Source organism: Notolabrus celidotus, chromosome 1, assembly GCF_009762535.1.
Source record: "Notolabrus celidotus isolate fNotCel1 chromosome 1, fNotCel1.pri, whole genome shotgun sequence".
Taxonomy (NCBI): Eukaryota; Metazoa; Chordata; class Actinopteri; order Labriformes; family Labridae; genus Notolabrus; species Notolabrus celidotus.
The window spans coordinates 33,308,729-33,560,767 of NC_048272.1; the positions used below are offsets into that span (position 1 = coordinate 33,308,729).

At 40.2% G+C, this 252,039-nt stretch overlaps 2 protein-coding genes and 2 long non-coding RNA genes across 4 annotated transcripts in view; 2 read left to right on the forward strand and 2 right to left on the reverse strand.

The window, feature by feature from the left end:
- The window catches only part of nampt2 (nicotinamide phosphoribosyltransferase 2), a 23,578-nt gene extending 13,256 nt beyond the window's left edge, over positions 1 to 10,322 (reverse strand). The window contains exon 1 of the mRNA XM_034690859.1: positions 10,021 to 10,322. Within this exon, the coding sequence (XP_034546750.1) occupies positions 10,021 to 10,068 (48 nt within the window). The 5' untranslated portion in view covers positions 10,069 to 10,322. The remainder of the gene's footprint in view (positions 1 to 10,020) is intronic.
- Positions 10,323 to 27,385: 17,063 nt separating this feature from the next.
- On the forward strand, positions 27,386 to 243,328 carry cadpsa (Ca2+-dependent activator protein for secretion a). The gene is made up of 27 exons (XM_034691892.1): positions 27,386 to 28,236; positions 63,011 to 63,124; positions 67,749 to 68,081; positions 102,432 to 102,512; positions 102,628 to 102,864; positions 106,278 to 106,399; positions 109,967 to 110,078; positions 110,166 to 110,305; positions 114,867 to 114,933; positions 122,043 to 122,151; positions 122,945 to 123,157; positions 134,861 to 134,997; positions 137,644 to 137,831; positions 143,693 to 143,794; positions 143,880 to 143,943; positions 144,950 to 145,073; positions 154,499 to 154,605; positions 161,086 to 161,242; positions 188,563 to 188,704; positions 193,597 to 193,752; positions 194,635 to 194,782; positions 196,944 to 197,018; positions 198,222 to 198,305; positions 198,545 to 198,577; positions 203,563 to 203,670; positions 234,234 to 234,338; positions 239,614 to 243,328. The coding sequence occupies exons 1-27, from the start codon at positions 27,880 to 27,882 to the stop codon at positions 239,782 to 239,784; spliced, it is 3,786 nt and encodes a 1,261-aa protein (XP_034547783.1). The 5' UTR covers positions 27,386 to 27,879; the 3' UTR covers positions 239,785 to 243,328.
- On the reverse strand, positions 27,658 to 32,252 carry LOC117818817. Its single transcript, XR_004632403.1, has 2 exons — positions 32,215 to 32,252; positions 27,658 to 28,558 (listed from the first exon to the last, which is right to left on the reverse strand). It is a non-coding gene; the product is annotated as an uncharacterized LOC117818817 (long non-coding RNA).
- Positions 166,304 to 168,441, forward strand: LOC117818813. The gene is made up of 3 exons (XR_004632401.1): positions 166,304 to 166,514; positions 167,402 to 167,521; positions 167,683 to 168,441. It is a non-coding gene; the product is annotated as an uncharacterized LOC117818813 (long non-coding RNA).
- Positions 243,329 to 252,039: the final 8,711 nt, after the last annotated feature.

The window sequence follows — 252,039 nt, forward strand, 5'->3', positions numbered from 1 at the left end:
CATCTTACTCAGCCGGGAGATCAGTGAGAGAGCCGGGTAATACGAGTTTAGAATAATGCAAACGGTTTCAAAGGGGTGGACAGTTTCCGGTAAATTTCCATGGGAAGTTGAGCTGGAGAATTTGGGAAATATTCCAAATTGGAAACTTTCCATGGGAATCAACTGGGAATTGAGGGTAATTTAATGGAAAGGTATCATATCCCAGCATAAATATGTGTTTTGTTATAAGCAGACATCCATCCAAAATAATACAATTAAAACAGATTTATTTGTAAGTAGAACTTTATCAAGTGTTAAATATTTTATTGAACAATCAATTCTTTTAGTGCATGTATGGGGCATGGTTTCAATAGCCTTGCAGTAAGCAGTGTGCTATGTGCATGTGATTGAGGAATAGCAAAAATATTCAACTGTACTTGCAGGAAATCTGGTTGTTTTAGTCAGGATTATGCTAAAATATATTTTCCCCAAGAGCCAACCTTCAATTTAGTAAATTCCTGGTTTATTCCTGTTAATTCCTGGTTTATTCCTGTTAATTCCAATGGAAAGTTTCCAACTTTGAAAATTCACAGAATTTTGTAATCCTAGTTTTGATGCCAAAGGAAGCTAACAGTTTTACTTCCCCTTACGGTCTGTGGTGTCAAGCAGAAGCAAAATGTGACGGAACTCTTTACCATGGATTGATTTGACATGTTGCTCATGTTAGGGAAAGTTAATAACCGTAGTCAAGGGGTTTAGACCAATCAGAATCAAGCATCTTACACAGCTGGAAGATCAGTAAGAGAGCCGAGTAACACAAGTTTATAATAATCCGTGAATCTTACTGTATGTTTTCTTCACTGTAAAGTAGGGATGGGCAATTGTTACCGAATATTCAAATATTCGCTCACCTAGTAAAAATTGAAGAGTTACTGCGAATATTTTCTCTTCTTAAAAGTAAAATTTTTCATTGTTGTTACTGGTACCTGGTTGTAATACAGTATTCCCGCCAGACGGTGGATATAGAGCGTCTTAAAGCTGTTTGCTAATAATTAAAAAACAGTTGCAGCGATTTTCTGTTTCTGAATCTCACACTACTACACACATATCTGGATCATTGACATGACGTGCATATTTTTGTGTCCGAATCCATTATTTTCTTTTAAAATAATTTGTTATTTTTAAGACATACATCAATTGATTCTATAAAACCTGCTTATTTTGAATACAATTTCAGTACATTCAAATATTGAGATTTATTTTTATTTTGAAGTATCTCAAACCCTGAAAATGTCAGGTGGTGCAACCATCCGAGCAAGTGAACTGATTTAAAGCACTATAAAAAATGTATTTTAATAATAATAAATTCAAATTAAAACACCATGGCATGATTTTACATATAAGAGCTTTGAAATAAACATCATTTCATGAATATCAATAGTTTAAAAGGCACCTAAGGTTATTTAAAAACTTTTGTCCAGCACTTTGCATGTTCTGAAATGTCAGGGTGGCACCACTGTACTCATGGACCTTTTATTTTAAAAGTAAGTAGTTATAATGGACTTCAAAATACGAAATAATTCAGAGGACCCAAATAATTGTCATGGCTGAGTTAAAAGGTTTGTAGATGTCTCTTAAATAATAATAGAAAAGCTTTTATCAACTTATAGGTGGACGGTAACACTTTCCATGTCAGGTGGTACAACCAACCTAAAACTATAAAATTATATTTTATACCTGGCCAATAGAATGCAAAAATCCTAATATATCGTAAATAAAAAATATACTCACAAAATACAAATGTGTAAAGCACTGTAACCACTCTAAGGGATACTTCCTAAAACTTTCAGTTAAAATAAAATGATGGGTAAGTACATATATTTTGACAAATATCTGGTTGCGCCACCTGCCATTTTTTGGGTGTTCATGTTATGAAAAGGGTAAAAATATACATATATATATATTTAAACACTTAAAAAAAATGTAATGTGCTAAAACAAGCCTTGTTTGAACACATTATTCCAGACACAAAAATATGCATTGCAACCATTCTGGAAATACTTAAAAAAAAACTTTTTTGAGGCTTATTTGTCAACGACCCATTTCCAGACTGAGCATGGATGTAAAAAGCAAACATACACGCCACGCTGCGGCACAGAAACACCGACATAAAGATCGAGAGAGATGCTGACACTGCCAGTCGAATAGAAGCCAATGATTATCGAATAGTTTTTTGGCCCATCCCTACTGTAGAGAGAGTTTTCTTATTTTGTAGGAGCATCAGGTCTTTAATCACCTTCCCCTCTCTGCCGCTCAGTCACGTGTGCGTCTCTCCCTCTCTGCATCACTGCATGTTCTCATCTTATAATATTCCATTTCAGTCTAACAAAGGTGAATGGGGCTCTGTGTTTATTTGCATATGATGCAGTAAAGTGAGATCTGACCACAGGTTGTCATTGGGGACACATTCAGAGACGAATGTTGATGCATAGAACGTTCGAGCTTCAGTGCTGTCCACACGTGATGGGATCACGCAGGACGGATGTTATTACCAGGTCTAAACAAGGTCTTAGCTCGTACCACAGTACACTACAGCTAGTGCTTACTGTTGTTGACAATCCACTCATTGTTAAGAACTTAAAGTGAGAACTTCAAGGGGAATATCAGACTAAGTTAAAAATATGTTGACAAAAGACGCGTTGAGATGAACAACCTCTGATATGTTACTCAGCGTATCCAATGACTACAGCAGATATGATAGCAATCATAATCATCTGACATGAACTGTTGAGACTTGGCAAACAGTAACAGATGGTAATTATGTTGTGGGAACCGCTTCATGTTCAAAGGTCACTCAGGTGAGATCAGAATGAGGTGTGCCTCCGACAACAAGAAGAGCAGGCCCAGACCAACTCCTGCCTTTGCTCCACCTGCTGCAACAAAACTGATCATTCACTGATTTACAACGGTGACCAATGTAACCAACATTTAACATCTTCTGTTCTCCGTAAACATGATAAAATACTTAATAAATCAAGCGTAATATTAGGCTTCAAAGAGCAGTATAAACTCTTCATCAGAGGCCTCAGACCACCACAGCGTGACTCATCTGCTGCCTCTCAAAGCGAGCTAAGAGAGCACATACATCTACTGCTTATTACCATCTCTACAGTGACTCACAAACAGCAAACCTTAGGGCTGGGTTATGTTTGGACTGAGGAAACCAACTAGCTCATTAGGAGTCTTCGGGCCATGTGGAAGTCATAAGGTTTAGTTTTTAAACGAGCCTTCTGAAAGATATTCAGAGTATCGCTCTTCTTCATCAAATAAAAAGCAGCAGAGATACTTGAGGGAGAAGAAGCACTGCACCTTATATCACATTCTCTCATCACCCTGAAATAAACGTGTGTCAGGCACATTGCAATACTTCTCTCAAATCCGTTGGTGTTTATTTGGTGGGAACTGCAAAGTCAGATGGCACAGAGGAAGATGATAAAGGGAGGAATATGTGGTTGACAAAGACAATGTGAAATGAAAAGGGCCTCTGCTTTTTGAATTATCCTTGAATCAGGAGACAGAAGTGTGACAAACCTTAAGTTTTACCTAACATGCATATTAGGGATGTCCCGATCTGGATCTCAACTATCTGAGCGAAGACGATCTGGACGTTTTTTTAATTGATCGGTGATCAGCACTTGAGTTGATCCTCTCATCCGATCATTTACGTCCGCTGTCATTGAACATAATTTGCAGCTGAAGGCTAACAGGTGAGTGTAATTAAGCGTTCTGAGCTCGGTTTAACTTAATAATCTTCATTAAATATACCTTCAGGATGTGGGTAAAGGAAGAGCACAGAAACAACTTCTGCTGTGCATTTCAGAGACGTTTAATGACTGTAGTACAACCATAGACTGCATAAAATATGGACGTAGTATCCGTGACGTCACCCATCTGTTCCTGAGTGTTGTTTTGAAGCCAATCGGCGGCGGCAGCCATGTTGGAAATGCAGAACTCAACCAGGCAGAGTGTGACGTAAAGGGGCGGAGTTTGAGCCTCCTAGCCAACAGCTATGCGTTCCCATCCGGGAGTCAAGTCAATCATGTCCTTATTTGGGCAAAAACTCATAATCTTAATATCTTCTGAACTGTCGAGTTAGAAAAAAATTCACCCCTCGTACAGTGTGTGCCGATAGAGAGATTAGCTACGAAGAGCCAAGCCGTTTTTTGAACCAGACAGTAAACATGTTTATTAATGCTGCAAAGATTGTCTTTTTTGAATGGGTGTGTATGTGGTTTCTGGTGTTTCTGCAGCCAGCATCAAGAGGATTCTCGATGAACTGCAGTTCATAACACTTCCGCATGGGCTTCATATTTTGAGACCGGAGGTTGCTGCTTGAGTACAACTGAGCACTGAATAACCGTGATGCGTTCACTACACTCTAGGAAACAACATCACTCTTCCTGTAACCCTTAGTAATCTTAAAAGGGGAGTGCACAACTCAAAACATTACTCTATAAACTGACACACAGTACATCATTTGATATATGTTTGTTGTACATTTAAATCAAATTATGGAAATAACCTCAACCTGTGGAAAATAAGAATTTACAAACTAAAACTTCACAAAAATCTCATTTTACACAAAAGACCTGCTTCCTGTTAGCACTGTCAAAAAAGATGGATTCAAGAAGTTAATCAGAAAACTAAATCCAGACACAAACAAACTGTCTTCAACCAAAAATCTGCCTTTAAATTTAAATGAAACACTGATTTATCGTGATGATTAACGGATTATCAAATTTAAAAACTGCAGCTCCTATCACGTAACTCAACATTTTGCAACTTCAGTTATCAGTCCTCGTATGTGTCCCAGACAACGTCCATGTTGTTGTCGGATTCATGAACTTGGGGACCTCTGTTATGACATTCCCAGGCTCTAATCTTTCCTAATATCATTGCACCTAAGCCATACCTAGTAAAAGGGGACCCTGAACACTCCATGTAAGAAAAGAGAATTGGCGTGTGCAAATACCAGCGTGGTTGTGGTATTAGCACGCTGTAAAAAGAACAAATCCAGGATGTAGTGACGTGATAAGAGCTAAGGCACAAGGACGTATCAAACCTCAGCAAATTACTCATAAACTTTAAAGTAAGTGCCAAAGTTCAGGGTGCTGTGCGTGCTCACAGGATCCAGTGGTTAATGATTACACCAGTTACGCAACCAAGACTTACAGCAGAAAACAAAACACACGGCTGAGGAACACTCAGGGCAGACTGCGTCATAACCAGCATCATCACTGCTGTAAGTAAAGAAACCAAACATATGACAGTCATGCATGTCAGAAGGTCAAAGGTCGAGCATTCAGACTGAAAGGAAACTGCTCCATCTCTTCACCTGCTCTCGTTTGGCTGAGGGTGATGAGGGTGTCTAATATCTTATATACTTGTTGCTCAGTGTGGATGAAAAGTCAGGCTGCGAGAGTTGAAGCCAATTCAGGAAGTGTTAAAAACTGCAGTTCCTCAAGTGTCTGCTTGAGGCTGGATCTGGAAGTATCGGAAACCACATACACACCAATTTAAAGAAGACAATCTTTACAGCAGAAATAAACATGTTTACAGTCTGGTTCAAAAAACAGCTTCCGTCTGAAGAGCTCATTTCGGTCTCAGCACACACTAACGGGGGATGAATTTTTTCATAACCCCGCAATTTCGAAGATATTAAAATTGCGAGTTTTGCCCATTTAAGGACATGACTGACTTGATTGACAGGCGGGAACACTGTAGCTGTTGGCGAGGAGGCTCAAAGCCCGCCTCTTTACCTCACACTAGCTCGACAGCAGTTAGATTAAGTTCAGCATTTCCAATATGGCTCCCGCTCGATTGGCTTCAAAATAGCGCTTCAGAAACAGATGGGTGACGTCACGAATACTACGTCACAGTCTATGTGAGAGACATGTCAGACAAAGCTAACAGATTGAATAATATGTAATGGATGTAAAGAGCCTGGCCTGAAACAAGGAGTTTCTCTATCAATTAATCAATCAATCTTTATTACTATAGCACCAAATCACAAAAAACGTTATCTCAAGACGCTTTTACAAACATAGCAGGTCTCTTCTGTTCTCGGTAATTAAACTCATTGATCACACTGACCGAGCGTTAGCATGACATGCTCCTTTATTCTGAACACTAATAATGTCTGCACATTGATTTGCTTGGGGGAGAAGTTGATATGAGCAAGGACCCGTGGGGAGTAATGGAAAGCTCTGGCTTAATGCATCACATGTGGTGACTTCAGGGACATCCAGGGCTGTCAGGTGTGAGGGTGGAACCAGACTCACTCTGATATTTACAAAGGAGTCACTGCATGACTTCTCTTTGAAAGCTTTCCTTGTTTCAATGTGAATGCCTGATACCCTCGATGAAAAACCCTTCAGAAATAAAAGGTTACATCAAACTGTTTTTACATGGGAAGGAAACTTGTAATAAGTCGTGTTATTGTAAGACAATATTTACTTTTAAAAATCATGCTGTCTGTAAAGCTGTAATCCCTGCGTGGACTTTCAGATGAGCTCATCACAAAGAACAAAATCACTTTCTATTATGTGATTGTGATGACAGACACATTGGAGGACTCCCCTTGGCCGTGCTGCTGCTTTGGACCTGTTTTTAGGGGGTGGTTGGAGCCGGATGGATCATCCAGACCTTTGCCATTTGGCTGCAGTAAAAACCTTTGAATGACATCTAACAGTGACATCTGACATTTAACTCAGCTTTCCTGAGCAGCGCTCTGACTCACAACTGGATTTAAGTTACGCTTTGCCTGAAATGAAACTGAAAGCTTGACACAATGAAAGGTTGGGCTCTCTGATACTTAGAAACCACTACAAATAGCACAAGGAGGTGTGTACACATGAATGTGCATTACAAAGCAATGAATCACTGTGACTTGCTCTATACTTTAAGCTAGGATTCAAATGTTCCCTCTTGGATACTTCAGGTACCTTTAACTCTACACCCTGTTATCTAAGGTCTCCTCTCCGTGCAGGGGGTAAACTGTAACTCAGTATAAAGGGTGAATGGTTTTATTATTTTACAACATGATGATTTCACTGCCACACCTGATCAGGCAAGTCTTAATCTGCCTTAAATGTGAAAGCCCACGGATACTAAGGAAGCCACAGGAGCAGGGCAGACCGCCAACAAGCATGACACACAGGTTCTGTTTCCTTTGGCTTAAACAGACATTTATGTTCACATGTAGTCAACATGTAAAGCCAAACTGTGCTGGACTGAAACTTTGCACCACATGATTTCCAAATCAGTCTTGTTTGTGAGTTATTAAGGAAGAGTAATGGGCGGTGTAACTGAAAAGGTAAAAGGAATTTTGCCAATTGAAGTAAAAGTCATAAATTAACAGTTAAGAAATGTCTAGAATAAAGCTGAAATGTTCGGGGTCATTTCAAATATTAAAAACTTAAAAGGTACAGTACGTAGAAATGGACATATTTAGACTGAAATGCTCCCTATACTCACCCCTCTTGTTGGTGATGGTGTCCTCTGAGGACAAGCAGCTGCTGTGATGAATGATCAGTATCATCATATATGATCGTATATCTAACAGGTGTTACCAGTGGAAAACTTTTATCAAAACAAATGATTTTATGCACAAGAAAACACTGGATTTTCTGCTTCGTGCAGTTCGAATGGCAGCTCACTAAAAATACAAGTGGTGCCTTAAAACGGGGTTTTGTTTACCGTGTTCACGAGAAATGGCCTCCTCTTAACGTATTCACGACATTGTGAGACAAAGTTTTCTGAAGGCATGAAGTCAACAGAAATGGGGGAGCCCATAGAGTCTATTAGACTCCAGTTTCATGCAAACACACCACGTGATTATGTAACTGATAAGGTCTGTAGTTACAGGAGTGAAATTAGCTAACGTTAGTGAGAGCGCAGCTTGTACAGTGTGATTAGACACGTACGGGACCAAGAGGAGTTTCTTGTTCCTCCATACGGCATTTCAGCACATGAAAAATAGTAAAATTAGCATTTCCACTCATAAAGCAAGGAGGACAATGATTGAACTTTTGACCTTCATGTTGCCGTTGCCTAATAACGGTGTTACCACTTGAACGCCAAGCCACTCATTCACACGACTGTCTCACTTTACGAGTTCCATTTGAAGGCGGCAAAGGAGGCGTACGGCTTCATTCATCCCGGATGCAATAACATTCTCCACCTAGTTTGTCTTTATAAGTCATTACACCCTAATTTAAACATACTAAGTGTGATCTGCTATTTACACACTGCACCTTTAAATTCTTCATTAATATATCATGACAGCATTTTCTCAGTTCATTCAGGAACCTATTTTGTATTTATTTTATTATAATTACATTATCATTATTATTAGTTATTATTATTACATATATCATGTTCTTGGGTTTGAGGTAGGGACTGGGGTTGGGATTAGGGTGGGTGGGTCTTTCTTTTCCTATTTTTAAATATTTGTAATTAATCTATTTTACTTTGTTTTTATATACAGCACTTTGTGTTACAGTGTCATTGTATGAAAATCTATTTACAAATAAACACTGATTGATTGTTTGATTGATTGACTGATTTAATACAAGGGCCACACACAAGAGAAAACTTGTCAAGAGTTGAGTTGCAATATCAGGAACAGGTCAAAAGTGGAAATATCAGAGATGACATTGAAATACATTTAACCCTCCTATTATCCTTGGGGGCAATTGGACCCCATTCAGTGTTTAATGTTTCTAAATGAATGTTAAATATCATTGTTTTGGCTTCCCATTTCATGAATTTTCCTAAATTAATGGACACAACTGTGTAAACATGGAATAAAGAAAATCTACGCATCTGTGTTCCTTGGGGTCAATTTGACCCCAGGCTGTTTTAGCTGTGTGAAACATAAGAAATATCAACATTTTATACATATTTGTTTTGGTTGTTTTGGATGATATTGAGGTCACGATAACATACATCTTTATAATCTAAAAAAGCCTCCCTCTGCTTTAGAGCTCTAACATAACGTAACCATACCTGGAACAAAAGCTGGGATCGAACCGCCAACCTTTATATTGAGATATAATATTTCCCTCACCATGTCTCTAAAGACATTCAGTGATCAGTCCTGTGTCATACGTTTTGATAACATAGAAACAAGGCAGGGCCGACGAGAGCAAGACAGACTCGAAGCAGTTTGATGTTCTGTTTTACAAATAAAGTCCTTCTAAATGCTTTAAATTGTTTTTATGCTTGAAATATATTTTATTTAAAATTATATTTAGGTAGTCAACAAAGAAACCTGACACATAAACCTTGGTAACAATCAGTTTCTGGTGGGTTAAATTGCTGGGGTCAAAAATATGTGACTAAATTTGAAGGTAACAGGAGGGTTAATATGTAAACCTTTCTCATCTTGAGAATAAACAAAAAATATAAAAAGGAGCAAAAATTGATCAAAACAACAAACATAAGTGTCAGAAATCGGCTGGATTGTAAGTTGTTGAATTACATGAATGGAAAGTGTTCTGCCTTTATTTCCCCTGACAGTAAAAAGTAGAAAGCAGTCTGTGTTGAACAGTTTTGGTTTTGTAATATCGAAACTTAAGCTTCAACTTTGACTCAGCAGAACTGCTCCCTGATGCCAAACCCTGTCCCCTCTCATATCTCCTGAGATAAGGATCCGTGGATTCAACTTTAGTTAGTGTGCTGCTAGGACTCCGTGGACTCTACCTTGCATGAGCCCCCAGCTCGTCCTGTGTTAACTAACTGTAGGGTTCATTCAGAAAGAGACAAGGTTAAACACACATTGCTCTACTTTCGGTTTCTCCAGTGAAAACATTCAGACCTTAAACGCATCATCGAACGTTACCGGAGAACTGGAGTTCTGACGGTTGACGTGAGATAACGTCCTTGAAAATATGTCGAAAATAAGGTGAACATATTAAATTAAAGGAAAAGAAAGATGTGAGAGGTCTACAAGAGAAGGGCAAGGACGGATTCACTTACCTTGTAGGAATCCGTTGCGAGCAGAAAATTAAAATCCTGTGCTGCCATTGTTGTTGTGGATGAATGAATTAACGTGAATGTCACACCACACGCTCCTCTCAACTTAAACAGACAACTACGGCTGAACCAGGAGAGTCAGGGGAGCGAATACACCCTCACCGTCGAGTAACTGTGAATTTAACCTCTGTATTTGATCTCCAGTGGACTCTAATTCAGATGTTACAGCACACACTGTTGAAATACCCTCAGCAGCAGTCACTTTGTAGGTTGGGGGTTGTTGTAAAGGGGCGGGGTCATGATGTACGCATGGCACGTCCTCACACTGCCTCGTACGTCATGCCGCGTTCACGTACATCCAGGAGGTTTTAATGGAACTGCAATAAAAGTAAATGGAAACTCAGCACGTAACACAGAATAGGCAACTGGGAAATGCGCACATTGTAATCAACCTGAAACGGTTGAACATGTATAGAATATAGGATCATGAGGAATGACTTCTTTCAGTTTTTAAAGAGGTCAAAGCATAATAACATTTCATTAGCAGGGCTATTAAAGAAAGCAGCAGGGAACATCTACTATTAAGTTTATAAGTGATTGTAGTTGGTTAAAACAGTTTAGGTTTTTTTTTTGTTTGGTTTGTTTTCTGTGATTGTTTGGTTGTCTGCTTGATTTTATTTAATTATTTCTACTGCCAAAAATCTCTTATTCCACACTCCAGTCCAATTGGTGGCGGTAATGCGCCTATAAGCTGGTTTGCCAACCGCCAATAAACTTCAAAGAAGAAAGAAAGAAAGAAGAAGAAGTTAAAGAACCTCAAAGGTCCAAACACTTTGGCTGTGTCCGAAATCACCTACTATACTAGCAGTACGTACTGATACATGTAGTATGCATGTAGTATGACTGGCTGTTTCCGAAACGGCCTGCTACATACTACTTACTAATGTAGTAGGCAGTAGGTATTGCCTACTACATACTGCGTTTGAATTTAGTATGTAGTATGACTGTTCTGTCCGATCTGTCATGCAGCATGCTGAGCCAGACTTCGCTGGATTTCCGGTTTCGGAAAGTGGAAGTAAACAACGGCGAAGCCGATAAATAAAATGCTTATTTAGCATCCATTTATGATTTAAAAAGTTAGGAAGTGGTTTATATGTAATTTGGTAACTTTCACAGCACCCAAAAACAGATTTCCTCCCATCAAAAAATGAGGAAAAAGAAAAAGCAGAACGAGCGCTGTGCATTATGGGAAACAGTACGCGAGGCAGACTGGTCCGATGCACACTGAGATATTTTCCCGAATCAGTAGACATCCGGGGAGTTTTGGCTTACTGCAGATTTTGCTCTTGTTCACATACTACTTACTACATACTGAATTTTGGACATATCAGTACGTACTGCTAGTATAGTAGGCGATTTCGGAAACAGCCACTGTTCTGTTCGATCTGGTCTGCAATATGCTGAGCCAGACATCACTGAATTTCCGGTTTCGGAGTGCGGAAGTAAACAATGGGCAAGCTGAGCGAAACTGCTTCTTAAGCATCACTTATGATTGAAAAAGTTAGGAGGTGGTTTATATGTAAATTATTAATTTTCACACCACAAAACAGAGTGTGGCTCATCAAAAAAGAAGAGAAAAGAAAAAGCGGAATGAGCGCTAAGCATTGTGGGAAACAGTAAGCGAGGCAGACTGGTCTGATGCATACTGAGAAATTTTCCTGAATCAGTACAACATCCGCGAAGTTTTGGCACACTGCAGATTTTGCTCTTGTTCACATACTAATTACTACATACTGAATTTTGGCCAAATCAGTACGTACTGCTAGTATATTAGGCGGTTTCGAGAAACAGCCTTCACCTTTCCATCTTTACTCCTTTCTCATCCGTTAAGTCGAGATTGCTCTCAAATGCGTATTCTTTACTTGATAAAACTAAGTTGGTGTGGATTGTTGAGACAGTGGAACAGCTCTTGAGTTGGCAACTCACACCAGTGTTTTGGAGGTAGAGGAGAAAAAATTGGGTCATGAAAACATAGAGTAACCACCTGCCTTTAATCTGCTGTGAATGTTTACCAGACTCAAACAACTGTGATGAAAACTTGACAAATTAAAGTCTGCCACACTCTTCAATTTAAGGACACTTTAAGTCAAAAGATTTCACTAACATTAGAGAGGGGATCTTACAGGGTAAATTTTCTTTTTTGCAAAACTATCACAAGATTACAGTGGATGTTTTTACCCAACTCTCATGAGGCATTTCCAAGATAAAAACAAAACAGTTTTAGCCACTTCTGCTCTTTGTTTAGTATTTAGATTTGTCTGGCCCACAGTGTTAGCTGGGATAGCATAATAATCAAGCAGGTTACTAATGTTTCCTTCATCCCTGTAGAGACTGAATGCAATTAAGCCCTGTCAAGTGGAGCATTTCGTGTTTGGTTTCTGTACATTTTTCTATGTTTCGTTACTTTTATTCATTAGTCTGCAAAATCAATTTTCCAATGGCTGTTTTGTGGTGAGATTCACCACCAACAGGAAATGAAACATAGTGCTAAGCTTTATGATTTCTGTATTTATTCTGTATTTCTGTAGTTAATTTGTTATTTAGTTAAGTAAATCATCAAAAATTTAACTGAGCTTTTGACAAAGTGAAGTCAGGCAATAAGATGTTTTGAAAGTTTTAAACTTGTTTGGTCTGCTCTTTTTGGGTAAATACATTTAAATCGATGTGATTAAAGGTGACATATCATGCTTTTTTCATCAATATATATTGGTCTAAGAGGTCCCCAAAACATGTCTTTAAAGTTTATGCTCAAAAAAACACTTTGAAATCAGATTTTGGCATGAAGAAGAAGAACCCTCTTCTTCAGTCCTCCTCAGAACACTCTGTTTTCTCTCTGACCACGCCCCCTCAGGAAGTGGATGTGCCCTCGGCTCTCCAGCACGTTGATCTAATGTTTACATGTTGGCTGAATATACACGGCTGCTCACAGATAGCGTTACTTCAACCCTCTGAATCTGATCCAGAATCTGATCCTGACGGAGAGGCGCCTGCAGCAGGACCTTTCTGAAGGATTGGTCACAGATTTAGTGTTTCTTGTTGTTTTATTTATCAGTATGTCGACGTGTGTCTTGGTACACAGCTACGAACATGTAGCTATGTGGCTATGCTAACTAGCGCTAGCACTTATCCATGATAAATAAAAATCATCCACTAGATCTTCAAATCTGCAGGCCTGGGGTGTAAAACCGACCTCTGCCAGAAAGGCAGCGGGACCTTTTCTGAAGGATTGGTCACAGAATCTGTGTTTCTTGTTGTTTTATTTGTTAGTATGTAGACGTGTGTCTTGGTACACAGCTACAGCTACAGCTACGACATGTAGCTATGTAGCTATGCTAATTAGCGCTAGCAATTATCCATGACAAATAAAAATCATCCACTAGATCTTCAAATCTGCAGACGTGAGGAGTAAAACCGACCTCTGCAAGAAAGGCAGCGGGACCTTTTCTGAAGGATTGGTCACAGATTCTGTGTTTCTTGTTGTTTTATTTGCCAGTATGTAGACGTGTGTCTTGGTTCACAGCTACAGCTACGACATGTAGCTATGCTAACTAGCGCTAGCACTTATCCATGATAAATAAAAATCATCCACTAGATCTTCAAATCTGCAGACGTGGGGAGTAAAACCGACCTTTGTGTTTATTAAGACAGCCTACAACTAGCATGCCTCCCTCATAAGCTCCTTGTAAAGGCTGATTTATACTTCTGCGTTGAATCAATGGCGTACCCTACGCCGGGGGTCCGCGTAGCTCCCGTACCTACGCCGAGGCCTACGCACGTAGCTGACGTGCACCTCCTCCACAATGTAACTCCCCGTAGAGCTGACGCGGACCGCAAGCTCTGTGATTGGTCCGCTCAGCGGCTTTGTCTTTCCCTCATTTACAGCACTTCCGGGATCCTGGACATCGGCCGCACATCGGCCGTGTATTTCATCTCCTCCTCTCTATTCTTCATGTAATCATGTCTGTATGATAAACAGCAACATGTATCAGCTGTAGATTAACATAACATGCTCTGAAACGCTGTGGAAAAGTAAACAGAGATCGTGGCGGGACCGGAAGCAGGTGGCCGGCTATCAGAGAGACCGCACTGCCCTCAGGCGTTTCGGCGGAGAATTGCTGCGCGACACAGACACACCGATGCACAAGTATGTGGGGCTCATGTCCGCGTCAGCCCCTGCTGCGTAGGGGAGACGCAGAAGTATAAATCAGCCTTTAGCACACGTGTGCAGGGCACGAAAAACGGAGGGGGGATTCAGTATTATTTTATAGAGTCTATGGGCTGAACAAGCTCCGAGCTCTGACTCCGTGACAGACCGGATATTGTTGTTACGTAACAAAAACACGGAAGTCTGAAACGGCTCGTTTCACACACATTTACAGAAAGGTGGAGAAATCAAAACAGGGGCAGAATGGATTTTTTTCATTTTCGGGGGGTTTGTAAACATGCCAGGGAAACATATTTCAGGTAGAGAACCATTAAAAAAGTCCATTTTGCATGATATGTCACCTTTAAGGTTAGAAATGAATGCTTGAATTTTTCTAATCACATGCTTGCACCCCTTACTACTTGTGTCACACCACACAAGTAGTAAGGGGTGCAAGCATGTGATTAGAAAAATAAGACAACTTGGTTATCTCCAAGGGTCTAAACATTTCCAAGGTTCTGGTATCTGATGTTGCTCTCTCTGATCACTGCTGTGTTTTCTTTGAAAGTGATTTATCTGTGAACACTAATGTTCAAACTGAGGTTATCTCAAAACGTTACATTACTGAAAGTACCAGTGATATATTTATTCAGGCTTTTTCTTCCATAACCCCCCTCTCTAGGTTCTCTGCAAATGAACTTGTAGAAGATTTCACTTTTAAAATTACAAATATTATTGATTCCATTGCACCTACTAAAGTAAAAGTGGTCTCCAATAAGAAAAAATGGCCGTGGAGGAATACCATGCAGGTCAAACATGAAAAAAAGGAATGTCAAAAAGCTGAGCGCAGGTGGTGTAAAACAAAGCTTCAGGTTCATTATGACATTTATAAAGAAAGACTTCACATGTTTAATCTAGAACTGAAAAAGTCAAGGCAGACCTTCTTCTCAGACATTATCACCAAAAACAAAGATAATGCACGGGCCCTGTTTGCTACAGTGGACAGGCTAACAACCCCCCCTGTACCAGTGGCCTCTGAACATTTATCTACCAGGGCCTGCAATGAATTTGCATCCTTCTTCAATGCCAAAATTCAGAAAATCAGACAAGCTGTCAGCACTCCTGTACGAGGTACTGGGAATGTGTTATCTATGTGTCCACCAAAAAACAACTCAATCACTATGACACAATTTAATCCAATAAATTGCAAAAACCTACAAGATATAATACAAAATTTGAAATCCTCATCTTGCTGCCTTCAAACCTCAAAAAGGTTTCAGACTGCATGACCTCAGATCTGCTTCAAATTGTCAACATGTCTCTTCTTTCAGGTGTCTTCCCCCAGGCCATGAAAACAGCAGTAATTAAACCACTCCTGAAGAAGAATAATTTAGATGCATCAGAAATGAACAACTATAGGCCAATATCAAACCTCCCTTTTTTAAGTAAAATTATTGAAAAAGCTGTTTTTCAACAATTGAACAATTATCTAATGATACATGACTGTTTTGATGTCTTCCAATCAGGATTCTGATCACATCACAGAGACCACCCTAGTCAAGGTCCTCAATGATATTCATTTAAACACAGACAATGGCAAAATTTCAGTTTTGGTATCACTTGATCTTAGTGCTGCTTTTGACACAGTTGACCACAAGATACTACTGGACAGACTTGAAAACTGGGTGGGACGCTCTGGTGCAGTACTAAATTGGCTTAAGTCCTATTTAAATGACCGGGACTATTTTGTGTCTATAGGTAAATACACATCTGAGCGGATGAAAATCGTTTGTGGAGTGCCTCAGGGATCCATTCTGGGACCTCTGCTATTCAACATCTATATGCTCCCCTTAGGTCAGATAATAAGAAACAACAAAATGAAATCCCATAGCTATGCAGATGACACACACATTTACATCACCAGGGGATTATAGTCCCATACAAACACTGAGTAAATGCATTGAACAAATCAATGACTGGACGAGCCAGAACTTTCTTCAGTTAAACAAAGAAAAAACTGAAATGATTGTTTTTGGAGCCAAGGAGGAAAGGTTAAAGGTTACTGCTCAGCTCCAATCTGCACAGATGAAATGTTCAAACCAAGCCAGAAACCTTGGTGTAGTCTTAGACTCAGACCTTAATTTCAGCAGCCACATTAAGACAATTACAAAGTCAGCCTACTATCACCTTAAGAATATATCAAGGATTAAAGGACTCATGTCTCAGCAGGATGCAGAAAAACTCGTCCATGCATTTATTTTTAGCAGACTAGACTACTGTAACGGGGTCTTTACAGGACTCCCTAAAAAGTCCATCAGACGGCTACAGCTCATACAGAATGCTGCTGCTCGAGTCCTAACAAGGACCAAAAAAGTAGACCACATCACTCAAGTTCTTAGATTCCTACACTGGCTTCCTGTCTGTCAGAGAATAGACTTTAAAATCCTGCTGATGGTTTATAAAGCACTGAATGGTTTAGGCCCAAAATACATTGCTGATCTGCTACTACTTTATGAACCACCTAGACCTCTGAGGTCATCAGGTACTGGTCTGCTTTCAGTCCCAAGAGTCAGAAAAAAACATGGTGAAGCAGCGTTTAGTCATTATGCACCACATATCTGGAACACACTCCCTGAAAGCTGTAGGTCCGCTCCAACCCTCACCTCTTTTAAATCAAAGATTAAGACTTTTTTATTTGCCACTGCCTTCCTATCTTAGCTCATTTTAACCCACCTTAAATTTTAATGTAATTTTAAATATATTTCTAATTCTCCTTTTCTTTTCTGTTTTATTATATTTGCCATGTAATTATGTTCTTTTATGCCTGTCTGAATGTCTCCAATGCTTTTAATGTTTTAATTTAAAGCACATTGAGTGGCCCTCGTGTATGAAATGCGCTATACAAATAAAGCTGCCTTGCCTAGCCTTGCCTTTAAGAAGCTCTTCTGTCCTCCACTCGTTACCTGTATTAATGGCACCTGTTTGAACTCGTTATCTGTATAAAAGACACCTGTCCACAGCCTCAAACAGTCAGACTCCAAACTCAACCATGGCCAAGACCAAAGAGCTGTCGAAGGACACCAGGAAGAAAATTGTGGACCTGCACCAGGCTGGGAAGAGTGAATCCACAATAAGCAAGCAGGTTGTTGTGAATAAATCAACTGTGGGAGCAATTGTAAGAAAATGGAAGACATACAAGACCATTGATAATCTCCCTCGATCTTGGGCCCCACGCAAGATCTCATCCCGTGGGGTCAAAATGATCATGAGAACGGTGAGCAAAAATCCCAGAACTACAGGGAGGGACCTGATGAATGACCTGCAGAGAGCTGGGACCAAAGTAACAAAGGCTACCATCAGTAACACACTACGCCGAGAGGGACTCAAATCCTGCAGCGCCAGGCGTGTCGCCCTGCTTAAGACAGTACATGTCCAGGCCCGTCTGAAGTTTGCCAGAGAGCATATGGATGATCCAGAAGAGGATTGGGAGAATATCATGTGGTCAGATGAAACCAAAATAGAACTTTTTGGTAAAAACTCAACTTGTCGTGTTTGGAGGAAGAAGAATGCTGAGTTGCATCCCAAGAACACCATACCTACTGTGAAGCATGGGGGTGGAAGCCTCATGCTTTGGGGCTGTTTTTCTGCAAAGGGGACAGGACGACTGATCCGTGTTAAGGGAAGAATGAACGGGGCCATGTATCGTGAGATTTTAAGCCAAAACCTCCTTCCATCAGTGAGAGCATTGAAGATGGAACGTGGCTGGGTCTTCCAGCATGACAATGATCCCAAACACACCGCTCGGGCAACGTAGGAGTGGCTCCGTAAAAAGCATTTCAAGGTCCTGGAGTGGCCTAGCCAGTCTCCAGACCTCAACCCCATAGAAAATTTGTGGAGGGAGTTAAAAGTCCGTGTTGCCCAGCGACAGCCCCAAAACATCACTGCTCTAGAGGAGATCTGCATGGAGGAATGGGCCAAAATACCAGCTACAGTGTGTGCAAACCTGGTGAAGACTTACAGGAAACATTTGACCTCTATCATTGCCAACAAAGGTTATGTTACAAAGTATTGAGTTGAACTTTTGTTATTGACCAAATACTTATTTTCCACCATAATTTACAAATATATTCTTTAAAAATCCTACAATGTGATTTCCTGGATTTGTTTTTCTCATTTTGTCTCTCATAGTTGAAGTGTACCTCTGATGAAAATTACAGACCTCTCTCGTCTTTGTAAGTAGGAGAACTTTAGGAGGAGACTTTTTGTTTATATTTTCTTTTTTGCTGCTTCATGTGTTTCCAGTTTTTTCACCATCCTCTGCATGCTCCACAACACTTAACCCCTGCAGCACTTGCACAGTATTCTAAGTACAAGCTAGCGTCCAAATTTGACATCAAATTGTATTAGCATACAGTCACAGCAGATGTTACTGCTGGTGCTAGCTATCCCACACTTGCCTGTTTTGGAGTGGTTTTGTATAATCACGTCAGTGAGCATTGAACTCTCCATTTGCATGAGCCAACACTAAAAAACCTGCAATACTCCCAAATCATGTTTGTTTTTCTCTGCGTGTCTATACATCAATTTAAGATTGCTTTAAGGCCTACCAGATCCAAGAGGACCTTAAAAAGACTAGTAAGACTTAAATCTGACACACTCTTATGCCAAAGATATGTTTAGTTACAAGATTTAACAGGCATAGGGTGTCTTGTAAGAGTCACTATTTTCAAAACTAGAACTAGATCACAGACCACAGAAGACTGGAAGTTCAGGCTGGGGTTAAGTTAGGTCATTGAGAAGACAGCTGTCATGATTTATTTTGACAGCAGGAAATTGTGTTCCTCAGTGGAATCAATTCATAAGTTGTATTGCCTACAGCAGTGACAGTCAGTCAATTTTTGTTTTTATTTAGAGAAACACAAGGACCAGCTTTACAGGTCTGTAACTTTTTCGCCAAAACTGGTGTTCTGGGTGTAAACATGGCCAATTTTAAACTCTTGCTTTGTTTAAACTCAAACAAATTCTGAAGGTCATGGTCTTCTTAGTTTTCTGGATAATGAAACAAGCCATCTGATGATTCAGCAACCTACTTTATCGACAGCTCAGAAAAAAAAACACAGAACACAGGGTTCAATGACTGGAAATAGCACGATAAGAGAAAGGACAACACTTGGTTTAGCCAAATGTTACATAGGGTTGTTGTTTGGGTGTTTCAGTGGGAGTTTTCTCGGTGCCTAGTTCACTGTTTCTTTGTCATTCTTCTTATATGATAGCCAAACTAAGTGTGAAATTTGCAAGTTATCACGATTATATATTCATATATAATATATTCATATGTATTCTATTTTTTGCAGCACCAGCTACTTCCTTGTATTTTTTTTTTTTTTGATTATGTAGGGAATTGTTATTTAGTACAATAAGCAAAGCATTCAGCAACAAAGTGGATATGAAGATAATCATTTATAATTTAGACTATTGCTGCAAGGCAAGAGTAATCAATGGGCAGTCTAGCATTTAACTTTAAGACACCAGCTAATTTTGTTGGACTAAAGTTGTGATCTTTAGTAGCAGGGATGGAAATAGTATGAGAATATTAAACCCAAGAAAAGCCCTTGTGTTACTCTAAAAAATGTTACTGAAGTAAAAGAACCTGTGCTAAAAAGTGTATCACTCTTGGTAAATGTTACGACATAATGAAAGAGAGAAAGGGGTTGGGTTCCTGCATACCTGCATGTTACTGATAAGAGGACTAAACAGGCACATTTTTCTTATTAAATGACAGAGAAACTTTATTGAACCCCATGCATATACAGTAACGATTAATGTGTATTACTTATTAACAGAACATCAACAAGAAAGACACAAAAGAGATTTATAACAAGCAATAAAAACTAGACAAGCAAAGAAGCAGATGGACATCGCCTCGGTGGACTCTGGCTATGTAATGCAACAGTAGATCTACATGATGACACATGGAAATGAAAAGGATTATGAGGCGTGGATAAAGAGAAGAATTTGTATTTCTCATGCAGTGAGCTGGCTGTTGTCTGTTATATGTCTAACCCCTGCAGAGTAAATGTTGCCCTCCTATTTTGCAGGGGGGGATTGAATCCTACACATCTCTTTAATGGACCAGATTCAGGCAGTTATCTCACCGAGCTGCTGAGTTCACATCCAACATTCTCCACTGTCAGAAATATTTCTCCAGAGCTGTCTTGCAATTTAACAACCTATTAAGCAGTCAGAAAAATGCCCAGCTCTTTCTAAATTCTGATAATGATGATGCTGCTGCAGCATCGTTGTTTTTGAAGAACTGTTTTTATGATTTTGTTCATTTTACTTTTTTCACTGTGAAATGGGTTGCATTTCAATTTCGTTGTACCATGTACAATGACAGTAAATATATATTCTATTCTATTCTATTTTATTCTATTCTATTCTATTCTATTCTATCTCCACAACACATAGTTATGCTACTGTTCTGCTATATACCTTACCTCAGTGTCTGGGGGCAGATATCTGCTATCATCACCACCCAGCATACCCGTCTGTGCTGAAGTTTGTGTTTTAGAAAGTTATACAGATCAGGCCCTAGATACCAATCATAAAGTTTACTGTTGTGCTATGTTCTCATGTGAATCAACTTTCCTTTATGAGTTGACTTTATTACTTACCTAAAGCACACTTCAGACGGCGCTTTATCATGTGTAATTTAGATCTAACATGTCTAGCTGCAGTTGTTCTGGAACCTGGACCTGGTCTAAAGTGAACTAGCAGTGAAAAAAAAACGGCACATCTCTCTATTTTTTATTTTCAATAATAGAATAAAGGATTCACAAATCGAACACAGCTTTTTAAACACTCTGTAGCCTCTCTTGGATAAGCTAGTCCAGATCTGAGAGGTCTTGGTGTAGTGGTTTTGGATCAGGACCTGGTCTAATAAGCTCAAGATGGGGGAAAAAACACCAAAACCTCTTCTTGCATTTTCACAAACTCCTCTAGAAAATACAATCCAGATCTGAAAAGTCTAGCTTTAGCTCTAGATCAGGACCTGGTTTCCTTCTGCTTGACTTGCTGTTAACTATACGTACACGATTAGCTGCCATGCGTCCCCAGTGTTGGCTTGGTGTGTTGGCTGTGCATGTCCTCAAAATGTAGCCCAATGCGGACACAAGGTGCAGTAGAGATATAAACAGCAGGGGCAGTATAGAGGCAGAGTGTATGTGACAGGAAAAACTGCAGGAATTACAAATGGCAGGAAGCTTTAAAAACAAGCTGACACATATTTGTCATTGTCAGGCTTGATTTAGTGGCCGTAAATACCGTCTACGTTGCCGTCGCTGCCACATTTTTTGCTTTGATTACTCAAGAGTCACCTTGTTGAGAGTTGCCATTTCATCCCAGGCATCCGGTAGCTGTATGCAGCCTGAGCTTTAAGGCGTGCCCTCTGCAGGTGTCCGCCAATGACCCGCAGTTGGATGCAAAAACCCAAACGTGATGCAACACTGCAAATATAGGTGCAGCTCAAAAAATTTGAATATCGTGAAAAAGTTCAATATTTTTTGTCACTCAAGTCAGAAAGTGAAACTCATATATTATATTGATTCATTACACATAGAGTGACATATTTCAAGCCTTGATTCCTTCTTATTTTGATGATTATGGCTTACAGATAATGAAAACCAAAATTCAGTGTCTCAGAAAATTAGAATATTACACAAGATCAATAAAAAAGGGCATTTTAAACAGAAATGTCAGGTTTCTGTAAAGTATTTTAATTTCTATGGACTCAGTACTTGGTTGGGCTTCTTTTTGTATAAATTGCTGCATCATTGTAGCGTAGCATGGAGGTGATCAGCCTGTGGCACTGATGAGATGTAATGGAAGCCCAGGTTGCTTTGATAGCGGCCTTCAGGTCATCTGCATTGTTGGGTCTGGTGTCTCTCATCTTCCTCTTGACAATACCCAAAATATTTTCTATTTTGTTCAGGTCATGCAAGTTTGCTGGCCAATCAAGCACAGTAATACCATCATCACTGAACCAGGTTTTGGTACTTTTGGTGCAGTGGGCAGATGCTGGAAAATGAAATCAGCATCTCCATAAAGCTTGTCAGCAGAAGGAAGCATGAAATGCTCTGAAATGTCCTGATAGATGGCTACGTTGACTGTGGACTTCAGAAAACACAGTGGACCAACTCGAGCAGATGACATGGCACCCCAAATCATCACTGACTGTGGAAAATTCACACTGGACTTCAAGAAATGTGGATTCTGTGCCTCTCCCCTCTTCCTCCAGACTCTGGGACCCTGATTTCCAAATGAAATGCTAATTTTCATCTGAAAAGAGGACTTTGGACCACTGAGCAACAGTCCAGTTCTTTTTTGCCTTAGCCCAGGTGAGACGCCTCTGACATTGTCTCTGGTTCAGGAGTGGCTTGACACAAGGAATGCGACATTTGTAGCCCAATGTCCTGGATTCGTCTGTGCGTGGTGGCTCTTGATGCTCTGACTCCAGCCTCAGTCCACTCCTTGTGAAGCACTCCCACATTCTTGAATGGATTTTGTTTGACGATCCTCTCCAGGCAGCGGTTATCCCTGTTGCTTGTGCAACTTTTTATACCACACTTTTTCCTTCCACTCAACATTCTATAAATATGCTTGAATATAGCACTCTGTGAAAAACCAGCTTCTTTAGCAATGACCTTTTGTGTCTTACCCTCCTTGTGGAGAGAGTCAATGACGGTCTTCTGGACATCTGTCAAGTCAGCAGTCTTCTCCATGATAGTGTCCCTACTGAACCAGACTGAGAGACCATTTAGAGTCTCAGGAAACCTTTGCAGGTGTTTTGAGTTCATTAGCTGATTCGGGTGTGACACCAAGAGTTTTCAATATTGAACTTTTTCACAATATTCAAATTTTCTGAGACACTGAATTTCGGGTTTTCATTATCTGTAAGCCATAATCTTCAAAATCACAAGAATTCAGGCTTGAAATATGTCACTCTATGTGTAATGAATCAATATAATATATGAGTTTCACTTTCCAAAAAATATTGATATTAACGATATTCTAATTTTTTTAACTGCACCTGTATATCTCCGGCCATAACCTTCATCTTAACCGTTGAATTGGAAGCTGCAAATAAGATGGTGATTTTAGCGTCATCTGGCTCCAAACCTTTAATAAATATTACTTTGTCTGATTCCCTCACATGCTCTGGAAGTTTTTATCTCTTGTTATGATATGTTTGTGTCATCTCAGTGACCAAGCTTACAGACAAACGCACTAGATTATGAACATGAGTTTTGACAGAGGATTCTACCTTTGTATGTCATTGTGAAACTTAAAAACAAGAACAAACTGGCCTAGACATACATGGTTCAGTAACTTCACTCTCCACCAGTGAACTGCGGGCATACAACGTACGTGAGAGAAAAGGAAAGAAGAAAGTGTGAAATTGAGCGAGGACGGAAAATAAGTGAAACAGCAAGGGGAAAGGACATGAGAAAACCTGTCGAGCAGGACACGAGGAGGGAGGATAATGAAGCCATGGTGAATGGAGTGAAAGCAAAAGTTAAATGTTGAGAAGAGAAAAATGTGTGATGAGAATAACAGAGTAGAATTGGTAAAAGGAGCTAAATGAAAATCTAGACAGAGGAAGAAGAAGAAAGAACAGACTGATGAAGAAAGAAGCGGGAAGAAGAGCAGAGGTGTATTAAGCAGTAGGATGAAGAAAAGTACTGTGAGATCATAATTTATGTCTTTGTTGATGAGCCTTTTAAAGCTGTTACCGCAAGAAGTCTCCTTTAATCTCATCTATATCTTCTCTCAGCCGAACTTTTACTTCACAGTATTGAAGACTGCTTTTCTTGGCACTGTGGGGGTTCCTTGATTGAATTTATCTACCCACCCGACCATCCATCCATCCATCCATCCACTGTCTTCCATTAATCTGGGGTTGGGATGTTGTGGCTGCAGGTAAAGCAGGTTTGTTTAGACGTCTGTCTCCCCCTTAGTGTTTTCAAACCTCACCTGGAGGACCCCATACATTCCCAAGGACATGAAAGATATGAAATCCCTTCAGTATGTTTAGGGCCTGCCCTGGGGTCCACTTCCAGCTGGAAATGCCTGCAAAACATAAGTAAGTTGCTCAGAAGACATCCTAGTCGGACACCTGAACCACCTCAGATGATTCTTGTCAGATATACTCTGAACTCCCTCCAGAGCTCCTCCCCTTATCTCCGAATTAAATAAAGAAACTAAGCAAAGAGACTTAAAAACATTAAAGTCAGTACACATGTTTGAATCTATCACAAAAAGACACATTTTACTGTAATGGGCTCTTTGAGGTTTTTTCTTGACTTGTAGTGAGCCTTAAGTGGACACTCGAGGAACTGCACTTCTTACACTTCTCTTATACTATTTATAGAGCCACCAGGCATGTGCAGTCACAATGAAAGTCTGTTTACATTACCATCACCTGTGCAAAATGTATCAATGACAGTTGTCAACAACACAATCCATGTTCTGTAGTTGGAGGGCTTCACTAAACATGTTGCAGATTTGTAACCATGAGCTGTTCTGTCAAATGGCCCAGCTATGCAGTGACCTTCACTAATAACACCCTCTGCATAACTTTTCCTGCACACTTAGATAACTTGCAAAATAAATATCTGTGAAACAACTAGAAATTAATATTTTATTCCTTAAATAAAATGTTTCCCGTGAAACCTTTTATCATTGATTTGCTTCACAACTCTATATAGCCAGAAGCACTTAAGTGCGTTGACCCTGCACAGCTTGCTTGTCTGATCATTAAGAGAAAATGTGATAAATAAACAATTCTGCTCTTCTGTTCAATTCTTATGAATTACTAATCTTTATTATCATCTCTGTCTGTATGCTGTGTGTGTTTCTTTCTTTAGGCACAACAGAAAAGTACAAATCCTAAAAAGTTGGTATGCTCTGTAAAATGTCAATGAAAACAGAACTTCATGGTTTGCAAATCATTACAAGCATAAAAATAATTCTGAATGCTCATTTTAAATTTGGTGCCAGCAACACCTTTTAAAAAACTGAGACAAGGGCATGTTTATCGTTACATTGCATCACTGAGGCGACCGGTTTCTGGAGTGTTGAAAGTGAAATGTCGTCCCCTTCTTGCCTGGTGGATTTCAGCTGCTCAACAGTTCAGGGTCTCCTTTGTTGTATTTTTCATTTCCTGATGCTCCAAATGCTTATGGGTGACAAGACTGCTGAGCCATGCTGTTGTAACCTGGTTTCTGGAATGTTGAAAGTGAAATGTCGTCCCCTTCTTGCCTGGTAGATTTCAGCTGCTCAACAGTTCAGGGTCTCCTTTGTTGTATTTTTCATTTCCTGATGCTCCAAATGCTTATGGGTGACAAGACTGCCAAGCCATGCTGTTGTAACCGGTGCAGAATGTGGTTTGGCATTGTCTCGCTGAAATATGTATGGTCTTCCTGAAAAAGTCATTGGATGGCAGCATTATGTCACTCCTAAATCTGTATATATTGTTCAGCATTAATGGAGCCTTCATAGATATGTGCTCACCATGCCATGGACTCTTATGATCCCCATACCATCAGGGATGCTGGCTTTGAACTGTGTGCTGATAACAAGCTGGATGGTCCCTCTCCTCTTTAGAGCAGAGGAGACAGCGTCCATGATTTCCAAAAAGAATGTTTTGATTTGTCAGACCACAGGACAGTTTTCCACTTCCAATCAGTCCATATTAACAGGTTCAGGTCCAGAGAACTCACCTTCGTTCCTGGATCATGTTTGTATATAATTATCTCTTTCCAAGGGGGCTGGATTTTTGGAAGCAATTTTGAGTCCATGCAGTGATTTCCAGTTTAGAGCTATCTCTGTTTTTATTTAGCTTTGGTCCTTATCCTTTTTGTAAAGAGATTTCTCCAGATGATCTAAATCTTTTAATGTCATTATGTACTACAGATTATGAAATCAACTAAATGTATGCACATGAACATTATTCTGAAATTGTTAAGCTTTTTTCTCACGCAGTCTCTCACAGAGTGGTGAACCTCTTTCCATCTTTCCCTCTGTGAGACCTCTGTGAAACATATTACAACTTTACAGTAACAGCATCTGATGTGTTGTCTTTTTCCAGTTAAATACAGTTTGATCATTTGCAAACTATCAAATCCTGTTTTATCAACATTTTACACAGTGACCAACTTTTTGGGAATTGGGGTTATAAGTGGAACCATTATATGAATTGAAAAACTCACGAACACATTTATACTATACAGAATAAATGAAATGGACTGAATATTTTCAGTTTTTATAATCAAGGGGTAAAAATCATTGGATTTTTTTGCCATTCAGGAGAGGGGAGAGCGGCAGGAAAATCAAATTTTAATGATGTGATGCTGGCTCGCCTGTGAAACTGATTCTTGACAGTAACTTGCTGAACTCATACATATGGTAGAGAGGTATAAGAATATGATCATTTCTTGTACATGTGGCCCGAACATTTTGTTTAAGATAATAGATCAAATGAAAACTATACAGGATAATATTAAGAACACACAGAACATTTTAAAATATTTTTCTGGGGGCAATACACTAATGTTATATTGAGAATTGATTGAATTAAATCATTCCAGGGTTTTAACATGTATTTGAATTGTATGAAACCCACAGGCCTAACGGTCTGAAGCTGGAACAACCACAGGAAAGTAAAAAATGTCCCCCAGTTTTAGTGATGCTTATTTAGACTACCATTCAGACCGCTGTGAAGCTCATCAAATGCATTGTTCAGTGCACAATATGTAGGCCTGCAGAGATACAGGATGTTATTGTGGCTCTTTATATCTTGTCATTTGCTTGAATTGTGACTCATAGTATCAGGTGTGCGCACTCTTTAAACAATAAAACCATACAGACTTTTGGAAGCCACGCCTTCCGCAAATGTTTGTGTTCTGCAATTATAGCTATTCAGTTAGGTGTGTAACCAAACATACCCGGTAGGCCTATATACTTTAGAAGAGGGCAGACAGATGAAGTAATGGATTATCTTTCATTCATACGTTTATTTACCCCAGCGGTGATGCTTTTATTGTGAAAGACACACCGCTCAGATTCCGGCCTGGTAGCCTACTATGTGAACCTGTCTCTGTTTGACTCATCCTGATCATCAGGTGGTCGCTCATCTGTTTTGCTCTCAGGCTGAACAAACTGATCTGAGAGCAGGCGGAGATCTGGTTTCAGTCCCACGGTCAGCCCTGAGTCCATCCTCTTCCTCCTCCTCCTCCTCCTCAAGGCACATCATCACATCAACGCTTCCTCCTGTTTACTCTGCCTGCGACCCCTCCCCCTTTATATCTGCTCTCATCACAGATCCCTCCTATGTGCCACTGACTGGCTTGAAAAAACACGCAACCAACCAGAGACTCTTCCAACACTTTTTTTTATTCCATCCTGGGATTGACTCGTCTGACGGCAGTTTTTTTTTTCCTGGAAAACAACAGTCTGATCCACTCCTCATCAGTCAGGTTTTTGCGTCTCCCACAGCGACTACCCCCCGGATCTCTTCCTCTGAGGCTTACCGGCATCTTCTCCTACTTTTCCAGTTGTACATTGACAGCAGGTGCAGCCTCCATCCAAGCCTCGGCAGCATGTTGGACCCGTCTTCCAGCGAGGAGGAAGGGGATGAGATACTGGAGGTGGAGCGCAAAGAGGTGGCGGCCCCGAAGAGCGTCGCTGGAGCCCGGCCGTCACCGGGCCGTGCCGCCGCCGACGGCCACGGCAGCGGCGCAGGGCTCCAGCCCCGGGGCCGCGGGAGTGGCGCTGGGCGACCCTCCAGCCCCAGCCCCTCGGTTGGCAGTGACAAAGAGAAGGAAGACCTGGAGAAGATGCAGAGGGAGGAGGAGGAGAAGAAAAAGAGACTCCAGCTGTATGTGTTTGTGATGCGCTGCATCGCATATCCATTTAACGCAAAGCAACCTACTGACATGGCCAGGAGGCAGCAGAAGGTAAGATGAGTGTTGAAAAAGAGGGGAAGCTTAAAAAAACTATGTTTATAATGACTATTTTCTCCTGCAACGCGCCACTCTGATTCATGATACCAACTGTTGCTTCCATGCTCGCATCATGGAGTCCTTCTGGTCCAATTTTCAGAATGAAAATATTACTCACACTACAGGGCTGTCTGTGAGATGAATAGGCTACTCGAAGATCCATTTCATTTAGAATCACAAGAGGATCATCAAACTTTTAGTGGAACAGGTAGTTGTTCGTCTGCGATGAATGAAACACTGTAGTTATTCTGACATAGCACGAAGGAGCAAATAGCGTCTTGATATGCAGGTTTAATAATAGTGCCAGGAAGGGTTAAAATGGTTCAGACAATGAAATCCAAAGTAAAGAGACGGGTTGGCAACGCAAGGGAAGAGAGAGAGAGAGAGAGAGAGAGAGAGAGAGAGAGAGAGAGAGAGAGAGAGAGAGAGAGAAAGTGATCATGATGTTCCCACCCATTGACTGTAGTAGCTCTTGCATATGAGAATTGCCTCTGGGTGAAGAAGCATCAGTGGTTCCCCTCCTCCTGCTCGTCTCTAGCTGAGCTCTTATGAGAACAATCTATCGCACAGGAGAGAGATAGATGCACACCGTCAGTGACTGAGAAACATCATCTGTCTGAGGTGAAGCTTTTACTCTGGTGCGATCCTCGTGGAGAAAGTATCCCTATCACTTTAAATCACTCAGCTTAGGATCGATGATGAGATCCGTTTTGTGGTTTGGTTGTAAAATAGTAAAAATCCTGTTCAATGTATTGATGTACCTACCTGTTTCTAAATTGGTGGTCCACAGACCCCTGGTGGTGCGTGTCAGTAGTGCATGTCTTCAAAGACAGCATGTTCTCTAAAGGTAAGGCCGAGAACTGATGGATGTAATCTTTAGTTTTATTTGTTGAAATGTTCTCCTGCCATTCTTTTTCATGAAACAGGAAGGAGCGTGTAAAGAAGGCTGGACAGGGGTGAAACTGCCCCCCCCCCCGATATCTGATCGGCCACCCCAAAATCTTAAACTATTATTGGTTATTTTACTTGTCAGAGGAGGGATATATGTCACAATCAACTATTTGGGATGTGCTAACAAGATTCAAATGCTGAAACAATGTCCAGATCAGCTCCGATCTGATAGTTGAGATTGGGATCTGGACACCCTACTCTGTTGTGTTTCGTTTGAGGTAAAAACAACTATACATTAATAAAACAGCTGGATGGCACTTAAATGATTGTTGTTAAAGTTGATAGTGAAGACAGAGCCACCTTTGCTTCTGTCATTGCCCCAGTGAGCTTCTCTAGTCGAAGAAGTCTGAACATGCCTCTGGATACAGGCAGAAAGGAACAGTGTGATACACTTAGCTCCAAGCAGACACCTTGTCTGCACCTGTTGCAAAGAGAAAGCAGCATGTCAGTGCCGCAGCTGCAGTCCTTTGTCCGAATCTTCAACCAGCGACTCTCTCAGCCAGCATTTTCAAGCAGGATTAACCTTGATGGACAGTCTACCTTTGCTTCTGTTTACTTTCCATAGCTCCATCTACTTCTCTACTCCTCTTATTCAAATCATTATATCCTCTGAATTTCAGCAATACTCAGAGGATCACATATCATATAGAATCCAAAGGCTGCATAGGATCTGTTCTTTACTGCAGGATAAACTGAAACAAATCTTGTATCCTTTTAGTACCATGAATACCGTTCTTAGAAATCCCCAATCTTCTCGTACCCTCAGAAAACCCGTGAGAAATGTCACTACTTTTGTGAAGGCAACATTGCAACTTCGGGCACTAATCTCAGCCCCCTTTCTCCAATACTGTCACTGGCTCTGCTGTCTGTAACCAGTTAGTGCTTGTGTCTCTCTCCACCCACAGGAGTTGTTCATCGTATCAAATCTCAAGCTTTACTCACAGGTGTTGTCCCTCCTCACACCAATTTTTTGATAAAACTGGATCCAGCATAAAGATAGTAACATCAGCTGCCTTGCTTCAGGGGTTTTATCCACACGCTTCAAAGCATGAGGCAGTGCAGCACTTGATCAAATAACACGATCCAGCACCTCTGTCTTTATTAATTTTGGTCTCATTTCTAAACCGGTGTCTTAAAAAAAATTGGAGAAATATTTTTATTATCTCTAACAAGTGATTTTGATTTTGTGGACTCTGCTTCTCTTTTCTTTTTGGATCTCTTAGCAGTTTTCACCAAGTGTGCCATAACATCCTCATGTCTCATGAGGAGCATTGTGTTGGTTGTAAGTCTTTGGAGCACTGCAGGTCTTAGGCCAGAGATGTACTTGTTCGTCATCTTGCATTTGAAGAAACAATGGGGTGCGTAATGAACGTAACCGTACACATACTTGACGACGCACTCTGCACTATATGTCTTACTGGAGGATACCTCTAGAGGGCATGAATATGAAATTATGAATTATGAAATATGAAACTACAGGATTCACAGGATGTAAACAAGAGACATGACAGAACAAGTAGAGGTTACTGTTAATCCTGGGTCTCAGTTGTCCTGGTGAACACACCACCTGTCAGTTTTTCTCATTTTCCTCTGTGCATGGATGCTACGGCCTCAGACTAGTTTTCAGTCAGTTTTACGGGTTTCTACGTCAGCTTCTTAAACTAAATTAATCATTTTCCATCGTTTTTTTGACTGGCATGTTTGTTGCTGTGAAGTTGCAAAGACACATTGTAAAGTTTGGATAATTGCTGACTTGTTCTTTCAGCTTGTCTTTAAAGATCTCTGCCATTGTTGTCCCTGCTGCTGTGTTGACTGTCACATCCCCTACGCCTCTACACTGCCCCTTCAGTTCATGTTCATACTGCATATCAAGTCTCATCGCGTTGATGTTGTAGATCGTGCACAGCCGACGCACCAATCAGGGAATGATTGGCAGCTTTCATGCAAATATGTATGTGTGTAGTTAAAAGAAAGTATACCCCACCTTACTGGACTGATATAACCCACTCTGCCAACCAGTGTTGCCAACTTAGCGACTTTGTCGCTATTTTTAGCGAGTTTTCAGACCCCTCTAGCGACTCTTTTTAAAAAAAGCGACTAGTGATCACTCTAGCGACTTTCTCTGGTGTTATCTGAGACTTTTGGAGACCCTGAAATGAAAGCATGTACGTTCTAAATGAGCAGCGGGTGCTGCAGTGGCCCCTCTCCCCTGTCCCAAAGAACTCACAGACGGCTCAGTCCTAGTCGCGCAGTCCTAGTGTTAACCCCTCCGTGCCCGGACTGCAAATGAATCGCACATGTACCAAGACACCGCTGGCCGATCTATTTAGATAGTTAATGTAGATTGTATACAATAAATATTTTGAAAATGATAATGTTGAAAACATATTTAGGGTGTTTTTTTAACCTCTTTTTGTCTCTCCTTCCACGTTACAAGTCTCTCTGACAGCGTCTATTACAATTCAGATTATGCAAATAGGCGATGACGTCATTTAGCGACTTCTAGCAACTTTTAGGACAGCCAATAGCTACTTTCCTCACTGAGGAGTCGGCAACACTGCTGCCAACCTCTTTGTGTGGAGTCTCTCAGGGACCTATTCTTGGGCTTTTTCTCTGTATTTTCTTCAAATAGGGTCCTCTCCCAGAAAACAGACATGTCTTTCTACAGTAATGAAAACGGCACACAAGTATAAGATTAGGGTTGCTACAATATAACACATTGACATTTTAAAATCAGGTCCCCAGACATGATTAGATTGCACCTTTTCTTTTATAGCAACAAACCCTGAAGTGTTTCCTCTGTATGTTTTGTATGTTTCTCTGTACTCATCATTGTTTAAACCCTTAAAAAACATTTTACTCTTTGTCTTTCAGCACAATTAGAGAGTTGCTGCTTTTCTTTTATTATCGCTTAGTAGTGTTGTTATCCTTCTAAATCACTGCATGTTTTACTCTGTTGTTTCATGAGGGTCTCTTACTTACTTATAGTAGGCGGTTTCGAAAACAGCCATAGATCCAACTCAGGACAGGGGAAACAGAGAAACTAGATACACACAGTAATTAACACAGGTGTGGACACAGGACACAGGTGAAACTAATCATATTAATCAAAAAAAAGAGGGAAACACACAAGGACAGGAAGTCAAACTAAACTTGAAACACAGGGATCAAGAACTACTAAATAAAAAAGGAAACACAAGACTAAGAAACACAAGAAAATACACAAAGGATTACAACAAAAGACATGAATCACTAATAACAAAGGAAGACACAGGATAATTTCTAATACAGACAACAGACAGGGAGGAAACACAAGGCAAAAAACAAAATACAACTTAACATGGTTCCTATAATGTACCATAAATATAAGACTTTTTTTCTCATTCAAAAACATCTGAGGGATCAAAAGAGGGATCCTCTTAAATCTGGAGTGTAGTAATGAATTACCAAAATTTGTTACAACAGATGTCGCCACTTATCTATAAAAGCGAGTGCTCAAAAGTAGGAAAAGTTAACCAAAAACTCAGAAGCAGTTATGATGCCTAATTAAGAAAGTGGTTATCAGTGCAGCAGAGATATTAAACAACTGTCCAATAGCAAAGAAATATGGTGTCACAGAGTTAAATGTATGAAGAAGGTGAACCTGAGTCTTCAAATGCAAGAGTGAGAATGTTTCTTAAAACAGGTCGAAGGTTTAGCCATACCAGAGCCATCATTCATCCAACAGACTGCAGGTTTTTTCTTTATCTTTATGGTATTTAAATGTGCAGTGTGTAAATTAAAAGAACATGTGTGATAGGAATGGAATATAATATTCATGAGTATGTTTAAATTAGTGTCACCTGAATCTATAAATTATTTTGTTTTTGTAATCTTTTAATGACACGGGCCGCCATCTCTCACCACCATGTTTCTACAGCAGCACACAGCAGGGGATATGTGGCAGCAGTAAAATTATGAACGGATTTAAACACCCTGCTCAGACAGCTGATGATACTTCAGTCACACAGAGTGTTTTGTCAGGTAGCGCTCAGCCTCTTTCACACAAAGCCACCTGTGAGAGTGGAGCAGCTCCACAGAGCTCACTGAAGGTCTTGTTATTTTCTGTCTTTGTCAACATGTTATTCTGATCTCTCATGTTACTCTTTCTCTAAAGGCTCTCTGTCCCTGTGAGATTGTCCTCCTCTCCTGAGACTGCATGATGAAACAGACTCTCTATCATACATGAATGAGGGATGAGCTGACAGAGTTACCAGCATACCTGATGGTGCTGATCTAGCTTCTTTAAAAGTCTCAGTACAGTGTAATATATCAGTGATTAAAGGTGTTTCCAGTGACTTAAACTATCAGGATTTGTGTCCCTCTTCTTAACCATGAAGAGCTGTGTCTGTCTCTTGTTTTCCCCATTCTCATCTCACTCCGATGTTTGTCCCAAAAGCAGCTTTCTGCATAGTGTCACTTTTACCCGAGCGTGCTCAACAAACAATATTTTCACCACCGCTGTCAATCACCTGTGACAGCTACGACTCCAAGGACAACAAACATTTCAAATCAGGCACTTTGGGTTCATTCAACAAGAGCAGAAACTCATTGATCCTAATTTAAAAGTGAAGACAGGATGCCAGGACTGAAATATTTTCAAACACCTGCCAAGTGCAGAGAACACTTTAAAGGTCTTGAATAGAAACCATTTAAAAACACATCGGCATCACGGTTCAGACAGTGTCAGCATCAGCCTGAGTGTTATTAGATGGTATCGACTGAAAATGAAAGGGTAATTTGGCATTCTGTGTTTAGATCACACTCTAAAGCTTGAACGCCTTCTCAAACACATTCGCCAGTCAGCTGGGAAGTGGGTGGTACTGCTCCGAGCTGGAGATGCTGTGGGCTGAAAGAAATGAAGCCATTGCTGTTCCTTTTCAGAGGTGTCTTAATCTTCAAACCTGTCGTATGAAGATTCAACTAACTGCACCTTTAAGATTTCTAACAGGTAGAGCTGCTTTGAAAAGAGAATCGAGTGTGAAGTTAAATTTGACCGAACAGCTGCCCGTCAGGAAGCTGTGAGCTCTATTTATACCACACTAACTGACAGACAGACACAGATAGTAACAAGCTGGTGAACTTTATGAAGCTTTTTTTTTTTTACAGCTACAGAGTCGGACTGGCTCATGCAATGTTGTCATGTTCCCAAATGTGGAAGCAGTGGGTGGAGGTCTGCATTTAAGTACCACCGTTTAGATTTTCCCACTCCTCAGTTTGCATCATGAATCCAATCCAATCCAATCCACTTTATTCACATAGCACCAATGAAGTATACCAAAGTGCTGCACAGTGAGGGGGGCAGCATTTGTATTGATGACTAAAACAAAGCCCTGTGATAGGTTGGCGACCTGTCCAGGGTGTACTCTGCCTTCCGCCCAAAAGTCAGCTGGGATTGGCTCCAGCCCCCGTGACTCCAAACGGGATAAGCGGTCAAAATAATGGATGGATGGATGACCAAAACAAAATCAATAAGCTGATCAGAAAGGCTGGTTCTGTGATTGGCATTACCCCCGACTCTCTTGAGGTCACTTTGAAAAGGAGGACAAGGACTAAAATAAAGACGGTTCTGATCTTCAAAAGCATTTCTTTAAACATTGTTTTTAATGGACTTAGAAGCTCTTTCAGTAAGCGGCTGGTGATGCCTCAGTGCTCTACAGAACGTCTGAAGGTCCTTTGTTCCTGCAGCTGTCAGATATTTGAATGAACACTTGTAGTCAAGGATCTGACTCATTTCTGTAAATTAAGCTTCAAATGGTTTTATTTATTTTATTTTGTGTTTTGTGAATGTATTGTTCCTATTGTCTGTTTTAGGGATGCACCGATCCTACTTTTTAGGTCCCGATACCGATATCGATACCTGGGCTTTGGTATCTGCAGATACGGATACTAGCCGATCCGATCCTGGTATTTATTTAACAATCTCTATTCCTTAATGTGAGGATAGAATCATGTTTTGGCAACTTCAGGCTTTTCTGACTTGATGGTGAACTGTACCTGGGTTCTAATTGCTAAACCATAGGGTTGAATCCCTTAATTTCAAGGATCCGGAACAATTAATCCAATAACCTGTCCGTTTTTTCACACTTTGAATCCATTAATAGAAGGTTGCTTACTTCTTTGCAGTCTGCTAAAGTTCACGTAAACTTGTTCCTTTGGGCTCCTGTTATATTTTTCATCGCGACTGCCATCCGTCGAAACGTTAATGCTGCACATGTTGCAAGTTTCCGGTGGCGTTGTTAGCAAAAGAAGCGTGACATGGCCCTAAACTGCGGAGCCTCTGTAGTTATCCTCCATCATGCTCCACCAGCCATGTGCGTCTCCTGATGACATGGGAGACGCACATGGCTGTTGTAAACACAGAAAAGCATAGAACTAAGATGAATAGATCTGCCATATCGATCGGCACTATATATCGGCCTTTGTAACCTGTATCCGATCTAGCTTTTTGAGTCCGATCTAGCCGATATCAGGTTCGGATCAGTGCATCCTTAGTCTGTTTGTGAGCAGACTTTTGTGGCACATGAGTTTCCCCAAAGGGGGATTAATAAGTTCTGTATTCCCTATTCTATTGTTCTTCATCCCCTTACCATCAACAAGGAATTCAAGAGCTGATGACTTCTTTAGTTGCTACTACATTACTTCAGACACGGCCTGTCAGTCATATCGGCAGCTGTGAAGTCAGCAAGACTATAAATATGCAAAGTCCGTCCTTGTTCTTGTAGGAGTGTATAAATGTTGTGATTGAGTGTCAGACACTGCATGGATGAATCATTTATGACGTACTTGGTCTGATTGTCAGAGAATACGACTTTGACAACAAACAGAAAGTGAAAGGATCACCTTTCTGATGAGTCAACTGAGAATATGAAAGCTTTTTGAAAGTGTAATTTGGTGTACAGTTGTTGTGTTAGATTGCATTGGACTGTTCAAGTAGTTGTCATGTTATGGCTGATTTTTGTATAATGTGTGTATTCCAGTCGTCCACATCATGCAGCATGTTGCTTAAGCTTCTGTTTGCCATTTTGCGCAGACACAATCAGAAAAAAGCCCTGATGTTTGGGGATCGGTTTGTGGCTCTGCCTTCACAGTGCAAGAGTTTGCTATCAAGCAGTCAAATCTTGCTAACATGGGAGGAATACATCCGACCTATTGATGGGGCTGTGATTGGCCCTCGTGCCCCCTGTACACTGCACGACAAACAACACATGACCTGGCCAAAATTCGTCTGGATTTTGAAACATTGATGCAACTCAAAATCAGAAACTGTCAGTTCACAGAGGGTGTGTTGTGCCTAAGACTTACTGAGGAAAGCCTGCAGAGAGACACTTCACTTCAAGAAGGTTTTTAGATTTGATAATAGAAAAGAGAAGGTTAAGGGTGTGGGTTGGTTTCAATTATGAGAAAAATATTTTGCACCAGGGTTAGTTCTGCAAAGAAGAAACAATACTTTGGTTTTAAATGGACCCTGCATGGTTTGCTTCATCAAAGCTCAGGTTCATTTGCTTTCCACCCACTGTTGGACCAAGCACATTTTCTTTTCTCACACCTTGTTATCTGAGTTTCATGACACACTGAAACAAAAAAAACGAAGCTTGAGCGATACGCACTGCGTTATATTTGAAGTATTTTTCCCCTGTCCATGCTGCCATATTTGACGAGTTGTTAGAAACCGGTCCCTCATTTCTAATCCTGTTTCTTATCAAGAGCTTTGGCTCAAATCTTTGTATCCATATCTGTGTTTGTAGTGAGGGATACAATAATGTCATCAAGGGTATGGATAATCTTTCTGGAAATGACACAGTCCATTAGAGGGTCAGTACTGACAGTCAGCATTCATTCCTCTCTCCTCTGACCTGATAGGATTTGATCACAGAGCCTACATCCCTACATCAGGATCCAGGACAGCCCTCTTTGATTCCTAGTAATATCCATATCTGTTACATATTTAACCAGTGAGGATTCCCCTTTTTAAAAACATTTACTTTTCATTGTATTACTGCTGTTATGTGTCAATAACAGCTGTACACTGAAGCTGGATCAACCAGCTGTTATGAAAGTGACTCTTAAGACTGAAGTGCTGTTTTAAGCCTGAAGGTCCAATGCACCAAAAATTAATGACACACAAAACAATTCACTGGATGATAAAAACATTAAAGTTAGAGCAGAAAATGTCAAGAAAAATTTAAACAATCATAAACCTTAAGCATTTTTCCAGCAGATATATTTCATGATACGCGAAACATTCCACAAAATGCAAAAATTTGCAAAAATTGAAAACCATTTAATCAAAAAACAAAATCCTTTGATAAAATGCAAAAATGTTTCATGAAACAGAAAAAAACATTTAACAAAATAAAATAAAAAAAATCTCACTTTTTACTTTTTCACTTTTGGGCTTTGGAAGATTTTCAACTTTTGAGTAAAAATGGAGGAGGCAACAAATAAATGAATCTTTCCTTGTCTAACAGGTGGAAGCATTTCTGTCTGAACGGTATGGTGGCCTTGAAGGTCAACTGCACAAACATTTAATGACAGCAAAAACGTTTCATGATATTTATTTGAAAACCACCCCAGGATGTTTGTCATCACAGGAGAACCAACAAGTTTAACAAAACAGCACTTCATTGCTGCTCTTCTTATGAATGACTTAGGGGTTAAAATGACCCACAAAAGTGCTATTTACAGAATTAAAGTCACTGTCCAGCATGGATGAGGTCTACAATCACCCCAACTAATCCAGGGACCTGATCCACTCTGAGCAGGGCCTTCAACATTAATGATAATCTGACTTTATTTGCTGTGTTAAAGATTTAATTTTGCTTTTCTGCTCTCTCACTGTGTAAACAAAATGCAGAAACAAGAATGTTAAATAAATCTGATCATTGCATGATTTTTATATAACTACAAAGGTTATCAGTGGTTTTGAAGCTTGACTAATCGGCCATTTTTATGATTAAAAAGTTAAAATGCCATAACAAGAATATGCAACATATTCAATCAAAATGCTTTCTCACACTAAACACTGCTCAGCAGAGAGAGCAGTATATGGATATATGAATGCGTCTCAGACAATGTTGATGTGCCAAAGTTATGTAATGTTCAATCATAACCAGAAATAATCTTTTGGATTTGTTCAGTGGATTCATCACTGATTTCTTCTTGATCCTGCTGTGTGCAGCGCAGATGTCAGAGTAAATCCAAATATCATATCTCAAATCATCAAAGGTCCTCAGCTCACAGTCGCTGCAACTCACATCCAGTGATGTGAGCACGATTTTAAACTATAACAGTGAATAACAAGGCTCAGAATAGATGGTGATTTTTTTGTTCTTCCCATGAAATATTTGATGCCAAAAACTTAGTAAAAACAGTGAATACTCTCAGCTGCAGCATCTATAAGAGAATTCATTTTTACTGCTCACCATCTTAAACTCTGACAGATCAGTTTAAGCAGAGTCAGCAGAGTGAGAGAGAATTGGATGCATGACTACAAATTTGATAGTTCCCTTATTCTTGGACCCTCTGCAAGCCAACCAATGAAAAGCTATTCCCTGCACAGAGCCTGTGTCTTAACAAATCAGCTCTGGGGATTTTTGCAGCAACTTGGAAAAAAAATCCCTGGATTGACCACAAAAAGAGATTCAAACTTCTGTGTTTAGTTTAAGAAAATTCAAGTCAAAATCTCATTAACACTCATCTGGATTTTTAAGTAAGTTGTGCGCATTATAGCCTGTAGAGGTTCATTTGCTCATCTTTAAGGAGCTTTTTAGTGTTTTTCAGCTGGTTCTTTGGTGTAAAGACCTTCAGAATTACTGTTAGAGTTCAGGTCATAGACTGTAGAAAACTGACATCAATTATCAGTTTCTAAAAAGACATCTTGAAGCCAAATGGTAGAAGTTGCTGTGTTGAAAATTCTCAGCCTTACCTTGAATCAACCAAGACACAGTCAAAGAGTCGGAGCTGAGAATGTGTTGGTTCTACAGATTATCTTGTCGGACTTTCCTGTGGTGTGAAGTATGTTAAGAGGGATTTTACTTCCCAGGATCTGCTCGGAAGAAGTTTGTGGCTGCACCAATTGGAAACTGTAAATATTAAACTTTCAGTAGTTAGAATAAGACATCCTGTTGTGTGGGAGAAACCCTGAGGATTGTCGGATGGAACAAAATGATAGCCAGTCGGGGAGCAAGCTAAGTGAAGAAGGGAGCACAACAAACAGCCATGTAGACAGTCGTAAACCTGAAGCATAAAATGAGATGGAGGTCAGAAACGGAGGAACCACTTGTTGATTTGTGGCGACAACACAAGTGTTTGTACAAAGTGACCAGTAAAACATACAACAATCAAACTGACAAGGAGAGTAGCTTGGACAGAAATTGTCACCTGTATGGATGGAGTTAGGGTTAGCTTGACAAGCATCCTGTTTCTTTCCTCTAAATTCACGTTTGACCACAAGAGACTCAAGATGTCCAGTTTTAAGAGATTGGACTCTGGTTGTTGGTGATGAAATCTGTCACTGTGGTGTGCTGTGTTGGTCTCATCATTACAAACCACACGGTATAAGAACCAACTGTTAAATCTGTCATTATTTTTCCTCATGTAGGGTCTCTCAGTCTCAAAATCTTTTTGGATTTTCAAAATCTCTTAGTGTGTGCAGGTTTCAGCCCTCTGGAAACAGCAGTTTTTTTATTTTAAAGGATGTGTTCTGAAATAAATTAACAACCAAAACAATGTGTAAAAATGAAGACATGGGCTACCAAACTGTCTTTGAAACCAGGCTGTAGACCTGCTTATTTCTGCTGTGAAGTTGGGCATTCAAACAGGGGACCAAATGGGAAAACTTTTGCTTTTGCAGCCGTACTCCAATGAGCACTTGAGGACCTGAGTGTTTTGCACTTCTGCACCGACACTGAAGGTCGCAGCTTGGTTCAGGTTCACAGCTCTCGTTAACCTGTCGTCAAGTTGCAGATTTTTTCAGTGAAAACATTCAGATAAACTCAGAGTTAAATACCTGTTAGCGCCAATCAGAAGACACAGGTGGAAACTAGCAGGTGAACAGTTAGGAGCTCAGGGACTAGATCTTTCGGTGGAGTTGTTGTAGAGCAGGAGGGAGAGAAAATAATAGAAGTGTTTTAATTGTGTTTACACAGAAAGCCTGAATAGTAATATTTACATAGAAAGCCTGAACAGTAATATTCCTCTGGTAGAGAGCAGACATTTTTCAAGATGATACCATTTAAGTGTTTGGTTAATGGCTTATTTGGCTGTCTGCAGGTAACAACAAGTAACTGATTCATGTTTGTTGAAATACATGACCTTAGGATTCTTAGTGGTGCTTACAGTCAATACTTAACATCACATTTTGTTTCTCTTTGAAAAAGAAAGGCAGGAAAAAGCAGCAATAATGTTCCTTTTTGAGCTCCAATGCTCCAGCTCGAGATTATGTCTGGTGAAAAATATCCCGTTTAATTAAATATGGCCTCCGTTAGAAGGCTGGGTGACCTGTATTAACCTCCTCCAGGACAGCTGATTGCTTTTAACACATCAATCATTAAACATCTAAAGTTATTATTACAATTTGATGATTTATGCATCAATGTACAAACCAAAATAAGTCATATAAGTTCAAATAACTTAGAGAATGTTTTTTAAGACTGGGAGTTTTCGGTTGGCATGCTGCAGGATAAAATGTTCTTTTTTGAATGAGCTCATCTTTCACTGTCTGTTCTCTCTCCGAGCTGTCAGAGGAGTGATAGCCATTCTTAATTGGACAAGTAAAGCTACGACACAGCTTCATGCCTCCTTGTTCTCCTTTGTTTTTAATTACCCCGCTTTCCTCTCCTAATCAGGCCAGGGGGGATATGAAAGCCCAGGTGAGACACTTGATGCAGTAACACAATCAGGCCATCTGCCTGTTTGTTTTCTGCACCGCAGTACGAGCTCTGATGCATCCATGCTGACTGACACCTCTTCTCCTCTCACTTCTCATTCTGCGTTTCTCATTTTAACAAACCTGCATAGATCTCAGGTGTTCTCATACTTCATTGTGTAATATTCAAAGGTGTTGGGAAGTACTAATGTATGCAGTATGTACTTCAAAAAAGGGACAAAGGATGGCCTAAAAGGGAGCTTTAGGGAGAGTGGCAACTGGCCGAGGCTGTGACCAGAAGTTTACCTTTTCACTTAGATGTGTTTTTTTGTATGTAGCCATGAACCACTTTGTTTAATGCCAAACCAGTAAAAAAGACAAGGAGGAGCAGGAGCTGCATTTGTCATCAGAGCTGTCAATCAATCATCTTTTTAACATCCAAAAACTAAAACCAAACTTCTCTGAAAAATGAATTCTTGTACATAACTCAGGATCACAAGAACTCAGTGCTTGTTTGATGAATATGTATTTAATATAATTCACATACCTGATTATTTATGAAGCCTTTATTGGGATGCTACCCTCATATATACAGTATCATCCATGCTAGTTTGGTCCTCTGGAGCACAACACACAAGATCTACTATTTGGCTTACTCTCCAGGTTCCCAGAGTTCATTCCGAGCTTGGAAGATCTGCATTTGGCTTTTTTGCACCCTCTGCTTGGAACTCACTTCAAAGCACTTTAAAAATGAATGCACTGGTTTCTCATTTTAAAACTTTAGTTGTAAACTTTTTAACCTCTGGTTGCCCCTGTTTGAACTGACTTTGTTTTAACATTACTTTTGAATTGTTGTCAGTTTATCATTATTCTTTTAAGGTTTTATCTTTTATTTCCTTATCATGCATTTTAATGCTTCTTTTATATGCTCGACGTCATTGTAAATGAGGGCTTTGCTCTCAATGATTTTTGAGTCTGAGGAAAGACAATTAAATATGTAACTTTACATCTTAGTTTGACCCATGTTCCATCTGTTTATTTATTTTTATTCTATTTATTTATTTAACCTTTATTTAACCAGGCTGGTCCCATTGAGATCAAAGATCTCTTTTCCAAGGGAGACCTGGCCAAGACAGTCAGCTGCAAAAAAACACAAGTTACAGACATAGACGCACAGAGAACCGAAGTACACTTTACAAGAATGTTTGTCGCAGAAAGATCCATTACCTAGGAGGCAGTTGTAACAAGATACACTAAAAACAACGACATTCTAAAGATTCAGCTTCAAGGTCTTTCATTTTATATTTAAAAACATTCGGTGACGCCAGCTCCTTGAGTTTCAAGCCATTCTACAATAAATTCCAGGCTGATGGTGCAGAATAACTGAAAGCCCTTTTCCCAGTTTCTGTACCAGCTTTTGAGACAGAAAGCATTAAAAAGTCATGGGAACGCAGTAAGTACTGCCCAGCACTTTTCTGTGTGATCAGGACACAGAGGTAGTGTGGCAGCAGACCAAAAATAGACTTATAAATGAAAATGTACCAATGTACCAACCTATGGGTCACCAGAGACGACTGTTATGATGGAGAAGGCGGGCTCTATGACCTGCAGCCAGTGCTGGCTTCATTTTGGAAAAGCTGTTGTTATCTTGGGCTGCATGGCGGTGCAGTGGATAGCGCTGTTACCTCAGAGTTTTAATCCCTGGCTGGACAAGTGCCTTTCTCTGTGGAGTTTGCATGTTTGCATATGTGAGTTCTCTTTCTGTACCCCAATCTCCTCCCGGAGTCTGAAACATGCTCATCAGGTTGATTGGTGACTCTATATTGCCCGAAGATGTGAGTTTGAACATCAATGGTTGTTTGACTGTACATGTTAGCCCTGTGATGGGCTAGAGACCCGTCAGGATATATCCCACCTCTTGCCCGATGACAGCTAGGATGTAGAGATAATGGATGGATGGATTTTTGATGATCGCCTCCATAGAGTTCTTTCCTCTTGTTGGGTTTAACCAAAGTTGTAATTTTTTTTGTTGACGGGCAGCTGTGGCTGTATACAATAGAATTTCAGTTTTCAGTATTTAGTATTAAGTTTTTTTGGGGTATTTTTGTATTTATTGATAAGACAGCCGAAGAGAGATAGGAAATGTGGGGAGCAGATCGAGGGGGATGACATGCAACAAATGGATGAGGCCGGGAGTCAAACCCCATGACCACTGCAACTTGGACTACAGCCGCTGTATTTGGGGCGCACGCTTAAACCACTAGGCCAACGGTGCCTCAGAATTTCAGGGTTTTTAAACTATATATTATTTGGGGTATTTTCTCCTTTATTGATAGGACAGCTGAAGAGAGACAGGAACTTTGAGGAGTAGAGAGTGGGGGAGGACATGCAGCAAATGGTCTTGGCCAGGAGTTAAACCAGCGACTTCTGCGTTGAGGACTAGAGCCTCTGTATATGGGGTGAGCTTAAACTGCTAGGCCATGGGTGCACCAGAATTTGAGTTTGAGACATTTCGATCACTCTTCCTATCCAACAACACAACATTTTAAAACTCCTACTACCCTGTGGTGACTTTTGGTCGGTGTTTCCCTCCAGTATTGCTTTATTTGCCTCCTGCTAATACCATGACATTAGCGGGATGTTGGACCTGAAAGAGTCTATAAAGACGGAAAATATTTAATTCACGAGTAGGGGCAAAAAAATCTGTGAAACTATGACAAAGATTGTGTCATGAAAAAATCCTGCTTCTTCACTTCAGTGCTGAATGCAACAGAAAAAATATGTGACATCATGAGACATGTGACATTATCTGAGGACGTTATCACACGCTTTGTGCTCTACCTCTGAGCTCACGCTGAGATTTTTCCCTACACTGAAACAGTTTTGCTGCTCTCAGTGTCAGTGTGACTGCTGACACAAACACAGCAGTTAAGAAGGAAAATCTTTTTGAATTGTGCATCAAAGCAGAGTGGTACATTTGAGTCTGTGTGTGTGTGTGTGTGTGTGTGTGTGTGTGTGTGTGGGTGTGTGTGTGTGTGTGTGTGTTGTTACGAACAGATCAATAGTGTATACATTATTCATGAGGACAGCATGTAGGCTGCAAACGATGATGAAAGCTTTGTCACTTTGCCTGTTGTGCTCATGAGAACACACACACATGCAGTACGTCACATGCTTCAGCGGCTCTTTGACACATCCACTTATAGAGAACATTGAGTGCTGTGTAATTAGCCTGGGGGGTGAGTCATCATACAAGTCCAATCTATTGATACTATGTGTGATATTCATCATCAACCTCTGCAGGGAAACAGGACAATTAGCCCCGAGAGTCTACAACAGGCAGAATTGTATTCACAAGCTCTCCATCATCAGGGATGTCAAATCAACTCGTTCTATTATTATATTCCTTCCCAAAATCTGATCTGAGCACCATGACAATACCACTCTGATATTCTCAGGAATACGTACAGCTCTTCACTGTTAACTCTATATGAATGACATGATTGTTACTGTTGTATAGCAGGGCTAAGGTTCAGGTCTTATTGATACATGAACAAATCCACACAGAGGATGTTTACTCTTTTTAAGCAGCCACTGAAATCCAGGCATTCACAATGATTTAACATCACTGTATGAGAGACATTTGTCCACCAAAGCACATCAGAGACACACTGACTGTTTAATTGTCCCATGGTCTGTTACTTTTGGAAAAGAAGAAGTGAACTGGTCACCTCCTGAAAGATGAACATGGGCTGAGTCTGAACCTAAAAACAACTTAAAGGAGCAGTGTGTTGTTCTTAGCAGCGTTTAGCTGAACAGACTTGGTAGAAACTGAATATTATATTCATTGGTATGTTTAAATGAATGTATAATCATCTGAATTTAACAATTGTTTCCTTTTGTTAACTTACAGCTACATGAGGAGCAGGTCTCCTCCCACAAAGGCATCACTATCATCTCTCTCTCTCTCTTGTTCTCCTTTATCCATCTTTCCAACCCCAACACGGTCTCAGCAGATGTGTGTCTAACATGAGTCTGGTCCTGCTAGAGGTTTCTGCTTGTTAAAGGAACTTTGTCCTTGCCACTATAACCTGTAAATGATACAAAGTGCTCTGCTCATGGTGGATTAAGATGAGATCAGACTGAGTCCTGTCAGTAAGATGGGACTGGATCTTATTCTGTCTTGATGTTGGGTCTTTGTTAGTAATTTGATAAGGAGTACGGTATAGACCTGCTCTGTTTGGAAAAGCGTCTTGAGATAATGTTTGTTGTTTGTTGATGGCAAAAATTGACAAATGGAGGATCATATTTATCATGCATCACAGCAGTGTCTTGGTCACTTTTTGAAATACCCAGTGGGTTTTGGGAGAGTAATTTGAAGGCTGATTTAGTGTTTTTACAAATGATATAACTTCTTCATGGACCACCTCAGATGTACAAACCTTCCTAGTGATCTTTGGTGAAGAGAAGGTGCAGAGGTAACTGGACTGTGCTGTTGATAATAAGAAAGTGTTAAGGCTTGTTTCACAAAGGTTGGCTGCAGAGGGGTTCGTGCAGACATCCGAAGAGTGTCAGACCAAATGTGAAAAGCTCCAGAGTGAGAACAGAAAATGAAAGACCATAAAAGAAGAAGACATCATGTAGCTTACAAGACAATCACCAACCAGCTTAAACCCCCACCTACCAAGTCATGATGCAGTTAGCTGTGGAAACGCAAGCAAGATCAGAGTTTAGCGTACCAAACCAAACTGTACTGAACCAACCCGGACCACACTATAATACATTAAGAAGCTGGGTCAGTGCATTAACAAATAGTGATAGTGATGTTTATTTAAAGTCAATGCAAGGACTGTAAAGATTAAATAAATAGCATTCACACAGGTGCATTAAACACATCATATCCTATTGAACATGTTTGCATATCATCACAAACAGCAGCTGTAGATAGTCAGTAAATTGTACTTCAACATTTTGAGCTGCACCTTCTACATTGCGTGTTATTTATATATGTATCTACTCTGATCTGTTTTTTCACTTGGAACAGCAGTCTGTGCAGGGGAGGCTCTCAAATGTCTCCATGCATTCATATAAAACACAACAACGAACGTGTTACTTGAACACGACCAAAATAGCTACAAAGCTGGCACTCCTGATACAGCTACAACTCTCCACAACACTCTACCAGACGGCAGGATGAGCTGCAGTTATCAGAAGCTTTACAGCCAAGTTAGAAAATAGTATTGAAACTCCTCCAGTTCTTTATTGTACACACAGAGAGTTTTATTTAAAATCAACTTGACATACATTGATATCAGTGTATTTATATGCCTCAGTGTGAATTGTAAATGTTGAGAGAAAAGCTGGTCCTTCAAGGAAATTCCTCCTTTGCAGGGGTTTTACACCAAATGTGTTCCCAGGAAAGGAGGCATTATCCTCCCTCAGCTGCTAAATCTGTCAGTGTGAAACATCTCTGCATGAAGTGTTGAGAGTCATTAAAAGCACCTTAAGACTGACTGGAACCAATTAGTGAGCCAGAATAGATTTTCTGATTTAAAAAAAGACAAGCAGCAGAGTGATGGGTGTGTGACACCACCCTGTTGTTATGTAACACAAGTGTGCTGTTGAAACTAATCTTAGGAACATGGAAGAAAGCAGGATGTGAGTTTAATACCATCAGATTCAGTGGACAAGATGCACTATTGATGCCTTTACTTCATCAAAAAAGTGTGCTGTGTCCTTCAGGTGAAACTGATGAACCATTATGAAATGTAAAAAGGGGAGGATAGGTACAATTTACTCCAGGCTTTCTCATGGACATGTGCTTTGAGTCACAGTGTAGTCACAACCATCCTCTAGACCCTGCAACCTGGTGTGATTGAAAATCCCATTCATTGTGTTCTGCAAAGCATGTAGGGATAAATAAGGATATAGACAAGGCAGGTAGTGTCATTTTTAACTGCCTTTCTCCTTCATTATGTCAAAATCATGCATTTAAATAAACAGTGATTTCATATTGAGTAAATGAACCGTGGGAGGGCTGGTTTGATTGGAAAGACTTCTGAATTTAAGACAACAAATGGCAGCAACTGAGCTCAGCTACCACAGTGATAACTGGCAGGATTGTTAACTCCACATGGTGAAAACAGATTATAGTAGTAAGAGCTACATGCTGCACAGACACCGGAAGTTGTTGACTTTGCTGAGTGCTCAAAGTGTATAAAGTCAGTGTGCGTTGAAAGACGACGATGCATTGCATAATCCACAATGAATACTTAGAGATTTCATTGCTGACAACCTTGCATGTGCTACATGGTCAACACCAATATCAAAGCTCATTCAAGTAAAAACTCAGCACTTTCTGAATGAAAAGGGAGTTCAGGTTTGTCCTCCTGCTTGGATTAACCATTGGAGCTGTAGAAATGTGTGCATAGTGAAGACAATAGAGGCTGCAATATATTATCTGGATGCATGAGGGGGATTTTGGAGAAGGGGGAGGTGGTCAGAACAGTGATCTGATCTGTGTTCCCTGATCTGGACTGTGAGATTAGTGACATGTGGGATACATTGACCATAAAAATGACAACACTGAAACCATAAATCTCGTCTGTGATTGTCTTGTAGTTTCTGTAGGTCAGTCCCAGCCCAACGAGGGGTCACACGATCATTTCTGGGCGTTGCTGGATGGGTGTGGATTTAAAAAAAGACATTAAAAGGAAGACAAATGAACAATGAAATAAGATATTTTGACTGGGTAATTACTTTGCATGTAACAGTGACAAGTTGTTTTAGTGCTGATTCAGACTGGCAGCGTGACATCTGCACGTGATGACTCTGGCTTGAGCCGTCATGGCATTCACACACAGGCTGAGCCGAGGCTACACGGGGACAAAGTTTCAAACATGATTTTACTCTTAGTAAACCACTGCTTGGTGACATCGAGTCTTATAGTCACTTTCACATGTAGAGCTGTTGAAGTTGTCCTTAAAGGAGCTGCCCTCAGTTCCTAGAACATGGTCAAAAGATGAAGGGGCTTCTCTGAAATCACGTTACATCACAAGCTGATTTTGACACAATCTGTTGGGACTCTGTTGAGACGGCTACAGTCACAGGCTACGTTTTCATGTTATCTTATAGAGAAACAGAAACCACTTCCATCATAGGAGCAAAACTTCCTCAAGGAGTGTTTTTGATTAACTCATCATAATACGATGAAGCAGGATGGTAAAGAGTCCAAAAAGCAGGAAACTAACGTACACGGAGTCAGATTTCCCAGCTGTCTGCACTACTGTTTACTGATGACTCCTTGGTATAATCCCTGATCTGTCGGTGCCAGATTACTGAAATCTATCTCAATCAAAAGCTCTACACTTTGTCTCTGACATCAGCAGCTCCAGAAACTAACCACAAACGTTCATTTGAATTCAGGGAACAGGAGCAGTACAGTATCTTTTGGCATGGACGCCTGTTGGCTTGTGAGGAGATGTTGGCTGCGGTTCAACTTCTGACAGAATGATTTACCAGCAGCTGATCCTGTGCCAGTAATGAGTGGGCGGTGTGTTTTTGAAGCTGTCTGAATACAGTGTCCTAACCCTCTCAATCACAATGTCAGTGCTCTGAGGCGACGTTTAGGACAAGTGGGAATATTCCGATTCCCTGAGAAGATTTACGAGCACACCTCTGGATTTTCAGATTTTATTTTTTCTGAATTTCTCGAGAAACTCACAGCGTATGTGGGGGAGGAAAGAGGGTGTGTGTCTGCGGTGAGGATTTGCCCTGCCCTGTGTTCATGTGAAAGCTATGTGGGTGAATGTGTGAATTGCAGCTCTCACCCTGATGAGCACTTTCTCAATCCTTTGTCAGTCTGCTGTGTAGTGTGTAATCTGGGATTACCCATCCATTTGATGTTATGTCATCAGCAGGACACTCAGATATGGTCCTCTATGCTGCAGGAAGGAGTGTGATGATGATTATAACAATAATAATAATAATAATAATAATAATAATAATAATAATAATAATAATAATAATAACAATAATAAACTTTTTGCATAGCGCCTATTCAGATTTAAACAGACAAGGTGCTATTACAGCAGTAGAACAAAATAGGAATTAAATAAACTTTATATAAAAAAGCATTTGAGACATTTTGGATATAATAAACTAAAAATCAAGTGTGTGAGGATTAAATTATAAAACTAAATGGATATTAGACACACACTACAAAGGATATATTTAAATGTGTTCTAAACAAGCAGCAACCAACAGTGCTAGAAAATGAAGCCAAAGCGAAGTGCAAAAAAACTGCAGTTCCAAGAGTGTCGACAAAAGTCTGCCCCCAAAAAACAAGGAATCTCAATTAAAGCTCATATTAAAATGTTTTTATTTTTACAGCTGAAGTAAACATGCTTGCAGCCTGGTTAGAAGAACATGTTTTGGTATGTAGCTTGTTTATTTATTCATACACACTTTTAGGGGTGTAAAAGTTTTTTTTAACAATATCTGGGTGTTTATTTCAATAAGGCAAAGAGTCATAACTAAATGTGTATGATTAGGGGTTGTAGCTGTTTGCAAGGAGGCTCAAGGCCCGCCTCAGCTCCACCTCTTTGCCTGTGTTTAGGCTGACTGAAAGTTAGGTTTAGACAACATTTCCTATAAGGGGGCTGCCATTGTTGGCTTCTGAGACAAATGGGTGACATCACTGAGACTACTTCCAGGCTTTGCACTATCTCCGGTCGAGACAGGTGTGCAGAGAAAAGTTAGGGATAAAAAAGACACTGAGATCTGTCTCTCTGAGTTAATGAGTCTAACACAAAAATCCTCACTTAAAGGGATAGTTCATTATTTTGTAAGTGTGGTTGTATGAGGTACTTGTCAATAGTATTTTAACAAACTCCAACCATAGCACTATCCTCTTCGTTTTATTACACTTACTATTAACAAGTACATCATAAAACTCGACTTCAACAAAAATGAACTGTCCCTTTAATCAAGCAGGCGACATCAGTGTTGTGGTTTTTATGGTGTTACTGACTCTTTCTGCTGGCTCGCTCTAGGATCTGGTTTGAAAGTCAACATGAAACATTGATCAGACAAACAATGCGATTGGACTTTGGACTTCATTGTGGGAACATTAAACATGTTCTGATGTCTCTCTTGGTTTACTGTGTTTGTTAACTGAAGACCAGAGTTTGGATCACATGACACAGCATCAGAGTTTTGGTAACTGTATTTCAGGAAAATTGCAGTGTCCTAAAACAACTGAGCAAGCAGTCTTTGACTTCTCCTCACTGCTTTCGGTTGAGCCCAAGACACGTTTATCATAATTGGGAAACACTGTTGTAAACCAAGCACCTAGCTAATGAATACCTTTAAAGAATATAGCCTGGTTTATACTTCTGCATCAAATCGACACTGTAGCCTTTGCCTTAGGTCTGTGCCCAGATCCATGGCACAAGCCTACGCACGTAGCCAGACATGCACTTCCTCTAAATGTTGAAACAACACAGACTGAAAGCCCTGTGATTGGTTGTATTTCCTGCAATTATAATATTCCTGGAATCACCTCACATCGAGTGTACCTTCCATCTCCTCCTACGTCCCCTCTCTGTTCTTCCTTGTAATAATTGGTGTATGATCACGGCAACATTTATCAGTTGGAATTGAGCATAAAATGCTTGGAGTTGCCAAAGTTCCCTGTGGACAAGCAAGCAGAAACGTAGCAGGACAGGAAACAGGTAATCTGACTAGCATAGAAATCCCACTGTCTACAAGGGTTTTAGGGGAGTATTGCAAAGCGACACACAAACAACGAAGCACAAGTATGTTGTGTTCACCACCGTGTCGACCATTATAGTGTAGATTCAATGCAGAAGTATAAACCAGGCTTAAAGCTTTGATAACTAAGAGGTTGTTCACCCCAGCTCCTCTCCAGCGACACCCTTTGGTTCATATATGATCACATCTGTCCCCTAAACCCCACATACTATGGCAGTAATGCTTCAAAGTGCCAGTGGAACCATAGGGTGAAGATAGAGTGACTATTCCACTTCATATGCACAGCTTATAGTCATGCAAAGACTAACACAGAAGCTGTTCAGCCAAAGAAAGCAGACAAGACTGTTTTCATGCAGCATGTCGTCAACAAGTGTTTGAAGTGTTTTTTAATGGAAACACTTGAATCAGACGTCTGAGTGAGTGGTGGCCCAGACAGTGCTTTCATTTACAATGATTTAAAGTGATGTTTTCAGTAAAAATGCCTTTCAGACACAATCATCATAACTCCAGGGAGAGGCAGTGGGGAGTATATGCCTTGATTTACAATGAAAGACAAATATCAGACGGCTGCATTGGCACAGTCATCTGACAAATTGAATTTGCAGCTCAAATACCCGCTGCTCTCAGGCTGTAATCTCTGCGACATGTAAGTCTGATGCAGCAACACTGGCTGCAGCAATTACCCGCAGGAACATAGCACCCACTGAGAGAGGCACGTGACACACAACCACACACACACACACACACACACACACACACACACACACACACACACACACACACACACACACACACACACACACACGCATATACAGATACAAGCATCTGTTTACATGCTGACACACATGCATCCACTGAGACACATCTCTCTCTCTTACACACACACACACACACACACACACACACACACACACACACACACACACACACAGAAGTGTTATCTCAGTTTTCTAGCTTCCAGATGGCAACCGTAGCGACTAGTCGTCATCCACTCACACCAGACACTCATCTGACACACTGCACTGCTGTCTACCCCTGCCTCTGTCTGTCTGCCTGTCTGTCTGTCTGACTGTAAGATTTCCTAGTACACCGTATACGTTTTTTAAAGAAATGGAAGAGATCAATCAGTGTTTTTTTTTATATTGAAGGATTCAGGTTGCTTTTTAGAAAAAGGGCTTAACAACTGCCGTTTTCAGTGATTTTAAAAAAGTGCCTGAGAGGAGACACTTTTTAAACACTTTTTACTGTGTTATGTTTTAACATCTCTCTGCAGACTCTCTCCTCTCTCTCTTCATGAAAATGGGGGAGAAGGGCAAGGGAGAGCACAGCCTAACCTGGAAAGGATGAGCTCTAGCACAGCAAGCCTCTCGCCCTGGCTCAGCCTCCTCCGTCCTCTTTCTAACACCTCTCTTCTCCCTGTTGATTTCTGTTGTTATGTGGGTGTGGTGGGTGGTTGGAGCTGGTTTGATTTTGGATGCTGAAGCTAACTGTTGAACCTCCTGAGGAGTCGTGGGCCTAACTTGATGAAACAGCAAGTGTAGTGACTATTCTGACCTGGTTTTAGTCACTGTCTGGGTGCGGGAGTGAGGAGTTTTTGACGCGTTTCTAAAAGAGTCCAATGTCCAATCCGAGGTTATTGTTGCGTTACTTCTTGCCATTTACTGATCCAAATGAAAAACAGGTACAGACAACTTACTTTGAAGGTGATAAGCATGATGAGGGTAACAGTGCTGTCTAAGACGAGTGGTATAAACCGTGTGCTCTTCCCGTTCCCAAGATCACTGCTTCATCTGAGCCCCTTATGTAGCATTTACCTGCCAGTTTACCTGAAGTGCCCCTTATGGTGATTGTGCGAGTGACAAAACAAAAAAACAAAAAGCAACATAGGTGAAATGGCTCATACAGTGAGGGAGGTGTCCATGCAATAACCTTTTGGATATGTTGGTTCTTGATGGTCCAGGTTCCGGGTGCGTAGCCAATAAGGACAGCAGCAATACAGTTAGCCCAAAGGTCAATACATATCTCGTTTTTTTAGTCACAGTTTTGGTTCTGTTCTTATGGCTGTCAGGAGTGTTGTTTTGGTATTACATTCCTCAACATTTACTTTTAAGCAATGAAACAACAACAACCGCTGTCCCTTTTATACTTGTTCCTGCGGTGTTATATGATTTACAAAAAAATAACATATGCATTTTGCTTTATATACTGTATGTCTATATGCTAACCAAATACGATGCTCTGTGACATGATGCATGCATTATGTGTTATTGCACCTGTTACTTTTGTGTCTTTAATAATTTAAGATTATGGTTTCAAATGCCTCTTTAAATACAGTATTTAAGCTTAGGATTTAAACTGCCAACAGAGAACACAATCAGGATATCATTACTAAAGGAACAATACCTTAGGGGCGGCTGTGGCTCAGTGGGTAGAGTCGGTCGTCTATCAATTGGAAGGTTGGCGGTTCAATCCCAGCTCCTGCAGTCACATGCTGAAGTGTCTGTTACTCAGCAGTGTGAATGTGTACAAATGAGTTTAGCTAACACTGATGGGCCCTTACTATAGCAGCCTCTACCATCAGGGAGTGAATGTTGTGTTAATGGGTGAATGGGATGAGTAGTGTAAAAACGCTTTGAGTGGTCAGAAAAACTAGAAAAGAGATATATAAGTACAATTTATTGACCATTTACCACTTTTCAGCTCATTTGAAGCTGAAACTCTGATCATCATCTGGTTCTAGAGGAGAGGACTCAAAGGTCACAGAACACACGCAGAACAAGGCACTGAAAGAAAAACAAAAAAAAAGAACAAAAGTAAACATTCAAAAAGTAAACGTGTGTGTATCTATGTATAATTTATGCTGTTATGATTGATGTGTGTGAGTGCATGATGAGTGATGTGAGTTCAGGCAGCAGTGGTGGTGAGAACTCCTGTGTCATGGAGGGTGGCTGAGCGTAATTGTTGAATTGCAGGACGATTTAATGCAAATCCGAGCTCTCAGTGCTTCATGCTATATTTTGACATTCACTGATTGGATGTGTGTGTATATTTAGCGTGTAGTGCCACAAACAAAATCAATCCAGAGGGAAATACAATATGTGGAAACCTCGTTTTAGCAAAACTGAAAATAAAAATGCAATTCACAAGAGCGTATTGAACTGTGGATGCCGTACTGAATAGTTCAATATCATATTGAGAACTGTGGCATCCATTAGGGACCAGTCAGGGTCGGCACCAAGTGTAATTATCTGAATGGATGATGCCTGGGTGTTTTGGAGATGGCGGTGCTGTTTGGATTGCGGTGGCCTCTAAGGGCCGTTTGGGAGGCTGTGCAGCAAATCAGTGAGGTAAAAGTGAGTGCCTCTCCTTTTCATTTGGGCTCAAGTATCCTGTGTTTCTTTCAAACTTAGCTGTCGTCTTTGCTACTTTTTCTGTGATCAACCTTTTTATTTATTTTTGTATACAAGTACACATCGATGCACTGATAGAATACATAACATTTTTAGAAAAAGCCATCATGTGCCAGCTGAAATGGTCTCAGCTGCAGCCCTATGCATCCTGCCACTGACAGTTCCATTTAAATGTGATTATCCATTATACATGCCTGTGTGGAGGTTTCCAGCATTAGGCATCTTTTTGGCAGCAGGAGTGCAGGAGTCAGGAGAATGCATCTATTCATACGTGTTAGTTTTAATGAGGTGGTATCATTCAAGAGTAGCACAGAAAGAGCATGGCAGTGCTATTTTCAGAGCATCAGACAGAGCAACACAAACCCTACCCCAAAAAATGTTCACATGCACATGCATGAAGGATCCAGTGAGTGTGTCTGTGCACAGGGTGCAGTTTGGAGATAGTCGTTGTTTGAGACTCTCATCAGGAGATAAGCCGTCCTCAGAGAGAGGTAAGTGTGATGAAAGGAGTTTAACTGAATCCGCTGGTGGTCTGTTTTTAGTGGCAATGACAAGTGAAGACCATATCCTCTTCCACTCAAGTGAAGACTCTCCAATGTTTCAAGTCCTCAGCTCATTCTTGTGTAATAGAAAGGCTTTTTAAGAGGTGTTTCGAGTGAGTGTTTAAAGTCGAGTCTGTGCTGTCTTAAAAACATTTAGCCCCCACTCTCGCTCTGACTTCATTTTTCCACTGACCTCTGTCAAACTGAATGCATCATACTGACGACAGTCCTAATCAGAGGAGGCACTTCAGCAGCATATCTACAACATATCTCTGCCTCTTTATCTCTCAGGAAGGCTCATGTTTCCCCTCCATGTTTCTATTTTCACTGTTTAATTGTTTGATTCTTTATAATTCACTCCTCAACAATACATTGCTTCCCTCCTCTCCTCTTCCTCCCATCCAATCTCTTTTTCTCTTTACTTTTACATTTCCCCAGAGTGGCAGTAGCAACAGAGCGTCACATTATACCAGATGCCTCTTAACATGCACAACTGGAGTGGAACTATATTTTCAGAGAAGAGAGCACAGAGACATAGAGAAGCGCTCCTGAAGGGAAGATGTGCACTAAATGCTACAAGGTTGTTCATGTTCATACAAAAGAGGGACTCCAGATGTAGCACATGTTAAGAATAGGGATGTGCATGTTCAGTCAACTAAACAAACATTGACTTCACTACACAGCACCAGACTCTTTAGTCAGTGAAACGAATGATTAACATCTTTATTAAGGCGCACAATGCTGGTCGCATGTTGTATCTAAGCTGTAGTGGAGCCATCTGCCACTAGTTGAGGCTGTAGCTTTGGTTAATGTGTACTACCATAATGCTATGATGCTTTACCCGGATGTAAACAAACACAGATGAGAGATGGAATCTTGTGTCGTTGCATGGTTTGTCAGTATGTTGATGTTGTAAATATAGATAAAGTTGTATGAATAGGGGTGGGAATCACGGGGTGACTCACGATACGATACGCACAACTTGGGCCACGATAACGATAATATCACGATAATACGATAATCAATATATTGCATAAGAATGATGTAACGGTATAACACAATATCTAAGTAGCCTAAACTGCTTATTAAAAGGCAAAGTGCACAATATTCATGGTTTTAGTCTTTGAATTAAATTTACAGAGCTTTAAAACAAGTGTTGGTGAAAAAATGACACATTACTCCACTGTAAGTCTTGTACATCGTGCTTATTTATAACGCATTTCCCCCTAGTTTATAACGAGCAGTAACTACCAAGTAGGACTCCATGGCATGCTAAGTCCGCCCATCGTAGGTGAAGGAAACTCTCTCTGTGGACTTGAGTGTGTCCTCCATCTTTTCCTCTCGATTCAGTCTCTCGTCTCGTCATAGAGGTGAAACAGCTTGTTCTCTTTTTGTTTTAAGAGCGGCTAGCACATTTCTAACTCTTTTTCACTGCTGTCGAACATCCCACTGTATTCTTCTGGTATTTAACTGCTGTCAACTTCTTTTGCAGTCAATAAACTGCTGTTCACTTTCACTTCATTCATGCCATTAGCCCCACTGCGTGGAGTCATGAAGTAGAGATGCGATGAGTCAAATTGACGGGGAAAACTAGCGTTGTATTTATCTTATGAAAACATAAATATTCAGCCCCTCATATCGATACTTGTATCACACCCGGACGATGATATATTGCCATATCAGTATTTTGTCCCATTCCAATGTATGAAGGCTGTGTCTACTTAAACTGACATATACCAGAACAAGTATGTGGACGTTAACCTGCAAAGAAGACTGTAGGCTGGTGCTGCTTGCTCTGCTAATGTTAGTCACACTGCAAAACTGATCGACATAATTGACTTGCAGAGTCTGTGTTCCTATGCTAAACAATTGAGGTCAATTTGACTGTTTTCTGTTTAAACAACAAGGAAATGATCGGCTCAGGAACATCCAGAGTGAAGAGTACAAAACAATATGTCATGAAATGAATATAATCTCTTTAGTCCGCATCTTTAATGACTGGAAAAGCCATTAGCTGCACTCCGTGTAAAGAGTAATGCATTAACTAACATAATGGAGAACAGTGCTTTTCTATAGAACGTGTCTTTCTGTTTTTAAAATGCAACATTCAAAACTACACAAAAAATCAACTGAGAATAAGCTACACCATCAACAAGGGGTCGCAATCTAACCAGGTAGCATTTAGTCTGGTTTTCTTGGCTGCCTGGAGCCTGCACAGGGAGCAGAGAACATCACACCATACACACAACATGTTTTCATCTCATGCTGAACATGCTTCTGAACACTACACAAATATTACCATTAATTTCTTTGTGTGTCTTTGGCCATCTGAGAAATGTAAGTCAGATATCCACTCTTCCTGTAGCTCTATTTCACTTTACACCAACTCCTCAGGGAAATTTCCACTTAATGCTGCGCTGTGTTGAAAAGCTGGCTGCTAACATTTTCTCTCTGTGGTTTGAAGCTGGAAACATCTGCCTGCTGGGGCTGTGAGTGGAGTCTATCAGAGCTGTGAGAATGAATAAACCAAAACACATTTTTTTTGTTGTAAAACAAACACAATAAGCTACATAGAATGTGCTGAAACACTCGTTGTGATCTTACTCCAGAGTGTTAATTGCTACAAATAACCTTCAACAAAATACCTACTCATATGATCTGCTTTCACAATAAAATATTTATTGGCAGGACTAAAGACTGGAACGTGATTACACACTAGAGAGAATAAGAACAGAATGATAGGACTGAGAACTCTGATACTCTACGTACCTCAAGTCGTTGTGGAAGTTTTAATGTGACCCTGCAGTTAGGCTCTAAAAAGGTCTATATGAAGCTGATCATGAGGGGATCAAAAATTTCATTTGAAAATGGTTCTGTCATCACAAAAATCTTAATTATTGCAACAAATAATGAGTTTTTTAATATATACACAGTCATTGTTTCTGCACTCAGCATGTTAATTTACCTGTGAGACGGAGGCTTTGGCATTGTGGCCATGCTTTTGCACTATTTTGATGCAGTCAGATGAAGCTTTAGCCAAAGTTCAGCTAACCTCAGATTAACTGGTGAGAATTTTGTAATGTTAAAACTGCTTGATAATTCCTGGATTCACAAGAATTGCACTGCAAATACAAATCATGTGTACAACATGAAGAACAGCAGATATTTAATCTAACATGCAGACTTTAGTTACTTATTTATCCTCCTTTATTGAAATCATGATATTGAACAACGTCATTGCACATCCCATTTTTGCAAAATTCACTGATTTGAAGATGAAGCCGCAAAATAATTTGTACTGAGAGACATTTTTGATGGTAAAAGCTTGACAAATAGAGGATCATCCTTATCACGCATCACAGCAGCTTCTTGTCCTCAAAGGCCACCGTCTCTTCACCCACAGGAGGGGTGAGCAAGGGAGCGATTCAATCTAGAATCTGACTGCTACATATTGCTAAATATTCCCATTTCTACAACTACTACAACTAATAAAATATATCCTTGTTAGTTTTTAACTGTATATAAATGCATGACATTTAAATTTTCCGACATCATGCAGCTCAGTTTAAACAACACATTTTTAAGCAACTAAAAAAAGTATATAAAGCAGAAATATCAACATTTTACACAATTACATTTCATACTTATTTTTAATCTTTAAATTCTGTATTTTTCTTAGACTTTTGTTTTTCATAGACTTTGATTCACAAGATTAAAAAAAGTCCCCTTCATATCTTCCATTAGTGTGTCTCTCAGCCCCTGATGCAGCCCGTACCTGCTGACTGTGTTAATGAGCAGCAAGAACACCTCTGAGTTGTTTTCAGAACACCTTTGTGCTTTCGTCATTTACACCTCACTCAGTCTGTTTGTATGTTCCAGCTCAAACAGTAAGTTTTCCCCGTGGATAAGTAACGTAAGTGGTCACTATTACCTTTAAAAGGCACAACAGCTAGTTGGATGTTGAGCTCTGTAACCCTCAGGAGGTGAAGTTGAAGTTTTGAGAGGCTGCAATCAGCTTCTGCTGCCCTCAACAAACAACAAGCGAAAAAAAAACATAGAATGTATAAATAATGGACGTAGTATCTGTGACGTCACCCATCTGTTCCTGAGTGCTGTTTTGAAGCCAATCGTCAGTGGGAGCCATATTGGAAATGTTGAACTTAACCTAACTGCTGTCGAGCTAATGTGACGTAAGGAGGCGGGCTTTGAGCCTCCTAGCCAACAGCTACAGTGTCCCCGCCTGTTAATCAAGTCAGCTGTACCTCTCATAATGGAAAACTCCTAATCTTAGTATCTTTGAAATTGCAGGATTATGAAACAATTCACCCCCCCGTACAGTGTGTACCGATAGAGAATTAAGCTATCCAGACTACACTTGTATTTTGTACCAGGCTGTAAACATGTTTATTTCTGCTGTAAAGATCAGCTTTTTTATGTGTATGTGTTTCAGGTACTTCCAAAGCCAGCCTCAAGCAGACACTCGATGAACTGCAGTTTTTAACGATTCCACATTCACTTCAATTCTTGCGGCTGGAGGTTGTCGCTTGCGAAAAACACATCGGCTGGATTCTTATATTAAAAGTTTATTAAAGGGCATGAAACTGACTTGCAATTTGCAAATTTATCAATATGTTTGTTTTGTTATTTCTGTGTGATGATAAAAGTCACTGCTGGTAGCTTCTTACTGCTCCTCTATGGAGAGCATACTGCATCACATTGTGGTTCACCAGCTGCACCAAAGCTGACAGGGGCGGCTTCAGAGAGAGTAATAAACACATCACAGAGGAACATCAGCTGCACTCTCTCCTCCCTGAAGGACATTTACTGCTCACGCTGCCTCAGCAGAGGAAAAACCAATGTAAAGGACTACTCACACCCTGATCCTACCTGTTTGACCTGCAGGCACTACAGGTCAATCAGAGCGAGGAGGACAAACTGATTTAAGGAGAGTTTCTTCCCCTGAGCCATCACTACATTGATTTCAAACACGCACTGAGCCCCCACCTCACACACACACACACACACACACACACACACACACACACACACACACACACACACACACACACACACACACACACACACACAGAGCCCCTTTTCCACTTTTTATACCTGTGCAATATTTTATTTCAGCAGTGCAATACCTCATACGTCAAGTGGTGCAATGCATTTTAACCTGTGCAATTTAAATACAGTAAATATACTGTATTTATGTAGATATATATTTACCTTTATAATAATGATTATTTATTATTTGTGCAAAATCTAAACATCTCTGCTGCAAGTTGTTTTTCTTTATTCTCATATTCTCACCGTGCATAATCCATCACCTGCTGGGAAACTCCTGAAATGTTTCCTGCACTTAAAGGTGGACAATGACAATAAAGGCTTTCTATTCAAGGCCTGAAATTGCTCCAGAAAGCTTTGGCAGCGGTCCAATCAAACATATTAATTCATGTTGAACAGTATGGCTGCTCAGCATTGTATAGTGTTAAACTATTGTTTACATCACTCTGCATCCTGTGAACGCTCTCCATGGATGGTCTCTCAGAGGCCATATGTGACGTATGGAGAGAGCTAAACGATATGTGATGTTTAACACAGCATGAGTGTGAAAAGCGCCTGTGAGCCAAACGTATGCACAGTTTACAATCTATCCCGTCTAAATGTAGATGAAATGTATGTTGAGTCGAGCCAAATGTGTTCATTGAAGCCAGATCACACTTTGTCTCAAAGGAATCTGCTCTGACGTATCATAGACTCAGACATCGTTCATCCACAGACCTCTGCTTTTAAAGACTTCCTGCAGGGAGAGAGCTGATAATTGTCTTATTTTTCTGAACATCTGGGTCATTTATTTTCAAAAGCATAGACACAGATTAAAATTGGAACATGATGATGAGATGATTTATAACCCCCTATAGTTTGAGGATGCAGGTGGGGGGGGGGGGGGGGGGGGGGGGGGGGGGGGAACAGTTGTTCTTTGTGTTTCTCTGTGCCTGTGTAAGACTGATAGGAGCTGTTGCAGGTGCAGTTTCTCCAAAGATCACAGATCGGAGGTATGATGGAAACTGATGCTGGGGTGGACCTCTCAAAGGCCGAAGATGGGAGGTTTCCTGTTCTCCCATCTTAGCTTTCTCACGTTGCTTGCTTGCGTATCCTGTTATGTTCTCTCATGTGTTCTGTTTATACTTAGCCAATGATCTCTGTAAGACTAGAGGATTTGACCTTTTTTGGAAGAGCTTCCTGTCATTTGTCTAGGGCTGGGCGATATTGAAAATGATGTTATCACAATAAAATATTTCATATCAGTCCATATTGATAATTATCACGATAAATATCGAATCATTATTTCATTTAAATTTAAATGCAGATTTTTGGTCCTGAGTGAAAGTTGAAGAAACCAGACAGTTTGTTAGCTTGAATCTGGATTTAGTTTTCTGATAAACTTCTTGAATCCATCATTTTTGATGGTTCTAACAGGAAGCAGGTCTTTTCTGTAAATTTAGATTTTTGTGAAATTTTAGTTTGTAGATTCTTAATTTTCCCAGAACTAGGTTATTTCCATAATTTGATTTACATTTACAACAAATATACATCAAATTGTATTCAGTTTATTGAGTATTGTTTTGAGTTGTGCTCTCCCCTTTAAGATTACTAAGGGTTACAGGAAGAGTGATATAGTTTCCCACAGTGCAGTGAATGCATCATGGTCGTTCAGTGTTCAGTTGTCCTAGGGCCACGGTGGATATTAAACGTGTTATAAATGCACAGCAGAAGTTGTCTCTGTGCTGTTCTTTTACCCACATCCTGAAAGTATATTTAATGAAGTGTATTAGGTTAATAGTTAACGCCGAGTCCACACAGTGTCAGACTAACAACTCTGCTTTGAGCTGCTAAGTTTTCAGTTTTCCCTCATCTCAGCTGTTTACATCCTCCCTCTCATGCTGCGACATGATTGGCCGTTCAATGCCATCTTCTTCTTCTGTCTAATGTTGGGGGGCAACTAGCGTTTAAGGCTCATTAGAGCCCCCCCAATTTTAAGTGGCCAGGGGTGTAATTACATGTTTATTTATATTGAGTTTTTATCGAAAATGTTTTATGTTTATATCGAGAAAAATTATATCGTGATAATTATCGTTATCAAATTATCGCCCAGCGCTACATATGCCATACGTGTTTTCACTGCTTCATATACTCTGTTTTCATGCACTTTCGGGGAAGAAGCCTTACTTCGACTGACAGAAGTTCACTCGTCACTGCTTTCTCCCTCTTTGCAAAGAGTGTTGATAATAAAACTCGACAAAAGACAATCATTTGTTTCTCCATAAGTTCATTTCATCCATCTGACATCATAATCTGAACAAGAAATTGCCATTACAATAGACCGCCTAACTGGGAGGATAAATTAATCAGGTGATGGTGGGGATGATTCATAGCAAATATGGAATCAGCTTGAGTTGTCTGCCTGAACTTGCAGGCGTTGCACCATTTTTGTTGTGCTAGGGCCAAAATCAAAAACGGTAATTGTGTAATCTGATTAATGGAGAGTCAGTAGGAGCTGAGAAATCCACTGAAAACCCAAGATGAGGGATGATCCTGAGACACGGGGAGACCAACAATTCAAAGTGCTCCCAAAAATCCAAAGTTCAAGGATGAAGTGGCTGCAGAAAAGTATTAAAGCTGAACTGAACACTTTGACAAAGACTGCTTGAGCCGGGTTTTCATACTGCAGGAGCTTGATGACTGGATGGATCACAGGTTGATTGGCAGCAGCAGTGTGATTGAGTGCCACGCCCTGACACACACACACACACACACACACACACACACACACACACACACACACACACACACACACACACACACACGCACACACACACACACACACACACACACACACACACACACACACACACACACACACACACACACACACGACAAACAGAGAAAACAACAACACAAACACAACAGAGGGGAAAGCTGAGGAAGACACAGCCAAGACCATGACATGTAGTCTTGGGCTGTGGAAATGCAATTTTCTCACAGTTTTGACAAACAATAATCGTGTTTCAAGGTTTAAGTGGCTCTTTTATGACCTTTAATAACATTTTCTCCCTCCTGTGTGTTAATGTCTCCTTCAGATCAGTAAGCAGCATCTGCAGACGGTCAAAGAACGGTTCCAGTCGTTCCTCAGCGGAGACACACAGATTGTTGCTGACGAAGCTTTCATCAACGCCGTCCAGAGCTACTACGATGTAAGTCTGAATTTTCATCTACTTCAACAAAAAGCGTCTTTTAGCAAGAGACACATCTTTACCACATGTGGGTGATGGTGCTCATGGAAAAGGCAGTCTCCATCTCGGAAAAAAACTTAACTGATTTAATCTAAAGGGGTCACAAGAATCAGCACAACATGACACAGTTCCTCACAGTGTCTTTAAATGTTAATTCTATGAAACTATCTTTAAAACAGGCATTTTGACCATCTTTTGCAGGCTGTTTTTCTCCCTGTGAGCCTCCTAAAATTTAAATGAAAACTGTTCTTGGAGGAAAACTAATAATGAGGTCAGAAGTATGTGAACCTCTGCAGAGGAAGCTTGTCTCGGCTCTGATAAATGATGCAGGGCTTACACTCAGCTCCTCGGGGCAGATTTAATAATGTTCCTCCAGTCAGAGGGCTTGATCCACAGGGAAATAAAACGTGAAGAAGGGAAATCCTTTTCTGCATCTTTTGAACACTGTGGATCACATTGTTCATTTACTGTTTCACATTTGACATAGAGTGCTGGGGGTGAATTACCAGAACAAGCTTCAGTTCTTGGTAATTCCACAGTAGAAGGGGTCACCCCCTAAATTATGTTTAAAATGAATTTCAATGAACAAAAAGTGTACTGTGTTGTCTGTAAAAAATCACAAGCTTTTAATTAGACCAAACCAAAAATAGACAGTATGTAGCTCATACTCATTTTCTTTATAAAACAAATTAGTTTTGCACAAACTAAAGCCAAGTTTACTGAGTCCCCCAAGCTGGAACTAATGCGGTCTAACAGAACAGGCTTGTTATAAATTCTTCCTTTCTTCTTTCTCTGACAACATTCAATGTATTTTGAAAGACTCGGCTCATGTGTGAGCATGACAGGAAAATGTTTTGTATCTTTTACTCTGAGCCTGGTTCACACAAGGGTTGTGCAGCTTTTGTGTCGTTGAACTTGTGCAAATGAGCAGAAGAGACTTTGCCTAATTCACAGACCATGCACAAAAGGTTAAATGCAACACAAACTGCACTTCAGAGCAAATGGACTCTCTGTGCTCAGTTGCTGTTTGCACATATTCATTTGGGGAAGAATTAACGTCTGTCTATATACAAACAAGCCTCATTGTAAAACTGTTTAATTCACTAACATTCCTTACAGAATGCAGAATTAAAGGGAAAATAGTACAGTCTGCTGAGAGTTTGTGGTAACAGCACAGCACTATTTTCTATGAAGAAGGGCCATCCTCCCCCCATTCAGCTCATCTGTATGTGGATAAATAAGGTGGGGTCTCCACGAGGGAGAGAGCGCTGCTCTGCACAGCAGTGAGTGGAGATGCTATAGGCTGATTTATACCTCTGTGTCGGATCAACCGCATTGCCTACGCTGGAGGTCAACGTAGCTCCCATACCTACGCAGAGGCCTACACCGTAGCTGACGTGCACCTCCTCCACAATGTAACTACCCGTAGAATCAATGCGGACAGCAAGCCCTGTGATTGGTCTGCTCGGCGGCATTGTATTCCGTGCATTTACAGAACTTCCGGGATCCCAGTCATCGGCCGCACATCGGCTGTGTATTTCATATTTCATCTCCTCCTTTCTATTCCTCCCTGTAATCATTGCCGTATGATAAACAGCAATATGTATCAGCTGGAAATGTACATAATATGTTCGGAATCGCTGTGGAAAAGTAAACAGAGATTGCAGCGGGGCCGGAAACAGGCAAGCCGACTATCAGAGAGACCACACTGCCCTCAAACGATTCGGCGGAGTATTAATGCATGACACATCGACGCACAAGTATGTGGTGCTCACGTCTGCGTCAACCACTGCTGCGTAGGGTCAACGCAGACGTACAAACCAGGCTAAAGAGCCCTCCAGGGAAGTTTTCGGTCATCCATGCATCAGGTTGGCTCACCAGTTCTTTCTGCACTGGAGAACATCCATGTGTGATAAGCAGGACATCCTTGTGGTTAATGCCCATGTGTTGGCTCCCACAGCTGGCAATGACTGGCCAGCCTCATCCTCCTGGAAAAGATATTCTCCCTCACTTTTGAGAACCCCCTAATATAGTTCCTTGATGGTGACATGAGTGTCCTGGTTGGTGCAGCTGTGAGTTAAGGATGGATAACTTGGCTGCAGCTTAGATTCAGATCCAGAATCAGACGACGTTATGGATACCAAAGAGCCATTCATTTTAAGCAGTCTACCAGACCTTAAGTGTAGACAGTATCTGTGAATGCAAATAAAGCTTCTCAGAAATCCACACATGCAAATCAAACCTGTCAGATGTATTAAAAACATTAACAGAAGCTGCACTTCTCCTGCTCGAGGCAAGTCAGCTCTGTTTGAACAGTGCATTTAAACACAGAGGCACTTTAAACTCAGACAAGGACAAACATCAGACTCTCATCTAAAGACAACAATCAATGAAAACAGCAGAAAGAGTCAGAATATAATTTAATTGGTTGGATGTGTTTTTAAGAAACAAGCACTGCTGAAGGACGTCTGATGATTTGAAGGTGCTGTTTGGTGCCAGAACAAAAACAAAGGAGTGCATGTCTGAGTTTGTTCGGCGGTGCTGACACATTGACTGGCGGCTCCTTATCAGTAAATGTGGCAGCACAAGCAAGCTAAATGAGAGCGGTGCGATATTTAACAGAAGAAGCTGGTGGCACAGGTTATCAAATTCAATTAAACTCTAAAGCTCTCAGCTTGGCTTTAGCTTCAGGCTACACCTGATGGAGGACGACACACACCGACACACACACATACACACACACACACACACACACACACACACACACACACACACAGAGGTGGAGGGACAGGAATGGAAAGATAGGGAAACAGAGACAGAGGCTTTAAAAAGCTTGGCGGGTTCAGCAGCAGGTGACAGGTATTTACCAGCCTTCAATCAGCAGCTTGTTTACGGTCTCCTAAACATGAACCAGATCTCATTGAAAACACTTCTGGTTGATCATTTTAACTCTTTCCTTTATCAATAATAGGAGGCAAATCAACACAACATAATAAATAGCTGATTCAGTTTACAGCAAAAATGTTTCAAAAAAGAAATTCAAAATACCGGTCTCTGATATTTCAATAAAGTGAAGGTGTGGAAGAAATTTGTGTTTTTACAGATGTGAGAAATAATAATAATAATAATAACAACAACAACAACAACAACAACAACAACAATAATAATAATAATAATAATAAAATCTGTATTTATAGAGCACTTTTCAAAAACCAAGTTACAAAGTGCAGATAACAGGCAGTTCATAAATCACACAAGGCAATATAAAGAAATACAACATATTTTAAAACATAAAATTCCCCTAATATAACTCTAAAGGAATACAATTCTTTTAATATATATATAAATAAATGACATTAAACTTTGACTGTGAAATAACTATCCTTGATATTTTCTCTCTGTTGATTAAAGAATGATTATAATCCTTTCTTCTAGCACTGTCTAACGATTCCTTTTTTAAATTGGTATTAATCACTTATTTAATCACATGTTTAAAACTCCTTAAGTTTGCATTTCAGAACAGTTTTTAAGTCAGTTTAAGAATGTAAATATGTTCTTGGCAGTGTCTTAATTTGGGGATGAAATGAATGCAGTGAAATGTACTTCATGATCTTAACTGTTGGATTTATTATCAAAATAAACGCCTCACTGCTGCACCAATGAGATCTGAACCCATGACTTAGAGTGAGGAGACAACATCAGAGTGTTTATTCTGTGAAACACTGTGCTTATCTTTCTTACCTTAAAAGGATAACACTGTTTATCATTCAGAAATATGCAACAGTGACAAGATATAACAGATAGCTGTTATGGCGTTCTGACCAATCAGAATCAAGTATTTAACACAGCCACGCAGTAAATAATATTGGCAGTAAAGTGAGTTTTAGATAACTTATAATCAGTGTCTCTTCTTCCCTTTAAAATGTTCCTCACGTGTCCCACACAGTGCTGGACAGAGAACTTTCTGTTTTTATTCCCCTAAACCTGAACTCTTTGCCTGGAGACATTGAAACAAAGAGCTCTCTGAGTGTTTTAAAAAGTAAACTAAAAACTTACATTTAATCTGGATTTTCAACATTATTACTGTTATTACCTTTGTTTTCGCATAATTTTTAATTTATATTTTATTCTCTTATTTCGAGTTATATTTTTTTTTCCTGATATTTATCTGATCTTATTTTATTGATTTTTGTCTGTCTCTCTGTTCTTTTGTGAAGCACTTTAGGCTGCGTACTTCCATGTATGAAAGGTGCTATATATATTAAAATGATCTAAATAAAGACTAGTTGAGTTGAGTTGGGTTATCACACAGTTATCACAATTAAAACTTTAGGTTGAGACATGACGTCCCTTCCTTGTGTCAGGGTCCTGCTCACCATGTCAGGGCTCCAATCCAAACAACCTGCACTCAAACACGATCCCTTATTTAGAGAGGTTATATCGGCAGGTGACCACTGCAAGGACGGAGCTATACCATGGTGGTGATAGTCTGTTGGAGTTCCCCCCCTTGAGTTATTTAAAGTTTATAAATCATGACTCTTTGGGTTATAAAAAATCTAACCTGCTGTTCTCAACTTGCTCACAGGTCTTTCTGAAGAGTGACCGCGTGTCTAGGATGGTACAGAGCGGCGGCTGCTCGGCAAACGACTCTCGGGAGGTTTTTAAGAAGCACATAGAGAAGCGTGTGCGCAGCCTGCCGGAGATCGACGGCCTGAGCAAAGAGACGGTGCTGAGCTCCTGGTTGGCAAAGTTCGACACCATCTACCGTGGTGAAGAGGATCCCAGGAAGCACCAGCAGAGAATGACCGCCAGCGCCGCCTCGGAGCTCATCCTCAGCAAAGACCAGCTGTATGAGATGTTCCAGCAGATCCTGGGCATCAAGAAGTTTGAGCACCAGCTGCTCTACAACGCCTGCCAGGTCAGTCCTGAAAGGGTTTGAAGGTGGAAGTTTGTGCACTAAGCTCTGTGTGTTCATGTGTTTGGTGATAGATTGGCGTTGCCTTTTTTCAGAGAGTCAAGCTTGCTTTTACTCTTTTGTTCTCACTTTGTCAATGCCCTCTTTAGGGACTATTGACTGAAGTCTACATACATTAACAACAACAAAGTAAAGGTACAAAAGTGTTGGTTATGATTTAAAGTCAACACAGACTGTTCGGCAGACACTATGTGCAGACATCTTCAATGTCAGAGTCATGACTGTTCACTTCCTCCTCAAGATGTTTCAGAAAGCCTAACCTTTATCCTCCTCAGCGCTGCATGTCTGCGAGTTAACACCATTTAAAGCTGGAGTAGGACATCCTGAGAAAGCCGCAGCAGTTAGCTTGATTTTGAAAGCACACAGCTGAACAGAGCCCTCCCCTTCCTTCAGAGCAGCCTGTAGGGAGAGGGGAGGGACACGCCTCGAAACCCATGAACACGCTGTGGCAGAAGATGACGTCGTGTTTGTATCTTCATCCAGCGTTTTTAAGTCGTCGCCTTTTCCATCACAGTCTTCCTCTTCTTGCTCCACGTAGCGGCAGAACTTGAGGGCAGAAGTTGGAATAAAATCGTCGGTTTCTCTCTCTCTGACATGTTTATCAGGTGTTCTGCGTTAGTGAACAGCCTGCTGCTAGATGAGATCTCAGTCAGGTCACACGCACTCCGGTAAGCAGTAGGTGTGTCTTTCGGCAGGTCACGGGTCATCCGGCCGGTCAGCCAATCATTGCCCTCGGTGGCGAATGAATGATTGGACAAACTTATTGCAGTCTAGCTGCTGACACAGACAACTGAGATTTCTCATCTCAGTGATAGATCACTTTGTGTATTACTCCCTATCGATGTATACATTGCTTTTTGCTAGTGATTGATAAAAGTGTATCAAAATAACATGTCCTACTCCAGCTTTAAACCTTTCATTGAGGAATATAAAACATGAAATGAAACTGTGTGCAGAAGGCCATTAGAACAAGTCTTTACATAGGGGCTGAGGTTTCATCAGATGGATGTGGAGGTTTTTTTTGAGGTTGTGGTGAGATGAATGCAGAGAAGGAGTCCAAGCGCGGAGGAGGAACAATGAGACGTGTGTCTGTGCATAGATGTTCCACCCTTTAAGTGCCAGGTATTGTATCATGCTGTATGGAAAATGAGTTGTTAATATATGCAGGCTGTAATGATAATAACAGGGCAGAGAGCTGGTCTGGAACAGCAGATTGATGTGGTAATGATGTGTCCAGAGGTCTGCAGCTGGAGACCAGCCTTCAGGTTCTCAATATTTCTTTTGTCAGACACAGAGAGACTGTGGGGGATGAATCTGCTCACTGTTAGAGCTCATCTATTCTTTCATCTTTTATTTTCTCTCTTTGCTGTTTCATTCCAACAACGACTGAGGGAGGCGGCCTCAGAGCTCAGCATGCATTCTTTAAACCAAATAAATCTGGACTCAAATTTATCTTCTGTTTTGCACCCTGTTCCCTGAATAGACCCTGTTTTCACACACATTACAGCGCTCTGAAGACTTTTTAGACAGTAAATAAATCTGTACATAACACAGAATACAGAAACAAAGTTATCTAGTTGTTTTTGTCTCCTAGAAGTGATGCAGGAGATTTTTAGTTCAACACCACCCTGTGGGATTTCAGTCGTTGCTAAAGGTAACTTTAAAAAGACTAGCATGGGTCAGAGAGCGATTTGTTGTACCACTAATAAATACATGTAGGGATTAACAACTGAAAAGGTGAAACCTGAAGCTTGACTGTATGATACCTAAACTGACCTTCCAAGGCAACCATTAAAGGGACAGTACGTAGAATTTATCAGCATTTTTCAGAACAGACTTGGTAGAAATGGAATATAATATTCACAAGTTAGTTTAGATTAGTGTATGATCATCTGAATGTAAACATAACTTTGTTTTTGTTCACGTAGAATAAGCCGTTTTATCTACATTGACGACATTGTTGTTGTTGTGGCTCAAGTTTGGTGATAGATTTTTTTGATGTTTAAAACTTGACAAAGAAGATCAGATTTTTCATGAATCACAGCAACGTTTTGTCCTCAAAGGCCGCTGTCTCTTTACCCACAGGAGGGGTGAGTAAGGGAGTGTTTTATTCTGAATGTGATAGATATGCTAGATATCTCTTAATATTCACATCTCTATACACTGAACCTTTAAACTGCTGAGTTTGAGTTACACTAAACGATAAAGGACAAAGTTTCAAACATTTTGTTCAATGGAAGAAAAAAACTAAACTTAAGTTCAGTAATTTAACGCGAAACAAGTGAGACGCAAAAACAAGACACACTGTGAGTTTCAGTTTTTCAAACATACTGCAAAAACTCAAATTTCACCAAGTGTATTTGTCTGAATGAACGTCTCAATTTATTCAACACAGGCTACGTTGACCTGACAAGTCCAAATATGAATCTTATTTCAAGATATACAGCCAAAGTAATGAGTAAATATATGTCGTGATATAGGAATTTTATCTGAACTCGTCAGGTCAATGTTTCTTATATTAAATGTAATGACACGCTTTGACTAGAAATGAGACAAATATACTTTGAGAAGTTTGAGCTTATGTCGTGTAATCATCATGTATTATCTCTGTATTTATTTAACACCTTATTTTTAAACTGTTTTTAAATGTTCAAGATGAACAACACATTTTAAAACTTTCTCTAAAGACTTTCCAAAATTGACAACTGATACACAATTCTTCTTTATACTTGTCCTTACTTTTGTTTAAGGAAAAGATTTGTTCTTGAAGCTCTTAATGTCTCTCTCCAGTGTCAAAACAATCTTTGCCTTTTATATAAACTAAATAACAACATTTTAGGTCCTGTAAGTTAAATGTAGTTCATTGGCTAGCTCATAGCACTCACATCTCGTCTGTAACAAAAGTAGTGTTGGTTTTATGTGGTCATGCACTTTTTCCAGCTTCAGCAGGATCCCAAAACTTTGCCACTGAAAATAAAATAAATGATCTCACAGACCTTTTCAGACTTCACCTCAGGGCCAAGGTTTAACTATATGTGAAGGAACAACCTGCACTTTTGATAGATTTGACCTCCCTGCAGGTCTGACCCCAAAGCTATTATGCCTGTACCCATCCTTCCACCTCTCAGTCCCACAAGCTCCTGATGTTTCATCTCTTGTCCTCAGTAAAGCTCTGCTGAAAGATTTCTTAACGCCATCCCCCCGGCATCTACTCATAGAAACAACCAAATGTAGATGAGGAAGAAAAAATAAAATTAAAATTAAAAGGTTTCTTATTCTGAAACAACAAATGTAGACCAATTAGGGCTGCAGAAAAAGAAGCTTTAGATCTCCTTTCTTTATACATTATAAAAACCAACCATTAAAACCATGCGAACACGATACCGTCAGCCAGTAAACTGTGTGTGATATTTAAAAAACAAGTCAAAAGTTCTGCATTTATGTTTTGATTAGATCAGTGTTGAGGTGTTGATTGCGATGCAGTGTTCAGACATCACTGGTGCAGCAGTTCAGCATTTATTTAATTTAAATGATAAATCTAAAAGTCAAGATCATAAAGTACAAATCAAGACATCAGTAAGAACTGCTTTTCTCTGTTAATATGGACCCCAAAACTGTTCCAAAATGCAAAACAACGATATTTTAAACATGCATAACAAATGTGATGAATCCCAATTAGACAACGTTACTTCCTGGCGTCATATTATGCTACTTTTAAGCTTAAGCTACATTTTGGCTCTACATGTTTGTACGTTTTCTGTTGAAGCAATTGTTTCAGCTTCTGTAGTAGTTGTTTTCATTTGCAGCACATTTCCACTGCTGCGTTTGTTCCAGACTTTTGCATGTGATGTTGGATTTGCATCGTTTGAGCATTTGTAGCACCTTCTCCTAATGGGGAGAGTTAAGGCTGTTGCAGATCATCTGGCAGCTCAGCAAACAGAGCTCCAACGCACCCGCCTGCCAGCCAAATCAGCCATGTCCCTAATTATGCCTAATTATACAAATCTCATAGCCTTAATGTTATCATAATGAATGAGTTGTATAAAAATTCACCCTGACAGTTATCATGAAAGAAGAAATGAAGCATAGAGACCACAACATGTTTCATTCAGCTGTAAAAATGTTCATTTGATGAGGGCTGAATGGGGTTTCTTTGCTCCCCCATCAAATGAATAGTATGACATTATCGTGTCAATCAGTGCTGAGTGCTGACGTCACAAATGGAGCTTAAGCTGCGTGCAAAAACAAGAGCTTTCCAGATGGTTTGAACATATACAGTGATGCCCCTCCCAACAGCTTATTTTGCTTTATAGAAATGAACATTAAATAACAAAGTACTCCAACTCAGCAGCATCGATTCCCTAAAATGATCTTAACTCTGATTCTGAGAAACAGTGGCATAGGAGTGATCAGTAAAGAGAAAATCAGATTACGTCTTCTAAGTCAAATAAAACACATGAGGTCAAATGACACCTTGTTAAAACTATTTGTCCTTGCACTCTGTTGTTAAACCGATGAGCTAACTGGTGTATAAATGTGCAGGAAATCCCCTTCAATTCCCCAGAGTGTTATTAACATTAAAGCATAGTGAGATGCTCAAACTTTCAGGTCTTCTGAGTGCAGCTTATGTTGATCAGTCAGGAAAGTTCAGTGCTGCATAATCCACCTCCTGAAGTCCTTAAAGAGGGTGTATGTGACGTCACTGCAGGCGGCTGCTGCACTTGTCTTGAATCAATGAGTCTTTTTAATAAAACCAACTCCTCACAATGTTTATTTACTTCGTAATAAATAGCTGTTTGCTTTAAATGCATGGTTTTGACATAGTGAGGGAGAAAAGTTGATCAAAAGTGGCACTGCCAGCCTTTCCCTACAAAGCTAAATGGGATACCTGGCAGCAGGAATCTGGCTAGCAGCGCCACTTGTGATCAGCTTTTCTCCCTCATTATGTCAAAACCATGCTTTTAAAGCAAACAATAGTTTACTACAGAGTGAATACACATTGTGGATAGTAGGTTTTAATGAAAAGACTCCTCAATTCAAGACAAGTGAAGCAGCCATAATGGAGGGTGTGCCTGCAGGCATCATGCTGGGTCGAATAGGTCTGCAACCATAGACTGTATAAATAATGGACATAGTATCCGTGACGTCACCCATCTGTTCCTGAAGCGCTGTTTTGAAGCCAATAGTTGGCGGCAGCCATATTGGAAATGTTGAACTCATCATTACTGCTGTTGAGCTAGTGTGAGGTAAAGAGGTGGGCTTCGAGCCTCCTAGCCAACAGCTACAGTGTTCCCGCTTGTCCATCAAGTCAGCTGTACCTCTCATAATGGAAAACTCGTAATTTTAATATCTTTTAAATTGCCGCGTTATGAAAAAAATTTACCCTCGGTACAGTGTATGCCGATAGAGAAATTAGCTATCCAGACTACACTCTTTTTTGTACCAGGCTGTAAACATGTTTATTTCTGCTGTAAAGATCATCTTTTTTGAATTGGTGTGTATGTGGTTTCCGGTACTTCCAGAGCCAACCTCAAGCGGACGCTTGATGAACTGCAGTTTTTAACACTGCCGCATTGGCTTCAATTCTAGCGGCCTGAGGTTGCTGCTTGTCTGCAACGGCACTGTGGTTATGCCTACTGAGAGACAGACAGCATGTAAGACCTGATTAGGAGCAGGTTATGTTCAGGGTCATGTTGTTTGAGCAATTATTCCTAAACTCTTGTAAGATTGTGTAATGGCACATTCTCACATACCTGCAGCACTCTCTGACTCCCTGCAGTCTCCTTCCTCGTTTTTTTCACCTACTTTGACATCAGGTCTTGAAAAATGTCACTCGAAACTTGTTTTCTGGCTGCATGTCAGTGTCCACAGACCACTGTGTCTTTGATAAACTGGAGGCATCTCAGTTGTTTCAAACACTCATGATATTAGCAGATGTTTGTTTGCTTTGTTGTTTCCTCTATTGACGGGTGCCATGCTGTGTGTTTTCAGTCTTCAGTGTGTTCTCTCTGTGCAGGAAGTACACAGAGCTTTTGAGGAGTAAAATTAAGCTCAGGGGACTTTATTCAGACCCTGGTACCTGCGATTGAAGCTTCCGCATGGCAGCACTTCTTCACTTATTTTCTTCAAACATTTTAATTTCATTTGAAACAAAAACAACACCTCAGGTATGAATAAAATCTGCAATGTACGGAGCAGACACCAATCAAGGAGAAACTCATTTTAATGTTCTTTCTGGTCAGGTCCTTGTACGAAGAGAGAAAACAGGAAGGACTGCGGAGGGAGGGTGAATTAGAAATGGAGGAGGAAGAGAGCTGAAGAGTTAAAACAGAGGTGGTGATTAGGAGGAGGCAGACAGGAAGAGAGGCCCCAGAATTACAAGAAACAAAAGCCATCTCCACTAAATGAGCTATTTGTTGTCCAGTTATCAGCGCTGGGAGTAAATATTGGCTTCTTGGTGCGAGAGCTGCTCTCTGTGGCTAATAACTGCCAATTAAAAATCCAGCAGCACTGAGCTACAGTTAAATAACTCATATCACACAACGCATAGGCTTTCTCCCAGACAGAGCGCTCGTTGGAAGAGGAGATGGAGATGATTTACGAGGCTTTAGTTTGAGAGGAGCTGCTGTTCCTGAAGAGGAAACATCAGTATTTAAAGACTTCTGAAAACACAGACAGATGGCTTGTTGAGTTAAAGACACTTCAGAGTTTTGTTCCACTGTTTATATGTTACTAAAACACATGCACATCATTTTCTTCAAATCTAAACTCACAGCATAGTGTACGAGGTAATCCTTTAATCCATATTGTGAGCTTGTAAATCCCTCCACTAAAGAGATGTGGAAACATCCTTTGCCACACAAGCTTATGTTCAGTCTTTAGCGCCATGCAGCAGGCTAATGCAGAGGGTGTGTGACTTGGAGATAACCCACATTGGAACCAGTTTAGCCCAGATGCAGGCTGGGATTTGTCTCCTGCTGTCGTCCTTTTAGTCGCCTGTTTCTCGAGCTGGATTCCTCTGAAGAGCCAGACACAGTTCTCCCCCTCCCTCCATGTTTCAAAGCAACATGATGCTCCTCTCATTAGTTAAGTGACTGGAGTCTGGCCTACGCATAACAAGCCAGAGGATAAACATCTTTATAGCTCAACCCAAGAGACGAGTGGATATGAGCTCAGGTAGTCTACAGTGAGTTTTCTTTCCTTCAGCCAGGAGCTGCTAAAAGTTTACATGAAGTTTAAAAAGTTCAAAACTTTTTATATCTGGGCCCTGATGTTTATTTTTGCTGCAGAATTTGGGATCTGAATGACAAAACATGTAAATGTTCCTGTAGACTTCTTCAGCCTTCAACAACGAAACAGGCTGTAATGGTTGTGATTTATATCTGGGCAAATGATCAAAGATTGTCCAGGAATGTGTTAGTATCAAGAAACAACCTCCAGTGTTGAAAATTGAAGCCAGTGTGGAGCTGCAAAGTCCTTCAAGGGTCCACTTGAGACTGGCTCCGACAGCCAAGGAAACTCTGTCAGAGCCCATATTAAAACCATAGACTGTATGAAACATCATACAAACTATTGCAGAACTTTAAACCTTTATGAAATCAAGGGTACAGTTTCTACAATTAATCTAAGGAGGTATAGAGACCAAATCTGCCCTTCGTACCAGGTTGTAAACGTGTTTATTTCTGCTGTAAACATGGGCGACCAATCGTTGACATCACTGAGACTATATCCATGTTTTATAAAGGTAGGGTACTTTTTTTTAAATCACTACAGTCATTCATCACACAGCTCTCCTAAAAGCCGTCAGACTCGGTTGGCAAACTTTAATTTCACCTTGCAGACCACAGGAGTTGCTGCTCTAGTTTAGAGTATAAAGTTTCTTCACAGTGCCTGTTATTTCAGTGGAGCTCTAAAGTTTGATGCAATCTCAGCAAGTCAGAATCTGAGGTTCTTAACGCTAATATGCTTCCATGACAAAGCACAAAAAAACATGTTTCTCATGTAAAAAAAAAAGCAGTTTGTCATGTTTTGGTCTGTTTCTTGTTTTCTTTAAGTGATTTTTGGTTTTTATGTCCCTGGTCAGGTTTAATAAGTTTGTAGGGTCTTTGTTTCATGTGTTGTATTCCCTTGTGTTATATGTTCTCCTTTTTGTATACCCCCATGTCTGTGTATCTGTCTTTGACTTCCTGTGTTATTTTGCTGTGCTTACATTGTGTTTTCTTGTTGTTCTTATGTGATTAGTATTTGTCTTTTTACTCCCTGTGATTTCCTGTGGTCTTGAGTTGTTTTCAGTGTTTTATTTTGTAGCATATTCCTGTGTGTTAAGTTTAGTTTTACTACCTGTGCTTTGCCGCCTTTGTGATTGTCTTCTCCTGTTCCTTGTTGTCCTCACCTGTGTGTCCTTACTCGTTACCCAGTGTGTCTATTTAGCCTCTGTTTTTCCTCCCTTTTGTGCCAGTTCATTGTTCGGTCATGCCTGAATGTCAATCCTGAGTGTTCCTAGTGTTATGTTTTTTGTTAATTAAAACTTTAATTTTAGTCTGCACTTTGGTCCTCCTTTTGGTTTTGCTTATTCGTGACAGCTCAGGTAGCTAGTGATGCATACTCAGGTATGCACATGTGTCAAGTTGAGTGAATTCATGCTCGTTTGAAAATCTGCAATGACTCAATATCCACATGACCAAATAAACGTTCTCTGCTTTTTGTCTAAACTTACCTTTAACATCCTTGTTTATGGGTGAGTCAATGTTGTGTTACAGAAGGAGAACAATGACTGCTCCTGATTTTATTTGAGTAACACGGGACAACAGTTAAATTCCTGTTTGCTAAGAAGTGTGGAAGCATCTCTCAGCAGGTATTCAGCTTGTTTTTACGTGTTTAAAACTTTACAGCTGCCCATGTTATCTACTCTGTGTTGTGTTTGAGCTGATGCTCTTACACAGATGAAGTTCCTGATGGATTCTTTGAACTGAACTGAATTGAGGCTTTGTCTGACTGATATCACCCCACTGCAACCACTGAGTCCTTTACCATTATCTTTATAGGGTAACAATACCTTACAGGTTCAAGGGTCGAGGTGCAGCATGGTTGTAGATTTGAGTGTTTGCACAACATTTCTCCTCTGCAGCGCCTCATGAGATTCTTTTGAAGAAAAGTAGAATACTTTCATTTTGTCCCTGAAGACAGTCTGAAGTAAACAAGTTTTAGAGGGTTGAGACCTGATGGAGAGAATAATAAGACATCAGTACCTTCTGAAGGGTGATAGGATTTAATTGCTGCATTATTGGCTTGTGTTTGGGGCTCTTTACATTTTTCACTTTTGGCTTTTCTGATGGAGTGGCTGCCTCAAGAAATGCGTGGTAGAGTGACGTGAATGATTTGTCTAAAGCAGAGGAAGGAAACAGAAGTACAGTAGTCACATCCCCTCTTCAGTAAATGCAAACTTCTTTACTTTTGCCTTATATATTGTGAAAGAAGTGTAAAAGTACAAGTGCATGGATGTATACCAAGTTTTTTTTTTTCATTCATTGGAGCTCATTAATTGGTTGTGGTGGGCAATATATATCGCCTACAATAGTATCCTAAATGTTGCTTTAACAATGTGCAATTTTACATTATCGAGTATTACTGTCTCGAAAGAAAACAAAAGGACTGTGCATAGACGGCTAATTAGAGCTGCATGAAGGTCCCCAAGACACCCCCCTCCCCCTCTCTGAAAGTCCTCATTCCCCTAATGCATGCCTCAGAAGCCAATCAGCAGACAGGATTCAGCCACATGACTCAGTGGCAACCAAAACACATCATAGTCTCACATTGAGGAAATATGCTGGAGTCACCTGTCTCAGCAGATGATTTAATAGCGAGACGTGGGTCCACGCCCCTAGTCTGGAAATGGTTTGTTTTAACAAGACTGACATCAGTCAAAAAATGTTGTGTAAGATATGCTGAAAAGTGACAATACTTAGTATTGTCTGTCTATTTGGTTTAAGTTTAAAGCATGTTCGATGTGAATCAGCTGTTAAAGGTGTTGCACACAGCAGAGACACTCAGCTGGTGGCTGCGGTTGTGCGTCAGGTCTCCGCTTTTTAAAGAGGATCAATACGCAACTGCTGCCAACAACGACACGAAGGTTGACAACTTTAACCGGACATTTCCCCACCTTTAGATACAAAGCCAACAGACTGGTGGGAGTTGCTAGTACGCTATGTTTGCAGACCAGCAACATCAGAGCCGCTTTTCTGACGCTGGACTGATTATGACCCGGTTGCGCTCCTGGCTGACACTTGACCGAATACACATGTTTATTTTTCTCAGTAAGAACGAGTAGACCGAAAACTGGACAATGAGTCTGAAGTACGTTTCTGTTAATATTATGAGCTTTCACATCATAAGACTATGTCCACAGAGAATATTTTTATGAGCCTGATCATTGATAATCAGTGTTAAACATGTCCCTGTATTCAATCCCGTCAGTTAGATGCATTTTGTTGCTGTAGAAAATATAATTTAGGGGGAAAAAACGTATTTGGCATTGTTTTTGACAAAAGAATAATAATGATTTTTTTAATTGATTAATCGATAATTGATCATTAACATTTCCAAAAATCAATCACGGAAAATGCTTAAAATATACATCCCTAGTTTGGACATAACTTGAAATTGGTCATTAATATTGCAATATAATATTGTTGGGCAATGTTTTGCAGAAGATGTATGAAGCACTTTAAAAATAAACAAGAGCTGTTGTTCTGAAATGCCATGTCTATCCATAGATGTCCTGTGAGCAAGTAGAGTTTAACAGCTTTTTTTGTAGGATATCGTCAGATTATCCTTATCGGAAAATTCAAAAAAACAATCGAGATATATTTATTTGCCCATATCGCCCACCTCTACTAATTGGACAGTTTTTGGTTCTCCTGAATCTTCCCGGCATCTTGTAACTGCAGGAGGAACTCAAATATCCATCTGCTCTGAATGGTGCTCTGGGAGCTCAGACTGAACCCAATTTTAAAAACACTTTCTTGATTAATCTTTGAAAATAGATCAGCATGATCAAAAACAGGCAAACGCACAAGAAACCACAGTGTTATTTGGGTAAGCTCCATGCATGTTGCAGCTGTGTACGTTGTTTGTCCCATAGCTTAAAACAGGCCCCTGAACGCCCACAGCGGTAAATGAGATGATTGTTCTCTAACAAACATCATAAAGAGCAGCGGGTCAGAAAGCGAGGCTCGTCTCTTTTGATGAATGTGACTTCGGCTGTAATGATGGCTGGAGCTGGGAGACAAATTGAATTGGAGGCCGTGGCAGCGGATGTGTAGTGATGGAAGAAGGGAGTGGGTGTTTTTTTCCTTTTTATCAGATGGGTTTGAACCATTAGGGCTGTGGTGGAGAAAGCAGCCACTGAAAGCCTCTCACTGGTCACATCAGACTGGAGACAACACCCAGATGCACAGTGAGAGCTGAGGCAGTGCAGGAATCGATGGAAGATAATCAATGATGGATCAATAATCATTTAAAGGATCAGTTTACAGAAATTAAAAATAATCCTATAGCAACATCCCTTTGGAGAAACAGCCAGTACTTAGCAGAGCGTCGGCCTCAATGAATGAATAACAAGTTTTGTCCTCAGTGAGACTTTTTTAACTCTTGATGCATCACAAGCAGTTCATCTTGCTCATCTTGGCGAGGCAAAACCACAAAGACAGATATCTCCAAATCCTAAACAAAGGAACCTGCATGGATTTCTGTCAACATCGGTGACAGAGGAACATGTTAGTTTAACCAAACTGTAGGCCTGTAGGCAGGGTGTGAAACATAGGCTGTATAAAATATGGACATAGTATCCGTGACGTCACCCATCCGTTCCTGAGAGCTGTTTTGAAGCCAATCAACGGCAGCAGCCATATTTGAAATGCGGAACTCAAGCAGATAGTGTGTGACATAGTGTGAGCCTCTTAGCCAACAGATACAGTATGTGTTCCCGACTGGGAGTCACGTCAGTGTGTTCCATTAGAGAGATTAGCTTCGTAGGAGGGGGGCATGGAAATATTTTCATCCACAAAGGGGGGCCGCAGAAAAAGTTTGGGAACCACTGGACAAATGCTGCTCAGTTGCTAACATTACCGATGGACTGACGGGAAGGTTCTTTTGTTTATGGGACATAAAAAATGAAGTTGGAGGCTGTAAAAGACCACAAATCATCCAAGACACACAAAAAACTAAAAGATGTCTAAATATTTTTTCTTTCAATTGCCGCATATATTTTAAAAGTGGCAGGTAGAAAATCTGAGTGGCAGACAAAAAAAAATGCTTGCCTGCCACAGTGGCAGGCAGTGAAAAAAGTTAATTTCAGACCCTGCCTGTAGGAATGTAGGCCTACAGTTTACTAGTTTGTCTTTAGACGATCAAACTTTAACCGGTTTGGTTTTCCTGTCAGAATCAGAATCAGAAATACTTCATCAGTCTATAGGAGAGAAATCTGAGTGCTGCAGTTGCTCCAACACACAGTTTGATCAAACAATGAGATATAAATGTGAAGACAAAGATGCTAAGTAGAAAGTAAGATAAATTGTACTTACAAAAAGAAGTAGTAAATACTATTTAGTCCCATACAAATATTGTAGTACAGAAAAATATGAATTTGTGCCAATTTGTATCCAAATATTAATATGTGCATATCTGTATATTCCAGGTTTGTGTATCTTCTGATTGAATGAATAAATAAAATGATGAATAATGAATGATGAGGGTTGCACGGTGGTGCAGTTGGTAGTGCTGTGGCCTCACAGCTAGAAGGTTTCTGGTCCAGGTACCTTTCTGTGTGGAGTTTGCATGTTCTCCCGGTGCATGTGTGGGTTCTCTCCAGGTACTCTGGCTTCATCCCCCAAAAACATGCTCTCCAGGTTAATTGGTCACTCTAAATTGCCCGTAGGTGTGAGTGTGTGCATGAATGGTTGTCTGTCTCTCTGTTAGCCCTGTGAATGCTTGGCAACCTGTCCAGGGTGTACCCTGCCTTTTGCCCGAAGCCAGCTGGGATAGGCTCCAGCCCCCCTTGACCCCTAACGGGATAAGCGGTCAAGATAATGGATGGATGAATAATGAAGGAGACATAAGCTGCTGGCTGTGAGATCAGTCTTTTACCTTTTTAAATGCACATTTCTGGTTTTGAGCTCTCGGAGCACCCTAATGTTTGTATGGTTGGGTGTGCAAAGTGCGTCACTTAGCTGTGTATCTCTATGGAACGCTTTGACTGTGCTTTGAGTTTGATACTAATTACAGCATTCTAAAATGCTAATGCTAATCAGGACTATGTCTGAAAGAACTTACTTGCATACTAGTCATACTAATAATAGCCTGTATAAAGTCACATTGAGTATGTAGTATGATCCAGATTCATAGTCTGCAATATTTTTTAAGTATGAGATAGGAGCTCATCGGTCATACTCAACCACCCTAACTATCTGAAACTTTCACTAACATGAACAACACCAGAGGCAAACTGATCACACGTCATGTCAAATCAATCCGCGGAAAAGAGTTCCAGCACATTTAGCTTCTGCTCCTGTTGACTCAACAGACTATAAGGTGAGGTAAAACCGTTAGCTTCGGTTAGCATCATATTAGTGAACAATGTGGCTAAAATGTTAGCTTCGGTTAGCATGCTGAATTGGCAGGCTACGGATGTTTACATATTGGATCCTGTCCAGCAATATTAGCAACGGTCGCGGAGCAGGTGAGAGAAACTATAAGTTACCAGTCGCTAAAAGAAACTTAAACCATAAGCGGTGGTGATGCAGAGCTCAGAAAAGAAGGAGAGCTGAATGAGGACAGTTTCATGTTAAATCGACTGCAACAGGCAGATTAGAATCTATCGACATTGTACGCTAACTGCAGTCGAATCACTGGGACTATTTTTTAAAACTGTGTACATAAATAACTTTAAATCAATAAAATAATATTTTAATCAATGTTTTTTGACAACGTGTTTGTATTTTAAGTTAGCAGCCGGCTAAAAAGCGGGATAATGTAGCAGGTTGTTATGGGAAAAAGAACTTCAGGATGAGACAAGAACCTGCTAACCATAGATTATCCCTTGCATAACTATAGGATCAGAAATATGTCATCAATAAACCCATATCACACAATGAAAATGTGCATCAGTATGCTGTTCACAAAATACTGTCAAGTAAGTAGGTGGTATGCAGTAAATAATGTTTGAGTGTTCAGAGTATGTTAGTATGTGCTATTGGAGACAGCCCAGATATATTGTTTACCATGTTTACGTCTCAGTTTGGTGCGTAGCACACTATTATTTGCTGTTTGACATTAAAACAAAGCTGAGGATGAAGAGAACATTGGTTTTGCAGGTCTTGGTTTATTTTTAACTGGAAATAGGCAACTGAATCCCTGATGAGAATCATGCTAGCTGAGTCACCAAAGCTGTTAAAGCTCATCCCAAGTGGGGCTTGAGTGTCTGTACCAAATTTCATGGCAATGATTGTAAAAGTTGAAACCACAAAAAACTCATGCTGGGGTGAAATTCAGATTTAGACAATCTCAAAAGTCAGCAGGACTACATGGAGACACATTCAATAGTAATCCATGAAGTCTGGAACTAAATGTTCCAACCAAAAGACACTGTCCTTAAAGCAATGGAGGGAAAACGAATCAGCACCCCGATATACAGTAAAGAGCTGAAAGGCAAACAAAATGCTTCATAAAAATCAGTCTTATATGCAAGATGCCGTCACTGAATTAGCTTTAGATTTGAGATGCAATTGCAAAGATTTTTGCCCTCTTATCTTTATATGTTTTCTCATTAATCTGTGTGACACAAGACACAATTGCAAACACGTAGGCCTGCAGTTAACCGCCTTTTCCCTGGGCTTTATTCCCATTAATTCCCGACTTGTGTTTTCTCTATGTGTTAATTTTCTCCCAGCTTGGCGTCCATGAAAGGTAAACAGCACAGGGTAGGACTTGTACTCTGGTTGATAATCCAGTACAAGCACACAGAATTGCTGTGAAACCCTTGTATTCTCTGTACATATATTTGCTCTGATAACAGAAAAGATAGCTGAGGGACCAAATAACCTACGGCCGTGCTTTAACAAAGACCTGCTGCTCTCCTGCTCCAGCAGAGGCCTTGGATGCTGTGAGTGACGTCCCTGCTGTTACGATAACATTCGGCCTCAGTAGATTGTGAGCGAGGAGGAAATTGCGAAAAAACAAACCCAAACACATTCTTGACACATTTGATTGTCTGTACACAAATGTGAGCATTGCACCGACAGAGTAACACGGATGCTCAAACACTCCCCACCGCCCTTTATCCTCTTGAATGTGGTTGTTATGGCAACTGTACACAGAGGCTACCGCTCATTTCCCCCTCCCCCCATCCCTCTGATTGCTTTTCTTTTAATCACGATCAGGGTTTGGGCTTGTTAATCCATCCAGAGTAGACAGCAGGTAGCTTAAATGAGCAGAGAGGGGAGGAGTTTAGGAAAAAGGAAGAAAGAGGAAGCAGTGATGTTAATAATTTAATGATGAGGCACATAATCAGTCAATCGATCAATTTATTTGTCACTTGTAGCTTCAAAATGTAATTCAGTGGAATTTGAAAGCCCACTCAGTTCCTTTAATATTTGCTCCAATAACACTGAGCATGGTAGAGTCTCTGCAGGGCCGAGCTCCTCTCTCCTCTCCTCTGTCAGATGGGTAATCAGATAAAGGGTAACAATGGTGTCCCAAAGTCCAGCATGCTCCCACACAAAGAACATCAGCGCTCCCGTCTCTCAGACACAGAGGTCTGGATGAGTTAGCCAAGTAAATTAATTACAATTGGACTGTTCTGGTTTACTACTGAAGAATAAGGGAAACTTGCTGAGTCAGGGCATGTGTCCACTGACAATACTTTTTGGGTTGGGAGCTTCTATTTTCTGTAAACAAAATCAATACATTTGAATGCTTTCAGTGCTCAGCATCCCCATCACAAAAAGTCCACTGATTATGGTTTCCTACCAGGGGCATGTCCAGACTTTTTTTTGAGGGGGATGGTCCAACTGGGCCGCTGACATAGGCCTTGCAGGAGTTATACATACACACAAATAATAATAATAATAATAATAATAATAATAATAATAATAATAATAATAATAATGATAATACGAATAATAATAAGAATAATAAGAATAATAAGAATAATAATAACAATTGATAGGACTTATATAGCGCTTTTCTGGGTACTCAAAGTCGCTTTAAAGAAGGTGCAAAAATCTGCATTTAATCTCTGTCTTCACTATCTACTTTAACTGCTGTTATTAAAGTATTAAAATTTGTATTACTGCATATACGTAGCTTCTTTACTTTGAATAAATCAACAGAGTGGGGACACGCCTGCCGCTAGCCAGGGCTGTAGCTCCGGTAGATGATTGCCATACAGCTATAAAGCTCTACTACCCGGATGTCAACAAGCACAGCTGACAGATGCCATCTGGTAGCCCTGCGTGGTTTGTCAGTATGTTGATCTAGTGAAAGGAGATAAAGTTGTATGTAGGCTGTATCTGGTTAAACTGACATATAACCACTCCACTGGAGCAATGAGGAACCAGCACAGGTGTGAAGGTGTTAACCCTCAAGGAGGACTGAAAGCTGGTGGTGCTAGCTCTGCTAGTGTTAGCCACACTCCAACCAAACCAATTTGTTATTGGTTACAGGCAGACTGTGAGCCCGTCTTAAGCCGTGACAATACAACCTTTTATAACCTCACCTTCAGGGTTCTGCTTCATGTAACAACTGCTGTAGATGTGTAGGATTTTATTCCCCTTCCTCCCTGCTTGTTTGGTGATGATCACCAGCTCTAAGTACCTTGTTTTTATTTCAAGGAGGATTTTTTTTTGCTTTAACTGAGCTTTGATTCAACTATCAACCCAGAAGAAACAACCAAACCACAACCCATCATATTATCTGGACTGCAGAATCGAGTAGCCGAGCAGAGGTCTAATTATGTTTGCATTCCCTTTCTGTGTCGCAGTTCCTTACAGTAGCTCTGGTTATTCTCACACTGTCTCCCTGACTCACCTAATATAATCACTTACACCTGTGCTTTCTCCTGCTGTAACACGTCATCAGTCAGAATCCTTAACTCAGTGAGACAGCTGTAACAAGCTTTTGTATATGGCATCACATCCTGCTGTTATCAGTTAGAAAACACAGTGTTATCCCTCTGTTTGAATGCCATGGTGATGCTATGAAGGAGCTGTTAACATGCTGGAAGTATACATTCTGACATTTAAAGACAGAAAAGCACAGGTGTTAGATTTAAATAAAGGCTGCACTAACTATGACAAATTAATCATTAATTAAACTTCTGGTTTAAAATAGAATAACAGATTGTTTATCACCAAATAAAGACATTAATAGTTTCAAAAGAACAACATTGTGTGTCTCTCTCAACAAAGCAAAAGAAGATAACTGTAAAACTAAACTTGAATGGATGCCAGTTAGTTGAGAAGCAAAGGCAATGTACAGTAGAAGTGCTTCAAAGCTGCAGCTTTCTAATGGCCAGCAGGGGGCGCCTCCTCTTTTCTCTTTTAGATTAGAAAATATTTTTGTCCCCAAGGGGCAATTTGGTTCACAACAGCAGTCCTACACACATCCTATACACACAAGCAATGCACATGATAACAAACAATGTTAGGAAATGCAGGGTTTGCTTTAGCTTGTAGCTACTGTTTGACTGTCATATTGCTACAGCACTGCTAACAAACCCTCTTTGAGAAATATACAGGCATGCATATACAAAATTTCAAATCATGTTCGACATGATGTTCTGTTGTGTACTCACTGGCGTCCAGTGATCCCTGGTTAATGTGACAACATTTACACTTTTCAAGAGTTCCGGTTTGGTTGCTTTCTCTGTTTCATACAGGTCCTCTTTACGAAACTATTATTGACAGTAAAAACTGTCATGACACACCTGAGGTTGTCTGTAGACACATATCTTTCGTGATTTTAACTGGCCTCAGTTGGCACCAACTGGCTCTCAGGTGGTAGCTCAAACTCAAAGTGCTTCTTAACACGTTGACACTGACAGCCCTCATTTAAATGTATTATGTATTTTGATGCCTCATTTCTCAATGACATATTTTTGTCATGCTTTTGATGCCTTTAATGTTCTGCTTTAGCTCTGTAATACATTTTGAAATGTGTTATACAGTATATGTTTATTAAATGAACGTACCTAGATATTAGTCGCCAAAGTTACTATCCCAACTGATATCCAAGTTATGAATTACAAATGTACCTTTCAAAAATAGCAAGCATTCGCCTTAGCTGCAAACTTATAGGGGTTTCTAAACTCCGCCTCCTCCAAGCTCCACCTTCTCATCAAAATTGATTAACTATTGTTACAAAAGGAAAAGAAGATAGAAAACCCTCTCTCTTCATCTCCCTTTATCCCTCTCTCTAGCGCGGTCTCAGCAGATCTGTCTAACATGACAGATCTGCTGAGACCGAACTGCTGGAGGTTTCTGCCTGTTAAAGGAAGTTTGTCTTTGCCACTGTAACTTGCTAAATTCTGCAAAGTGCTCTACTCATGGTGGATTAAGATGAGATCAGACTGAGTCCTTTCTGTTAAATGGGACTGGATTAGGGATGACCACAATTAATCGATTATCAATTAATTGATTGTTAAGAAATTACTCGAAACACACATTTTTGTTATCAATTTTCCGTCACGTGGAACAAACATAATGTGGTCTCATATTAAACTCATCTATCAGGGAGGTTTTTTAAGTTTAAAGCATGTTTCGATGTGAATCAGCTGTTAAAGATGTTGCGCACAGCGGAGACGCTCAGCTGGCGGCTGCGGCTGTGCGTCAGGTCTCGACGTGCGCTTTTTAAAAGAGGATCAATACAAAACTGCTGCCAACAACAACAACACAGACACAAAGGTTGACAGCTTTAAACAGGACATTTCCCACCTTTGGATATGGAGGCAACAGACAGGTGGGAAATTCTGGTACGCTACGTTTACAGACCAGCAACATCAGAGCCGTCTGGGCTTTTCTCCAGCGGGACTGATTATGACCCGGTTGCGCTCTTGGCTGACACTTGACCGAATACACATGTTTATTTTTCTCAATAAGAACGAGTAGACAGAAAATTGGACACTGTGAATCTGAAGTACTTTTCTGTTAGTATTATGAGCCTTCACTTTATAAGATTATGTCCGCGTAGAATATTTCTATGAGCCTGATCGTTGATATTCTGCGTGTCAAACATATACCCGTATTCAATCCTGTCAGTTCTATGCATTTTGTTGCTGTAGAAAATATAATTTAGGGGGAAAACAACGTATTTGGCATTGTTTTTGACGTAAGAATAATAATGATTTTTTTTTAATCAATTAATCGATAATTGATCGTTAACATTTCCAAAAATCGATCACGGAAAATACTTAAAATGTAAATCTATAAACACAATATTGTGAAAGCCTTTCAGTTAAATATATGATGCAGCACCATACACAGAAAGCTCACACAGGAGGCTGACTGAAGTTTTAAAGTTCAGTTCAGGAGCCTTCAGCTGCTATACAGAATATTACATTTTCTCTTATCTTCCTTTTCCATTCCTTGGATACCAAAAACAGCTATCGGATACCCGGGTGTCTCCAGCAAGACTTTGGTGTCAGACAGGAAGGGATGAGATATGGTACAAAAGAAAAGGGATCAAGGTAGATAGCAGAATAGAAGAGGATGCAGGGGCTGCTTGGAGAGGCTGTTATTCACTGAATGAATAGGCCAGGTGTGGGGCACTGAAGGACCGAGGACTGCAGGGTGAAACAAGGACACAGGAGACAAGAGGCTGGCTTAGTGGCTAGAAAGACATGACAGCTATGAACACATACTTCTTAAAAGTGGGAGCTCAAACTAAAACAAAAAAAGAAGGGAAAAGCTTCTGTAACATCTGACAAACACTGAAAGCAGAAAGTTAAGGAGTCTCTTTGACTTTGAAAACACAGCTAATATGACGCATGGCTCATCATGTTGTTTGAATTGTATTGAAAATAAAAGGTGGACACATTTTGTTTTCCAAAAAGCAGAACAAGCTGATGTGTGAAGCTGTGTCACGATTAGACACCACAATAAATGTGCTTTACTTTGAGTTTGTGATTAAAAACAGGCACGGGGAAGAGGATTCCTTCAGTTACTGCCTGCATGACTAACATCAGTGAAGTAGTTTTTAATTTAGCTGAAGGTTAGTTTTGGATGATGGAGTTTTTAGAAGCAATATGAGAAACTGGAGTGATTCAGTTCAGGTTTGATTTTCTCTTATAACAAAACAGTAAAGTATAAAAATGCATCTTTTTTTAACAAACCCTCGACTCCATCAGTAAACACTTTGATAAAGTTTTGTGAAAATCTAACTTTTTGTAGGTTTTAGGAGAGAGGGTTTAAAATAGACTCAGTCAGTAAATTCAATTTCTCCATGTCGTGTTAGCGCTTTCTGTCTCGCACAGTTTTACTTTGTTGCAGCTCTTTTGGTTGTATTCTTCGTTCTGTGCAAACATGCTGCTGTGTGATAGAAGAACAGTAAAGGGTTTCCAGGGCATTGACATTTTTATTCTGCTTTTATTCTGACTATGGAGCGTTGTTACTGGATCAGGATTATCAAACTGATGTGCATTTTCGTGTAAGTTTTAGACGAAGAAACTGTACAACCAGAGCTTTGCTAGCTAAAAGAGCTAAATGTCTATGAATAGGATTTCATTTTTATGCTGAGGTGTGAATACTTCACTGCTCTTTGAGGACTAAATAATTAAACCATGTGCATATTTATTATTTACATTACTCAGACATTTTTTGGGACACCGGAGCTCACATCGTGACACGGTGACGAGTAGCGTTACACCCCTACGTCTGCTCTCTTTTTTTTCCTCTTACACATGGGAACTTGAAGTTCAGCCTTCACTGTGTGAAAAGAAGACACAAAGTATGGAGAAAAGGGAGAGGTCAAAGGCAAAACATGCAGGCCACAGCGGAGGCGGTGTCTTAGGACTCATAAAAAGGAAAGCAAGTGTCTAAGACTCTGACAGTGACGAGGAAAAAATACTCAACCAGGTTTCCTTAAGTCCTCTCCTCTTTTTTTGATTATCATGATATGAGTAACGTGTGATATGAGTAATAATAGCTAAGTTTGCTCGTTACAAGAAGGCTATAGTTAATTTATGGACACAGCTCACACTGTGAGTACAATAGACTACTTTTAACCCTTTTTAAATCAATAAAATCATGTCCAGATCACTGCAGGTATCTGCTGTTAAATATTGATCTGTGAGGTGTATCAGAATCCTCCTAGTCTTTCTCACTCTGCCAATCAGGTACAAGAACCAGCTCACTTCATATGATCCTCTACTTCAGTGATTGTTGTAATCTATAACACCTAAAGGAAGACATCCTCCGTACTATAGATTCAAAATGTTTTAAATGTTTATCTTTGCTCTAAACTTTATAATAAAAGACACATATGCAGTTATTGTTCTGAGAAAATAATAAAATGTAAAGTTATTGGACCGTACGAGTGTTTGTGTGTGCGTGTGCATCACAAAATTACCATTAATAGACCAACCGGAGGAGCAGTCGTCATGACAACAGGTTGGGGCTGTCTGTTGTTTGTTGAAGCAGAAACTCTGTGAGCCAGAGTTCCTCAGAGAGATCACTGACCTGAACAGCCCCCCTGCCCCGTGATCACCTCCACACACACGCTGTCCTCACCTGCTCGTCAAACATGACAGTGACGGACACCCATGACGGGAAGATTACGTGTCATTAAAGAGACAGTTTGACTGTTTTGCTCAACAGAAGTCTTCACGTGAGAGCTGGCAGAGGTAGACAAGTGAGGAAGAAATACAAGAGCTGAAGAGGAGTTCAAACTATGCCTATTTTACAGGCCTGTAAAGACCTTGATGATGACAGAGGGAAGTGAAAAAATGATTAGAATGAAAAAGATCATACAGATGTCGAACATGATCACTGGTTTACCCAAAAGAAGAGACGCGTAAAGAGGGGCAGTCAGGGGACGCATTGGGCCTGCATTAAAATCTGATTAGCCACCCTGAAATCCTAAACTATGCTTGTTTATTTTCCCTGTCAGAGGTGGGACTTATGCTAAACTGAACTGTTTGGACTGTGTTATAAAACGCTGTGTTTAATGTTCTTTGCATTTAAATTCAGCACATTTTCTATTGTCTGTTTTGTGTAGAAAAATACTTGACACGTCTATTTCAGAAGACGGGCACATAAGAGAGGAGTCAGTCCAAAAGTCACAAACTAACTCCTACACACTGTCCAAACATCAGAATTTGAAACATTAAAAGAAGTACTTGAATCATGACTTTGGAAAAACACCTCTTTTTTTTGAGTTTTCAAAAAACTAAGAAGATTTATATGTTTCCTGTTGTTGTGTCAAAAGAGCAAAAAAGGAGCACACTCCAACTAAAACTTCTGCTGAGGAAGGCTTTGTTACTGGTATGTAGCTACTTGGACCAGATTGTGTTCTGACGTTTTTACCTTTTAAATAGCCTGTCGTTGTGTCACCTGTCACTTTCACTTGTAACATGTGGTCCGGCTCCAGGCTCCCTCGTCACCCACTGATTCCCATGATATGTACAGAATCAGTGGTTTAACCCCGCCATGATGAGCTTCTCCTCATCCATGTTGTCTTCAGTGGCCTCGGAAACCCTCTCACCTGTTGACTCCAAGCCTGGCTCCGCTCATTATGACAGGTTGGCGATATAGTTACGTGAAATACGATCTGGTGTCAACGTGGAGTGTTCTACTCTGAAATTTGATGTTTTGAGATTGTTTCTGTGTCTGACTTCCTGTCTCACCAGTCTGCTCTGTGTTGAATTGATGCACCATGTTCTAGCATCTGTCAAACATAGATGCTGTGTGTATCTAGCTTCAGATTGTTGAAGCTGAGACAGTGCAGAAGTGCAGCCAGTGTGAGCACACATTGATTAGAGTGAAAACGGCTCTGCTGCTTCGGTGGAGCAGAGATGGACTGAACATGGATCTGGTGGAAGTTAGAAACATTATACACACGAAAGTGTTGTGCACTTCATGCCACCCCTACATAAGTCAGCGCACAATTCCGGCCACCCCAAGTCCAAAAACAAAACATAAGCATACCGAACCTAAAGAGGTGCAGTCTGTCTCTGCTGTTTGTCTCTTCAGAGAGGATGCAGCTGATCTTCTTCTTAGACGTCTTGCTGAAAACGTCTTTTACCAAAGATGAGTTAAGATATGGAGGTTCCTGGTCGAATCCCCCGGACGGACAGGTTCCTCAGGTGGATGCCGGGGAGGAGGTGGGTACGAAGTTTGCACACAGCACTGAGCAGGACAGCAGGAGCACTTGCAAAGCAGAGGCAGAGACAGGGAGACTTGCAGCTTAAATAGACCGCAAAATGAGAGGATGTTGAGATCAGCTGATAGGGAGGATGATGACGTGTCAGTATGAATGAGCACACCTCGAGTTGTCTGCCTGAACTAGCTTGCATGCGGCGCTCCATAAGCGGTCAAGATGATGGATGGGGTTAAAATATGTTCCTTTGTATTTTATCACCAACAACTTGTGCAATAAAACTGACAATGCAATATGAGACCTCAGCAGACTGCTTCAAGAAGCTGTACCGTTTATGTTTATAAGATAAATATCCTTTCGCAAGTTGCCTCTGAATCAGACAGAACAAGCTCTCTCCTGTATCTGATTATTTTGTTCTTCTGCACCAAACAAAATAACCAGTGCAACACATGCTAGCTTCTGACTGGCTCAGTTTTATAGCTCCAACTCAAAACTGAATGTGTTATCATGCAGAAGTATAAAAGGACCAAATGATGAAGCAATAAAATGTCCAAAAAGGTGAACGGTCAAATTGACCTGCAAATCTAACGTCTTGGAGAAGCACTTTTCTGGCTCTAGTTTCAGTCTCACTTTTTTAAAGCGTACCTCAGGGATCAATAAAAATGTCATCTTGTGCCTCATGGTCAGTGTGACCTAATTTTTTTATCCATTTAAAAGGCAATCTTCTGCTGCTGTGAGACTAGTCTGCTGACAATCAAAGAGAGAGAGAGAGAGAGAGAGAGAGAGAGAGAGAGAGAGAGAGAGAGAGAGAGAGAGAGAGAGAGAGAGAGAGAGAGAGAGAGAGAGAGAGAGAGAGAGAGAGAGAGAGAGAGAGAGAGAGAGAGGTGTGCTCTGGTGTTACTTCTCACCTGTGGATGACTGTGGTGCAGCCTTTCTGGTTAGATTAGACCTACTTCTGCTGTTATTTCCTCAAAATCCAACTTGCCTTGCATAAAACCTTGAGGCAGATATTCAGGTTCCCAGGAGGAAGGTGTTAACACTACAGCTGCTTATAAAAGAGCACTGAGAGGGAGAACAAGGTCACCTGAGTGCAGCACGAGTCAATGAATGGCCTTCACCACCAAACAGTTTCTACCTGGTGGGATCTCAGGTCAGGTGAAATGAATTCTGGAGAAAACCACATTCAGCATCAGAGTTTCTTTCAGTTGTGCTGCCTTTAAAAACAGCGAGAATAAAGTCAAGGCCTCCTCCCTTAAAAAAGACCCTGCAGTTTTTCAGCGCAGCAGAGGAGCCGAGCTCTGTCGGTAGAAAATGATTCCAGTTGAACTCAAAGGGAGAATAATTTCAGGTGCAGAAGGCACAGCAGAAAACTGTCTCTGTGGTTTCAGAGGGTTTTAATGCACTGCTGTTTTGTCTCCTGCTGATCAAGACCCAACAGGGAGTCTAAGATCTGGATGAAGGGGGTTTAATGCACTTCACAGGGGACCGCCATGAAATGGAGAGCAATGTAATTCCACATCAGTGTGTTAACATTTATTGCATTTCAGATAATTATTGGATTACATGATTGTTCTTACTTTGTTACCAAGAAGCAACTGATGATTCAAGCAAAGTGAAAACTGATGAAAAGATTTACAAAAACCTTTTAAATAGGTTTAAAGAGGAGGACTGCAGGACTGTTAGCTGGTTACATTTACTTATTCTACTTTACTTTAACACCAGCTGGATATTTGTGTTATAGTTGTCAGAATTAGAAAAGTGTTTGGAAAAACAGAGCATAAACTTCCCCCCACCCCTGTGACAGTTGGTATTACATCTCAGTGAGCACTAACTGGGAGGGTGAAGGTTGAAAGATGGTCGAAAACAGGTAGAAATCGGGTTTGTTATCCTGAATAATGGCTGAACCCTGCAGTAGCCAATTATGGCAGGCTAGGTGTCAAAAGGTGAATTATATTCAAAGCTTACAGGATAAAGTGAGGGGTGGCTGGTGGAAGTCCAAGGCTGGGGGTGTGGGAGTGCTTTGTGGGGAAGTGGCTGGCTGGTGGGCTTGGAAAGTGGCAAGGGGCGTGCTGGCAGAAATGGAGGTCCTGGAGTCGAGGATAACAGGTATGAGTCACATCCACAGGCAGGAAAACAATAAGATACATACTGAAGGCAGGGAGGCAGAACTGAGCTGGGCTTCATGACACAACAAGTCGTGGTTGGCTCCATGATAAGGGTGCATACTTTTAAGAACTCGTCCTAGGGTTTTACTCTATTTCAGTCCCAATAAGGCACATTCTAGTAGACACATTGACGATCCAAAACTATTAAAGGCATTCCGTTCAGACTAAAATTGTGGGCGTGGCAGACTGTCCAATTTGAAGGTTTTCTTGGCAATCTGCCAAAAACTTGGAACATTTGCACCACCTAAGGGACACAAGCGGTATACACTCTCTGATCTTGCTTTTACATCATGTGGCGGCTTATATCAGGCAGTGGTTTACCTGTGGCGGTGGCTCACATAGGTGGTGGCTGCAGGTGTGCGAAGCTTTAATTATATTTATTGTTTTTTTACTCTCTGTTTCAAAAGAATCCTTTCATGTGTTTTTGAATATTTCTGTCCACATGACGATGCACGTATGGTTGAATACACCTGCAAAAGCATGCAAGGCCAGTAGTTGGCAAGGATGTGTTGTCTGTCTGTCATGCCAGACACCATAGAAGAACATTGTGCACTTGTGTATTTAGCATTCTATCAGCAATAACTGTAAACAATGTTATTTAAACTTTGTACAGATCGTCAAATCGAACTGTTCAGTGTAACGTATTTATTCTCTCTCACACCGCAGTGAAATGATGAAGAACAGCAAGGCTCCCTTTTAAACATGCATTTAAACCTAACAGTCCTAAAGGGACATAAACAAACTGGTAGCCAGCCATCTTAGGGATTGTGCAATATGTCAAAAATTGCTGTTTGCAGGTATGACAGCGTTTGCAAAAAACTTTAGTTTTTCGTCCACACAAAGTTTTCAAAAATCTCCACTTTTGAAGGTGATTATGAAAAGCTCTGTTTTCAGTTACCTAAAAACAGTTAGCAAGAGGATTTCAGGCCAAAATGTAGAGAAATAAACAATGTTTAAAATATATTCACAGATATTTGGATATGTAGATATGGTCACGCAATGAAGTTCAAGCCGTAGCTGAAGTTCTCCATCAATGTCCTGTGTATTATTTTCTCATTAAGTACATACAGCTAGGTGAACCCAAGCGGCAACCTCCGCCCGTGAGAATTGAAGCCAATGCGTAAGTGTTAAAAAACTGCAGTTCATCGAGGATTCGCTTGAGGTTGTCTCCAGAAGTATCGGAAACCACATACACATCATTTCAAAGAAGCCCATCTTTATAGCAGAAATAAACATGTTTACAGCCTGGTTAAAAAAGTGAGTTTAGTATGGATAGCTAAATTCTCCATTGACACACACTGTACAGGGGGGTGAATTTTTTCATTATGCAGCAATTTTGAAGATATTAAGATTACGAGTTTTCCTTCATGAGAGGCACAGCTGACTTGATTGACAGGTGGGAACACTGTAGCTGTTGGCTAGGAGGCTCAAAGCCTGCCTCTTTACCTCGACAGCAGTTAGGCTGACTTCAGCATATCCAATATTGTTCCTGCCGACAATTGGCGTCAAAACAGCGCTTCAGAAACAGACGGGTGACGTCACGGATACTACGTCCATTATTTATACAGTCTATGGTTCTAACACAAATTGTTGTCAGTGACAACTGATGGAAATGTTTGTGTTGAGATGATGGGTGCAAATCGCAGATCCCTGATCAATCAATCAGTCAATGATGACTCTGATCCAATAGTTGAGATCAGGATCGGGATATCCCTGTCCAAAACCTCTCAACAGTTTTATCAGTGATGTCAAAACAGCCCGATGAAATATCTACAGGAGCTGCAGAGGAGATGAATGCAGCATAGCTCTTTTTGGTTTCAAAATGTTCCCCTGTGGATAGGATGAACAGTTGACTCAGTTTATTAATCAGCTGTTTTTGTAACATGGCTTTTATCTAATATCTGTAGTGGGGGCAGGGAGGGATGTCACCAGCTCCCACTACGGAGCTGTGTTTGATGTCAAAGGCACTGAGCGCACAAGTGGGTTAACTAAGGGTTTACTTCCTACCGTCTTCGCTGCCTACACTACAGCCAGAAGGGAAAACAGTCATCACAAAGTCACAAGCTGTGCAGAAATAGGGTGAATATAATGGAAAGTACATCACATCCACAAAGACCAGGGAATGGCTAATAAATGCTGCTGCCTTGTTTAGCTGCCGGAAGGCAGTCACAGGTTTGACACAATGCAATAATGTGAGTCTCACAGGACACGTGGCTTGTAAAGGCATGTGCCCACTTATAGAAACATTCACACTGAGACCCAAAGGTGACAGCAAGACAGGTAAGATTGTGCTAGTGCCTGCCTGTTTTTTTTTCCCCACCTTTGTTTGAAAGGAAAGCTTGAAAGAGAGGAAATGTGTAGAGATAGGGCTTCGACATGCCCTAAATACTGTCAGTACTGAGAATTGATCTTATGAGGGATGAGGACTCCACTGACCACCAAAAACTACGTGTATGTTCAGAACTTAGCTACTGGGTTGCTCAGCTGCTCCCGCTCCAGAGACCCACAGACCCATCTTTCAACACCTTTACTGTCTCTCTTTACAACATGACATTCACTTCAAGATCCTGCTCATCTCCTACAAAGTCCTCGATAACCTTGCCCCCCCCACACCTTTAATTTCCCTCCAACGTCACCCTACCTCACCAAATTGGATCCTATAACATGCTGGAAAGCATGAAGTGCGGCATCAAAGGCCGTATAAAACAGGGATGTAGTCTCAGTGATGTCACTCGTTGGTTTCTGAAGATGTGTTAGAAAGCCTCAATGATGGCTGTAGCAATATTGCAAATGGTGAACTAACATTCAGATATATATTATTTTCAAAGAGGTGTGCAGGTTTTTTTATTAGAATCAATGAGCTATAGAGACCAAAAATGTTTTTTATACAAAGCTAAAATGTGTTTTTCTGCTTTCATATGGGCTCTAATAGGGATTCCTTGGTTTTCTGAGTCAGCCTCAAGTGGACACTCAAGGAACTGCAGTCTGTTTGCACTTTCACATAGATTCCATTTCCACACAAGTGAGTAAGCACTTGTTATTTTGCAAGATTGTGACTTTGCAAAAATATAAAAAAAAAAAATGTTTTTATGAGCGATGGACATCACACGAACATTCTAGACTACCCCTTGGACGGATATGGTGTTCACTTAGTAGTGATGTGTCGGTCGCTAACGACTCAACTTTCAGACCCAGCTCTTGTATGTGAACAGTATGAGCCAGCTCCAGCAGTTTGGGAGCTGGTCCCCCCCCCTCGCCTTGTTTTATTTAATATACAATAGAATAGAGGGACAATCTTCTCTCCTCCGCTTGGCCACTGGCACACCATGCACTGACTCAGTGCTGTCATTTTCCGAGGCGTGCAACCAATCCGAAGCAGGGGGAGGGCGATAGAGGTGTCACTCACACCTATGGGCAAATCAGAGTGACCGATTAACCTGGTGAGCATGTTTTTGGACTCTGGGAGGAAGCCTAAGTACACAGAGAGAACCCGCGCATGCATGAGAGAACATGCAAACTCCACACAGAAAGGCACCTGCCTTGCTGGAGAATTGAACCAGGAACCTTCTTGCTGTGAGGCAACAGCCGCTGCGCCACCGTGCAGCCTGTTCCTGTTTCTAATAATTACAGTTAATAATGAAAGTAAAATACTTTCACACATATCAGTCATAGGTCAAAACATTACTAAAAATGTCTGATTTGACCAAAGCCATAATTGTGCTATATTGAGCCGTTTGGGAGGTGAAGCCAGCTCTCATTGATGAGCTGAGCCAAATAATCCTGATCACTATAAAGAGCTGCAGTTCCCATTACTATTCATCATCCCACATTTCTAGAGTTTCAAAAGCTCAGAGGTCAGTATTTGTTAGTGGAATAATCCTGATTTTAATTGCAGCTCTCATACGTCTTTCTCTTTGCTGCTGGGTGACGTTATGACACTCTTGAAGTAAAAGTTAAAGCAGGTCAGCTTTGAGCGTTGGCTCGTAAGGTATCAGCCACTTTTCAGACTACACTCGTCTTTTGTACCAGGCTGTAAACATGTTTATTAATGCTGCAAAGATCGGGGTGCTGGTGGCCTGGCGGTCTGGGCGCCCCACGTGTAGGGGCTATAGTCCTCGTCGCGGGGGTTGCCGGTTCGATTCCCGGCTGGTCGACCATTTCCTGCATGTCTTCCCCCCTCTCTGCTCCCCACATTTCCTGTCTCTCTTCACTATCCTATCAAATAAAGGCAAAAAAGCCCCAAAAATATAACTTTAAAAAAAATTAAAAAAAAAAAAAATGCTGCAAAGATCGTCTTTTTCCCATTCATGTGTATGTGACTTCCGGTACTTCCGGAGCCAGCCTCAAGCGGATCCTCGATGAACTGCAGCTTTTAACACTTCCGCATTGACTCATATTTTTAGACCGGAGGTTCCCGCTTGGGTATTTCGCTGGTTGCTGTTTCTGATTTCCTCACTGGGTCCAGAGAAGACAGTTAACTTGGTCTTAATTTATTCATGAAGTGAGAGTACAACGTTGTGTACCTGATGATGTTTTCGTTCAGGCTGTTTAAGGTGAAGGACGGCCTGCAGCATCTGAAAGAGACAAGTCCAGACTCAGTGTTTAATTGAGGCCCAGATTAGAAGTGTGCGTCAGTGTCTTTTTAACTCTGCATTTAAAACACGAGTACAAAAAAGAAGATTGAGAACAGTGCATACCTTCAACCTGAGGCACCACTGTCTTCTGTGTTTGATGTGTGTGTGTGTGTGTGTGTGTTTTATCTGCGTGTGTGTGTTTGATGTGCGTGTGTGCTGGTTGGGTTTCTCTCAGGATATCAGAGGGAGCGATTAAAATCATTATAGCATTCACAGTTCTGCTCTGCACACTTTTTGATGTTTGAATTCTGTGATGCATGACAAGATGTGTGTGTGTATGTGTGTGTGTGTGTGTGTGTGTGTGTGTGTGTGTGTGTGTGTGTGTGTGTGTGTGCCCGCGTGATTGTGTGTTTGTGTGTGTGTGTGTGTGTGTGTGTGCGCGCGTGATTGTGTGTGTGTGCAACCCTGGGAGACAGCGGTAATTCAAACGAGCTTCACAGTCAGTGGTAACAGCAGGGGTGGGTGTTCTGGCAAGATGTTAATGCAGACTGTGGGAGAAAATCAATAGAGAGAGAGAGAAAGAGGGAGACATAGAGAGAGACAGAAAGAGAAAAAGAGACAGAGACAGAGAGGGAGGCAGTAAGAGAGACACAGTGGTTCTTCAGTGTTGCAGGTCTGACAGGTGATGGCACAAAAGAGCAAAGTGACACTGTTCTGTGTGTTGTATAGTAGAAACATGGTCTAATGCTGATGTTAGCCTTGAGGAACAAACAATGTCTACCTATGTTCTATATTTATCAGTTTTTAAATGATAATCGTTAACACTGTTAGTAGACTGTAAATCACATATTTTTAAAGGACAACAGACCGTGTATGTATGTTGTTTTCTTCCCAGGTTAAATGAAGTATTCAGAGTTATCTTTTGACATATTGTTCATGGTGGGTCATCTGTCAGTTAAATCAGTTTCTGGTTTCCCTCTGCAGAAAGCTGCTTCATCTCGCTGCTCCTAACGGCCCCGTCTGCCCACGCTTCCTCCACCATCTGCCCCCTGTAAAGTCTCGAGGCATTCCTCGAAACAACAACTTTTATTTGGAGCAGGGGGCTTTGGCAGCTTATAACACCAACAGCCGTCAGAGGAACCAAATTGTAGTGTAATTCATAGGCTGTTTATGTTTGGAGGTTTGTCTTATGAAAGCTGCAGCTGGAGAGCTATTGAAGGATTCCACAGCATGTGAAACTAATGCTTTGGTTTTACACCAATAGAAGCTGTTATTAAAAACTACATTTTGCAAAAATTGGACATCTTTGAGGGTCACGTTTCATGCAACTTCAACAAGATCCCTTTACTCCTGTGTGTGCAGCGTTTTGAGTTATCTGGGATGACTGAGGACTTCACATTAGTTAGATTAGCTCGCCTGTGATGCCTTTTTTCCGCTCTTCCTTAAAGTTTCAAAAGTTTACTGAAGCTAAATAACACCACAAAAGTATCCTGACAGCATGCAATCTTCCAACAGCTCTCAAATTCAATCAGGAATTGAATTCAATTAGGCTTGGGCCTCCCAGGGTCTTCTTCAAGTTGATTATCAACGGTTTGCTGCATCCTGTTTGTTGTTGGGAAAAGTGAACAAATTCACATCATTTAACATGACTCATTTGCAAGAACTCAGACTAAAAACTCAGTGACGTTAAAGCCTCAGTGAGGAGTTTTTAACTGGTTGTGAAACAGATTGATATTATTACTAATGCGTCTTTATGACCTACAAAAGTAAACGAAACCATCAGAAACAAGATTAACAATGTCTAAGTTTTCATTTTTGATGCCTGAAACTGAGCAAGGGGGGCAGGTTTCAGACCAGACAACTGATGGCATGTTGCAGAGACAGCCTTTCTCTACATGTTTAACTGCAACAATTTAAGATTTTGGATTTGTATGAGCATTAAAAGTAAGTGGATGATGATTTTGGTCAGAAGTTACTACCTTGAGATGTACACGACAAATCCAGCAAAGTTATAAGGCGCATCGGGCAATTGATGGACACACACTGAAAGTTCCTCACAGCAGCTTTAATGGTGTGTTTGATTGTGTTGGAATGCAAGACAAGAAAAAGCTGACCTTGGACACCTTGGTCTCAGATATCTTAACATCTTATCAAGTAATGGCAGATGACCATATACTGTATCATAATGAACGTAGTATTCGTTCCTTCACTGTCTGTTTCTGAAGCCCTGTTTTGCAGCCAATCGTCGGCGGGAGCCATATTGGATATGCTGAACTCAACCTAACTTCTGTTGAGCTAGTGTGAGGTAAAGAGGCGGGCTTTGAGCCTCCTAGCCAACAGCTACAGTGTTCCCGCCTGTCAATCCAGTCCGCTGTGCCTCTCATAATGGAAAACTCGTAATCTTAATATCTTCGAAATTGCCAAGTTAGGAAAATATTCACCCCCCATACAATGTGCGCCGATCAAGAAATGAGCTATCCAGACTACACTCGTTTTTGTACCAGGCTGTAAACATGTTTATTTCTGCTGTAAAGATCGGCTTTTTTGAATTGGTGTGTATGTGGTTTCCGGTACTTCCAGAGCCAGCCGGAGGTTGCCGCTTGTAGATGACAGGACGATGCCTTAAACTTTAGCAAACTCTGATGACTTTATTTGTGACATGGAACTTTTTCTGCAGCTGTTGCATTGCTTGGATAGTCGTTTTGTGTAAGGCTGTTTTACTAAAATCTGCTTCTTCTGTTGTAACAATTATGGCAGTTTATCAAATGCTCTTCATCTTCTTCATGTCACATGTGGAAGTTTCCTAAAAAAAAAATTCTATTAATGTCTTTAATTCTGAGAATAAACTCACATGTTTCTTACAGCTGCTAATCTCAACCACAGGTGTTATTTTCTGGATCCTGCAAAGAGCACAGTGTGTTTGTGCGTGACTCCACTTAGAGAAGGAGCACACCTTTGTACTCGCCTGCCGATGACAACACTAACATTAGCCTGCTCCTGCTCCCTGCTAATGAACAGGCATAGGAAGTATTGATCCTGCAGCCTGGAGGGACAGCAGCTGATGAATTCCACATGTTATCAGATTGATTCCTCCTCTCCATACATTACTGGATTCTGTTTGCAGCAAGGCTTCTTCTGACTGCAGAGGGAGGCAAACAGTAGAAATAATATCCCCAAGAGGGCAGTCTGTATAGTAACTACTGCTACACATAAGCATGCAGGACAGGATGCCTTTAAAGAAGGAAAATATTAAATCAACGCGGAGCTACAAAAGGCCTTTATACTCCTGTCTGATCAACAGAAAATAAACGTACATGGACAATATGCTGCTGAACACTCAATCAATCTAAGTGTTCATATGTCGGACTGGTACTGGTGCTGATGCAGATCATCAATCAGTGATGGAGGAGACAGCCATATATGTTAATGTCCTATTAGTGAGGAGTGACTGATTACTGTCGATGTGAAGAGGGGTCAGTTTGTTATGTAATAAATTTCATTTTGATTAAGTCAGAGTGCTCAGTGGTACTTGTGCATACGTGCATGGAGGATCAACGCCTTTTTTCACAGCTTTTGCAGACACCTTACATTCATCATCTCTTTCAGCGTTACCTCTTTGCACGTTTAGTACATGCACAACAAAAGCACAAATGGGGTCATACTCTAAAAAAGCATTGGGTTCCTAAAACTTAAACACAATCAATACAATCATCCGTGTGGTTGAACCTAAAAGCTTTTATTTGTGCCTGAAGATTAGAAGATAAATTAAAGTAATGTAGGCAAACCATGTTGACAGTGACATTTATCAACACTACACTGCAGCATTATATGTAAACCACTAAATACATTTTTAAGAAACTGTTAGCAGGAGCATGCACGTAGACTCCACGTGAAATCTTTTTCTGTAAAACGATTTTTCAAAGGGTGCAGAAAAACCAACCAACAGCTGACTGGTGGACTCTGATGGAGTCAGCTCTCTGTCAGAGATTTCTATTTTCATTTCATTTGTCATTCTGGATCAGTTGCTACACTGTTGGCATGTTTTTTGTTTCTCAGAGATTGAATTGTCCATTTCAAGACATGTATTTCTTTTGGAGTAAGCACGTTTGAATGAATTAAGCTCATGTCGCAGCATATTTTCTTGGCTCTGCTTTTAAAACGCTTTGTGTCTCTTTGTGTTTCCTCAGCTGGACAACCCTGATGAGCAGGCGGCTCAGATCAGAAGAGAGCTGGATGGACGATTGCAAATGGCCGACCAGATCGCTCGGGTAAGGCTCAAGGATGGACTGAAGAATGGATGAATTAATGCCCTAACAGATGGATGAATGAGATATGAATGGATGCAACCAGTTTAACCAGACTGCTTATCCCTGTTTTGGTCAGCACGGTGGAAGATTCCCCAGGTTTACGTCCAGAGAGATGGAGGCCATGTTCATCGAGGAGCTGCGGTCATCCGTCAACCTTCTGATGGCCAACCTGGAGAGCATGCCGGTGTCTAAAGGGGGAGAGTTTAAGCTGCAGAAGCTGAAACGAGGACACAACACCTCCATCATGGACATGGGGCAGGAGGATGAGAACACACTGTCCAAATCTGACGTGGTCCTGTCCTTCACTCTGGAGGTGGGTGGTGTAATAAACTTATTGAGTATAGGTTTGGAGATGTGTGAGAAAAAAAGTTAATAGCAACAATCTGTTAAAACAAAACTGTGTTTCTGAATGCATGAAGGTCATTTAAACTCATTTAAGGTTGTGTGCAGTGCCTACAGTCTAGATGTGGGCTGGCACTGTCAGAATAAAACAAGGGTTAATCCGAAGGATAATCATAATCACGATTGTTTTGATTGATATTGCAATCTTGATTATTAAACACAATTACTCATTGTCATGCATTAATTGAGCTTAGACACTCTTTTGACACTAGAATGTTTCCGTATAAATGAATTCAAATAATCTTATCAAATGATCTTTCTTGTTAATCAAAGCCAGTCTGTCATCTTCTTCAACTCAAAACATATCAGCTCCACCTTCTTCAAAGGTGGGGCTGATATGTTTACGCTTTATGGATTCGTTGGAAAGGTATAAACCCACAGAGGCCCGCAAAAGGTAAAAGACAGGCCATTAACCAAGTTAGTGGCAAGAAAATACTGTACACTGCTTACTTTTCATTTCAGTACTGTCATCCACTGGAGGTAAAACATGTATACCCTCATACAACCCCGCTTCAGAAAAATCTGAACTATCACTCTAAGCCAGACACTGGCTGTCAGGTTGGTGCAGGGCGGCTGGAAGGTGTTGAGATAGAGAGACATGTACCTGACGTTAACTTAGATAAATCTACGTCCATCTGCTGTCACACTTATCCACCCTTCACTGTGTTTTTCTCCATGCAGTGTGGATGGTTCCTCAGGATTAGTGTCTGGAGGTGCTAATGAGAGGAAATGTCTCCCAGGATTTTTACTGGCTGACAGAGTTTTTCAAGCTCACCTTAATAGGTTGACAGGTCCATTTCCAGACAGAGAGGGAGACAGAGAACAGTTTCTCCTCACCTGTCACTTGGTTAATTACCTGTCTAATACCTGTGTCCAGATTTGGACGGTCTTCATCCTCCACAAGAATTGTTTCAAGGCCTCTCTGATGTTGTTTTCAGCATCTCAGGGTAAATAATCACCTGTTTTTCTTCAAGACTTAAAAATAAAACACAATGTAGAGGAGGTGGGAGAAATTCTATCTTTTGTACAATGAATGTTCTCTGTCGGAGCAGCTGCCAACAACTCCAGCCTCTTTTATTGGAGCCTGGCAGTGATCCCTTACAATTTACTCAAGGGTGACTTTCAGCGAGGAGAGGCAGGTTTATTTAGACAAGGCAATTTAAAGCTCTCTATAGAGAAACATTTAAACAAGACATTAGGAAACATTTGGGCTTAGGTTCCCGGTCGTTTAACTGAATTAATCTGTTATGTTTTGAAACATGACTTGGCGAGCTCACAGTTTTAGCCGTCATCTGCAATCTCTAATCACCATCTCTACTTCAGTCTAGGAACAACAAAACTAGTCCCACAAAATGCTAAACATGTTAAAGTTTATCAATGAACACTAGTGAGAAAGAAGAACATTGAGTGAGAGAGAAAAACATTGAGCATGAATCTGTCAGCATAATTTAAAGAGAACTGCATTTTGTAAATGTACTCATCCTGCTCTCTGAAGCTTTTTTTGGCAGACCCTAAACAGAGGTCAAATAAGTTGCCACTGGAGTTTACTTCCAGCTGGTGTGAGAAGAGTGCCAAAAACTGCTAAAACCGAGATCAAGCAGCTTCTGCCAACTTTGTCTAAGAAATTGTTTCTCTGGAGGCTCAAAAAATTCGATCTGATTTCAGACTTGTTTCTTGCTTTCTCTCTGACATAGTTCTGAAGGCTGTCTTGTTTGCCTCTTTGTTTTAATAGCACAAAAACAATATGCCTTTTTGGGTGTTACACTTCTCTCTCTGAATTGACTCTTTTCATTTAAGGGAAATATGCAGGTAGACAGAATCACAATTCAGACAATGCAGAGTTATGCTCGATTTTTCTTTGTAGCATACGTAGTTATAATGATTGTGTCCAAGTTAAAGGATTTAAAGAGTCACATCATTACCAAAAGTCTTTGCTTCCCTGACATTCATTTTTTTTCTGTCTTTAATTAAGAGCAATATCAGTGTCTGCATAAGACGTGTCCTATATGTAGAGAAGGTCACATTTGCACTCCATAACAATCTGTCTTTAGTGCATTTTAAGAGCTGTGTGTTTTTGTGATAAGAGATTGTCAACAGTCTTACAAGATAAAGAAATTCAAGATGTTGTGTTTCCTCAGGTCAAATCCACGATACTGAATTAAATCACTGTCTTCAACTAATCTTTTTCATCCTCTTCAACCTGTTTCAGTTTGAAACCACAAAGAGCTGGCAAACACTCTGCCTGATTTCAACATGGTAACACTCCAGCCTCCAACTCTCTCTTAGTGCAGTTTGTCAGACAATCACTCAACCCTTTGTTTCATAATAGTTAATGGAAAAGGTTAACTTGATTATACTTTCAAAGTAGCTGTTCCATCCCCTGCAAGAAGTGTTCATAAGCGTATCAAAGGGCCGTGATGAACACAGGAAGAGACACCAAGATTAGACTTCACTGATTCATGAACAAAACATTATCAACCAAACAAGGAGCACGAAGACAAAGAACTAGGACAGCAGCTTTTATAGTGACTCAGAGAACTTGGGCTCAGGTGGTCCCTGTCAGCCACCTTTAACATGCATGTTAACACAAGAGGAGAGAACCCAGTGAACATTGGAAATGATTTCAACTCTGGAATTTGGCTGAAACAGACGTTCAGGCTTAGACCTGATTTCAACCATTTTTAGAGCCACTTTCAGTTTTGATTCATGTGAGTGTTGAAAGGAGGACAGCTTCTGGAAAGTTAAATTCAAACTTTTTTTTTTTTAAGTTATATTTTCGGGGATTTTTAGACCTTTATTAAAGAGGCTAGGATAGTGGATAGAGCTGGAAACAGGGAGAGAGAGTGGGGGAATGACACGTGGGAAGGAGGCAGCAGGTCGGAATCGAACCTGGGCCGCCCGCTATATGGGTGGGCGATTTAACCACCAGGCCAAATATGCGCTCACTTCTAAAGTTTTTTAATCAAGCTTCCCTTTTCATGGTAAATGTGTCAGAAGTTTTTAATTCATAAGTCTAAGTCTTCTTAAATACACCATGATGTTTATTTTGTGAATTGTGATACAACTCGTACAGATGAGCAGCGTGTGCTTAGTGATCGTCTTATCCTTACCTCTCTTCCAGGAATGAGGCACAACAATTTATATCAACCTTCCAAATATGTCTGAATATGCTCAAACATGTTCACTTCTAACAAGAAAGACTTTGATAGTGAAGGCCAAAGTGCATCTCATAATTTAAACCTATGAGCAAAGCCGCATTCAATTCTTCCCATCTTAATGTGCATACACTAAGTCTGTGTGTGTGTTTGTGTGTTTGTGTTGCAGGTGGTGATCATGGAGGTCCAGGGTCTCAAGTCTTTAGCTCCAAACAGGATTGTTTACTGCACGATGGAGGTAGAGGGAGGACACAAACTACAGACGGACCAGGCTGAGGCCTCTAAACCCACGTAAGTACAGAAAGAAAACGTCCTTCATACACATGCTGCAGGATCAAACCTCTGACAGCCTCATCAGGCATTACAGGTGGACTTTTGATGTCCTTGATGTTGCAGCTTCAGTAATATACTGCCATCTGCTGGTCAAGTGACTGAACCTGAAGGTTGATCTGTGTTTGATTGAATATGACTGATTCAAAGTGTGCCAGAAAAGAAGTGCTGTAATGGGAACACAGCATTTAATTACTACATTCAATTAAGTCAGATTTCGCCCTGTGACATGTTAGACCAGAGTTTGATGCCTCTTGAGTAAATGGCTCATTTAGAGTCATTAACTCGAGAGGCATCTATTTATTCTCTTTCCATACTGCAGCACCCCTCACTGCTCCTGCACTACTCGCTGCTTTGCATTTTGAAACCCTTTAACTCCATCCAGAAGCTTTGATTTCATGCTGTTTGGTGTTAAATCAATTGTTTTAAATCTCTTCTCAGAGCTTTTTGTGCTCAGTGACATAATGTTAAGCACTTGTTCTGATTTGTTCCTCATGAGCAGAGACGCTGTTAGATCAAATAATGGAAGAATTGTTGTTTGTGTTTTGACCGTTACACGTCTACTATCACAGATACTTATACAATTAGTAAAAAGAAAATAACCAAACAAAGACTGGAGAATACTCTGTCTGCTGTGCATGTGAGAAAATATGTTTAAAGAATTTAACAAATTGCACAACTTCTACCATCGTTGGAGATTTGAGCTAAAGCTACTGTTTTATTTCATGCTGTTTTTTTCGTCCAGCAAGAGAAAGTGATTTAAATAATGTCTGACATGGAGAACAGATCCTGGCTGAACACTCTGAACATCTCTGTCAACATGCCTGCTTCAATCTTGTAGGCGCTTTAAATAATTTAGCCTGACTTTTTTATGCTTGCTTGGTGATATTGAAGCTAATTATAACTTTTGAAATCCACTGCAGCATCAAAAAAGTTAAATTATTCTTTATTTGGAAAAAAAGACAATTAGAAAAACAAGTTGATTTAAACAGAATTTGAAGGTTTGATGGTTATGCCATCAGGTCCAGGTGTTCTGTGTGGTTTGATACTGATTGAAGAATATCTAGCAGTGGGTTCTTACTTGCAGAGGTGTAGCTAGGAAGCTTGTCTTTGCCTGTGGTTGAAACATATGAGATCAGAAATTTTTAAAAGAACTGCAGAAAATTTACATGATTGGTAGACCGGACCTTTAACCGCACCAGCAGCAGACTCGTAAGACTTCAGAAGAGATAAAGGGTGATTCATCAGATGACTCACACTGTGAATGAAAGGAAAGCTCAGAGAGAGTTTCATTTGATACTATTTATGTGTGATATTCTGATTCTGTGATATTTCTGTGGTCATAGATCATTAAAGCAGCTTTTTGTTCTAGTATTTTCATTCATTAGAAACACTGACATTTGGACAGGATGTCTGGAACTAGTTCTCCCTACGCTGCAGCAGCTTTTTCTCACCTTTGGAGGGTTGATGACAAGATTCTTTCTTCTTTTGAGGGATGCATGAGTAACACTTTGCTTTAGTGAAACCCAATGCATGTATCTGGATGATGAAGTTTAAACCTTGCAGATACAAACACTACTGTAACACCAATGGACTCTCCTAAATCACATCCCCCCGGCCTTATTAGTATTATCAGGCCCTGCACATCATCACAGCCTGGGCATTGAGTTGTATCATTCACATGATATAAAGTGCAGTACCTCTGCAGATCAGGGATCATGAGTTGGATGTCAGAAACACACATTACTAATTTTTTTTTCATCTTGGAGATATAAGTCAGATATTTAAATTGGAGTTAAGGGTTCATTTTAATGCCAACTGTATTAATGGAGATAGTTTTATAAACAGGGCATAGCACTTCAAAACTGTCTGCCTGTGTCCCCAGAGCTCTCTGATCCAGCCTCTCTGGAGTAATATCTGCATGTTTCTCAGTTGTGGGCGAGAGCGATGCCATTTCATCTCCATGTATTTGATACACACTTTTTGAAAGAACAGCTGAATACTTGCATAATTTGTTGACTGGACCTTTAACCACGACTGCATCAGACTCATGAAAGACTACAAAGAAGATGAAGAGTGGTTCATGAGATGACTCACAGCCACACTGTGAATGAAAGAAAAGCTCAGAGGTGTTTTATTCATCCTGTTTACTCCTCCGTGTCTGCAATCAGAGACAGAATAGTTTCATTCTTCTCCTATTTTTAATTTTATTCATGAGAAACAGGGGAAGGTGAAAAGGTGTTAGACTGACTTTTTTTTGCAGGATTCCTGCAGAACAAATGGCTTTACCGTCATCTCTTCACCTGTGTACACTTCAGAGATGAATCTGTATTCAGAAAGGCACAGATGATGAGATGGGGACGGATGCTTTTTATATTTGTACATGCTCGTGTCTGGAAATTAGAAAGAGAAAATCAATTCTTATGTTATGAGCTTCATATGTGCCGCCTGAGGCCTGCAGCTCCAGTCCTCTTCCTCTGCCCTCCTCGCTGAGTCTTCATTCACTTACTGAGGCTGTGGCTTCATTTCAGTCAAACCTCCACAAAGTACATCAAAACAAAGCAAGAAAGTAAACTGTTGTTTTAGCATGGTGTGTAAATTTCCACAATTTAAAACGTCCCCAGTTGGAATTTGTTTCATTTAGTCTACATTATTGAAGATATTTGCTTGATTTTTGTAAACCTCGTCCCTCTATTCTTAGGCAGCAGGCTACACACCAGCAGTGTAGCCGTCAGAGCTGGGCAATATTAAAAAATATGTTATCACAATAACATTTTTTATATTAGTCGATATCTATAATCATTACGCTTAAAATCAAATCATTATTTCATTTAAATTTAAAGGCAGATTTTTGGTCCTGAGTGAAAGTTGAAGAAACCAGACAGTTTGTTAGTTTGTATCTGGATTTAATTTTCTGATAAGCTTCTTGAATCCATCATTTCTGACGGTGCTAAAAGGAAGCAGGTCTTTTGTTTAAAATTAGATTTTTGTTTGTAGATTCTTATTTTTCTCAGGTTGAGATCATTTGCATAATCTGATTTATTTACCCACATCCTGAAAGTATATTCATTTCAGTGTATTCAATAAACAGTTAACGCTGAGTCGTTACAGTGTTAGACTAACGACTCTGCTTTGAGCTGGCAGGTTATGAGTTTTCTTCAGGGTCACTTCAGCTGTGTTTATGTGTTTACATTCTGCTCCAAACGTATTTAAGCCCTGCCTACCTCTCACCCTGCGACATGATTGGCTGTTCAATGTCGTCTTCTTCTGGTTAACATTAGGTGGGGGGGGGGGGGGGGGGGGGGATCACATTTTTATCAATTAGATTTATATCTAAATTATATCACGATTATTATCATTATCGTCTACCAGTGTTTGCAATTGGAGAGGAGGCATCAATAGTTCTGCAGTGAAAGCCTTTAGTCTGACAGGTTGATATCTCTAAAACCCCCAAACTAGAATGAAGAACTCAGAACCTTTAGTTTTTAACAGTTCAGTTTTATAATGTGTGTGTTTGTCTGTGTGTAGTTGGGGTACCCAGGGTGACTTCACCACCACCCAGCCGCTACCTGCCGTGAAGGTGAAGCTGTTTACTGAGAGCACAGGAGTGTTGGCTCTGGAGGACAAGGAGCTGGGGAAGGTGAGGTGTTATAGTGCTTTTACATGGAGCTTCTTTCTAAAGTTTATATTGAACAGCTCCATTACATTATCATGTGAATGCTCGCAGGTTGTTCTCCATCCGACTCCAAACAGCCCCAAGCATTCCGAGCTCCACAAGATGACGGTGTCCAAAGGCTGTCCAGACAACGACCTCAGGATCAAACTGGCTATTCGCATGGACAAACCACAGAACATGAAGCATTGTGGGTAAGTAACTGCTCAATTATCAGTATGGCTTTAATGCCATATATCAGCCTTTTGAGCTCTCCAGTGATCCTGAAAACTTGATTCAGATCTATACCATTTTCTTTTTTTGTTTTTAGATTTCAATCTTACAGTTATGTAGAGTAATAATGCTTCCGTACACGTTGGGGTCATCCTTGAGCAGCGGTGTAACAGCATGGTACATCTTCTACTCCACCACTAAACTCAACTCATTTTTATTTAGCACCTTTCATACATTCAAGCATGCTGCCCAAAGTGCTTCACAACAGAACAGAGAGACAGAAAACAACAGTAACAGGTAAGAGTGGGAAGGAAAGTGATATTAAATACTTACTTATTAAATAAAATCATGACAATCAAATCAATAAAATAAAATCAGAGAAGCAAAAGAAAAATAAAATTTATATAAAATAGAATAAAATCATTACAATTATCAATTTAGAGTTTCAGATAAATACCAGAAAAATGAATATAAAAATAAAATATAATATAATAAGATAGATTAAATAAAATAAATACAAATGGTGTTAAAACAATGGTCATAATGTTTCTAATGACTACAATAACAACATTTCCCACACAGTCTTCACTTCTCACTACTTTGTAAATTGGGAGAAATTTGGTCTAATGATTTTGGTTTATTTTGAACTTCAAATAGACGGACACTAAGAGGTTAAACACAGAGTGGCAGTAAAACAACATTGTGGTCCAACTGACATAATAACTTAAAAAAAACAGAAGCAGAAGAAGAGGAAGAAGATGATGATGGTAGACTTCCCCACATCTCTAACTCTGCACCACTCTAGTCATCATCACTCCTTGGTCACTCTCTTTCACTTATTTGACCACTCATTACCTTTCATTTAACCCCCAACACACGGTACAGCAGGAGGACAGGAGAGATGTTTGAGGTGTGCTACATACAGGTGGGAAATGATGCGCACTAAACTACCTCTGTAGCTTCACTTGTCAAAGTGCTCTATGAAAACTGTTTTAATGGACGTCTTGTGCCTGAGAGAAAAGCTTTTGCCTCCCTCTTGTGACGTTCAGCTGTCACTGCACACTTCATTTTTTACTTGTGGAAAATAAAAAAATCTATAAAATGTAACCTTTTTTAATATTTTGTGGAAAGTTGAAAGGTAGTCTTGTTGGGATATTTAAATTCCTGCATATGTCTTGTGTGTCAGTTTATAATGTTTATGTGACTCTACCTCGTTAATAGACTCTTTATGCTGCAGAAATGTTGGCTTGTCTGAGCATGAAACGCACTGATGGGTACTTAAACACCAGGTTCTGGTATTTAACATGCCACTTTAATTGAGCATCTTACTGCAACACATTATCAAGCCTTATATATTCTTATTGCATCTGTGCTTCTCTGCTGTGGTATGTCAAAATGCCTGAGCTTGTGTGGATATTTGACTCTGAGACAAACAAGTGGAAGTAGGTAGGGTTTTGTATTTTGCTACAGTCCTTTTTCTTTTTTTGCATCCTTCACATGAGCACTTTAAACCCATCTTATAGACTTGTTAAATCTGAAAATTAGTCTGTTGTGCTGCAGTAGATTGTGTTAGTTTATGTATGCACTGTGCTGGAGAGAGGCCCAAGACCACCACAGAGAAAAACAGGTACCGACTATATGACACCATGAGACTGAAATGTACCAGACAAGTTTTCAGTACAAGTAACATTCCTGTTGTTTGAGTAGTTTCCTTTGATTTCACTCCGTCTAGCTTTAAGGCTGACAATTTATCAATGTTAGGCGATCCTGACTGACCCACAGTTTCCTAATTGGAAGAGGTATGAATGAGCAAACATTACAGCACCCAATTTCTTCTGAATGAGGATGTCCCGATATGTTCTGTGTCAGGGAACAAAAAAAAGAACTACTCCCCCTTAATCGGTTTCTGCAATGTCTTTGGCAAGGAGACCCTATTGTGATGTTGTCATATATTCCCTGATAGAGTTTGGACTATGGTGGTGGTGGTGAAGGAAGGATGCAGGAAGTGATAAGGGGTGGACACCTGAAGATGAGGGCGTGAGGTGACTGTGAGGTGACTGTGGTAGTGAAGGGTTGCAACGATCCATGCAGAAACGGCAAACTCACGGTGCAGGAAGGAGAAGAGAGTTCAACTTTGACAGCTGCAGGATGATTGATTGGTTAAGATTGTGGCAAAATAATACTTTGATGAGAGAGAGATAGATGTACAGAGTGATCTGAATGAACAATGACTTAATAAATGAACGTAAAACAGTCTTCCTGGTTGGACTTGCAGGGACAAAAGGCATGCAATACAGAAACAAACAACAACACAGTTTTGCATTTTTATACTAAGCTCGATGAACGTTGGGACTAAGCGTTGAAAACAGAGACTGGAAAACAAAGCTTGCCTGAGTAATGTGACATTGTTTTACACACTCCTGCACACACACACTCTCTGCTTCAGAGTGTTGCTCTGTGGTGTGTAGCTGTGAGGAGCTGCTTGTTTCCCTCCTTCTCCTCCATATGCTTCTTTTGGGGCCTTGGAGGAAGCTACCAGGCTGCCCTGGAAGACATCCTCACTGCCTCACCAAACCATACTACTGGTCCCACTCTTTTTTTTTTTTTTTTTACAGCACTCAGGCGGACCCTCATGTGGCGCCTCGTGGGTGCTGCTTTATGTAGGACGACAGGCAAAAGCAGCTTTGGGAGGGTCCGCGGGGAAAGGCACGCCAAGGCAAACTGAGGCAGGCTAACCAAACAGCTAAGAGCCAGCAGCAGCAAACAATCAAACTGGGGTCCTCACCCTCAGATGTTCTTTTACAACAAAAGCACTTTCCCCGTCGTCCTCCGTCTACATCACGATTTCAAATCGACAAAAGAACAAAACAAGCCTCAGTGTTTAGACATGCATATGATTTATACACAGAAAGGTAATGCATGCTGACTACCATCATGTGATTCATCTCATAATTCCATTGTGAATCATGAGAGTGAAGATTTCAGAGCTTGCAACATTTGAATTTTGGAATAAAGCACAAACTTTATGTGATTTATGTGATTATTTTAAGTTTATTATCATGGCAAACACAACTTTTTGGTTTCTTGTTCAGTTGTGGCACTGTGCACCTCGGTATGACGGTTGTGACCTTCAGTCAAGTCCAAATCTAGACCGTATCTCAAGGTTTACAAAGATGGTGTAACATCATGTTTTGTTTTTTCAAACACTGTTAATGTGAAGTTAGTGATTAAAACAACTCAGATGTGCAAGTTTAAGATGTAGATTTATACTGTATTGAGTGGAAGTACAGCAAAGTGAATATGCATCAGCAGAGGAGTTTACAGTTTAGTAACAGATATATCATTAATAATACACAGGCTTCAAAGGCAGCAAAATAAAACAGGCAGTTCACTTAATTATGAGCAAAGTAAGGATTAAGAAAATTACTAATACATTAAAATACATTTAAATTCATTCTGCAAGAGCTCTGAACAACATACATTTATTTTGAAGGACTTTTGAAAATTAAGATAAGTTTGGGTAAAATTATGTACAGTAGCACAGAATGGACAAACTAGTAACATGCACGTTTTTGTATTTAGTTAGCAGCCATCTAAAATGCACTGAATGCAAGATGAACAGGAAGAAGAGAGTGGTTGTTGTTGTGCTCAAAAAATGTTTTGATGGTAAAAAATTTGACAAATAGAGGCTCATACTCATAATGCATCACAGGAGCTTCTTGTCCTCGAAGGCCACCGTTGCTCCTGAAGCTTCACTAGAATGGGTGAAGGAAGCGTCTCAATCTATAATCTGGCCGCTAGATAACGCTAAATATTCACGTCTGCACTCTGAACCTTTAACATTTCAAACATGCAGGCCTCCAGGTAGATATCCACGCATTTGACACTGGTTAGTCTAAATGTCATTGTGATGACTCATGCTATTACATCTCATGATACACGTCCCTCTTAACAGCATATGCAGACTTTAAGTCAATGTGTAAGAAACAGGACGTTGTTATGTTTTAGCTGCTTCATCATCAACTAAAATATAATTTTATCCTCACTGCAGTTTTTATTTATTTCTCATGGACTGGATCCTTTTACCAAGACAGATACTTTTATTCTTTACCAAGAACTGATCCATTTATTGCTGCAGGTGTGTTTGTTTATCATTCAGTACAATCAGTATTTTTTAATATCATTTAATGTCAAATACTATTTTAGATCTTGTTTCATTTTTTTATTTCTAATGAATGATTGTTGTTGTCTGAGTGTCACTATGTTTTGTTTTATTTTAGACAAAACAGATAAATAAATGACAGAGGAGTGAGGTCTGTTAAGGATTTTTCTAAAATGCATCTATGTGTAGTACCGGTGTTTCACCAGCAGAGGTCAGTAGATGCACTTCTCTTCCACTCTGTGTCCTCCAGAGATTCATCCTGTCACGTCAGACTCCCATTACATCTGTCATGGCAGAGAAGAAAGGAGCAAAGGCATATAAAGGAAGCAGAAACTCTTCAAAGTGTCTTCTTTGAGTAACTGTTTTTCTTTTTTCCTCAGGTACCTCTGGGCCATCGGCAAAAACGTGTGGAAAAGATGGAAGAAAAGATTCTTTGTGCTGGTTCAGGTAAGCACTTATAATCAAACCACGCTCCACAGGATTTTAAATATCCTATGAATAAAAGTCAAACAGTATAAAATAAAACACAAGCAACCAGAACATAACTTACAGGCATGACAGCGAAAGATGGCAGTGGACCCTAAAACTCTCAATCTGAGAGTCTGGATCCCCCCTTCATCACTCCCTGTGCAGACGGGGATGCCTAAGCTCTATAAAGTTTAATATACAGTAACTTGTTTGGATAAAGTAATATCTTTTATAGGACATTTGTCAAGACATCATGCTCAACCCCACAAATACAACCCTTCATGGCAGCCATCCTCTGCTTTGACAGCTTAGACTAACATTTTGTACAGGTGTTCATGCTGCAGAGATAATTAGTCAAAAAGAAAATAGACGATACAGCTGCAATTATTATTTCTATAAAGGCTCAAATATAAAGCCACTTATACTTATTTGAACTGAACAAACATCTGAGGTTATTAGAAATCAAACAGGAGACCTTAAGGTGAGGTGGCTAGATTTTACAAGATCTTAATTTTCCAACATCTGCAGGAATCTGTTCAGGCCTGTCTCCTCCAAAATACCCTTCACAACAGCACTGAAGGTCTTTCTTAATAAATTGGGGTAGATATATACAGATGTTTACATGTTTTTTAAATATATATTGTGCGATAACTGCGACAAAACAAGTATGTATCACCAACAGGCTCTTGAATTCTGTTGTAGCTGGTGCCTCATTTAAAGAAGTTTAACAAAATAAATCTGTTGCAATATCTGAATCCTGATCTTTAAAAACTGGAAGATGCATTAGTGAAGGACAGATAAAGGTGAAAAATGTATATTAAAAGCTCCAATAATAATCAGCTTTCGGTTTGAAATAAAAATGTTTTTACTTCCAAAAACACAACATGAGATTTTAGAGCTGACAGAGCATTCACTTCAGTCCAGATCTGATTGCCCCCAGGAGAGAACCATGAGCAGCCATCAACATCAGCTCTGCTCTGTAGCTATAATATTTTCTCCAGCCACATGTTGTGTGTGCAGCGAGAAAGAGAGAGCGGCAGCCAAGCTGTCTTCTCCCGGCTGTCAGAGGAATGATGGAGAGGCCAAGCAGGCTTTTGTCAGGAGATGGGGTGGTGGGGGCGGCGGGTGTGTGGGGAGCGGTAGCGGCCATTTCCTGGTGGCTCTGCACTGGGAGTTGGGCAGAAGGGGGGGTGGGGGTGTGTGGGAGGGGTGCTGTCTCTTGTGCGTTGCAGAGGATATGTCTCAGAGCTACAAGTTGACAGGGGATTGACAAAGTCGAGCGAACACTCGCTGGCCTGACACTCGCAGCTAGAAAAGCCTGAGCGCCGCCAACTTGAAGCCTCTCACTTGCTCCCAGCTAAATATATAGCAAGTGACAAACACTGGTCGATAGACTGCACACTCCCCAGCGTGTGTACATTTGTGTGTGTGTGTGTGTGTCTGTTTGTTTTCATGTGTGTGTGTGGGTGTGCACAGATGTTTGTCTTGAAGAGCACAGATACTTTTGGTTTCTGTGTGTTTGAGTGCACATGTACTTTTTTGTTGCTGTTTTAGAGATGCTGCATTTTTTCATGCTCACAGTTGTTTTTGCTCCTGCAGTCTGTTCCTGTTCATTAAAAGCACACAGATTTCTCATGATATCCACATTTGACCACATGTTGCAAAATTTTGAGTGTATAAAATTGGACTTTACGTGAGTTGAACAAATAATGCACTTACGATCATGTTTTTTTTTTTTCAGATGTGAGATGTTTATTTATTTTTTCTGACCTGGATGTCATTTTACAACCGTTGTCTGTCTTTACATCTCTACACTCTGAGTCTGTTTCAAATGTGTCAAATATATTCACTAAGTTTTGCTCATATTAATGCTTCATGTTGCGTCTTTATATTAAAAATTCCCATCTTGATTATCGCTGCATTAAATTGAATGTGTGAAGAAGTTACAGCTTAGCGTTTGGATGTGAAAATGAAACGCCCTTAAAGCTCAGCTTTTTTTAGGTTATAAATATTTGGGCATTTTTGCCTTTATTAGATGGGACAGCTGAAGAGAGACAGACAATTTGGGGAGTAGAGAGCGAGAGAGGACATGCAGAAAATTGTTAAGGCCAGAAGTTGATCCTGCAACCACTGGGATGAGGACTGCAGCCTCTGTATATGAGGCGCAGGCTTATAACGCGAGGCCCACTTCAATTCTAAAGATTTCTTTCTGCAGATAATATGTGGATTCTTTCACAGTAGCTGTTATATGTTTTAATAAAGCTTGTCTGAGGCTGACGTAAACAAAAACATAATCTTGTTTTCGCTTAAAGGAAAAATAATTAATGAAAACATGTCAGAGGTTTTACTAGCTCATGTTTTAATCCACAAATACCTGATCTGTGTTAACACAGCGTTAGTTTTTCTTTTGTTGTCAATTTAATTTGACATTAAAACAGATAACTTAAAACCATTATTGTATTTTTGCCACAAAAAAAGCAATATATGTTTTACTATTTTTACTTTTTAGCTTTATTTGCAACTGAGTGTTTATTTTTCCCACACAGTGTCCATTGATGAAGACACGTTTAGTCCTGTAATTATCAAAGGACATGCCTGACACTCTTGACAACACGCAGCTTCTCTCAGTAAAATATCCTCAGGTGTGCTTTCAACATCTGTGAAATGGTTTCATAAAGATGCAAGGACTGCAATAAAACTGACTTTCAAAAATATAGATATAATAAATATAATATTCTTAACTGTTCTTAATCGAGTCACTTCACACAGTGTAGACTTTAAGTTTCTCTCTCTGTGTCTCTCTTTTTCCTGTCATTTATCACTTGCCTGTCATCTCTTCCTTCTTCGTCCTTAAATCACCCCCCCCTCCTCCTCCTCCTCCTCCTCCTCCTCCTCCTCCTCCTCCTCCATCAGTCCATAATCAGTCCGCTGGTCATGGCACGAGGCTCCCTCCTCATACGATCCTGGCAGATTACAGAGAAGATAAACCCTGCGTATTCATGTTGGACTGAATTTGATTATCCATATCTCCATCCTGTCGCCGTCCATGTCAGCTCAGTTCATTCTTTGCATCACTTCACCTAAACTCAGCTGATTCACCAAGCTCAAATCCAGCTCTGTTCTCTTTACTTTAAGTTCAAATCAGTTCAGTCCACTCAGATTCAGTTCACTTTAAGATGAATCGACTTCAGGTTTGACCAAAACATCATTAAAACACACTTACCATGGTAAAGATGTTTCATAATAGGAAAGTATGCATGCACTGAGAGAGGAGGATCAGAGAAGATATAAAAAGCAAAGTACTGCAAGAGTTCAAGCAGGCTGTCAAATGAATAGAAAGAGCTGCAGGAGTTGAACACCTTACTCCAAATAGGTCTGTCATATGTCAACTTTACTTATTAAATACATTATGAGACTTTGTTGTCAATGCCTGCTATACATATGTAGTAATGTACAGGGAGCAGGTATTTTGTTAACAGAGACGAAATAAAAAATACAATGATGATGCAGGACCCCAACATAGAGACACAGCTTAACCAGAGTCCCAGTAGAGCACAGTGAAGTGAAGAGTTTTTTTTAAGGCGGTACTTAAAAACAAAATGTTTCTAATGATCTGCTAAAATGATCTGCTTTAAAATTCACTGTTCTAAAGAAAGGAGGGAATAAAAGTGAATTATACAAAGTTTAAGGTCAATTATGGTTTATTATTTCTAATTTACAGAATATTTATTGTAAACAATTTATTGATATCAGTATATGTCTTATCAAGAACCTAACCAATGAAATGATACTGAAATTCTAAAAGAAGGCATTAAGAACATTTGATGGGAGATATCGATCTCTCTTGTTACAGTATAATCCACGGTATGCCTTACAGTCTGTGTGATGGGTTTAATAATCCACTGATTAACTCTGGTCTGGTCTAATATTAACATTTACATCTAAAATGAGGATAATATAGAGGACTGAAGATGTAACTAATGGTGGTTGGAGTGTAGCTTATCTGAGGTTCAATAATAATAATATATAGATGGAAATTATCAGGTGACTGAATATGATATCGTACACTACACAGGTTCTATGATAACGATAATATCACAATATTGGTTTTAAGGTGATGAGCGAAATTCCTAACTTTTTCTCACCACTGTCCCGCTTTCTTCTCTCTGATATTAAGTTATCTTCCACCTTCATTCATGCCATTAAAACCACTCAAGTAGACATGAAGTAAAGTCGAGCTAAGTCGAGCAATCAGAGAAATCTGTTCAGAGTGCTATATTTATTTATATTTATTTCTTTCAATAACCGTATCACACAAGTCAGGACGGCGATATATTGCTGTATCAGTATTTCCATCCACTGCTACTAATAATAGTAATGATAATAAAAGTAAGAGTGTTGTTAGTGGTTGATAAGGCAGGTCCATAACAGCAGGTGGTCCACAGCAACGATTCACATGAATATACAACACAATAGAGCTCAAAACCCGGGAAATACAGGATGCTGAGCGATAACTTTTTTTTGCTCTAATGAAAAATCAAAGTGTTTTTTTTTCTCTTGCCATATAAACAAATGCACATGCTAGCTAGATGCAGATCTCTGTGACATCAGGAGTACTACTCTTGGCCACATGGGGCGCCAAAACCAACACAAAGAAAGATTCTCACAGCTGCTTTAGGTTTAAGTTTGTTTTGCCTCCCCTTCATTTCAAAATTATTTTCATTTTGTTCATGTCATTCAATCTAAATCTAACATGCTTCAGCTTAATCTGGATCAGTTTAGTCCAAGTTACTTCCACTCATTTTATTTTCTTAATCTCAGTCAGAATAAATATTGATTAACGTCAGAAAGAGTTGTAGTATACCTTTAAATTATGTATAATTTGTGTGACATGTACATTTTTAGTGCATGATGGACTCTGCGCCAACACCAAAATTTGGAAATAAACACAAAAGGCATGTTCAATAAATTATTTAGTACTCAGGTCCACTTGTTTCCTTTTACGAGTAATGACTGGAGAGAGAGAGAGAGAGAGCGAGAGGGAGGGAGAGAGGGGGAGAGGGAGAGCTGGTGTTTTGGGGTCCGGGTGGAGGGAGGTTGGTAGTTAAGACTGTGATTTGCTGCTGTGGTGTCCTGGAGGCCAGGGAGCTGCTGGAGAGTCGGCCAGCTTCCCTCCATCCTTTACGTGGCCTCAGGTCTCATCAGTGTTGTCGTGGGGAATCTCATTTGTCACACATACACACACACACACACACACACACACACACACACACACACACACACACACACACTTGCACACACACACACACACACGCACACACACACACACACACACACACACACACACACACACACACACACACACACACACACACAGAATGCAGCTGCAGCCAGAGTGAGAGCTGCCACTTGCAGCGGCAGAGGTGGCGACAGCAGCGGGTTGGCCTGGCCCGGTGATTTGTGACGACAGGCGGGTATGACTGGCAGCTACAGTATCAGCAGGCCGGCTACAGCTAGCAACACACTGTCACTACACTTCCTGTTACAAACACAGGGAGCACCTACACCAGGGATACACTTCTATGTGGGTCAGAGCGGCCTTTTATTAACAGGAATGAAACAATGAAGTCCTACTACCTTCCACTGCTCTGCATCAGACTTCAGCTGATTGAATTCATCATATGAACGCATGAATACATGAAGATTAGATTGGGTATCTTGTGGATGAGGCTCACATGTCAATTATGAGCTGAGAGAGGTTCATCCAAGCAGAAATGAGATTGAAATGTAACATTTCTCTTAAAGTAAAGTTTTGTGAGGAAGTCCAAAGAGGAAAGTTACACAGAAACAAAAACATCTGCCCCATTTCTTTTCATAATCCAACTGGTTTAACTTGCTGTGTTTATGACTCAAGAGTGAGTTTTAATGTATAGTGAGCAGGTGGTAATAGTGGATTTAAATCCCGACAGGGTGAGCAGGACTAGGAAATAATCCTACTTGTTAATGCTTGTTTACAGTTTTTCTCGATTGTCTACACACATTTTCTGAAAGCATGCCTCATACTCTCAGAACCCTACACACAAATTAAAAAATGGGCAAAACCCCTCAATTCTCCTGCAAAATGAAACTTTACATTCAAAACAATGTTATTTCTTCTCAAAATGGTATTTTGTTTTCAAATGACACACACAAACCACCAAATGAATAGACATTAATAAGAACCAGTTGAACACTGATGTGCTCTATGTAAAACACTGTGATAAATGGAAAACACTTCTTCTCCTTTCTTCATAATGACTTAGGCCTTTTTCTGTTGAGTGTTACACTTACTACAGACAGTACATACAGTGTGTTGTAAAATATTTTAGTATATTGTTTTTATATTCGAAACACACAAATGCACCGTAACAAATATATTTTATTTACTCCCCCCAAAAAACAATGTACACAGTGTACATCCCAACCAACACAAAGTTGCACATACAGTGGTCTACATGCAATACAACTGAAGAATTTACTGTGTACCGTTACAGTAAAAAAATGTTTGAAAAACTATGCTGCATCCTCTCTTCTGTTTCGATCTGGCCACAGCACCTCATCCACATCACAAGCAATGTTTTCCCTGGCTAAGCAGCGGAGGAAATATAGCTCTGATTGCTAATTGTAAAACTGTGAGACAGGTGTTTGCCCATGTGATGAGTCAGTGTGCATAGTATGGCAATTAACTTTAGATTTTGAATGACTGAGTGTTCCTTGTGAAAACAAGAGATTTTCTTCCTGAAAATTGTGCCAAATGCAGAGAATTATGTGTAGTGTTTTGAAAAAAGTGTGTTTTAGAACTGCAATTTGAGTGTAAAGCAGGAATTGTGCTTGTAGTTTAGCAGACTTGGTTCAGGGGGTTGGTGCATGGGTTACATGTTGTGGTCATCGTGTCTCAAGTACCAGTAATTGTGTGTAAACAATTGAGAAAAACTGTAATATTGTGATTCCAGCTAACCATAACTGAAATACACAGAGCTTCATGTATTTCATCCACTCATTTGTGAGCTGGCTGATGAGTGTGCATTTCTTTCGTTTGATTGGTGCAGGTGAGTCAGTACACCTTTGCCATGTGCAGCTACAGAGAGAAGAAGGCTGAGCCAGTGGAGTTGCTCCAGTTGGATGGCTACACGGTGGACTACACAGACCCCCAGCCAGGTGACACACTGTGCATGATAATAACTCTATTCATATAACACTTTTAAAAACACATTTTATGGGTGCAGATTTAGCCTAATGGTTAAGTTGCGCACCCATGTGGCAGGTGGCCTGGGTTTGAATCCAGCCTGCGGCCTCCTACCCCCATGTCATTCCCCCACTCTCTCCCACTTTACTATACTATCCACTGTCCTCTCCTCTATTAATAAATAAATAAAGGTGTAAAGTCCCAAAAATAAATTATAGACTTAAAAAAAACAGCAACACAGTTTTTACTAAATGCTTTGACAGACAAAGGAACTCAGGAGGAGACAAAATAAACACTGAATCAGACAGAGAGAAGTCTAGAAAATTCAAACAATGCAAGACAAAATACATCGCTAAAGGTCAACAAGAATAAATTCAAATAAACAGAACAAAAGTGATGAAATAGATGGATAAATCATTGCTGCATTATAACAAACAATGCAAAAGAAGGACAATCATCACAATTTGATGCAGACATGTGTAGAGAAAGCCCCCAGTCCACACGCATGCACGTACGTCGAAAGACTGTTTGTTTCCACGTACGGACCCCGAGCCTAGAATTCCTTGGAGGATAATATGGATGTGTAAAAACTCTTTTCCATCTGAAGTTCTGGGATAATAACAATCAGCTCAAGATACTCCAAACATTGAAGTGACATTCTTTGAGTATTTATGTAATTAGTTTTGCTTATTCCTCTACACTTCCTCAGAGTAACTGTGTCATCACTGATAAACCTGACTCGTCCCTCTGTCTGTTCCTCATCAGGTCTAGACGGAGGCCGGACGTTCTTCAACGCTGTGAAAGAGGGCGACACAGTGATCTTTGCCAGTGATGACGAGCAGGACCGGATCCTGTGGGTGCAGGCCATGTACAGAGCTACGGGACAGTCACACAAACCGGTTCCTCCCACCCAGGTCCAGAAACTCAACTCCAGGGGGAGCACGGCTCCACAGCTCGATGCACCCATCTCTCAGTTCTGTGAGTCTGCAGCTGTCTGATGATCCTTCCTCTTTTAGCTCTCAGACCACATGCTCTGCTCCGAACGTCTGACCGGATCAGAGCTTTAATTCGCTAACTGGAAGATGTAGCTTATATTTATGATATTCATTAATCACAGTAAATGAAGAAAGAGCATGTGTTTTACCTGATATGATTGCTACATTTTCAACAGCTACCTTAATATTTGTCACTCTCTATTACTTTGACATCTTGATCATTGTTGTATATTGCACTGTGTTCTCAAAATGACAGTAATCTAGGAACAAAACATCCCGTTTGACCGTCCAGCTCATCAAATACAGCAGCTTTGTCATTTCCCTGAAGCTTCATAATGTGACTCTTTAAGATCCTCAGGTGTCTCATGCTGTATGGACACTCTACGTTCTGTCCTCTAGTAAACTCAGTCTGCATGCCGTAGCAATGGAAAAGATGTGTTGGCTAAAAGTTAACTTTTATTTGTGTACGTCACCTAGGAACATGTGGGGTAGTTATGTCAAAGATGGTTAAATAGCAGAATACTGAGCCACCTTCATTAGTTAAACATAACATGAGCAGTTATAAAAGAGACTAAAATGAACTCTGATCTGTCAAAGCAAACAGGACCAGCAGCTAAAAGATAAACTATTTCTGAATAGTGTTTTATTTTTCAGATGAATCGACTAAGAATGTGTTCTTATAATAACCTTAATATTTAAATAAACACAGTTTCACTTTGATACATTTGAAAGCTAGAGATAAATACTAACTCATGAACAGGACAGGATCATCAGAGGCGTTATGTTTCTTGGTCTCAGTGATGCTTAAGCTGACATAAAATGTAGTTCCTCTTAGCAACTTTAAGTAACTAAAGACTATTTATCCCTGTGATGAAATTGTGTTGATGCTGGAAGTTAGGTAAAGGTTTGGTTAAGCTTATTTTTTTATCCATGAGTCTTGCAACACAGTGACTGAACTGAATTTTAAGAGAAATACAACAAATATATTTCTATGTACAAAGAGGATGAACCAAAAACATTACAACACTATTACTCGTTAAGTACAGGTACAACATCATACCTCAAATACGAAGTGTCCTACGAGGCTGCTCTAAAGCATTTAAGACAAACAGAGAGAGCTGCAACCTGACCTACATATTATGTTCTGACATCTTACAGAAAAACATCTAAAACCCCGTTCATACCTATGTGGATATTTTTAAAAACAGGTTTTTTTCTCTGCGTTTTGGCGCTACATGTAAACAGAGTTTTGAGTCATTGAAAACTAAGGTTTTAGAAAACACCTTCCAAAGCGGAGACAGAAAAAAAACTCGCCTTGTCTGAATCCAATTGGAAAACTAAAAAAAATTTGGGGAATGCTGACATCTTTACCTCAACTTGTGCATGACAAAGTTCTTTTTTTTTATTGCACGTGCACTATGAATCCAAGATGGTGTCATGGTTATCCTTGTTTTTGTATGTCTTCCAGTCGGTTTCCCTGGCACTTTTTGACTTTATAATGTAACATTAAGCAGTAATTCTGCCTCGTCGTCTGTCAAACATATAAAACTCCTTTCTTTTCTTAATTTGAGATTCTCAACTTTTCATGTTTGCCACTTGCTTAAGGAGATGCTCAATAAGCATACATGCAATATTCTTCTAAAGCTCCTTTGACATTGACATGACAGACTGAATACACATTATCGCCACCTGCTGATCTGGCATGCTTGTGTGGGTGTCTTCAACTGTTTCTGTGTTGACGTGGGGACAGAGAAGTATTTATGGTCACCTCTGATGTTGACACTCTGTGGCCATTTTTTTAAAGAGAGAGAAAAAAACATTTTTTAAAAATATCTATCATTGTGTGGATGTGGGCAACCGAACAAAGCCTTGTTTTCTGCCAAAAATCTCCTCTTTTTTATTTCAGCGTCTGTGTCAATGTGTAACTCACATTGAGTCTAGCACAGGAAAATTGAAAAAGGCTGCATGCTGTGAATTCCCATGTCTGACACCTGCCCTGCAGCAGGGGTGACATGCATGTAACATATCTTTGAAGGAATAATCAATCTTCAGGTTTGACTCAGTTGTTTAAGAGTGTGCCCCATGTACAGAGGCTATAGCCCTTGTTGCAGAGGTCGCTAGTTTGACACCTGGCCACAATCCTTTGCTGCATCTTCCCCTGCTCTCTAGCACGGAATGAACCAAAAAGAGCCAGAGAAAAAGAAAGAAATACTCAATACTCTCACTGATGGTTCTTTTTCTGAAGCAGGTCATGTAGAGTCATCCTCGTTAATTTCAGTCAGCTTAATTTACCAGAATAAAAACTCTTAAAAATAGCTTTAAATGCAATCCAGCCTTTTTCCTAATCTAACCAAGTTGTTTTGGTGCGTGGACATAACTAGACTGCAAATGTTCAACGTAATGTACAACATTAATAACATTTTTATGAGTTTATGTTCAAATCTAGAATAAAAGTATCCAGATAAATTGCTTTTCTATGCGTTATTGAAGACTTCACATTTATTATCCTCCTTAAAAGTCATAGTCTAACAAGTTAACTCATATTTAGCATTTCAAACACTACCACAGAGCACTGCACAGGCAAAACTGACACTGTAGAGATATGTCCAATGTCATAATTTGAAGAGGACCAAGCAGACATGTTTAATGAGTTTACACTGAGATTATATCACCCCTAGCTTCTTCTGTGCAGACCACATTTTTGACATAACCACCAATGATGTTCTTAGTTTGTCTTCCTGGTCGTGTGCTGTTCATGTTTTAGAGTCTTACTGTTAGTCTTTCTGTGTGTGCTGCTTTGCTCTCTGCCGGTGATCTGCTGTAGTGTTAAAGTGTTGGTGGCTTTGCTGTGTGTCTTTATGTTTCTCTGTTTGTTTCTTCTTCCTCCTCTTCTCTTCTTCTTCTTCTTCTTCTTTACCCTGACCCTGCTATCTTAGCTGGAGTAAAGGGTAAGTGCTTTCCTCCCCTTTCTTTCTCCTTCCTCCTTTTTGTTGTCCGTCAGACTCTTGAAGTATCTCTCTGTTATTTCTTTTGGAGGACAAAATGACAGACATACTAACACCTTTGTGATTTGACATGCATGCAAAGATGGTTTGCTTTGGCTGTGCTTATGTCTGCATCTTTCCATCCGCACACCATGGATTCACTTAATTATGTGCCATGAGTCACCCTATAAGAGTGCTGCATTTCAGGTCAGGATTAAACATCACAAATGCTCTTTTTAAAAGGAAACTTGTGTTCTCATGAATGCTGCAAAGCCACGGCATGTCTACTTTATGTCAAGGTTTGCAACGGTTTCCACAACTCTTCTTCATTCACAACGTTTAGATTAGGATTCTCCACTGGTTTGAAGAAGTTCTTTGTTTTTGAAAAGTTGTTTTTGATTTAAAGATTAGAGAAGATGCCTCTTTCTAATGATTATTTTGTTCCTTGCAAAACAAATGCAAACACATGCATTGGCTGTTACAGGCGGCTGCTATTGTGCAATTCTTTAGATCAAACAGGGAATAATTCTTTATTTATTTATTTTGTTTCTTTTAAATAGGATTATTTGTTCTTGGGTTTGACTCTAAGTGTTGCAAGATTGTATGGCTGCATGAACTTCTGGGGCCCAATCTTGCACGTTGCACATACAGTAGCTTTGCACAGCACACGCAAGTGTCATAGTTGTTTCCTAACAACTCATCAGGCCTAGCACCCATATTGCTTATGAAGCAAATGCATACACACATAAGTGCTTAAAATGAATTGTGGTCTTGTGCATTGCTGTCATGAGGTAGCCAAAAGTGGTAGCACCATTGTCCAATAACAACCTGATCTAAAAACCACAGTGCAGTATTTTCCTGCCAGTCAAAATCCTCTTTCACGTACCGGACAATTTGAGGAACTCTTCCCCTGAATCTTTTCAAAGTTGCTTCTTCACACACGTCTCTCACTGCATAAGGGAAAAAAGCATGCTGCAGTAGTCATCTTGTAAGGTTTAAATGGTATCCAAGATGGTCTTACTCACAGTGACAACAAAGAGTGGAAAAGCACACACTGATGAGCAGAAAAGAGTATGAAGCAGCTTATTAAAAAGGCATGCACAGGTTGTGAAGCAATGCATGCTCATCATCCCCCCTTTTCCTGCTGCGTTCTCACATCGACTCACCATGACTTCTTTTGGAAGTTTCAGTGTAGGGGTCTGGCAGGGGAAGTAACGGATAAAGTTTGGGAGAAGATTTTGAACATTTGCATTCACAAATGCAGCCCACCAAAAACTTTCAGGAAGTTTTCAGGAGCTTTGCACATGAGTGAATTGGGCTAAAGGTTGCATAAGTGAGTTCACAATACATGAACACTCTGCTTCTAACAAACACAGGGCTGCACAGCTGAGCTCTGACTCCTCAGTGAAATATCAGAGCATCTTCTCATATGTTGTCAAATAGAGTTATAGATGAGAGGCCTTGCGAGGACAAACTGTTTCCCCTCTTCTACACATCTTTAGATCTATTTCAGCATTGTGTGGTCATTCTGGTGATTCCTGGAGGCCAGGCCAGGCTCACCTCTTCCTCCTCCCAACCCTCTCCACATCAGGGAGCTTTGGTGGATTCTTGCTGGAGCTTGGCATGAGCCAAAACCTGACACCCCAATGCACTGACAGACTCATTCCAATGAGCAACAGGGTTTCCTACTGTGAGGATCAATCTATGATAAATTACATGCACACACAGTTTACCTCAAAAATGAAGTCATGTCAAGTTGATATCAGCAGAAACTTACAACTTGAACAGAACCAACCACCAACCAAAGTTTAACTCTTCAAAGAACTCAGTGAGGAGCGAACGCAGGCCAGCTCACCCGGTAAATGAAAAAGCATCTCCTGATAACGTCGGGGTAAGTGAATTCACTCAGCAAGCTGTTTTTGTCACAACCACTGGAGTCCCACTGAGACCCAGCAGCTGGTAATTACCAAGTTAAAAGTGCCAGGCCATGAATAATACAGTGAGGTTGCTGCACAATTAAATCAAGCAGCAATCAGTCAATGTTACCAAATAACTACTTGTCAGTTCACACCTGGATCGGTGCAATGAATAATATAACATCATGTCACCGTCACTCGCCCTCCCCGACCCAAATCAAAATAGACTACATTAAAACATTGTGACAAGAAAGACAGAATTAAGAGGTTTGTTTTCAGCTGCTGAGAGGTGAAACTGATACTCACAGTTTACTCCTTTTTTACTGTTTAGACCACAGACACTTTAATTTGCTTTCACATGTTTTATCGATACAAAACAAGATATTCATTTAGATTTGATTGAACATTTTAAATCAACAAACTTTAGAAGAGTCATGAGTATAGATGTAGGACAGAGCTGATCCCAATGAGATCTATTTGGTTCTCTGTCATTTTAAAGCTAAATAACACTTAAACACTGGTAAAATAAAAAGTTTCATATGGATAATGAGTTTAGTTTAGTCTACTTTAGTGAGTTTATTGTTAAGTTTGTCAGATATATTTTAAAGAACAAAAAGAATAAATGAAGGAAACTAAATCCAAAAGAAAACATGGAGAACATAAGGAAGATGCACAATGATCTGACACAAGACAGAGTGATTAACACAGGTGTGAACACAGGACACAGGTGAAACACATACGGTTATTCAAAAAGGAGGGAAACACACACAAACAGGAAGTAAAACTAAACTGGAAACATAGGGAACAAGAACTACAAAATAAAACAGGAAACACAACAGACTAGACTAAGGAACACAGAATACAACACAAGACATAGATTACTAATAACCCAAGGAAGACAAAGGATAACTTATAACTAATACAAAAACTGACAGGGGGAAAACAAGACATGGAACACAAGAATAATCTACAGCATTAAACAGGAAAACAAAGATAAAACACAAGGAAATATCCCAAACTAACCAAGATCAACCCTCTTCTTTCTTACACATCCATCCATTATCTATACCACTTATCCTATTTGGGATCGCAGAGGGCTGGAGCCTTTCCCAGCAGTCATTGGGCGAGAGGCGGGGTACACCCTGGACAGGTCACCCTGACCTCTAGGATTGTATCAGGTTGAAAAGCTTCTTCATTTCATGCAGGTTCTGAAGGGTTCCCTGTGTGTCTGTAAGATCCTTGAACGGTTGTGACAAAGCATCAGTTTGCTTTAGGTTCATGAAGTTGATGGTGATATTCAGTATTCTTCATCGTGCTATGAGAATGTCTGTGCTTACAGGTCAAAATGTATCTTCAAAAAGTTTTTAACAGTTTAATCTGCACCAACCGTAAGTGACTCGTGTTAAAACACCTGTACTTATTGTCTTCATTGTAAACTTGTGCAAAGTGTCAACACATGAATCACTCCTCTGTCCCTTTTAACCGGCTTAGAGACGAGTCAGCTGTTGAGAAGCTTATCAACGTTCAGCTGCAGCAGCACAACTCTTTCCTCTGTGTGTTTGGAGCCTGCAGTGTGTCACAGCATCTGTTGGTGCACATAAAGTGATGTGACATGTCTGATGTGGGTTAGAATAATGGTCATAACCTATGCATGTAATCCTTAAAGATAATTCCATGTTACTGCAAATAAGGCTGCAGGTACTGCACTGATGCTAAGCTGCCCTCGAGAATACAAACTTCTTTAGAGACAGTCGGCATCACAGATAACGTTACATCCGGTTCACACTGAAGGGGGAAACCAACCGTTAGCCACAATGCTGAAGAGCTGCTGTGTGCCCACCTGCACTACAAATTAACTTAAAAATCTGAACCTTAAAACTTAAGTTTTATTTTGTAGTCAACACTTCATCACAGATCATTGTAAAGTTATATAAACCGTATCAAAACAGTGTAAGGTCGTTTCAGTGATACCATGAATTTTGGATTAATACACTGAACAAAAATATAAACGCTACACTTTTGTTTTTGCTCCTGTTTTACATGAGCTGAACTGAAAGATCTAAGATTTTTTCTATGTACAGAAGGCCTATTTCCCACAAATATTGTTCACAAATGTGTCTAAGTCTGTATTAGTGAGCACTTCTCTTTTGCCGAGATAATCCATCCACCTCACAGGTTTAGCATATCAAGATTCTGATTAGACAGCATTATTAGTGCACAGGTGTGCCTTAGGCTGGCCACAATAAAAGGCCACTCCGAAATGTGCAGTTTTACTGTATTTGGGGGGTCAGAAAACAAGTCAGGATCTGGTGTGACCACCATTTGCATCACGCAGTTCAACACACCTCCTTATTTGAGAGAAATAAGCCTTTTGTGTTCACAGAAAAAGTCTCAGATCTTTGAGTTCAGCTCATGAAAAATGGGAGCAAAAAAAAAGTGTTGCGTTTATATTTTTGTTCAGTGTAGTTAAAAGGAAAGGGAACTACATGCCACGTTTAGAAACTGAGCTTCACTCACGATGTTTTTGAGGCTGCTCTGTGTGAATCCCTGTGTGATGTATCATAAGGGTTAACACATTTTTCAGCCTGTGATCCTCAAAGTAGCAGTGTTGGAAACCTGCGACCCCCACTGTCCCTGAGGTACTGTGGGAATACACTAAATGACAAATCCCAAAATGGACAAAATATAATTCAAAAGAAAGGCCTAAGATACTTCATTTAGCTGATAGAAAATGTGACTATCTATGTGCACATGTTTCTGTTTCCTGTGCCGCTGTAAATAAACCTGCTGATTCTGTCATTTATCTGACTTAGTCACCTCAGAGGTCTTGTGGCAACGAAGAAAACTGAAGTGGAAAAAAGATTAAACTTTTTTTATTTGCATGGTTTTATTGAAAAGTTAAACATTATTTTCCATTATATTTTTATAATTAAGGATAAATTATGCTATTATGATCATATAATAATGATCAGGTTCACAAGACTCATTAAAACATGCTAGTATAATTACTATTAATATAATTATGCCAAGTCATCATAGCTGCACATGCGAGACAGTCTTTTACAAGTAGCTTCAGGCCATTGAGGGGATCATTTGTCCAGTGTTTTATAAAGTAAGGACAACAATCCAATCCTGTTCTCCTTAGGTTACTTATGTATTGTTCTTTGTCATTGACAGTAATGACTCAATATAGAATATGACCGCTGGTCAGCATTAGCGTCATAGTTTCAAGTTATCATATGCATTAAGATATAAGATAAGATAATATATTCCTTTATTCCTCCCACAACGGGGAAATTTAAAGTGTTACAGCAGCAGAGTAGACAGTGCAAAACACTATAAAGTAAACAAGAGCCTATAAATAGTAGTTATTAAAAAGTTATCAGCAATTAAAATTAAAGAAGTAAAATAAGCATATATTACGAACGTATATACACAACTAAATAAGTACATTTATAAATATTTACAAAACCAGTGATGCAGTTAAAAATGTGCACAGACTTATAACATAGGTTAAAAACAATATAAGAATTTACAGCAGCAAAGTAGCATACCTGAATTAGAGTCTGATACACAGAATGAGTTGTTCTACATTTGAGTTTGAACTTTTCATCAATCTAAACTCAACGAAAACAACTCCTCTTCAGGTAAACCAGAACAGAAATATTCATGGTTTCATTTGAATGCATTGATCCATCAGGTGCAGCTGTTACCACAAATGAAAAGGTCTTCCTCAAACACATTAAGCTCCTTAAATTCTGACCATACCCCTTATTTTAACGTGCTCCTATTCAAGTCTCAACATTTCAGATGGTCTTCAGCTCCATGTCTCCTGGCAGTGAAGCTTCGTCACTACATTTAATCTGCAGTGGAGCTTTCAAGAGGTCTTCACAAAACGTATCTGCTAATGAGTCACTGATGTCAAGTTCAGTAGTTTCCAGTTGAACTTGAAGTCTAAAGCCAGAATAAAATCAACTTTCCTAACTGTTAATGTTTTAAACAGTTAGAGTTTGAGGTCAAATTAGCGATGAGAAGATGACAAACTTATTCTTTCTTCATCTGAAGGTGTAGATATGATTGTTGGAGAGGTCAGGTGTTGGTTTACCACCAAAGGTCTTCACGGCTGTAGTTACAGAAACATCTCGATGTGTTTCATGGTCCGTCTATAAAAAACAGGAGCCACGTGCAGAATAGCCCCAAATGCTTTTGGCCATCAAACCCTTGACCAGCAGTGTGTCCGCTGCCTCCCGGACCCTCTCCTCTGGATCTATAAATGAATAGCAGCCATCAATCATTGTCAGGGCCATCCTTCCCCTGCCCAGACGGACGGGGGTGACTAGTGTCACTGCATGTTACTGTCCAGCCCTCCCTCCTCCTCTCCCGCTCACTCACATCAAACAGACCTGACAGGCCACCAGCTACAGACCAAAGGGGCACCGCAATGTCACCTTTTTAGAATTTTGGGGGGAGGAATTGGGGAGTGGGGGACTTGTTGAGGGGACACAATCAGCTCCCAGCATCATGCTCTTTGTTTTGTTGGCTGATTGACAGCTGGGGTGCCTTCGCTGGGCAGGAGGAAGGACGTTGGGTGACAAATTACTTGATTGCTGTGTGTTTTAGTAAAGCCTTCGCTCACATCTGAGCCAGGTTTGTCCTGACTGACAGGAGGGACGTGTGTCCACTCTCCACTCTCTGTTGGGATCATAGTTTGATTCAGTCTGTGAAAAGTTGTGCAGTTATTGTGTTATCACTATTCCCTTATGGTTTCGGCTGTACCGTATCTTTCCAGGAACCACAACATAAAGAAGATTTGTATTTAATGTTTGGAGAAATGTAGACAGTTTCTGCTTAGTATTTGTTTTAAAGTTTCTTCCAGTTCATAGAGGTGTCGGTTATTAATATTCATAATTTTGCATTGTTCTTGGCACAGGTAGAGTCTATCATTTACGATTTTCTCTCCAGTCTTCTTTGTTTTAAATAAAGAGATTTTTTGTCATTTTGACTTTATTGTGAAAGGACGACTTTGTGAAAGGACGATGATAAATATTGGGGGGAGGAGGGTGCAGCAAGGAATATACCCTCTGATCATGGAGTGCCCGCTCAAGCTAAAGTGAGGCCCCTCCTCTGCTGCTAAAAGAAGTCAGATTGATTGACACAGATGGGAAAATTACTTCACTTACCACTTGAGTAACAACATAAGAACAAATTTTCCGAATAATTTAATGGTTTTAATCTCTTGTTAAAAGTATTTTCAAGGTCATGGATACTTCTGATTAACAAGCGACCAGGAGAGAGATGTAGCAATGCATATCCATGTTTGACATTACTATGCGTTAGGTAAGGCAAGGCGAGGCAACTTTATTTGTATAGGGCAACTTAATGTGCTTTACATTAAAACATTAAAAGCATTGGAAACATTCAGACAAGTATAAAAGAGCTGAATTAAAATGACAAATTTAATAAAACAGAAAAGAAAAGGAAAATTAGAAATATGTTAGATAAAATTCAAATTTGCATTTAACGTTAGTTAAAATGAGCTAAGATAGGAAGGCAGTAGCAAACTTAACTAGCAGCGCTACAGCAACAACGTGAGCGCAAAGCAGGAATCCTCCCGTCCAGAGTACACAACAGTAGTCCTGTGGCTTCACTACAGAGAGTGGAGAGGTGATGGTTGGAGTAAAGCTTTGCAGGCTGCATAGATTTAACACATTTTCACCTCACGCCTCCTGGTGTCAGAGCATTTGATGAGTCCACTGTTATCTAAGCTCAAAGTACACTCAACAGTTCTTTAGAAGAGATTTTTGTTAGTTTGTCTTTCTTCTTACGTCACAGAGTCACCTCCCTGAGAGAACGTTGAGCATTTTCAAGCCTCTCTCCAAATTTATTTGAATTACAGTACTAATAAACCAATGCCAACTCCAGTTTAGCAAACTGAGCCAAACTTTAATTTCTGTATAGATATGAACAATGAAAATGATCAACACACAACTGCAGCTGAGGCCTCTGTTTCTGCTCCACTGTTAGTTTGTCTTTTTAAAACCATCTCATCAGAGATCTGGTTGTGATGTTATTCATGGTGACCTGGCAAGATACTCAGCCAGTGCAAGGTCTTAAAGTTTTTGTTTGGTGTGTTTATGTAAGTGAGTGAGTCAGTGTTTGGTAGGCAGAATGTCACATGATTCCATACCAGCATTTTGATTGGCTGTAGCAACAACCTTTGTTTAGCTGAAGGATGAGATCTTGGTTAAACTTATGAAGGGTAATTACATGTAGTTGCTCTCTTTCTTCACTCTCTATGTTGAAGGGTCTTTAGTGAGGGTATTTTCAGTGGTCCAAACTGTGCAGCCAGTTCATATACTGATTCTGTCTCAACACACTCAACAACATGAGAATGACCCCCTGACCTCTGAACTAACCTTCTGCCTCCTAGATGAGCGGTCACCTCCTGAAAGACGCCTAAAAACTCTCCTGTTCACCTGACTTTACCTCGCCTACTGAGTCCTCACAGGCACCCCTAATGGACTGCTGGTGATGAAGTCAATGCTGGACACAAACTACACACTGATTCTTTAATGAAAATATTTTCACTAATCTAGTTATATCACTTTAAATAAAGGTGTGTACAGCATTGCTTTATTTCTAGCACTTCATAATACCGTTTTTTTTTTAAAATGTGAGTGTGACAAAATCTTTCTTTGTGCCTTTCTGCGGTGGTGTGACATTTTCCTTTTGTCCCCCCCCCCCCCCCCCCTCTCTCTCTTTCTCTATTCTTGGATGGGTTTACAGATGCTGATCGAGCTCAGAAGCACGGCATGGATGAGTTTATTTCTGCCAACCCCTGTAACTTCGACCACGGCTCACTCTTTGAGCTGGTGCAGCGCCTCACTCTGGACCACAGACTCAACGACTCCTACTCCTGCCTGGTGAGCACGGGCTTTATATAAATCACTCATCATATCGATCAGTTATAGTGTTTCACTCAGTCATGCATTGAAAGAGACAAGGATGAGAATGAGTTCAATATTTTTCACAATACTTTGCATGAGAGAGAACGTCAAACTCTGCTACTCTCTCACTGTCACACAGCTCATAAATGGGCTGTGATTTTTAGACTGCCATTTTCAAAAGTTACAAATACTCATGGACAAATCCCAGGAAGGGATTTCTGCAGCATTTTGAGGATTTAACAAGACTTTAACTTGAAGGAAGTTGGGGATCAAAGGTCCTGAGGTCTAAATTTGCTCTGGGCAGTGTGTGCATGCATCCTGAAAATGTTTCAAATTTAGCAATTAATTAAGCTTCTCTAGAAGGTTAATTGTATGATATTGGTGAAGATATTAGGCTGGAGGAAATTATGGCACCAAGCGTTACATTTGGGGTTCTCTCTTTTTGTATCTACAGGATCAGTTAGTTTTAATGAGCTGAAATTAAAGCCGACAGCAGCACTGAGGCGGCTTCAGGCTGCTGTTCAGCTACTTCAATGGTTAAAGTTATGCTCCTGTGTCATCCTGACACAGAGGCTCCATGTATGCTGCATTACAGCAAATATTCATACAAAGTGATGGACATCTGTTTTTGTCAGCTACATAAAGCCTGTTCAGACAATCTGGTTCAGCAGCTTCTTGCAAAACAGAATACCTGAAAAGAGATTTGTAGACTCTCAGGAAATATCTGATGTGTTTCTTAATTAATGCATCAATCTACTGATGGCAAAAGTCCCCTCAACCCTCTAACCTCTTTATTGGATGTAAATAAACGCACTGTGTTAGGTTCAGAACAGGTAGTCAGGTTTGCCAAAACATAAAATTTCACTCCCTATATATGGCGTTTGTTGCATTCATGGGCTCCTTGGATAGTTCAGTTTCCGAGTTGAGATGTTATTCTTCAAACTTTGGTGGAAGAATAACAGCACATGTGTCGGGTTCTTTACCTGACTGTTTCATCAACACTTGTTTTCAAGGGTTTACACTAATGTGACTAAATAACTTTACTAACGAGTCAAGGTCACTCAATGTGGACAGCAGCTAATGGTGGTACCACATTACAAATTACAGTTGTGCTCATAAGTTTACATACCCTGGCAGAATGTATGGTTTATTGGGTAGTTTCTGTTGTCTTTATGATATAAAAAGAGTAAACACAGTTGTTAGATAAACATTTTGCTTCACCCAACCACTAACCATGAGTGAAAAAATATTTTCTCTTATCATTCATATTCTCTGAAAAATGGCCCCAAAAAATCACAAATTCTGCCAGGGTATGTAAACTTATGAGCACAACTGTATGTTTGAGCAAAAAGTTGATGTGCCATACATAACATCAGTAAAAGTGTCTTAACATCAGTAAAACATAATTTATGTGCGCCTTTCCAAGTTGTTGCGTTTTCCAACTAAGAAAGCAGTTTTTTCTGATGTGTCCGACACACACATGAATGCAGTAATAGACACAGCATACATGCTTATATCAAATTGTCTCTTGATATTTGTCTTTAAACTTATAATGACCCAGAAAAACCACAGGAGACTCACAAGCATGGCAACGACGTCTGGATGATTAAGAATCAGAACCAGAGGGAGTGAAATTCGGTCATTACAGAGCTCTTATAAACAGTATGTAAGAAAGTCAAAATATTAATAGAAGAAGGAATAAAATAAGATGAAAAAATATGAATAAAATAAAATAAAACAAAATAATATATAAGTATATACAGAAGCGCAGAATAGAATAGAATAGAACGAGCAGACATATCGAAACACGGGACACAAGCAAATCTGTTGTGTGAAAATAACAGCATAAATAAACAAAAAGCTTACACTTGGAAATAAATAGTGACTAAAAGACAGAAAAGACAAAGAGACGATGCACTGGCACTGGAGACAGGGGAGAAACAGACGATATACTAAAGAGAAAGTGAGATGATGAGAGGTCACTGCAGACAATCAGAGCAACAGAGACGATCAAACAGGCGGGAAACACGAGAGGTTATTTACCAAAATGAAACAGGAAGTAAACAATAATAAAAGGAAAACTGAAAACAAAATCTGAAGCTGAACATGATAATACTGACTCCTAAGTTATGTGCATCAAAAATTGTTGAAATCCTTTGGACCCCGCTGAAGACAAACACGTTTTTGAAATGTATTGTGGAAAACTCTCTGTGGGCTGTGCTCCAGCTGCTTTTGTACATTATAACCAAACAATGCACAGATATATCCATAAAGTTTTATGGACACTTGGGGAATGGTCATTGAGTGAGGTCTTATTTCCTACAAGCCCTACACACTGTGAGTGTTTTTGAGTGATGGCAGCATGTTTTGGGAAGAATCTTGAATTTATTTCTTGCAGCTGTGTGCCAAATTTAATCTTGATCATTCAGTTAAAGTAGGAACATTTAAAATCCAGAAGAGTTCAGTGACGTTTCACCCTTCAGTCTTTCATATTTTGCAAATTGTGAATTACCCACAGTAATGGACTTTGTCTGGTTGGAGTCCTGCTTTTATATAATTGTATTATCATATATGCTTAATTGAAAGACGGACACAGCTGTATGTTGTGTGTTATTCCCACAGGGCTGGTTCAGTCCTGGTCAGGTGTTTGTCTTAGACGAGTACTGCGCTCGGTATGGTTGTCGGGGCTGCCATCGACATTTATGTTACCTGAGTGATCTGCTGGAGAGGGCAGAGAACGGAGCCATGATCGACCCCACCCTTCTGCACTACAGCTTCGCCTTCTGTGCCTCCCACGTCCACGGAAACAGGTACATATCAGCCTCTCTGTCACGTGTCTTTTATTGTCCTGAGGGTGAGAACTACTCTTAGATTCTGACATGACTGGATAAAAACACTATATAATATTTTGAAGATGTAGCTTGGAAGTGTGGACACATACAGTTGTGCTCATAAGTTTACATACCCTGGCAGAATGTATGGTTTATTGGGTAGTTTCTGTTGTCTTAATGATATAAAAAGAGTAAACACAGTTGTTAGATAAACATTTTGCCTCACCCAACCACTAACCATGAGTGAAAAAAATGTTTTCTCTTATCATTCATATTCTCTGAAAAATGGCCAAAAAAATCACAAATTCTGCCAGAGTATGTAAACTTATGAGCACAACTGTAAATGGCCTGTGCACATTCCTGCAGCGATATGAGACACCCTCTCTTTGTTGATCCCCTTCAGTTTTCTTGTCTTTTTATCTCTTGCATGTCTATAATTTTCACTTTGCATGATGTTTGCATGCTCACGTTGCCTCTTTCTTTTGTCTTCTGTCCCTGTGTTACCTCTTTACCTTGTTACAAAATGACCCTCCCTCTTTTTACCTGAAACCCCACATCCACACGTAGTCAGCGTGTGTCTGAGTTGTTAAACTGGCCTGCAAATGAGGCTGAGCTTAAAAAAGCTTTGTTCCCCTCCGCCCCTGAGCTCCCTGTCCAGACTTCTAGAAAAGAACTCAAAATCATTGAATTCATGAAGAGAATTGACCCCAGATCTCCACTTTTCTCTGAAAGTAGAAGGTAGGTCTTTTTATGATTTAAACCTTGTCTTAAAAAAATATATATAAAGACGTTTTTTTCTCATGTGATGCAAAAAAATATATAATAAACATCAATATAATATTCTTGTAAAACTTGAGTGATGGTGAACATTCTTGCAATATTTCTGTAAGAGACACAGGAGTCACATGGCTGTCAGACCAGTCTGTACCCTGTAATCTAAGTTGCAGTATTTACCTCTTGTCTAATCTGCTGTGATGTCTGTCTGACATCAAATTTGTCAACATCAACATCAGCTGTCTGCAGATGAAGAGTAACAAAGATAGACGAGGGCCAGTCCGGCGCTGAGGGCAAAGGTCAGGGGGGGCCGTCTGTCAGAGCAGAAAGTTCCTTCTGCCGGAGGAAACACGCTCTATTATTAATAACTAAAACATTTACACATACATGTTAACTCACATCTGAATGTACTTTATCATGTTAATAAATCCCTAAATAACGGTCTTTATCATCAGCGTATGTGTAGATGTGCAGGACTAACAGAGTCCTGCTCTGCCAGTCCAGCCGTGCCTGGAGGTCGAGGCATGACAGGTTGACAGGTTGTCATGTGTGACGGCCGAATGTCTCCGCTGCCAACGCTGCTGCGTGTGCCCCAGTGCACACACCTCATCCAGACCCCCCCTCACCCAAACAAACACACACAAACACCCCTCCCCCACCCAGCCTCCTAATAGCCTGCTGGCCTGGAGGTGTTGGTGCACCAAGTTGGACTCGGTTGCCCAATCGCCGGCGAAAGTGTCAGGATTTGACTTCTGTCCAGATAAATGTCGACTCCGCTTAGATCGACTTTTTGTTGAAAAGAGGCTTGAGACAAACAAATAAAATGTCAGCTGTTCTTTATTTTATCATGAACGTTTAAATAGTCAAATTACAGAGTGAGTGAAGGGCAGTCTCAACCTTTGAGGGATTTTTAATCTAATATCTTAATTTAATCTCAACCTAAAGAGAAATCTAGTCAAAGTGGTCCAACAGAAATCCAAAGATAGACCATGATATCTGAGATGCAGCTTTTATATTTAATATTATATCTTATCTATACTTACAAGCAGCTCTAACTTTATTATCTCTGCTGGGATTAATAAATACATGTAAAAATAAATATCCAGGGTTTGGGTTCATATTAAGGCACTGTGGTTTGAAACATTTACTCCAGACAGATTTACGGTAATGTTTTTCATTTAGTAATTTAATTATTAAAAGTAACTGTGCAGCCGAGACGATTTAGATTGTATTTGAAGCTGCTATTAACCAAAACTTTAATAAAAATCTGTTTAATTATTTATCAGTTAATTTTGCTGTTATTTTGATGATTATTTGCTGCATAGACAAACAGAAATGTCTGAAATATTTTCATTCAAACGCTCTCAGAGTCCAACATGAAATATGTTTTATTTTGCAACCGACTGTTATTCACCCAGCCGGTTGCAGAATTTCCGACCAGCTTTGATTCAAATCCCCATAAAAATAATTAAAATATTTAGTTGAATTTTAAAACAGTTATTTTATCTTGGTTAACTCGTATGATACTTTCTCTCTAACACATTCAGCAGACAGAGTCACTAAGGACAATACCGTGTGTCATGAATTCACTTTGAAAATTACAGTTTAAAGAAAGTTTTACGAGCATAATGAGGCATGATGTTCAATATACAGAAAGCTTTATGTTCTGATATTAAAGGTGTAAATGGGCACATATTTCACAAAAAGATAAATAGATGGATGTAAAAAAGCTTGTCCCACACCGCAGTAATCTACCTCAGGGACGGGATGGTGTCTGCTGCATATTAAAGAGGACGTGGAAGCATGGCTGTGGCGGCGTCTGTCTGACACTGATGGCTCATTTGCTTGTTGTCGTCATCGAAGCTGTGAGGTCATGAGGTCAGGCAAACATGAGGAAGCTGCCAAGAAATCACACGCTGCTGGAAGATAAAAAACAGAGAGCCCTGCAGGACATAATAAGTGTGAAATTTTCCCCTTTCTTTTTCTATCACAAGCTTTAAGGTGAGATGGCTTTTTTACAGAGGATAATTTTTCTGTCATGTCAGGCCTGCAGGAATATGAATTCATAAACATTTCATAAATACAAAAAACAGACATTACTTCTCATGAGGTTCTAGATTTTATTCATTTTCAGTATCTATGACGTTTCCTCCACTCCCCACAGCCTGATATTATATTCAGACACTAAGGAAGGCTTACAGAGTATGAGTATAACATATTTATGTTAAACTGTTGTACGGTCAAAGTTACATGCAGCAGCAGCTCCCAAAAATGAGAAGAAAGAGGCAAAACATTCTGACAACTTAATTTTTTACTTTTATATTGTTTATTGTTTTCTTTTTTTGCACATTGTTTTACTTAGGCCTTCATATTAAGTCTGTTTTTATTGTTTTTATATTTTTGAGGTGACCTTGAGTGGCACCCATAAATGAAATGTATTATTGTTGTTTGTATTATTACAGATGACACCCTATAGAACCCATGCAGTCAGACTTTAACAAGATGTGTTCTATAAATAAAGATTGTTATTATGTTATTTGTATCATACATGCCTCAGTACAAAAATCATCACTCTTTGCTTTGGTATCTGTCTTTAAGTAATGATACACCCTGGAAGTTTCAGAGAAAAATCACATACTGTGCTTGAATTAAGCAGTTATGACCCAGTTTAATTTAAATACATGAGATGAGTTCACTTAAACATTAAAATATGTACGAATACATCTCAGGGATTTTTTTAAAAACTTGTGTACAAGTCAGAAACCATCCAGGAGATGTTACCACAGGTTAGCGCTGTTCAAATCTCTCCCTGATATGAAAACATGCTGCCTTTAAAAACATACTGTTTGCATGAGACATCCATGCTGTGCTTTAAGATAAATAAACAAATAGTGAAGGTCCTCTCTCATTTCCAGTTCATAATATGTGAAAATACAATTCAAGAATCAGACAACTTTAAAACAATAAATTAAGCTCTGAAAAAACACTTTCTGCATTATCATCTTATTTACTCATAGCTGGTTACAAAATATCTAAAAGTTGTGACTTCCCCCTGCATTAAAAACATCAGTTTAGAAGGAATCACTTTTGTTCAGAGCTCTAATTGATAATTAATGTAACCTTGGTTTCAGCACTCTGGTGTCCTCCTCTGCTGCATGCTCTCCAGCAGCAGACGCCTACAGGTGGCAGCGACACACTGACAGTGTCCGTTCAAATGTTCATGAGAGGTGAGGGCAGCCGCGACGAGATGATCTCTGATGCTAAGCAAATTGGTCCATCTCAGATTGTAGTAACACCGCACTCATGGAGAAGAGCAGCCCCCCCCCCACACACTCACGCAGAGTTTCTCAGTGTCTGCCGAAATGACATGTCAAAGGGTTGTGGGGGGGCGAGTGTCATGTCCCCTGTTTCTCATCATGCTGTCATGGCCACCAGTCCAGCGCCTCTTCTGTCACATGCACTCTGCTCACACTCCACCCAGACTTCAGCATGTCACAAACAATAAACACATTCAACACACACACACTCACACACACATGTACCTGCTCACACAGCTGTAATTGCTTTATTTGTATAAAAATACCAACAAGAGCATCAGACAATAACAACGCTTCATGACAACATGATATTTTGGAAATCTTAATTAAATCTTCTGAATAAACACATAAATTATAACAGTTTGCACACACACACAATTCAGTAAAGTAAGTTTAAATTAAACAAAAATATCTTTAGATTCTTTTTGGCAGGGTTTTTGTTGCCATGGACAAGACAGCTGAAAGGAGACAGCGTGTGATGACATGCAGCAAAGAGCGACAGGATGGGGAGTCAAACCTGCAACCAGTGCTGTAGCCTCTGTACATGAGGCTCCTGCTCCTCTAGCTTTAGTAGATTAAAAATGTTCAATTTAAACATTACAAAGAACGAAAAAACTAAAGCAGAAGTACTGACCTTGGTCATTGTAGCCTTTAAGATCACTCAACAAGCTCACCATGTTTCATGACCTCTTGAGCTGCTCTTGTAAAGTGTGCAGCCTTCATCACTGATCACTGATCCATCTAGCACATGAGGCTGTTAACACCAAAGAGCACAAACTCACAGCTGTGTACTGTGATTAGAAACACAGTTGAATTTATGTTGTGTTAGCATCATTGACTGTATATAAAGTTTGATGGCATCGTGCCTCCCCCTATGCCCGAATACAGGGAAATAAATCAATAAGAGATGAGGCAAAATGGATTTTGGATCCTTGGCTTGTGCAGAAACAGTCTGGAGGATTGGTGTTTACACCCCTTTCACTAACCAAAACATGCATTTCACCCACTGATGAAACTCTTAAAGTCCCTGAGGACACTCAGAGGGGCTTGAAATATGTGCAGTGATTATTTGGAGCTCGTGGGTAGAGTCGGTTGTCTCTCAGTTGGAAGGTTGGCGGTAGGATCCCAGCTCCTGCAGTCACATGCGGAAGTGTTCTTGGGCAGGACACTGAACCCCCAATTTCCAACCACAGTTGTTCAGTGGTGTTTGAATGAGGTTAGCTAACACTGATGGTCCCTACTATAGCAGCCTCTACCATCAGTGGGTGAATGTGGCGTGAATGGATGAATGTGACTAGTAGCATAAAAGCGCTTTGAGTGGTCAGAAAGACTAGAAAAGAGATATATAAGTACAAGTCCTTTTGCCATTTGCATGAAACAATGACACTTCATGTAGTTCCCCAGAGCTGATGACTGTTTTCCATCAAGTTGGTTCCAGGACTGGTTTGAAGTCGGTGTCTTATCTGGAATCAGTTCTTTGTTTTTGGACTGCCAAATAACCAGCTTTGGCCAGAAAACACTGCTCCAGAGTAGAATCAACGACTTGCTGCTCTACAAGAAGCACTTACATCACGGGCTAAGCCGAGGGCGGGTTTATCATGACCAAAATAAAACCACCCAAAATCTTTGTTGTGACCATTATAAAAAGAAATTTCTTGAGTTATATCAAAAGCTACTGAACAGAAGTGGACACAATCTCTTTTGAAACTACAAACCTTTAATGACCTGTAGATGTGAATTGTCTTTCAGGCCTGATGGTATCGGCACAGTCACGTTTGAAGAGAGGGAGCGCTTCGATGAGATCAAGGAGAGGCTACGAGTGCTTCTGGAAAACCAGATTACACACTTCAGGTAGGAACACAAACGACATCACATTACTGCACTCATCAAAACAGAGTGTTAAAGTTTTAATGAGTATGAAACGTTTCGTTCACAGGTACTGCTTTCCATTCGGACGACCAGAAGGAGCACTGAAAGCTACTCTGTCCTTGCTTGAAAGGGTAAGAGAGTGTAACTGCTGGACTGATGCATACAGGGCTTTACATGCCTTTGTACCACTGACAGTTTGAGCTTGAAGGCATTATTTGTCCAACCATCTGGAGAGAAACCTGGCTGCAGACACAGAGGAGCTCCTTCTGTGCATGAAAGCAACAACTTCTGTTTTATGTATGATTCTTTGAAAGTAAAACTGAAAAGTTAAGCGTTGCAACATGTTTCCATGCTTGTCATACAATTCACGTTCTTCATTTCTGTTCTCTGGTAATGAAACAAGAGAAGAGCACCTGGCTGCAGACACGGTGGGGCCAGGTGCTCCTGCAGGATGTATTTTTTGTGATTCTTGTTTATGAGGGATATGTTTGTCAAGAGAAGATTCAGTCTCATCCATTTTGATAATCTGTTATTGTTTAATGATGGTAGGATTCCCAATTATTTTCATAATCTGAGCATGGTGCACAGAGTGATACAGGAAGTGTTCAGGTCATTCAGGGGAACTTTGGATCTCAGTACCTTTAAACATCTTCATCTTCCTTAATTTGATTTAATGTTGTATAGTTTTATTTCATTTATGGTTTTACTTTCTAGTGTGTTGCCTGGGAATATGAAGTATGTTTAACAATGATAACATTTTTTATTTAATAACCATGAAAAAAATGACTTCACTAATAAATACAAGTACCAGCAAACTTTAAATATGTATTGAAGTAACTCGATATTAACCACCTTATAAGATTTGTACTCATCACAAAACTCTTGATTTAAAATACTTAGATTGGTCACAAACAACAAAGAAGACAACTTTTACTGAATAGAGGTCGCTTGATTTACTGATAACAGCTGAGATCTTGCACTAGCAGAGGTCCAACTTCCAACTGTGCACGCACTGAAGCATCCTTTGGCTCTCTCTCTCTCTTGCTCTCTCTCTCTTTCTGTCTCTCTGAGAATGGGATTAAAATGCAAATTGCAGTTTTATTATAAGACAAACTGTGTCCGTGGTTTTTCTTTCAGGTTCTAATGAACGATATTGTCACGCCTGTTCCTCAAGATGAAGTCAAGACCGTGATCCGGCGGTGTCTGGAGCAGGCAGCGATGGTCAACTACCAACGCCTGTCAGAGTATGCCAAAATAGAAGGTAAGTTCACTTCAATATCTCCTTTATTTATTATTTATTTATTTGTTTATTTAAGTGTAACACAGCATAATTTCTCGGTCCTGATGTGAGAGTTTTCTGTTCCTGAGGATTTGATAGAAGAGACTCTGAGGACAGTTTCTGGAGTATCACATCTTTACTCACAAGTAAATCTGCTGTAGTGTCCTGTTTTCTGACTGACTGGATTGTCTCAAATTTATGAACATGAATCGGTTACAGTTTCCACAGGTGTGCTTTTTCTGTAGGAGTTTCATGGTATGTTCAGACCAAAAGAGAAGCAAATACTTAACTCTGTTATTGCAGCATGTTAAACTGCAGGGTCACTCCACCATGTCTAAGTTTACAGCATCACAAGGAGATGAACATAGCCGGGTTGTCTTCTTCTTATCGGCTCAGTAATTGGGCTTACTGAGCAGCAGACCTGGAGCCACTTTCCTCCCTGCAGCCAGAGGCAGTCTGACTGGCCAACCATAGCTATCTGACTGGATTGGGTTAGAGAATCTTTATTATCCCCGAGGGGTGATTTAGTATGCAACAGGAGTCTCCACAACAAATGCAATGCACATAATAAACACACATAAATTCATATATTTCATTGAAAGCATGATGATTTTTGTGCAGTAGGATATAAGACTCAAGGTCCCACAGTCCTCAGTGTTTGTGCAATGGCAACAATTCCTGCAGCTTGTTTGAGAACCCAGCAGCCGATGGAACAGATGATCTGAGGTATCTGTTTGATTTGTCCATATTAATATAAGTGAACCTCCTTCCTGTTGGCAGAAGTCTAAACTCTGATGAAGAGGGTGCATGAGGGTCTTTAAGGATGGTCTTTGCCTTCTAGACTCAAAATAAACACATTTTGCTGAAATTGATTGCAATAAATTGTCAACAATACCAAAATCAGATGTATAAAAAATCATAACTATGCCTTGTCAGGTCCACAAGAAGAGAAAATACTTCAACTTCTAAAGGAATTTGATAACAGAGTTCAGATTGAACATTTCTAATACAACCTGCTGATTGGCTTTACAGCACAGCTTCACTGTCCTGACTGTCAAGTTAAAGATTCTATCCACCCAAATAGCACAAATAAGTGTTTTCAGATGGAGCGTTGAATGAATTGTTTGATTCTTATCCTGAAGTGTGGATTTTCTGGCTTTGCATTGACTTCATTTGTTTGATCCTCTGCAGATATTTTGCTTCAGTTTTGGTCTGAACATGTCACTTTAATGTTTGGTAGTAATATCAGATATTTTTATGGCATCTTTGAGTTTCATTTCTGTATTTCTAATGTACTCAAAGACATGACAGTCATTTTAAATGATGAATATTATCGTTCTGCCTATTTTAGTATCAAATGAACATGAAGTAAAAATGCATTCAAATCTTGATTCTGACTTCTCCCACCATGCCTCAGCTCCTTTACCAGCTGAAGTGATGCTCCTCCTTTTTTCCCCTTCCTCTGCCTCTTCCCTCTCTCCTGCTCTTGGATGATGTCCATGTCACTCCTCTTTCTTCTTGTCTATTGGTCTTTCTGTTTCTGAGCTTGTGTTTGAAAACAGGGGGGCTAATACACAAGACACGATGGGACTGCTTGTTGGTTTTTTTATGTTGCATGGTCTAAGTTGTTTTATCAGGCCTCATAGATATTTTGCAGGATTCCAAAACATACAAAGAGTCTCAACAATGGCTGCGTCTGGTAACATTGTTGACATAAATACACTAATCTTTGAACGTACTTTTCACTGATCCTGCTGTATCTGTGACAAGAAACTTCACTGACAGGAAGGGAAAAAGGCTTTTTTGCTGTTTTAGAAGGAGTGTTGTGAATTGACATTGACTGATTTGAATCATTTTGGTTTCTCTGACTCGTCAACAGAGGCGTTAAATACAAGTCATGATGAAACTCTTATTGACCAAAGCCACATTGTGTTTGAGCTGCATGTAACTCATACAGATCAGACATATTTCACAGCAAACAAGCTCTTTTCCCAAACTGTTGTTGTTCAGTTAAATCTAAGACGTGTGTAAAGAAACCATCTCCTCCCTGTAGACACTAAGGAAGACGAGCCTTAGTCTCTCAGTTGTGATTTTGGATTATTTCTATTCTGGTGTGCTTCTTCAAAATAACTCTGACATGTCAAAGTTTACCTGTGCTTGGCAGAACGAATGGTTAATCCAAAGTAGACAGCCTAGAAACACAGAACCACATCCAGCCTTCCTGTCCCGATGAGTAACAGTACGGTGGGCAGAGCCATCCGGCTCCTCGTCTGTGAACTCTGAGGAGAGGCTGGTTTGTTGTTTGGGTGACTTGACTTGTCAGTGAAAGTCATTCACATGAGTCAGGTAACTTAGTTTGCTTCTCATATGAGATGTGGTGCAGTTTGAGGAAGGTTCCAAAAAGTGTTTTATTCAGCATTTAAACTAAAAGATTAATATCTTGAGCATAACACGATACATTTTTATGTATCATGTAAAAGAAAGATTATCTATCAGTTCACCTAACTAAATGAACAAACTGCAACTCATTTTGAGCACTGGGTGTCTTAAAGGTACGATTAATAAAGTTATTATTATTTTTATAATAGTTTAATATTAGGAGCAAATTGAGAACTAAATAATGAGGCTTTTTGATTGGGAAGAATGTAACTTTCATTATTATCTGTATAATCTGGCAAGATAATAAGTCAAAATCTTGCAGTGCAAACAAAGGCAGAAAACTGTAGTTCCTGGACGGACCGTTTGACAATGTTAGTCCTGCAGAAAAACAATGAATAATGTACATTTTGAGCATTCTGTTTCAGATTTTGATAACTAACCACAAAGTTCTGATGCATTTTCAATACATAAGTTGAGATTTAAAAAGTGCTGTGATGTTGCTAGGTCTTGTGTCTCTGACGCATTAAAATCTAAAAGGACGGAGTGAACTCACCACTCATGCATCCAAGGGACATACCTTTAGGGCTTCCATAGACACCAGCTGTTCGACAAGTTAATTTATTGCAGCCAGCTACTTTTATACTATTGTTGGTTTTAATAAATTAGTTTTGGCTAAGAAGTTGTGACTCCCTGCTCTTACAGTACGGACCCACTGAAGGCAGCCAAAAGGCGCCTACAGACATACAGGCAACCTCCGGCCTTGAGAAAAGAGGTTGATGCAAAAATTCTAAAACCTGCAGTTCTTAGAGTGACCACTGGAAGATGGCTTCAGAAGCACCGAATACCACATACATACTCATTCAAAAAATAATAAAATAATAAACATGTTTACAGCCTGGTTCAATAAACGTTTTTGGTCAGAAGTGATATTTTTATAGCACACTTTTTTTTATAAGTCATTGGTTTAGAAGATATTAAGATTACATGTTTTGCATAATTAGGGGCGTGGCTTAAATGACTGACAGGTAGGCACGCTGTAGCTGTTAGCACTCAAATGAAACAATGCATTAACAATCACACAGGCATCTTCATTGTGTTTAACCTAAAGTTATTTATAGATGGTTAAACATTAACAAATGAGGTCTAACTGTGGTCAAGAAGTATTAATAGCTGTTCATAGTGTTTCCCAAAGTGACCTGAGGAGTCACAAGACACTGATTGGGAGGTCGGAGATATATTCCAAAAATAAAAAAGTAATTAAAAAAGTCACGTTTTATCTACAGTTGTGAAAATATAAACAAAAATAGTAGATAATTATAAATAATAACAAATTTTCTTCTGTTTTTAATTTTTCTCTGATGCCACATGACCCCTCGAATCAACCTTTCTCTGCTATCTGAAACCTAGCAACATCACTGCCTCTGATAAGTTCTAGATTTGAGTTCAGTAAACACTTCAAACACCAGTTTGCTCTCACGGCGTGACGTTTGTGACTATTTTAAACAGAGCCATGGAGGCATTTGCCCTCCAAACCTCCGATGGTCACACATGTAGTGAACATGGTGCTCGTCCCCTCTGACCCCGGCCTCTCGCATGCCTCGGTATCCTCCCTCTTTCTCTGTAGGGAAAAAGAGAGAGATGTATGAGCACCCCGTCTTCTGCTTGGCGTCTCAAGTGATGGATTTAACCATTCGTGAGTACTTTTCTCTCCCCCAGCCACAACCCCCTCTCTCTCTCTTCCTCTCTGCACCCCATTATTTTTCTCTTAACCAGTGCCAACCCCCCGACTGGCAACCTCACTTCTTTTGTTTGTTTCTATTTGTATTTGTTGTCTCTGTCTCCAAACTGTTCTGGATGTGTCCCAAGCTCAGTTTGTCTCTTGACCACTTGAAACAGCTTGTTTTCTGTCCTGCTAAATCCACCTGTCCTTTGTCTGTTTGCGACTTGAATGCATTTTTACTTTGCTTGTGTGTAAATCCTGTTGAGTGTTTAAGATCACTGCACATTCAAACAGGACACCTTCACCCTGCAGTTTATTAAAGGGCATCATGTTGAACTCTTTGGATTCAGGTTAGCTGCGTTACCTGCAGTCAGAGGAAAAGTCACGTACTCTGTTGGAAACTTGCTCCTGTCTTTGATAGAACTCATCGTCAAATGTTGCTACGAATAATCATTTTAACAGGTTTTTCAAATCCTCCTGTTAGGTTTTAGTGTTCTTCTGGCACCTTTTCTATCTTCTTCTACACTTTTCTTATTAAACAAAGCTTTCTGCTCAGGCGCTGCATATATCTCTGATGTGTGATATTTAATAGTCAATCTAACCTTTGTCTTGACTTCTGATTCCTGTCTTTCATCACCTCTGCTTTATACTACATGTATTTAACAATCTCTTCTTTCTCACCCTCTTCCTGACACTTTCCCACCTCTGTATACCTTCTCTCCATCCTTGCAACCTCTCTTTTTTTTGTTGAACTGTAACTCTTACTTAGAAGAAAAAGATCTGAAGGATCCAGGTGACGTTGTTGAACTGTGTGTCTAACCTCTCCTGTTAGCTCATTCCTGACCAGACCAGCACCAAGTCTACCTTAAACCATACCACCATAGACCCCATCACAACCTTCCTGTAATCTGTGCATCACCCAGAAAAACTTAGCTGCACATGTTTCAGGAATGTTATGACGCCCCCTCCTCACATTGTGGTGTTTTTCACTGCTTCAAATTTTCTAAACGGAGGTTAAGAGTGAAAAAAGAGAATTAAACCAAATTGAATTAAAACATTTGGTGGAAATTAGGAAGCAAATGTTAATACACTGACTGAACATGACAGGACAGCAGGAAAGAGGTGATTTTTGATAAATGGAGAGAGCAATTGTTGAGCTGATTCACACATTGTCAGTGAAAATCACTTTTGTTGGCAAGTTCCCCGAGAGAGGGTCCGAGTGCAAGTATCCAAGCATGGAGGACAGCACTGTTTGCATGCAGGTGGCATTTAAAGAATAGCAATCAAGAAAATATCTTCCTTCATTAAAATTATGTCACAATGTTTGATTGTACAACATTACCCAGAGGGTATTTTTTTAACAACGCTTATCTATCCCTAGCATAGTTAGGTGCAGTAGCATACCCGAGTATAGAGACCCTTTCAGTGTTCGTAAAGAGTGCAACGTCTTTTGGTGGGCGTGGCTTAGCTGGAGGCAAAAAAATCCTCCACACAGGGACCAAGTGGTATTTGAATGAGTTAACACTGATGAACAGGAGCAGACTGGCTGACCATACACAACAGGACTGCCAAAGGTGGGATGACCATTTACACTTATCTGAAGTGTTTAGTAAAGACAAACTGAAGGCGTATAGGTCATTAAATGCCTCAATGTTTTGTTAATCACTAAGCAATCGTAGAAGAACAACAAACAAACGGTTTCCCCTCTTGTTTTGCTAACAAAGCTAACGTAGCTTAAAGCTAAAAGTTAACAAAATTCAGTATTCTTCTGAATGCTTGAGAGGAGGATAAGGGCCACTGTAAAATAAAAGTTTTGGAGTTTAGACCAGTAATAACAACATTTCCAACGTATTATCTTTTTTGTTTCTGACCATGGAGAGAGAATTCTGACTTTTTCTCAGAATTCTAGAATTCTGACATTAAAATCTAGAATTCTAGAATTCTGAGAAAAAGGTCAGAATTCCAACTTTAATGTCATAATTCTGACTTTAATCTCTGAATGTTGAAATTAATGTTGGTACTCTGACTTTAAAGTCATTATAATAATAAAAAGTGTCATTTTTGCAGTGGCTCTAATTCTTTTCTGAACAATGCCTCCCCAATTTATTTTTAGAGGTTAATTATAGCCCCTAATATACACAACATAATCTTTCCATAAAACAGCAAATGTTTTTTTTTCCTCACCTGTTTAAAAGTATTCACTGCCCCCTGCCTGTTCTTTCATCGAATTGCATTAAACCAAAGTTGTCTTTGTTTCTGTTGATAAGCAGTGTCTGCTGATAGTTTACACAGAAATATTTCAGTTTTGAGACATTTCTATAACTCCCTCTAATCCCCGGACCTTACAACACAACAAGTCAACATTTTAAGACTCTACTGTGGTAGCAATTCATGTTTCCCTCCAGGTTTACTTTGTTTTGCCAGCTAATGCAATGACATCATCCCTAAAAGGCCCTAAAAGGGTGTAGTAGAGTTAAGAATAGTACTATGAAACCCTGTAGATATAATGTAATTTTGTTAAGTAGTATATGGTGTCACATTGTACATTCAATTTTGTAAAGTGTCAGCATTTAGATAAACTAGCACCGGCTGCTCTTTGTCAGGTTCAGACAGGATGTTCTGGTTAGTTTTGACAAAACTGAAGACAAACAAAAAGAGTAACTTTTATAAAATAGATACAACTTTGTATCTTAGACACGACTTCCAAACTCTAGGGAAATAGCTCTGACCTGAGAGACAGTATCTGAACAATCCCCCTTTGAACCAGCACAGAGCTCCCTTTCTGTAGAGGCTTTTAGCCTTGTTAGCATGACTGAACTTCAAGCAGGCGAGCACTCATCACTCTGCTGTGTTGTCCACGACATCACTGAGCCAGAGAGCTTAAATTAGTCATAACTCTGATACAGCCAGTTCAACCTTTAGTGTCCTTAGACACAAAGAATGATGGAGCTGAGGCAAACACAGAGACTCTTTAGACCTTTAGAAATATGTGTGACTCGTTCATCCAGAACTGTTTCTCACTTGACTCATTTAGCTTCTCAAACTTACATTGAACTCTTGTGCTTCACAGTGGGATGGGTAATTGACATTTAAAAGCAACGCATATTTTTGATAAAAATATTAATGAAATCAAAAGAAAATTACACTGAGAAAGAAATATAGTAGAGGATTTAACATTAACAAGAACTAATTGAACTTTGATTCAAAGACAAAATTATCTAAAGGCTGGTAGGGGGCGAACTGACTGCTAGTCTGTCCATGAGTAGACCACTGTACTTTCCAACTGATGTATTACCTCAGTTAACAATTTTTATGAGTTAATGAGTAAGTTATGAGTTTCAAGTTGTCTTCTTTACTAGTTTTGATTAATTATTGTTCCGTTTAGCTTCTTCCAAAATAGAGGTTAACATAGAGTCCATTGCTTCCCTGACAGTGTGTCAGTCACTATAGAAGAATACTAACATGTATCCATCATTTTATCCAAATGTGGTTCCCTCTGCCTCCAAGGTGCAGGCAAAAATATTAAATTAGGGCTTAAAACAGTGTTCCACAAACAAATGGATAAAACTCTGATAATATCAACAAGCTGAATGTGTTGGACTAGAGTCATTTATTGGAACTTCACATGATAAAAGCACAAATCAATATTCTGAAAACAGAAAACATGGCTTGTGAAAAGGTCTTACAGAGTCTAAATCTCATTATGATAACTGAAACAAAATTGTAGATCTTGAGGAAGCCTCAGCGATCTTTGTAGACAGACAGGGTGGGCACAGCGTGGGAGACAGACTTTATCTTTACTGTCTACCTATACTTTAACTTTATTAAGTCAAATATATATACTTTGACTTTATTAAGTCAAAGTATAGATCCTCCTGGTCAAATATCTCTCCAACATGAGTCACAGTTGCTCAGTCAGAGTATTACTGAAGTTAAAGTCCTGGAGCTTTTCCTTTTTAAAATATTGAAGTGTTTCAACTATTTTTTCAAAACTCTCAAAAACATTAATGTTCATAATGTATGAGTGCAGAGTGAAAGTAGAGAGTAACAAGAACATTGAAAGACATGTAGTGGAGTCAAAAGTACAATATTTGTCCTCAAGTGTAGAAAAAGTACAGTACCCAAGTAAATGTACTTTGTTACTGTCGTCACTGAATCTTGAAAAGACCTATACAAGGATCTAAAACTTCATTCAATTATATTAAATTATATACTCATTAAAATGGCTGTCCCAGTGAGTCCTCGACCTCTGGTAACATGGTTTCAACAATTTAACCCTCTAATTTAACCTCATCCTGATATATACAGTATGAGGATATCACATGAAGTAGAAGCACAAGCTCTAAGTTGTGGTGTTTCCAGCTCAGAATCCATTTTAATCTAATAAATATCCTCAAGCCTCAGATTGAGTTATTAGTCTCACACCATGGCTTCTTTTTAAAATCAGACTAAAACTAGTCTGCATTAAAACATCAACAGTCATTTGAGGCGTCAGTCAAGCTCGCACTAACTAGCTGTGGTGTACGTTCAGTCTCATCAAATCAAAACAACGTTCACTGCGGAGATAAACTTGTAACACAGGTGGAGAAGACTTCACCACATGGACAATCAAACTGTGAGCAACATGAAAAGCTGTATTAAAGGTTCATCATAATCACCACATTACTGCATGATGAGTGTTCAGTGTACATGCTGTTTACATCCCTCATGGCGTCTCTGTGTTTTCTGGATGACTGTTCTGTCACAGTGACACAAACGTGACCCACTCACCGCATAACGAGCTGTAATAACTACTCCCTGCCACCAAACAGTGCACTCATGGGGTCGATTTCAAAAATGCCTGAACAACATTTAGAGATCCTGGAAGTACGTCATAATTAGTGCTGGGTACAACAAATGTTTCATTTCAGAATCCACTTGAATCTGAACTGAGGTGACTCGTTCTGATTCTTGATGCTACAAACATGATTCAGTTTAAAGATCTGATACCCAGCCCTAATTATAACAAGTTGATATTTCTTGCTTGTATTTTAATATGACCATGAGACTGTCCCAGGGCTTTAGGCTGAGGCTATAGACTGGACTAAGGATCAGCTTTATCCACACTTTGTGAGTGACTTAATCCAGTGTTTTGGAGTATGCAGAGTAACATGCATGATTTTCACATTTTTACTGAATCAAAGAATACACACTATAACTACCTCAGGGCAGGGTTGTTCTGATACACTTGGGTGCATGAACGTTGTATTTTTGGATACCTATCAGACTCAGGGTCTTTGCTCACTGACCTTTGACCTCTGTGCTGCAGAGAATGTAGGACGGTTAGTTACCCCTGCCAAAAAACTGGAGGACACCATCCGCCTGTCTGAGCTGGTGATCGAGGTGCTTCAGCAGAACGAGGAACACCATGCTGAGGTGAGTTAGTTCGTACAGACTCACACAAACATGACAAGTCATTTCACTTCTGATAATAATATCTTCACTGTATGTTTGTCAAATGTGAGGACGAGGTCAGCGGCCCAGTGACTGAAAATATGAATCTGTAGGTGTTACACTAACTGAATCTCAACAGTCTAACCTTTAGCGTATTGTTTTTATGTGAAGTTAATCTCAGAAAGTAAAGTGACATGGGATCAAAAGTGCACTCACACAAGTCAGACAACATGGGAAGTTTATCTACAAGTTTGGAGTACAAGTTTCTTGTGTCAAACAGTTAGTAACATAGTTAGTACTAGCTGCTTTCACGTGTGCACTCCTGCATATTTCAAATATTTTTTTTCAAAGTTGCCTGTTCATGACGAGCACAGAAAATACACTGCATCTAGTGTTTAGGTGGAGTATTACAGAGCAATGCTGCCACTTCAATGCGCAACGTCCACCAGTACAGCGTATGTAGACATGCACCTACTCAAAAACATAACTATGCGTTGATATAACGCAGACCTCAATCCCTTTGATTGTTCTGCGTAACTTCCTGAATTCACATTATTTCTGGTATTGCCGCTTACATTGATTAAGTGGTTGTTCGTTCCATCTCCTCCGACGTCTCCTCTCATTTCTTCTTTGCAATAGTTGCAGCATGATCGACTTCTGCTCAACATTTATCAGCTCCAACTCAAACATAATACCCTCAGATTTAGTCTCTGTAGTTTCCTGTGCAGAGTAAGCAGAGAATGTTGCAGAACCTGGACCTGACTCTCCAGTGCACAGCAATTTAGTGCTCATGACTTTGTTTGCCAGTTCAGCATGTCTACAGTGTAGAGTCAGTACAGAAGTATAAAGCAGGCATTAATGTTTACAACAACCTTTACTATGAGGACAATTTTCATTCATCTCAAAGCTATATGTGATCAGATGGAAGTGCAGACATCTACTGTTTTTAAAATGACTCCTCTTCTTCAGCCTTGGATGTTTTAGTGTTCATCCTGTTATGTGCTTCTCTACCAGGTTTGCACTGGTTGCTTGATATAAATTTCCACAACCTTGCCTGCTCATGGTGAACTGTACAGAATATTTATTGCAGCAACTTAAATCAGGAGCTGGCAGGGCAAAAGGAAGGGTTAAGTTAAGATGTAAGTTTCTGCCTCACACATGCTGCCCATTCAGAAAATTTCAGGAAATCTTCATGAGTTTTTGCATAGCTTTTTACAGCTAATAAGTTGTTTTTGAGTCACAATTAATGGGTTGGTAAAGTCTGTTATTGTTTGTAAGTTATGTAACCTACACTAGATACCAAAGTTACCCGCACCAGGATACAGCGCTAAAAAGCAATACTTTGGGTTTCTTAACATTACCAAACTGTAATTACTATGCACTCGTTGGGCCATCAAAGAAGCTACCATGTTTAATAAGTTGTGAGAAAATATTGTAACTCATGATTACTCCAGGTATTATTGGCTGCTGTCAGTAAAAACACACCTTCGTCGCACATAATCTGCTATCACCTGCAAACCCTCTTGTGGTCTCTGATGCCAGTATTCTGCACACAGAGTCTTTTTTATGTTACAGCCCTGAAGCTTTGAGGTTCCTCTGAAATAAAAGTAAACACAGCTTTTCTAAAAATTGTTCAATTCTGAGGAATTAAGCAAAAAGCCAAAACCAATCTTCTGACAGATGTGGAGCGTGTGGAGGCGATGTAGGAGATGCAGTAAAAAGTCTACCAGAAGTCCTCCTCGCCGGCCTGTGTAATGTAATGAGAGCCTCAGGCTGCATTATTGCCACATTGGTACTTAGCTGGAAACCAATGCAGATGTGCCAAACTCCATTTAGCGTGTAGTGTTCTTCCAGCCATAGGGAGTGTTTTCAGATGTTGTTTCCCAATTTGTTTGGTTTACGTTGGGGATATTGATTGCCAGCAGGAATCTCCTCCTTAGACTGTCCATTAAATATGTTTACCTTTTTCTTCAGTATAGTTTTTAAAATCATCAAAATACCAACAGGGGATCTCCAGATCTCGAGTTTCAGGTGACAAATTGTGCAAGTTATTTCGTATTCCTCCATATTGGGGGTCTCAGTGTTTTGTGTTTGTTCATATTTGAAATGGTAAATACAAAACCCCTCGCTCCTGACCACATGCTACTTTGAATCATACTGCATCTTCTCTGCACAGTGGGCCATGTCTGATACTAAGTACACAATCTTATGTGTAGGTAAGTTTGTTGCAGGATTTAAGATTATCAGAAATCATGAAGCATAAGAACACAGAAGCATTAATAAGTGTAGGAGAAATAAAAGAATTCATGAATAAAGGCAGAGCTCGAGGTTTGAAGATTTCTTCCTCACAGTTTTTTAACCCTTAACTATCAATGTTGTTCTGTTTATATTTACCATATTCACACAGCAGCCAGTGCCCTCAGATGTTAGACTTCTAACTTCATCATCAGAGAGATGTATGAATGCTAACATTGGCTGGTTGGTGTCCAACATTACCTGATGGCTGATCAAATGTTCTGCTTTGTTTTATAATATGCCCCAATGTCCCTCCAGAGTGTCACAAATATCATAAGATAATCCAGTGTTTCCCACAGAATGACGCTGTACTTGTAGCTTCTGTTCCATTACCCTGTTTATATTATTTCTATTGTTGGTTTAGTTTAGTTCAGATTAAATGTGATTTGTTCTCCAACTTGTTTATGAATATTCATAAACAACTTTAATTTGCTCACCTCATTATTCTTTCACATCTGTCACCACTCCTCCGCCCTCCTCCGCCCCTCTAACACACACTGCAGCTTTTCAGCGGTGCGTCCCTCCTTACCTCCCACCCTCTCCCTTCTCTGAGCCTTATCTTCTGACAGTATTCATCAGCTAATTCCAAATAAAACACTTCTTAACTTTTTAAATCTTAAGTGGATGCTAAAGAAGCAGTTTAGTATCAGCTCGGCCGTTGTTTACTTCCGCTTTCCGAAACCGGAAATCCAGCAACGCCTGTCTCAGCATACTGCAGAACAGATACAACAGAACAGTCATACCACATACTACCGTCAAATAAAGTATGTAGTATGCTGTACGTACTGCATACTACATTTCTAGGTAATATGTAGCAGGCGGTTTCGAACACAGCCTAAGAGAGTGCAGGGTAACAAGAGGCCCTCTCTCTTTCTCTCTCTCTTGCAGAGCATGTCAGGTGCTGCTGGTTATCAGCAGAGGGACAGAGAAACTAGTCATTGATTAGACTTAAGCAGCCCGTTCAGGTATCGTCTCACTGTGGGAAACACTGTGATCAATCAAGATGCCCTTAATTTATATCATTATATCAGATTCCCAGTGTTTTATAAAAGGTTGCCTCCATCATTTTGATCTCATTTGAACTTTCCAGCCGAGGGAAGCAGCTGCTGTGTGAATATGGTCTTATATTAAAAATCTCATTTCTGGGGTCACAGAATTGACGTATTCTCTCTCTGCTTTACATTTCAACGATTTGTTTGGTTGACGGGGAAATGTTTGAACAGGGAAAAGAGGTATGTGACTGCTTTAATGCCATATGCCCCGTCTCCTACCCTACCCCTACTCAAAGTCATGTGCATGCCCTTAATGACGCTGCTACTGATGCAGAGGATCATTAACGTTTCCCGTCTCAACAATGACCCAGATCCTCCTCAGCTTGTGGTCACTGCGACTCAAGTGCTTGTGTGGCAGCTTGTTCGCTTCAGACCTAGCAACTGTTCTGCCAAACAAAGAACTGAGACAAGCACTTAGGAACTGTCTTTATCTCAGCATTACCACACACTCACAGAAAACAAAGTGCAGAGATGTGAGTTTCATTCTGACGTGTGAAACTTTACAACTCTGTACCTTGTTTTTTTATAGTAGTCTTCCCCAAAGCACCCCTGGAAATGCTTACCAGTCTGCATTATACAGCCATGTGTGATTAATTCTACAGAGGTGATGGTACACCTCTCCTTCCTCCAGAAAACATTCCTCTCCATTGCTTCCTTCGGGAGACACGATGGAGGAAACGCGAGGCATGCTTTGAGTGATCATACCAAACTTTAACTCATTGCATTTCAGTGAAATGTATCACGGTGCTGCTCAAATCATGTGAGCGCGTCAGCATGACCAACACTAGACTCCAACACTGGCACCATTCGTTTTGAGTGATTCATCGTGAGGCTCATCCAGAGCTTAACGTGACCAAAACTCAGAGCTGGTAACTTGAATTCATTTCACCGGTGTTGCTCTAATGCTGGTTGATGCTCATTATGAACTCTTGCCCCTCTCTGACTCTCATGTAATCATCACTTTTAACTTAAAGACTTTTATGCTGAATATTGCATTCAATGTATCTAATAAGCCAAAACTTTTTTCAATAAAGAGGAGTAAAACTGCAGGAGGGTCTATAACTATAACTTCCATTTGTGGATTGTGTTTATGATCCGTTGAGATCCGACAGGGTACCCTTGCACATTTACATGAACTAGCTTATTTGCAAACCCTTCAGCAGCAGCAACAGGCCATCAGAATAACTGCCAGATTGATTTTGTAGAAATAAAGTTAAAGTCTGCTCAACATGCTGCTCGGGGTCCAAGAAACAGCATTCTCTCAACCTGACTATGAAGCTTCATGGCTTAGACAGAAAGAAAATAGAGACTAAAGAATGCATCAGTATATTACACAAAAGAGTTATTTGTCCTCTTAATGAGATTATGTGACAAAACATCAGCATTTGACCTACAGGGCTCAGAACATTAAGACAAAAGAGGTGCTGCGGGCTTTTTGTGTTCAACACATGCAGGTGCTCTTTCGATACTTTCGGCTTATTGTGCTTCTTCTTGTGAAGGTTGTAGGAGTAAGAAAGTGAACACTGTCAAAAGCTAAAGAAAATGCTGTGAGTAGAATTTAAATTCCTTCATTTTTACACAACAAAATGTCGCGAAAATAGCCGATGTGAGACGCCGGTTAAGCTCAGCGGTAAAATAGAACACCCTGTGTTCAGAGGCTGTAGTCCTCAGAGTGGATGGGTTAAGGTTAGGGTTAGAAATCATACATCAATGCCAACCTGTGGTCCCTTTGCTGCATGTCTTGGTTGAAAAACACAAACATGATTAATTCAATTTGTTAATTTTCTTAATTAATGTGAACTGATATACCATGCTGACCCAGATAAAGATTTTTGTCCCTGAAATACATCTGAAAAAAGTAAGATCATCTTATTATGGGGTTTAGTAATGATCTGTCAGTATTTTTTACATCAGACGGCCATTATTTGTAATGCGCGTGTACCCCTTGACTGAGTCCAGCCGTCACTATGATGCCAAGGAGATGAAAGATGGAGATGACACAGTGAACAAAGTTGCACAAAAGTAGGAGAAGTTAGCCAAAAACTGAGGTGGAGTCCAGGCGGATTGTTCCGCGTTGAATTTGTTTTGCTTTCCATGGAGACTTTTGTCTTTAGAAAAGCAGATTACAAAGTGAAACAGTATGCTGTGGATTGCAGAGAGAGTCTATGTTTTCACAGAGAGTAACTCAGGAACAGCAGCAACAGAGTGCTTCATAAAAAGGATTGTTCACTCCTGATATACCTGAATCAAATAGGTCCCAGATATCTTTAAGTTTGAAAGTCGTACTTCTCTTCTATTTGTCTGCAAAAGTCTTAAAAAGTACAAAATGATGATTACATGCGTGACACTGTCTGGATGAACCTTCTTGCCAACTATCTCCCACACCAACTCCCCACTTCTAAGAGCTCCCATGGCAAGTGCATGCGGCCCCCACCACATCAGTCCATGGGTACATTCACATTACAGTGTTGACAGCTTGATGTGAATGAGCAAACACCATGGATCCTCAGGGGTTCCTCTTAAGCAGCCGGGCAAGAGTGGGGGTGCATGGAGGAAAGAGAGTGTTTTCGATGTGCATGAGACCAGCCCGGTCCCTAACAGTCACTCCACAGCGTCTGTTGAATGTGGAGATTGGAGCACGGCGCAGCTCGCTAGCTCCTTTCTTCTGATTGACTCGCTTAAGGAGCAGTGGGTGAGTGTTTAAGTAGCTCCCTGCCAAGCCTGTCAAGGAGCTGCTGCTGTTTCCTCTATGGGCCAACAGAAAAGTGTGTGATTTTTCCGTGCCCAAGCGCTGTGTTTTCTGCTTCAAGTTGTGAAGAATCCCTCCCTGGAGATCACGCAGTGAAGTCGTTGAAGCAACATGTTGATTTCATATGTTGAAAAGTGAGAAAAGCAGCCAAGAGCATTTGCTATAGATCACTGGAGTTTCATCACATCTGTAGCTTCATGTTAGAAGAGATCAAAACTGCTAACATTATACAGACATGAGAGCACTTACAGTTATAAAACCTCTTTGTCTAATTTCTCTCCTTCCTTTCGCTCTCACCTCTTGGTTGTTTTCCACTCTTTGTATCTGTCCCTCTTCCTCTCCGCCTCTCCTTCACTCCCCCTGAAGGCCTTCGCGTGGTGGTCGGACCTGATGGTGGAGCACGCAGAGACCTTCCTGTGTCTCTACTCGGCCGACATGGATGCAGCTCTGGAGGTTCAGCCGCCCGACAGCTGGGACAGTTTCCCTCTCTTCCAACTCCTCAACGACTTCCTGAGAGTTGACTGTGAGTGACGAGTTACTGAAAGAAAACTTAATCCACTTCTCTCTAAAATTTTGACCTGATTATAGAACATGTGGACATGGTCATCGAAGCCTCTTTATGGCTAACAGAACAAGTCCATTAGCATGAAGATTTCTTTGATTTTAACGTCAGAGACCGGTCTCATGGGGTGGATGGTTTTTTTATGCATTTTCCACCGCAGAGATTTTTTGATGAGGGATTAGACCTTTTAACAAGCAGTGCAACGTTAACAATAATACTTTTGGAACACAAAGTACATGAAGGCTCATCTCACCCACTGTAATCCAAAGTTAGCATTTGGTGTATACAGCTTTTTTAAAAATAATGATAACTGTATTTGTATAACACTTTTTAAAACCAAGTTACAAAGAGCTTAGCAAATAAAAACAATTACAACAATTAAATATGATAATCAAAACAAGGTGGAAAAGAGCTCTAACAAGGCAAGTACCAATAAGTATGAGTAACATCTAATACTTAAGTCATACAAGGTGAAAGAGATGAGTACAACAAATCCCACGGTCAACAAAAAGCCAAACGACAGAAGAGAGTATTAAGAAAAGATTTCAAAGAGGATGCCGAGTTTTTCTTCTTCTTCTCCTGGGGCAGGGAGTTCTTCAGCTTTGGAGCCAAACTCTAACTACTCTGTCACCTTTTATCACCAGTCGTATTTAGTAACCATGAGTAGAGCTCGACTAAAGGACCTCAGGCAGCAGGCAAGGTCAGATCAGTTCACAGATAAAGGCTGGAGTCTGGACATTTAACGCTTTAAAAACAAGCAGTCAAATCTAAAACTCAGTCTTGTAGGCTTTAGATGGTGTGCTTACTGGTGCTTCAATAAAATGCATCATGGCTGTCAAGTCTGGATGAAATAAATGTATGGATGATGTTTAGTAAGTTGAGAGGAGAAAGGAAAGCTCTGATTGTTGTTGACTCAGAGCAAAACAGCTCTGCATCTCTTTGGTCACCTGGGTGTCAAAATGACTCCCAAAATGAAGCAACTAAAATGACTAAGGACTTGCATCTTGTTTGATAAAACAGGTTTCTTTAAGTTTTTCTTTGTGCAAGTCAAAGAATGTTAAAAATTGTGATGATATAAGTATATGGTGTTGAGGTTTATATGATTTCGAGTGTAACAAGATGCTCACAGTCGCACTAATATCGTACTGTGACCAAAGCATCGTGATAATATTGTATCATGGGGTCACTGGTGGTGTCCTTCCCTAATTGGCTGCTTGTGTCCGTAATTCTTCAAGCAATGCAACATTTCAAACATGCACCTAACTTTTTTATTAATCATCAGGAAATGTTTCCAGTTTTTATGATGTTTTTACAGCCCAGGATGATAAAAACAAGCACTCACCAACATGCGGACCATTTGATGATAATAATGAAGGTTTACAGCTGCTGTTGCCCGTGCATTCCAGTCTCCATGAAACATCTCTCAAACGTCTCTGAATTCATCCCCGTCAATGTGAGATGTCGACTTTTGGCCTAGAGCTGTTTACACACTGAACTGCCCCTGTGTGTGTGTGTGTGTGTGTGTGTGTGTGTGTGTGTGTTTGTTTTTGTTACATTGTGGGATCCGAAATATGTTAGCCCACTCACAGCGTGGGGACCAAAATCTTCGTGGGGACCCAAATGCTGGACCCCACAAATATAACCTTAAATTCAGTTCAATAAAGATCAAAATAGTGGCCTGTGAAGTTTTCAGGGTTTTCCCCACTTTGCACATAAACCCGAAAAAGTGTGCTTTGGTGTGTGTCGGAAAATTACTCAGTATCGGCCTCTAGTGGCAGAGAGTGGTACCGCCCCCACACACACTCTACACACACTTGGCTAAAATATGCAGGAGCATGCAGCCCTTTTTTGATAGAGGCTTCCTCTTTTAGTTGATTAACAATAATATAATAATAATAATAATAATAATAATAATAATAATAACATAATCTTTATTTATATAGCACTTTTTGAAACAGGGTTACAAGCTTTACAAATGAGAAAGAAACTTAAAGACGATAAAAGAGGATGTTGGAAGAATAAAAACAACAAAGGTAGAAGATTAAAATACCACAAATCAAAAATATATAATATTAAACTATAAAATTAAATTAAAACCGCAAGCAGATATGAGCAGGCCCCCACACAAGCACCACCTGGGGCCCGTTTCAGAAAGCAGGTTAAGTGAAAATCCCAAGTAAGTCAACCCTGAAATGAGGGGTACTCCGGTTTTTCGGTTTCTCAAAGCCAGTTCAGTGCAACACTGACTCAGTTACCTGGGCAACATACTCCCTGAAACTAACCTGCTCGCTGGCAGGTTTGCTTCACCTAACCCTGAGTTACCCCTGCCCTAACTGAAGCATGCAGACTGAAAGCAGTCGTACGGGGGGCACGGCACGGATTAATAAAGACAATACACCCAGTTCTGCCAACTATGTAAACGTGATAGAAGTGAAGAGGCAGGTAAAAATAGCAGCGTAGCAGAGTGATATGTGACAGACAAAAACGTCGATCGGACCCCCCTCCTCTCTGTGACACTTCAGGGCACGCTCATTGTTCTGCAGGGATTTTCATCTGTTATATCGGCCCTACCTGCATGAAAGTGTGTTACAACCTATGGTTAAAACCCGTTTTTTTTAAGTTAAATATGTTCAGGGTCGATGAGTGTGCCTGCGACTTAAGGCCAAATTAAATATAAATATTATACCTCCCGATGGACGCCTCTAGTCTTAGTTAATTTCGATGAAAAACATTTAATTTCCGAAAAACCTTTTCACAATAAACGTCCCCTCATGTTCCGTAGTCCCAAAAAAATTTACTTTGAAATGGCTATAACAGGAAGCAGCATGTTATCAGCTGCAATATCTTGACAGAAAGAGTAAAATAAAGAACTGTTAAATTATATTACCAGGGGAGGAGAGGAGAGGAAATTCAGATAATCAAGATTTAGTAAGAAGCTAAAAGGCCTGAGTTCTGAACAGAAAGAGGATTATAAAAACCTCTTTCTGTGGTCTCAGGCTCAGATATGAGTTGAATGTTGCATTGCAGACTTGTTTGATGGGGGCCATAGAGAGATAACATTTTTTCACATGCATGATCCCTTATCATTTTGAAATACCGCAAAATATCATTACCCCAAAAATAAATGATATAAAAAAGGAAATAATTAATTAATAAAAAAAAAACTAATTAATGAAGGAATCAATCAATGAATACATAAATAGGTAGTATAGTATGTATGTATAAATGGCATATATATATATGTGTGTGTATGTACGGTTATGGGGGGGGTGGAAATATCTGAGTGAGTGAAAAACTCAGGACGGAACATTTATTTTTTCTCCAGTTAATCCTCACGCATCGACTTGCTCAGTCATTTTCTGCCACACGAGCTCTTGCTCTTTTGCTGCTGCCACAGTGTTGCTTTATTTTCGGACGATATGCTCGTTTTCTGCATACGCGGTCATCAATATCTCCAACTTCACTGAAGAGAAGTAGGAGGATCGAGTGTTTTTTTCGCTTGTTGCCATGGTGAATCATGTTATCTGTGTTCTATTGAAGAGGGCTTTTTATATCCTCCTATATCTTGAGCTTCACTCAGGGTTACCTTCACTCAGAGTTGATTGAAATAATTGTTATCAGCTGTTCTGAAACCGAACACTCTGAGTTTGACAGCTCAGGGTTCCTCAACCTAGGGTTCAGGTTTTGACTCTGTGTTTGTTAAACTTGCTTCCTGAAACGGCCCCCTGATGTTTGCCACCGCCTGGTGTGCACCACCGCCTGATGTTTGCCGAAATAAACATGTTTACAGCCTGGTACAAAAGACGAGTGTAGTCACACTCGCTCGACAGCAGCAATATGGCTGCCGCTGACGATTGGCCTCAAAACAGTGCTTCAGAAACAGATGGGTGAGGTCACGGATACTACGTCCATTATTTATACAGGGTGCATCTCAAAGCTGTTAACCGCAGTCTCCTCTCCTCTCGCTCGAACCGGAAGTAGTTACTGACCCGCCATTTTTAATTGTGTCCCAAAGCTCTTAACTCTGCTGGAGGAGAGAGGAGAGAGGACGGAGGAGACCTTAAAACAGTCACTGAGGGTGCCCTGAAACAGAACATCAACATCCGTCTGTGTGTGATAAGCTGAGATTAAAAAGGGTTTGATGTGAGTTTTAAACACGAAATACTGAACATAAAAGCTAAAGCTATTAAACCAAAATAACAGGATCACTCCTGAGTTTTCTATCTGATTGTTTATTTCAGATTCTCTGTCTGATTAAATTGTCATATCGTCTAATATCATGGATAGAATAGATATATTCATGGTCAGTTGTTTCTCCTGTTAGTTTCCCCGTTTGTTTTCGTTTTCTTCACGAAGAGAATTACAGTGTGACAGTAAAGTTTGTCTGTTTGTAAAAACACTTGTTATATTTCCTGTCATGTTAATAAAGTTTCATATCAGGCTGATCATTAATGAGCACGGGGTTTGAAAAGAGATGCATGGTTTATATTTTCTCTAAAAGGAATAAATAATTTAATAATGAGGCATTTTACCGGTGAATCGATCCGCAATGATTCAGGACAGAATAAACAGAGAGCTGATTCTCTTCATGTGCAAGTGTTTGATAAATATAAACAGAGCTCTGTCTCTGTGTTTACCTGTTTAACAGAGTTATTACAGTGAACATGTGTGCATAAACAGACAGCTGTCAAAGCCGTCATCACAAACCGATGGAGGAAAGCACGTCTCATTTCTCTTAATACAAATCTCCTCGTTTCCTCTCATCCTTTCATTTCATCGCATCTCTGGTGGGCGGGGCTAAAACGTGAGTGAAATACTCGAGGATGGAAGTTAAGAGCTTTGAGATGCACCCACAGTCTATGGTTGGTGCACATAGAAAACATGAATGCTAAAAAGCTAAAAGTTTAGTTTCACTTAAAAACAATATTGTCTGTCATAAAAATAAAAAAAAATCGTACAATAAACATTGGAACTACATGATAAATCGAAAAGGTATTATTTTTCTACTAAATGAGTGTTTTTTTAATGGAACAACGGATTGGGTAGCCTTGATAATACATATTAACATGCCAGGCGGGCGGACATAAGAATCATCTACTTGTCAACAGCACCACCCGTCCAGGATGTGCTCACTTTACAGAGCAAGCGCTCCTTAACTCACGCACGGAGGAGACACATGGAAGAAGCACTTGATGGAGGAGAAAAAAACAACAAAAGTGGTGTTAAAACTAAGGTAAGTTTTACTTTTATCTTCTCAATTGTGATTTATTTTAGTACACTACTTTGACGCAGTTGCAGTACTTTACTTTACAGGTCTAACCCACACCTATTTTACTCCAGCAAAAGCTAAGTGGCTAACGCTAATCCGGCATGGTTGTACACTGATTAGTCCTTGTTGTGTCTGGCTGTTTTAGTTGAAAACAATAAAGTGACACAGGGTATGTTTTTGTTCACCTGAGCCTTAGTGTGAAGTTAAACATGCTTTTTAAATACAGTATTTTAGCGAATGAGTGTTTCAGACATGAAGCTGCATTTTCGAGATACTAGGGCTAATTGAATCACTCATTTAACACGTGCAAGAGCAAGTTCACGTTTTTCCTGTAACATGCATGCACAGTGGTCACAGTTTGTAAGTTCAGTGGAGGCTTATGCCAAATTAATCCATGAATGTTATTCACATTTATTTATTTACCATGAACCACAAATTTTTACCTGTAACAACCACATTAATATTCACAGTGAATGTTGATGTGGTTGTTACCTGCAGGTGTGTCACAGTCCCTCTTTTTGGTCAGCATCTATGTTCTTTAGATCAGGAGCTAGTATTTCCCATTGAATCATGTCTCTTCGAAGATTCCTATGAATGTCTTTTATTCCAGTTTGCATGCTTATAGAATATGTCACAGGTAGAGATCATTGTTTTCTTCAAATCAACACTTTCTGCATGTGTTTAATAAAGTCTGTTTTAGCTATATAAATTCATGTTTAAATGAAATAAAACAACAGATCATCTAATGTTGAAACAGAGGTGGCAGTCGCAGCAGGGTGCTGTTAAGACATGAAGAGCATGTTATGGTTATGATTAAGGTTACATTGAAATTGCACTGCATTTGATTACAGGATCTTTAATGGCTTCACTACGACGGAGGATATCACCTAAGCAGGATGCAATAGAGCATGCTGTGAAGGGCGTCGACAAGACCGCAAAGTTGGAAGTGAAGTATATAAATTCAGTCAAAGGTATGAGGTTTAAGATTTCATTATGATTTCATGTTGTTATTTTGTAGTATCATAGCTTACCTCTTTATGGTGCTAGGTTTATGTATAGAACTTTCTGTTCAAAGGATGTGAAAATGTACAACTGTGAAGCTTCAAACATCAAACCTGTCTGTTCATGCCAGGTCGAGGGGTCTTTACAAAGTCCCATTTCAGTAAAGGAGACTTTGTTGTGGAGTACCGAGGCGAATTCTTAAATTCCGATGAATCCCTGAGGAGAAGAACAATCTATCATGGCAGATGTTCTGTCTTCATGTTTGAATTCCAATGGAATGAAAAAACTTGGTGGTAAGGCTTAGTGTGACTTTACACCTCTTTACACCTCATTTAAAAGTCTTCCTGTTAGGGATATGAGTAAAGAATTGACTAAAGTTATTTTGCTTTAAAGATGTGTACTTATGAGATGTTTAAGTTGAAAAAGATGAAGTGATCTTGCCTTAAGTTCTCGTTCTAAGACATGGTGGTACATTGTTCCAAGATCCAATCAAAGATTTAGCAAGGACCTCTTAAATTATTAATATTCTTTTTAAAGTATTGATGCAGCTCAAGAAGACAGCAGTCTAGGGCGTCTGGTCAATGATGACCACAAGAATCCGAACTGTAAAATGAAAAAGATCCTGGCAGACAGGAAACCACACCTCTGTCTCTTCGCTGGGAGGGACATAGATGCTGGGGAAGAGATAACGTACGACTATGGTGGATCTGATTGGCCATGGAGAATACAGGTTTGACAAATTTGACAAGTTGTTAGCACTTTAAGTATGTTTTGATATCATCAGGATCAATGTTAGTGAAGTCAGAGGTCTGATCCGAGTCACATTCAGGTTTTTATGATGTTCAGGAGACATATTTAAGTCTGAAATCAGAGTCAATTAAATCCCTTTTAAATAAGCATTGATTCTGCTTTCAAAGATTTAAGTATTTAAAAAAAAATCTTAATCCTGCTTCGTTTTATATTGTAAGTACTTATAGTTATGTATATTATTTGTTTTATTGATGCTGAACTTTTTCTTCAGGATAGAGCCCAGCTGACTGAGACAGACCCCTCAGAGAATGAGACCTGGAGCACCTCAGAGCAGACTCTTCTGGGTCCTGCAGACTCTCAGATAGAGGTACAGAGTTGTGCTGATCATCTTCTCTGGTCTTTGAGGTGTTCATACTCTAGTTTTAAACCTCTCCTGTTTGATGAGCTCCATTAATCATGTTTATATATCATTAGGATCAATGTTAGTCAAGTCAGAGGTCTGATCTGAGTCACATTCAGGTTTTTATGATGTTCTGGGGTCCAGTCAGGATGTTGTATTACTATTACCCCTCCCCCCTCTCTTATACACGCACATCTGTCAGGTCCACAGTATTTGTGGGGACCTCGTTAAGTGAGTAACACTCTACACATTTAATACTAACAAGTTTGAATTTTTATGTGCATTTAACTCAAATAACAATTTAAATATCATGAGTCCCTAAACTAAGGTTACTCTTGTCCACGGTTGTTGTACCAGCTGTCAGAATCAGGACGTTTTAGCTCTTCTGGCACTACTTTTGCTTGGTATCAGTGTTGTTTGATAGAGCGGGAGACATATTTAAGTCTGAAATCAGAGTTGATTAAATCCCCTTTAAATAAGCATTGATTCTGCTTTCAAAGATTTAAGTATTTAAAAAAAAATTCTTAATCCTGCTTCGTTTTATATTGTAAGTACTTATAGTTATGTATATTATTTGTTTTATTGATGCTGAACTTTTTCTGCAGGATGGAGCCCAGCTGACTGAGACAGACCCCTCAGAGAATGAGACCTGGAGCACCTCAGAGCAGACTCTTCTGGGTCCTGCAGACTCTCAGATAGAGGTACAGAGTTGTGCTGATCATCTTCTCTGGTCTTTGAGGTGTTCATACTCTAGTTTTAAACCTCTCCTGTTTGATGAGCTCCATTAATCATGTTTATATATCATTAGGATCAATGTTAGTCAAGTCAGAGGTCTGATCTGAGTCACATTCAGGTTTTTATGATGTTCTGGGGTCCAGTCAGGATGTTGTATTTCTATTACCCCTCCCCCCTCTCTTATACACACACATCTGTCAGGTCCACAGTATTTGTGGGGACCTCGTTAAGTGAGTAACACTCTACACATTTAATACTAACAAGTTTGAATTTTTCTGTGCATTTAACTCAAATAACAATTTAAATATCATGAGTCCCTAAACTAAGGTTACTCTTGTCCACGGTTGTTGTACCAGCTGTCAGAATCAGGACGTTTTAGCTCTTCTGGCACTACTTTTGCTTGGTATCAGTGTTGTTTGATAGAGCGGGAGACACATTTAAGTCTGAAATCAGAGTCAATTAAATCCCTTTTAAATAAGCATTGATTCTGCTTTCAAAGATTTAAGTATTTAAAAAAAAATTCTTAATCCTGCTTCGTTTTATATTGTAAGTACTTATAGTTATGTATATTATTTGTTTTATTGATGCTGAACTTTTTCTGCAGGATGGAGCCCAGCTGACTGAGACAGACCCCTCAGAGAATGAGACCTGGAGCACCTCAGAGCAGACTCTTCTGGGTCCTGCAGACTCTCAGATAGAGGTACAGAGTTGTGCTGATCATCTTCTCTGGTCTTTGAGGTGTTCATACTCTAGTTTTAAACCTCTCCTGTTTGATGAGCTCCATTAATCATGTTTATATATCATTAGGATCAATGTTAGTGAAGTCAGAGGTCTGATCTGAGTCACATTCAGGTTTTTATGATGTTCTGGGGTCCAGTCAGGATGTTGTATTTCTATTACCCCTCCCCCCTCTCTTATACACACACATCTGTCAGGTCCACAGTATTTGTGGGGACCTCGTTAAGTGAGTAACACTCTACACATTTAATACTAACAAGTTTGAATTTTTATGTGCATTTAACTCAAATAACAATTTAAATATCATGAGTCCCTAAACTAAGGTTACTCTTGTCCACGGTTGTTGTACCAGCTGTCAGAATCAGGACGTTTTAGCTCTTCTGGCACTACTTTTGCTTGGTATCAGTGTTGTTTGATAGAGCGGGAGACACATTTAAGTCTGAAATCAGAGTCAATTAAATCCCTTTTAAATAAGCATTGATTCTGCTTTCAAAGATTTAAGTATTTAAAAAAAAAATCTTAATCCTGCTTCGTTTTATATTGTAAGTACTTATAGTTATGTATATTATTTGTTTTATTGATGCTGAACTTTTTCTTCAGGATGGAGCCCAGCTGACTGAGACAGACCCCTCAGAGAATGAGACCTGGAGCACCTCAGAGCAGACTCTTCTGGGTCCTGCAGACTCTCAGATAGAGGTACAGAGTTGTGCTGATCATCTTCTCTGGTCTTTGAGGTGTTCATACTCTAGTTTTAAACCTCTCCTGTTTGATGAGCTCTATTAATCATGTTTACATATCATTAGGATCAATGTTAGTGAAGTCAGAGGTCTGATCTGAGTCACATTCAGGTTTTTATGATGTTCTGGGGTCCAGTCAGGATGTTGTATTTCTATTACCCCTCCCCCCCTCTCTTATACACACACATCTGTCAGGTCCACAGTATTTGTGGGGACCTCGTTAAGTGAGTAACACTCTACACATTTAATACTAACAAGTTTGAATTTTTCTGTGCATTTAACTCAAATAACAATTTAAATATCATGAGTCCCTAAACTAAGGTTACTCTTGTCCACGGTTGTTGTACCAGCTGTCAGAATCAGGACGTTTTAGCTCTTCTGGCACTACTTTTGCTTGGTATCAGTGTTGTTTGATAGAGCGGGAGACACATTTAAGTCTGAAATCAGAGTCAATTAAATCCCTTTTAAATAAGCATTGATTCTGCTTTCAAAGATTTAAGTATTTAAAAAAAAATTCTTAATCCTGCTTCGTTTTATATTGTAAGTACTTATAGTTATGTATATTATTTGTTTTATTGATGCTGAACTTTTTCTGCAGGATGGAGCCCAGCTGACTGAGACAGACCCCTCAGAGAATGAGACCTGGAGCACCTCAGAGCAGACTCTTCTGGGTCCTGCAGACTCTCAGATAGAGGTACAGAGTTGTGCTGATCATCTTCTCTGGTCTTTGAGGTGTTCATACTCTAGTTTTAAACCTCTCCTGTTTGATGAGCTCCATTAATCATGTTTATATATCATTAGGATCAATGTTAGTGAAGTCAGAGGTCTGATCTGAGTCACATTCAGGTTTTTATGATGTTCTGGGGTCCAGTCAGGATGTTGTATTTCTATTACCCCTCCCCCCTCTCTTATACACACACATCTGTCAGGTCCACAGTATTTGTGGGGACCTCGTTAAGTGAGTAACACTCTACACATTTAATACTAACAAGTTTGAATTTTTATGTGCATTTAACTCAAATAACAATTTAAATATCATGAGTCCCTAAACTAAGGTTACTCTTGTCCACGGTTGTTGTACCAGCTGTCAGAATCAGGACGTTTTAGCTCTTCTGGCACTACTTTTGCTTGGTATCAGTGTTGTTTGATAGAGCAGGAGACACATTTAAGTCTGAAATCAGAGTTGATTAAATCCCTTTTAAATAAGCATTGATTCTGCTTTCAAAGATTTAAGTATTTAAAAAAAAAATCTTAATCCTGCTTCGTTTTATATTGTAAGTACTTATAGTTATGTATATTATTTGTTTTATTGATGCTGAACTTTTTCTTCAGGATGGAGCCCAGCTGACTGAGACAGACCCCTCAGAGAATGAGACCTGGAGCACCTCAGAGCAGACTCTTCTGGGTCCTGCAGACTCTCAGATAGAGGTACAGAGTTGTGCTGATCATCTTCTCTGGTCTTTGAGGTGTTCATACTCTAGTTTTAAACCTCTCCTGTTTGATGAGCTCCATTAATCATGTTTATATATCATTAGGATCAATGTTAGTCAAGTCAGAGGTCTGATCTGAGTCACATTCAGGTTTTTATGATGTTCTGGGGTCCAGTCAGGATGTTGTATTACTATTACCCCTCCCCCTCTCTTATACACACACATCTGTCAGGTCCACAGTATTTGTGGGGACCTCGTTAAGTGAGTAACACTCTACACATTTAATACTAACAAGTTAGAATTTTTCTGTGCATTTAACTCAAATAACAATTTAAATATCATGAGTCCCTAAACTAAGGTTACTCTTGTCCACGGTTGTTGTACCAGCTGTCAGAATCAGGACGTTTTAGCTCTTCTGGCACTACTTTTGCTTGGTATCAGTGTTGTTTGATAGAGCGGGAGACACATTTAAGTCTGAAATCAGAGTCAATTAAATCCCTTTTAAATAAGCATTGATTCTGCTTTCAAAGATTTAAGTATTTAAAAAAAAAATCTTAATCCTGCTTCGTTTTATATTGTAAGTACTTATAGTTATGTATATTATTTGTTTTATTGATGCTGAACTTTTTCTTCAGGATGGAGCCCAGCTGACTGAGACAGACCCCTCAGAGAATGAGACCTGGAGCACCTCAGAGCAGACTCTTCTGGGTCCTGCAGACTCTCAGATAGAGGTACAGAGTTGTGCTGATCATCTTCTCTGGTCTTTGAGGTGTTCATACTCTAGTTTTAAACCTCTCCTGTTTGATGAGCTCTATTAATCATGTTTACATATCATTAGGATCAATGTTAGTGAAGTCAGAGGTCTGATCTGAGTCACATTCAGGTTTTTATGATGTTCTGGGGTCCAGTCAGGATGTTGTATTTCTATTACCCCTCCCCCCTCTCTTATACACACACATCTGTCAGGTCCACAGTATTTGTGGGGACCTCGTTAAGTGAGTAACACTCTACACATTTAATACTAACAAGTTTGAATTTTTCTGTGCATTTAACTCAAATAACAATTTAAATATCATGAGTCCCTAAACTAAGGTTACTCTTGTCCACGGTTGTTGTACCAGCTGTCAGAATCAGGACGTTTTAGCTCTTCTGGCACTACTTTTGCTTGGTATCAGTGTTGTTTGATAGAGCAGGAGACATATTTAAGTCTGAAATCAGAGTTGATTAAATCCCCTTTAAATAAGCATTGATTCTGCTTTCAAAGATTTAAGTATTTAAAAAAAAATTCTTAATCCTGCTTCGTTTTATATTGTAAGTACTTATAGTTATGTATATTATTTGTTTTATTGATGCTGAACTTTTTCTGCAGGATGGAGCCCAGCTGACTGAGACAGACCCCTCAGAGAATGAGACCTGGAGCACCTCAGAGCAGACTCTTCTGGGTCCTGCAGACTCTCAGATAGAGGTACAGAGTTGTGCTGATCATCTTCTCTGGTCTTTGAGGTGTTCATACTCTAGTTTTAAACCTCTCCTGTTTGATGAGCTCCATTAATCATGTTTATATATCATTAGGATCAATGTTAGTGAAGTCAGAGGTCTGATCTGAGTCACATTCAGGTTTTTATGATGTTCTGGGGTCCAGTCAGGATGTTGTATTTCTATTACCCCTCCCCCCTCTCTTATACACACACATCTGTCAGGTCCACAGTATTTGTGGGGACCTAGTTAAGTGAGTAACACTCTACACATTTAATACTAACAAGTTTGAATTTTTATGTGCATTTAACTCAAATAACAATTTAAATATCATGAGTCCCTAAACTAAGGTTACTCTTGTCCACGGTTGTTGTACCAGCTGTCAGAATCAGGACGTTTTAGCTCTTCTGGCACTACTTTTGCTTGGTATCAGTGTTGTTTGATAGAGCAGGAGACATATTTAAGTCTGAAATCAGAGTCAATTAAATCCCTTTTAAATAAGCATTGATTCTGCTTTCAAAGATTTAAGTATTTAAAAAAAAAATCTTAATCCTGCTTCGTTTTATATTGTAAGTACTTATAGTTATGTATATTATTTGTTTTATTGATGCTGAACTTTTTCTTCAGGATGGAGCCCAGCTGACTGAGACAGACCCCTCAGAGAATGAGACCTGGAGCACCTCAGAGCAGACTCTTCTGGGTCCTGCAGACTCTCAGATAGAGGTACAGAGTTGTGCTGATCATCTTCTCTGGTCTTTGAGGTGTTCATACTCTAGTTTTAAACCTCTCCTGTTTGATGAGCTCCATTAATCATGTTTATATATCATTAGGATCAATGTTAGTCAAGTCAGAGGTCTGATCTGAGTCACATTCAGGTTTTTATGATGTTCTGGGGTCCAGTCAGGATGTTGTATTACTATTACCCCCCCCCCCTCTCTTATACACACACATCTGTCAGGTCCACAGTATTTGTGGGGACCTCGTTAAGTGAGTAACACTCTACACATTTAATACTAACAAGTTTGAATTTTTCTGTGCATTTAACTCAAATAACAATTTAAATATCATGAGTCCCTAAACTAAGGTTACTCTTGTCCACGGTTGTTGTACCAGCTGTCAGAATCAGGACGTTTTAGCTCTTCTGGCACTACTTTTGCTTGGTATCAGTGTTGTTTGATAGAGCGGGAGACACATTTAAGTCTGAAATCAGAGTCAATTAAATCCCTTTTAAATAAGCATTGATTCTGCTTTCAAAGATTTAAGTATTTTAAAAAAATTCTTAATCCTGCTTTGTTTTATATTGTAAGTACTTATAGTTATGTATATTATTTGTTTTATTGATGCTGAACTTTTTCTGCAGGATGGAGCCCAGCTGACTGAGACAGACCCCTCAGAGAATGAGACCTGGAGCACCTCAGAGCAGACTCTTCTGGGTCCTGCAGACTCTCAGATAGAGGTACAGAGTTGTGCTGATCATCTTCTCTGGCCTTTCAGGTGTTCATACTCTAGTTTTGAACCTCTCCTGTTTGATGAGCTCCATTAATCATATTTATATATCATTAGGATCAATGTTAGTGAAGTCAGAGGTCTGATCTGAGTCACATTCAGGTTTTTATGATGTTCTGGGGTCCAGTCAGGATGTTGTATTTCTATTACCCCTCCCCCCTCTCTTATACACACACATCTGTCAGGTCCACAGTATTTGTGGGGACCTCGTTAAGTGAGTAACACTCTACACATTTAATACTAACAAGTTTGAATTTTTATGTGCATTTAACTCAAATAACAATTTAAATATCATGAGTCCCTAAACTAAGGTTACTCTTGTCCACGGTTGTTGTACCAGCTGTCAGAATCAGGACGTTTTAGCTCTTCTGGCACTACTTTTGCTTGGTATCAGTGTTGTTTGATAGAGCGGGAGACATATTTAAGTCTGAAATCAGAGTTGATTAAATCCCTTTTAAATAAGCATTGATTCTGCTTTCAAAGATTTAAGCATTTAAAAAAAAAATCTTAATCCTGCTTCGTTTTATATTGTAAGTACTTATAGTTATGTATATTATTTGTTTTATTGATGCTGAACTTTTTCTGCAGGATGGAGCCCAGCTGACTGAGACAGACCCCTCAGAGAATGAGACCTGGAGCACCTCAGAGCAGACTCTTCTGGGTCCTGCAGACTCTCAGATAGAGGTACAGAGTTGTGCTGATCATCTTCTCTGGTCTTTGAGGTGTTCATACTCTAGTTTTAAACCTCACCTGTCTGATGAGCTCCATTAATCATGTTTATATATCATTAGGATCAATGTTAGTGAAGTCAGAGGTACCATTTTACTGTGATTGAATATATGCCTTCACTCGTCAATTTCATTTTGCTCTGTTTTAATGTAGTGTAAAGTTGTTCATCCGTATGCTTTTGTGTTTTTCATAGTTGTTATGTTTTTATTTTCTGTAGGGTTCAGATGCAACTGGTCCCCTCTCCTCATTAAATAGAGACAGGCTGGTCGACTACACAGATTCTGATGAATCTCTGAGTCCATCTATGAATCCTGACTCTGAGCTGGAAGATATTGCTATCCCGAGGCTCAGGAGAACTAAAAGCATAGTGGTAAGCAACACACTGACAATGTAGGGAAAAGATTAAAAGTTTATATGAAAAGTTTTATCAGTTTGGGGGCTTTATTTTGACTTTTCTTTATTATTTTTTTCTCTAGATGAAATACCAAACTAGTTTTGATTCAGATGAGCTCTTTGACCCCACCTCTGACGACAGTGGAGAAGAATATGTACCGGTGACTAGTGGGGACTCTGATGGTACAGACACGAGTGAAATTCTTGATCTAGTTGACCCCAAAGAGAGGGGGCTTAATAGCCTGAACTTTATAAATGCGGATGAAATCAGAGATTCATATCCCTCTCCACCAGAAGCAAATGTCTCCTCACAGCAGGACAGAGGGCGCTCACCCACAAGAAGGAGAAGCAGCTCCGGTTTGATACGTAAAAGGCAACGCTTAATTAGTGCTTCCTGTCATACGACATCATCCAGTCATGGTCACTCATCACAACAGAGGGACGTGGGAGATACTGGTGACCGGTTAGAAAACTCAATGATGACCCCAGACCAAACTCTTCCTGACAGTACCTCGTCACCTCTTACTGATGGAGTTTCTGATGGTTCTCTTTCCATCCCTGCTACCTGTAAAAAGGAGAATGGGTCAAGAATCTACAACAAAAAGCAGTATTGTTTGTACTGTAAGTTGGGTGTTGTAAAACTCGCAAGACATTTGGAGCGAGCTCATCTCAGTGAGTCAGAGGTTGCCCAGGCTATGTCCTTCCCTAAATGCTCCAAAGAAAGACGAATGCATCTAGAACATCTCAGAAATAGAGGCAACTTCGCACACAATGTTGATGTAATGAACTCTGGCGTTGGAAGTCTTGTTCCTTGTAAACAGCCAAGACAGGATACCAAAGCTGAGGATTTTCTCCATTGTGCATATTGCCAAGGCTTTTTCGCGAGGAAACTCCTCTGGCGTCACATGAAGACCTGCAAGTTTCGGCCTCATGTTCCACAGAAACAACAGCCTGGAAAAACCCGTGTCCAGGCTCTCTGTGCATTTACTGTACCTCCACCTCCTGGTGTTAAACATGACTTGTGGAAACTTTTAAACAAGATGACACAAGATGAAGTTTATACAGCAGTCAAATCTGATAGCTGTATCTTAGAGTATGGAGACCATCTGTACAACCGACTTGGATATGACCCAGGCAAACATGAGTACATTCGTCAGAAGTTAAGAGAGCTTGGAAGGCTTCTGATATGCTCGAGAAACACCACATCCATGAAGACAATTCGAGACCACATCAAACCTGCCAACTTCATGCAAGTTGTTGAAGCAGTGAAGCAGGTGGCAGGTCATGACAGTGAAACCAATGCCTACAAGATCCCCAGCCTTGCTCTCAAAATCGGACACAGCTTAACAAAAATTTCGCTACTTGTTGAAAGCCGTGCGAATGTTCAGAATGAGTACAGTGCTGCAAAAGAAGCCCGTGCATTCCGCAGTGTATACGATACCCGCTGGAATGAAATGATATCTGCTGCATCTCTAAGGACTTTGCAAGAATCCAGGTGGAACACCCCTCTGCTGCTTCCATTTACTAAAGATGTCCAGACTCTCCACTCATATTTAGATGAGCAACATCAGCAGACTCACTCAAAACTGTCCACTGAGACATCCCCCCAGTTATGGTCACAGCTGGCAAAGATCAGTTTGACCCAAGTCATTCTATTCAACCGGCGAAGAGCAGGTGAGGTATCAAAAATGCCCCTGTCTTCATTTTTGTCAAACAATCCATCAGATCCTCACGAAGATGTGAATGAAGCTCTGTCTGCAGTAGAGAAGAAGCTATGCCACCACTTCAGGAGGGTGGAGATCAGAGGAAAAAGAGGTAGAAAGGTACCTGTCCTGTTGACCCCAGCTATGAAGCAAGCTTTGGATCTCCTTGTCAGAAAACGACAGGATTGTGGGGTTCGTCCGGAGAACAAATATCTATTTGGAAGGCCATATGCTTTGACATGCTACCGTGGTTCTGACTGTCTCCGACATTTTGCCAAGGTCTGTGGGGCAAAATGTCCAGAAAGTCTGACCTCTACAAAGCTCCGCAAGCAGACAGGAACTTTGTCTCAGGTCCTTAATCTTAGCAACACCGAGCTTGATCAATTAGCGGATTTCCTCGGTCATGACATTCGGGTACACCGGCAGTTTTACAGACTTCCTGAGGGCACCCTTCAGCTTGCAAAGATCAGCAAAGTTCTCATGGCCCTAGAGAAAGGACGCCTTGCAGAGTTCAAGGGCAAGACCCTGGACGAGATCAACATTGACCCTGAGGGTACTATATTTGTATCTCTCTTTAATGTCTCTACATGAAAGAACACTTTCCCTAAAGCATTTTGTACATGTCTAAGGGCATTAATAGAACAAGTTAGAATAAGATGATGTTTAATAATGGTCATTCCTTTCCCCTCAATTCCCCACAGAGAACGTGTCCCCAGACAGTGACGCAGAGGAAGCGTATGAGTCAGACTCTCCAGGTATGTACTGTGATAAGATTTCAAACCTGACCATTTTTATATATTTCAAGATATCCATTAAAAATGAATAATCCATTCAACTAAACGTGTCAGAAAAATGAACACTGTGACATAAATCAGCATGAAATAACTAACTATAATGATAAACATACATTTGACTTCACAGTTTGACCCATGTCTGTTAACACAAGGAGGCGGGATTTATAAGTTATACTTAGGACAGTCAGTCGGGGGGAAAAAGAGGACTCTAGATATTTCACTTCGGGTACTGTGCTGATGTCCTTCACTAATTCACTTTGTGGTCCTTTAACATTGGGTTTGGATTGACAACAGGTCTGTTTGTTACGTTAACCATAGAAATGTTGATTTCAATGTGTTTGACCTATCTTATTTGTTCATGAGCTACTTGATCAGATTCTGGAGGTCCTGGGTCACAAATATCAGGTTAAAAAAACCTACTGATATATCATGAATGAGGTGAATGGCGAGTGAATACTTATTGATTTGTGATACACATTCAGAATTATTATATAATTATTCATAACTAATATTTTACACCAATGTTGCAAAGTGTGGAGGATATTTGTTCATGGTGTAGTGGATCATGTTTTCTATCTGTTTTCAGTGAGTCAGGTAACAGCTAGCCAGAGGAAAGAAGACCAGATGTCAGATGGGCACCTGGGCGGTTCCTCACCTCTACCAAGTCCACCACAGCAGAGCACCATGGTACCTCATCGCACTCAGCATCACTCTCAGTCACCAACGAGGCAAAGAGGCAAGTTATTTTAGGTACATCTTTTATTACAAGTTTGATTGATTGATTGATTGTGTGTTTAGTTAGACTGGAGATCAAACCTAGATCTATTAAGGACCCAGTTTCCTATAACTTATGACCTGAAATTCATATTGCTTATTGATACTGTGAAGAGTCATGTAATTCAAATCAAATCACTGGGTATAAACATACATCCATTGTCTAATAAAGTTTTTAAATAAAATAGAACTGTGAGCCAACTAAACAACACTAAGAAGAATTCTCGTGATCACTTACGTTGAAGGATGGCTGAACATGCAAATAAGTGTAACGCTAACAAAGATAAGGAGGAAGTAAAGTATAGTTTATACTGCACAATCATTCCTTGCAAAGGGGGACACAACCCTGATGGTCAAGTGCTTCAGCTTTGGGTATCAAATCAAACTAAAAAGACCAGCAGATGTGTGACCTTCATCCTTCCTCTGTATTCGAAGCAGCCAAACTCTGAAGCAAGTCCAGTGAGCTAAAATCCAGTGTTTAAATATGTGTTATGATCAGCAGACTGGGAGCTAGTTAGCTAACTATATGAGATGACATAAGGTTACATAATGATGTGTTCAAGGTCAGGTTAGTAAAAAAACTTCAAGGCAAAGCTAACCAAAGTCATCCTGACCTGTTCAAATGTAAAGTCAAGACTATTTAGGCTTTGGAATTAAAACATATTCACATCCTAACACCAACTCTTTTCAGCTTTTAAAACATCAATAAAACTACTGATTCTAAAGGCTGATTTATACTTCTGCGTCACTCTTATACAGCGAGGGCTGACGTGGACATGAGCCCCACTCACTTGAGCGTCGATGTGTCCGTGACGCGAAGCAATTCTCCGCCAAAACACTTATGGGCAGTGTGGACTCTCTGATAGTCAGTCACCTATTTCCAGCCCCGCTACGATCTCTGTTTCCTTTTCCACAGCGATTCAGAACGTGTTCTGTTAATCTACAGCTGATACATGTTGCTGTTTATCATACAGACATGATTACATGAAGAATAGAGAGGAGGAGATTAAATACACGGACGATGAACAGGGATCCCGGAAGAGATGTAAATGCGGGAAAGACAATGCTGCTGTGCTGACCAATCACAGGGCTTGTGGTCCGTGTCAATTTGATGGGTAGTTACATTTTGGAGGAGGTGCAAATCGGCTACTTGTGTAGGGCTCTGTGTCGGTGCGGGAGCAATGCGGACCCCCGGCGTAGGCTAGGCCATTGATTCGACGCAGAAGTATAAATCAGCCTTAAGATTGAGAAAATCTTGTATTTAGAACCCTGTAATTTATCACTATATGTCACATCAGCTCTGTTTACTAAAGACTTATTTATGTTGTTTAGAAAACAGACCCTAGTTTAGCAATAATATAAATACTGTTCTGTCAGTAAACGTTAGTTGTAATGTCTGTTTACCATGTGATACCAAAGTATTAATAGTGGTATCGATGAGGACTCTGATTGCTGAGGAAAATGGTATCCTTGACAACAATCTCCATCCCTGGTCTTTTGTAGGTATTTGCTTTAGTGGAGATTGTAGGCGTAGAGCTCAACCTTTGTAACTGTAATCAAGTAAACGTGTTTTTCTGTGTCATTGATCATTCATCGACATTTGTTCCTCAAATGCAATTCCCATAGCTTGTCTGTACAAAAACATGTTTATAATTGTTTTTCATTCTTTTTACAGCTCGCCAGCCTCTCAAGAAACGGATCTGGGAGAAAGAGGAGGTCCTTGCTGTTGAGCGGCACATGATGTCTTTCATCACGGCGTGCCGTGTTCCTGGCAAAAGCGACTGTGATAAGTGTCTTAAAGAGGAAAAAATAGCACTTAAACACAGAAACTGGCTAGCGATCAAATTCTATATTAAAAATAGAATTACAGCTCTCAAGCGAAAGTTTTAGATTGAACCCGTTTGTTTGTTAACATCAGAAGTGATCCGTTTTTTATAGTTGTGTAGGGCTTCATACACTGCATTCCAAAATAATATGAAAGTGTCATTTTTGTGAATAATTTAATAACATGTTAAAAGTCGTTTTCAAATTTGTCAAGAAGTCAGTTAGTGAATATGTTTCATCAGCTGTGCTGTCAAAATTATGCTTTTCAGCTGTATTTTCAAGTAATGCAGAATCTGCAGAAATGAGTGAACCAAATTATTATGCAAGTTGGTGATAAGAGCATATAACTTGTGAAAATTAAAAACTAGGCACCATTTTAAACATTCTATAGATTGATCTATCATAGTTTTTGATTTTCACAAGTTAGATGCTCTTATCACCAACTTGCATAATAATTTGGTTCACTCATTTCTGCAGATTCTGCATTTATTTGAAAATACGGCCGACTTACTTTGAAAAGCATAATTTTAACGACACAGATGATAAAATATATTCACCATCTGACTTCAAACTAATTTGAAAACGACTTTTAAAATAGTTTTTAAAATGTTCATAAAAATGATACTTGCATAATAATTTGGAACGCAGTGTAGTGTTGGAAGTGTATCACATATTGTGGCAGTTCTGTTCAGCCATGGAAGGAGTTTGCTAAAGTTCAGTGCAGCACAGTTTGCACAGCACAAAGGCTGTGTCTGTAACTGTATTGTCAGTTAACCGCACTGATTCATTTTTCTTAGTTACAAAGACAGTCAGTGTCATTTTTTGTCTAACCAAGTGTGAGACTTTTTTGTACTTTACTTCAAGAGATGGAAAACACTTATGTTTGTTCAAAAAACATTAAAATAAAAGCTTTGAGCTTTAAAGTGCATCAGTGACTTAAGTATTTACTTTAGAACAGCTTACAGTAAATAGTGATACAAGGAATTTAGAAATATAATAACACTGCCAATACAGCAGGTATACAGTCATGGACATTTTTTTAGACCACCCTTGTTGTCTTCAATTTCTTGTTCATTTTAATGCCTGGTACCACGAAAGGTATATTACCTGAAGAATACAAGAACATGTCAAGAAAATGCAGCTGATTACATGATACTTGTCATATTTGACATGCTGAAGCTTACTTGTATTCCCAGGGTATATAATAGGCCAAAAAACAAGGGTGGTATAATCATTTTTCCATGAATGTAAATAATCTGAAGCATCTTGGTCCGACATGTTTCAACAGAGGGGCTTCTATAAAAGAGACTTACTTTGACTTACATGAATAATGTGATATCATCATTAATGTCATTTCTTACAGGAACTTTAAGGCTCAGTTCTTAAATGATGATGTGATATGTATGTGTGCACTTAACAAGGATGAGACAGTTGTAAACTTCTATGGCTTTTTAATTTTAATAATTTACAAAGCTTGACGAAAAAATATAAAGCATCCTCTTCTATTGAAATAATCATGAACTGCTGCAAATCTGGGACATTTATGCTGTACATACAAGAGAAAGGGACACACTTTGACTAATGACAAACCCCTATTGAAAGAGACACTTCCTGTGAGCTTGAAGGTACATCAGTGCAGGTGTCCCAGCAGGTCAGGAGACTGATCCTGTGAATCTTTTACTTTTAATATACCATAAACCTTACTATGTGTTCAGGACCTGTTGTACTATGACTTAACATGGCAGAGTTTTTTTATCACAGCCTACCAACCTCAGGGTAACTCTAGTTAGTAAATACCACCCAGGGAAATGGATCCACAGCACTTCCCTTCCATATCAAGTGTCAAGTGGTTCCACAAAGTAAGTTTGACCTGGCTTTGTGTGAAGTGGTACCCAGGAAGTGAGAAAAACCAAACAGTGTGTATATTTAGACCCCAGAAGTAACTAAATACCTGACAGGTCCCCAGATAACTGTGTCTGGTCTGGTCAGGGACCTCTACTTTGTCTGATTGATAATTTGAAGTGATAACTCTGTTTATGTGCGCTCCAGGATGCTGCATGATTTTTTTCAGTGCTGTACAACGTCCAGAAAGGGTGGTCCTCAGAATGGATGGTCTGTACTGGTAACCTCACAACAACACAAAAACAAGGATGTGTGTGTGTGTGTGTGTGTGTGTGTGTGTGTGTGTGTGTGTGTGTGTGTGTGTGTGTGTGTGTGTGTGAAGCAGGAGTGTCTCACTGAAGATAATAGTCGGGTCTTGATGCCGGTTGCTGCAGGCCAGCCATCTCTCTAATGAACTGCATGCACTTGCCTGCAGGAACACTGTGGAACTGTCCGTAGTCCTGCAGAGCAAACACTTCACTGTTCACAATGCAGACTCAATCAGTGGGCCTCTAATTGTCCCTGGGGAATGCCCCCCCCCCTTCTCAGTTTGTCAGTCGGGAGTCAAGGAGAAGGCAGAGCAGCGTTCACTCATTCGGCTGAACAGAGATGACTGCAAATAGCTTGTTATGCTCACTTGTTAGTGTCATCAATTTGGCCACCTTCTCATTTGCTGCATCCCGTCAATTGTGTGAAAATAGAAACTGAAGTGCATCGGGGTGAGAGGAGCTACAGCATGCAGGAGTTAACAGAAGGAAGGAAATTGCTCTGTGCTGGAAATTATAAGATGACTACAAAATCAGAACCCTCATGTCGGTTTACATTTTCTTATTTGCCACAAATTGTGTCCATAATGAGTCAGCAGGGATCCTTGGAGCAGGATATAAACAAAGAAGTCTATCCTCGCTGAACACAACAACATTACACAAGCAAACTCTCTCAGCTCTTTTTTCTTCCACCAAAACTAACCGTTAAAAATATCAGAGTATGATATGTCTCATCATTTCTTCAATTTATTTCAACAACACTGGTTGGATGAACTTCTTCCGTAACCTGTACGTTTATGTTTAAAGATAAAACTAGATGGAGCTGCCAAGAAACATCAACGTTTGTTGCATTGTGGTTAATGCAGATATTTAAAAGGCTGTTTTAAGCTCATCTCCCAAAAGTGACTGCATTCACACATCGTTGTTTTTTGCAGACCTGTTTAGGGCCCTGTGTTTTTTCTTGTTTAAATCAATATTACAGCAGTTTGTTGCATGTCACATGTTAAATCAGTGCATATAACACAGAGTGGGACATTGCCTCCTCTGACACACACTACTGTCTGAACAGAATCCTGTGTGTAAGTGATGCTTCATTATTTTGAGGTCTTGTTTAAATCTTAGTTCGTGTTCTGCAGCACTTTCTATGCAGGCAAATAAACACTTCCCTAACGTGTGACATGTGACTTGACTCTAAAGACAGTTGACAGCTCATCCAAAGGCTTAATGAAGATATTATCCGACTGTTACTGATTTTCTGTATATAAGTCATAATGGTTTGAAATGTTTGCAGTCGCAAAACGTTGATATTTGGTGTCCAGGCTCTGAGCTCCTTGAAGGTTTTATTTACATGTAACATTTTGACGAGTGATGGGATGATATCTTTATCGTCCTATCTGAATCTGCATTTGGATGCTGGGGAGGTGGTGAGGCTGAAAGTACGAGTACAGAGGCAGAGACCAGAAATCCTGTAGCTTATGGACCTTGGTGAGGTGATTTGAGGTGATGCATGTCAAAGGAGAACTCAGGGTAGTTTGAGTTGCTAGCAGGCGCCTTTAAAATTATGGTATCAAACTTCAGTAAACAAAACATGTACACAAAAAAATTACCTGTGGATGTAGATGATCATTAATCACTTCGTACCCACAGTGCTATCAAAGATGTGAGATGTGTTTGCAGATGTCACTGGATTAACTCTGATACAACTCCATTAAGCCACATGCTCACAGACTAACTGTATACTGGTCACATGACATCTCTACCTGTAACTTACTTCCTGTGGTTCTTAAAGTGACCTCAATGAGAAACAGATGAACTTTAAAATGAGTCCCTAAAATAAAAAAAATAAAAAAAATTATAAAGCATACACATAAAATTAAAAAAGGTAGGTTGTTGCTTTTAATACTTTAAATAAAAATCATGTGGTTAAAATATTTTCAATTAAATTGTTGCAAATGAAATAAGATATGATTAGATAAACAAGCCACTCATGGTGTTGGTATATAGACACCATAATATTTTAAATAACCTGCATTCTATCTCATGGATGACAAGTCTCGCAGTGCACATACCTTTATTATGTTTTTTTGGTTCGTACTCAGAGATTAGTTTTAAGACAGTCTTTATGTGCTCCTCTTCAGACACCATTCTCTTTTACCTGTATTAAGTGCTACTTGTAAGTTGTTCGGTGACTGCATCACTGATAACCACAGCTTTACATAAGCATCATCACTCCACCACAGTTGATGAAAAACTCTGTGTACTATTCATCCACTCTGTTCTGGGTGATCACTGTGTCTCTCTGTCTGTCATCCCCCTGCCTCTGTAGTTGTGAGATCTCTATTTGTAGTTGACAGATAAGTGGTGCCACTTATTGTTGTGAATGAATATTTGCATACACACAGTCCTTCAAGCAGCTCCACAGTTTATGTGAGATTGACTTAAAATGCTGCATCAGTCAGGGTCTGATGTCAGCATGGTAACAGCCTCTGACCTGAAGCTCCTCCAGGGCCATGGAAACATTAAATAACATATGTGTTCATGTAGTCATCTGACCTTGTTGGAAAACCAGTGGACTGACCCTTTAATGCAGTGCAAAGATGCTGTAGATTGACACACTGTAGGACAGTACAGACTAAAAAATGATCTCAGATACCAGCACAAGACCCAACAGAGCCGCTGCTGCCCACACAGTGTGACAAGCACACACTTCAGTAAGGCGCATCATCATGGGGACATCTTTTCCACAGAAGGTCATCGTCTCCACTGCCCCACAGCAGTGCACTTACAGTATGTAGCAGTAAATAGCCCAAGCACTAGACAGGCGCCAAAGTTGGACTGCCATTCGAGGAGTTAATGAGGTCTAAAGCAGTGGTAGCTGAACTGCGGCAAGCCCTGCGAACACACTCCTGGACACAACACATCCAAGTGGACAGCAGCCGCTCAAGTGGCTAATTGGGAGAGTGGCAATCAGGGAACACAACAAACATTGCACCTACTGTGTATCATCGACCTTGACTCCAATGCCAACACACACAAACACAAACACACACATGCTCAGAGGGGGAGAGAAAAACAAAGAGAGAGAGAGGGCGAGGAAAAGCAGACACGCTGCATGGAGCCGTGAGGCATCACATTAGCACACACTGGCCTCCATTTTATCTCCTGTGGTCTTTGTCAGTGTTGCCTTTTTACCAGTTGGGAGCCGGCGGAGACGAGGGGAAATGTGTTTGATGGGTTGGATTTAGAAATACCCCCAGACTCCGACCTTTTGTTCATAAAGACTGGAAACTGTATGCGCTGTGTCATACCTGCTAATGAAGAGCCGGTGGCAGTGACAAACAGCAGTGTCCTCTGTCTTTGGCTGCTATCACTGTCTGCACATGGCTCTCTCTATTGTACTACTACCACAGACATTTATTTTGATCCAACAAATTTTGGATAAAAATTCAGCTTAAGATGGGTAGGGTTAGGTTACTTCAGTTGCGCCTTCTGTTTAGATATATTTGATAGTTGATGAGTTGGCCTCCTTTTGGACACAAAACGCACAGGATGGAACACGATGACAGTATTCAAGAGTAAAAGGTTGATCCTCGTTAAAATCAGGACTGAAATACACCAGCAGTTAAAACCCAAATTAATAAAAACAGTATGCGATCAGTATAAACAGGTCAACTTAGATAAAATGAGCAGATATCAATAAAGCAGGACTCCCAATGCAAATGAGACCAACCTTAGACGGCAGCCAACATTTTTGCCACAGTGTCAACAGGCAGAGTTGTAATTTATCGAACTCTTTGATCAGATTGATTTGATATGATGTGTGTGTGATCATGTTGTCCCTGGATTGCTGCTTTTGAGAGTTAATCATCATTTTTATGGAGTTTTGACCAATCAGAATCAGGTTTTTAACACAGCTTGGTAATAAATAGTCAAATGATACAAGATCAATGCTGTATTTGGTCTTTCGATTTACAAGTCAATATATGTTCCAATCCTCGCCTTTGGTCATGAGCTATATGGGTTTGAAAGAATGAGATACAAGCAGCTAAAATGAGTTTCCTCTGAAGGATGTCCGGAATCAGCCTCAGAGTGAGGGTCAGGAGCCTCAGAGTGAGGGTGAGGAGCTCAGACATCCAGAGGGAGCTCGGAGTAGAATCGCTGCTCCTTTGCATCAAAAGGAGTCAGTTGAGATGGTTTGAGCATTTGATAAGGAGGCCTCCTGGAGGTGTTAAAGCCACATCCAAATGGGAGGAGGCCTCAAGGTAGATCCAGAGCTCACTGGAGGTATTATTTATCCCACCTGGTCTGGGAACGCCTCGGGATCCCCCAGGAGGAACTCTGGAAAACTTTGCTGAGGAGAGGGATGTCAGGGTTGATCTACTTTGACTGCTGCCTCTTTGACCTGACCCTGAGTGAGCTGTAGAAAATGTCTCTTTCTATGATCTCTGGTAAATGATTCCTTTGAGTGGTCAGTCTTTACATATAAAGAAGCACACATGGAACTCGTCACATGCAGAACTATACACTTTAACATAATTTCCCAAGTGTCTTTATATTTTTGAAATGCCATCGTGGAAAACCTGGCACCTTTGCCTGATGGGGCAAAGAGTGATGTGCATCAACCTTTAACAACAGCTTGCAGTGTCCTCCAGATGTCAGAAAGATATCACAGTCAAGAGAGGAATGGAAGATTACAATGGTTATAACCTTTGACCCTTTCTATTAAAGTTTAATAGGTTAACCCTTAAGTCACAATGGATACTATCCCCAGACAGCCCTGATGTTTTGCCTTGTAGAGAAAATGTAAACTCTGTATTTGAGCATTAGTTTCCTTCTTCAGTGTCTTAAAGCCTCCCTATCATGTCACCCCTCAGATAACCTGTGCAACGGTAGGTTCCACAAACACCTCCAAGATCTGTACGCCCCCCTTGTGGTTCGATATGTGGACCTGATGGAGTCGTCCATCGCTCAGTCGATTCACAGAGGCTTTGAGAGAGAGTCCTGGGAGCCTGTCAAGTAAGAATACCTTTATTCTTTCTTCACCTTTACCTGTTTTATTCAAATTTAGAAAACCAGCACATCCGTAGTTCTAGTTCTTCTTGAGTCTCTCACACTGTTTCAGATCAGTGGTGTTCCTCTGAGGTCAGGAAAGTTGGATCTCTGAACTTAACTTTTAAACATTTCTCCTCGAAGGCAGAGAATGTGGTGTCAGATAAATTCCCAGTTAGCTTAAGATAAGACTCTTCATTCACATAATATTTTTTTATGCTTTTTTAAAAAAGGGCAGGTTGTAAAAACAGTTATATACTGTTCCTTATGAAGCTCTGTTAGCTGTTGAAATGTAAATGTGCGTACAGTAGAGCACAGTTTCTGTACAGATGCACAGACTCAGAGCAGCTAAAGGTATGTGATCTTGTGAGTCTTTTTCAGTCTCTTTGTTGCTCTTTTTTTTGAGTTTATGTTTAATTCACATCTGCAGCAGCTGAATAAACTCACATGTCACTTTGCCATATGTTCAGATCCCCATGAGTCCATGCAGTCATAATAACAGTTCAGTTGCTGATGTTATTCTCACTGTGGTACACATGCGTGCAGTGTTGTGCAAGTTTACACTAAAAATGAGCTCAGAGTTCAGGTCACACACATTAAAAGGACCTGGTTCGGGTTCATAGTTCATTATTCTAAATTCACCCGAGCTGAATTTGAGTTCCGTCAATTTCTGCAGCGATAGTCGTGCTGATTCTGGACTCTGCAACCCTCAGCAAATGTCCACTAATGTTTCCTGTCAATGTTTTGGACATGAATGTTGAACAAATGTTCCAACCATGTGATGTCATTGGTTCACCGTCAAGAACATTTTTAAATTCATTCATTTTGCAAACACATTTCCCTTGACCCGTACACATAAAGTCATCGTACAGCTGAGGTGGATAACATGACTTTTGTAAGAGTAGTAAGCTTGTTGAAACTGTTAGCTCTAGAGGTGTTATATATGTTAAACAGAACCCCACAGTTCATCTTTCTTGAGTGTAACTTTGTTGCTTTTTGTTGCATGCTTGTTGTTAAAATCTTTGTGTTTTTTTCTTCTGTTACTCTGTTTTGTTTTCTCCACAGGTCGATAGCTAACACTCTGCCCAATGTGAACCTCCAAATGCCCAAAGTACCAAATCTAACAGTGACAAGTGTTAACCTCCCACAAATGCCCAGCTTTTCTCCGCCCAACTGGATGACAGATAACTGTGACTCAGAGTGTGTATCTGCCTCGTGCAGCTTCAAACACACACTCATGTCTTTGGCATAAACGTGGCACCTGAGTGGTAAAACGACGGAGCAGAAGAACTGCCCTCAAAAGCACATCTACACCTCGTTTCTTTCACTGAGAGCACACACACATCGTCCATCTGTCCTTGACTTAAAGTTCTTTTGAGAGGAGGAGGTTTTATTAAAGATAATTATTTGAGGAAAGTTAACAATAACTGTGCCTCACATTTGTAGCTTTTTCTAAGCATATCTACTTGCTGATCATTTACTTTGTTTGATAAAGAGGCCTTCACTGCAGTAGAACATGCAATTGTTCTAGGATTAGTATATTTCCTATAATTTGGAAACTTTCTAGAAAACTCAAAGATATAATACTTGTGTTCACTTTAAAGAGAAAGTTAGACATGAAATACAGAACTTAACAAATTAAGTCCGTGAATCTGGAAGATATAAAGATTTTTTTTGCAGGGAGTTAAAATGTCGCCATAAAAACTAAATGTCTCAAAAAGAAATGATGAATACATTTGATCTCCATAACTTCCTAATATTTTAATTTTTCTTTGCAGACTTATTCTGATCATTGTTTCAATTTGTGATGAGTAATTATTTCCCTCTTCATTCAAAGATTAATTTTACTTTTACAAGGAGTCCACTTACACCATGTATTCAAGCTGTGTTTGTGGAGCACCTTCTTTTATTTACTGGAGCACCCGTATCTATGCAGAGCCTACGCACGTACACGTGCACCTCCTCCAAAATGTAACTACGCGTAGAATCGCAGCGGACCGCAAGCCCTGGGATTGGTCCGCTCGGCGGCATTGTCTCATCCTATATTCATGGCGACATTGACTTTCCCGCATTTACAGTACTACTGGGATCCCGGACATCGGACGCACATCAGCCGTGTATTTCGTCTCCTCCTCTGTATTCTTCATGTAATCATATCTGTATGATAAACAGTAACATGTAACAGCTGAGTATTAACATAACACGCTCTGAATCACTCTGCAAAAGTAAACAGAGATCATAGCGGGGCCGGAAGGAGGCGACCGGCTATCAGAGAGACCAAACTGTTGCTGTGCAACATGGACACATCGACGCCCATGTATGTGGGGCTCATGTCCGCGTCAGCCACTGCTACGTAGGGGTCATGCAGAAGTATAAATCAGCCTTAAGGCTAATTTCTTAAGGAAGAAACTTTTCTGCAGGTGCGCTTGGAGTTGCCTTACTGGTGGTCAGCTGTGCCTATGTTCAACAGTGCAGAAAGGACCAATCAGGTTAGAGAACAGGTGCACACAGAGAGTGCTGCAGTAGGCTGTTTTCTGTTGGGGTGCAGAGATATGTACCCTGGTGAAAAACAAGGCAGCCACTGAGAGGGAAGCCTCAGGTCAGCTGACTGGCAAACGTCTCAGGACTCACCTAGACATCCAGTGCCCTACGACCAGGAAGTGAATGACCAAATATGGACCAATTGACTGCAACAGAAAGAAACCAATACATTAAAAATACATTTTAATAAAGGCAGGCGCTCACAGACCAACAGGCGAACCTCTGCTTAAAAGTCAGTGAAGATAATCTATCTGTTAGAAGAATGTGTTACAGTAATTTCACTGAGGCTTTTCCATTGATCTGCGATCTGCTGAGTGTTATCATTAAAAACATATCTAAAAAAGACTCGACACGTCATGATCGCACGTTGAAAACTTGAGTGAAAGATTGTCTGCACCAACAACAGGGATCAGAGGTGTTACAGCTCCTTCGTATGCTGCAGCTTCCTGCAGAGTGTGACCCTGTCGCTGCAACACACTCAGCCCCTATTCCCTCGTCTGCAACGTTGAGGATTCATGTTAAAAAAACACCAATGCTGAGAGTGTCTTTGTTATAAAACATGAGGAGACTGCATTTTACATTTTTTAATTTAGTGATCTCCCCCCCAAAAAAGACAGAGAGCATCATCCAGCTCTAAATGGAAAGTGTTGTAGGAAATAACCTGGCTGGCTTTCTGAAATGAGCAGGAGGAAAATGAGGAGTAGGAGGAGGAGGAGGAGAATGAGGAGCAGGAGGAGGAGGACGAGTGCCTACATTGAAACAACCCTAATACCTGTGGTAGTCTGTTAGAGTAAATTCAGAGCCACGTTTATGCCAACACTATGACATCATGTGTGGACGGCTGGAGAAGGCAACAACTTTTGAAAATACACTTTCACTCCCACATATGTGTTTCAGTCTGAACTGGAAAGATGCAAAAGCTTCACAAGCGGTCAGATTATTGAGCTTTAAAACATAAAGTAATCCTGCATTTTGTCAACAATGAGGTTATACAGTATGTTGTGCATGCTGCTACATTCTGTTTCTCTTAAAGCTCACTGTTTATAAAAAGGAAAGTGTGACGGAACTCTGTCCCTATTTTACTTCAATATGAGTTTTATTGTATTAATAAATTAGTAAATAAAGATTCGCATTTCAGAAATCATGCTCTCCAGCATGGAGAGCAGAGTATGCTTTACAACGCTTGGCCAGAGAATGGAAAAATAATTATGTCCGCAGAAAAACCTGCAGGACAGAAGTTTGATCACAGCTTTATATAAAACAAGTCACTTCTCCTCTTTGTAAGTGGACAGACAGTACATTCATTTAAATGAGCTCAACACATTTTTGAAACAAGAAAACTGCACTTAATGAAATGTATCTATGCCAAACGATAACCTTTAGAAATGAGGCTGAATATATCTGTCAATTTTATTTGTGAAAGCTCCGTGACCTCAGTTAAACTGAGCAGAAACACCACAGGATGGAATAAAATATTTTAAGAAAATCACATCACATACTGAGTTTCTTAGACAGCTGCTGTTTACCTCAGAGGTAGAGGTGCTGTTCTGGTCCTGCTCTTGCATCTTTTCAAATCTTTCCATACTCTTGCCTCCCACCCAAAACTTACCTGATGTTACTGCACCCCTGTCTGCAGACGATTGAGGGGGGAGGGGTCCAAATTGTCTTCTGCTTTACCTGAACATGTGATCCTGTTTGCCCCTGCCAGATGCAGGGTTGTCTCACATTCTCTGTAAGTCCTCAGAAAATGCACAAAAAGTTGAATTAATTAGTTGGATTTTTGAAGAAAGGATTCCTCAGGATGAGTGACGACTCTAAATTTCTCTGGAACTCATCTTCTACCCTTCCCTCCTGTGTTTGTTTTCATACCTGTTATTGAAATACTAGTTACAAAATGCATACTCTGTCTCTGTCTGAGCACACACTCCAAGCTCATGCTCACACTGTTTGACAAACCAACATACTCTGATCACCAAGAAGACATCCTGCATTCACACACTCACAGTTTAACTTTCTTATTTTACTTGACGTGTAAATGACAGGATGGAGCGTGCATAAATTGTCACCTTCACTCTCAGTGTAGTGTGTAACAGTGTTAGCATGTATCCTGCTTTAAGTGCAGTCTGCACACTGAACACAGAACAACATGGGTTCATCTGATCAGTGTATTTAAAGAACGGTATTATTAGATTTTAGATCCTGATGATGATCCTCTTAGAGGGTCACATTTAGAGACCACTTAATGTGACCTCAGAGTTTCAACCTTTCTTTAAAGCTCTTGTCTTTGAGATTCTAACTTCTGACTCATGGTCCTGCAGTAATGGCTCAGGGACGTCGGAGGATCTCTTCTGGAAGCTGGACGCTCTGCAGACCTTCATCAGAGACCTCCACTGGCCTGAAGAGGAGTTCGGGAAACATCTGGAGACCCGGCTGAAGCTGATGTCCAGTGACATGATCGAGTCCTGTGTAAAACGGTAACATACTGGTTGATATACAGGGACTGCTTGCAACCAAATGCACTGATTGTGGACTGAAATAAAGTGGGAATAAATCCTGGGTCATAATTTGGAGTTGAAGAGATTATTATTTATGTGCAGGGAGAGCAGATCCATGAATCTGCACCCTATCAGACAGTGAAACCCTGCAGCATGGTTTATACTCAGAGGCTTTTATAAAACTGCAGCTTTTATGGCAGGATATATTTTATCATTTGTTGTAAAGATTGCAAGGTAAAAAGCTGAAATATTATATGTCATCAACACATTTATCCACTGGGAATGTAACAACAGGATGATATTTTTCAAAAACAGAGCTGCTCAATACAGCCTGGTTTTTAAGTTTAGGGGTTTTTTTTGGAGGGAGGGCAGATAGCGGAGAAAGTCATGCAGTAAAGGGTCTTGGCCGGGATAGGAACCAACAACTGCTGCAACAAGGACCATAGTCTCTATAAGTGGTGTGCACTTAGACCACCTGGCCAACCGGTGTCCTGCAGCATCGTTTTTAGTGCTGGTGGTTCAGATGCCGCGCAAAAACAGCAGTAGTGAAATAAATATGTCTGTGTTAACTCTGAGCAGGTGAAGGCCTTAAACACATCCACACTGTTTGGCTCAGAGTGCCTGAACTGTTTTTAAATGTTCCCTGACTGTGATTGTGTCTGAACATGATTCTTAACCTTTCAGAGACATGAAAATAAGTAGCTGAGAGTTTGGGATTTAAAAAGCCAGAGTGAGATTCACATTTCTATGAAAACATGTCATCTAATAGACTTTAATACATTTATACAGGTTGATGTGCAGGGAAGGTTTTTAAAAAGTGAACTTTTAAAGAAAGTAAGTGTAGTTATTCCTCTTTCAAAGGACACGAGCAGCGTTCGAGGCCAAGCTTCAGAAGAGCAGCAGGACCACAGACTTCCGCGTGCCTCAGTCCATCTGCACCATGTTCAATGTCATGGTGGATGCCAAGGCCCAGTCAGCCAAGCTGTGTGCCATGGACCTGGGACAGGAGGTAGGAGAGAGTCAAACACACTCTCTTTAAAACCTTTTGAAACAACAGATTAACTTATTTTCAGGTTTGATCCTGCCACTGACTCCTAATACTTCTCTCCTGTTTAAACATAAATTGGTGTAAAGGTCTCAAAGATTTGGAGCTGGATGAAAGAACATTTCTTTAAATCATCAGTAAATATTTTTGGCCGAAAAAGATCAGAAATTCCTTTTTTATCATACTTTCTTCTCCATGTCTCTGAATCATTTTCTTCTCCCTTTGTTTCTTTTCTTCTGTTTTATTCACATTATTTTACATGTGCCATGTCACCGCTTTCTTTTCTTTTTGTGCTTTTTCTCCCTCCTTTCTGTCTTGTGAAAGTTTGTTAGAGACTGGGTAAGTGTGTATTTATTCAATTGAAATCTCACCCTCTGGTTCCCAAATGTATAATTAGTCTTCAGTTTTCCTCGTCTGTATTCCTTCACTTGAATTGTTTGGATTTCATTAGCATATGTGTAAATAGTATTGAATATACATGGGCTAGAAGTGAGAGATCTCATACTTCGCAGAATCTTGAGACTGATACTAATTTCTGACGATGAATTAATTATGAAGTCCTTCACTCTTCTGTTGGTGCTATGAGGCTGAACAAAAGGAGTCCTCGCAGTCGTACTGTCACTGAGTTTCCATGACAGCCGGTCTTCAGCACGACTAATCAGTCCGTCACTCGGCTCGGCTTTATCAGAAAAGGACTGAAGTCTCCAAAGAGGTTCAAAAGCATGCAAAATAAGAATAAAAAACTAAAACAAAACAGCAATACAACCTTAAAAATATTTACTGATTAATGATGCCATTAATCAAACAAGACAGAAATTTACAAAGAGCATTATAATTCATCCTGAAATACTGAATCTATTTTATTCAGTCTTTAAAAAGCTATGTTTGCAAAGAAATTGATAATTACAGAACTGTAGCTTATTTATTTGTTCCTCTTCCCCTTTGTTTCTGCGTTTCCCTTTAAGATAATCTGGTTACATATACAGTTTGATATAAGACATATTTTATTTATGTTTTAAAAACAGTGTTTTGTATGCTTAACAATTTATATGTACAAACAGTTTGTATGTAAATAAACGACTACTTCTGACCAAAGACAGCAGCCACTTAGAATAAAGAAAATGGATGGGTCTGAAATTTTGGAAATTTGAATTGTTTGATGTCTTTATTTTGAACATAAAAAAAAAAAAATAGAAACAAAAAGTAAAAAATAAGAAAACATGTAAAGAAATAAGGAAAACTAAAAAATTCTATCAACAAGTATTGAAACATTAGTTGTTTTTAAAAAAAATCATATAATTCATGCTTCTATTATCTGTTAATTTCATCATTTTGCGGAGGTCTGGTTGTGCTGCAGTAAAGCCGTCAGATGTTGGCTGTAGCACATCTGAAGCTGTTTGCCATTAATTAACAAAAGAAGAAGAAAGCAGGGGGTGAACAGGTGAACAGAAATTTGCTGGTTCTGTGTTAGCGTTGGAAAGAGGGATAGAGGGAGATGCAGAAAGATTGTAGAAGTTGGATTCGAACAACTCTAAGATTCACTTCAACAATTATTTAAAGATAATTAAAGTAAGACTGATTTTAATAGTTGAAGTCAGAAAGACGGAAATGTGTCTGCAGAGACAATCCAGAGGAACTTGCAAGAGAGACAAGAGAGCTCAAAATACACTGTATCATAATATATGGAGCCAAACCCCTCTGTTGTTGTATTTCTCTTATTGCAAGATTCTTTTCAGCTCACATAACTACAGAGGCCCTGAGGTGCCAAAAAGTTGATGTTTTTTGCAAGTCCAACATGCAAATTAATCCAAACCTTTTACACTGTGGGGGTAGCATAGGATCTATGTACCTTTTTCATTTCACCATGTTTTCCTCAGTAATGTAGAAAAACAAGCACATTTCAAAAAACATTTCCATGGGATTTCCTGCTGTGATCAGTGATCAGTGAACATGAACTTTTTCCTCCACTCTGTTAGATTTGTCTGGATTCTAAAGAATCCTGTAAAAGTCTTGGATGTAAATTAATTGATTCCAGTGTCCAGTTTTCCCTTTAATGTCATGTTACAGTGGGTTCAGTTCACTATATACCTGAGAAAAGTAACATGTTTTTTTTCTTCCTCTTTAGAGACAATACCACTCCCAAATCGACAATCTCATCGAGGAGACGGTGAAGGAGATGATAACTCTGCTCGTAGCCAAGGTATCTCACATTACAGTCAATGTTTAATCCTCTAGTTGTAAAGTTAATCATATGACTATATGAGACATTAAAGGACAACAAATACATTTACAGTAATGACTGTGATTCACAAAACAACACCAAAGAGACTCAAACAAGAAATGTAATGATCATGTATGATGATACTTCTGTGTTGACTTTACGCTGAAGGAGCTAACGCTATCCTGAACACTACATACTGCATTGGAGTGTCCTCATCGCTCTGAAATACCCCATCTAAACATTAGTTGGCATTTCAAATTCTATGCAACCCTGGGTCTGTTGTGTTGAAGTTTGAGCTGATAAATGTTGAGCAGCTGTAGATCATAGTGCAGTTATTGCAAAGAAGAAAAAAGCGGCAACGTCACAGGAAAAGTAACGTAAAGATGATGTACGGCGATTCTGGAAATATATTGTTTCCAAGCAGACCAATCACAAGGCTTGCAGTCTGCGTTGTCGAGAAGGTGCACATCAGGCTACATGAGTAGGCTTCTGCTTTGTCACAGGACTGTGCAGACCTATGTCATACATTCGGGGCAGAAATTTGAACCAGGCTTCAGACAACTAAGAGCGACAAGACAACTGAAATTACCAAGAGGAGACTCAGAATAACTACAAGTAGTTCAATAAAAATTGACAAAATGCAAAAACAGAGACTTTAAATTACCACAAAGATATTAAAATAACCATAAAATAACCGTAAAATAACCATACAGGGATATAAAAAGACTCAGATCAAGCACAAAGAGACACAGAAAAACACAACAGGATGTAAAATGAACACAAAGAAAAATCAGAATGACCACAGAGAGACTCGGAAAAAATGTTAAATGCTTAAAAATGAACACGAAACACTTACACAGTCTAAACAAAAACTGCCTAAAAGATTTGTAACAACTAAAGTGAGACTTAAACTAACACAAGTGACACAAAAAACTACAAAAAGATTCAATATGACTCAACATGGCCATGAGGAAAACAGAATGACCGCAGCAAGGACTACACCTCACAGACAAGTTCAACATGTTTGACACTAAATTAACAGAACTTTTTCTTTCTGTTGGCATTTTTACTTTGAAACTTCAGTCAATCTTTCAGTCTTCTTTCCTTCTACAAGACTTTGATTCGGGTACGTTTTTGTACCTACACAGTAATTCTAGTGATATTTTTTTCCCTCTCTCTCAGTTTGTGGTTATTTTAGAGAGCGTGTTAGCGAAGCTCTCCAGATACGACGAGGGAACTCTCTTCTCTTCATTCCTTTCTTTCACAGTGAGTATATTTACGCAAACTTCAAACATTATAGCCCTTTTGTTTTTTCAAAATACCCGAGTATGTTTCATATTTACAGGCTTTTATTGGCAGTAATCAGTGATCGTGGAATCATGACTTTCCAGTAAAAACGTACTGCATGTTGACAGTCGTTATGTGTTGTCAAATCTTATTGTTTTCATGCAGATGAAGTTCAGACTTTTTTTCACTCTCTCCTGTCTCTGTTCTTTTATTTTAAGGTGAAAGCTGCCTCAAAGTATGTGGACGTACCTGTGAGTATTTATAGTTATTCTATATTTTTGCAAAATGTATGGTTAGCCTCAGGCTACTTAAACACTTATTAATATTATATTAATTATGGATGTTTTCATTAAAAGGAGCTATAACTCCTCATACAGATGCAAAACTGTGATATTAATATAGTAAAAGTGGTTTTGCTTTTTAGCTGGAAAATATTTCCTGGCAGAAGAAGAAGACATAAGAAGAAGGAGAGATACATTAATTAAACTCAGAGAGGATTTCACTCTGTTATTTAACATACACATAAGTACACACACATAGGCCCAAATATTCACAAACCAGACCCTATGGACCTGCAGTGATCAAGAGACGTTAGAGATTGCTGAACACAGATAGGCATCTCGAGCAGTTAGGGGCTTGGTGCCTTGTTTAAGGGCACCTTGGCAACACCTGTGAAGTGAACCTGCACCTCTCAAACAACCTCAGTTTTTCAATTCCCTAGCCAAGATCCTACAGACTAAGCAACTGCTGCACCCAAAGATTCCCAGTCAACACATCTGTGACTTTATATCAGTGTTTCAGAGTTTTTAAAATATTGGTGAGAATTGAAAACACATTTTTTTTCATCTAAATTCTGTTAAAGCATTTCTCCAAATGCGATCAAATTGAGGACCTCACAACTTACCCATGAACATGTCAGTGGTCTTCACTTACAAAGACAGACATGAGGGTTCTTTGTTTTTTATATCCTAGATTATGTTTATTTTTTCATAAACTAAATGTTTATTTCAGGGGATCCAAAACTTGTCAGCCCATGACCACTAAAATAATGGTGCCAGAAGCTGTTGACCTCCACCGTCACTGCCACGGTCAGATGCAGAATAAAAACATTCTTTATGTTGAGGCTGTTGCTGTGATAGTACAGTTTAAGTAGTTTAAAAAAAATCAACCACTGTTTTTATATATTCTTACAACAATGGATAAAATATACAGTCTTAAATAATTTTGTTATTTTTTTGTGTAAGGTATCTTGTGACCCCTCTATCAGTGTCTCGGGACCTCCAAGGGCCCCAGACCCCACTTTGGGAACCACTGGTTTACGTGACCTATCAGCTGATTTCAGACCCATTATTTAGACGGGGTGCAAACTAATCCCTCACATCATTTTAGGGAGTTTTCTAGGGGGACCCCGCCAAATCTTGTAACCACAGACATAGCTTTTCAGAGAGAAAGAGACTGCTAGTCGATGCTAACATGGATATGATGCACAGTTCAAGTCTTCTTTAAAGTTGCAATACGTGTCATGATAAAGGATATTTATGTAACCCATTTGTAAGATATCCTTGTGTTGGTTTATAGCTTCTACAAGTTGCCCTACATCACTAAAGCGTGTTTCATCTACTCTAAAAAAAAAACGTTTTCAAGATCATTATTTTGGAATATGGTGAAAAGGTTTTTCTGAAAAAAAATGATGCCCTTTTTTCTGAATGAATGAGACATGGGACATGAGACCAGTATTTTCAAGATTACCTGATTCTTTCTGAAGTCATCACATATCCAGCCTGAATGCATTTTACACACATAATCTTAAATCTGTGAAGCATGCCCTAACAGTTTAACCAATCCCAGAGATGCACTGCAACGTCAAGCAGATTAGATCAGGCTTTTCATCTGAAAAACTGCAACGTGCCTGTGCAAAATTAACAAACTAATAAAAATATCATCCATGTCACATGAAATAATGTTGGATCAACTCGACAGTCAGAGCATGTTTGCCTCTTTAAGTGGCCTAAATGAGAGCTTCTTTGTGATTTTGAAGTATCTCATTAATTCAGAAAAACTATATTTTTCACAAATTCTTTTCCTTTTAATTCTGAGATCATTATCTCTTGTATTTTTGTCTTCAAGTGAATGCAGTATGCTTTCATATTAAATATATAAAGTTGACAGATTAGGTCCAAAAAGAACATAAAATGTTGTGTCATCTGACTAAAGCAGAATACTTACAACTAAACTACAGATACATGCAAAACTGATGATGTAGGTGATAAACCATTGAATCATTCATATAAAACCAGACTTCTGTTAGCATCATTAGCTTCAGTGGAGAGAAAGCATTTTGTCTCTGAGTGATGCGTGTGTGTTTGTGTGTGTTTCCCCTCCATGTACAAATATTTGACCAAGCTTTCACATGTTCAGTCAGAATCCAGATGGTTCTAGTGGTCGTAGTTGCACATCGAATGTCCATTCATATGCATGTGGACAGACACTGACAGGCAGCCATGCCTCGTGCCTTCCTCTTTATGCAGTACACATTGTGGCTCCGTGTTTTACAACACATGCCCACTCTGCTGTTAGGGTGGCAGCGGCGGTGGTGTGTGTGTGTGTGTGTGTATGTGTGTGTGTGTGTGTGTGTGTGTGTGTGTGTGTGTGTGTGTGTGCGCACGTGTGAACGCATCAGATCTGTATTAGCTGCCAACACTTCGGCCTCAGCAACATGCCAAATTTCAAATTAATGGCCTGTCAGTGAATGTGACGAGGCACTGTGTATGCTGGCAGGGGTCGCAGTTTCCAGCCCAGCATGCTAATTGTGTCCTTAATGTACAAAATTAGAGTTTTGCTGGAAAAAAGACTCTCATTTACACATTGTTAGCATCATCACAGATGTGTTAACTACGTTTAGGAGCAGTCGTGAGTTCTTAGAGCAACTTGAAATCCTCCAGAAAGAGAAACTGTTCCCACAAGGCTTCAAGAAAGAGTCCTCTGTCCTGAAAATGTTACGTTCTATTGATTAAAGATGGAGAACCAAAGTGCCTTTAATAAATGCATCGTCCTCAGTGAATATTTTAGAAGTCAGAATGGCAGGCCTTCAAACAATCTGCTCTCCCCATCAAACCCAACTGTCTCCAGTGCCCCTGTTCACTTTGCACCCGCCCAGACTGTGAGGATTGATTCCCAGCCAAGCTCCGCTCTGACAAGAGCTGACTGAAGAACACAATCGCCCCGCAGTACAGAGTCTGCAACCTTGTAAATTAAACACTTTTTAAGTGGGATGCTTACATTTGTTTTCTTCTAATAATGCTTCTGTTTAATTTTCTTTAATTGCCATGCAAGCTGAGTACAGAGAACTGGATTTTGGTCCTAGTTATACTGATTATCTGTTGATATGAAGGTTTTACAGATCCAGTCTCATGCCACATCATCACCTCAGGTTGCTAACAATTACAAACCTGCTTCTTTAACGTAGATCTCGTGTCTGAGCAGGATCACAGTCAATGAAAGAATTACACAAGGAGACAGAGCAGTTGATAGTGTCTCCAATCAATGATATAAACATTTTAGCACAAGGGCATCGTTAGCTAGCATGCTACTATTGACAGATGTTCAACCTGCAGTTCTCACCTCTAGTTTTCACTGATTACTAGATTTCCCACATGATTCAGTCTTTTCAAGTGTTCTGCTTTTGTTTTTGTCCCTGTAAAGTGTTTCTAACGTAGATTGTTTCACCACATCTGCCTCTGTTTTGTTTACATTTGCCTTCCCTTTTGACCTCACAAGAGATTAGCTGCTCCCTCAAGCATAAAAAAAAAAGTGCTAGTAATGACCTTCAGTGCATGTTGCTTCATTCTTTCAATATTTGAAAGTTAGTCTGGAGAAGAACTGCAGTAGTGTATATAAAGGGAGAAGGTAGATGAGCCACATTATCAGCACTGTGCCAGATGACGGTGACCATGACTGAAAAAGGACGAAAGATGACACTGCTGCCCAATCCTAATGTCCACCCTAAAGCCTCAGCACGAATCCCAACGGACATCAGCGACATCAGGCATGCAGTGTGTGAGTGCATGAGGGTTTAGTGCTAAGGCTTTAGGGTGGACATTAGGACTAAAGATGAGGAGTGGGACACACTTTTGTAACATCACATGTTGCAATTAAGTAATACTAAAGTGCCCACCTCCAGCAGGAGTTTATGTGTCTTACAGAACAATGTTTATAGATGAGAACAAACTCAGAAGGGCATTAATTATTTGTAACTGGAAAACAAAATCTCTGCAAACATAGAATGAATGACAACAAAAGTGGTAACCTCTGGTCTTAAGATATGAAGCACATGCGAAAGTGCTAAAAACTGCAGTTCATTGAGTGTCCACTTGAGGCTGGCTGCAGATACAGCGAACCACAGACACACACATTGTAAAAAGACGATCTTTGCAGCAATAATAATCATGTTTACAGCCTGGTACAAAAAATGTTTTTTTTTGTCTGAATAGCTAATTTCTCTTTCTGCACACACTGTATGTGGGGGGGGATTTTTTTATAACTTAACTTATTTTTGAAGATATAAAACTTACAAGTTTTGCCCAAATAAGGACATGGCAGACTTGATTGACAGGTGGACACCTTGTAGCTGTTAATGAAAAGGCTAAAGGCCAGCCTCTTTACCTCACACTAGCTCAACAGAAGTTAGGTTGAGTTCGGTATTTCCAATATGGCACCCGCTGACAATCAGCTTCAAAACAGCGCTTCATGAACAAATGGGTGACATCACAGATACTACATCCATTTATTATACAGTCTCTACAGTTTATACAGGGAACACACCTCAAAGTCTGGGAGTCCATGTGTGCATGAGACTGTGAGTGCAGACTTTGGAATCAGGCCTCTGATTCCTGTAACCACCAAAACACATCCATGATATCATAAACAGACTCACTGAGAACCCTTTGCCTAAAGGGGGTTGGACATGCCCTAAGTGCACTTGAACCACACACTTCAAATCATGCTCCACAGGTGTTTAATAGAAGGCTACTGTGGTACCAGGTAAATAGAGTTAATATGGAGTGAAATGTCTAACCAATTACAAATAACACATTTTTTGTTTCTAAAAATGGGTTTAAAGTCCTGACTTGTTGGTAAATACAATTCCAATTAAAATGATATTTCCACATTTCTCTTTGCCAAACAGTTGTCCTTTCTTCATGTCCACCTCTCTCTCCCTCCCCTGTGTCCCCTGCAGAAGCCCGGGATGGACGTTGCTGATGGTTATGTTACGTTTGTGCGACATTCCCAGGACATGCTACGGGAGAAGGTCAACGAGGAGGTGTACATAGAGAGATTATTTGATGTAAGTACGCAGCACCTCCTCCTCCTCCATCAAAGGGAGGCTTAGTGAAGACAGTGTTTCATTTATTCCACCTGGGATTGTTTGTAGGGAGAAGATTAAATCACTTCTGTCTGCAGAGAGAAGTAAAGACCAGTGATCATAGTCATGTGATAAATCAGTTCAATCTACTCTGCATACATGTGAGCTATAATCTGCGTGAGCGGTACACACAGCCAGAGAAACATAAAGTCAATGAAGTTTCATTATTTAGATACTCAACTTAAATTTACACCATTAACACATTAACTGCAATGAATTGTATTATTGCTTACAGTGTGTTGTGTACCTATATACCTCAAGATAAAAACATGTTCATTGCACCATCTATATTTTTTCTGTGGTGCATTAATTTCTAAAGATCATCCTCCCCTACCTTTAACCACGTCAGGCTGTTTTTATTTTCTGTTCATTCCCAAAGATACAAAGAGTTATGCTCTGTTATTTTGATATATTTTGTATATTTGTGAAGCAGTTTGGACTGATCCACGTTGATATAAGACACTCAGAGTAGCTCATGCTCATGGGAGGTCAGGGGACGTTGTCTAAAGACCTGTGCAGTCAGCTCAGGTGAGCGATGGATGGGTCGGATAATGTTGGACGCTCAGTTGAGATCTGAGTCATGAAGAGAAATGTCATGTTGAGATATTGTCCTAAACAAGGGCTGCAGCTAATGACTGTTATGATAGTTGATTGTCATCAGTTACTGAAACGATTAATCGACTGATCGGATAATGAACTGCACAATCATTTCATGATTTTTATTTTGCATGGCTCTAACTTGGTACTGTTGAACTGAATGTCACAGTTGGTGTTTAAAAGAGAGACGTCCATCGTGCCTACTCTTCAATGGCTCACACATCACAGTCATGCTCCCATGATCAGCAAGTTCCTGTTAATAGATCTTGCAGCTCTTTCTCTTTTCTTCGCAGCATTGAGAGTAAAATGCCCCCAGACTTTAGAAATATGATAGATATGATGTAGCATTGGCTGCTGTCAGGTTGCTGGATTTTGTTAACCTGTTGCTTCATAGCCACTGTTTTGCATGTGTTACAACCCGGCTCTGAGGCTGTAACAAAATGTAACAAAAGTAACTCAGAATTTATACAAAATAAGTAAGAAAAAAAATGCTAACAAGGTCAGTGTGTGAAAAGAGAAACCGAAGAGCCGTACCGCGATGCTCACACAGGGAGTCTGAGAGCCGATATGAGAGACCAACACGACGAATGAGAGAAGGCTTTATTTTGACAGCCACACTGGACCCAGGTGTAGCTCATCACCTAGATGAGACACCAAATCTGAAACATAGAACACAACCAACAACACAGTAACACCTAGTGGTGTGGAGGGGATGTGACACTTGCGCCACTCTCAGCAAAGATAGTAAGGATGGGTGATGTCTCACTCCTAGGCAATTGAACTCCAGAAAACGATTTTATATTTGTTCACAGAATAAAAACATGAACAATGATGTCACCAACTAACTATCAACTATGAAATTCATTGCCACCTTTTTGGGGGGCGGGCTTTTATACTTTTATTCAGAGGGGATAGGACAGAGAGAGCTGGAAACTGGAGGGGACAGAGAGGGGGCACCTCAAAGCCTGACACCCCAATACCAGCATTCTTTCATTGCCTGAGATGCGTCACAGATGCACAAGATACCCTCAGCATTTTCAGGTTATTGTTAAGCTGGATCATTTAACAATGTGGAAGTGTTTAAGGGTGTAGAAAGGCATTTTGACGTATATTCTTATGAGTTAGGTATCTTTGGGAATCAAGATTGTGTGTCGTGATGGATCTGCAGAGAAGACTGTCAAGCAGAAAGATATAAATGCAGCTTTAGTTACTCTTTCAGTTCTTGTGCCTCCATCTCAGGCAGATTTGTGTCTTTGGGGTGGTTTGTGTGTCACTTAGTGGAAATGACTGTACTGACGCTGTAATCATCTCAGGCTCTAATCAACAGTACCATGACAGTGTTTGCCTTCATTACCAAAGACGAGGTCAAACAACACCAAAACAATCAGTAAATCTCTAAGCCTCACTGCTGAGCATCGACTTAGGTCAAACAAGAAGATTCCTCCCAAAATGAGGAGTTGTGTACTGTGCCACAGCTCTCCTCTTTATGCCTTAAGTCCTCTCGTTTTCCTGCTTTGTATCTGAGTGTTTGTGTTTTGATCTTGAAGAGGAGTAATCCTTCGCGGTGTCTTTCTGAGTCAGCACCAACAACAGTTAATCAACTGCAAAAGAGGCACAAAAGATCACTTTGTAATAGGGCTTAAGTCCATGTTTACTCACAGCCACCCACCGCAGATTTCCTTCAGGACTTATAAACAGGTCATAACTCCAGCTTCTATCAAAAGGAGAATTTAGGGGCACCACTGCCCCGTGTACAGAGGCTAGTCCTCCATGAAGGCAGCCCAGGTTCAAACCTGACATGCAGCCCTCATTTCAAACTCTCCCTCCCAGGTTTCTTCTGTACACTGTCCTATCCTTTCAATAAAGGTTTAAAAGCCCCAAAATAAAAGCTAAAAAAGGAGAATATAAATAAAAAGGTTGGTAAATAGTGGGTTTCTCTGGGAAAAGACAGAGATTATACAGTTGCTGGAAAACTCTCTTTTCAGTCATAGATGCAGCACACTGGGGCGCTGGTGGCCTGGTGGTCTAAGCGCCCTACATACAGAGGTGATAGCCCTCGTCGCAGAGTCCGACTGCCGGCCTGCATGTCTTCCCCCATTCTCTACTCCCCATGTTTCAGGTCTCTTAAGCTGTCCTATCTAATAAAGACAAAAAGTCCAAAAGTATAACTTAAAAAATAAATAAATAAAAACAATAATAAATGCACCTCACTGGATACACCGTAAATAATAATAATAATAATAATAATAATAATAATAATAATAGTAATAATAATAATAATAGTAATAATAATAATAATAATAATAACAGTAGTAACAATAATAATAATAACAATGCTGCATTTTATTTATAGGCGCCTTTCTTACACTCAAGGTCATCTTACATCATTAAAACAAACACAGAGTCTAAGTAAACAACAATAATAAAATACAGTGTAACATTTTTTGGAATAATGTACTATGGAGTAAAGACAGAAGAGGCAGAAGTCAGAGCCAGGACTGTCCATAAGAAATGGCCCATTTCTTGGTGAAAATGGCCGCCATTATGTCACCCATCATACCAGAGGGTATGTCAAATTGAAAGGTGGCTGTAATGCCCTAAAGCATTCCCATAATTATCAAATATTTTACTCTAAAAGAGTAGATTATTTACCAGGCTAAAAACAAGAAATAGAGATCATTAGTCTTAAAAAGAGTCATAAGAGAATGTTTAGGGAGGCATTGTTTTTTTTGGGCCTTTGAGTTCCTTCAATGAGAGGATAGAAGAGTGGATAGAGTAAGAAACTGAGGAGAGAGAGTGGGGGATGACATGCGACAAAGAGCAGCAGGTCAGATTTGACTATAGCCTCTGTACATGAGGCATATAATATAACAGTAGAGCTAGTACAGAGCAGAGTACATTTTTAAACCATCAGTTTTGTTCTTGAGAACTTGATGTTGTATGAAAACTCTCTCTGGTGGTTTGGCTTAAAGTCACACCAAACTGTGTAACAGCAAGAACATCGTAACACCATCCAGATCTTGTACAAATGACAACCTAGTCCTCATGACGTCTTCATAACCATGTCATGTCTATCACAAAAAGACTTAAAAATACATGTGACAATGTCAAAAATTGCTAAGTGTGTTCAAACTGTCATAAAGTGCTGATATTAATCTTGAATGTGAATCTATCAGGGTCTGTCCGCACTGCAGTAAAAAAAACTGTGTGTACAGTAATCTGGAAGATAAGGATAAGATGAAGGGTAATCTTTGATCTCTACATGAAGAGGATCCAGCAAACATGTTTTCTTCAACTCACAATTAAGTCTTTCAATTAAACTTGACAGATCTTGAAAAAGTTATCCATGTCCTCATCCCTTTTTGTTGTTGGACTTTGGGATTAATCTGAACTCTGGATCAGGTAATTGCAAAAACGCTTCTCTTCCTTGCTTTATCCGTTTGTTTATCTGTTTGCTCTCAACTCTAATGTTACTTTAAGAGCTTTAATTAAAAGGTATGAGATCTTAATTTTGAGGGTTGACCATCGCTTCTGTCTTGTGTGATAATCCACCAAATTAAATGCGTCAACGTGCAGGAACAAAAGCAGGGCTGCTTTCAATAAGCCGGTTAGGCCAGGCAACACAAAACAAATAAAGAGAATGACATAATCTGTTTCAATAAGTCAGTATCCCGTCCCTTGGGATTCAGAGTATAGTGATGTTGACGTGTCTATAAATAACCAAGAACTTTATTTATCCATGAATGGAAAGTCTGTTTTGCAGCCTACCCATTAAACAACAACACAGCAGTCAACAGCAGCTTTCAGATTATTTTTAGCTTTGTTACTATTTTCAAGTTCAGAAGCTACTTTCATTTATCAATCTATCTGGATAGGCATCGTCAAACCCTAAGGACCCCTTACTGGTAACCTCTGTACTTCCATTATAATTGTGCATAAAATAGCCAATTTAGCTGCATTAAACTTTGGCCAGTTTATTCACACAAATCCCAGAACAAATCAAGACATAGAAAGAAACGTGTCCACTTGAATACAGCAGCTTCCAAAAGTCCTCCTTGGCAAATATATCCACAAGTTCCAACACAAACGTCCCCAAAAAACTCCCAAGAGTCCTAAGAAAATGTTGTCCCAAAAGCAGTGTATCGCGGAAGAAAGCACAAGCAACAAAAACACCTCCTGAAGAATCAGACTCACCGGTCCTGGTCCTTCGGTTCAGATTAAGTCTGGCACAGAAAGTCCTCCTGATGGCTCAATTGTCATGGTCCTCAAAAGCATGGGGAAAAAAAAGACTTTCCCTTTCCTCTCTTGTTTTCTCTCTTTCTCCTCAAAACCCTTCACCAAACATTTCTTCTTCTTCTTCCTCCGTTTACCTGAAACCCCTCCCGCACCTGCACACCTGCCTCACAGAGCTCCACTGATTAGCTTGGCAGACACAAACTACTCCACAGACATAGGGAACATGGAAAGTAAACCCACCTTGCAAGGATTCTATTAATGTTAAACCACATTTATTCCTTCACTATATTTATTTCCCCCCTTGTCCCTAGGGCAATGTCACAAACTCTCCTTAAACAGCATTCACATCATGACAACTCATAACTTGCGATCGAGGTAACCAGACTGAATCGTCATGGCGTGCCTGGCTGCAGCTTTCATTAGTTAAAGGGAGAAGATGGACAGTGATGTCTTTGGGTTGTGTAATCCTCTCCACCTGATGGCTTCTGCATGCTGACTCTGAGTACATGGTAATGGCAGACTCTGCAGACTGAGCAGCGTAGGCCTGTTTACAGTTGAGTTTCTCTGCCTGTGCCATTGTATTAAATTGAGGCCTTGAGGTGAAACCCGTCTCCTGGGCTCTTCCTCTCCGCTCCACCTGACAGGAGGTGACAGAGAGGTGTCCGGTGCTCCATGTTTGCTGCTTGTTGCTACATCTTGACCTGCTGCTCGGCCATGTATCCTCTCTTCCTGCACATTTCTGCCAGGATTTGTCTTACTCTGGTTTCTCTTTGTTGTCATTCTGGATCAGTTCTCCCTGCGGCATCACCCAGGCTGGTGAAGGTGTCTCTAGCTGCTCTCTGCAGCTCTGTTGTGCTTTTCTTGTCACTCCGCCCTTTTTTGTTATCCCCTCTCTCAATTTTTGTCTTTTTATCTTTTTAAGGAAGGCAACAGACAAGAAGGAACATTATCCTTGACTACAGGCTTAAAAGAAGACATTTTTCTGTGTTCTTGTTTAAATATTAATCAGGGGTTGTTTTCAGTTTCAGGAAAGTGAGTTAATAATACATAGATGATTGAGTTCAACCTTCAAGCAGCTCCAAGTTTTTACTACATTGTATCATTGCATGCATAAATATACTCAGGGCTTGAAGAGGTGCTGGTACTACATGTTGGAGTGTGTATCCTGCAGCAAATATCAGTAAATGATCTGTGCTATGTTACAGTGAATAAAAGACACCAAAAGAAAGATAACAGCCTCTCTATATCTGCATCATTGTGCTCCTGTCCAGTTTTCCATCAGGCTGTAGGAAGTTTATTCAGCAGCGTTGGTGTGTGGTGCAGAGAAGTCATCAGGCTTTCACCTCTCTCTTCAGGAGAGCCATTATAACAAGTCGACTCCACTTTCATCACACAACAGAGACAGACAGAGATGAGAGGACAGTGTGTGTAAGAGAAAGAAAAATAAAGGCAGAAAGGAGTTAGCTATGAATGTTTATGCTCTTTTAGAGTGAGGACAACATCGCTGTCATCGTCTGCCGTGGCTCAGTAGGTAGAGTGGGTTGTTGATCAATTGGAAGATTGGGAGTTCGATCCCAGCTGCTACAGTCACATGCTGAAGTGTCCTTCGGGAAGATACTGAATCCCAAATTACTCCTGCCATTGTTCAGCGTGTGAATGTGTATGACTGAGATTAGCTAATACTAATGGTCCCTTACTTTAGCAGCCTCTACTATCAGTGAGTGAATGTGGTGTGAATGGACGTGACCAGTAGTATATAAGCGCTTTGAGTGGTAAGAAAGACTAGAAAAGAGATGAATAAGTACAAGTCCATTTACCATTATTTTTAATCAGATTTCATCCAACACTGCTGAGATTTGCAAGTTTACCTAAGTTTGATGTTACTCTCTGGCAAAAACAAACAAGTGTAATGCCCATGAAAGGATACAAGCGCCACTTACTGCACCCTGGGTAACATATTTTAGGAGCTGTTATAAATCGCCTTGAGAAACTTTAAAACGGAGAGATCGGGAAAGGGTGCTGGCAGCATCTAAGAAGACCTGGTCCACTGGAAAAAGTCCTGATATGTCAAAGGGTTAAATGTAGAAGTGGTTTAAAAGCACAGATTCTACTATTTATGGTGATTTAATACATGTAATGTATAATGTGAGTAAACAGTCCAATAAATTGCAAACATTCATGATCCTCATCTACAACTTAAAGTGTAACAAGTCACCAAAACAAATAGCCCAGTGTGTGTGTGTGTGTGTGTGTGTGTGTGTGTGTGTGTGTGTGTGTGTGTGTGTGTGTGTGTGTGTGTGTGTGTGTGTGTGTGTGTGTGTGTGTTGGGGGGTGTTGTCTCCTCAGAATAAGGTCAGGATGGACTCCCCCTAATCTTTGCTTTGTTAGGCGCCCCTCCCCTCCCTTGGTGGGCCGCTGACTTAATTTATTTATCTGTTTGTCCGTTTCCCCTGCCAAGGATTACAACCTGTGTCCCATACATCGCCACAATGAGGCGGCTCGTCACACAGAGAGACTGTATTATGGCCCATTGGTTTAGCTTGTGTCCTGTCTTAGAACTACATTCCACCTTCAGTTTGTTTCACACAAGAAACTTCTGTAAAGGCTGCAAATTCATTCTGAACAAGGCTCTACCTTCAATATTTATTTTTAGAGACCTTTGAAAAGTTTTATAAGAATGAGATGATGATCTTTTTCTGTTTGAGATAAGATGTTTAAAGATTTAATGGAAAAGTTATATAAGAAAAACACTTAAAATGTTAAAATAAGAACCAATCGAGTGTCAACAAGGCCAAAAATAAACAGCTGCAAAACAACAAAGTGCTCGGAAAACAATTTTTATCCATCCATACTTAAATCCATTATCTTTTCCAAGACTAGAAAGACATTTGTGCTGTTTTGACGACCCAGCAGGATACTTTTTTTATGCCGTTTGACAAGATTAAGTGTTTCAGTGAGCCCTAATATAGAATGAAAGAACATCGAATGTGTGAATGCGACAAAAATAGAGATTATATTTCAAATCCCATCAACGCATCAAAGTGCTTTAAGCATGTTTCATTTCACACATCGCCGCCAAATCTGAGGATGAACAGCAAAGTCTGTCTGTTACTGCAAGCTGAAAAGAACAGAATAGAAAATAATAGAAATTGTTTGACCCTGTCTTTATGAATGTGTGTTTTAAGGTTGGAGACACTTTAGAAGTAATTTAGGTTCCTTAATCATGTTTAGCCTGGTTTTCTTCCAGAGAGAATAAGCCCTGGGTTAAATGTCATTTTAATTGGGGGGTTCTGACATACATCTTTCTTAAGACGCCTTCTAATATCTGAATAAGCAGATTATTTCATACTGTATAGCCTTAGTAATTTCTAAATATGTGTCAGCACTTCGGACATGATGTCTGCTTTGACAACAGACGGTCTCATAATGTTAAACAAACAACAGCATCTTAAGACATGAATCATAATCTGAGACATATTAAAAGTGCTAATACCCGTGTTCTGACATAGATTGGCGGGTAGGGGGGCTGTCGTAGCAGGACCTGTTAAATTGATATTTGACCCACTTCTCTGGAGGCGGTGGAGCAAGGGGGCTTTCAACATGTTATTGATGCTCCTTCATAAACACAGAATGTGGCACCTTGATGTGTTTAAATCAGATTTACTTCATGCTATTTTGCGTACGTCAATCCTGAGCAGCAATCCAATCATGCCCATGTCCAATATTAGATTTCCTGCGGTTCCTAAATTGCTCTGAAGACAGGTGTCTGTGGCTCTCTGATTAAAGTTGCGTGGAAATCCCCTGCAGAGGTGACTGTTGTGAAGTTTCTTTTATTTTTTGACCTGTGGCTGTCACAGGTCATGTCCATGTTAAACAGATTACACAGGAAAACATTTTGAATCCACTTTGAGTCGTAAGAAGGAATCCCCTCAACACACACGCACACACACACACACACACACACACTGAAGCAGAGCACTATTAAAAAATATTTTCCAGAATGGGCACATTTTTCAGCACTATTTTTGTGTCTGAGTGAACAATGTTTGTGCTGCTGAAAACTTCCTTTATGAGTTATTTGTGACCATTACTACCTGATGTTTGTTATTTCTTTCTAACATTATCATCCACACACATACATGTATGTAGGCAGTAGCCATCATTGGTTTTTATGGACTTTTAAAACCTCAAGTTAAGCATTATAATTTTGGCCATCTTGGTTCATTGAAGATGACAACATTTGGCCCAGAAGGTGGACATGAATTGCTACTCCAATCGAAAAAGCTGCCACACCTGAAAGTTATCTCTTTCTTGTTATATATTTTACTGTGGACAGCACCAATATTTACAAAAATAACAGACAGATTTGTTAAAGAGGCCAAATAGCAAGAAGACGGTTAACCTTAGGGAAAGACAAATTTTCCCAAAGGGCCATTGTAGTGTTGAGTATTGTATTGTATCCTATAGTATTTAGCATTCTTTATGTATTGTATTGTATTTTATCAAATTTTATCATAACAAATCTTAGCATAACCTATCGTCTTGTGTCATATCGTATAGTATTGATTGTAACACATCCTATCATATTTTATTGTAACGCATCATATCATATTGCATTGTATTGTATTTTAGTGTATAGTATAGCATTTTATTGTTACTTACTGTATTATATCGTAATGTATCGAATCAACTCGTTTATATAAAATTGTATTGTAACTCACTCACTGGGACATGTTAACTGAGGTTATAAATTTAGCTAGCCATCTGAAAGAATGCAGGTTTTAGGCATTTGTGCTGTGGCTTCACCTTTCAGCCTGAACATTGGATCTACTTTGAATGCAGTCGATGTAGATGTATAAACCATTTATGACAAATGGAAGTTGGTGGCAGACTTGTACTTTGGTTGATGGGGATGGGGAGTTTAATTTCTTACAGGAGGGGGCCTTTGACTGGAAAACATTTGGGAGCCTTTAGGAAGAGCCAAGAGATAAATATGCTTTGTGAGGTCTGATGTCTGACGCCTCCACAATTCAGATGAGGATAGTTTGCAGTAAAGAGAACTATGGATGGATGACGTTTTCAGTGCAGCTGTCTTGCATAACTCTCTACTTAAACATTACATAACAGACTACATTTACTTGTGACACCAGAATAAAATTCACTATTAGTTTCCTAGAATGCATTTTAATTATTTGTGTGCGCTTTATTGGGATTTAGAGCTTTTTTTTTTACCTCATTACAAATGCATGAAAATATCCCTAAACTCCAGTTGCAGTTGTAATAATTTTAAGGTGAGGATAGATACATGTGTGTTTTTGTGCATGCGGTTTGGGAATAGTGAGAAATTAATTTGGCCTCCCTGCACCCTCCCTCCCTCCCCTCCATGGTTTAGTTCTTGAAAGAGTGGCTGAAGAGGGTCAGATTAAGACAGATGTGCTTAAATGATACTGAAGGGGGGACTTAGTGGCACAGACTGGGGATCATTGATTAAAAAAAGCCATGTCTTTAGCCTGAGCCAAATCCAGCCCTGCACTGATACTCCACACCATCCTGCCCAGTGATGACCAGCCTGCAGCGGGTAAAAGAGAGCAAGAAGACAGAGATGGTGCAGCCAGCACGACCTGGGGCCACCTCCCCCCTTACCCCATCCCTTCCCTCCGGGCTAGAGTTGCAGATACTGGGATTACACAGGTCAATTATACACTTAATCTGCCTTTGCCCGGAGGGGATTAGGAGTGTGGCTCATTGATTGATTTGAAGTATTTCCGTTGACCTTGGGTAGTTATCAGATTGTCAAGCGTGGCGAAATTGCACTTCTGTGTGACGAAAGTTAAAGCACTTTTTAATCGCCGCTGCTGCTCCGTCTCACTCTGTTTACCAACTGCTGGTTGGCTGTGACGGAGCAGAGCCGGGGCAGAGGTCAGATTGAGCGGCAGATTGGGGAATTTGTACTCTATACTTTGGTCATGGTGGGTGGGTTTGTGGACGGGTAGGGCGGGAGGGAGTTATCGCGGTGACAGAGTAGAATATCAGCAGAGATAGAGCCGTCCCAATACCACTTGGCTGTCTGGGGACGCTTCACCACTTTGCAGGCTCTGGTCATGAACCGTCCGCCGGCCTCACAGCCACGCCAAGTGAACAATTTAATCAACACTGAGCTCAGGCAACACGCAAACTTAACTCCCTCGGCATGTCAGACATCTCATTCTGCTCAGATCAGTTCTTTATGAGAGGATAGAATTAAGAGCACACGTCGCTGCTTTTTTATTTAAAGTGCTGCCGTGGAAAAAGAGACATAGAATAATACTACTGAAACCTTGATTTGTGACTGACAACAGGACATGACTCAAAGTTAGAATAGAAGGTTGTACAAATTAAGAAACAGATGTTATTTCAGTGGAGGGACTTTTGTTCTTTAAAGTCAAAGTTTTCATGAAGTTTATGAGTTAGAATAATTGACTGTTTCAGCAATGGTTGATGTTGTTTGAAGGACAAGAGGATAATTATTTAGCTCTTTAAAGTAAAATCATCTGTTTTAATTAAATGAAAGGATCAGAGTCTGTTGATTGAACTCAGCTGGTAGAGTAGGCGCCCTATGTACAGTGGCTACAGTCTTCGTCGCACTGGTCGCAGTATTGATTGCTGGTCCTGACATGATTTGGTGCATGTCATCCCCTATATTCTCTCCCCACATCCCTGCCTGGACATATCTAATTAAAAATGGTTAAAAGACCAAAAAGTAACTAAAAAAAAAGTATTAAAGTCAAAATAGGACTTGATTTTTTTTATTTTAGATTTAATTTGGGATTCAAGATTTGTTGATTAATGATTTTAATAATAACCTGACAGCAACCTGTGAAAAAATGAAAGCCCCTTCATTGAACAGGTATGTGCTAATGACTTGAAACGCTACACTGGAGAGTCTTTACTTAACTGGGAGAGAATATTTTTTTCTTTTGTCACTGCTTGTAGAAATCCAGATTCATAGGACTTATCTTACTCCAAGGAAGGCTTATCTCATGAAATGATTATCTCATCTTCAGACTGTATCTCATGCACAGATGGACTGTGCATAAGGATCTATGCTGAGGTTTTATGTGTTTTTAGTTTTTTCTTTGTTTAGTTCTAAACGAAAATCAATAATAAGCGGATTACAATAAATCCTGTGAAATAATTCAAATGATGTCAGACAAAACTCTTCACAAATTTTAATTTAAAAACGTAACTGGACAATTTTATGTTTTAAAACCAGATAAACGCAATTTTATGTAATCAAATCTATAAAAAATAATTGATTAATAAAATACAATGATTGACATCTTTGTGATACCCAGCAGGAGAACTATTATAACCCTTACACGAACCAGCATTTCATCTGAGGTCTGTCCATGGGATCGTCTGTTTTTGGATCCATTCATCCACAACAATATGACTGTAACACTGCTTTAGTGTCGTCTTGTTGTTGTTCATGCCGGTCTCTAATCTCTTTTAGGTTGACGTGAAATAACCATAAAAGGATTACATGCCCAATAGGGAGGAAAATAATGGCCGCAGTCGTTGGTCACAATAATAAAAAAAGGCCAGCCGAGCGGGATAGGTTAGATCGACTGTGTGTGACTGTTCAAAACATGCTCTGAAAAGGTTTCACTTCCGTTTAATGAAGTCTGTAAGCAGCTTAGAGTCCGTGATAATTACTGAGAGCGAGCATTTTGTGTCCCAGCTTCATTTCTTTGGGCTCTAAATCCTCTGTGAGCATTCCCAGTGCTGTGTTGCCGGGAGGAAACAGCTAAGGACACTAAAGCCACAATCATCCCGAGAGGAGGGAAATACAAGTTTAATGGAGACTTCTCCTTTGTCGGGCCCCGCTGGTTTTATTGATGAGGGCCGGCGGGGTGAATTGATTGAGGACACACATGTCATCTCTCAGGTCTCTATCACCCTTTCACAGCCCTCCCTCTGTCCCTCTCTCCCTCCGCCTGGTTAAAAAGGGAGGTACGGTGGCATTTGTTTGATTAACTTGTCTGACAAAAGTGACAGCTGCTCACGGCCGTATGTGGATGAGTAGCCCAGTGCCGCTCCCTCTTTGTACATCTGTCAGAGCCGGAGCAGGGCGAGTGGGGTGAAAAGAGACAAATTGGACCCAAAAAGAAGGCCATTCACCTTCCTCGGACCCCCCTCTGCCGCTCCGCCCCTCCATCCCATTCAGGTGCTCGGCGGGACCCTCAAGTGCTTGCTGGCTTATTCCATTTTCACTCCCCCTATAGAGTTCCCTGAGCCCACAAGTGTTTTAGCCTTCTTTTTCCTTCCCTCAATCCACCCCTAAGCGGCTCTTTGTAAGTAGAATGGCTCACTTTTCTCAGGGCCCGAAGCTGGCGGCTTTTTTTTCTCCTTTTATTGTCCACCACAGAGCTTTTCTGTCGCTCTTTGTATGTTTACTCAATGACTGGTCTCTGACCGTAATTCCAACTGTTTAGTTCCTCACAACACAGTCCCCCACTCCCCTCCACCTACCATCCCCAAACACACCCATTCCTTCTCCAAACCAGCGTTTTTTTATTAAGTTGCTCCTTATTTTAGTCCCTCTTGTCCGTTGAGCTGACACTTTGAGAAGAAGGAGATGGCTGTTTTGTAAAAGACCCAGATTGTGGGCTTGAAAAGAAACCCAGACGTGAGATAAACATTTACCTTTCTCCTGTGATGCTACGCCTGGGGAAAGACTGCCATCCTGCTTCTTAGCACTTCTGTTTTTTTGTAAACCAGCTGCCTGGCTGAAATGCCCACTGAGCCCATTTTGTGGCAGTGCCAGCTGTGCTCAGGCTGCAGTCAATGGTCAGCCGGAGTTTGCCTTTTGTGTCATCGGCACAATCAAAACAGTTTGAGACCTGTGAGCTTGTTGGGCCCAGAACTTTACTTTCAGAGCCCCTCAGCTCCTTCCTCCTCCTCCTCCTCCTCCTCCTCCTCCTCCTCCTCCTCCAGCGTACCCAACTTCCTCGAATGAAAGGACAAGAACAGAAGGAGAGAGGGAGTCAGAGGATGACAAGATGCTGAGCCTCTGTGAAAAGCCTCTTTCTTGTCTATCCACTCTGAGGCCAGAGATACTTCTGGAAACATGTTTATGTAAAACCCATCATGTTTTCACATGCTTTATGAAGTCTCTCTTCCACTCAGCAGTAACCTAACAACTGTTCAATGACTCAAGAGGAACACAAACATTCCTCTACAGTCTGTTGTTTATGCCAGCTCCTCTTACTATACAATAAACCAAACAGTGCTGGAACTGTGGAAGCAAATGGATGATATGCAACAAACCTGTGTCAAGTTTTTACTTGGATGTGTAACGTACACGTAGAACAGTGACATGCAATCCCTGTTAGGAGCTTTCAAGGCACAATCCCAGCCCTGTTTCACGTTCACAGCTTTCATACAGATCAACGAGGTGGGATAGAAGTTTACTTCCTTACCCAGGCTGTGTGGGTGTGGCTTTTGGTCGGACAGAAACATGCATTTTGTGACACAATATGGAACAACCACAGTGCAAGAAATAAGCTGAAACACCTACATTTAAAATACCTTGCATTACGCCACTCTAAACTTCAGCTAAATCAAATTTTAGAAAAAATGTCTGATAAGTAACCTGGGTATAGGTCCTGTAGTATTTTGCAGCAAAACTACTTGTTGTGATCAAGACATAGTTCCGGTTATCATTTATTCTATTGCTTATACAGCAGGGCGATGTCAGTGATGTCACCTGAAGTGTTAGTCTTGAAGCAGAGTGACTCTGATGATAATACAACCTCAGAGATTGAGGGCCAATGTTAGGGGGCTCCCTGTGTTGCAAAAATAACGGACTTCTGGCCAAGACTATGTGAAGAGATGGGAATATTTAGAGATATCTAGTGATCAGATTCTAGATTGTAACGCTCCCTTGCTCACCCCTTACATCGGTGTAGAGACGGTGGCCTTTGATGCATGATGTTCTGCACATCAGAAACTTGGCAATGCAAGATGGCATGTATTTTAGCTGCACTTTAATATATATATATATATATATATATATATATATATATATATATATATATATATATATATATATATATATATATATATATAAATATAATATATATGTTGTTTTTGTTTGTTTTTTTGTTTTTTTACAGCTATTTATCAAAGCTCATTTGTTGTTAGATGAATCCCAATGGGCTGCTGGTTTGTAGTGCATCATATTCTGCCCCCTTTGTTCACAACACGGACCGTTTTCCTGCTCTCAGTCAAGGTCAGCTGACACATTGGTGGACCTCTTCTCAAACTACAAACGATTTAGCTTTTTTATGCAAAACTGGAGGCTTGGCATAACTTCCATCTTGTTGGCACTGACTTCTACTCACTGGCATCTACTTCACTACCAGACCAGTCTTTGGTGAAAAGTTGCAGCTAAATATGGAGCAAAGATCAAGGATGGAAAATGCATTTATTCCCATTAGTGTGGACATGGCCTCAGGGATGACATCATCCAGAGCAAGATGCTGGGTCCCATTAGTCTCCTGTGAAAAGGCTCATTTGTTCTCTGAGGGTCAAGCTTAGCCCGCTGCTGGGTGACAAGGTAAGTTTGGAGCTCGGAGGGATGGGGGGGGGTCTGACGGTTTTGGTGCTGAGATTGGGATTGGGGGTGGGGCTCCTGACCCGCTGAGTGAGTTACTATGGTAATTAAGTGTCGTCACCAGTGAGCCCCCTCTGCTGAGCTGGTCAGTGGGACTAGAATAGGCCAGCGGTGGGCTCTGAAAGGCAGAGCAGGTAGGATTAGACGAGCCCTTTGTGCAAAGTGCATAATGTCTTACAGTCAGATTTAAAGGCCCCCCTGAACCTCAGCAGCCTTATCCTTATTTGCCTCCTCGTCTGTGTGTGTGTGTGTGTGTGTGTGTGTGTGTGTGTGTGTGTGTGTGTGTGTGTGTGTGTGTGTGTGTGTGTGTGTAATGAGTGTAAGCCTGTGTGTTTGAGAGAAAAAGTAGTGTTGCTTTATGGCACTCAGCGGCCTTCCCTCTCCTCCATAAGGAAGCCTGTCACTTGGTATTAGTGTTACCGCACCAGCAATCATCATTCCATGCCTCCTGCTAATTGCAGACACAGCTGGGTCTCAGCAGGACAGACACACTCTCTCCCTCTCTCTCTCTCTCTCTCTCTCTCTCTCTCTCTCTCTCTCTCCCTCTCTCTCTCACACACACACACACACACACACACACACACACACACACACACACACACACACACACACACACACACACACACACACACAAGGCTTACACACACAGCCTTAGTGTAGCAATGACAATACAGACTGTTAATCTGTTCTGCATTGAGTAGAAGCTCAGACATCCACACCAAGTGGTCAGCTAAGTGGTTGACCGTGAACAAGAGGATCCTACTCAATAACTATCACTGCTTATTATCCTTTTAATGGTTATTCAGCCTTGAATGAGACCAGACACTTATTTGGGGTAGGGCTTTCAAGCACTGTATATTGGGAGTAAGACAACAAAGTGGGATGAGGCATCGACTTTATTATCTCACGTCTTTAGATTAAAAAACAGTTAAACTAGAAGGTTTGCATGGTCAGATGACCCACAGAGCGTAGTCTGTTACGGTATGTTTACAGTTTATTAACCCAAACATCAATCATCTCTCTGAACCTAACCAGACAGTCATGGAGCCAAAACATTACAGACTTCTTATCAAGTCGTGATCATTCTCTCAGATGTTTTCTATGTCTTAACTGTTTCTATTTCTGTGAAGCAGGATGTGATTTTAACAGCACTTCCTGCAGTGTCAGAAGAGCATGACCATGTCATGAGTTCCTGTCGGATGGGGTGACCTTATAGATATGTTTCAGTTCTGATGTTGGGTATTGTAGCAGGGATTTAGCTGAGATCAAATTGCACCAATAAAATCAGTTCCAGCTTGGTGAGGTTTTATTCATCACAGTTTTACATTGTTCATTGAGGTCATGTAGGGATTCAGATGAAACAACAGCCAAGGACAGCAAAACTCAATGAAAACACTGATAATGACAGCAAGCTATTGTTTTGTTTATTTATTTGTTTTCTTTTTTGATATGTTTCCTTTTTCTCTGTAATGTTTATTTACATTCCACTATCATATCAAATTGATCTTTTGCTGCCTTTTAATTTTTTCCCAATCATTTTTTTCTCTTTATAAGAGTTTAATTTGTTTTGTAGTTAAGTTGTATCAGTGTCTTTAGTCTTGTTTTGGTAAGCACTTTAAGCTGCATCTTTGCATTGGGGTGTTATGAGGATAATATTATCATTCTGGCAAGTTAGCAACATTTTTAATCTGTTGAGTTAGCTATTTTCCAGTCTTGCTTGCAAGGTGACGATGGATATAATGTCTAAATGTTCATTGCTGTTTCAGTGTCCATCAAAGGCTTCATGCTGTTGATCCTGACTGAATAGAAAAGTTTATTTGTTGTTTTTCATTCTATAATTAAAAGACTCAATACTGTTTACTTTTGACACAAGTGGTTGAACTTACAATGTAAATGTTAACTTAACTTCATCCTCTGGTAAAACTCAGACCAGTAGACTCATTTGATGGCACTAAAACAGGTCTGAGGTTCAGAAGTTGCTCCAGTTCACCTTGAGCAAAGTGGGGATGATTATTTTATATCATAAACTCAGTGCGATTGTTGTACAGATAAAAAAAAAAAAGTGACAATTTCGAACTTCTGAGAAATACATGTAGCCTGTCAATAAATGTTCAGCAGTATGTGCGTATGTGAGAAAGCCAGTGAGTCCTGAAACTCGTCTAATTCCTCCGCTCACAGTGAGTGAAGGATTAGCACGAGTCCACTGTAGATCCACAGTCATTAGCATGCAAATAGAGGAGTTTATTAGACACTGCTCTTCTGTGAGTGTGGGAGGTATTTCTGTAAACCAGCAAATACACAACCTGCACTCAGCTCTGCATGTCTACATGTGTAAGGAGTATTTACACTGTCATTAGTCCTTTCCAGTATGTGTGTCTATTAATTAACTTCCCCTTTACCCCAATCTGAACAGTGACACACAAAATCTTGTTTTTACCCAAATGAACAACTTCAGATAAGCACCAAATAAAGTGCAGAGAGACAGGAACAGAAGCCAAAGTTTTATGTTTTTAAGGTATACGTGTATGCATTGATCTATGATGTTGGTGTGTTTTTAGATGCATCTTTTGTGTGTGTTGGGATGGTCTGAGGTTTATTCTACCGTAGTGCAACAAGTACCATAGTTTTAACCCAAAGTATAAACTCTACACGCGTGTTCCCTGTGCTCTGAGAGTTGAAGTAAAAAAGGAGAAGCATATGAAAACAAAGATGTAAGAAAGAGCAGAGCTAGAATAGATGACTCCTCAGCAGCTCATGCCTTGACTGTGAAATTGTCGATATAAGACAGAAAAGCTTCACATTTTACAACAGGAAGAAACTGCTTCCTGTTTCATTCAACGATGTAGACGAGCAGGTGCAGGTGTTTATTTCCTGTGCACCAGTCTCTTCAAGGACTACAGCCAGGTGAGAGGTCAGGGCTTTTGGTCTGTAGTAGTAGGGGATGCTAAAGCACTCTGGTCATGCAAGATGTCCTTCACACAAGGTTCCCCATTAGTCATATGCTGTCATACAACAATAACAAAAAGACATTACACAGCAAAAACTCAAAACTGATCACATGTTTTTGTCTTATTTCAAGTAAGAAATTTCTGATAAGACTTCAAATAAGCCACATTCACCTGACAAGTCCAGAAAATGTCTTGTTTTAATATGTTACAAGACAAAAATTACATTTTACTTGTCAGGTTTCTTGAAATAAGAAAGATGTCTTGATTCAAGAAATTTATCAGCTTAGATTTTACAAAGAAGTATGAACCAAAAACTTGTATTTGACATGATAAGACGACCTTAAATACTGAACAGATCAACAGGAAAATAAAACAAACAACAAAATAGCCCATAAATTCAATGTTTCAGATCAAACAAATATGCAGTCATCTTTCTGTTCTGCCCCTCTAACACATTACAGTCAGTATATAACAGGTGCTATGGTTTCTTAAGAAGCTCTCAATTTTAGAAGCACACACAAACACAGGAGCACACACACACAGGAGCAGAGGCAGAAAGAGGCAGAGTCCCAGGTTGCTTGTAATCCCTGTGTACCCCCTGCGGTGAGGTGAGGCCCCTCCTCAGCTCCAACATTCCTGGCTCTCAGCAGCACAAAAGCTCCTGAGCCGCCCCACAAAGGAGGGCCTCTGACCTAACAAATCAGTTGGCTTTTTTGGGATTTGGTGTGTGTGTGTGTGTGTGTGTGTGTGTGTGTGTGTGTGTGTGTGTGTGTGTGTGTGTGTGTGTGTGTGTGTGTGTGTGTAAATATGCTTTTCTTATTAGCCCCTTTCACTCAAATGCACCTCAACAGCACCTTTATCCTGCCCTTAAACAAGAGCAGCGTCTTATTTAAAGCATGCAGAGGCACTCATGGATTATTAATAACAAATTTTACTTCCATTGAAAACGCTGCTTTCACTCAGAGACACTCCACATGTGAGCAGATTTAATCTGCTTTTGTAAAAACCTGTATGTTTGCATCAGACATTCTTGCTTATAGAGATTTTTATTCCCCTGATTCTGCACACTCTTCAAACTAAAGCTCCTGCTCCCAGACTTTGATGAAACTATTGAGAGGCACTTGTGAGACCACACATCTTCCAGGTGCTCTTAAATGCTTATGCAACTGTACTTTCACTTTTGATCAACCTTCATGGACTTATTTCAGTGTACTCTTATTTCCATGTTTGATCATTTGGATGATAAAGCTGTGTTTTCCTGCATGAATCGTTAAATTCGTTGCATGTAGATCTCAAAGAGAGTCTCCGAGGAAAAGTTTGAGCAAATAAATTTGATTGTTGATGTACAGGTTGCAAGTGTTTAAACTTGCAGAGCTTGCATATATTTGAAGTATGCACTGTGTACCTGTAAATATGCACTACAAATTTAATTACAGACTGTTTACTCCATTTTTCAAACTCATTGTCTCTAAATGTGAAGTTTGATAACGTCTAGGTTGAACCTGAGACCGAGGTATGGCGTTGCACAATTAGAAAAAAATGTCTCAGTACAGTTGGTCCAACATCAAATCTGGGGAGGATAATATGTTTTAAGATACACCTACGTATTTGTTTTGGTTTCGCAGTTTTATTCTCACATTCAGAAATTTGAGCAGTAATGAGACCATGTCTTTAGGATGCTGTGGAGGTGGATGCTGTGGAGGTGATGGAGCTGAAAGTTTGAGCGCAGCACTGATGTAGGACAGTGCTGGCAAAGGAGCAGACGGAGAGACCAGAAATCTTGCAGCTTAAGTAGTCTGTCAGACTGTGAGGATACGTTTGTCATGTGACCGTGAGAATGACGCATGTCGTGTGCGAAATTAGTGCAGCTTGAGTTGCCGTTTTAAACTAGCTCGGAGGCGTTGCTCCATTTTTTACACAGCTGTGTTGAATGCTCAGTTTTGATTGGTCAGTTCCAGCATTCTAAGGTCTGTTATTTCTCTGAAGCAGACTGCAGGAGAACAGGCTGCAGCTCTGATGAAGGCCTCGGGCCGGAGATAAACTTGCTGTAAGCTACTTGTATGCAAACGCAAGGTGTCTGTCACTTGTTCCCAGTGTTGGTTTGGGGGATTGGTTGTGCACATCCTTAAGAATTAACACAATGCAGGCGTGAGGTGCAGTATGCACATAAATGGAGCGCCGCCTGCAAGCTAGTTCAGGCAGACAACTCGAGCTGCATTCATTACAGTCACTCTGTAAAAGTAGTAGCCTTTAGGACCATCCAGGTGGATGTCAGCAAGAACACATAGCAACAGTATACAGTATAGTAAACTTACAAATGTGAAGAATACCTGTGAAGTCCACACCTATGAAAGGCAAATCCCTGGAACACCCCTGGGGGACAGGGGCCGCACCTGCTGCCGCAGTCGAACTTCAGGTGGCAATGGCAAACATGGCAGTAAGTTTGGCACACTTTGCTGCGTCCACTTGTTTTTAGCTTTTTTTCTTGCAGCTTTTCTGCGCCCCCCTTGCGCTTTTGTTGTTTATCCATGTCCAACTCCGATCAGCTCTAATGGCAACATTTGATAACCTTGGTCAAGCAGGAGGGGAGGGGTGGGCCGAGGAAGTCTGAGAAATTTCATTGTTTTTTCATTAATCAACAAATGGCTCATCGCGGTCGATAAAAATGATTTATAATATTGTAACATCTGTCCGGACGCTGCAATGATGACGAGCCGATTAGTGAACACAAGAGCTTTATTAACTGGTCACTGTCGGCCGTGACTACGCCCACTAACAAAACGAAAATGATTAAATGAAAGAACTAACAACTTCTCCTGTGCTGTCTCTCGTCCTTCAAGCTCACACACTCTCACTCACACACACTCTCACTCACACACCTCAGCCCCTCCCTGATGCTGCACCGCGTGCCGCTCACTGATGCATTCACTAACTGTCAACACTGTAGGAATTAGTTACATCTGCACTGAACACATTTAACAAACAGTAGCTGTTACAATATACTTTTTGGGTTAAATTATGACAGCCCCGGGCTGGCCAAAAAACGTGCGTCAGCCCACCGGGCATTTGCTGGTACGCCAGATGGCCTGTCCTTGCCTGCCTCTTCCCCAGCATCCACCTGCAGGCTCCGAGGGGGGTTAGTCCTATCTCATTACTCCTAAATGTCTGCATTTAAATAATCTACGAGGAGTAATGAGGTTCGGAGCCCATACACCAAACACAATACTGTATGCTGCAATAAATGTTATCTTAAGTAAACGTGAGTTGTCTTAATTGGTAGAGGTAGTGTGGAGTCAACATAGCAGGAGGGAGAATAATGGCATTAAGTTTTAAAGACAAGCTGATGGATCAAGTCTGCGTGTATCCACATTTGAACGATGCATCATTGCCACTGCACAGCAACAAAGATGCTGGACATAATTACTGGTGAGAGATAAGTGTAATTTCATTAGTCAATGAGGAAACCTGCAGAACTAAAGGCCAAATTCCACTGGATTCGTGTCAGGTCCGTCTCTGATCTGTCATGGCACCATATCTGATACGCAAGACTTCTAATTCCTGGTTATTAGAGCACAACGCATACATTTCAACAGATTTAGATGGAGTGGGACAGGCGGTCAGGCATCAAAACAAAATGAAAACATCCGGTTAATTTTCAGAATAAAACGCTCTGTTATCACCAGATCATATTTCACTTTACTACAACAACAAACCGTCATGATGAGCGGAGCCAGGCCTGGAGTCAACAGGTCAGAGGTTTTCAGAGGACCATAAAGACAACATGTATTAGGAGAGGAGGGGGAGAATCATTGATTCAGTAATTACACCGGGAAAACATGACTCCAGCAGCATCTAATGAATCTGGCGGTTGTATACAGACTGAGCTCTCTGGTGTGCCCTCCAGAGGCATATTCAAGTATGTGTACAACTACATGCATGATGCAGCCAGTTGTATACACAAACACAAGGTCTTATTTCAATCACATGAATGTGCAGAGATATGTTGGGAGAATAAAGAAAAGAGAAGAAAACAGCTGAGACAAAATGTATCTTGAGAATTCAACAAATTTGAAACGCGGTGGAACAGAGAAGTTCAGCTAGTGTTTTGGTGATTTTAGAGCCAAGCACCTCAAACACTGCAGTGCACAAACTCATACTTACAACCACACAGGCCACATTCACTAAATATGTTGCAGGCTATCTAGATTCAACAGATGAGCTAATTTTGCATCAGGCTCCAGTAACTGAGAGTCCCTCCTGTCCAAAAAGGGCAACTCCAAGGGAACTCCACACAGTATGAAAAATAAGGCTCAGTTTGAAGGATTCTGCAGGAGATTGATGCTCAGCACTGAACTGTGAAGTGAAAGTTGTCCACTGATATGAGCGCATCGCAAGTCTGTTGAAACTTGGAGCCAACAGCTTCTTCTGTCGTTTGCCCTTTTCATATAAAAAAAGGCCAGTTCCCACTCATTACGCTAACAGCAAATATATGCAAAAGGGTCATGAAAGAGGTGAGTGAGTAGGTGTGTGTGGTGGAGAAAGGGGGGCAGGGGGCATTTTTGCATCAAATCCTGCTGGTGGCAGCTCCAAACTCCTGCTGGGCGCCATGTGAAGACTTGGGTGTGAACGCTGGCTTCAAGGCGCGGTTTGTGTGTGTAAGTGTGTCGGTGGGTGGGGGTTTTCGGTGGGATGGGTGGGTTGGTGTCAGATGGGGGCAGGAGGTCGTACTGTCTCCCAGCTCTCGCTTGAAGGGGGATGGAACGGCAGATGTATATTTCTGTATGTGGGAGTGTGTGTGTGGTGTTGTGCAGGGCGTGCATGTCGCCTGTGTATAGGTAGGGGTTTATCAGCATGTCGGGAGGTGACGAAATGCACACACACACAGATAACCCAGTAGAAGGGATGGAGGCCCTTGGTTCAGATGGAACTCGTTAAGATGTCACAGATTTGATCTCTGTCTTGTTATGGGATTATGTATTCAGAGCCATATTACGCTTGTTTTGGCTGTCAGCAAGTGCTAGCCCCCTGCTGATCCCCATGCAGCCCCAAAAGAAGCCAGTTTGAGTGAATTTGTCTGTTCTGATTTCTTTTGTTAGTTCCTGCCAAGTGGAACAAAGCAAGAGGGGCCATCACTGTTCTTTTTACGAAGCCATCATGCTTCAAAGCATCTGTCAACTTCCTCAACATGTGGACGCCCCAACGTCTTAATCCAGCTCTGAAGGACCGCAACCCTGAGCCAGGGTCTGCAGAAGAGCTGAAGCTTTTACATGATGCGATGTCAAAGAAGACAGAGTCGAGGTCTTCTGAGTCAGAGAGGGTGAAGATGTCACTACAGAGCCGGTGTAAAGAGTACCATTTGGAGGGGATGAGGGGCAGAGTCTTGCCTAAAAAAGTAACCATCCTTCCTGTTTGGAGTGTAAATGAGTCAATGGAGGAAACATAAGAAAAAATTATGTTTAAACTTTACGTCTTCGGTAAACAGTGTGTTAAATGGATGGTGCATGATGAAGAGAGTGAGCTGAGAACAGTTTCACGTGTAAGATTGATATAATATGACAAATGTGAAAGATTATGGATGAATTAATGGAGTCAGTGTTTCTGTTTGGATGCTAAAGAAAAGAAAAGAAATTCAGAAGTTTAAGAAAAGGATTATAACAGTGATGTGTAATTTTGGATCTGATAGGTTTCTATTCTTAGCAATGTGTTAACTCTCAACAGATCCGTTCCGTTGTGTTCTGGCCGCGTCTCTGATCCAGCAGGTCAGAGCCCTCTGGATCAGATACGCAAGACTTCTATTTTAGCCGGATGCCGGAGCACCACGTATCAATCTCAACAGAGCAGATGGAGCGGGACAGGAAGTCAGGCACCAAAACAAAATGAAAACATGCGGTTAATTTTCAGAATAAAACACTCTGTGTTATCACCAGATCGTATTTCACTTCACTACAACAACAAACCTCCATGATGAGCGGAGCCAGGCCTGGAGTCAACAGGTCAGAGGTTTTCAGGGGACCATAAAGACAACATGGATGAGGAGAGGAGGAGGAGAATCGTTTGTTCAGTGATTACCACGGGAAAATCTTGGTCACATGACTCCAGCTGTCTGATGGTCCTGCTCCGTGCTGTGTTCCGAAAACGCAATCGATGGGTGTTGAAAGACGAGAGAGCACAGAGCCGGACCACAGCGGATCAGAGACGGACCAGACACTGATCTGGTGGAAGCCCCATGTTACCAGGCCTGTAAAATCATCCAACTTGTCTTCTGAGGTCCGGACATTAGCGAGTAGCATGCTGGACAGGGGTTGGCTTGTGCTTGTTCTGAAGCTTTTTCCTCCTCTGGCTGTTTGTTTCACCATCGTGTAGAATCTCAGTCTGCAGCTTCAGATCAACTTAAAAGAGGTTGATACTTTGTTTGTGACTGGTCTCTCTATGTTCAAAAGTGTGACGCAGTCACAGGTTGAGAGAGCTGATGTTAAATAGTCCACAAAAGCAGCATGAAGAAAGAAAGACAGCCTTGATGGAGCGGTCTGAATGCCGCCATGTCTGCATCTTGAAAATCATGAAGGTCCATTGAGATGATTTTAGGATAACCTTAGAAGGTTGTTATTTAATTTTTAAGTGCCTGACCTCATGAAAAAATGGAGAGGTCTTTCTTTTGTGTGTTCAGAAGACTGTGTTCATAAACTTTGTAAAGAAACACCACTGAGTATGAAAGCGGTGAGTACAAACAAATACAAATACAATGGTGACAAAAATCTACACTTTGCTGAAGAAACGTCTGTGAACTCGGCAAAGTCAGCAGCACAAACACAGCTGAGTAGTCCGCCATTGCTGGTCTCATCCTCTTACTGGTTCATGGCTATCAAACCTTATATTTATTAACCTTTCTGGATTCTGAAGAGGTGAAACATTTATGAAACCACTCTCACTTTGCAGCTTCACCTAGAGAATCCATGGAGATACTTCATACAGTGTTTATGATTTAGACCAGAGTTTGTGCATCACAGGAGCTGTTCTCTCCAGCTCAGTGTTGGATGAAACAGCTGGGGAAATGAACAGCTGTGTACCTGATTGCGCATGTATTATAAAACCCTTCTGCAAAGAAGCATCTCTGATTACTTCTCTAAGAAGATGACTCTCTTCAAGATGACTTCTGAGTAATTCTCTCAATGAAGAGTATGAGCCTTGCTTTGGATAATCTACCTTGCTTCCATCAGAGATTACGGTATTGAGATGTGATTGATTAGTTGACATGAGGATTTCATCATACTTGTTCAATGAGTATTGAGTTGATACAGTGACATTATCCTGGATTTATCATCTTTTAATAACAATGCTAAAGTTAGACAGAACACAAAGCAGCGCTGTTGTTTTGCTGAACATTATCAATGCAGCTTTAAAATAGGAGAGAAAAGCTGCAAAAAAAACAGGTTTCATGATGAAGAACTTCAACTGGTTTTAAGTGACTCATGCCAGCTGACAGCCTTGCCTACATCTCAGATTATCATGTTTTAAAGCTTTGTTTTGAACAACATCAGCTGGAAATCAGTTAAGCCCACTGATCAAGCTAGGTTCATATGTCAGCTGGTCAAAAGTGGAAAGTTTAGATAAAAGAAAAAGAGGATCATCTCATCGATGTGTTTAAAGCTACTGTAAGTAACTTTCTGTTTGTGTTGATTTTGGCGCTCCCAGATATGTCTTATCTCTTAGCTCATCTTGTCCCACAGTTTGTCTGACTCATCTCATCATGCTTTCTTTTAAGAGTCAAATGTATCACTCACTCTGCGGTGGATAAGATGAAAAAAAAAGTCAATCAAGTCAGTCATGTCCTTAAATGGGCAAAACTTGTAATTTTAATATCTTCTGAATAGGGGTGCAACGATACACAAAATTCATGGTTCGTTTTCAATACAGAAAAAGAGAAATTTCCATGCCTTTTTTTACTTGTGGTTTATTGAAATTACCAACATTTGTTTCAGCTCAAAAGCACAGTTTTTAAATTAAATTAAATGTATCAGGGGCAGCTATACCTGACACATGTTCTGCTGTGCATGGGGGGGGGTTGCATGTGTGTGGGTGTGTGTGTGTGTGTGTGTGTGTGTGTGTGTGTGTGTGTGTGTGGGTGTGTGTGTCTGTCTGCGTGCGCATCTGCCATGCGCGATACAGAGAGCAGAGGATAATTGTGAACGCGCGACCATGTAGAGACAGAAATGACATCCCGTCATGTAAATAAGATAAATAACATAAGGATATTTAGTCTGTTAAATAAAAGAACTCATGCTTCCCTCTCGTGCGGGCACACGCTCACACACACATACGTGAACATATGAACCCAGCAGACCGTCGTATGGTGAAATATATATTTCCTTATGTAGCACAGTTAAAACAAACGTGACCAGCTTGGACTGAATGAATGTGGGAGGAGCGCGCAGTTCAGTGGACCTGCGCTCGACAATGCAGCCCAGAGGAGTCGAGTGCAGATCCACTGAACTTTCAGCACAGAGCGCCTCGTCAGAAGTTGATAAAATAAATATAAAATTGCGTATTGTTCGGTTCATAGGGTGTGACCATGACCCCTACTTCTGAACTGTTGAGTTAGAAAAAAATTCACCCCCCATACAGTGTGTGCCGATCAGAAAATAACTACGTAGACCGAAGCTGTTTTTTTAACCAGGCTGTAAACATGTTAATTTCTGCTCGTCTTTTTTGAATTGGTGTGTGTGTGGTTTCCGGTGTTTCTGCAGCCAGCCTCATGAATGATGAATTGATGAATTGCAGTTTATAACACTTCCGCATGGGCTTCATATTTTGAGACTGGAGGTTGCCACTTGGTCCGAACCGGCCTTCACATAGAGCCAGAGTAGAAGTGGAACTTTTCTTGGTCCTTTAGCAGAAGGAGGATACCGTGATTAAAAGTATATCCAAATTTGTAAAATTAAAAAAATTTAAAAACAGTTAAATCATTTTGGGAATCTAAAACATGCATACTCAGCAGATTATCATTGTTTGAGTTGATAAAGGTATCAACGATTTAAAGATGAGTCACTTTTATCCCCACACTTCAAGACCACTGATCACTGATTTATGTTAAAGAGCTTTACTCAGTATATCTGTAGATGCATACTAGGAACAGTGCTATGAGCACACATTGTAGTTTATGACTCACATACAGTTTCAGAAGTCCTGATTGTTAAATGTAAGCGTGTCATGTAGATATCATAGACTAACATCAACACTTCAGTAGTTTATACCCATGCAGTGCTCCGTTCTAACATGGCATGGAAAAGATCTATAAGTTGAAAATCACAGCCACTACGTTTACATAAGATGTCCCTGTCAAACCTCCAAAATGCCAGTCACGGCAGCGAGAAGATCGGTGACATAACCGCAAAGCTTCTCCTCGAACAAAATGAAGTAAAACGCACAAAATGGCTGCTGCAAAAAATGGCTGCAGATGGGAGCTGTGTGGCACGGTGTAAAGTCTTTGAAAAAAAAAAAAAGAGAAGTGATGGAGAAGGAAGATGATAGGAAAGAGGGAGAGCAGCCAGTCAGTGGATCAGTCACTCCAGGCCTGGCCTCTCGACGGGTGGTTGTGCTCGGGGCGAGATCACAGGCCTGCTGCCACGCCGAAGCCTTCACAGGCACACAGCGACAGATAGGAAGTTGCTGGCACCAGGTCGCCTTACTGATTCACCCCAGCTCTGCCTCGGCTCAGCCTTCTTCTGTTTCACCCAATGTTCTGCTGAATGAGCTTGACCTACATGTAGACATGCTTCCTCTACGCTCTTACCACCTGTGTCTCCAAAAGTGCAGTGATGTTGGTGTCCCACGTGGCAGCTTTTGGTTACAGTCGTGACAATAATTCCAAAAGATTTGAGCACAAAAACTGATACTATGTTATGTTTTTATATTTTACAGACCCTACAGCTCATATTTGATCACTGTGATGGATGAAAAACATTTAAATTTCAAGGATAAAATCTTGTTGAAGTTAGAAATCCCCCCGCAGCATCTAATCCCTTCTAAACAAACACATATAGACACCCTGCACCCCCCCCTTCCTCTTCATTTCTCCTCTCATTCTTCTCCAGCCCCGTCCTTTCTGCTGTGACCCTGACTGTTGAAAGTCAGCTTCCATTATCATCAGCCCGTGCTCATCATTATCTATCAATTAGACTGGCAACAGCCACAGCCCACAGAGAAACATCTGCAGCCTTTCGGCTGTTTGTGCACGGCTGCTGTGCTCTGAGCTCTCTGTGCCTCCCAGAGGTCACTGTTTGGAGAAGACACATCCAGACGGAGCAGAGGGGGAAATTCAAGGTTGCTGCAGAACACCTCAAGTAATGGTGGAGATAGGGCCAGGGATGGTCCAGGTCTTCTTGAGCACTGACTGAAAGGTGTCCACAGCTTCTTTCACACATGCACTTTTCAAAGTGTCTTACATTTTCAGGAGAATCTTCTCCCGAAAGTTGACTGTTCACACAATTCAATCCATAGCTTTCTCATCTTGGGAGTGAGCAGCTGCAGTAAGGTTATGTGTTGCCAGGGCTCATCTTCTCCACCTCCTTCCTTTTAGGAGGAGTGAGGCTTGGTTGGTATCAAGCTGTTGCTTGAACAAGAGAAAAAGAACAAAATAACAGCAACTGCTCCGCTGAATAGACGGTAGAAATCCATCTTCAGGATGGGGAGCTAATAAAATGAAAAAAGTCTGTGCGCTTGTGCAAAAGAGATGTTACTCCTCTCACCTTTTCTGGTCCGTGTCATACAGCGGCTCTGATTAACTTTGAAGGTGTATGTAATTGCAGAATTGATTAAATCCCATGCCGTGTAAACATATGAACTGATATCTTCAATCTGAATGAAGAAATGTTGTCCATGTAAACATGACTACTGTCTCCCCATGCCCCTCAATATCGCTTCTCTGCTCGCCCTGGCAGATTATTTTATTTTATTTTGTCCATCAAACTTTTACATATCCTAAGTTCTCCTGTTAAATGACATGTGTCGGCTCCAGATCAGTTTTGCTTTGCTCCAGCAATAACAAAAGCAGCAACTCATCACGTGGAGCTTACATGCACAGCAAGAATAGTTTTAACGCAACCCGGAAGAAAAAGTCAAATCAGGTGTTTACATGTTTTCTGAATGGAACAGACCGGTCTGTTCTGTCTGAGGCGTTTACTTGCAGGTTTTTTTCTCCTATCAGGCGGTTATTGGATTATAAATTACCCATGTAAACAAAGACACTTAAATTTGAACAATTTAAGAGAGCTCTAACGTAGCCAAAAGTGAGACCAAAACAAAAACCTAAGGGTTCAGAGAAGTTTGTGGATGGGTCTTAAAAAGTTAAGATCTACACCACCAAACCTTGAGAAACAAATAATAAACACACAAACAAATGCCAAGAAAGACTTTAAACCATCAGTAAATTTGAAGAATGTTGTTAAAAGCTCATGATCTTCTTCCCTCTCTGTCCACAAACAAACCTGACATCTAAAAGACACTGTATTTATGACAAACTTTGACAAGTGCTCACGGCAGAATATGTTGCTGTGTGCTGACAGCATCATAAGCCGTGCTCTTTATTAGGGTCACGATTAACTGATGCCTGATTGGCTGATGGATTTTCCTGCAGTCCAAAGTCCAGATTTAAATAGATCTTCAGCCTCGGGGGAGTATCTGATGGGGAGCACAAACTGTTTCCTTAACTTGGGTCCCAGGGAAGGCTGCAGCAACAGCATCAACCTCCCCCTGCTCCAGAGAAGAGCCTGCTCTGCACGATGTGTCAGTTTCCCCTGGCTTGATGAGGCCGTGCGACCGACTTGACATGAACATCTCAGATTAGAGACGTCTTTCTGCGGAGGATCTGTTTGTCAGCTTTGTCCCTCCGGTTGTGCCAAATACAACATGAGCAAAGTGGACGTATCACAGACTCTCATTTCATGGGCTGTGGATTTGAGTGTTAAAATACCTCCTTTGATGATTTGTGAGAATTGTTTCATTGAATATCATTAATCTATATCGACTGTGTTCTTGTTTATCTCTCGCAGCAATGGTACACCAGCACTATGAACCTCTTGGGCACATGGCTGACTGACCGAATGGACCTGCAGCTTCACGTTTATCAGCTCAAGATTCTCATCAGGGTTGTCAAGGTGAGAATCTCCGCACACTTCAATTTGTATTCACCATGTTACAACGAGGACTGATGGAAACAGAGGCTGTAAATGTGTTGGCTTTTGTTTCTTATATTTTTGTCTATACGGTTAAGCAACATCCATCCGCGATTAATAAAGTGTACACCTCCTATTGATCTCTGTTCCTGCGGTATCTGCCGTGGGGAAGGTCTAACCCACGCTCTAAGTGCTCTCATCTAAACTCTGCATGCATTGAAAAGTTGCAACCATTCCTTTTTACTGTAAATCTACGACTGCTTCTGTTTTAAGTTTGTACAAAGTTCTAGTGTCATTCATAACCAGGCTTTTTGTGCATATTGAAGCACTTTGTCATAAGAAACTAAAACTAAAAGTCTCAAACTGATATGTGAGAAGAAAAACGTAACTGTTGTGACACATCAAACTGACTGCTGATGAAAGAGGACGGGGGAGAGAGGACAAGCAGCTCTGTGCAGAGAGCAGGGTGAATGTTTGGGGTCTAGGTGATTGACTTTTTTGCCTTCAGTAGATAAATCAGCTTGAGAGAGACAGGAAACAAGGGGAGCAAGATGGGGAATGGCATGCACCAAATCATGTCAAGACCGGGAATTGATCCCACAACCAGTGTGATGAGGACTGTAGCCTCTGTACACAGGGCTCCTGCTTAACTAACTGAGCTAAAACAGTCACAATAAGTTAGATACGACCATCTTAAAATGCATCATGTCTGCCTTTAATGCAATGTGCATATAATGAAATAATTAGGATGAATTAATCACTAAGTCTGTAATTAATTGCTTTGCAGCATTACTTCATATCTTATACCTTCGTATAAGCAGAATGTTTCTATCAGCTTTCTTCATCTAAATATCCTGAAGTTATGAGAGAGAGATATCGAAAGACTCTTAACTTCTATCAGAGCATTTCAACACTTCACTGCTGCTTCACACTTCATTCGAGAGTCATAATTGTTAAATTTGATGCGTCTCCTCTCTTCACTTAGAATGGTGTTATTGTCAGTTACACTTGATACCCTTTTTTTTCATTTGGCCTTTTGGTGCAGTGAAGACTTTTGACAATGAGTGGCTGCAGTAACTCACGACACTGTGAGCTAACAGAAATTATACAACTTCAGCTTCTTGTTGCTGGTTTGGTTTGTAAAACCTTACTTCCCCTGGTCGAATGGGATTCCTGGCTTGTGTTTAGACAACCCAACATGAGCTCAATTATCTATCTATCTATCTATCTATCTATCTATCTATCTATCTATCTATCTATCTATCTATCTATCTATCTATCTATCTATCTATCTATCTATCTATCTATCTATCTATCTATCTATCTATCTATCTATCATTAATTCGTTGAACCAAAGACCCTCTAGCCATGACATCAAAGTGCAAACAGCCACCGCTCCACCCACGTAAAAATTCTGTGATTGAATATCATTACCCTACCAAAGCAACACTGACTTCATTTTAACTGTTACATATATGAAATAAAGGTTATGACCTATTTTATATTCGCTGTATGTCACACGGTCACTGATGCCAGTAAGGGGATGATATTACAGCATGATGAAGGCTGTGTTGGAACCCTGACAGGATCCCTCAGTTTGCTTACACATATATTTAGTTAATTTATGGTCACATATGGTCCAGGATTGCTGCCAGGTCTAAAACATAAGCAACACGTTTGTAGGAGGATCCAGCTGACCCAAATTTTAAACCATTAAACCACACAGATGGAAGACAGCACAGTGTAGCCTCAGAGCAACGAGGTCATGATTCAAGTCTCACCTCCAGTGTTTATATTATCCAGGTATTCAAAGTTCCGATCTACTTAAAGACTTGTCTCTGCAGAGATGAATTCATAATGGGATACTCTATTTTTGATTGATACAGTGAACATTGATTGTTAATTGATGGCGAGCTCTAGACCTAGCCCTCATCTAATGTCTAAAGCATGTGTGGAACTACTGTTGAATAAAAGTATGGCTGAGGCATGGCAAAAGAAAACAGACTTTACTCTGGTCAACTTGAATGTGAAAGCAAAAATGTACGACTTCACGAGTTCTGGTGAACTAAAAGTGGACGCTAGTTTTACTGAAGAAGGTGTTGTTTAGAATTGCATCATACCATCACTGTATTCTGATTGAATAATTCAGTTAATCATTGGTCTAAAACTGAGGCTGCTCATTTGTTGTAGATTTGGATTTAAAGCATTCTTCCAGTAGAAAGTGTTTTGAATTCAACCAAAAATGCTGTTGTTTCATAAAGAAGGCCTCAAATTGGGGCGCCGTTGGCCTAGCAGTTGAAGCCCCTCAGATCTATAGTTTTCGGTCATGGGTAGAAAGGTTCAGCTCCCAGCCTTGCCTTGCATGTCTTCCCTCACTCTCTACTCCCACATTACCTGTCTCTTTTCTGTTGTCCTATCCCATAAAAGGTGAAATGTCCAAATATATAACTTAAAGATGACATATCATGCAAAATCGACCTTTTAATGGTTCTCTACCTGAAATATGTGTCCCTGGCATGTCTACAAACTCCCCGAAAATGAAAAAAATCCATTCTGCCTCTGTTCTGATTTCTACACCTTTCTGTAAATGTGTGTGAAACGAGCCGTTTCAGACTTCCGTGTTTTTGTTATGTCACAACAATATCCGGTCTGTAACGGAGTCAGGGCTTGGAGCTTGTTCAGCCCATAGACTGTATAAAATACAACTCAACTCCTCCGTTTTTCATTACCTGCACACACGTGTGCTAACTAGGGCTGTCAACGTATATTCTAAATTCGAATATATATTCGAATATTAAAAAAAAACGGAGATTCGATTGTGAAAATTAATATTCGATTGTGGAAAAAAACACATCAGCGGCTGCTTTGCGAGTGGGTGCACTGCATGACGGGTCAGGGACAGGTCACAGGAGTCACACATGCACAGCGTGAAGCAGACGGCAGAGAGAAATCTTTCCGTCCCCAGATCCTCAGTGCGCTCTGAACACGTCTTTTTCTCCGCTGGGAATATAGTGAATAAAAAGAGATCGGCACTGGCCTCTTCACATGTGGACTGTCTTGTGTTTTTGGCAAATAACCTGTGACAATCAGACACTGCGATAAAATGCAGTTTTTCCTCTTTTTTTTTCATACTAGCGCCAAGAATGTAAGTGGACTACTTTTTAATTTTTAACTTTAACTTCAATTAATGTTAATAATATTTGCTTCAATCACTGAATAAAGCCTGCCTATATTAGGGACAAGAGTCGGGACCTTTAATTGCTTGCACAAGTCTTGTTCAGCACTCACTCAGCGCATTGCACACAGAGAGGGGGGCGAGTGAGCGAGCGAGAGGTCTTCAAAATGTTACGGTATAGACCATTAGGTCATTTACTTGTTTTGTAATGTGTAGGTATGTTTTAGACATGTTATATCTTAAATAAAAATACATATACAAGTAGTTATGTCTCCTTGTATTAGTTTGTCCACCTGTGATTGACATAATGCGCAAATATAGATATTCGAATGGTTCGACCCTATGGGTTTTTTTAAGAGCGAATATTCAAACGTCATTTTGGAGCAATTTTGACAGCCCTAGTGCTAACAAGGAGCTTAGGAAGGAGGTATGCTAGTTGTGACTGTCTTAATAAACACAAAGGTCAGTTTTACTCCCCACGTCTGCAGATTTGAAGATCTAGTGGATGATTTTTATTTTTTATGGAAAAGTGCTAGCGCTAGTAAGCATAGCCACATAGCTACATGTCGTAGCTGTAGCTGTGTACCAAGACACACGTCAACATACTGACAAATAAAACAACAAGAATCACTAAATCTGTGACCAATGGTTCAGAAAGTTCCTGCTGCCTTTCTGGCAGAGGTCGGTTTTACTCCCCACGTCTGCAGATTTGAAGATCTAGTGGATGATTTTTATTTATCATGGATAAGTGCTAGTGCTAGTTAGCATAGCCACATAGCTACATGTTCTGGCTGTGGACCAAGACACACGTCAACATACTGATAAATAAAACAACAAGAAACACTAAATCTGTGACCAATCGTTCAGGAAGGTCCTGCTGCAGGCGCCTCTCTGTCAGGATCAGATTCTGGATCAGATTCAGAGGGTTGAAGTAATGCGGGTCTGTGAGCAGCCGTGTATATTCAGCCAACATGTAAACATTAGATCAACGTGCTGGAGAGCCGAGGGGATATCCACTTCCTGAGGGGGCGTGGTCAGAGGGAAAACAGAGTGTTCTGAGTAGGCTGACAAATAGGTTTTTTCAGGCATGCCAAAATCTGATTTCAAAGTGTTTTTTTGAGCATAAACTTTAAAGACATGTTTTGGGGACCTCTTACCAATATATTTTGATGAAAAAAGCGTAATATGTCACCTTTAAGAAAATATATAAATAAATTAATGAAATGGAAAAGAAGACCTCAAATTTGGGGAGAAGGCCATATTTTCCCTCTCTGCCAAATTGTAGATAGGTTTATTTCCTATCAATGTTGCTAGTGCTGAAGTGTTTCTGTAATGTTAGGCTCAACATCATACAAAATCTGGGAGTGTCTGACTTTGGCCAAACATTCATATTTACCTGAATAAAAATCATCAATGAGTGCTCAAGGCATTAGTCATCTCAAAGACATAAGTGGACACAAACTGGAGTAATTTCTTGACTTACACTTCTTTAAACCCAAGCAAGGAGTCTGCTTGGTGCTGCGTTTCAAAAGCTTGTCTTCATTAGTCCAGATACTGCCTTAGAAATGGTCAATCCAAGCTCTGATATAATATGAAGAGCTGTAAAAGTTGCATGTCACTTCTTGTGGACAAAATTGATTCTTTCACTTTTTAACAATCTTTAACATGATGTAGTTATCTCTTTTTAGTCCTTTAATATTCAACTAAACAACAGCAAACTGGGTTTACTGTGGATCCAAATTGTGGTAGCAGTAGCAGTAACTAAAGATGGACTTGGTAATTGGTGTACTTCATGGTAATCCTGTTACCGATTGGGACCCAAACCTGACTAAGCCAACAGGTCATACATTTCGACAGCCTCACTTTGAAAAAGGAGGCAGAGAAGATGTTCCAGACATGATTCCTGACGTATAGTTTCAGGAGTATTTGCAGGTAGTGTTAAACCAACATGATTTACCACATTTGATCCAACACTCAAACTCAAGTGGCGCTCTGACTAACACAGTTTGCCTCTATGTCTTGAAACCTGTTAAGCTATTCTACAGTACCTCCTCTGACTGATGCTTGTGTTTGTTCTTACAGAAAAAATACCGTGACTTCCGCCTTCAAGGAGTGCTGGACTCCACATTAAACAGCAAGATGTATGACACCGTTAGAAACCGGCTGACTTTGGAGGAAGCCACAGCCTCAGTGAGAGAAGGAGGGATGCAAGGCATCTCCATGAGAGACAGCGATGAAGAGGACGGTAACTAGATCAAAGGGGCTGAAAACTACGAGAATGTTGAAGCTCTTCAGGAGAGTGAGCGGTATACTGCCTGAGAACCCATGCAGCCTTTCCCTGAGGTCTAACAGAGTGGCCTAACATCCAGCTTGTTCCCCCCATATTTTGCGTTGTCAGTTTTGTTTCTGTCATTGTTCAGATTTTATAAATTGATGATGTTTTTGTCTATAAAAACTTGCAGGCTTCATATCAACGGTTTGGATTTTCAAATCCCCAAACAGGCTCATCAAACTTTGTTCCTTATGTTCTCTTTTACTGAAATTATGAACGGCCCGCTGCTTGAGGGTAGCTCTTTTGGTAGGGCTGGATCAACTGATTGTGACATTGCTAAGGGCGATGGCTGACAGTCATTGATCGCAACGTCCTCTACGGTAATGGTTTAAAAGTTTGCAACATATCTGGTTCCAAAGTTGGTTTGACCAGCTAATGGCTGCAACCCCTAGAGCAGAAAGCGACAGAGCAGCCAAGACTCCAAAGTTGTCGCCCCCTGCCTTATGCTATCCATCGCTACCCTCTCGTTTGATCACCCCGTATGTGTCCATCACAGCCCAGGTGATTCACCATTTTTTAATAGAACAACTTCTCATGCTGTTGCTTATGCATACTCTGTAGCAGGCAGCAAAAAAACAAACTCTATCAAGGCCCATTGTAACGTTTCACTCAGGACATTGTCATTAGCCAATTTGACAAACATTGCCAAACTCTTACCCAAGGCAATCGACCCTGATTAATTCCTCCTGAAGTGGGAACAAACAAATGTCTTGAATATGAAAGAGGGGCCAAACCTCACGCCAGTGGGAGACAAGCACAAATGTGGCAATGAGCCCTCACCATGTGTAGCAGCCAATGAATAACATGATAAGGAAAGGGAGGCCATTGTTATCTTTATGGAGTTCATCAATGAAGACATGCAGAATATTTTGCCGTACCTTCTCTTGTCTACAGTCTTTGTACAGGAGCTTTTCTGTTGATTGTTGCTCAGTTTTTCTTCCACATTTTGAAAAGTACGAATAGATTAGAGAGCTCCATAGATATTCTTGGCAGTCCAGGAAAATAACTTCCAAAACACTCTGATGATCTGAACCTTAAGGCTAATATCCAACAGTCATGACATTATGACCACCTGCTATCGTGCAAGGTCCCCCCTCATCAGGTCAGGACATGACATGGACTCCTCTAGACCTCTAAAGGTGTGCTGTTGTATCTGGCACCAAGACATTAGCAGCAGATCCTTTAAGTCCTGCATGTTGCAGGTCAGGCCTCCATGGATCAGACCTGGTTGTCCAGCACATCCCCCAGATGCTCAATTGGATCAAGATCTAGATAATTTACAGGCAAAGTGAACACTGTTGTGGTACCCTGAATGGTCTGTAGCTAAGCATCATCTTTTTTGATCAGTAGTTTGATCTCTGGTTGCTCTAGTTGGAAGGACCATATGGACCTGCCTTTGCACTTCACGGGCATTATCGAGCCTTGGCCAATCATAACCCTATTGTGGGTTCACCAATTTTCCTTCCTTGGACCACTTTTGGTAGGTACTGACCCCTGCAGACCAGAACACTTCACAAGAGCTGCAGTTTTGGAGATGCTCTGACCCAGTCATGTAGCCACCATAGTTTGACCTTTGTCAAAGTCACTTCTATCTTTATTCTTTCACATTTATTCTGCTTTCAACACATCAACTTTGTGGACAAAGTGTCCACTTGCTGAACAGGATAATCAGTGATATTCACTCCAGCTGTCAGTGGTCATAATGTTACGGCTGATCGGTGTAAAGCCTGCCAACAAACGCAAACAACACTATAACAACTGTTCCCTGATTAGGTCATCCGGGGACAAAGTGTCCATTCCTAAACAACAGCGTTAAACCTTCAACACTCATTGGACATTTCCAAAGTTTCTCCTGAATCTTCAGAAGCAATATGAATGACTCTTTTGTAATTAAGTTTATGATCAAGGCTATAAATTCATGTTTGTTCTGCTGATAGTGCACCTACTGTGTGTTGTGTTGCTATAAAATGGTCAAATGCTGGACCCACATCATGTTTAAACAATAAAATCTCAATGTTTAAAAGGATGTGCTGTGACATGGTGTGACAGTACTGGCTTTCTTCTGTTCTTGTGCAACTTTTAAAGAAAAACACATGCAACAATTGTTACCAAGCAGCTGATTTTCCAATATGAAATCAACAAAGTCTCTGAAGAGGGCGGGAGTGGTGTAATTTAAGTAGCGCAAGATGTTTCTGCCTGTTAACCCTTTGAAAGTTCATTTTCTCACCCGTTGTCATGTCTGAGGGGATCATTATCCGCAGCTGTAAGACAATAATGCACGCTTTGTTTCATGGTTTCTTAGTTTGGTTCAATCTATTAGATAAGTATCCAGTGTTGATGCAGTCTAAGGATGTCTCGGTTTCAGCCGTTGTGTAGCACAGATTTAATTGTATGATTGTATCACAGGATGTGGTTTGTGGTGTGGTTGAGCTGCATTGTGTTATACACTTGTAAAACCCTCACTGTTATAATAAAAGGGGTGGACAAATGCAAAAATAATATCTATCAACATAACACAATATAATTCAACATGCTCCAAAAACGTACAATCAGCATCTCTTTAAAACTATTTATTTTATAAACTTTAACCTTCATGAAGGTGAAGTTTATTTCAGGACTGTTAGAGTAGACTACTTTCACTTTAGCTAGGTGTGCATTATAAACTAGCAACTGTGTAACTTTAATTATTATTGTGTTACAGACAAAGCCCTGAGTTGAGGCAGCCATGTTCATGAATTCTTTCAAAATAAAAGTGTTGCTGATGAAAAGAAAAAATGTCAAATGTTTGTTGTATGAGAAGGTTTTAAATCAAATAGGATGGCAGTCCTCTTACATTAGCATACAGGGATTTTGATTTTATCATGGTCACAGCTCCTATCATACATTTTATCCACTCTCCTACCACCCGAGGACCTCATGATATCGACAAAGCTGCATCTATTCTTCACAAATTAAAGTGAAACCAACTATCAGTGATGACACTGTCTGCATCTTGCTGGTGAAATTAGTACCATTGAGACGTTTCTGCTCTTATTTCACTTCATATAAATATGGTTTGGTTTAATCACATTAACTGACCTGTTTACAACTTTTCACATTTTCTGTTTTCAAGCAAATGTCTGTTTTTGTCAGATATGGTTTAAATATGTAGAGTTTATTTTCCATAAGTTATTGAGCTTTTTGTTTGTACCCTGTTCTTCATTCCTGGCTATATGATGGGGTGAATCCACATTTTTACAAGGGATGAGATGAAGAGAAGTTTTGTCTGCTTGTACTTTCCTCTGTCAGCTGTTTTCTATACCGTTTTAGAGCTGTGTGTCACAAGTGCTGCATGTCCCCAGTATTCACTCCCCAAAGTGTTTTTTGCTCCATGTGTGAAGTTACTGGTGGGTTCATCGTGCTTTTGCCTTCTAGAAGAACCCGCCATGGCCAAGAACATTTAAATAAAGGTGAACGGCAAACGTGGAAACAACTGGTCGTCTCATTTGTTGCTCATCCTTCAAACTGACTGAATGAAAGTGAGTGTGTGGAGACATTTTGCTGAAACACAGAGCTGAATCTTGCAGAAAAAATGCAAACCTTTTAGAGTGCACAGGGATATTGAGTGGACAGACTGCAAAAATACATATTTGTTAATCCTCACCCGCGACCTCCTTCCCTCCCCCACTGCAGCATTTTCTTAAGAAACAGAGTCAGAGATTAATGCTGCGGATTAACTCATCAGCCATCTTGAGAGTTGATATTACTGTTGAGAAGGAGATTGAAAGAATAAGGGATCAAATAAGCAACAACTAAAATCAAATCAAGAGGCCAAGATGGAAGCTAAGACTAAAGTCGGAGAGGATTAGATATAATATAGCCCTAAATTAAAAGAAGACAGGGTATCTTTTAATTATGTTATAGATGGAGGGAGACAAATCCTTCTTGGAAGAGAAAAACAAGATTTGGGAGGATCTGAGGTGAACGCAGTGAAATTTTACTTTCTCTCTGGATGATGCCGCCGCTCCATCAATACATGGATCATACAGATTAATATCTAAAAAAGTTTCACCTTTTTTCAAACACTACCACAGTGAATGATTAAAGGTATTAACAGAATATATGATGTATAATAAATCTTAGTGTGAGAATCAGAATATGTAAACATTACCATCAACTTTTTTTAGGCATGTGACTTCTGAAGTTGGCTGAAGCTTAATTTGGTGCTCAAAAGCTTTGAAAAGCTTCACCATCGCAAGTGTCTTTTAATTGAAACATATAACTTTAATAAAATGAATTAGTTGTTCATCATTTAAATATATAAGATATATGTCTTGCTTGTGCTTGCCGCCATAGCATGGAAGTGATCTGGACATAGCATGAGCTAGTATCGTTAGCTTAGGGTGCGCTCACACCTGCATTGTTAGGAAATCTGAGGTGTTTTTATTGTTAACACAGCAATCCCACCCTGATGCCAAACACAACAAGCGAGCTGAGATCTCCTAAAGATTTGAACAGGAAGCGTGTGCGACAGCTGATCGGTGCCCGTTCCAGTCGATGCTCACGTTTCCACAGGGAATGCGGAGCGTCTCAGCTCTGTCCCTGAAGCATCTTCCCGCTCCTATGTATGTATGTATGTATGTTACAGGCCGGGTCTGTTTTCGATGAAATAGAGGTGGTCTTGGCTCGTTTTCAAATCCTGGAGCAGTTTGTTTGCAGTGAGAACAAAACAAACCCAACAGAACAAACAGCGGCTCAACTCATCACACTAATAGTATTATACTACTAGTAGTAGATTCAGTTTTACAGCTAGTATGCAGTTTTCATTAAAGTGCAGCAACATTATAGGTGTTTCAGTTAAATGTATTTATTATATTGCTAATAAAGAGGTAGAGGAGAAAGAAAGGACACAGAATCATAGGGATTCTTTGCATGTGTTCCTTTACTGCCATTTTCATTAATTAAGCAATTAAATCAGAATGTAGATTAAACAACTGGGTGGGGAAAGCTGCTCTTAGTGCTTGTATTCTGACCATTTATGGTGTTCTTTTTTTTAAATATTGCAATGAATGCACAATAGTGTAGTTTAATGACAGTATATATGGTGTGGCTGCCTTTTGTCAGGCTTATTTCTAATTTTTTCTAACTATTGTGGCATTAGGCTGTTTTTTGGGCTGGTTCTTTCAGACAAGTGGACACGCTCGTCTAGGGATGATGATATTTGGCTGTATTGAAACGTCAACTGCAGAGAGCACACAAAACGGATGACAACCAGGTTTGTTTTTGTCCATCACCAAGTTATTTAGATTTAATGTCATTCAGTCAGAACTGACTCAACCTGCAGTGTTCAAAATACGCGCTGGTATGGACCTTTCAGCTGAGTGAAGAAGTTTATATTCAAGCAGAAATGGGAAAAATGACCTTTAAGTACCTCTCATGAGTCAATGCTGAGAGGTTTTCTGACTAACAGCAGGCATGGCCCAGACCCTAGACTTCGCTGAATGCACAAAAAATAAAACTTACTAATAATTTTTTCATCAAGCGGTGAAGAAAAAGAAATAAAGAGAATTAGAAAGAACGTAGGAAGACTCAGATTAAAATGTGACAGTAATTCAAAGACTAAGAACATGTTAACTATTCCTCTGAGCCAGATGTGACGTTGCTTTTTTAGACCTTTTTATCATTTTATTTTGGAACAAGGCTTCCTGTGAATTATTAAAATGAACTTAAATGATAATATTTTATGTCAGAGGTTAATTCTCCTCCTTTACTGTCACTTTCCTTCAGTCCGTGTCCACTTCTCTGTGTCAAACTATCGTTTAAATCATGTCTCTCATACTCTGTGATTCATCCTCAGAAATGAAGGCTGCCATTATTTTGGGATGTGAAGCTGGTTACAGAAGAGGAAAGGCCATTTGAGTTCATGTAACAGAGACTTCACATGCACTTAACCGTCTCTGCAGAGGCTATTCCTTCAGATCGTATACATAAGAGAATAATCAACAGCAAACGCACAAAGCAGCCAACCTATTTTAACATCCAATCTGCAGTGTTGGTGAGCTGCCTCGCTATATCACTCATTTAATTTCCCCACGAATATCCAGACATGATTGGACGAGACACGACACCAGGGCAGATTAATGGGCCTGGAGATTTATGCCTGCACGACCTGAGCTGCTTTGGCTTTTAAGCTCTAATCAAGCGGGGAAATGGAAAATGATAACTGTATCAAAATAAAAAGAATCTCCAACTGACCATCACAGTGAGAGCTGGCCCAAGCCTTAGCGCTGACAGGCCGCCGCTGTACCGCGGGGAGTCCTGCAGTGATACGGATGTGAGAACGAGCCGTTCCGACACATTGAGTCCATCAAGCCGTCTCCGACATGATACGTGTGGATAATGGCAACAGGAAAATGAAAAGATGAAGAGAGAAATCAGCCCATGTGTAGACACTCAAGCTGCCAAATAAATTGGTCTGTGATTTGTTGTGAAGAGGCATTTCATTTACCATGCTTTTCACGGCATACTTTAAGGTTGACAGCGTCAAAACAGAGCCGGCCCACAGCCCGAGAGACGCGGCTATTTTCGAACGACTGCTTTGCGTGCCAGAAGTGTCAAAATTGCCTGCCATTTGAGAGGGCAGGTAGATGTCAGATCCTTTAAATAAGAGCGGCCCCCAAAGCCTCTTATGTTTCCTCCCCATTCACCAAAACCTTCTTATCGTGGCCTTAAGAGGGGACAACAAGCCTGCTGATTAATTTTAGATCTTTTCCATGAAAAGAGTAGCTTACAGTTTAAAGCAATCTCACTCAATATTCAGGCAAGACATGAGGGCAGATTGTGTTGTACCTCAGGGATGAATATTACCCAGGACTGTTTGTCCTGTTTCATGGTGGTTTATTGTGAAAGCCCATATGGGGATCAACAGTATCACAGTCTTAAACTGGGTCTGCTGAGGCCACTGTTATTATTAGATGGATGTCAGAAGTTAATCCCCCCCCCGCAGGCATATTTGATCGTGCACACCCCTTTCTCTTATGCAGATATTAGACCTCTCAAAAGGCTCTCTCACTTCAGTGCTGAAACAAAGAAAAATGTTAACATTTGGTGTATAAGACGCACTTTTAAGCAGCAAAAGTATTTCATCCAGAAAATGAAGATCAAAGAAGCTTCCCTTTGGCTCTGCAAAGCATGCTGGGTACATATCGCTGCAGACCGGGCTGGCGATGCCACTTTTTCTCCTCATCACGCATTTTAAGAAAATAGTGGTATACTATTAGGTAAGTAGAGCTGGTGGAGTGCTGGTTTGACTGTGTTTAAGTGACCAGTGAGGCAGGTGGTGTGACTCAGGCAAATTGGTCATCTAATGGGTCTGCACCTCACAACTACCGTAGACAGAGGAAAACTCTACCTGGCGCAAGCCGATGGTACGAGCTACACATCTGCAAGGAACACTTCAAAAACTCAAAACCAAGTGGTTTTGGTTTTATTTCTTGTAAAAAAAAAAATGTCTCACTAGCCTTCATATAAGCCGGATTTCCCTGACAAGTCTAGATAACCGTCTTATTTCAAGATATTAGGAGCCAAAAATAAGGCCTGAACTGCTTGTTATGAGTAACAAAATCAAAACAGGGCAAGATAAATTGACTAGTCCAGTGTCTTGAATAAGAATAATGTCTCAATTCAAGAAGCTAGAGCAAAGTTTTGTTTCCTTATTGGCAGTTTTTTATTACCCCTAGCAAGTGATTTAGATCTTATTTTTGGCTGTTAATATCTTGAAATAAGATGTTTATCTGGACTTGTCAGGGAAATCCAGCTTATATGAAGTCTAAAAGGACAAGAAATAAGACCAAAGCACTCAGTTTTGAGTTTTTGCTGTGAATCTGCACATAATGACAGGACTGAATGGAGTGAAAATCGTCACGGAGGTAGACGGTTAACCCCATTTTCCCTCTGAGAAACCCCCCAAACAGACTGCGTCTTACATACTGGAGCAGTGTATATTGATATTGATTTCTGAAGCTTAGTTTTAAAGCTTATTGACGGAGGTTGCCATATTGGAAATGCTGACTCAACTTTCCGTTCAGCTAACAAGAGGTAGAGAGGTGGAGATGAGGCAGGCCTTTTGCCATCTCGCTAACAGCTAGTGTACCTGCCTGTCAATCAAGTAAGCCTTGCCCATAGTCATGCAAAACACCAAACCTTAATAACTTCCAAAGTAATGAGATATATGAAAACTTTCACCCTGTACAGTCTTTGCGGATAGAGGACTGAATTATTCAGACCAAAATTGTAGTTGAACCAGGCTGTAAACATGTTTATTCCTGCTGTAAAGATCATGTTTTTTGAATGGGTGTGTTTGTGGCAATTGGTGTTTCTGGAGCAAGCCTCAAGTGGACACTGAAGGAACTGCAGTTTTTATCACTTCTGCATCGACTTCGTATTTTAAGACTGGAGCCTCATAAGGGAAACAAACCAGAAGGTTCAACAAGTCTGTATGGAAAAATTAAGTCAGCTCCATTCTTCATCATCAGGAAGCAAAGTAAGTAGTGAACTCAGTATGTTCTCACATTCAGATATCATCAATGTCAAACAAGTTTAAGATTACTTAAGCAACTGCATGAGTCTGCAAGCAGAGAGAAAAAAGGCTGCATCTGCAATACCAAAAAAGGCTTGTCGATCAGATTTGTCTACCGATCAATGAGGGGAGTTGATCCACTATGAAGTGACCCAAAACCCGTAGCCCAACCCTGAACACATCATATTTTTTAACATTTTATATATTTAACCGCATTTGATGGATTAAGAAACTTTCTGTAAGGTGAATCAAAAATAGATATTGTTTATAATTAATATATATCATAGTTATAGTTACCACTAAAAACTTTCCAAACTTTTCAGGGTGAGCAGCATGTGTGAACACAAACAGCCAAATTTTCACCACAACTTCCGCTGTAATTTTTTCTGCCAGACCTCCTGATGAAATTTCAGAAAGAAGGCGGGGTGAGCCGATGAGAGAACACAGCAGGAAATAATCAAGAAAGTTCACAGTGACTAATTTACATCACGAGACCAGTGTGAACCCGGGAGAGCGACACATACAGGATGAATAAAAACATCCAAGGTTGAAAAAAGAAAATCATTGCTAAGTTGAAAAAAAAGTGAAGATGGTTGCAGATCTGCCTGTTTGCACGAGAAACTGTCATCATAGCGTCTTCTGTGAGGGACGTGTAAAAAAAGTTAGTTTGGAAAAGCTGCACATGTGAAAGAGGTTTTTACAAAAGGTGTTTGAAATATAACCCTGAACCTCGCCTCCCCAGTCTGATAAAACTGAAACTGTACCAGATAGTGTGTTCAAGTTTGTTGCACATATGACCAAAATTAAGGTCAGGAAATTGGGTTCATACCTCGTTGATGCCATGCCCTAAGCAGCAATACACTGATGCTCCAAAGCTATGGTATGCTGGAGATTAACAGTGAAACAGTTCACTAATGGTGAAAACATTTCCGAGTCTCAGATTTAGTGCCAGTCGAGTTTTGATACAAGCTGGACCTCCCAACTGTCACTCTTCACACAGAGTGCATGACAGACTTCCTGAGGAATATAATTAAAGCATTGCTTGGCCCGATCATGTACATCTGTTTATTGTTGCAGTAGTGATATTAATGTGTGAAATGTGACACTGAAAAACTAATTTAAATCATTGTGATCCCAAAGTGAGACCAGCCTCTGGTCTGTTGTGTGTTGGAGTAACCCCATCAGCCATCGCTCTCTCTGAACAAATAGATGCTTCAGTAACAGAGAGAAGGACAACAGAGCCAAGACTGCAAATAGAGCTGCTCTGTTTCCAGCCACAGGAAGCAACATACACATAAGCTGTATACACATATGCACAAAACTCCTGAAAAGTACCAGAGATCACAGTTTTTCAACCCGAAGACATCGGAGGGTACTGCATTTTTGTTTAATTTGCAAAAACCTTTAGTTTGCAGACAGCTTTAGTACAGTCAAATGAATGAGAAGTTATCACTGCATGCATGCATCAACAAACATACCATTTTATCCTCACTACAACTCCTGCACTTCGACCAGAAGAACTCTACAGAAGTGCACAGTAACCATGTGCAGATGAGCAACCTTGTGACAGAATAATTCTCCCTTTAGGGCTCCTAAAAGGCCTGGGTCGGTCCCGTCGATGGACCTCATGGTTTGATAGATATAAATGGACTTGGACAGGCGTACATCATCTGCATATACTCTGCCAAATACATCCCCAGCATACATCCTGATCTCTGGACCAGCTATTTCATTGCAGCAGGAGCCATCTGACTCAAATCCTCCAGAATTAAAAAAGTTGAAGAAGAACTGTGACTGCAGGCCCTCATGCTCTGATGCATGGACTCCCTCCGTCTCTTCTGACTGTCCACAGACCTCTGGGCAAGGCTTGTCTTTGCAGAGCAAGAGGTAGCAACACACACACACACACACACACACACACACACACACACACACACACACACACACACACACACACACACACACACACACCTGTGTAAATCAAAATCAAACAGAGCTGATTCAATTCTTCACTGATGCAGAAATGTAAAAAAGGACACAGTCGTAAAAATTCATCAAAACCCCTCCAGGCTGAAACTTCAGAAATGGACAAACATCACGTCTGATCAATGTTAGTTTCATAAGCTTGTTCACTTTACTTCTTTGTAGGGCTGTCAGTGTTAACCCATAAAGTGTGAAGCAATTAAGGTCCAAAATTAACACAATGTTCTTTGTTGCATGCTATTTTGTCCCTTTCAAGACACCATTGTTAAGCCGTCACAGCATCTTCCTGCTTCCTGCTGCCACCTTTGAAGGACAGATTTCACTTTAATAAACACTTGGCGGCTCAGTTGACAGGTCAAAAGTAATATGCACAGAATTAAAATATCAAAGTACTTCAAGTTTTAGCTTTACAGGTGCAGCTAATCAGACTGAAGTCAGTGAGCCTACATTGTATGCCCCATACAGATTTATAGTTGTTGTATTTGTGAATTACAATGACAAAGACTAAAGACATTTCATCTATAATTTAAATTTCAGGTAGTTCTTTTTTTTTACTGGTTACAATTTACCTGAGTCATAGCAGCCTTATTAAATATTCGCCCTCTAAACATTTGACATTTCCTCTGCACAGCCGTATAAAAGGTGTCTGCAGCTTTGGATGATCCGGTCTTTGTGTCATAACTCAACATCAACACTGGAGCAGGCGGGGGGCATCAAAGGCCGGCCGCAGAGCAGAGGAGAGGGTCACAGAAATACAAAGTAGATGTGAGCAGGGATGTCGAGGAAGAATAAAAAGGCCAGGAGTGTAAAAGTAGCCAGGGGGGGTGAGTTGTTGAATGGATGTGGGGGGAGGTGGGTGAGGCGGGCGAGGGGGGGATGTGTGCCGACAATCTGCTGAGGAAATAGAGGACTGGAGTGAAGTGAGGGGCAGGTTGCTCAAGTGGTTGCTTTATTGAACCGGCGTCTGTTATCTCCGCTCACTCACACTGAGCGAGAGGAAAAAGAGATTCTGCTGAAAACACACTCCAGCAGTATGTGGTCACAGTTGTGTGTTTACGTGTGTCTTTCAGTGTTTAGGGACATTTTTGTGAAGTGAGGTCATTGTACTGCTGCTTTCTACAACACAGGGAGCTCAGCTGCATTTGTGTCCATGTTTTACAAAGACCTAGAGTTACCTCAGGTAATTATTCTTGGTTTTACTTTAGATACAAGATGAATATTTTGATTTGTTTACAAACATGTACCTGTGTAAATAATGGATGACCTAAAAAGCTCCCAGGTGTAACAGACAAATAGACAGTGGCTTATGGAGTAAGTGCATCTAATTAGTTTGATTTGAAGATTTTATTTAAGGTAATTGATAAAAAGTTAATTTGTGCATACATTTTAGGGATATGAATTTAGCGCTAACTGAACTCTTTTTCAGGTAGTGGCTGTTGAATTTGGGTTTAACATTTTAATCTCAACTCTAAGACATTTAAGAAGGCTCTTCATTTTCAAGATTCTTCTTTTATCGTATTTTTTTTATATAAATGAGACAATTTCAATCAAAACAATAATAAAAGCTCAAACACAGTTTTTTGTTTTAAATACTTTTTGAATCAAACTGTGCTTTCAATATGTTTAAGATTAAAGT

What these genes read in the sequence shown, in the direction of transcription:
- cadpsa (XM_034691892.1), top strand. Translation starts at nt 27,880, where the DNA reads ATGTTGGACCCGTCTTCCAGCGAGGAGGAAGGGGATGAGATACTGGAG. An exon ending in AGAGTATGCCAAAATAGAAG is followed by an intron (nt 145,074 to 154,498) that starts GTAAGTTCACTT and finishes TCTGTGCTGCAG; the next exon opens with AGAATGTAGGACGGTTAGTT. An exon ending in CTTCATTCCTTTCTTTCACA is followed by an intron (nt 198,306 to 198,544) that starts GTGAGTATATTT and finishes TTTTATTTTAAG; the next exon opens with GTGAAAGCTGCCTCAAAGTA.